This window comes from Rhinolophus hipposideros (genome assembly GCF_964194185.1).
Source record: "Rhinolophus hipposideros genome assembly, chromosome: 5".
Lineage (NCBI taxonomy): Eukaryota > Metazoa > Chordata > Mammalia > Chiroptera > Rhinolophidae > Rhinolophus > Rhinolophus hipposideros.
In genome coordinates, this window is record NC_138051.1 from 66,155,611 (window position 1) to 66,436,721 (window position 281,111).

Below are 281,111 nucleotides of genomic sequence, written 5' to 3' on the forward strand. Positions count from 1 at the left end.
ACAGTAAGCATCATAAATGTTAGCTATTGTTATTATTTTGTTTTATGCATATATAGAACCATCTGAGCTTCAGTTTTCTCCTCTGTAAATGGGCTCATACTCTCTACTTAATACTGTGACTGTGATGGTTAAGTGAGATAACATGAAAATATCTTACTAAGGCCTGGCACATAGTAGGTGCACAATAAATATCAATTTTCTTCTCCCAACTCCACCCTGTTCTGACAATTGTTTATTACTAAAGTTAATTCACACTTTACTAGGAATTCCTAAGAATTGTTGGAAATTTACATTACTAGGAATTTCTCTGTGGCAGTTGCTTTCACAAGTCTCCTTTAATCCTTTCAACCATGGCAATAATCACATGAAGCAGATCTTGGAATCACATTGGCAGACCAAAGGAACAGGCAGGCTGCTGAAAGGAAGTGCTTTACAGAAAGAGAAGCTGCTCAGGGTCAGCAGTTCTTCCTGTCCTTTGAGAAGATCTGAGGACACAGTATTGACTTCAAACTGAGAATGGGACAAAGGCTGGTGGTCTCCAGGTATGGGGGGGACTTGGGTCCTGGTTGATGACAGTGTCCCAGGGAAGTGGAGTGACCTCAGGGGGATCACAGTGGGGTGCCCTGAGGGAGTCTGGGCCAATAGTCCTGGCTTTCCAGCCTCGGCAGAGATTCTGTTGCCTCCACTGTCGAATACAGGCTTAACTAGTGGATGCCACAGCAGTGACCAGAGGACTGAAGACCAGAGTGATCTCTCCTCACAGCAAAACCATGCAGCAGGGGAGCCCCAATAATACTGAGACTGCATTTCCCACTATTCTTATGGGGAATGTGGACTCGGTAAGATTTACAGTAAATTGAAGTTAATGAAGATATTTGTAGCATTTCGAACAGCTGTGTTGGTAGTTATACATTCAAATCTTCTATGTGTTCACATGACAAGACTTTCTGTAATTTAAACATCTAAAATGCCATGCATGTCACAACCTCAAACCGACTGTATATTATTCATCCCACAAGACTTTCTGTGATATTACCTGTTAAAAATGCCAAACCTGCTGTGGTGGTCGTTGGTACTCTTTGCCAAATATTTGTTTCTCGCCCATTTTATGTACAGCACGGCATTGCACTTTCTGCCCCCTTGTGGTTGTGTGAGGGCTATTGACTGATTCTAGTTCTTAACAAAAGGGACAACGTATCCTGGCCAGAGCTAATCTAATATAAGCCACTTGGAATTTTCTTTTTTCCTCTGGCAAGATAACCATCAACATCCCAGATGACATTGACACATAAAAAGCGATGTTACTAAAAAATTAAAATCAAACGGAATTTGAATTTCTTCCATAAACACTACATTTAATTTTCAAATCTCATTCTGTTTATTTTTTGTTTTCCAAGGATGTACTATGCATGTTCAAGTATCAGCAGTTCCTGAAGCAATTTATCAATAAATGACACTGAAGACAGACTAAATTGCTGAAAAGAAACATCATGGGTGGTGTGGAAAATCAGAGAGAATAGAAAATTTAAAACTCATCAGTTAGACAGCCCAGAATATATGTCCAATACATTCACATCTTGAATAATTATTGCCAAAAGCAATCTCAAGAATGACTTTGCCTTTTAGCTTCAAGAACTACTAATTTGCAAGAAATATGTTCACAAGGTTTTTATTTCATTATGATTTTCAATGTCAGTGATACCCATTAATAAAACTCGCTCTTCAAATACCCCGAGATAATGCAGACCATCAGTATTGAAGTGGACATGTATCTTTTTTTCTTTCCTGGCTACCCAGCTGATTTAGAGGAGGCTCCTAACTTACCAGAAAGAGTACCTCTCTCAACAGTAAAGCTAAAAGGTTGTTTCAAATAACTTTTCTGTGCCCATTCACTTCCTCTAGCTTCACCTTGGCAGTGACCAACTCTGTGTGGGTTCCCACCGACTTCACACAGACACAGCCTGGCAGTGCCTCACCTCCTGCTAATGCCATGCACCTCCAGCCTGCTGCCACAAGGCCTCCCTGTTGCTGAGACATAAAAGTGCATCTGCTTGGATCAAGGACATGCAAGGTACAAGGTGCAAGGTACAGAGGTAATACGGGCAAATGTGCAATAATGGGAGAAGGGAGCTGGGATAGAAATTCTTCTTCATTCTATTCTGAATAAAGTAATCTGAGAAGCTGTCATTTATGCAGCCTCTCCTCCACAAGATAGAGCAATCAGTCAGCTCAGTCAGTCTTGATGCCAAAGGATGGTCAGCTCGGTAACATGCCTTTGTATTGCTGGGGAAAAGATGGTTAGGATACACAAAATTCAAAAAGTGATGTTGAGAGTAATAGGATTATTCCTAATCTTTCATTTTCCAAATTTCCTGAAATATGGTTTTACTAACTTTAAGATGAATGCCACACACACACACACACACACACACACACACACACACACAAACACACCCCAAACCCTAAAACCCATTCTATTTCATTATTCTCCAATGTGGCTGAGTTTTTATGTGCAATGTGCTGGAGAGTGTCGCCTGCCTGCACATTAATCTCTTCTGTAATTACAATTATCTCCTTTCCAGTGAATGTGATGAAGCCTGACTAAAGGTCTCTAATTCTTCTGGCTCTCCATGTTCTCATAAATAATAAAACAGGGCTCCATGACAACGAATACATAAAAAGTTTTGTAACATCTCAAGGTAGTGTTAAAATTTTCTGATTCTTAAGCTACTAAAATGCTCTAGGTACACAGTCATCTGGGTGTTAGTATCACTTGGTTCCTTGTAGTAGAACCATGCCTGGACTGTCACTACGGTGCTGTTGGAGGAGGTCATTAAGAGGATGTGACCGCGGGTTGACCTGAGAGCTGGATCTGGGCAATCAGAGGCTCCTCACCCCCTCCTCTGTCCGTGGAATGTACAGTCCGCCCACTGTTCCCATAGCTGCAGCCATTTTCCAGGTTTCTGCCTTGTGAGAGCAACGTGTTCTTGAGACCACCTGCATGTATAACTGAAACCAGTTAAGGCCTTTATACAAACTTTTAAGATCCTGGCAGGCAGGTGTGGAGATCTACTCGTCTTGTGGCCCCCCAAATGAAGTCTTGTAAAAAGTTCCCTTGCTTATTAAACCTGCCACCCACCAATCTGGAGTGGTCTGCCTCTTTCGTGGGTCTCTCCTTGCCCTCCATGTACAGGAGCCAATTTGCAAATCAACAAATTCTTCTTCATCTGGCTACTGCTGCTCATCCTTCAGTTATTTCTAAAGGGACTTTTCCTCTAGGAAGACTTTTCTGAGCACCCCTTCCTGGAGTGGCCAGGTATTTGTCCCATTAGAGTTCTTTCCATACAGTGTGGTCTTTTCCACACTGTATACTTAAGTGTCTCGGTGGCAGGGTCTGCATTTTGTTCACCACCATGTGACCAGTGCTTCTCAGAGTGTCTGGCACATACCAGACAATCAAACTATGTTAAGGGACACAAGAATCATTATAATAAACAAAACCTTTCACGAGGAGCCTAGGATCACTTTCTTGAAGAGGGGTGAGACATATAGGTTGACTTGTTTCAAGACCAGAAAGATATAGGTTGACTTGTTTCCCCATATAGGTTGACTTGTTTCAAGACCAGAAAGATAATAACTCGCCCAGTGCAAAGTTTATAAATGAGGAAATTGAGGCTAAAGAGCCTAAGTCAATGGTTCAAAGGTCCCTCAGTGAGTTGGTAGCAATCCTTCCCATTCTCAGTGCACCATCCTTTTCCTGAAACTGCACAGTCCCACCTTCTCCTGTATGGCTTTCTGACTGTTCCTTACTATAATCCGATCAAATCTATCTGCTGTCTCCCACCCTCCCTCCACCCTTCCCAATTAGACCAAGGCACGTTTCTTCTTCCTCTTCTTTTATTTTCTGGAAGTTATATGAATTATTTTTCTGTATAATTCTGGAACCTGGTCACTTATCTAATTTGATATCCAGTTGAGTTGAACCGTTACCCTTTGTCTTTTGGGTGGGGGTGGGAATAAATAAATAAATGGTGTATATTCTCTCTAGATATGAGTAAATGAATAGAATTATTTGTTTTCTCATTATAGGATTGATATTTTTAAAATTCACTGCCATAAATAACATGGGTTCATTTTGACAAATCTTTTGAGAATCATTAATTATTTAGGAGGTTTGAGTCTACTCCTTCATATGTAATCATCTACTATAATATTTAGGAGACTTGTTTATTTATTTCTTTATGATTCAGTTTTTAAAAATCATCATCTGGGTATAAAGAAGGTGGTGAGTGCATATTATTATTTTTCCTTTTTCTTTAACTCCCTTCCTTCCATCTACTACTCTGCTCTACTATCTAGCTTTCACTGCATACCAAGCAACCCAAAATCTTACTAGCTTAAAATAAAAACCATTTTCACTTTTCATGACCTATTGGTCAGTTGGATGGTTCTACTGATGTGTCCAGGGTTAGCTGATCTTGGCTGGGTTCACTTATGCATATGGGGTCAGCAGATGGATTAGCTGGGTACTGAATAGCTTAGGATGGTCTCTCTCATATGTTTAGTGGATGGGGAGACAAGGGACATATATTTCATCATTGCAGGTAATACAAGCTGGCCCAGGATTGTTTAAGACAGCAGTAAAGTCCCAAGAGTAAGAGTCAAGCTTGCAAGACCTCTCGAAGCCCAGACTCAGAACTGGTACTAATATTGTTTCCACTATATTTTCTTGGTAAAACAAATTACGAGGCTAGCCCAGTTTCAAGGGGTAGGAAAATAGATTCTGCCTCTTGATGGGATTGCTGCAAAAAAAACTGTGGCCATTTTTGGATTCTACCATGTCCACCATCAATGTAAATCAATGCCAGGGTTGCAAAACAGATTTATCAGAAACTAGATGTAAATGTCCTTCCTACAGAATGTATCCTTTGATAGAATTCCTTGACTCCAGTTAAGCAAAGCATTCTTCCAATTATAGGTTAACAGAGGCAATATGGAAGTACCTTCATTAAGCAAAATCTGGCATTAAAAGGTTACCCGCAGTGATGAGATTTTTGTCTGAATAGAAGCTGCAGCCTTTTGCACAACATATAATTCCAAACCTTCTGACTTCGAAATGGGGAGCAAGAAGTCAGACACCCACACAGGCTGGGTCTGTATGACATTGGTACAATCAGACACAGAATAAGGAAGTGCAGTGAGTTTAACTTGGCAGGGCTATTTTCACAGCCAGGACAAAAGGTGGGGACCTGGAAAGTTAAGGCATTCACTGTGCTTACCCACTGTGGAGGTACTTATCACACTGTATAACAAAGATACAATTGACTCCCCCCACCACTAGGTTTCTAGTTTCTTTGGGACATAAACAAATATTTAAATCCCTATTTCTAGTATATAACACACAGGCTGGCTGTTGAAGGAAATGCAAGGGGGAGTTATTTTTGTGACTCAGAAAAAGACTAACCTAATATAACCACGTTATATTTTTAAATGAATATTTGTAAATACTCTTCTTCCATATATGGGAAAAGATTCTTCCATATGAGAAATTACAGAAGTACTGGTGAAGATAAGTTACTTTTTACAAACACAGAAAACACTGCTATTCAGCTTAAATCAGGATTAAGGAGTTGGTGACGCTCAAGTTATAATCCAAAAGAAAGAGGACCAAGAAATGCGTGTTCTAACAGAAACCCTTAGATTTTTCAAAAACTTGAATCTAAATTTTAAATTCACAATTAAACATGTAAGAGTATATTTCCAATATTAACTTCCCCAACTGTTCTGGCACAAAGATCCAAAAATTTTTTTTCATATTATTGTAATTATTTATACTCAATCTCATTCTAAAAAGGAATTGACATGGTTTATAAAGATACCACGTTGCAGGGTTAAAATAATAATAATAACCCAGTAAAGAACTGGGAAGAAAGTAAATTAAAAATAGAAACCAGAAAAATGAAGCCAGAATAAGGACAATAGCTGCCACAAGCTAATACACTGTGTAGAGGCAGCCCTAATTTGACTTGGAGTTTCCCAGACCCCAACCTAAAAGGAACTTATGGTTGCCAACACTACTCATCCCAGGGCTCAAAACAAAGCTCAGAGAAGCACAAGTTATTTGGAGTGTGCCCCAAGAGTAAGTTTTTTCAGGATGTTCCTAAAGAGGAGCCCGTATCATGTTGTAAACAATGGCCTGAAGAACTTCCACGGGAAGATACAAAAACACATGGCCTGATTGCACAATGTTAAAGCACTTTTGAGTAGAATCACATTGATAATGCACAGCAAACATAGAACCCTCTTATAATGTTTAACTAATCCAAAACTTAAGTTTGGAGACTCATGGGGTATCTATCCTTCAGGGAAGTCTCTGTAAATAGTGATTCTGTCAAATGAGAAACTGGTAAATATCACCAAATCCTGTAGATAGTAGTTCCCAATTGGTCTTTTTCTCTCGATTTTTCAATGCCATTACCCAAGGTCAGGCAGCCCTCCTCTTAGCTTGAATTACCACACAGCCTTCTAACTGGTTGGTCCAACTCTAATCCATTCCTCAAACCACAGCCAGTCTGCTTTTTCTAAAACAAAGCTCTCTTAAAATGCCGGAATGGCTCCTCCACGGGGTTCTTAGCATGAATTCCTCACCCCTAACCACTGAATACAAACTTTGATCTCCATCTGTATCTCCAGCCTCAACCCTCTGATCCTTTCATTACACCTGTCTCAAATGAACTCCTCTGAGATTGCTGAAAAAGTCATGCTTTCTCTTACCTCCGGATCTTTAAATGTGCTTGCTGTTCCTTCTCTCTAGAACACTCTCTCTCAATCCTGTGCCCCCTGCCTTTGGAACTTTTTTTCATGTCTCCAGCTAGAAGCTGCTTCTTCAGAAAAGCCCTCTTTACTTGTCTATCTCCTTTACTTGACTGTAAATGCCACAAGGGCAGCTCCTGGCTCGGTTTTTCTCACCACTGTACTGCCAATGCCTAGTATAGTACCAGGCACTGAGTAGGTGTTTAATAAATATTTGCATAATGGATTGATTGATTGATTGATTAATACTGCTTATGACAAGTCCTTAGAGCCAAATATTCTGTTACTCTTTAAAGGAAGATCCATTTACCTATTTTAACAAGCAATAAATCTCAAGATATTTTTGACATTGTCTAATGAATATTCACAGCACACATGCCTACATTGAAGAACATACTATCTCTGCCATCTCTATCCAGGCAGGGTCAAAATTTTCGTCACCAAACAAGTCATAATCCTCTCTTAAACAAGGACATACAGCCAATTGAGGCCCCAACCTTTTATGGCCTTCAGGCATTATCAGAACCTTAGTGTGGAAAAACTTTAAAGTAGGTGCCAAATTTAAAGTTGCCAAATCATGTTTCAAAGAGTTTTGCAAGGTATTTGACATTGCACTTTTTGATGGAATATTAGTTTCAGAATCTTAGCTTGTCATTCAACAGTAGAAAGAGTCAGGAGACCTAGATTCTATCCTGACTTTCTAATTAACTGCATGTGTGGTCACACTTCAGTAGGCTGGTCACGCAAAAGTTATAGCACCAAACAAAAGCAATCTTAAAATACCGTTGTCATTTGTACCATTTAACCCCTACACACGAAGTACTATCATCATTTTAGGCTTTTAACCTCTGGAATTGAGAAGGACCTCCTAATTTATGTGAAGAAGAATGAATTGAAGTTTGAAAATGAAAAAGAGAAAAAAATAAACTGACTGATTCATGCAGAGAGAACAAACAACTACATAATTTAACAAGACAATAATTTTCATGTAATTTTTAATAGGCTCTCTCTCTGTTTTGATGGGATTCTCACCCCCAGAATTCTGATTTAATTGTCCAGGGTGAGGGTACATCACTGGTATTTTAAACTTTCTCTCTGGTGATTCCACTGTACAGAAGGGTTGAGATGGCAAAAATAAAGAGCAGGTTTGGATTAACGTGGCCATTTCCTTTCCTGAACCCCATTGAAGTGTTAATGTAGTTTCATTTCAACTAATTTCTTTTTAGTCTCTTTAGACTCCTCTGTTTTCTAAACCACTATTTCTTTCTAAATTTTTCAGAAGAATTGCATTTGGTTGTCTGCGTTATTTACATGCTCCAATTAATTTTGAACTTTAAACCCACAAATACAAGGAGAAAGGAAATGTTTCCCTCTGACAAGTCAGGTGACAGTGCTACTCGTAGTAGTGGATAAAAATAACTTCCAATTATAGTCCCAGGTTCTTTTACTATTAAGCTGCTTTTCTCAATGTTCTAAATTTAGTTACCACCACAGTCCTTCCGTGGCATTTTGATAATATTTGACGAACCTAAATCCTTTTATATCAAAGCACTGACAATAACTCTTCTAGGTGCTTCTTATTTGCAAGAATCCAATTAAATAAAAACCAAAGATAACCGGAGCGTCTGTTCTTCCTCAACAGATTTTGGCTTTAAATCATGTATGAAATCACCTTTAAGTGTAGCACTAAATCAAACCAGTAGAGTATATCTAGTGACTGGATAAAAAGTTTAAAAAATGCAGTGCCACTCCCTCTGGTGGGGTAATCTCCAAATATCCACTGGGTTCATCATTTGGTGAAAATGCTCGAAATGGATTGCATGCTTTATATAATGAGTCTCCTTTTCACCTAGGAGACACTGACACTAAACCATTCCTCCAAAGAGGATATTTTAGTGTTACAGAATTGCATAAAAATACAAAAGAAGGAGTCCTTCTTTACATCGATCCTAATGTCTTACGTACAGCACAGCAATGTACACAGAGAGATCTCCCTAAACCTGGCCTCCGCACCCATTGTTCACCCTGGCAAATCAGAAATGCAGTTCTTAAAGTTTGGAGATTTTATACTAAGATAGTTTTGTTGCTGTGACCAGTAGACAACAACAAATAATACTGTGCCCTACGCCATCGGCGGTCCAGGTTCATAGAAACAATTATTAAGTGATTAACCAAGTTACAGCGAAACACAGACGCTAGGAACTTCTATGTTAGAAAACTCTCCTTCTATGCTTTGGTAAGGATACCATACAGGAGGAATACCAAAGATTTTCCAAAGGATACAATCGTGCATAACAACATGTTTTCTTTAAAATGGCTCTTTAGAGATGCACACTGTTTTTACTTACTCTGCAGCATCTCTTTTCCATTCGAAGGTATTTCATTTCTGCAATATGTACAGACACAGTGACCTAACAGTGACCTAACTAGAGACCTTAAGAATCCCCTGCCCCAAACACACCTTCCAGTCCTTTTCTGTTTGTATGAAAGTCAATATTATGCAGTAGCTAAAGCACAGATTCTGAACCCAGCCTGCCCAGCTCAGCTAATCACCAGCTATGTCACCATGAGCAAGTTATTTGAACCACACTGTACTTTTGTAATGTGATGCATTACAGGTAACTCAAGTAATATAAGTTCTCACTTATGAGGTTGTTATGTGATATAAACACATTTGAAAGCTGCTTAGAACAGTGCCTGGCACAGGGTAAGTGCTGTACAGGTGTCTGCCAGCATTGTTATTGGCAGACTTTATTTCCAGAATTGGTTAGAGTGGGTAACATCCTAAATAAGGTTTACCTCTGCCCTAAACTTAAGTAGGAACTTTTAAAAGCTGACATCTTCATGTAACTTAGAGGTAGGAGACAAATTTTATTCCTGGGGCCTTCTTCTAAATAGAAGGAAGGGCATAGGAAGGAGAAATTAATATAGTTTTTCACCATTATTCTTCTCTTTACCAAAACAGATAAGGGAGTCCTCCCAAAGAATCTGACCCTTACCAAAATAAGGGGAAATACGCAATTTCAAAGTTCTTGCTAGTTCTTTGCGTAGCTGAAGGTAGAGGTCTGTGTGTTAGGCCTTGCCTTTCGCAAAGCTCCTTATTAAGCTTTTGACCACACAAAAGCAGGTCAGGAACTATTCTGGGGTGGCGAAGGGAAATGTGAAAGCTAAATTCCTAGGCATAATAAAGGCAGAATGAATTGGGTGTTGCAGGTTCATCTGGAAGCGAGGACAAGAAAAGAGAGAGGAACCCTATCAAGGTAAAAAAGCCAGAAAAAAATTCCATCATAAATGGTTGAGACACTTAAGAATAGCACTATTCTTATGTAGTTCCCTGCTTTTCCACTTTCGGTATTACCCTGTTGGTGCTATACTAGGAAACACAAAACCTCTGTTGCCCCAAAACACAGCAGCCTTCAGTTAGCCACTCTGCGGGTAATTTAGGGATAAAGCAGTAAAGGAAATTATAATTTCCCTGTGGGACCAGCACTGCAGAGCAGGTTTGCATGGAGGGAGGCCCCCAGGCCTGTTTTGAGCAGAGTAGCGCCGTATAAGGTAGTTAACGGCCAGGTAGAAAACCAGTGGAAATGACCACCCTTTTCATGAAGCACATTGGCAGAAGGTCACCCATGAAGGGCGGGAGGCAGACTCAGGCTATATTCAGCCTCTCTAGGCCCAGGATGCTTTCCCCACACTTTATATGGTAGACTCATGCCAGGTCAACTGTTCTACAGATCGTACACACTGTTCTCTGAAGCTATACTATTGAACCTGATAATGGGGTGCTATGACATCACCTTGGGAATTGTGCTACCTGTGAAGGCTGAAAATGGAAAGACAGAGCCCCTCATTGCCTTCTGAATGGGCCGCCTCTCTGAGACTGACGAATGTGGCTTTCACAGGTGTCACATTGAAGGACGAGCACCCATCAGCTCAGTGAGGAGTTTCAAGGTGATCAGGGAGCTCTAAGCTCGGGCCCCTTTTCCTCTCCTGCTGTCAAGGGAGCTACTACTCAGACAGCCCCAGCGATGGAATCCATCCAGGAAAGTGTCAGCTGCAAGGCAAGGATTAGCAGGGCCACTGTCAGCCTACACACGGCCTCTTCTGCACATTATTCTCAAGAGGGAACCTCCACACATCACCTTCCCCGGAGCCACACAAAGTCACAGCTAACTATGCAAAGTTTGTGCTTGCCTGCTTCTTGGGGTCAGCTGACGGGAACACACATACACATACGCACACATCTGCTCAAGATAATTTCCGTGCAGTAAACCATGGCAAGCACCTTCAACTGCCCCAGAAATGCCAAAGGTCCTGATTCCTTCACCCAATAGACTTAGTAGCCTCTCGCATGTCACTTAAACTCTCTAAAAATTCCTCCATGGAATTCTTAGCTGTAGAAGACCCGCTCTGCTTAATTAACCTCACTGTGGACGTTATTACCATCTCTTTTCATATTTACTTAAGACCAAGTCCGAGCCAAGGAGGATCTCAGAGGAAAGGAGATTTGCATTCTTTCTGGAGTTCAGGCCAAACTACTGAGAAATAGGTTAAAGGCCACGGATCTGAATTACTTTCCATCAAGACAGGAAAGCTAAGTTTTCAGAGGCGCTTCATAAAACCCGTGCCCCTCTTTCAGCTAGCACTTACAACTATCAACGACTTCAGCAGGGATGTGAAGAGGACTTCCACCTGCAGGCCCCTCCCGTGTTGGAAATACAGCAGTAAGAGACACAGACTCTGAAATCTGAAAGACTGGCTTCATCATTTTCTATCTGACAGAACCATGGGTTCCTTTGCAAAAAGGTAATAATAATATGCTCTATTGAATACATTCATTTTAGTAATTAAATGAAATAATGCAGGCAACACACTTAGACAGAGCTTGGTGCATAGTAAATGCTCAGTAAATACTAGGTGTCATTATTACATTGCTGTTGCCATCATTACTATCATCACGTTAGTGATATGGTCTCTCTGAAAAGAGACAAGGGGAGAACAGGGAATCATGACAGAGAAGTTAGACTATGTGTACTTTGTTCCAAATCGGAAAAGCAAGAATAAGAAAGTCATTTGATTCTTGTTTTTGAGATTATTTACCTTGTCAAATACTATGTAGTGCTTACTACGTGCCCGTTACTGCTCTCAACATAGAACTTAATAAATCAAAATTCATTCAATTTCAAGTATCACGAATTTGATAACAGTATACTGTATCATATTGAAATTTTTGTTATAATGCCAACTATAAATCATTTGGAGGATGCATGAGCTTTTGGTTTATACATTCTAAGAATACTAACAGAACACTCGTATACGCCATGAGCCCGCCCGGTGCTGGTCACTGGGATAATAATGTTGAATAAGATGGAAAAGTTGCCTGCTCCAAATTTGCATTCCGCTGAGATATTTGACATCACCAATCAACCTGCTTTGCTTTCTGAATAAAGTTTCAGTCTAGACCAAATTTAAGATAGTCAAACCATTTATTTAGCGGGCAGACTTGGGTGTGCCCTATGTTAAGTATTTGGCTTCCCAAGGCAGTTTGTCAGTGATTCCCAGGAAGTACACTCAGCCCGTATGACCAGGTGGGGTCGGTCACATTGCCAAGTGACAATGCAGCAGGAAGGGCTCAGCTTACAGTACCGGGTGTCAGTCAGGATCAACAAAGGCAGGGACATGGGAGCGAGAGACTTCCTGGCTGACTCGAACTGGAGCAGGCAGCAGAGATGCTTGGCGTACTCCCTGCAGCACCGCTTCAAGCCGTGTGACCCAGCTGAACAGGGCCACTGGAACAGGGGAAGGTGGCCTGCAGCGATCTCCGCCGGCTGATTCCTGTTCATCAAACACATTGGTCAGGCAAGGCCGTGCGAGCAGAGCAGCTCATCTGAAGCAGGCTGCCCTCCTGCCTCTCCAGTGTGGAGGGGCCTCCTGGCCGGAAGACTGCCTCTTACACTGTGCTGACGGTAGGACAAAAAACACAGGAATATATTTGTGTGCACATTACAGTGACCTTACAAATTGTGCCAGACATTTAAAAAGATGTTATTAAAATGCGTGCCTTTGTTATAAGGAGAATATCCTATGCTGCTGCCATTAATACTATTCTTTGTCTGCTATGGCCAGAATATATCATTGGCTTCCTCATTCATTCATTCATTCATTCATTCATTTGACAAATGTTCATTGAGCGACTTCCTGTGTAGGGCCCTGGGGATACAGTAGCGAGCAAAAGCGATCCAAGTCCTGTCTTTGTAAAGTCTACAGTTAAGTGAGCTGGGTGATCTGTTAGATTACTGTTCAGCAAATATTCACTCCCTTCCATCTCCTATTGTGGGTGCAGTATTCTTCTCTGCCCCCGTTGACACTGGACTTGGATGTGTAATTTGCTTCACCCGAAAGAACATTAGCAGATGACATGTGAACAAAAACCAACGTACTTGGCTCTTGCACTCCTGTCTTTTTTCCTAAGAACATGCTTTGCGTAGCCACCGGGCCAAGGAGGATGAAAGGACACATGGAGCAGATAGGAACCCACCCACCTTGGAGAGAAGCCTCAGTGACCAAGAGCCTAAAACCAAACTGCCCAGCCGATGCCAGCCTAGATCAGCTGAATCAATTGACTGTAGTAGTTGACCTACAGGCCCATGAGCATGAGAACAAATGCGTGGTTTTGTAAGCTTCTGAGTTTGGGGATGGTTTGTTATTCACATAATCATGGCAATAACTATTTTTATGGCAATAACACAGAGCCAAACAAAGCAAGAAAATGTTCAACGTTTTGAAAGTTTGATTATAAGGTGTGACTTATTTTCTATGAAAGAAAAATTATATCCCAGTAGAGACAGTTTGGAAAACATCCAGTTTCTTACCTTGTTTCTGTGGTTTGTAACCCCCACTCCCCACGTCAGATCTGCATAGGGGCTTCGTTTATCAATATCCCTTATCCTGGATATAAATCAGAGGGAGTCTAGGTCTCTCTGAAAAACCTGTGCACAAGCTGTTTTGCCCAACACACTCACCACTGTACGCCTAGTTTTATGGATTCATATTTTAAGCAAGCTGTGAACAAATTGGAGAAGATTTAGAAAAAGATGAGAGATGTTATCAAAGGTCTTGTAAATGAGGCATGAAACCATGGGAAAGCAGAGTGCTAGGCTTGTAATAGAGACTCTGTAAATATTGCTGAATGTTGTTAAAGGAGAAAACTTAAAGGAACAAGATAACAGTTTTCCCAAAAATATAAATGTAAAACATATTGGCAAACTCTTTTGTCTCCTACACTAAGGAGCAAACAAAAATAAGCAAACTATTTTTAGTAGGATCATTCTAGATTAGACACAGCAGAAAAGAATTTCAGTTGAAATACTTTTCTAGGGAAGGCTCAATATTGCGTCTGGTTAACTTGTTTAACATGAGGATAAGCAAGGGATGTTGGGGCCCGATCAGAGTCAAAGGAATGTATCAAATTACTGTTTCCCCAGTATTTCCAGATTGTGTATCTCTTTGATGCAGTGAAAAATCCCATAGACCACACCCTCTGTTCACTCATGTAAGCAGCAAAAAAGAATAAAAAAAAAACAACTCAGTGGATCTAATGGGAAAATTGAAGTTTCCTTTGAGGTGCCCTACTAAGATGGTATCTTTTATTTCAAAAATAGATATGCATTCATTTATTTAACAAAATTTCATTAAGCATTTACTATGTGTCTGGCACTGTTTTTATGCAGTTTAAATACTGCAGTAAACTATATCACCTACCCTCATGGGGTTTACATTCTATCACAAGTGTGGCTGAGAGTAGAAACAATAATACAAATACAGTATATTGAGCTGATCGCTTTAAGACCCTGGGTCTATAGTTCTTAAATTATTAGAGGTAAGGCCTGTGAATTTATGGTTTCTAAACATACAGAATATATGCATGGTTTCTAAACATACAAGAATATGACTATAAGAATCATTTTCCAAAAATCTATATTTTCATTTGTTATTCATGACATTCTAAAGTTTTAAGATAAAGTTAGTTTTGGAGGTGTTTCTCATGTTTTTGTCTAAGTGCATTTTCCTTCATCTTTTTACTTCTAATCAATAAGGAAAGATATCAGGAAAATGTTGTCTGAGTAGCCTGCGGCAACCCCACCATGCCATATTGTAGGGAGGATCTGGGAATAAGCATGTGCACTGGGCTCCCCAATTTGTGAAGACTGTGTCTAGAAACATTAGTCAGATGTCACTTTTGTTTTTTGAGTTTTTTTAAATAATTTTTTTATTAGTTTCAGGTGTACAAAACAACATAATGATTAGACATTTATTCCCCTCACAAAGTGATAACCCCCCAAGTCTACTACCCCTTCGATACTGTACACAGCTATTATAATACTATATATATATATATATATATATATATATATATATATATATATATATACGCACATATATATAAAACTATAACTGATATTCATTATTATTTTATATTAGTTTCAGGTGGTTAGACATTTATATAATCTATGAAATGATCCCCCTGGCAAGTCCAGTACCCATCTGACACCCTACAGTCTTTACTACATTATTAGTTATATTCCCCCTACTGTATTTCACATCCCCATGACTACTTTGTGACTACCAATTTGCACTTCCTTATCTCTTCACCTTCCCCCCCCTCCCCCAAGCCTCCTCCCATGTAGCAACCATCAGTTGTTTCTCTCTATCTATGAGTCTAGTTCTGGGGTTATTTTGCTTGTTTATTCTGTTCTTTAGATTCCACACATAAGTGAGATCATATGATATTTGTCTTTCTCAGTCAGATGTCACTTTTGGTCTCATTGGAAGAATAGCTTCTTGACATCCTTTCCCCACACTGTCTCCCAGAGGATTCCAGGAGTGGTAGTCTGGCTGCATAGCCATGGCCGGCATGCAGAGGGTATGGCTTCCTATTGACCAAGTCCATTAACACATTACAGGCAGCTAAAAGGTGTGCCAAAAATAATTCCATCTTCTATCCATGCTCCTGAACCATTTGGCAGGAGAGAAAACTTCCTGGCAGATGATACAGGAACAATTAATTTGAAGTTTCAACACTGATTATAGTTATCAATACCCAATAGTCTGCTTCTAGTGAAGAATTAAGCATGAACGACAATTTTTGTTTTGCATCTGACACACAAAATGACTTGGATTAGCACCTTGGTATTAAAAGCAGTACTCACGACTGGTGTTTTTTACAAAGTTATGGAACCAGTCATATGCTTCACACAATGTGCAGAACCGTCTTCTTTTTTCCTCAAAGAGCAGATTGTTCTCCCTATACACTCCTCTAGGTTTTAGCAGCCTGCAAACCTGTGGGGACAACATGCTTTTCTAAAATTTCACTTGTAAAAACCGAAAAAATCTGTAAGTAGTTTTTATTATAGGTTATAGTTAGTTTATATCACCCTTTTTCTATCTTAAAAGAACAAAAATAACACCCAAAGGATAGAATTGAAGACAGCAGATAAATAGTCATGGCTGTAAATGTCCTTTATCAGTTGGGAATCCCAGGTTCGATCTCTTCCACCTGTATATGGAAACTTTTTAGAAGCTCTTTGGAAGGATAGCAGGGGTGGAACCAAGGCTTGTTTCCTCTCCTGAAGTCACCTTTGCAAGATACAGAAGCAGCAAAGTCCCTTCTAGTGCCCCTTTTGGGGTAGCCCTCATGGTCTTCATGAAGTTATGGGTCTATACACTTATCCATGGAAAAATAGCAATATCCAACATATGCTGAGCACATGGTATGTGTCAGGCATTATATGCATTATCTCATTTTAACCTGACAATTATCTTTTGAGGTAGATTTGATTCCCATTTTTCAGATTGTGAAACAAAGGCTTAGAGAGGCTAAGAATCTTCTCCAAGGACACATAACTCGCAAGTGAAGCAAGCAGGATTCAAATCCAGGTCTATCTGTCTCCAAAGCCCATGCTCTGTATCATTACACCACGCTGCCTCCCAGAAAATCATTTATCTTGTTTCAGAAGCCTGACCCCCTCTGTAAAACTCGTTAAGATAGGTTGTGGACAACTCAATTCAAACCCTTTTTGTCCAAATGCCTGACTCATACTGCATGTCCATTTTCCATCATTTATTAGAGGCCTTAGCTCTTGGTAGCTTTTTCCCTCAAAAAGGATGAGGCTATGTTATTCTTAGCCAACATCTCCACACATGCTCTTCTCAGGACTGAAGGACACTAACAGCTATACCAGCAGGAGAGGGATGGTCAAGATTTAAGGTTTCGGTCCCAGCAAACTGGCTTTGTATGTGTCCTGCTAACTTGCTGCTCTTTAAGGAAATAAACGGGGTGGAACTACAAAATGGGTGAAGGGAATTGAAAGGTACAAATTTCCAGTTTTAAAATAAATAAGTCTTGGAGATGTAATGTACACCATGGTGACTATAGTTAATAATACTGTATTGCATATTTGAAAATTGCTAAGAAAGTAGATCTTAAAATTCTGAACAAAAGAAAAGAATTACACTATGTGTGGTGATGGATGTTAACTAAACTTATTGTGGTGATCATTTTGCAGTACATACATATATCAAATCACTATGCTGTACACCTGAAACTAAGGTTATATGTCAAGTATATCTCAGTCTTTTTAAATGGTAAAAAAAGAAAAGAGCTAAATGGGGCTTTCCAGTCTAATGGGACCCTCCTTCCCACATCAACCAAACCAACCAACCCCTCAAATTAGGTGGTGAGTGAATTTCAGTGTAACTACGTGCTGGTTCAAACCCCTTTCCAAAACAAAATAATCACTGGGATTCTTTTTATTTTTCATAAAAATTTAAAAGTATTTCCATTTAATTTTACAATCAGATAACTGAATACAGGCTATATCATACATCCACAACCTTAAATACAGTTAGAAGATGTCCTTGCATTAATTTGCCAAAGTTTTATTACCCAACTCATAGGAAGATAATGGATGGAAATGGACCATATCAAGTCCCTTACACAATTACACTCTTATGAAACAAGCAAAGAAAATAAATGTAAAATGACAAAACCCAATGTGTAGTACTAGTGTACACACACACACACACACACACACACACACACATATACACAAGGTGTAACAATTAAGTTTGCGAACTCCTCCTAGAAAAAGTGCTCATACCTCATTGCTGAATATCACTACGGTCACCTTCAAAGTACTCCCTTTGGGAAGCTATGCACCGATGCCAGCACCTAATCCACCCTTCAAAGCAATTTTGGAACTCTTTTTCTGGAATGGCCGTCAGAGCTGTCATAGTATTATTCTTGATGTCCTGAATGTCATCAAAATGTCTTCCTTTCAATACTTCCATTATGTTTGGGGAAAGAAAGGAGTCAGTGGGGGCCAGATCAGGGGAGTAGGGAGGGTGTTCCAGTACAGTTATTTGTTAACTGGCTAAAAACTCCGTCACAGACAGTGCCGTGTGAGCTGGTGCATTGTCGTGATGCAAGAGCCATGAATTTCTGGCGAAAAGTTCAGGCCGTCTGACATTTTTTCACACAGCCTTTTTAGCACTTCCAAATGGTAAACTTGGCTAATTGTTTGTCCAATTGGTACAAATTCATAATGAATAATCCCTCTGATATCAAAAAAGGCTAGCAACATCATTGCAACAAGTTCATGAACTTAATTGTCCAAACTCAATTGTAAGTATTATCCAAGGCACTATTCACTGACATTAGGGCAAGCAATCCGAAACTGAGCAAAAAAAGCCTTAAAACAGCTCATGCCTTTTGAACTGGTAATTTCATGTTCCAAGAAAACAGCTTAGAAGAAAGAAAGAAGTCAATTTTACAAGTAGTCCCTTTGCAGTACCATTTAAACACCAAAAGGATGAAATCTCAAGTTTCTAAAAGAGAAGAAATGTTCCACAAGCTGTTTTATATATATACGTATATATAATATACACACATATATATACGTATACATATACATAGTATATATATATGCATATATAATATATATGCATATATATATATGATAAGGATTTTTAAAAGAGATGTTTAGACTATATTAGTGCCCAGATGTATAAAATAACCTTAAGTGAAAAAAAAAGCAGAACAGAAATGACAACAAAAAGCTATGTAAAATATGTATAATTGCTCAACTTTACACTGGCATATTCTCCTTATGATGAGTAGTTGAGCTGCATATGATTTGTGTATTTTTCTGTAAATAATAAACCAACTTCTAACACCTATTGCTGAATTTTTACCAAATTCAGAGCAAAATTATTTACATTTGTGGAAATAAAAATAATAAATTTTCACTACCCCAAAATGAATGATAAATAAAACCAACCAATAATTTCAATTTTTTTATGTGGTTCCACTTAATAAATGTAATATAATCATGAAGTTGAGCCTCAGCTTCTTCACAGGACCTGGAAAAACACAAGGAACTATTTGAGAGTTTCAGGGATAGACAGACTTACTTGGCATCATCAACTAAAGAAAAATATGTTACTATATAAACAAGGAAATGACCATTTGTCTTCTCTTCAACACCTACTCTAAGTAAGCAGAATAGCCTTTTATTATACTTCACTGTCACATCAAACTGAAAATCATGTATTGAGTGACTAATTTGTGCTGTGTGCTGAATTGAACATTGTTGGGGGCTGCCGATGCCAGAAACGGAGGATTCCTGGTACCCAAACCATATCACCTGGCAGTACTGAATTTGTGGGGTCTGATTCTCAGCAGTTCAGAACAGAAACTCACTACTATCTATAAACACAGAATTACCCCGTTTCTCAAGCACAGGATTATACCAGCCAAGCACATGACATTGCAACAATACATTGAACTTCTTTCAAGCCCAATGAGTTGTTTTCACAATAATATTTTTGACTGACCTGCTTTGCCTTCCTGTTTAGGACCTGCTTCCAGATATCCGGTTATCTTGGAGGCCAATCAGTAATTAGAACGTTTTTCAGTGAGTCTGGACTCAAAGCCAAGGATGGGAATTTGAGAAGGGTTTCATCCTCTTTGTGACCCCCCGGTACCTGGTATTCTACCACTTTTGGCCAATCAATCAGGCTGAACGAAACGTATTAATTTATAAAACTGTCTTCCTATGAACTTCCTATGTATTCTTAAATAGCAGAAGCCACACCTTAGCTGTACAATAAATGTATATTGAATTGAAATTGTTGATTTGGACTCTCTTTACCCCAAAACACCCCCCTGATTGGTCAGAATACTAGCACTTGCCAGATTCAGTGTGTATGTATCCCTTAGAAAGTACAGAGTAAACCATCCTGGCTATGGAATGCAGAAAAGAATGGAAGGCAAGAGGCGATGCCAACAGACCAATTAAGGGGCTAATTGGTAATTTAAGCAAGAAACAATTACGGAGGGATAAGTAATTGTTGCACAGTCATATACTGGAAAACTACAGGATAGTGAAAAAGAACGAACTATTGATCTACGCAACAACATGAACGAATCTCATAGACATAATGTTACATGAAAGAAGCCAAGCCCTAGATATATACAGTATGATTCCATTTATGTAAAGTTCAAGAACAGAAAAAACTAGTTGATGATGATAGTGGTCAGAAAAATGGTTTCCTCTGGGAAGGTAATAACTAGGAGAGGGCAGGAGCGAGACCAGTAGAAATGTCCTCTATCTTGATCAGGAATGTATGTGTATGTGCACTTAAAATATGGGCTCCTTATGGTATTGTGATCTTTCCCACAAACTATTTTATGTAAAAAAAAGTGTTAAAATAATGTTAGTGGCCTGGCCTCATGTAGTAGCAGTAGGTACTTGCAGAAGTGAACAGATATTGGAGAGATAATTGAGAGGTAAAGACACTGAGAAGAAAAAAATGATCAAATGCCTGTCAAGGGTTTAGCATACAGCCTGGCACAGAGTAAAGCTCAGCAAATGTTTGTTATAATAAGAATTGTCCGAAAAGATCGGTGAGCAGATTAAATTAATTCATATATATATATATATATATATATATATATATATATATATATATATATATATAAAGAACTTAGATTCTTGGATATAGTAAATTCTCAACGCATAGCCACTTTTTTCTTTAATTTATTAGGCTGTAACCTCTTTCACATTCGTTCTTCCTTGCTAGACCCTGATCTTCTTCTATTATCTGAAAGATAACCTGTATCCTACTCCAGAAAAATCATTCCATCCCCTCTCACGAGTTTCAGTAACTTAACTAAATGCACCATCACAGCTGACTACAGATTGGCCCCCAAAGTACCCTAAGGAACCCTTCTTCAACAGCTTCACCAGAAGCATGGGAGATGAAACCATATGAAGTTGATGCATGTACGTTTTTACTCTGCTGGTTGCTGCTTTGTCATATCAGGATAGTTAGCATCATTTCTTGCCACATTATGTCAAGAGACTCTCTGATAGGGTTAAAGCTCCTTAGCATTGTGTGGAAAAGGACATCCCAGTACCATCTGCCAGGCCTGCAATTCTATTAAACTGTCAGCATGATAAATGACAAAGAGAAGGCATTAGAACAGGAGAAAATCTACAGTGAAGTACTGGGGTCATAAAACAAGAAGAACAAAAAACGATTTAGGGCAAGTACACAAACCATCATTTATAATAAAATTTTCACTTGCAAGGAGGGAACAAAGAGACTGAACTATAACTCCTGGGTCCAAGCAGAAGACAGTAAGACAATCAGTCATCCCTCAGCCCTGACTTGCAATCACAGAGCAGTGATGCACTCTCCAGCCGTTCTATCTTTGCTTCCAACCCGGTCTCCTGGAGAATCGCTGAAACACACCTTGTCCACTGTGTGCGAGGAGATGGTGTTTAGATAGCTGATTACTCTATGTAACCATCCCCTTTGCTTACAAAAATAAACAAACATCTCTGAAATAGAAAATAATTTGGTTACTTCTCTTCGATTACAAATTACCTCAAGAGAGCAGAGAGCAGTCACCCACTGCATCACTGCCCTGGTTCTAAATTTAGCACCCCACCCCTTCCCGCCAATGACATTTCCTGTCAAAGGACTATAGGCAATCCGTTTCTGAATATTTGGGTTTTGGAATGAGTTCCAATGAGTCTCATTTAGAGTCACAGGTAATAATGCCAATATTAAAAGTAATATTGACTCTATGGATGCTAAGAGATGACTGCTGAAGTGCTAAGAGATTAAAATAGCTTAGAATATACCTTCTCCAGGAGCAAAGGAACTAGTGGCAGCAAAATCATGAATAATCTCCATGTATATAATGCTTCCAGAAGCATCCCTGGAGGTGGATTTTCCTAAAGAGAAACTTTATAAACACTGAATAACAATTAACATTTATATCATCTTGGGTTTTTCTAACACTTTAACCAAAACTAGTGATTAGTTTTGGTTAAAGAAGATCAGCGATGGCAGAGTAAAAATGTAATTATATTAATAACATAAGTAGGCATACCAGATTCATCAAAATGTTGCTTCTGCATTTTCTGTGTACATTCTGTGTTACCACATCAAAATGCTTGAAAGCAGCAAGTTAAACACTATTCATTGCTTTAGATTTAGGACACACAGTGATTTTTCTTCTGGGCTTAAGACACATGGTCTTGGGTATTTTATTGTCTAGGAAATGGAAAGTTAATAACTAAGTTAACTAGTTGGGTACATGGGTGCTTCAATCAGATCATTAAACACAAACCTTAATGAGTTTCTTCGGCAAAACCAGAAGAAAACAGAGACACAGGAAACAGATCCCTGACAACATCTTCTGTCTCTTCTAATATATAGGCATATGATGCAATTATTCATCCATTTCAACTGAGGCAACAAGCATTTAAAATATCTGGCAGATGTTCCATTACTGAATTTACATGTCAACATTTGTGTTATGTTAAAGGAAAGAGAAATGAGGTCAGCAAATTCATTAAGAGCTCTCTTGCCTCTTGCCAACCTATTCAATATGGAAATAAATATCCAGTTATTTGATACATTTTCCCCATGTTGCCTTATTGATTTGGTTAATCTGCTATAAGTTTTCTATTATAGGTTTTCTAGGAAATATCTTTCAATATTTCTATAAATCAAAATTCATGGTTTAAAACCACTTTGGGAAAGAGTTGGAGGACTCCAGAAGAAGAACAGGCCCATGGCTCCTGGCTGAATTTTGGTCATATTTTGCTCCTATTAGCCATCAAAGCACTTCTCTACTACTCTGAAGCTCCCCTAAATCAAGCACTCATAAAAGTCCGCGGTGATTCATAGGTACACGGCCCAAGAGAGGACACAAGCGTGCTGTGACATACAAGAAAAAGTAGGCTATGGTCTGGTTGAGTCACAGCACTAATACTCACCAGCTCTAGGATTTTGCAGAAACTGTAATATGAGTTCCTCTTTTCTAGTTGACCACCTGCTATGGCCAGGTACTGCAATACGCACTTTGTACCTGCCATCTCATGAATCCAAAAAGTAGTGGCCAGCATTATTTCCTCCGTTTTTCAGAAAAGAAACCTGAAGTTCAGAGAAGGTGGTCACTTGTCCCAATCCCCACAGGAAGGAAGGAGCAGGTCTAAACCGGGCTCGTGACCACCACTCTCACTGCTCCAGGTATTTCACTTTAAAAATTGCATAATAGCACTTTTCATGATTCTATCACAAGGATGCTGGGAGAAACCAACGGCAAACATATAATATGTGAAACTCTCTGAGCAACAAAAAAACGCTACACAGATGTACAGGCTTTGTATAATTCTCAAATCTTTGGGCTTCAGATCACAGGACACCCACCTGCACCTGGATTAAGCAAAAAGAATATATTGGCTCGTGTAACTGGTAAGTCCAAGGCAAGCAGGTCTACACTGGGGGGGCTCAGACAATCCTGTCAGGGTTTTCTTTTCCTGTCTCTTGGCTCCCTGTTCCTTCTGCTTTGGGTGCATCACCAAGCAGGTTCTTCCTCTGTGGTGGCAAAATACTCAACCTATTCTAAGGGCAGGAGAAGCAGGACGTTCTCTTACATGCTGCAGCAAATATTCCAGGATTACTTCACATTGTGTCACATGTCCACCCCTCAACTGGGTCGGGGGGGGGGGGTAGTGATATACTGATTGGTTTAGGTCTGGATCACGTGCTCACCTCAAGAGCCTAGAGTCAATTCAACTTCCCACATCCCACATGGACAGAGGGTAGGGGTGGGGTAGGGGTGGGATGAGGGTGCCCCAAGGGAACTGAAGCTCTCTTACTAAAAAAGGAAGCCACACAGAAAAACATCCACTAAAATATTTTGGTAACAAACATTGTGCTTCATATCTATTTGTAAGATGATGACAGAGAATGCCTAGTAAATAATATTAGCTAACTAATATATGTAGAATGCTCCCGAGTTAGAAAGTTCTACCATATACACTATATTGTTCTAGTCGCATTATATTTTTGCCAAGTACAAATCACCATTTTGCAGATGAGCAAACTGAGTCTCAGCATAGTTAAGAGATTTACCCAAAGTCACCTACATGAGAGACAAAGGCAGAACTTAAAGTCCTTCTGATCCCAATTCAGAACTCTGAAAAGCTATAGGTTTAATACTGTGGATTTTGATTAAATGTGCCCTGGAAGCAATGCCTTAAAGAAAGTATTACTAAGCACAGAAATTCAAATAACATCTTTCTATCCTATACTTTGGGGAAATATTAAACTGCCCTTTGAGTGTGGACATTTGCAACAAAAACATGCCATTCTAATACTTATTTCTTTACTATATTGGACATTCCTAGCGACAATGTATGTTGTTGGTCCAGTCTTTTGGAAAAGCAATTTGGTAATAAAATATCAAGAGCTATAAAAATGCCCATATCCTTTGACTTAAAATTCTACTCCTCGGAGTTGATCCTATGAAAATGATTAAAATAAATGAAGAAAATTGTATGGGTATAAAAACATTCATAGCAACATTAATCACATTACCATTTTAGAATTCAAAGAGATAATATATGTAAAGTGCTTAGCAGGATGTCTCCTAATCAATTAATGTAGGCTGCAAGAATTCCCTACTTATTCAAGAAAGCAAATGGACCTCCACATTTGTGTTTCATCTGCATGGAAGGTTTCCCCACTCCACCCTCACCCCTTGATACCTTTGACTCACTCCTTCCTTTTCTTCAGTAATCTGCCCAAATGTGACCCCACAGAGAGGACTTTCCAAACCACCCTCTCTAAATATTAATAGCACATCCTCACTGCCAGTTTTCTATCTCTATACTGTGCTTTATTTTTTTAGCACTTATTTTTACCTCATACATTATATATTTATTTGGTTTTTGTTATCGTCTATCTCTTCCCCATGAGAAGATAAGCTCTATGAGGGCAGGAACTTTGGTCAGTTCACTGCAATGTGCCCAACATCTAGAAAGATATCTGGAACACTGTTGAATAAATTGGTTTTCTGTCTTTCTTCTTATTCTTCAACCACATTTCTTCAGTTATCAAAATTTTTTCTTTTGCCAATTTCTCTTTTGTCAGAAACAAGACTCTGGCAGAGGTAAGATGGATCGGTCTGGGGAAGGCTCTGACAAGCAGAACCAGAAGGTCTGCTGGTGGGTCAAAGGGCCAACATCTAAACCTATAAGCAGAGGCCAGAGCTCATATGCTTGGGAAGGACATATGAGAAGTAAGTTTTTTGGTGAGTCCAGACCTGGATACTCAGGTCACAAGAAAAGTATAGGGGAATCTAGGACCCAGGGTATCTAGCAGATCAGGTATCAGTGCCATCAGTGGAGATGGGCAGTCAGCCTCAGAGAGGCACAGCTGAGCATATTTTCAGAGATCTCATCGTAGGAAAAGTAAGTTCTGGAAAAAATGTTCAGCCACTGGATCACACGAGATGCCAGAGAAGAATTTTATTATTAAGAAACTTAGATCCCAAGCAGAGATCCCAGTTACTGGGGTACACTGAAGATGGATACACTGGTCAGTCAGAGGTCAAGGGCTGCTCTGTAGGGGAGAAAACTCCCCGACACTTCCAGAGAAATTAACTCCAATAACCCAAGCTCATCTCTCAAAAAGAAAGGCTGCAGGTGCTGGCTGATAGAGGCTAAAGCAATCTGAAACGAGGGAGAAAGGGTAGGTACAAAAACAAGTGGTACAAAAGATCCAGGGACATGGTAGCTTTGTAATATGGTGATTTGGCCAGATTGAGCTACATGTCTCAGAATTCCCATCTATTTAAGTTTCCAGTTCAGAAGGGCCAAAAAATATACTTCAGGTAAGATTTGGAGGGTGAAAGTGGAGCAGTGGCCATTTTTATTTTGTATGTTCAGAAGGTGGAGGCAGGCATTTCTGTAGCTCACACATGTTATTGCTTCTCTACTGGCTCACCTTGTTAATGTGAGGCAGTGACCAGGGCTATCATTACCCTTCCTCCAGGGTAACTCCAGGGTAACTCCACCTTGCCCTGGATCTGCCTGCATCTTCTCCCATTTCTGGCTCAGGTATGTGCTGAGCTTTTGAGAAAGGATACCTGCTTCTTCTGTAGGGCATCATGATGTCTAGGTGGGAAGCAGTGAGAACCGACATGGGTTCCAGCTCATGCTCATGGATTCCAGTTGGTCCTTGATCTCCCCACTTTCTATCCATCTTCCCTTCCCAACCGCCTGCCTGCAGACTTCAGGTCCACATCAGAAATGAGATGACAGCCTTACAGAGGTTGTTTAACGAGTTCCCACAACTGTATACAGTGAAATCCCCATTTTAAAAATCACATATCTCCAACCTTCTGGTTTTATCATTAAAAAAGACTAATAAAGTTTGACTATATAGATACATATATATATGAACTTTATTATATATATATATATCCAAGTGATTCTATTTCTCTAAATAAACTCTGATTGATACAAAGTAGATCTGTGTGGAGGACTGAGCTTGTCTGCCAAAGTCTACTGTTGGGTAAATTTTGTCTCAAAAAAACATTAAAAGCCTGCACATCATGAAAACCTAATGTAATTTAATTAATGTCCTGTTTAAGTATTAGTCTACTCCCATAAGCCAAGGTTTATAGACAAAACTCTAAAGTGTAATAACAGGAAATCCCTGACAAGAAAGATAATTATGTAAAAACTTCTCAAATTATTTGCTCTGAATAAAATTAATGCTTATTATTAATGCTGGAGATCTATCCTACTGGGTTATTTAAAACTAATTCTCATAGACCTTCTTTTGACCCAACAATATATTTTCCTGAGCATATCATCGATTTCATTAAGTCTTTTGATTCTGCCATTTGACATAAATTCACAAGTTCTTTTCTTAAACAACTTACTTAACCGGTTGGGAGATTGAAAAATATTCTTGCAAAGCAAAAAAAAAGTGCTGGGAAAGTGGAATCACTCAGTTTTGGAATCAAGAGTCACTATAAATATTTAGTAGTTTTATATTCTGGTGCAACTCTATATCAATCTATCACCCAGATAAATTCATTAAAAATTTAAGCCGGGAATTTGGGGTCTGAAAAAGCTCTGAATTATTCATTCTACCATAAATCTACTAGCATCTATGAAAGATGTATCTGTTGGTGGTAAAGTTCCACTAGTGTGCATTTGTAGTAATAGGAGAAACAACAACATGTCTCTCAAGTTCTGAATCAGAGAAAATGTTAAGTCTACTGAAAAAGAGCTCATCTTCATAATTAAAATCTGAACAGTGTTGTTGTATCCATAAAGGAAGGCAGACACTGTTGTCAGATTTCTCTTGATTTAATGTTCTGTTGAAAGCAATCTCCTGGATTCCAGTCTTCTGTTCTATGCTTAGAATATTTTCACTCACACAAAAGCAAGACAGTAAATGAACAATGAATTTAATAGTAAAGCGAAGTTGAACTAAATTCAAATTGTTTTTAACTTCATGTACATCAGGCCAGAAAAGAGTTAATGGGAGAAACATTGAGGGGGTTTTCTGCCTTTGTTGTTGGATCTCTTTGCCTTTTTTTAAGATGATGTTTATTAAACATTTCTCTGTATTAGGATCTGGGATTTTTAAAAAACATATATCACCTTTAATCCTCAGCTCTGCTGGGTGGATACCATCATCCTCCCCCATTTAAAAAATGAAGAAACTGAGGATCAGAGAAGTTAAACAACTTATTCCCAGGTAACAACGATAGGAAGTGATGGTGCTGGGATTTGAACTCCGTCTTTCAACAAAGCTTAAGCTCTTCGTTACTTCTTGCTACAACCTTAACATTACAAAAAGTCAACATAGAAAGCCATAGAGTGAAAGGTGATTTTGTGCCTATGAGACATGGTTCTTGTATTAGTAATCTAATGCTATGGAACAAGTCACCCCCCAAATTAGTGGTTGATAACAATAAGAATCATTCATAATCTCATAACTCCATAGATGAGGTTCAAGAGTTTGGCAGTGGCTTGGCTAAGTGGTTCTAGTTTGAGACCCTCATGGGGTTAGCCGTCCACAGGGACATCAGTCATCTGAATCCTTAACTGGAGTTGGACGGTCTATTTCCAAGATGTCTCACCCAGATAGCTTCCAAGCTGGTGCTGGCTGTTAGCAGGAGGCCGCAGTTTCTCTACATGTGGGTCTCTCCACAGTTCTGCTTCAGTGTCTTCACAGCTTGGTGGCTGGCTTACCCCAGAGCTAGCAATCCATGAAATCAAGAGAGAAGCTGCAATATCTTTTACAATCTAGCCTCAGAAGTCATCCCCTGTGACTTCCATAGTATTCTGTTGGTCCCACAGGTCAACTGTGATTTACTGTAGGAGGGGAGTACACAAAGGTGTGAATATCAGGAGGTAAGGGTCCCTGGGGGCTCTCTTGGAGGTTCATCACCTTCCTGAACCCATGCAAAGATGGCACTCTAGGTGCAATCACCTCCCCCAGGGACTTCACCGCAAATCACCTCCCAGATGCCTTCAAGGCTTAACAGAAATGAAAAGCAGCTCTGCCTCACTAAGATCTGAGGACCAGTAAATAGGTTAAAATTTCATTTAGGCCAATCTTCAGGATAATTGGAATGCTTTCCACAATACTATTTTCCTGTCACAAATACTTTCTGTACTGCTGTCTTACCCATTTCTCTCTATCTGGTCATAACTTTTGTTAATTGAATTCCAGGTAGGCATTTTAGCACCTATTCAATATTCATTTGTCTCCCTCTTAAGGATACTACCACTACATCTTTCCCTCTCCTCAAACTCAGCCCACTAGCACCCAGGCTGAAAACCATGGTCTCCACTTCTCTAGCTTAAATGGTGAGAGTACTGGGCTCTCTGCAGCCAGCTCTGGGACATGGGCTTAGCTGGCCAAGGTGCTCAGGGGCAGATCCACTAAGATTCTTGTAGAGTGATTCACACTATCCCAGCCCAATATGCAAAACCAATACACTTAGTTACAATCTTAAGTAACTATCCACTTCAGTTACAGGGGAGAGTGGGGGTGGGGAGAAATCCTCTTTCTAGCAAATACTGACTGGAAAAGACCCAGCAAAAAAGCATTATTTCTTGAGCAGTGAAATCAAAGAACATAGGTTGGGTGGTTCCCTCACATTGGGAGGTCCCATCTTATGTTAACACTAATGGGTTCTACTCTCCTTATTTGGGGGTCATGGTTTAGTTGGTGTATAAAATGTTTAGGACCCTCATGTGCGGCTTCCCTTGGACATTGTTAACTGTCATTGTTTGCTTGTCTATTCATTCAACACACGTTTATGAGAACTTGTACGAGCTAGGCCCCTGTGTTGGGGCTACTGTGGGAAGAGTCCTAGGCGCCAAAAGAGAAACAGGCATGACCAGGACATGGTCTTTTAAAAATGTATTGATTTTAGCAAAGCCAGAAGGGTAAGAAATAAGCATATCCCTTTCCAAACTTGTAACTTGAGTAAAGTTACAAATAGGAAAGGGCTGGTAGAGCTGCTGGCAGTAGATCAGGACCCTGACCCACAACTTGCTGCTGACCCTTCTAAACAGCCCATGCCACGCTTCGCCAAAACTTCCAAAGGCTTGGCTTAGGTCTTACAGTGGAAATTCAATAGAACTGGGGGCCAGGCCAACTCAAGGGCAGCTTTAGAAATGCCGCTTTCTGGGCTGGAGAGAGATAAAGTGGGGATAAGTATGTTAACACCATGGTTCTCACCCACATTAAGATAGTGTGGTACAATGGAGACAGCTAGGTGCCCCCCACCCTAAATTTATGCTCCCTCTTCTGTGGTATAACTTTGTTGCTGGGAGGTGACTGTCCAACCATAGATTTATTTCTCAGTGCATCTTACCTCTGGATGTGAGCAAATGACTAGTTCTCACCAATGAAATGTGAGTGGAAATATTAATATGTGCCATTTTCGGAATTTTTCATTAACTGAAAACAGAAGACAGAGGATCCACAAGATGGAAGGAAACTGGGTGCCTGAATTACCATAGGTAAGAAAGCTCCATGCTGAGCAGGATTATATACATCAGACTGTTACATGATGGAGAAATCAACTTTTCTTGTGTTAAGCCATTAAAAAGTTTGAGGTTTATTTATTATAGCAGCTAGTTTCACCCTAATAGAGAGAACTAAACTTATGGAATAAGGGGCAAGAGTCTATTCCCTATGCTCTGCCTATAAGGAAAAAAGCATTTGGAAGTTTCTGACTTACAACACTAAGAAAGACAAAGCAGTTGAGGAAAGGGTTTTAACATGTAGTTAACACATGTCAGAGTGCGCATAAACAAGTACAGTGTCTCGGAGTAAATGGTCTGCTCTCTGTTTCCCTGGTTTCCCATTGAGTTCTGCAGGCAGGGAGTGGTCAGGGATAAGGGAAGAGAAAGCTGGATCCTTCTGCAGACTAATGTGGGGAACAGGCTTTAGATTTCCCAGGTGGGCCAGTAACTAAGGCCACCCAATCAAGCAGCGTTCAATTGTAACGTCTGGGAGTGAGGAAGGGTGGCCAGAGAGCATTCGCTATATCCTACACCAGGCAGAGTGAGGTGACAGCCTAGATGTCCCAAGAGGGCCAGTGAGTACCCCTGGGGGAAGATGTCATAGCCCCACCCTTTGGAGGGCACTGAAGGCTGAGGAGAGGAACACTCTGGAGAGTGATTCTGGGTACAGAGCATGACTTGGACAACGGCTTTCATGTAGGAAAAGGCCCAGTGAGAAAATAGTGATTCTTCTGCAAATGATCATTCTTTCCCTCTATAAACCACCCCACCAACTTTCAGCGTGCTTTCACAAGCCTTACCTTTTTTGGTGTTTGCTCACACCCTGGGAAGTGGGCCTCCCTGTTCAGTTTGCCGTGCCAAATCTGTGATATAAGCATAACGCTTGTACATGATTTCCTTATCTTTCGATTGAAAGCTCACATTCCTTATTCTATAAAATGTACGTCTTCAAAAAGCCAATTACATTTATGTAACCATGTAAGCTTAATTGAGTTACTACCAATGAGCTTACATTACATTTGCCTTTGGCTATAAATTCTTCTGACTATATTTTCTTAATCAGATATAAAAGACAATTGACCCTGTATAAAAATCAGACCAATTGCTTCAAATGGGATTGGAAACCTTTGGAAGTCTCTGTCCAATTAATCTAGTCACCATTTCCTTCCCCAAGGAGCAGCCTTGGCTCTCAGGTCATGTACTAACAACTGTAAAATTCATGGATCGATAAAAATGAATAGAACAATGTATTATAATCAGGGCTCTATCCCTTACAGGACAACTTCTAGTCCCGTGGGCTTGACGGACCCATCAGCATCAAGAAGCTTGAGGGAAGAAAAGTAGCTGAGGCCGCTGGAAATATTTTGTTACAACAAATGTACAGATTATAAAGCTCTCTTTTTATAGCACTATAACTAATGCTATTGCAGATATAAACCTCCCTTCCCGCTGAAAGGGGAAAAAAAATAGAGGTGATTTAATTTTCACATGTTCTCCTAATATTTTAGGCATGGACCATCTTCAGAGCATGCTTTGTACTTGTTTTCATATCTTTAGTTACTATAATGCTTATTTCAGATTATTCATCTCATTGAACCAGGAATTCATGCTACTACTGTTCCCTTCCACATCTAAGGCTGATATCATTAACCAATCATAGAACTCTGTCTTGATGAAGTTGGAAATGGTCACAGAATTCTTCTCAACACAGCTCCCCAGGCAACTGCGACTAACCGGTGGTGAGGTGCAATCAGTCTTCCATGCCCGCCTGAAACGTAGAGCAGCTCTGAGTCTTCTGGGGTGAAGGAGCCACACAGTCTATACAAGAGGCTTTTTCATTTCACAGTATATACAAATATCATAACATTATTTTGTACACCTGAAACTAATGTCATATGTCAATTATATCACAGTTTTTTAAAAAGAGCCTGAAGAAAAGCTGACCTTTGGGGATATTCTGGCTTCACTTTAGCTGGGGGAAGAAGAGGAGAATTGAGCTCATAATTGGAGGAGAGTCTTGGAGAGCTGGAAGGAGGTGGCTTGTCTGAATATTTCCATGGTAATCCTTTCTGCCCTATAACACAGATCTCAGGTGGGTTTGTTGTTTGTGCTTCCCATACATTCTCCTGAGCCTATGCGAAGTAACAACAGAGTGAAGAGTTTCCTTGGATAATAACTTACTGTCAGTGTATTGTAGTACTTATTTTCTGCATTGTGGAGGGCTGGCTAACTTCAAAGACAAAGACTGGGCAAGAACAGATTCTTCTGGGAAACGGGAAGGAAGAAAGAAGACAGGTAGGAGTGACCTGGAATAAATAGAACAGAGGAACACTCTCGTAAGCGGAAAGTTCTGAGCCAAATTCGAAGGAATTTTTCTTCTTTTTAAAATAAAAATGGTAGGATAGCATTTATTCATGTTTTGTCAACAAGATAATTCGTGTCACTTTACAAAGTGCGCAGATGTGCTTGAGTTGGCTTACTGCTAGAGCTCTCACATCCAATTAAGCCAATATGGAAAATACCCTCTAGCTGAGATGTTAAACAGAGTCCACAATTCATATTCATCAAGTGCTCATGCTTGGCACAGCCATCTCTCCCTCTACAGGTAGCTCGCAGCCCCTATCATCTGCTACTTCCTGGGCGTTTAGTTAGCACCTGCTCATTCACTGATGTTTTTTCTCTTTTCTGTTTAGAGTATGGCATATGCAAATCTGGTTTGTACCTGAACACTGCCATTTTCTAATTCACCAAGCAAGGGCAATTCTTTCGTCTCTTTCAGTGTCAGTTCCCATGTCTGTGAGGCCGCCATGGTTCTCACTACCATGCAGAATGCCTGAGAGCATCTAGTAACACCCTGTCTGTCACACAGCAGATACTCCCCACCCCACCCTTTTTTTTTCTTTCCATTTTTACTAACAAACCCTAAGTCCCAGTGCATGGCCTGGGTCACAAACTGTTTTCTACCCTTAGCACTTCTAGTGTTTAGCCCATGACCTATACTGCAATGCTTGCTGCTGCAATGCTGCGGCTGCCTACTCTTAGTGTATTTCCATTGTTTCTTTAGAATGGAATTCTGATGCTTACTTACAAGCAGATACTACGTGCAATTTTTTTTTCTGCCCATCCCTTGCACAATCACAAAATCACACTCACAGCCTTTCCCACTTCCATCCACGGCTAGTGAGACTTAATGCACATTGAATAAGGTAGAACTTAATAATATTTAATAAGGCGATTCCACAGCTTTACAAAGATTAAGGCAGTGACAATAAGGCATCTTGATGCTAGAAAGCAAGTTAGGAAGAGAATCCACAGGGGGAAATACCTACACTGATGTGGGGCAGCCACTGTTGTGTGCTGGCGTCGCAAACCAAAAGTAAGGGATGGGGAAATTCCTGATAAACTGAATGACTGATAGGATTTCCTTCTGTTGGGAAGATATCCTTAACCATTTCTTTAAAAAAAGAAAAGGCGTATAGTAATGGAGTGGGTGGAGGGATGGATATATGTAGTAAAAGGTGCCTGGGAGAAGGGACAAGAAAGGGAGTGAGCCTGATGTGAAATCACCAATGTTTCCAAAAAATGCATTCGATCTGCATCCTCCCCTCACCTCCAGCAGAGACTGTTTAAGTCCTGCTGAGATCCCACAGCTGCCCTCTGGCCTCTCTTCTGTCCTGCGGAATGCAGGAGAAGCAAAGCTGAAATTTGCCACAAACAGAGAATACAAATCACGGCCACGTGACCAGACTTGAGAATGAAGGCAGCAGCCCCAAAGCCATCAGCTTTGACCTTCTTTAAAGGTTCCACGAGTATAACCTGCCCCAGATGTGACCCCTCCACATGGCACCCCACCAGCATTACATTTAAAGGTCTAGCTAAGTGAGCCCTTTCTGTGGATTGGGGCTTTCCCATTCTGCAAGCTGTCCTGTTCCTGTTGGAATGCACAAACCCCCTGGAAGAGTGGTAGCTATTAACACTTGGCTATAATAACACCTGCCTTGGATGTAAACCTACAGTTTTAAAAAGACTCATGTGCATAATTCCTTACTTCTCAAAGGAGCTGGTCCATAACCAGAGGCTCCTCCTCCTGGTGGTTCAGAAGGACCATGGTGGGGAACCACAGGATCTCCAGTCTCCCTCCAGAATTTCTGACTGATTACCTTTGTCTGGGAAATACTTGCGGCCTTTTGTCTGAGTTATTAGGTGTTTTTTTTTCTTTTTTAAATAAAAGTTTTAATTTTAAAACAATTGTAGATTCACATGCAATTGTAAGGAATAAAACCTAAAGAGGCCTTGTATCCTTTACCCAGTCTCCCCCCAGGGTAACATTTAGCAAAACTGTAGTACAATAGCACACCCAGGATGCTGACATTGATAGTCAAGAAACAAAACAATTCTATCACTGCAAGGATCTCTCATTGTTGTTCTTTTCTAACCTCAGCACTTACTTCCTGCCTCCATGCCCTCCTTAACCCTTGACAACCACTAATCTGCTCTTCATCTCTATAATTCTGTCATTTCAAGAATGCTGTACACCAGAGGCTGGACATTAATGAATGCCGACTATAATTTTATGTGTATAATGTGATGGCTCGGTGTGAGGTCGGGGTGGTGGTGGATGGGGGGAGGGGGGTTCACGGTGTGAGGGATGTAAAAATAAAATAAAATAAAATAAAACTAAAAAAAAAAGAATGCTGTACAGATGGAATCATGCTATATGTACACTTTTGCAATTCGCTCTCTTCACTAAGCATAATTCTCCGGAGAATTTTCCAGGTTGTTGTATATATATCCATTGTTCGTTTCTTTTCTTTTTCTTCTTCTTCCTATTTTCTTTCTTTTCTTTTTTTCTTTTTTCTTTCTTTTTTTGACTAAGCTGTATTCTATGGCACAGCTATACCAGTTTGTTTAAACATTCACCCACTGAAGGACTGATTGTTTCCAGGTTTTGGCAATTTTAAATAAAGCTGCTATAAACATTTGTATACAGGTGTTTATGCGAGGATAACTCTTCAGTTGTCTGGGATAAGTGCCTAGCAGTACAATTCAATAGCTGGGTTGTATGTGGTGTTCCACGTTTAGTTTTTCTAAGAAACTGCCAGACTGTTTTCCAGAGTAGCTGTACCATTTTACATTCCTACCAATGAGTGATTCAGTTTCTCCACAGCTTTGCCAGCATTTGGTGTTGTTGGTAGTTTTTATTTTAGCAATTCTTGTAAGTAAGCAGTGATATCTCATTGAGGTTATAATTTCATTTCCTTAATGACTGATTATGTTCAATATCTTTTCATGTGTTTATCTGCCATCTGTATATCCTCTTTGGTAGAAATGTCATTTCGAGTGTATTGCTCATTTTTAAATTGAATTGTTTGGGGTTATTTACTGTTGAACTTTGAGTGTTTTGTTGTTGTTGTTGTTTTATTTTTTAAAAGGACTGCCACATGTAGCGCCTCATTTGGATGTGTCTAGAGTCTTGGAAGCTTGACTACCCTACCCTCCTACAAATGGGCCTTATGAACTTGTTTGGAGGTTCTAGCAGGGGAGCGCAGCTACTCGCATACCCTTGATGAAAGAGTGGTCCTCTCCTCTATCGGGGAAGGTCGTCCTCTTCGACCCAGCGTGCAGCTTCAGGAGGAACACACATGAAACCGTGAGGGAGGAAGGGGACAGCCGCCTAGCCAGCCAGATCAATCCTGGCGATCGATCAATGGGGGGAGAGATGTTGCAGCCAGATCACCCTCACATCTGAGAGGTTTTAAAAATGTATGTGGGGCAGCCGGGTGGCTCAGTTGGTGAGAGCTCGAGTTTTGAACAATAGGGTTGCTGGCTTGATTCCCACATGGGCCAGTGAGCTGCGCCCTCCACAACTCGATTGAAGACAACGACCAGGGGCTGATGGGCCCTGGAGCAACACACTGTTCCCCGATAAAAATTTTAAAAAAAAAATGTAATTTAGATACTGTTCCCTTGGTGAATATGTGGTTTGCAAATACTTATTCCCAGTCTATAGCTTGTCTTTTATTCTCTTAACAGAATCACAGAACAAAAGTTTTATTAATTTGATGAAGTCCAATGTATCAAATTTTCTTATGGATCATGCTTTTGATGTCAAGTCTAAGAACTTTTTCTCTATTCCTAAGGGCCCAATATGTTCTCCTAGATTTTTTTCTAGAAGCTTTCTAAATTTTTAGGCTTTACATTTAAATTCATGATCCAAGACAGAAAAGTTTTGGACAATAACTGGTTGACTCCGTCATAACACCACGGAAAAACTGTGGACTCACAGTCACCTGTCCCAGCAAAAGCTAAGTGGGGAGCTTCGTACATAAGGTGAAAGAATGAATGAAAAGAGAGTAAACAAAGCAAAACAGTGTTTTCGTCTTTAACATGGCATCTGAGTTTGGTGGGATCAAGTTCACCAAAAGAAGGAAAACAATCATTGGCATTCAGGAGATAACTCTAAAATCTGTAACTGTTAAGAAGTGTTCTTCACGTTTACATCCAACCTTTTCAAAATCCTCTCACAGCTCCCACTTCTATAGGAAACACAGAGATTTGGTGTGTACCACTTTCACCAAACTTCCTTAAGCACTCCCTCACTATCATATCCAGAGTCGCTTGTAAGGTTAAAAAACATGAATTATTAAAGCAAGAAAAGACACTGTACAATCGACTTTCCCAGGAGAAAACCACATTATAAAATGTCAGAACAGCATGAAACAAAAACATACATCACATACATGACGACACCCCCCAACACCAACCCCCACCATAGCATAGCGCTGAAGAAGTGAATTTTCCAGCACGCACCTCCAACCCTGCACTCTCATGGAAGCTTAACGGTGACCGTTCATAACACTGACAGAGATACTCAGTGGGTTTTTCTCCTCCCTTAACAGAAATTTTTCTCTCTTAACAGTTTATTTTAGAAAGAAACTGCAGCAACCTACCATTCTTAGATTCTTAAGAGAGCGTGCTTTATAAAGGAATGAGGGAAGATTTACTGTATTCTTCACCTCTAAAAAAACTTCCTCTCCCAAAATCATGGTGTTAGCAAAACTCTCTGTAAAGAACATTTTCTTCTCAACTCTAATTATAGATCTGAAATTCAGGGAAAATGAAAACAAAGAGATTCTGGAGGAGCCAGGAGAAAGGGTAGAGAGTCACAAGTGAACACAGTCTGATTCCCTTCCCTGCCTTCTCGCTCTCAAGTGCTCATTGAGCAAGGAGGAATGGCACAAGTTTCACAGGCTAACATGACAGACCCAGGCTAAGGGAAATTGTGAGGCAAACTTGTTCTGGAGGGCTCTTGGGGTCCACTGACTTCCTTCTTCGCTGCTGCCAACCGCTCTCCTCCTCTCCCCACTCCCAGCTCCTCATTGTCTCTCACTGACTCCGACCAGGTAGCAACACCTGGCATTGTCCTGATTTTTGAGGTATCACTCACTCCTCTGCCCTATAAAAAAAATTCCCACTCTCTCTCTTTGCCTCCAAGGTGTTGTGGTCAGTTAGCAGCACATTGGGAAAACCCAGATAAATGCATTCTAATTAAGCTGAAACAAGCTTAATATCTTGCCTCTCCCAGGGCACATGTATATATATTGAGTGCAGGTGCCTTATCTGCAGAAAGCAAACTCCTGAGGATGGCATTTCAGAGGCAGGCCAATGTGTGAACTATTTGGATGTGGCCCTCAACTGACTTTAAAAGGCAGTCTCTTATTCTGGTCATTCCTCAAGTCCAACGTTGTTTGTCAAGACCATGAAGAAAGAAAGAGTAATGGACTCAAAATGGTGCCTCCTTCAGGAAAATTCTGAAGTGGTCATTAAAGGGGAAAAAAATTGAATGTGAAGAATTTTTGTGATTCTTTTTCACTTTGTAAGAAAATAAAGCGTCAAAAACATAGAGAATCTTATACCTGAAGGGAACCCTAGAAATCAAGTGTTGCCACATGTCTCATTTCACAGAGGATGAAACTGAAGCCCAGAGCCTTGCTCCGGACTACACAGTGAGTGGGTGTCAGAACCAGAAGCAGAACTTCATTCTACTTGACCCCAGTCCAAGGCACCTTCTAGTACACCTCACCAGTGGTGTCCAATTTCATGGACAGTCACTTGACACCTGTATCTGGTTAGATACCTAGTGATGAGAAAAATAACTTTCCTGTGCTTTTGTCCATACTTCTTACATCATCATACTCAAATTTTGAATTTGTTATATTTCAATTCATCCCTGCTATTGACAGAGTTAAAGGAGGGTCTCTAATAGATGACAAAATTTCTGTCTGCCAAAGGTCACACTGAAAAGAAGGACAGAGGAATAGGTAGATTCTATAAAAGGGCTGTGCAGATGTGACAGCCAGCTGGCTTGATGATGTGAATTTGGAAAATATCCCATCAGAAATGAGAAACCATGAGTGCAAGTCACATAAAAATGAAATTAGTCCTTTTCACACAGCCAGGGGGAAAAAACAATCTGCTGCATCCAACAGAGATTGGCGACACCCCATCCTCCTCTTTGGACATTATATCATGTTGTCCTGCCTGTGAAAGCTCCAATTGCTAGAGATCTGCGGCTCCTCTGACCTCTGGTTACCAATTATCTCACAGCTGCTTCGCTGTCAAAGAAAACACCCCAAACCCCATTCTGTCTTTACATTAAATGAAGCATAAAGCACAACTCAGTAGAGGATCGAAAAGGCCCTACGGAAATTGTTCAAGCTTGAGATACCACCACCAGTATTAAACTTCCTAGTCCCTACCCCCAAGCCCCGTAGTGTGTGCAAAACTCTTATGTGAGGTATGAGAAGTACACTATCATCTGCAGGGTAGACATAAAGTTACATGGGAATAGGGTCAGCCAAAGCCCCAAATCCACTCATTTACTCTGGTCAGTCCCCCGTGTCCTTGAAGGAGATCTCATTCATTCTCTGGTCCATCTCACTGCCTTACTGACATTGTTGAAACCGTCATATCTATTGTGGGGAATGTGTCCTGCTTATAACATCTTCCCCTAATTTCCCATTCATTAACTCAAATGGCAAAAATTGTAATGTCAACTTGCTAGAGTTTGGCAGTGTTAGTTGTTTAGCCAAAGCTGTCCACAGTTTACATGATGAGAATGTCTCTAGTTCTTGCTCTTTGATGGATCCCTCCAGCTCTTTATCCTGTCCAAAACATTGCAATTTCCAGAGAAACTAACAAAGATTGGCTTCAAACCATGAGCGGTCCTATGACCAAATATTCTAATTTGCCCAGAACACTTCTAGTTCATACCTGTTGTCCCACTTAATTAGTGATAGCACCCCTTGTCACTCAACAAGTGTCTTTGTTGGATAAAGTATATAGTCATCCTACCTGTATATTTGTATACATTGATATGGAAAGATGTCAAAACTATGACTGTGAAAAAAATCAAGTCACTTAATAGTATGTAAAGTACAATCCCACTTGTATAAAAAAATCAAATATGTGTGCTTGAAAATACAGATGTGGAAAATTTCCAAAAGAGACTTTGCAATGATTACTTTAAGGAAATGAGAATCGGAGGATGGTGAGGAGGCCTTTTATTTTTTTCACTTTATGTCTATTTGATACTTTTACTATTAGCATAAATTTATTTTTTAATAATTAAAGAATGATCTATAGGACTGAAGGTTTAGAATTCCTGTGATGCAAAAGTGCTGCTAAGGTTTTATTATCACAGTCATTATTTATCAATGTATTTACCTGCTTTAAAAACGGTGACAACCAAAAAGTATGTAGCAGCAGTCAGTACCATGAAATGTATGATTCAGAACTATCTCTCCCCACTGAACCCCCCTCTTCTGTCCTCATGCTCTCCTCGTACATGAGTAAGAGAGTAAAAGTAAGGTAGGTAAAAGGATAAAGTTCACTGGCAAACCCAGAGAATGTTGACATGGGTGGGCTTGTACCAGGCTCCTGGGTGGCAAACATCTTTTGGTTTCTGGGGTGGCTCCTCTGTCAGGTAGCCCCACTTCTCCCCTTCTCCCTCAAGACATACAGGCAGATTGGTTTTTTCCTGGCTACAATTGTGGATGGCATACAATCAAATGTGTAGAACACAAAACTGAACAGAAAACCATGGATGTAGATTAAAAGACAAGCTCTGCACCTCGGAAGCAATAAATATTTCATCCTCTCTGCCGTGGGAAAATGACCTTCCCCTATTTTCCTGCTGATATGAGTCTCAGAAGATCAATGAAGCAAAGTTCTCTCCTACTTACTTTACCTACTTTAGGGGTTTAGTATAGTAAGTTTGGTATTTCACCAAAGACCCCACAAATTGTTGGGTAGCACATTACTTACAACACACCGGCTCTAAGCTCTGGGGTGACTAAAGCAAATGACTTGGTCTCCTTGTTTAATCAGTGGGCCCCTTTCCCTCTTGCATGCTACCGCTTCTCTTATTGAAAATAAGAACAATGCTGATGCGAGTCGTTGAGTGCCTAAGTCAGCCAAGCAGAGTTTGGCAGAAGAGACCTTTTTGCTCTGGCACATCATCATTTATTTGTGAAGGGCGCTGGACCACCTCATTAAAATCAATGCAGATTGCTTACCACAAATATTGACAAAATGAAATAGAACCAAATGGGGAAAAAAGTAAGGGATTTTAAGCCTGGATAATCGATACTCTGTTAAAATCTTCCTTTTAAAACTGCATTAAGTATAAAGCATAACATGAATCAGGAAGAAATTATACCAACTATCGCTCATTGAGTACATCTGGAGCAAGAAATAAAATCCTCATGTGAAAACATAATTAAAACACCTTAACAATTTGAGTAGAACAGCTTTGTTTAAAGAATATGATTATTTGTGGTATTTGTACAAGGGGTTTTTCCTCCGTCTCCATCTCTACCATTTTTTATTTGGATGAATTTAAATCCCATTGCATGAATAATGAAAAGTCGCTGATTCATTCTGACAAAGAATCAGCAAAGAAGATGAGTTTAATGGGTCGGGTCTTCGTGGCGAAGTTCATAGCCAAGTGAGCTGCGGCTTTGGGACGCGTCTATTAACCAGTTCCCAGTGAGCTGCAAGCAAAAAGAGTCTCCTTCCTTCCGACCTTTCATTTAGGAAAGCATTTTCTCTTCCCCAGTCAAGACACACAGCACAGCTGTCTGGATCCCAGCTTTAGGGGTCACTCCATCCGCCCAGTAAGGTGTCCCTAACAGGGGCGTCTGACTCTCATCTGCTTTCTTTCACTGCCCTGGCCAGCGTCACAGTCCTATACTTTATGAAGTATTGGGTCGGTGCAAAAGTCATTGCGGTTTTTGTGATTATTTTTAACCATTTAAACCGCAATGACTTTTGCACCAACCTCATATCTTGGCATACAATTATCCTTCAAATGAGAGGATTCCCAAGACATGGAAATTATTATTACATCAATCTCTTACCAGGCACTGCAATGAGGCCTTTCTTTGGCTAAAGCACCAAGAGTGCATAGAAACTGAGCCAAACTCTCCCAGGATCTCCACTGCCCTCGAATTGTTCGATATGTTAGGTTGGTGCAAAACTAATTGAGGTTTTTGCAATTATTTTTAACCTTTCCAACCGCAATTACTTTTGCACCAACCTAATAATTGGCCATTGCAAGTGACTCTTATGCAACAAAAATGCTGTCCAAGCACTGCCGCAGAAAAACACAGGCTGGCCTCCGTTTTCTTTAGGGTCAACAACCTTTCAGACAGACATTTCCCATGTTTAGGCCTCTCTCCATAGAGAGTGGGGGGGTGGGGGGGGAAGAAAGGCTACTGAACTTCCCCTAACTCCTGCCTCTGCCAAGTGGAGATGAGAAAGATTGGATCAACCGCAGACCAGCCGCCAGTGCCCACGGCAAGCGGGTGCAGTGCTTCTCTCCCCAGTCTCTCCCGTAGTCACTCTGACGTGGTACTGGGCTCCTTTCTCTTCCCAAAGCTCATTCCCACCCGATGGACCCTTGGAATGCTCTGCCCCCAGGTCTTCTCATGCCTGGCTTCTTCTGGTCACGTGGGCCTCTGCTCAAATGGCATCTCCTCGCGGAGGCCTTTCCTGCTCACCAATCTAAGAGAGCAAGCGCCACGTCTTGGGTGAAGTTTCCCAGAAGTGAACGCTGAGACGAGGGTTCATGTGCAGATGATTTATTGAGGACACAGTGCCTGGGGAAACCAGTAAGGGAGTGAGGGATAGAGGCGGAGACCTGAGAGGAAGCGACATTTCAAGGGTGAAACTGAGGCAGAATCCAGCTGCAACCTGATCCCACGGGAGTTCTGGTGTTAATTAAGCCTGAAAGTTTGTCTGGAATCATTGCGGGGAAGCTGGGCTTTCACATTCCTGCACCAGTCAGTCATCGTGTAAGGCCGGCTGGAGGAAGCTAATGTGGACAGAAAATGCAGCTCTTGCACCTGCCTGGGGAGCGGATCCAGCCACCCAAAGGCAGACCTTTGAAGAGAATCACAGGCTGAGCATTCCTTGGAGAATATTTGATATGGAATTTTAGTAAAAAAGCAAAATGAGAAGGTTTAAATTGAGGTCTACATTTAGCATGTATGTTATTCAGAGATCCAGTCAAGAACAAACTGAAATTTAATATATAGATCTTTGCAGAGATGTTTTCATAGTTCCCAACATTTATTCCATGTACACACACTGCCGATTTAACCCAAACCTATTTCTAAATCTATTTTTTATGTGAAGAATTGACTTTGATACCATTACTTTCTCCGCCATTTGCACAGAGACCCATGTGACCAGAAGAAGCCAGGCATGAGAAGATCTGGGGGCAGAGCATTCCAAGGGTCCATCGGGTGGGAATGAGCTTTGGGTAGGGAAAGGAGCCCAGTACAACTTCAGAGTGACTAAGGGAGAGACTGGGGGGTTGGTAGGTCCCCACAAGAGCTGAGATTCTGACGTGGAAGCTATTCACAGAGGATCTCCATGGCAGTGGTGAAGGACCCCAAAGCAGACCTCCTGAATTGGGGCCACGTGGGGGTCATAGATCTCAAAGGAGTCCCACCCTCAGCTATAGTGGAGCGGGGGCTAGGTCGGCCAGGGGGCAGGACTACAGCCTGCTCAGGGCAAGAGAGAACAGCTGCCAACTTTAGCCATCTCTGTCAGCAGAGCAAGCAGCACTCAGATGGACAAGGGACATTGGCCTGGAGACCAGGAGAGACAAGGACCTTACCCCTTCAGGAGCCTGGTTCTGCCGTGTTGCCCTAGGGTTATGGAAAGTAGTCCCCTCCCTGCATATCCCAAAACAACACTTTAGAAAAGAAGCAACAGAGTGAGAAAGGGAGGCTCTCTGAGAAGCTGAGCATTTTTATCCAACAGAGATTCTATGCTACTACTGTTAGGTGGAAGTTAGAAAACATAGGGGAAGGAAGAGGGGTGGGAGGAGGTCCATAGTGCCTACAGAAAAAGCTCATAAGTAACTTTGATTAACTGCCTCCAGCCACATATCTGTTTTTACAATGGATGACAAGAGGTGGTCTGGAGCAAGATAAGGATCTGAGTTAGCAGACTTCCACCCATCTTAGGAGGTTACTCCATTCGGTGGAAGAGCATGTGCCACCTTTTCCTGCTAAATCAATAAGTAACTCCCTTACCCCACCCAGCAAACTATATAAGTCCTCAGGACAAGAGGACTGGGGGCCTATACCTTTCTCACCCACCTCCGCAAGGCCCGTTCTCTTCCCTGAGAACATATCACCGATAAACTCAGCTTGCATACTAATCAGCTTACTGATTTTTGATTCTTCACCATTGGTAAGAAGAACCAAGACTCCTACAACACTACCTAAGGGAGCTGTTTAACGTATGGGATTGGACTATGTTCGAAATTGGATGGACAGTTAAATAATTTTCTCCGGTGGGAAGGGGTGTGAGAAAGGCCAAACTTCTTGGAGACAAAACAAAGATATACATTTTCCTCTAAACATCCAAGTTATACAGCAAGTTAAACAGGCAACCATACTACAGCAAGTTAAACAGGCAACCATACATAAACATACAAATACATGAAGTGCATAGCAACAAGCCTGCTGTATAGAAAGTGATCGATAAATGGTAACTAGGTTAAATAGGTTAAGTAAGGGCCAAGAAAAGTCCACTAGATTCAGCAGTTAAGAAGGAGATACTCCCTTTTGGGAGAGCAGTTTCAGCAAATGAAGGGATGGAAACTAGCCACCTAGGACATTCAACCTAATTGTGGTAGACCAACATTCTATAATACGCAGTACAGCTCTCATTTTCTGTAGAGGCAAAAAGGGGTGTGAATAGAGTACAGATGAAGTCTGACTCTCTCAGGTCAAGGCTCAGTATTATCATCCACCGAATGGAAATACCCTTCGGGGAGTTTAAATCCTAGTTCTGGAAATTGGCTCCAAAGCAATGCTCTTGATGAGAATTGGGTTGTTGCTAAGTGTGAAATGATAGGTAAACATGAAAAAACATATGTTCCAAAGCTATAGCCAAGCGTTCTTCATTTAAGAACAACCCTTTAAAAAACTTAGTTCATCCTATAGACCCCCAAATGGTGGTTTTCAAGATGAGGCTTGCACCACCTCAGAGTCTGGAGAGGACTCTCCACGTTCTTAAAGCACTGTCACCTCTCTTGTCTCAGATAAAGGCTGCTATGGCTTGTGCTTCCAGGCAGAGAGGTTCCCTAATGCCCAGTGCATAGTTCTGCTTCTTCTCCCTGAGAAGTAGATCATTTATCCATCAGTGGAGTAGTGGCTCTTAGAGAAATGGTGAAATAGGGATGCTGGTCTTGATCACCCACACTTTTCTCTCCAGGATCCCATGAGCTAATTTTGCTATCCTTCCAACCTCTTCAAAATACAAAGCCCTCAGTCCACTCCCTGGCTGCCTGGCTGTCTCCTCTCCCAAATGTTCTTACATAACTGTTCCTCTTCTCCAAACTCAAGCAGTGCCCCAGGCCTGCCCTCCCCTCCCTCCTCCTCCTCCCCCTCTCCTCCAATCAAAATTTGCTACTTTTCTGTTCCATGATCTCAGGCCCCACTCCCTCCCAGAGGTAAAGATGATCATGTCTTTCAGATGACCTGGCATCATTACTCATAGTAATCTTGGTTACCTTGTAAAAATACGTAATGTCACATGAAAAGATGCTGAACATCATTAGCCAGCGGGGAAACGCAAATCAAAACCACAGTGAGAAACTATCTCACAGGTACTCAGATGACTATAATCAAAAATGTGGAAAATAACAACAAGAGCTGGTGATGATGTGAAGAAATTGGAACCCTTGTACATTACTGCTGGGAATGTCAAATAGTGCAACAGTTTATCCACATTATCGACCACAACGTGGATAAACCTTGGAAACATTATGCTAAGTGAAAGAAGCCAGACACAAAAGTCACATATTTTATGATTCCACTTATATGAAGTATTCATAATAGGTAAATACATAGAGAAAGCAGATTAGAGTTTGCCTAGAGCTTGGGGGGAGGAGGAGTTGAATATGAGGTTTTATTTTGGAATGATACAAATGTTTTGGAACTTGACAGAGTTAGTTGCTACACATTATTGTGTATATGCTAAATGCCACTGAATTATTCACTTTAACATGGTTAATGAATTCCACCTCAATATTTTTAAAAATGTTTATGTCTGCTTAAGACCATTAAAAAGTAACCCGGAGCGAGAATACATGGCCTATAAACATCTTGAAAGCAGAGGTTATATCTCGTAAAAATTTATGTCCCTTATAGAGGCTAGCAAAGTGTCTGGTATATAGATATGTCATAAATATCTGTAGAATGAATAAGTGAATGGGTGAATGCATTTCCAGGGCTGGGTATTTTGTGGCAGGCAGCTCCCAGCCCAGACCCTACCCCTAAGGACAGCTGCCAGTTTCTGCATCTCACCCAGCGGGTAGGTGATGATTCCATCTCGGAGTTGCGAAGTATCTGTAAGCTTTCCTATGTTCCAATACTTTGAAACTTAGTAAGAAATCTGTGCCTTTCTTTCTTCTCAATTTAAAATTGTACGTTTTGCTATCCTGCTTACAGAGATGCCACTGACTGAAATATCTCGCCTCCAGAGTAGATGATGTCAGCATCTCATTATCCCAATGTTCCTCCCCAAAGCTCTCATGTTCTTGCAGAGAACGCTCCAATTTAGTGTTAAGCCCCTTAAAATGCAGGGTTGTAACTAATCACAAGGGAGAAATAACTCTGTTGCAGTACGAGATGCTTAACCCATTCAAACTATGAAACAGTTGAATTTCCTGAAGTAAATTGAATCTTATTCCGGCCCTGTTTCAGGACAGAATTTATTTTGTAACTCATTCAGTATCTCAAACCCTAAAGTCTCTTTCATAACCCTGTTGCTTTCTTTATTACCCAACCTGACCATAGGTGAGATAACTTAAAAAATACTTTTTGAATTTTATATATTTTATAATAATTACAAGCATCTTCCCCAAGCCAAATGTGGAGTGAAGACAGTCCCCAATGAGTTTTTGTCTTTTGTTTCAATGATGTGGCATTTCCAGATTTTCAGTACAAGTTTATCAGCCAACTAATACCACTTGGTGTCCCAAGCCAGATATGCTATGGGAAGAATTTTAATGACAAATATAATCAAGGACTGTCACTGTGCTCTGGGAAGCCACTGCTTATACTTGTCCTTGATAATATGGCATCCAGGTCAACCATGGTTTTTGTTCTTATAATAAAAATGCAGATAGGATTTTTTTCAAGCAATTTCATATGCCTTGCCTAATTTGATATTTCCAACTACCAATGAGATGCATAGGATAGTTGTGTATTGTTATCTCTATTTTAAAAATTCAGAAACTGAGATTTAAGAATTTAAAACAAAATGTCTCAAGGTCACATGCTTCGTAAAAGCACAGATCAGGCTTGACTCCAGTTCATTAAAAGGCAGAACTCCAGTCTCTCGCTTCTACAGCAATGCTTCTAATCCCTCTCTCCCACTGAGCACAAGTAAACCACGAAAATAAGTCAGAGTTTTATTGAAGCAATCTGGCTTATATTGTTTCTTTTTGTCTTGCAGAAAGAGTTACTCTGCCCTCAGTTTCTGGCTATAGTTCTCAACAGTATTTGCATGGAATTGGTACCATTAAAGACACCAAGAGTCAGAACTAAGATCTTTTTTCAAGTTATCCATCTGGCATCTGTTCACTGAAGGTTCTGACAAAATCAGTGGGATCCTTACTCTATTCCTGATGTGATTTGTAATTTCCTGCTATTCCCCAATCTCTTTTCATTAATTACATTAATCCCCTGCACTTTTGTACAGTTTCCAAAACTAGAGGCTTGATATGATTTGCTGTGATAGCTGTGCTTTTTTTTTAGCTCCTAGATTCCCTTTCTTTCTGTTCTGTAGTTAATAGTTACCCTACGTGGTGCTTCCTCCTGGCAAAATGCAGTGTGTATTCCAGCAAAGTTCAGTCTGTTCACCCTGCCCTGGGTTACTGCACATTCCCATGATGTCACGGGACTCTCCCCCAACCTGATACTTCCCCTGCTCCCCATCCTTCTCCACTGCCTCTGCAAATCCCAGAGGTGGAAGTCCCCAACCCTGAGTTCTGTATGGATCACCCAGCTGAACTTCTTCCCTAACACTCTTCGATCCAGTTAACTGCCAATGTTGGGAAAGTACAATTGCTGAAGGATATCAGGGGATATATGGTGAACATCCAGAGAGGTTAGTCCTTTCATGGAATCACTTGGTATCAACTTGCTTTTTTCCCTCAGGCTTTCCTTCCTTGCTGGGAGAGTATTGACAGGACAGGACAGCGAACAGGCTCATAAACACTGATTTATTTCTACTCTTGGGGACCATGCTAATGGGAGAGACGACAGGCAGCCACCATGCCCACGAAGGCTCTAGCAGAGCCTCAGCACATTTTCCTTCAACAACAATGAACCCCGTCCCCCAAAGGACTCAGATATTGTCCCTGCACAAACTCCCTCCAAGCTCTATTCCAGTTCCTGTCTCCCTCTTGTGGTTGCAGAAAACTCAACGCTGTTCTTGTTATTCCGGAGTCATCCTTGCATGGCCAAGTACCAGGCTGACCAAAACAAGTTCTATTTCTACTGATGCAATTCATTCTATTTCTACCAAGAAAACATAAACACAAATTTTCCCAGATATCCATAACCACAAATAAAACCTCTCGTAAGTGACCTTTCACATACAATTGAGTTAACCCAATCATTTCTCCCACATTGAAAATGTAACTTTTTCTCCCCAACTGTCCCACCAAGCTCTCCCTGAGATAAATGAGCTTTTGCATATTCCCGATTCCTAATTAAGTGTGCCCATCCTTTTCCTCACCCTCCACTGCTTTCATTCCCCTTATCCTTCACTTGATCAGGGCTGCCCACCTTCTCACCTATATTTAATATTAACTCTTCAAAGTTGTGCTTTGGGAGGCCTCTATGACATACCACTAGCTAAGGTGGCCATTTGCTGAAAGCTGTGCTTTGCAAATAGGCCATGAGCCCATGAATTATCAGAGACACCAGAGACTTACAGCTACTATTTCTGCCTTGAGCTAAGCAAAATAAAGAAGCTGCTGTCCAAGTGGAAATGAATTCCCACTGTGATACAAAACAGTGATTAAAGGGCAGCTGCTGTCATCACTGCCCTTTACTGAATGAGAAAACTGGGGTTCAGATAAGTGAAGTCATTGCCCAGATGTTCACAGATGATAAATGGCAGGGCTGGGCCTCAAATCCCAGGTTGCGAGCATAATCATTGCACTAACCTGCCACTGCAGCCAGCCAAGCTGTTCTGCCCCAATTGCAGGCTCACCTACAAGCCTTTTGCTAGTAATTTGGTTTCCTCTGTGGCTTTTCTCAAAGTTTAGAATTTGCTGACCAGCCAAAAAAGAATATTTGGCTACATCTGACCACTACATTTATCCCTATACACTGACAAATGGGCATCTTCTGAATTAAAAGGGGGCAAAAGTTGATTCACCCTAATCTTTAAAATTTTTCCAAAGTATTTCTGAGCCATGACATCGAAGACAAATGAGTTTCACTTCAATATTTCAATATTTCCTTTTCCATCGTGAAAGAGAACCTCAGGGACGCCTGCTGGGAGCAGTTGGGAAAAGGAGGAGCGGACTGGGTGGACTTCAGGCACTACCCAGAGGCAGGGGGAACGTGGCCAAGGCTCTGGAGCCTCTGCCTCGGACAAGGTTTTAACTTCTCTGTGCCTCAGTTCCCTCATCTATGAAATGGGAATGATAACAATGGTGACCTCATACGATTACATATATTAACTGTAAGTTAATATACAGCACATGGTAAGGGTTATATAAGGTTAGCTGTTTTCACTGGATCTTCTTTTCTCTCTAAGGAAGCTGACAGTTGTGGCCGTGGTGTCTGCTCAGAAGACCCTGGCTCTAGACTAGACCTCAGTGCTTGAAGACCCCCATTGTGGGCATAGCTGACCCTGGTCAGACATAAGCACACTGGCCCAAGAAGGACTAGCAGCCTTGGGGCTCACTCAGAGGCCACATGACAAAGGACTCTGCATCCGGCCGTCATGGCCAGTGGGACATTTCTGATGTCTCTATGGATCCCTCCCCTTTTCAGGAGATCCACTTTTCTAAAAAATATTTGACCCCAAACATTTCTTAAGAGAGAGCCTCTCCCTCAGGCCCCTCTCCTCTCCTCTCCTCTCCTCTCCTCTCCTCTCCTCTCCTCTCCTCTCCTCTCCTCTCCTCTCCTCTCCTCTCCTCTCCTCTCCTCTCTCTTGTTGTGTCTTATGATTCTGCTGATCTCTATCCAGGGACACTTAAGAATGCTCAGTTATAAGGAGCAGTGAACACAAACAGAATCAATAGATCTTGGGCAGTCCTGCCAGCAACCCTCAAGAGGAAGTAAGAAAAGGATCAAAGACACTGGCAGGGGATGTAACTTCCTTTAGGGTGGCCTTGATTTCTAGAGTGAACTAGGAGATTATTCTAAATTTCATGAGCGGTTCTCCTAGTTGGTAAGCAGAGAATAAGAAATCAAGAAATCATTGGGGTGGGAACAGAGGGTAGTGGGAGGAATTGGGTTGATCACCAAGCAGGTGGTCTAGGGGCCCCCACTGCCCCTGATGTGAGCTCAATGTTTCCTCTGCACACCCAATCCCCCACCTTTAAACGTGTAAATGAACTCGGGCCTGGGGAGGATGGGAGGGAACAATGCGGGAATTAATGCCTGAGCAACCCCAGGCAAGTGTGAATCCTGGGGTTTCCTGGACAGCTATCAGTGGGTTGGGGTGGGGGCGTGGTGCTTGCAGTTGGCCCCCAAAGTAGGCTCTGGCCCATGATGATGCATTGGGCAGGCGAGTCAGCTGCCTCTGCCTCCCATTCAGACGCAGAAAAAAACATGATTTTTAGGCTGCTATCACTTGGGCTGGGCCCTGGGACACACAGTGAGCTGTGGGCACCAGTCTGGCTTCTTTATATCCCACAAAAATAGGCATGAAGACCAAATACCATCTCTTGGAAAACAAACTATTTTTAATAATTCATTGGCTTACTTGTGGGGCCGAAGAGTCCCAGTAGAACACCGAGGACATCCAGAGGAGAGAGAATAAAACTCCTGGCAGGCTGCATTGCAGAGAACAGAGCAGAGCCCCACAGCAAACAGGTCTGGAAAAGAGAGAAGTGAGTTCTGAAATTAACTGGTTGTTCCATGAAAATGCAGGGCAATTAATAATCCTTGAGTTTTTTCCTCTCTCCCTCAATATTTATCCCTACTCTATTCTGACTTCCTCACGTCAACCAGAGCCATGGCTTTAAACCATTAAAACTAGATTTGATCGTGTCCCTTATCTGATTAAAACTTTTCCGTGCTCTTGGGTTAGAGTGCAAGATTCTCACCATGTCTATTAATCCACCTCCCATCCTCACCTCCTGACAGCTCCTGCTGCCCATTACTTCACGTCCAACCACACTGGCCTCTCACATAATGCCCAGCTCCAGGATCTTTGCTCGTGCTGCTCTCTCAGCCGGAATGCTTCCTCATATTTGCCAGGTTAATTCCTTTTCATTTTTCAAATCTCAGCCCTCCTTGCCTCACCAGACTAGTTCAGATATTCTTGTTGTATCCTCATCCCTCCCCATAGGTTTCCTTTATGACACTTGTCAGCATTGTACTTAATTATCAGTGTGGGTATCTGGTTAACAACTACCTTCTTCCAGAGACTTGTAAGCTCTGTGAGAGCAGAGACGTAAACAACCTGATGCCTAGCACAGGGCAGATACTCCACAAATACTTTTAAGGAAATAACTAAATGAAGGAGTGAAAGGACCGATCCATCCATAAAAAGAGATTGGAGGACTGCTTAAGGTTGTACAGCTAAAATCCAAACTCAAACCTGTTTAACCCAAAGCTAATGCTCTAAATACCTATACTTGTAATTCATTAGCAGAGCTAGTAGACCAAAAGTGTCTTTCATAACTTAACAAATTAACATAAACTGTTTAAACATTGTAAATGAGATAGTGTTGATTTATACAGATTGATTCTGGCTGAGAATAAATGCAGTACAAAAGGGAAATAAGATTATGTCACTTCTGCCAAACTACTAATAAATTATTGAAAACAATTTTAAAGGGGAAAAAAGGCAGAAGTCTGAGAATAAATTTAAGATCAGATTGACATTTTCCATTAGCAATTAAAATAAATAATTGTTAAAATAATAAATTTTAACAAGTCGGAATTATTACCCAGAATAAAGCGGAACAAAATTATTTCATTAAGGTAAGAAAACTTTTTAAGTAACAATCCTTTACTTCTTTTTTACTTTTGACTTCAAAATGTTATTTTTGTAATCCTTAATCAATCCATTAGATGACTTTCTCTGAAGAAAGGCAAATAAGTTGCCCTAGTAATTTTTAATTACATAAGTATTGTTAAATAAATGCATCACATAAAAATAAAAATACATCACCCGTAAAGCTAAAGTCCCCTCTGACCATGTCCCCATAATCCAGTCCCTTCCTCCTCACTCCAGAGGTAAGCACTGATCCTGGTTTGCAAAATACTCTTCCAGATCTTGCTCTTTGTGTTTACATGCAGATACATGTACCCATGTGTAATGCAGGGTCTCTGGTCCCGCTCCCCGCATCAGAACGCAGGCCAAAAAGGAACACCAACACAGCCACAGATAGCGCGTTCGTACCAGTATATTCTCGCTGGCGGCTGGGTTGTAGACACAGGAAGCAGGAGCCACAAAATCCGCAATCCTCAGTCTGCTTCTCTGCCTGCCTGCCTGCCTGCCTGCCTGCCTGCCTGCCTGCCTGCCAGCCAACCAACCAACCAACCAACCAACCAACCAACCAACCAACCAACCCCCTAGCGTAGCCACGGCAGTTATATTAGTGACTAATGGCTAACTGATTATAGCTGACTGCCACCCAGCCACAGCGGATGGTCATCTGATTACAGCTGATGGCCATTTAATAACTGAGCCAGCACCTTTCCACCTGAGGCCGAGAGCTTGGAAACTGTTCTCTGGGACTCTGTCCCCATACCATGAAAAGCATTCAGAATTGTTTTGAGTAGTTTTTACATAGTGCATACTGTACACATACTTCTACAACTTGAGTTTTTTCACCCACTATGCCTTAGAGAGCTCTTCCTATGTTTAATAGTAGCAGCTGTGAGTCAAATATTGTTCAAAATACTGACTGACACATATTATCTAATTTAATCCTTACAGTAACCCTTTAAAGTGGGTACTATTATCATTTCCACAAATAGAGAAACTGAAGCAGAGAGAAGTAAAGAAAAGTCTTCCACAGTCACACAGCTGGTAGTTGCTGTAGAGTTAAAAATATAGCCTCTAATATTTTAAACTATGCTTGACCAAAATTAAGTTGAGACATGAAGTCATCCACTTCAATAGCAGGCGTCTTCAGATGAAAGTCCTTTTCAAATGTAATGCAATGAATTAATAATTAGCCTTTGTTTTGATAGGTAAGAGGGAAGGTTAGTAAATATTTAAATTCCAGCTATCATAAAGTTCAAATAAATCTGTAATAATTTTGCATCTTGATGGCATGCATTTTAAATTTTCAGTCTGTTTGTTATGAAAGGTAAAGAGCTTTAACAAAGCCAAGGATTTTGACTTATAATCTGAGCTCATGAATTCTTGTTAAAAATATAACCACATTTATACTTGTCTCATTAGGGAGACCACCTCAGGGATGATGTAGATGCCTGATCACTGCATTGTTCACCTGAAGCTGAAGCTGAACAATAATGAATGTCAACTACAAGTTTGTATGTATATGTATGTATGTATGTATGTGTGTGTGTATATATATATATATATATATATATACATATAGTTACAAGAAGTGGAGTACAGCATTAGGAATAGAGACAGTGGAAATGTAATTGCTGTGTGCGATGTCAGGCAGGTAGTAGATGGGGGGAGGGGGTTGTCACTGTGTGAGGGATATAAATGATACATGTCTAACTATTACATTGTTTTGTGCACCTGAAACTAATAAAAAATGAAAATATTTATATATATATACATATATATATATATATATATATATATATATATATATATATATACACATTTGTCAGAATATTTATTGTAGAAATTTTCACCCTCATGATGATTAGCCCACCGCCTCTGACTTCACTGCTCTGGTTCTAATTAACTCAACAAGTGCAGATCCACTTTAAGTTAGGGGCATAGCTAAAGGCATTCCTCCATTTAAAAAGTTATTTTACAAGTAAAATAAATGATTCTGACATATTAAATTAAAATCAGAATGTAGATTCTCCACTTTCTTCAAAGTTGAGTGGCGGTTTTCAAACACAGTCAATCTGATTCCAGAACTAACACTCTGAACTACTACACAATGGAACAATTATATATACATCACTCTTCTTACCTGCTGTGTAACATTCCATAGGATGACTATTACCAGTTTATGTGGCCATTCACCTACTGATAGCCATTGAAATGGTTTCTAATACTTTGTAGTTCCTAACAGTGTAGCAAGTACAGCATGCCCATTCTTCTACACAAGTATTTATCCAGAGCAGTGGTGCTCAAGTTGTGGTCCCAAGATCAGTGGAATTGCCATCAGCCGGAACTCATTAGAAATGCAAAATCTCAGGTCTGACCCCGGAATTTCTGAATCAGAAACTCTGGGGCTGGGCCCTGGTAATCTGTGTTCCCATAAGCCCTTCAGGGAATTTTGATATACTCTTAAAACCGAAAAACATCTCACTGGTGATACAGAATGGTGCAAGTGCTGGAACACAGGGCACCTCTTTTTTGAATGCCAAAAATCAAGCCTCCCCGAAGTATCACGTGTAAAGATGAAATGTCAGAAATGTTCGGATGTTAATCTTACTTTTAAGAAAAAATTTTCCAGAGTTAGGACTCCATTAACTTTTCTAGAAAAATGAAGACTTGTTTCAGAACTCAAATATATTATTTGACAAATGGGGAAAAGTAAATTTGAGCTTAAAGTTTATATTCAAAGATTTATATAATGTTAAAGAGATCTTGAAAGGTCAGTCTGAAAAGATCACCAAGGAACATGAAGGAACCAAGCCCACAGAAGGTAAACATATTCTCCAAGCTCACTGGGCTAGTTGGTGGCAGAGTGATGAAAACCTTGGACCCTGGTCCTAGACCAGTACACAAGACATTATATCACTCAGTGTGAGGGATGTAAAAATAAAATAAAATAAAATAAAACTATAAAAAAAAAGATCCCTTAAGAAAGATGTTCCACAGCATTAGAAAATCTTAATTACATAGATTATCTTGATAATAATTTTGAAAGGCAAAAGAACTGGATGTTTATTCTAAAAGAATGTTGCCAAAATCAAATGATCCCAATATAAGAAAAATATTACCCCAAAAGTGTCCAAATAAAGTCAATCACGAACCTTCTCAATGACATACTCCCTTCTTATAATTTTATTTGGCAGTTTTTATTGTAAAGCAAAAATATTTACTGGTGCATAATATTATGATATGAAAGGAGAATTCCAAAATATACCTACATCCCAAATATACTTGTATTTACATTTCTGAGCAATCGGCCTATTTCTTATACATATACACTTATTTTCACCCAGTTGTGATATAGGGCACACAAGTGTTCTGCTTTGTTTTATCTTAAGATATTTGATAAGTATTCTTCCATATTTTCATGCTGCTACATAATATTCAGTCAATTTACAGCTGTTAAACAGCCTATAAAATATGCCATAATTTACTTGGCCATGTTTTTGTACTTGTAAATGTCTCAGATTTGTTTTATACTAGTATTATAAACAATGCTACAGTGAAGTTTTTAGATATATATTTTCCTTCCTCTCTTGATTTATTTCTTCTGGTTAAATTCAAATGAGCAGATTATTAAGTCACTGAGCATGGATCTGTTTATGGTTCTTAGTCTGAACTACCAAACCCACTTCTCAACCTGCCAGCAAAATTTTCACTTCAACCCCAACAAATGTCTCACACCAAGTACTCATTCCAGGGAGGGAAATAACAAGGCCAAAATTAAATCAAGTCTAAAAGAAACCAGCCTTCAAATAAGGAAAATTATTAATATTAGTCCATTTAAACTAGAACCAAAATACTAACCTGGATTCACACTGTCAATTATTTACATTTAACTGGAGCTCAATACCAAGAATCCTTCTCAGTAAGTTAAAAAACAAACAAACAAAAACAAACAAACAAACAAACAAAAACACATAAAATGGATATAGAAGCCCTGACTTCAAGAGCTTATAAACTAGCGGGGAGATCCAAAATGGTGGAGTAAACATTGCCTGCATCCTTCCGTGAACACATAAAAATTACAAGTAAATTATAGAGCAATCAACCTGGAGAACCAAGGTTCACTTTCTGAAGTCTAGCTGAAAGAAAGTCCTATGACTAAAAATATAAGAAAGAAGCCACATCAAGACTGGTAGGAGGGCAGAAATGCAGTACAAGCCCCAAACCTCCCTGTGGTGATTGAAAATCAGGAGGCATATCTCAGCCATGGAGGTTTCCCCCAGAGGAGAGAGGGACTCCAGCCCCCCACACAAGGCTCCCCAGTCTGCAATACTGGTGCTGGGAAGAGGAGCGCCACAACATCTGGCTGTAAAAACTGTGGGCATCCCCCCATCCAGGTGGGACAGAAGGCTGCAGAAAATCCAGACATCCTCTTAAATAGTCCAATGCAGACTCACTCACAGGCATTCACCTTAGGCTCCAGTGGAGGGATGGTGACTCAGGAGTCATTGGTGGAGACATACCGGGGTGGGGGGAGAACAGACTGAGGTGTGTGGCTTCAGTGGGAGGACTGGAGGATGGTCAGCATTTTCCCTCTGATGCAGCTAGCAGGCAGGCACCATCTTTCTTATGTTGAGCCCGCCCCCACCCAACCAAATCTGAGTATGATTGGCATGGTGAGCTACACTGTTCCACCCTGCTGACTCACTCGGACCCCACCCCACCCAACTTCCCCAATGCTGTAGGCAATTTCTCCTCCAGCAGCCAGCCCCACCCGCATTACAGTCTTTCTTGGAAAACTATCGGAGTTTGGAAGGCCCCTCTGCAGAAGGTGACTGGCATTGGTGTGCTCTGAGATTTTTGCTGAGTCACCCCAGGTGCAGCACTGGCACCAAACCAGAATTTACATTAACCTGGTAATCACAACTCTTCCCACTCTACTGACTCCCTGAGATCCTACCTACCCAACTGAGGCTCTATCAGTGAACTTTAGGGGAGTTGGCAAGTGGCAGCCGACCTTGAGGTGCCCTGGTTTCTTGCAGAGCTACCCCAGGCCTGGTACTGGTGGCATACATCCTCAGTTCAGAGTGTGGCCTCTCCTATGTGCCTCTAGGTTTAGCACAGGAAGCAAAAAACTGGGAATTGCTTTGTAGCTTCTACCAGGTAGTCCCTGAACAGTCACGGGCAGTAGATGACCTGGCCTGCATTGGAGCCCGTCCCAAGGGGCCCCCGAACCAACATACTTGGAAGCTGGCTTCAGACCACAGCAGAACACTGCCCGATTAGCCCCACAAGTGGCACACACAAAGGTCAGCATTAATGGGCACCAGAGCGCACTGTGGTGAATCCCACTCAGTGTGGTAAGCCCCCCACACAGTAGCCCATAAGCTGTGGATGTGACCAAACCCCACAGCCAATCAGCCTGAGGGTCAATCCCACCCACTGACATGTCAGTAGCAACCAAGGCGCAACTATAACAGGAGGCACACACAACCCACACAAAGGACACTCCTGGAGCACCCGGAGCAGGTGACCAGGGAGACTGTACCACTGGGCCTCACAGGACACCTACTATATAAGGCCACCCGGCCAAGACTGGAAGACATAGCAGGTCTACCTAATGCACAGAAACAAACACAGAGAGGCAGACAAAAGGAGGAAACAAAGAAATACATCCCAAATGAAAAAACAGGAGAAATAATCCAGAAAAAAAACTAAACAAAATGTAGGCAAGCAACCTATCAGATACAAAGTTCAAAACAATGGTTATAAGGAGGCTCAAGGAACTTAGTGAGAACTTCAAGAAAGAGATAGCAAGCATAAAAAAGGACATAGAAACCATAAAAATGAACCAGTCAGAAGTGAAGAATACAATAACTTAAATGAAGAATGTACTAGAAGGAATCACCAGCAGACTAGATGAAGCAGATGATCAAATTAGTGATTTGGAAGCGAAGGTAGCAGAGAATACCCAATTGGAACAGCAAAAAGAAAAAAGGATCCAGAAAAGTGAGGACAGTTTAAGAGACCTCTGGGACAGCATCAAGCATAACAACATTCACATCATAGGGGTACCAGAAGGAGAAGAGAGAAAGCAAAGGGATTGAGAACCTATTTGAAGAAATAATGACTGAAAACTTCCCTAACCTGGAAAGGAAATAGACATACAAGTCCAGGAAGTGTAGAGAGTCCCAAACAAGATGAACCCAAACAAGCCCACACCAAGACATATTATAATTAGAATGGCAAAGGTTAAAGACAAAGAGAGAATCCTAAAAGCAGCAAGAGAAAGGCAACTAGTAACTTATAAAGGATCTCTGATAAGACTGTAAGCTGATTTCTCAACAGGAACTTTGCAAGTCAGAAGGGATTAGCTCAAACTATTCAATGTGATGAAAAGCAAGGACCTACAACCAAGATGACTCTACCAAGCCAAGCTATCATTTAGAATCGAAGGACCAATAAAGAGTTTTTCAGCAAGAAAAAGTTAAAGGAATTTATTACCACCAAACCAGTATTACAAGGAATGTTGGAGGAACTTCTCTAAGATAGGAAAAATAAATAAATAAAAGTTATGAATAATAAAAAGGCAATAACTACATATCTATCAACAATTACTTCCAATGTAAATGGATTCAATGCTCACTCAAAAGACATAGGAGGGTCTGAACGGATAAGAAAACAAAACCCTTACATATGTTGCCTCCAAGAGACTCACTTCAGATTGAAAGCCACACACAGACAGAAAGTAAAGGGATGGAAAAACATATTTTACGAAAATAGAAATGAAAAAAAAAAAAAAGCTGGAGTAGTAATACTTAAATCAGGCAAAATAGACTTTAAAACAAAGTCTATAAGAAACTAATGTAAAATAATATTGAATATCAATTATAATTAAATATATATTTATATAGTCACGGGATGTAAAGTACAGCATGGGGAGTACAGTCTATAGCATTGTAATAACTATGTACAATGTCAGAGAGGTAGTAGGACTTCGGAGGGGTTATCACTTTGTGAGGGATATGCATGTCTAATCATTATGTTGTTTTGTACATCTGAAACTGATAAAAAAAGAAAAAGTTACCAGCATAAAGAGAAAGAGAGAGATGCGAAAACATAATGTGGGCCAAAAAATACATATTGACATTTTAATACAGGTATTATTAATTATTCATCATACTATACTGGGAAGATGTGAAAATTGGGTAAATTGAATAAATAAATAATTACTTATCTTAAAAAAAAAAAGGCTATAAGAAGAGACAATGAAGGACCCAGTAGTCCCAGGATGTTTATCTGAAGAAACCCAAAACGCTACTTCAAGGGGACACATACATCCACACGTTCATTGCAGCATTGTTTACAATGGCCAAGATGTGGAGGCAGCCTGGGTGTCCGCTGATGGAAGAATGGATCAAGAGGAGGTGGTACCTATATACAATGGAATATTGCTCAGCCATGAAAGGGAATGGGTCCTTGCCATCTGTGGTAGCATGGCTGGACCTGGAGGGTATTGTGCTAAATGGAGTGTCAGACAGAGAAAGACGGATGCAATGTGATTTTGCTTATATATGGAACGTAAAGACCAAAATTAACAAACAAAACAGAAACAAACTCATAGATACAGAAAACATTTTGATGGTTGCCGGATGGGCTGGGAACCACTAACCACTATGCTGTACACCTAAAATGAATATAAAATAATATTGAATTTAAAAAAGTAAAAAATATATATATTTGCTTATCTTGGAGAAGGAATGTAAACAAAACTTAGATGAGGTTAGTGAGTAAATATTCTTACTTTGTTAAAATGCAGCTTGATCGCTTTTAAGAAGTGCAAGTATGGGGCGCACGGTTAGCTCAGTTGGTTAGAGCCAGGTCAGAGAGCTCTTAACAACAAGGTTGCTGGTTCGATCCCCACATGGGTCACTGTGAGCTGCGCCCTCCACAAATAGACTGAAACAACTACTTGCCTTGGAGCTGATGGGTCCTGGAAAAACACACTTCAAAAAAAAAAAAGTGCAAGTCTAACAGGAGGCCATGGAATCATGGTCCATGACAAGATGGTGGTCATGTCCCAGGGTCCTACCCTCTGCCTTGTCAGTCTTGAAAGTCCATGTGACAGTCATCAACTAGAGCTCAAGGGGCCTTGGGATGATGAGTGACCCCAACGAAGAGGTATAAATTAAAATGTATTCACAATGTAAAATAGTTTATAAGCCAATTATTTACAACAAGAAATGTACTGACTAAATACTGGAGCGATCTGACCAGTACTCCTCAAAGAAACCCAAATTATAATTAGGAAGAAGGCTGCTTGGTGAGCATGGACTCAGACATTGGGAGTTGGCTCTATGACTCAGATGTCGGATAGCTTCAACTATCCATCTGCTGCATCCATCTTTACCAAGACAGAACAGGCTGTGTCCTTGGGCCAGGGCAACCTCTAGATGGACTTGAATAACACCATTCTTTTCCCCATGGTCCTTTGAGAATTTTTCTTTCCTTGCTCCCATGGCCAACCATCCCTTCTGAAGGACAGCTTTCCCTTCAGATATGTTAATAGCTTGAGTCAATTTCCAGTCAGGTTTTGTTGATCTGGGAACCATTCCATCCTGTTAGAGATGACTTTGCCTGCCTCGGCTCTTATCCCTTATGTGTTAATTGATGCTCAGGGTTACAATTATAAAAATACAAAAATTAACCGCTGACAAAGTGCTGTCAAGCCAGACCTTGCCAGACTAGGGACTTCTGGAATTAAGAGAGCATTTGAAATGAGCCCAGTCATTATTAGAATGTACATAGATTTTTCAAACAATACCAAAATCGTTTCCTCTCTTCAATAAGATAACCTGTACTCCTGCAATCTTGTTTAAACTATAAATTTACTTGAAAAACATTTTCTTCTAAGTTTCTAAGTAATTTTTAGCTCAACTCAATCCTGTTAAGTTATAAAAGATCCTGAATTAAGTGGACTCAAACTGATGCACTTTTAGTACACTACTTCAGGAACTGAAAAAAAAAAAAAAAAGAAGAATTATAATGTACAAGGTGGGTTCTTCCTCTCTGCCATAAACACACCACTCTACTGTAACTCTATTATGAAGTGCTTGGCAATTACATTCTCAGCCTTTTATTTTAACTTTCAGCACTTGCTAGTAACCTTATTTCTCTATCCAAAATGTTGCAATACACAAAAACTTTACCCAAAGCTGACTTCAGCTATTTATCAGCTGTTTTTCATTCAAAATTATAGATATAAAATTAATCTTGGCATTTCATAGAGACAGAAGTAGATTACTGCTGACAGTGTCTGGGGAAGGAGAGAGTGAAGAGTGGGTGTGACTTTTCTTTCTGGGGTTAGTAAAAATGTTCTGGAATTAGATAGTGGTGACGGTTGCACAACCTGATGAATATAGAGTAAAGACCAGTGAATTGTGGTTAAAATTCACTTTAAAGGGGCACATTTTTGGTGTATGAATTATATCTCAATTTTAAATATTCAGTGTAACTTGGGTCTTCTCAGAAACCGTATTTAGACAATATTCATTGCCCCTGGGCAAAAATTACAAGAGGCATAAAGAAAGGGAATCATTGAAACAATCTTGATTTGAAAGACATTTTGGGCATTAAATAAACTAGAAACCTTATCCATAGGGAGAGGTTGAAACCCTAGTCATCTCTGTGGAAGAGCTGGTGAGTGACAGCAGTTGGGCTCCCTGAGCCCTTGGAAAATCATGAGAAAACAGCATTATCTGTTCTCCAAGTGGTAGGTTAGCAACATTTTATGTATTATCTTCTCTCAGGACAAGAACTCAGGGTGGTCATCAGATTGATCCCACCCCAATAACCATGGATGGATGCCCATCCTTCTAGAGAGAGACCATTTCAGTACATAAAATATGGCACAGATGTAGATAAGTAGATATTAGATTTCTGAAAATGTGGTCTGTGAACTGAATTTATGTAAAGTGAATCATTCCTCTACCCATTAACGTAAAGATCTCAGACATGTGTTGGGAAGGTGGTGACAATCAAACAATCTAAGACTTGCAGTTAAAATAGCCTAAGTTTCTGATAGGCCGTTACAAGTATGTAAGGTTTCTAGACATTCAGGAGGAAAAGCCAAATGAATGCAAGTGAAACAGGGGTAAGAGTGTCTTCTTCCTTCCCCGATGTCATACAAGGATAGTGAACCACACAGACAACTCGGAACAAAAACGTGTGCACGCCACAGAGTAATTGGGCAAAGATGGGGGTGAGGAACCTCTCAGGGCCATTTTATTGAGATCAGAATATGCCCCCTCCCCAGTGTCTGGCCTGAATATCCTTAAAAGCCTGTCAGCACAGGTAGGGTTTCCATGGTTCTAGGGATGAAGAATGTGGCAGCAGAAATAGAAATACGTTTTGGAGACAAACTACAAGGACACGCTGTAATTAAATAGCAAGTAGCTTTAAACACGGAGAGAAGAAAGAAGAACCATTTGAAAGCATTGTGCTGAAGTAGAAAGGAGTCTTAACATCGTCTCATTTTATAAATAAGGAACAGAGAGGCCCAAGAGGAGGAGTGATGGTTCCAAACTACTAGGCTGATTCATAGCAGAGCCAGAACCCAAGCCCAGGGTCCTAGCCCTCAGCCTAGTGGTCTCCTTTTCCTCCCTTTCCCCAGCACAGCCAAACCACACTCATGACCCCAAGCAGGTGACACAGAGCAAGGTGTTTGCAGAATGCCACAATGACAGCATTTAGCATCCCCTCCATCCGCATACCTATGGATGCTCTGGTCATGCGGACTAATCGTTCCCTGGCCACCACTGCAGACAAAATCACATCACTCAGCATTTGACATGGACCGGGACTATAATGATGACTAACGTTAGTTCCTTTACTAGGTGTCAGACACTGATCTTAATGCTTTGCACTCACTAAGTCATCTAGTCCTCACAACCATCCTATGAGACGGGTACTATAATCACTCTTATTCTACGGATCAGGAAAATGAAGCACAAAGAAGTTAAGTGAGTGGTTCCCTAAGCCCCACGCAGGCTGCCTTCTTTCAGACTGTCCAGTTCCCACGTTCAGCTCTGAGCTGGAGAGAGTTCGGGTGCCTTGCTGCTCCCACAGTATCTGTTCTGCTCTTCTCATATTACCCGTTGCGTGGTGGTGATGTTTTCTTTGGGTGGGGAAGTTTTCTGTGGGTGATTATATGGAAATAACTAGACTTTATGCAAGCACTGCCTTGCAGGATGTGAAAGACATAACTTTCAGGCAGCCACAGAACCCAAGAGGTAGGTGCTTGTAATCACTGGGCTTCATTGTCTCCTTGGTAATTATGGATTTCAACCACTAATCACCACTTCAACTGGGTCTATACACCTTGACTTCTTTCCCAAATTATAATAGTGATTTTCTAGGGAAAGATTAAGGATGAAGGGGCAGACATCCCGTGGTTCATTTTCCCTGCTGGAGATTTCCATCGGGAGCAGAAAGCAGATGTTCTTTCCTGGTGCTTCAATGTCATGGTCTAATCACAGCCCTCTGAGTCATAGGACATGTGGGCTGAGACGGAACTGACAGAGACTTCATTCAGGCTCTTTCGGTTGCATAAACAGAATCCCACTTCGAAACACCTAAAGCAGAGAAGGGGGTTGGGGTATTTCATGGCCCCAAGGAAGGAAGTTTAAACAAGCTTGGAACTGAAAGGTATCAGCATGCTCTCCTCTGATTTGCCAGAAGCTCAGTGGTGAACAGAGTTGCAAAGGTAACAGCAAATTTCTAACATATGTGTGTACATGCTTCCCAAAACCCACATTGCCTCACCGCACCCTCTCCTCTCACCATCCCCTTCGATCACCACTGTCACTCTGCAAAATTGGAGAGTGCTTTGATTGTCTAATGCTGTATAACAACTACCTTAAACATTAGTGGTTTAAAACATCAACCATTTTATTAAATTCAAAGATTTTTGTGGGTCAAGAATTCAGATAACGTTCAGTGGATGACTCCTCCCTTCCATGTGGTTTCATTGGATGTTACTTGGTGGTAGCCAGCTAGTGGGTGAGCTCATAAAGGGGCCCAAGACAACTTCACTCACAGGTCTGGTGCCTTGGTGGGTTTGGCTGGAAGGCTGGGCTCAGCTGGGACTGCCTCTCCAGCATCGCGGCCTTGGGAGTCAAATTTCTTCCATGGCAGCTCAGGGCTCTCCAGAAACCCAGGTGAAAGCTGCAAGTCTTCTTTTGATATAGCCTCAGAAGTCTCAAAATAACACTTCTACCACACTGTCTAGTGAAACAAGTCACTGAAGCCAGTCAGATTTAGGGGAGGTGAATTAGACTCTACCTGTCAATAAGTGGAATATTAATTAACGAGGCCCTCTTTCCTCTCCCATAGACTGGTTGCTAGACAAGGGTCTACACTATTTAAATATTTCCTGCTTGCTTAGATCCAAGGGACAGATAAATGAAAAATGGAAACAAATATCTGATCAAATGATTTAGTGGACTTAGAGGAATGGCTTCAGGAGGGGCTATGAGGGTGGCTCTCCAGGTGGCTCATGTGGGAGACCTACCCCATCAATCCTGCTCATTTCACTGATGGGTGACAGTTTCAAGAAGTCATGAAAAAATGGTTATTTGTAAAGAGAGGATAAGAATATTGTGCCCATGTCACAGGGTTGTGAGGACTGAACAGATTCTATGTGAAGCACTTAGAACATGCCTGGCACAGAGTAAGTGCCCTGTTAGAATTCACAATTATCATCATCATCATTATGCTTAATGGACCACAGAAAAACACTTTCTAAACTTAGCTAGGCATCAAAATATAACTCCTCAGAGGCTGATTTTTTTCAGGACTATATTGGAAAACATAGGAAGAAAGAACTCCACTTACATGCAAATTACCAACAATAACTCATTCAGGATTCTCAAAGTAATTACGTTTAATTTCAATGTGTTATCTAATAAAAAACAATAATGTTGTTTTAAAGCTCTCAGGTGCCTATCGCTACATGAACCATGGGAATGATTACATTACATAAAGAACTGGCGGTATTGGTGGTGGAGGTGACCATTTTGGGACACTAACCACTTTTCTTGCAATTCCCAGAGTCCCAGGGAGTCTCGCGACAAGCCAGTGTAGCAGGAACAAAATGGCTTTGCCTCCACAGCCATCAATTGCTTGATCTAGCCTGATGTAAACCTTATCTCCTTCAGCAAGCTGGAGGAAGATTCTGCTTATTAGAAAGTGAAATTTTGGGGCTCCATTATTAGGTTTTTCAAGGTCCCACAAACTCCCAGGTGCCTTGGCATCACGTTTCATTTCTATGAAGAAAGACCACTAGTGTGAAAAGCTCATACAACATTTTTATGTAACTCAGGGTACACAGATCTGGCAGGATACCTGAAGCTAGTTCTAACACACTACTGGGATGGTTCCTTAAAGCTTGGATAAAATAATGACCTCTGGTAAATGAGGCAGAGATACTGGAACTGCCTTGGAAGAGTGTTGATAGGATCAAAAGGCTCAGGAATTTTGGGATGGTAGAAAGGATATATTTTGTGAGAACTAAACTGACTATAACCTAAGAGGGCCTACAAACACTCCCTTCAGTAAGACAATAAAGACTGTATTGCTGAGAGGGACTCAAATATTTGAAAAGCTTGGGTTAGCTGTCCTCTGAAAGTCAGTATTAGAAATGGGAGAATCTGCCATTGAGGTGGACTCCCACAAAATAAGTATAACTAAGAGGATTCTGGAATGGCAAATGGCAGTGCTTAACTGTCAGAGGCAAGGTGGGAATAGTTATCTACTACTCAGCAAGACTTGGAATGGCAATCTCGATGCTGTGAATACCAGTGTCTGTAGCAACCATAGTGTTGCAAGGAGAGACAATAGATGGAGAGCAGAGCAGGTAATTTTTGAAACCAATAAAATGAAAGACCTGAAGATTAGAAACTTTCATAAGCTGCAATAATGGAAAACCATGGTCCCTCACTTTGTTTCCACATCTAAGTCAGTATAGAAACCCAGAACCCATTGATTTAAGGGGAGGCTAGGTTCTGCTGGAGGAGGGAATCCACAACAACACTGTAAGTATAGTAAATATTTCTTCCCCTAAAGTATATACGAAGGTAACTATATACTGGGGAGATAGGAATGTGTAGGTCTGTGCACCTGAAATGCAATCATATTCGTATAGATAGAGTTGGGGGAGGGGGAAGGTATGCCAGATGGTAAATCGAATTGTTTGTAATGTATCATTGGGAATAGACATTCTTAATAGCCGGCAGAACCTTCACATTGATTCCCTGACCATGGAGTAAGAGCCAGAACATGATAACAGGAGGTGTTATATGAATGCCCTTGCAACTGTTCCTCACTTAGGCACGATAATAAAGCAGCAGCAATGTCACATCCCAGATGGAACTGCAGAACTTAGAACCACCGTCAAAGACTTAAATCATGTATGAGTGGCAATTCCCATCGAGTCACCTGACTGTCCCCAGCAAAAACAAGATGGATCATGAAAGAGGACAGTGAACTGCCATGAACTTAATAAAGTGATGACTCAAATTTCAGCAGCTATGTCTGGTACAGTATCTTCACTAGAACAAATCAACAGAGCCTCTGGCACTTGGTATACGGCCATTAATAAGGCCATTGATCTGGCACTTGGGTAGATGGCCCTTCTGCCCAACGTTTATCAGTAAGGAGGATCAAAAGAGGTTCACTGTTTTTCATGGAAAGGAGAACACTATACATTCACTGTTCCTTGTCTAAAAGCTCTCCTTTGCAGCAGTCTGCAGAGATTTAGATTGTCTTGATACTCTACACACATCACATTTGCCCACCATATTGATTATATCAATGCCAATTATACCTATGGAGTAAGAAATAAACTACTTTTGATGCTCTCGTAAGAAACATATGTGCCAGGAGGTAAGAGGAAAAACTCCACAAAGATTAAGGAGCCTGCCACATGGATGAACTCTTTAGAGGTGCAATGATCTGGGATATGCTGTCAAATCCTCCCTTACATGAAGGATAAATTGCAGAGTCTCATAATCTCTATCACTAAGCAAAAGATATAGTGCTTAGTGGACTTCTTTGGGTTTTAGGGGCAACAAATATGGCTCTTGGAAACAGTGCTCCAACTCATATATCAAGTGATTTAAAAACTGCCAGTTTTGAGTGGTACCCAGAGAAAAAGAAGACTCCGCAGAAAATCAAGAGTGTGGTGTGTGTAACCTGCCCTGCCCCTTGGGCCATGTGACCCAATAGGCAAGATGGACTAGAAATATCTGTAGAAGATAAGGATGGTGTCTGGAGTCTGACAAGACTGGATAGGAGAATCTAGGGTTCTGGATCAATGCCATGCCTTCTGTGAGAGAGATACATTTGCCTTTTGAGAAACAACAAGTCCTAGAGAGCTACTGGGCACTGGCAGAAACTGAATGAGTATGTGACTACAGTTGCCCATCAGGAACTGAGTATAATTTGATCCATCAAAACATAGTCAGCAGTGCAGCACTAATCCATTGTTGTAGAAACTGTACAATCAGGATCAGGCTCAAGTAGGTTCCAAAGAAAGATATAAATGATAATATGAACAGTTCATGCATGGCACTTTTAACCTTTGTTTTTCTAATACCTCTCTTTTAACTCACACCAGTGGAAGAGGAAGATTCTCAAGTCCCCTTCACAGATGAGTCTGCTCGGTATATGGTTGTTGGCTGTAAATGGGATACTTCTGCCCTAAACTCCCACTCAGGAGTGGCCCTGAAAGGTAGTGTACAAGGAAATTCTCTCGACTGGCAAAATGGGAATATAACTCTTGGTGGTTCACTGTGTATGGAGGCAGCAGTTGTCTGAGGTATGAATGTGCTTGACATACTTGTACTTTTGGCCAGTAGTAAATGGCTTGGCTGGCTTTTCAGAGACTAGGGAGGAGCCAGAATGAAAGACAAGAGACAAGAAAGTCCAGGAGAAAGACATGCAGATACATCTATGAAAGTATACAGATCTTTGTATCCCACATTAACGCCCATCAGAGAACACCGTTACTGAGGAGACATGCTCCATGCTGACAGGGATAGAGTTCTGTGTGGACCCAACAAGACAGCTTCCCTCACCAAAGCTGGTCTGCTATTTCACTATTAAAAGCCAACCTGCCGGCAAAAGGGCCTGAGAGAGCCCTCTACAGAGCGCCCTCCATTTAGGAGCCACTTGTTGGCATGGGACCACTTCCCCCCTGAAGTGACTGTGACTTTCCCATAGTAGAATTAATACATACTCTGGATATGAGTTTGCCTTCCTACCTGCAGTGCCTCCGCCAGCCCCGCCATCCGAATGCTCGCAGGATGTTTGATCTATCTGCGTGGTGTCCTGCACAAGGGACCCCATTTATGGTAAGGAAGTTAGGCTAATGTATGCGTGACCATGATGTGCCATGACCACCACCTAATAGAATAGAATAATGGCTTACTAAAGGCTCGCCTAAGCCACCAGCTCCAGGATGCTATCCTGTGAGAATGAAGCACTGCCCTCCAAAACGCTGTTTATGTGCCAAACCAATGGTTGACAGAATAGCTAGAATACATAGATAAAGAAATTAAGAAGTAAAAAGAGTTTGGGCCTCTTTTATCATATTCATAATGACCCATTTATAGAATATGTGTTTCCTCATGCTGTAAATCTAGGCTCTTCCAAAATGTACATCTTGATTCCCTGGATTGGAAATCAGGGGCCACAGTAAAGTTTCCACTGAATTTGAAGCTGAGATTATGTCTTTGTCATCTCAGGCTCCTCCTCCCTGTACACCAGCCGGTAAAGAAAGGACACACTGAACTGTTGGAGACAATTAACCCTGGTTACCATAAAGAGCAAAGGTTACTACTATCCAATGAGAGCATGGAGCAATATATCTGGAACCCAGGGATTCACTGATTCACCGGGGTATCTCTTGTTGCTTTTATTAATTGTGATATTGTGAATGGACCATTGCAACAATCATAGCTGGACAAGGGTAAGATAAGGGCTCAATTCCCCAGGAAGGGACATCTATCTTAGTTATCCTACCAGGTAAACAACCTACATCAACTGAAGGCTAGCTGATAGTGAGGGAAATCTAGAATGGGTGATAGCAGAGGGAAGTAATGGATATCAAATATGACCTCTGAAACAGTGCAGCAGCACAGACCATAGCTTGTTCTACTAATCCCTTGAATTTGTCTTTGCAGATATTGTCACTGACAGGCACTTTGAAGGGTACTTCCTAATAGAATGATTTTAATGTGGGAGGGGAGGAGAAGAAGCCAATATGGGTAATGTAAGAGATAGACTGTTTTGAACACTTTATTTCCTCCCAGTCCCAAATCTTACTCCAGCTGCTGTCACAGTGATTAATCCCACGTAGGATTCAACAAACCTCATGTAGAAACAAACAGGTAGTGCCTTGTTTTGGGCCACAGAACTCTTACCTCTCATTTCCTGCTTCAGGGCTTCTCTGAGCTCCTGGAACATGCAAAGAAATCTACTCCACATTCATGCAAGAAATCCCGAAGTGCAAGGAACTTAAGGCCCATATGGCTGTCTTTGACAATTGTGGGAAGGAATCTGATAGATAAGTGCTTTCTCCTTCTGTTCTAAGAAGCCAGTTCTAAGATGCATTTTCCAACACTCTTCAGGAGTGTCTTCAAGATTGAGCAGCAGTCACCAATAGCAGTGGCCAGCTCTTTAACACATCTTTCCCTCAGACCAGAGACAATTCATACTGACTCATGAGCTGGTTGTGCCCGTCTCTTCCCAACTCCACATTCAGTGATTTCACATTGAAACTGGCCATGGGAAAATGGCAAAATCACAAATCAAGGTTATTGATTTATTCCAGAGAGCTGGTTGATAAACATTGATCAACACACTACTGCTCTTTCCTTCCTTCTTCACTACCACTGTTCCTTACACCTGCTTCTTCCAATTCCATTACTAAATAAACTATCTGCTCATAAGCCTTTGTATCTGATTCTGCTTTCCCAAGAGTCCTGGTTAAGACACATATTACTTCATAGTGTTGCCACGAGGTTTACATGGGATCATATGGTAATACTATGGCTATGGTCAACACTGAACCTAGAAAAATGTACCCGTCTTAAAGGGGTTTATTTTATTTATTGTTTATTAAGGACCATGAGACCATAGTACTTGGAAATTCAACTGCTAGGCAGCCTAAGTCAGGAAACAAGTGGTATGGGGTCAAGAGGGGCTTTCTCTAGTCCTGTGTCAGGACGAGGTGACTTGGAGAGGTTGAGAGACAAATGTTCTGGAGGTTTCCTACTGAGGCAGGCTGGGCTTGCAGTACCTCTGGGCTGTCAGACTGCTCTGTCCTCCTTGCTCCTCTGTCAGATATTGTGAAGCCTAAGCTCCAGCCCCAGAAAGAATGAGCACAAAGAGCTGATTCTTTGGTCTTGACAGAGGGCTAATTTCAAGGATAGCACTTGACTGACTGAAATCCCTTCTGATCTTTCCATTTGGTATTTGGGCATATGCCTGAGGAAAATGGCTGGCTGTGTGTGTGTGTGTGTGTGTGTGTGTGTGTGTGTGTGTGTGTGTGTGTGTGCATTTAGGTTGAGAAAGCTGTATCCTTAAAGCTGTAATGTTCAAAATGGTAGCCACTGGCCACATGTGACCTCTTAAATTTAAATTAATTAAAATGAAATATTCAATTCAGTTCCATAGTCAACTAGCCACATTTCATTTGCTCAACAGGAAGTAATCACAGGAGTGACATTATCAAAATGATGAAACAGGAGTGATGTGAGGTGATAGAAATGTTAACCTTATTGTATCAAGCATTCTGTAATATATATGTGTATGAAATCATCAGATTGTACACATTGTTTATGCCAATTATATCTCAATAAAGCTGGGGAAAAGAGAAGTAATCAAATGTTCAATAACCACATGTGGCTGATTGCTACCATATTGAACCACATAGATAGAAAATACTTCCATGATCACAGAAAGTTCTTTTGGACGTTGCTATGAAAGAGCTGCAGCATTTGGAAGCCAGGTCTAGAACGTCGTGGAACAGCCATAGCTGAACGTGTCAATGGAAAAGAAGGGCTCTCCTCTATTCCCAACACCTGAAATATTAACGGAACTTCTGAGCTCCCTTCTACCCCTGAAGCCAGGGAGAACTGCACTAAACCTTGGGGCTGCCAGCAACACCTGGTGGCAGCAAAAGCAACAACAGTTAAAATATCCCTCCTTCAAGACCGGAACTGAGTTTTTGGTTTTCTGTCCTCTGAGCACGTACTTGTAACCAGAACTGGCCTATTGTGCTAAAGAGAGATGGTAGCATTTATTACCATTTCTTATCCTGTAGTGACTGTACTAAGTTTTTCATATGTATCTAATCAGAACAATAACTTTAAGAAGTGGATGCTATTGGTATTATCCCCACTTCAGAGATGAGGTAACTGAGGCTCAGGGAGACTGAACAACTAGTCTGAGATCATTAGTGGCCAGGCTGAGAAGAAAGCTGTTCTTGTGCTGGTAGATCAGGTTTCACTGTCATGTCATACTAAATATGACCTCATTCTTACCCCAAAATGGCGCTGCCAGGGCTGGCCCTGTGGCTCAGGCGGTTAGAGCTCCATGCTCCTAACTCCGAAGGCCGCCGGTTCAATTCCCACATGGGCCAGTGGGCTCTCAACCACAAGGTTGCCAGTTCGATTCCTCAAGTCCCGCAAGGGATGATGGGCAGCGCCTCCTGCAACTAAGAGTGAACACGGCACCTTGAGCTGAGCTGCCGCTGAGCTCCCAGATGGCTCAATTGGTTGGAGCGCATCCTCTCAACCACAAGGTTGCCGGTTCGACTCCCACAAGGATGGTGGGCTGTGCTCCCTGCAACTAACGATGGCAACTGGACCTGGAGCTGAGCTGCGCCCTCCACATCTAAGACTGAAAGAAAGGACAACAACTTGACTTGGAAAGTCCTGGAAGTACCCACTGTTCCCCAATAAAGTCCTGTTCCCCTTCCCCAATAAAATCTTAAAAAATAAAAAATGGCGCTGCTGGATATAGCATATATGAACACAGAGTGCAGGAGGAATGTTGCATGTGTTAATTTTTCTTTCTCCATCCCTTCATGGTTTTTTTTTGGTGGGGGGATTGCCTTCACATTGAACTTTTATTACCCTCTGCAGTAAATCAGACATTCCTGTTCATAGATTCCTAACCCCAAATGAATACATTCCAAAATGGTACTTCAACAAGACTGCACAGTGTAGAAAATAAATTCCATTAAACTTTAAATAATAAACTTGCTACCCAGTTATATTACACCCCACATAAGAGAGTCAAAGCATGTGAATGTTGGGTTAATTTGGCAGCCATTTTAGTGTCTTTTATAAATGAATATACCTAAGGAACAAAATTATAGTATTACCTGCAAAGGCTTTTCAAGGTCTCCAGTTGCCAATTTTTTTTTTATTTTTTTATTTTTTTGCAACTCAGACATTGACTTCTGTGGCATGTCAAATGCACTTTCGTGAGCTTCCATCACATGTCAGTCATTCTGAGTCCTTAATTAGGGCTCTTCCAAGGAGACTCTGACATGGCAGAGAGTGAGGCTTCCACGTAGCTCCTCTCCCTCTTTCCCAAATTAAAAAACATGTCAGCAGACGTGGTCAAAAAAGTCATTTGCTACTTCTTGGGAAGATATTTTTAAAGTGAGGGTTGGGGAGATGGAGTGTGCTTTGGGAATGCTGAGTTGTTGGAAGCAGGGCAGCAGAAACTTGCTGTGCCTGACAAAATGGCGTCAGAACCCCACTCCAGCCAATAACAGCTAAACGTTGTGCTGGTGATTTTGTGTGGCTAAAAAGATACAGTTGTTGCCTCCTGAAAAGTATCCACTCAGCAGAAACAGAGCTGGACACTGATGAAAGGGCTTCCAGGCACCAGCTGTGTCTACAGCTGCTCAGCTTCCTAGCTTCCCTGATGAACCAGCATTCTTGTTTTGGGCAAGGATTGTTCCACATGGCCTCTGATTCAGAAAAGCCAATGAAAGCCAAGGGGAGGGATATGAACAGAAGCAGAGGGCAGGTGGGGTTGGCGAGATCATGAGAGATGACAGTGTATAGTGGGAAGAACATGGTACTGGGACTCAGAAGATGTAGCCTGCTTTCCTATCGGAATGATACCCTTGTTTCTGGAGGACACACTGGCTATTGAAAGAGCCAAAGCATTGGGTACCATCCCAGATGTGTATCATCAAGACTTTTTGGAACCCTCACACAAGCAGGCCCTTCTCTCTCCATTTATGGGAATTAGGTGGATATCAACCCTCATCCCTGCTGCTGCTAGTCCTGTTCACCAACTCTGTTTCCTGCATTGCCCCCCAGACACCAGATACTGCTGCTGCTCAGGCCCCTCCTCACCCAGCGACAGTAGGGGAGGAACACCAGTCTCCCCATCTTGGTACCACCACGGCTACCACCTCTTTGCCTCTGAACTTCAGGCTCACTGATATGTCTACCCCAAACAGATTTTTTTCCACCAAATGAAGACAATTCTCTCAGTCAATCTTAGATGTCCTAGAATCATACTGGGGATTCTCAAAAATTAGGGTGAACATTGTTATTTACACTGTATCATTTGTGCTTGTGAGAGTGAGGGAGCAGGGTTACTTAGTATGCCAGGACAATAGATATAACCTGGGACTGTCTCAGGCACACCGGGCACACATTCATTCTCTCAAAACACAGCCACTGTGAGCTTTGAAGTTTATAACCCCCTCTGTGGGGGAGCAAGCTTCTCATGGAATAGCAGGAGAAATTCAGGGGGTACCACCTTGGGGTATACACTCTGTCCACTTAGTTGAGTTTCATTCTGAGTCCAGAAACTTTGTATGGCTCAGCCAGACGGCAGGGTGGGTTCCCTACCCTCCTGGAACTCTCCCCGTGTTCTCCAAGGCAATGTGAGCCTTCACCTCCCTGCCTTTGTTCAAGAGTCTACCTCTGTCCTTTTTAGAAAAATGTCTCCTCAAGTCCTCTGCCCATTTTTTAATAGGCAAGCAGACATATGAAGAAATGCTCAACCTCACTAACCATCAGAGAAATGCAAATAAAAACCACAATGAGATACCACCTCACCCCAGTCAAAATGGCCATCATCAATAAATCAACAAACAACAAGTGCTGGCGCGGATGTGGAGAAAAGGGAACGCTTGTGCACTGTTGGTGGGATTGCAGATTGGTGCAGCCACTATGGAAAAGAGTATGGAGGTATCTCAGGAATCTGAAAATGGAACTACCGTATGATCCAGTAATTCCATTCCTAGGTATCTATCCGGAGAAATCCAAAACTCCAATTCAAAAATCTGTATGCACTCCTATGTTTATTGCAGCACTTTACACAATAGCCAAGACATGGAAACAACAGAAATGCCCATCGGTAGATGACTGGATTAAGAAACTGTGGTACATTTATACAATGGAGTATTACACAGCCATAAAGAAGAAAGAAATCTTACCATTTGCAACAACATGGATGGATCTAGAGATCATTATATTAGGTGAAATAAGTCAGAAAGAGAAAGACAAGTACCATGTGATCTCACTTATATGCGGAATCTAAAGAAAAGAATAAGTGAATGAACTAATCAGAAACAGTTTTGGGGACAAAGAGGAAAAACTGAGAGTTGTTAGATGGGCGGGGTGGTGGGGACAAGGGGGAAGGTGAGGGGATTAGAAAACAGTTGGTAACCACAAGATGGCCTCAGGGTTTTTGAAAATTAATTTGGGGAATGTAGTCAATAATGTTGTAAAGATTTTGTTGGGTATCCGATGGACATGCGTCCTATTTGGGAGACCACCTCAGGGATACTGTGGATGCCTGATCATGGCTCTGTACACCAGAAGCTAAACATTAATGAATGCCAACTATAATTTTATATATATAATGTGATGGCTCGGTGCGAGGTCGGAGGGATAGTGGATGGGGGAGGGCAGGGCCCACAGTGTAAGGGATATAAATGATGAACGTCTAAGTATTACCTTGTCTTGTACACCTGAAACTAATAAATAAATTTTTTAAAAAAAGAGTCTACCTCTGTCTGGGGGCCTGTCACCCTAGGGTTCCCTCTCCTTTCTCTGGATGCCCAACATCCCCCAGGCGTGACAGTGGGCACCATTGCTACTGTTAAGAGCCACTGGCCCTGCGGCAGGGTGGCCCTCATTTCCACATTCAACATAAGTCTGTCTACAAGACGTGTCTCTACTCAGTGGGAAAGGTAAGCTAGCATATACTGTGGAAATATGCATTTCCGGCAGAGTTTGATGCTCTACACAAACAGGATCTAATATTTAGTTCAGAGGCTTCTTGATGGCAATTTCTGGGAGAGGCAAACAGCAAGAAGACTGAGAAGAGAGTAAAATCAAGCTCTTTATACATGAAACAAAATAGCAATTTCTAAAAACGATGGAAATGCCAATCAGTGAAGCACCTGCCCCTAAAACTATACAGGTTTCTTTTTAAATTTTCTCACAATCGAGATAAGTGAGTGTGGTGGTGGGGTCTAGTCGTGAACTATACATTTTTCTTAACATGGAGAATAAAAAGCCTTCAAAGCTTGATGAAATAAAAATTCAAAATGGAATTTCTGCGATGGTTTCAGCTATACAAAAACCAGGTAGTCATATGACTGAAGACCAGAAGGGAACAAGAAAAAATGAAATACTCCGATCACAGGAGTGGTGGAGTGGTGAAGATGCCTTTCTCTATTTCCTCGTGTCCTGTTATGGCAGTCCTGTTATGGCATGCTGTAACGTTAATAATCATTCCACTGAATGAAGCACTCTTTAACACTGGGCACTTCGAAAAGAATTTCGTTTATGCAGCAGGGATAGGCCGTACAGCAGATGCTGTGGCTCCTCCTGGGAGCCTCTAGCCCACCCAAGTGAGAGCCAGAGGGTAGGGCTGAGTCTGTGTACAGAGGCATCCTGACAGTGTGACAGTAACACAACCAGAGCTTCCCCAGTACATGGCCAGACGCACACCCACCCCTTCCTGCCCACCAGAGCCAAACCGGCTTCTCCCTGTCTACCTCAAGGCCATCACACCACAAGGGAAGGATTAAATTCTCCTTGATCGATTTGCTTCTGGGACTCAGGCAGAGCCATCACTTTGTCTTCCATTGAGAGACACGTCTAATCAGGCAAAACCTTCTCGAGCTGAATCCTACTGATCTTGACAAGTGTATTTCTTTTTTTATATATAGTTTTATTTTATTTTATTTTATTTTTACATCCCTCACACCGTGAACCCCCCTCTCCCATCCACCACCACCCCGACCTCACACCGAGCCATCACATTATACACATAAAATTATAGTTGGCATTCATTAATGTCCAGTCTCTGGTGTACAATGCCATGACCAGGCATCCACAGCATCCCTGAGGTGGTCTCCCAAACAGGGACAAGTGTATTTCTTGATTCATGCTACATCTTGAGTGGCCTTGACTCTATTTTGGGGGTAAAGATGAGCTGCTGAAACCTCTGTGATTCATGCTACATCTTGAGTGGCCTTGACTCTATTTTGGGGGTGAAGATGAGCTGCTGAAACCTCTGTGACCTTTTCCATTCAAACCCACACAGAACTTTGTGGGCTGGGAAAGGCTTTGTGTGCTTCCATAGATGCCCATGTATTTTAGGTCCTTTAAACATAGAGATAATAAATAATAGACACAATTTTTAAGTGCTTACTATGTACAGGGACTGCGCTAAGCAATTCCTCACGTGATCTTCCTCACTCTGTCGTTAGGAAGCCATGGCCTCCCCGCTCCCTTACTCCAACTCTTACCTTACTAGCAGTTGCTGAGCTCTGGGGGCAAAGGTAAAATAATTATTCCCACTTTGCAGATGAGGAAAAAGGAGCTTAGACCAAGTAACTTGCCCAAGAACACATTAAGCAACAAACCAGGATTGGAAACCAGAACTTTGGACTCCAGAACCTGCACTCTTAACCAATACGCTTACATCACCTCTAGTGAAATAAAAGACCTGCTGTTGATCATTGGGGTGTTTAAATACCCTATGCAAGTGTTGATCATTGGGGGTTTCTTTTTCAGTTTTTTTTTGTTTTAACTTCTAGAAACTCTAGATCTGAAATGGACCAAGAGATTATTTTTGCACATCTCCTTTCTTTAAAGATAAAGCTGTCATTTCTGGGTCCCTGGATTAATTCAGGTCCAAGAAAATAAGGCATTGTGATGGGCCAGGCCAGGTCTGGGCCCTACCTGGAGACCATGGGGATGGCTGAGGTTCTGTTAACACAAAGGGAATGTGAGAAAAACTGTACTGGGCAGCTCAAAACCACAGCTGCCTGAATCTGTGGGTTTGGTCGGTCCCAGACTCTCCATGAACACATCAATTTGTCATTCTTCCAGGAAGGGAAGAGATTATCTATGCCCACCTCTGGGACTGCTCACCCCAGAGAATTTGAGTCTATAAATAAAGCTGGTCACCTCCATCAGACAATCTAAGCCTTCATCTAACTTGACATACTGAATAGCTACAAGGCTAAAAAAAGGAATGAGAAAGAAGAGAGAGCTGCTGCCACTCCCTGACTCAGCGTATTACTCACCAGCAATGACTGGGCATCTATGTGTGCCACCAGACACAAGCCTACCTGGGTTATTCTGCAACAAGGAGCCTTCTTGACTTAGAAGGTGGAGCCCCCTGGTGTCAGGGTTACAGTCCACAAAAGAAGTGTCCCTTCCTGCAGCCCAGTGATTACCTTTAACGTGGTAATAAGAGCTAAGAACAACGGAGCATGTCCACAGTGCTCCAAGCTATACACACACCATCTCATTTAATATTTACAATGACTTTATGAGGCAAGTGACACTATAATTAGCATCCCCGTTTTACAGATGAGAACACTACGGCTCATTGAGGTGGGGCTGGTAATACTGAGTTTGACTCTCCATATCTGTTATCCTCCCTTCTCTGTATTGCTTTGTGTCCCTGGGAGACTAACATCTGTGACTACATCAACAGGGCCTTTTTGCCCTGTAGTTTCAGTTTATTTGGGCCAATGGAAGGAACTGGCTTGAGATGGGAAGCCAGGAGAAGGCAGGTATGGGTATTTTTCCCCCACTTCCTTCTTCCTGCTGGGTCAGATTTGGCATTGGCTGCTTTCATCTTCTAGGACCACAGCTCTGGTCAGTGGGCCCCACTCACACTACAGCCCTCCTTGAATTCACATAACCATTCCTTCCTCTTGTCTCTTCAGGCAGAAGATGGCAGTGGCTTTCCCTGTTATTAGTTCCTGGGGGCTTCACCATCCTTCACTGGTTAGCCTCCCTACACCTCTAAAAATAATCCCTTTGTTAAACTCTTTTCAGTTAAATTATTTGTATGTTCCATCTTCTTCTTGCCAGGATACAGACTGAGGCAAAAACTGAATTTCTTGGTCAAGTTAGCACTGCTAAGTAAGGCAAAGCTGGGATTGGGAATCTTGGCAGTCTGATTCTAGAACCCATATTTTAAATCACTATCTATATTGGGTAAAGCACCCAATAAGGCCACCAATGACAGGGGAAAGAGATGCCAATAGAACCAAGGACCTTTCAGTTCTACAATTGCTATATCCTCTAGTTACAGAGTTTCTAACAAGGAAGTATGGGCCTAAATGTGTCATTAGAGATATCATAGTACTAAACGGAGCTCTGATGTCCTGAAATACTCCTGCAGTTTAATATCAGATCACAAAGCAAGGTTTCTTCCCTTGCTTTGTGCCCCCAACTTGTCTTCTCTTTCTCTCTCTCTCTCTCTCTCTCTTTCTCTCTCTCTCTCTCTCTCTCTCTCTCTCTCTCTCTCTCTCTCTCTCTCTCTCTCTCTCTCTCTCTCTCTCTGCCTTGTTCTGAGTTCTCCCCAAAACAAAACCTGAGACAAAGGCTTACATGCAACAGTTTGCTTGAAAATGTGACCTCAGGGAACAGGATGGAGGAGTGAAGAGGGAAGAAGAGAAAGAATGATCAAGGATGCATTATCAAGTCGGCCACTGTTACAGGTAACTAGCTACCATTCCCACCAGATTTCTGAGGAGTCATAAATTGCAACTCAAAACTGTCTGCCTGAGAGCACAACAAAGAAAGTATTTATCCATCAATCTTCATCCCACTGGTCCAGGGTGGCCCCACAGATGTCAATTCCTTCATACTTGTGAGTTTTGCGTGCCTGAGCACGGATCTGGTTCCCATGGTGTGGTGTCAGGACACTCCAGCCTCAGATATGAGAGGGCCACCTCACAAGGCTCATCTTTGTCAGGGAACCTGTGCAAAGCTGATTGAAGCCTGCATAGCCCTGGTGACCACAGAAATGGCGAGAGCAAGAGGGTTTGGAATGTTGCACCAGAGGTGACTGACACAAACCATTTCTTGCACCTGTTTGGGCCGCTCTTTAAATTTAGTCCCTCATAGTCTCCTTCAAGATGGCAGCCAGCCATAAACTGTATAAAAACAGTGCTGCCATTGCAGCTGATCCTGAGACCAACGTGATATTCCTCATGTCCTTCCTCCATCATCCATTTAGACTTCACTCACCCTTCACCAGCATCTTGGCTGGTTTAGGTTGCTTGCTTGGAGGGTGACCTTGAGTATCAAAATTCTGCAGATGAGAATCTCCTGAAACACCATGATAGAGGTGTCTCTGGCTTTCACAACATTCCTTGTGCTGATAATTGACTAACCTGAGACTGTCGTTTTCTTTGTTTCCTTTTCCAAAGCTTCCAAAGCAGTCTAAAAACACCAGCCAACTCAATTCTTAAAACTACCACAGCTCCCATACTGTTTAAGGACCAGAGCTACCATACAACCCAGTACTTTGACTTCTGCCTGCATCTCATCCCAATGCACCACAAATAAGAGTAATGGCAACACTGCTGGCCAGGCATCACCACTCCACTTAGCACCAACAATAGGGTCCTTATTCCCTCTGACCAGTGATCCCGCTCCAAAATTCTAGTGCCAACGACTGCAGCCTGGGCAGTCTCCCTGAAAGCAGAGCCTCAACCAAAGGCCTGCATGCAGGTGGGCATGAAGCAGGGAAGGAAGAAAGCCAAGACAAGGTTGAGTTTTCAAGGTGCACTGCAATGGACAAACAATGCTCCATGCTAAGCCCCATTCTGGGGAGCCTCATGGAAGGAACCAGAGAACTGACCACGTTGGCTCATTTATCCATCAGCTTCCATCCCCATTGGTTAAAGCCCACTGGGTTAGCCGCCCTGCATTTCCAGGTGGTACAGGTGTGAGTGCCCAGCAAGGCCCTGTGGCAACCCACACTGAGACATCAGGGCAAATCGGGGCAGAAGGTACAGGTAGGTGGTGTGTGCCAGAAATGAGGTGCTGTCAGGTGGTACCTGCACAGACTGGTGAAAGCCTGTGCAGGACTGATTGCTGCTGCAATAGTTAAAATAAAAGATAGGATTTATTTTCTTTTATTCCAACATTATTCCAATAAAACATTATTTAGTGAGACAAATCCTGTTGCATCAGCTCTACCCACTTTCATTTGCAGACCCTTCAGAGATAAAAGGGATGTAGGGAGTTTGGATGAAGAGGTTCCAGTGGAGAAGACATGAAGGGGGAGGGGTGTACAAAGCTGTCATTCGTCTCTAACAATGACAGAGAGAAGAAAACAGTGGACATAACAGGGAACATTGGCTGGAAAATATGTGTGTGCTGTCATAATAAATGACACAAAAATACTAATTAGACTCAAAAGAATCGATCTGAACAAGCCTTTCATTAATTTCGATCACTGCCATAAATGTATTTTTTCCCAATGTTTCTCACAATACTGTATATTATCTACACTCATGGTTATTTAGTCTCACTGTCTCATTACAAAAGCTTGCAATCCTTGCGTTGGTGGCAAAAGCAAAGAGAAGAAAGCATATTCTCCAATCCCTGAGAGCACAGGAGGATGACGTTTGCCCACGGGTGTTGTGTTTATGGAGATTTTTCTCCTTTCAACTATGTTTTCACTGATATCATCTGGAAGTGTTTTCAGGTCACTGGGCAGTCATAGACAATCAAATATCAAATAATTCTTAATGAGAATAAAGCAGTTTGTTCATTTTAATACAACTTCAGGATTTTCACAAGCTCTTTTTCTTCTCTTTATCCCTTTTAAAACAACCATGAGAAATTGTAGCCAGAGGGAGGTGACAAGATGGCATGAAAATTATGATCCCGATTTTGTGTAAAAATAAAAGTATGTCTATATAATGTAGCATAAATATGCAGGAAAAACGATTAGAAAAATATAGACCAAAATGTTAACAATGGTTATCTCCGGGGGTGGGACTGACGTGATAATTATTTTCTTCTTATGTTTTTCTGCATCTCCTTAATCCTACACATTGTTGCCCTGGACCCTCCAGAATCTGGCCTTGTGTTGATATGGCAACCGTGGAAAACTTGCTTTATATTTCATATGCTAAGGAAGATAAACTGCTTGATGATCACCCAGGACAACTGTCAAACGGCCACAGAAACCAATTAGCACTGGGACATGGGCCTGCACTGCTCGCGAGAGTCTCCAGGCGGCACATCTAAATCCCGAAATCAGCCTCATACGGACCAGCCTCCAAACATCTTTGGATTTGTTTCTGAGAAAAACAAGATACTAGAGGGAGAGGGATGGGGCACTGGATTAAAGTGGTTAAAAGACACAAACGTCCAGTTGTAAGATAAATAAGTACTGGGGACGTAATATATAACATGAGGACTATGTTAACTAATGGTATGTTTGGTGTATATGAAATTTGCTAAGACAGATCCTAAAGATTCTCATCACAAGAGAAAACAATTTTGTAACTACATATATGAGGAGATGGGTGTTAGTATACCAGGGCTGCCCCCCAAATGTATACACCTGGCTTGTATTCACCTTTTGTTATTGGTAGATATTGAGTATTACAATGTTAATAGTTTTTTCCTTTCTTCAAATGTGGACCCATTTTTTGGCACCCACGGTATGTGTGTCAAGGCATTAGGCTTACACCTTCTACAGAGCTGGATGGCAATTATAGCTCAATAAAACAGAAAGAAAGGATTGGGAAGCAGTTCCATCAGTATCAAATGTAGAAAATTGGTTCTTAGGAATAATAAACGACCTCATTTAAAAGGAAAACAAGATCGTAAGCTTTGGTTCTCATGTCAAAGAATGAGAAACTCTCATATCAGTCTTTATAAATCAAGAGACAATCAGATCCTGGATAGTAACTCACACCTAGGGCTCAACCAAAGCAACATAATCACCTGAAGGTATGTGAAGGCTTTTCCCAGATATCTAACATAAGTTTTATTACATTTGAAGTTATTTCTTTGGAACCTGCTGTTAAAAGTTACAGAGAATGACCACATAATTACACTTTGTAGAAAGTTACAGTTACTTACACATTTTTGTCAGACGTGTAGATTATTTTTCTCAGGCTGGATATGCTGATAACACAGGGTCAGTCCCTCTGGAAGACGGGACATTGGCTTCCATGGTACCTGGAGGGAATCCGAAGTGCCATGACCCTGGTCAGCTTTAACCACTGACTTTTCCCTCATCTCCATATCTAACCACCTCTCAAGTCCTAAGGCTCCCCTGCCCTGAAAGCCTCTGGAACCCATCCTCCCCATCCACACTCACTTCTGCAGCCTTGGTCCAGGCCATGGTCATCTCTCATCTGCATTGCTCTACTGGCCCTGGACTGGTATCGCTGACCCTACTGTAACTGTGCTATCCAGTCTTCTCATGAACTCAGCCCTGATTGTATCACTTCTCAGTATGATACCCTTCCATGACTTCTAATTGCCCTTCAAAATAAAGTCCTAATTCCTTGGCATGACTTAGAAGACCCTTTAGAGTCAGCCTCATGTTTCACACTGCATAATTTCATTCAATCCCGACCCCAACATTCAAACCCCTAGTGTACCCAGGACTCCCATACTACTGCTGAATTTTCCATGATCTCTCACTGCTGGCTTTTGCACGTGGTTCCCCGACTCGACCGCTTACCCCGCTCTCCCCTTTACCTGACTAACCCCTACTCATGTTTCTGTCCTCAGGTTTGACGTTACTGGCTCTGGAGAAACATCCCCAGTCTTGGTAAGGTTAGATGCTCCTTTTCTGGATCCCATTGCACTCCTGTGATGAAATGGTCCATTTACTCCCTCTCCCACTAGTTTTATAGCTCTTTCTGGTCATGGACTATGTCTTGCTCTCATTGTTCCCCCAGCTCTTAACACACTGCCAGACACTTGAAAGGAATTCAATCAATGCTGATTCAATAGGAGAGATAACATTATAGTGCTCTGTTTTACCAAAGATAGAATCTCTAGCCTTGACCTTTGGGATTTGATAGGTTCAGTTACAGAACCATTTCAGATTTCTTCTCCTTTCCTTTATCTCTTACACAAGCGATGAAATAAAGGAAACTGGTCATTGGACGTTTTGTGTTAAAATCCCCTTTTGGAAGAGAAAGGCCTTGAATCATCTGGTATCCACACATCTTTCTGTGTTTTGGAAACTCTACTTATACTTTCAGGGGTGTATTTCTTCGTCTGTCTGGTCATGAAAAAGTCTGAAACTAAACAAACTCCATGGCTGTGCTGCATGGTATAAAAGTTTCAAACGCCATTTCCTTCCTTTATTTTACTGTGAATTAGGAAGAAAATGTTGAGAGGCACAGAACACTGGTTAACAAAAGCCCCAGTTTCCTCGCCTGATACCAGGTTCAGTCTTTTTTGTTGTTGTTTTTGTTTTTAATTGCCAATTGAGCAGTCAGCTGCCTGTGCAGGGGTAACTGAAGGAGCCAACTATGGGACCCTAAAAGTCTAAGAATCTCTTCCAAGGCCTACCAGGTGCCATTTTTTAAAAAAAAATCCTACTTCTTAGAGATAATCAATTGAAAGTATTGTATAATTTTTCAAACTTTTCACATATACATTCCTTTTGGAACTTTTTTCCATAAAAATTAAATTACATTTTTATCTTGCTTTTTTTCAATTTTTAAACAACATTTTTAATGGGTCAAAAGATTAATTTCAGTATATGTGGAAACATTTTTCCTTTTCACCTATATCCCTATGCCCCTCCCCCTTGGCAACCATCTATGGTTTGTTCCCTGTATCTATGGGTCTGTTTCTGTTTTATTTGTTCATTTGTTTTTTTAGGTTCCACATATAAGTGGAATATGTCATTTGTCTTTGACTTATTGGACTCAGCATTTCCCCCTGCAGTTGATTCTTCTGTTTCTACTCCTCCTCAGTTCTTCCATCCTCATCCTACAAAGAGTTACACGTCTCAGCAAAATCAGTATTGAACTTCAAATCTGAAGATTGAAGTCTTAGGGAGAGAATTTATATACTATATTACAAAATATTAACAGTTATCATTTGTGTTACTACTCCTGTTCCCTTTTAAGGAGGGACAGTAAGGATCTTTGCTTTACTAAGCAGAAGACTTAAGAGTGTTTTTTTTAACACAATATTATTTTGTATTTTTAAGACAATTAGAAAAGGGGAGCATATAATGTTTTTTATACTTTTACTGCTCTTTCCTAAGGGAAATTTCTTCCTTCCTTCCTTCCTTTTTCCTTCCTTCCTTCCTGTCTTTTATCCTACATTCAGTTAATAGAAACATGTGCTAATGAATAGGGAGTTGGACATATCTGTTGCAAATCACAATGCAATTTTAGCTAACAGTGGTTTACAAAATAAGTGCTGATTATTTTTTCTGCATATAGAACTTATGCTACAGAATTGTGCTCCCAGCTATGTTGACAGCCAAAGTTGATAATTATCAAAGCAAATGATTAGCGGTCTCTCCTCAGTCCACCCCCACCTTATCAGTCCAGTAACTTCCTCCCAGAAAGGAAGTGTGAGGCTTATGGGAATGCTAATGTACAAATAAGGGCTTTAAGTCAACCTATTATTTTGTTGTCAAATTATTTCTTGTTCCTAGAAATTTATATTGTCCTTTGAACTCTTCATAATTTAAAAAGATATTTAACTTATCTTAAGCTCATTTAAAGTAACCAGGCTCCTTTTATATTATCATTTTTGGACTTCAATTCTTTCCCAGCCATGTTCATTCTGCCTAGTATAAGGTAATTTTCTTTGATAAAGAGGATGGTGGCAAATAGACTTGTATAGCTTTATGGTCCTCCCTGCTAATGGTCTACCTCATTTGCATTCTTCTCCTTGCTTACTTTATCATTTTTTCAAGCATCAGTCCATCCAGAATTTTGGCCTCTTCTGCACATTCTAATGTTTTGTGCCATCTTTACATTTGCCTTGTATTATGAATTTTCTTCCACCTACTACTCATATTTCTTCCCTTGTAACCATACCTTCACATATCCTAAAAAGTAGAAATTTCTTTCCTTAGTTATAATCCTGACTCTTTCAGATTTTCCTCTAATCATAACAAAGCCTATCGGCCAAAAGGCCACATAATTAAACCTTGTGCCAAGTAATATATCTTGTTTCCAAAAGCTGCTCTTTTGGCAGCTGGTAGGAACATTGATTATTCATATCCACAGAAATCACGATTTTGTGAATGACTTGACATTTCCCCCCCAAGTTGTGGATATGATTCCAAATAAGGGGTTTCATTTGTACTTCCACATCAAGAAGAAATCTGGAGGCACATGGAGAGAAGCACTAGGGAGTAAGAATGCTTTATGTTGGGGGAGGATCTAAGATAGCAGACTAGGTAAGTGCTGTGCTTTCCTCTTTCCATGAGCACATTAAAATTATAGCTAAATTATACAACAATCAACCTGGAGAACCTTCTGAAGTCTGGCTGAACAGAAGCTTTAGAACTAGGGATATAAAGAAGCAGCCACGTCGAGATTGGTAGGAGGGGCAGAGACGCAAAATGAGTTGACCCCAAACCTCCGTGTGGTGGATGAAAATTGGGAGGGAGATCTTGGCCACAGAGATTCTCCCCCCAGAGAGTGAGGGACCCCATCCCCACACCAGATTTCCTAGCCTGAGTACTGGTGCTGGGAAGATGAGCCCCACAACATCTGGCTGTGAAAAACAATGGGGATTCTGACAATCTGAGTGGGACGAAAGGCTGCGGGAAACCCAGGCATCCTCTTAAAGGACTCTCACAGACTCGCTCGCAGGCACTCACCCTGGACTCTGGCAGAAGGACACTGATTCGGGAGGCATTGGAGACATATGGGGGGCAGACTGAGGTGTGTGGCTGCAGGCAAGGGTTGGAAGATAGTCGCCATTTTCCCTGTGTGAGGTCATTCTCCCATGCAGCCAGAGACAGCCGCCATCTTTCCTGTGTTGAGCCCTCCCCCTATGCTTACGGCCAAATCTGAATCTGATTGGTCTGGTGAGCTCTGCTTGCTCCACCCTGACTCACTGAGACCCTGCCATACCCAACTTTGTACTACAGGAGGCTTTATCAGAAGCTGAACCTTCAGGGAGCCGGCAGATGGCAGCAGGCCTCTGTGTCCTGGCTTTTTGCAGAGCTATCCCAGACCCCGTACAGGTGGAAGCCATTCTCAGTTTAGAGTGTGGCCTCCAGGTTTAGCACAGGCAGTGACCAACTGTGGATCATTTTGTAGCCTCTACCAGCTAGTCCCCAGCCAATCACAGGCACTGACTGACCTGGGCTCGGACCACAGCCCCTCCCAAGAGGCATCAGAACCTACATCCTTGGAGGTTGGCTTCAGTCTACAGCAGAATATCACTCAATTAGCACCACAAGTGGCACACCCAAGGGTGGTCTCAAAAGGCACCAGAGCCCTTTGGGGCAAATTCCACTCAGTAAGGTAACTCCCCTGCACAGCTGCCCTTAACCTGCGGATATGGCCAAACCCCACAGCCAGTCAGCCTGAGAGTCAATCCCAACCACTGATGTGCCAATAGCAACCAAGGCTCAACTGTAACAGGAGGGCACACACAAGACACACAAGTGATACCCCTGAAGCACCCAGTTCAGGTGACCAGGGAGACTGTGCCACTGGGCCCATAGGACCCCTGCTACAAAAGACTGCCCAGCCAAGACTGGAAGACATAGCAGGTCTACCTAATACATGGGAAAAAACACAGAGAGGCAGCCAAAATGAGGAAACAAAGAAATATATCCCAAATGAAAGAACAGAAAAAAACTCCAGAAGAACTAAATGAAATGGAGGCAAACAATCTACCAGAGTCAGAGTTCAAAACAATGGTTATAAGGAGGCTCAAGGAACTTGGTGAGAACTTCAACAAAGAGATAGCAAGCATAAAAAGACATAGAAACCATAAAGAAGAACCAGTCAGAAGTGAAGAATACAAAAACTGAAATGAAGAATGCACTAGAAGGAATCACCAGCAGACTAGATGAAGCAAAGGATCAACAATTTGGAAGAGAAGGCAGCAGAAAACACCCAATCAGAAAAACAAAAAGAAAAAAGAATTTCAAAAAATGAGGATACATTAAGAGACCTCTGGAACAACATTAATGTGAATAATAAAATGGCAATAACTGCATACCTATCAACAATTACTTTTAATGTGAATGGATTAAATGCTCCTATCAAAAGATAGGCTGGCTGAATGGATAAGAAAACAAAACCCTTACATATGCTGCCAACGAGAGACTCACTTCAGATTGAAAGACACACATGGACTGAAAGTAAAGGAATGGAAAAAGTTATTTCATGAAAATGGAAATGGGGGAGGGGGAACTGGGGTAGTAATACTTTTACCAGACAAAATAGACTTTAAAACAAAGGCTATAAAAAGAGGCAAAAAAGGACCCAGTAATCCCGCTTCTGGGTAATTTTTTGAAGAAACGCTACTTCGAGAGGACCTGTGTATCCATATGTTCATTGCAGCATTGTTTACAATGGCCAAGATGTGGAGGCAGCCTGGGTGTCCGCTGATAGAGGAATGGATAAAGAGGAAGTGGTACATGTATACAATGGAATATTGCTTGGCCATGGAAGGGAATGGGTCCTTGCCATCTGCTGCGGCAGGATGGACATAGCACGTGTTGTGCTGAGTAGAGTATATCAGACAGAAAAAGACAGATGCAGTGTGATTTCATTTATATGTGGAATCCAAAGAACAAAATAAACAAACAAATCAGAAACACACTCATAGATACAAAGAACATTTTGATGGCTGCCAGATGGGAGGGGTCTGGAGGGGGTGGTGAAAAATGGGAAGGAATTAAGAAGTATAAATAGGTTGTTACAAAGTAGTCATGGGGATGTAGAGTAAGGCACAAGGAATATAGTCAATATTGTAATTACTATGAATGGTGTCAGATGGGTACTAGATTTATCGGAGTAATAGATGGGAAGGGGTTGGAGGACAGGGTGAAAAAGGAGAAGGGATTAAGAAGTACAAATTGGTAGTTACAAAATAGTCATGGGGATGTAAAGTAAAGCATAGGGAATATAGTCAATAATGTGGTAATAACTATGTATAATGCCAGGTGGGTACTGGACTAGTCTGAAGGATCACTTCTTAAATTATACAAATGTCTAACCCTAAGCTGTACACCTGAGATTAATACAAAAGAATACTGAATGTTAACTATAATTGAAAATCTTTAAAAGGAGGGAAAAGGTGAACGGGAATGAGGTTCAAATTTCCAGATATAAAACAAATAAGTCATGGGGAATATAGTCAATAATATTGTGATTAGCATAGTATGGTGTCAGATGGTTGCTGGACTTATCATGGCGATCACTTCTTTAGGTATGTAAATGTTGAACAACTATGGCATACACCTGAAACTGATACAATGTTGTATGCTATATTTTTAATTTAAAAAAACTTTAAAAAAAGAATGCTTTATATTGCTCTATACTATTTTCTGATATCTCTGTAATATTTTGACTCAAGTCATAGCTTTTTAAAATAGTTTTTCTTTTTTCTTTTGCAATTATAGTTGACATTCAACATTATTTTATATCAGTTTCAGGCATACAGCATAATGGTTATACATTTACAAAGTGATGCCCCCTCGTAATTCCAGTAACCACCCAGCACCATACATAATTATTAAAATATTATTGACCATATTTCCTATGCTGTACTTTACATCTCCATAACTATTTTGTAACTACTAAATTGTACTTCTTAATCCTTTAACTTTTTTCACGCAGCCCTCGAACACCCCTCCCATCTGGCACCCATTAGTTTGTTCTCTGCATCTATGAGTGTTTTGTTTGTTCATTTTTTTGTTCTTTAGATTCCACATAAAAGTAAGATCACATGGTATTTGTCTTTCTCTGTCTTTTTATTTCACTTAGCCTAATACCTCCTAAATCCGTCCATGTTGTCACAAATGGTAAGATTTCACTCTTTTTTGTGGCCAAGTAATATTCCACTGTTTATACGTACCACGTATTCTTTATCCATTTGTCTATTGATGAACACTTGTGTTGCTTACATAACACTGCAATGAACACAGGGGTGCATGTGCATATATCTTTTGGAATTAGTGTTTTGAATTTCTTCAGATAAATACCCAAAAGTGGAATTGCTGGGTTATAAGGTAGTTCTTTTTTAAGTTTTTTGAGGAACCTCCATACTGTTTTCCATAGAGGCTGCTCCAGATTGCAACCCCACCAACAGCACACGAGGGTTCCCTTTTTCTCTCCACATCCTCACCAAGACTTGTTGTTTGTTGATCTATTGATGATGGCCATTCTGACAGGTGTGAGATAGTATCTCATCGTGGTTTTTATTTGCATTTCCCTGATGATTAGTGATGTTGAGCATCTTTTCATATGGCTGGTGGCCATCTGTATGTCCTCTTTGAAGACATGTCTATTCAGGTGCTATGCCAAATTTTTAATTGGATTGTTTAGTTTTCTTGGTGGTAAGTTGTATGAGTTCTTTATACATTTTGGATATTAACCGCTTATTGGATGAATCATTGGTGAACATCTTCTCCCATTCAGTAGGGTGTCTTTTCGTTTTGTTGATGGTTTCTTTTGCTCTGCAAAAAGTTCTTAGTTTGATGTAGTTCCATTTCTTTATTTTTTTCTTCTTTCCCTTGCCCAAGGAGATATATCACACAAAAAATGTTACTAAGAGAGTCAGAGAGTTTACAGCCTACATTTTCTTCTACGAGTTTTATGGTTTCTGGTTAAGACATTTAAAAAGAAATAATTAAACCAAGAATCAGCTTTGAGTGACCACTCTAAAGCTACTTTAAATATGTCTTAGAACTATGCTTTAAAAATTTCCCCACAACATTTCTGCCTATATGAGAGACACAGGTACTTTAAGAAAATGTTTCTGGAAGACTGACTCTGAAGCAGTGTATGAGCTGAAGCCAAGGCTAAGGCAATGCTAAGGAACTCTGTTTCCCTGGGATACTAATTATCTCCAAATATTGCATATAAATTGAGCCAGCAGCTATTGAAAGAAGCAGCTTATGGGAGAGGAAAAACTAAAGAGGTTTAAAAGAAAAGTACTATCTTCTAATTAAAGACACCAGAGGCATAGGAGGAATCTTTTTCTCTCTGTCCCAGCATTCTAGTCTTTTTCTAGAAGCTTCCACCCTTTTTCCTTTTGTTTTCTTTTCTCCACTATGGCAGGTGTGATTTCTTGGATAGCTGACTAGAGAAGGGTTTCTTCCCCCAGGAGCCTGCTCTCTCTTGTCTCCTGAATAAGGAAGCTGGTCTCCAGATAGATGCTTTCCTAGCTGTGTGCTCAAATCTGTGGCATGAGCATCCCCAGCTTCTCCCCTGGATTCAATGGGTCTAGGGCAAGGCCTCAGAATCTGTATGCTTCATAAGTATCCCAGGTGATTCTTAGGAGTTGGGGAAACACTGCGTCTCCCTCAGAATGACACATTTCCTAGTGCCCACAGTGGGACACCTGTAGTCCTGACAGAGGGAATTCAGTTCAGAGGGGAAAGTGTCAGCAACTGAAGCTGCAGCTATCACCCCCCTTTCCAGACAGCTCTATTTGGTTCACTGTTAAATATTTTAAGCTTAGTTGTTAGAATACAGAGCTGACTCTCTATTTTTAATGGGTGAATATAAACGTATGAATCACTTAGTTGAGGTAAACCCATCAGTGCCTGATTTACTACCTTTAATCTGGACTACACTGTCTAGTACTTCCTCTCATGGCAGCACTCGAAGCCCAGGTTTTGTTCAGAACATGAGAACCGTTTGTGATCCTCATAAAGAATCTAAACCAACCAATGAAAGTCATTATTCTACAGCCACTGGCAGCAAAAAAAAAAAAAAAAAAAAACGGCCAAAATAAACAAACCAGTTGAACCATCCACAGAACCTTCCATTCATCCCAGATATTCAAATGGTTTGTATAGAAATCTGTAATTTAAAGAAAGTCTTTTTTCTTTAAACAGTCACCTATCCCAAAAAGGACTGCAGAGACATTTCTGCTTAGGCCTAAATGTATATACACGTCATCCCTATAACCCTCTGGAAAAATAAAACTATGTTATTTGTGACATTATTATGCTATGGTGTGAGGTTCAACCTATTAGCAAAGGTCTAGTTAAGACTATAGATTAAGAGTAGCCTGAGGCATTAGTATGTTGCTGAATGAAGTGGTTTATTGCGTGTCCTTATAAACAGCCTGTCAAGAATTAAAAGACAGTAATGCCACATCATGCTCACCTCCTCCTAAATTTAGGAATACTTATAGCAAATGGGCTGCTCTTACAAAAGGAAAACATACCTTATGCAGTATCAGGAGGTCTCTATTCCTGAAATCACAAATTACTGATGAGTGTCATGGTTCTGAATTCAGTTTTCAAAACCTGACTTTGAACTTGTTTGTCAGCTGCTAACTTGTACCTGACTGTAAGAGCTTTTCATTTCCCTTGATCAACCTCACTCATCTGCTTACATCTGTTAGCAAAAAGAATTTAAATTATTTGATGAAAGCATACTTATAAGCCAGCTAGAATGCAGGATTCTAGAAAGGTTTTTTTATTAATTCCCTGGAGGTGATACTTAAATTGTGTGATTTTCAAAGGAAGTAGCCGAGGTGGGAGAGGAAAGAATTTGTGTAAATAATAGGGAAATTAGTAAAGCGTCATTCATTTTAACAAAGATAGAAACTCGAATGAAGTGCAAGCAGTGATTGCCTTCGAACCTCGGTTTTAAAGGACTGAAATGTCACTGCTTCCTGCCAAGTATGTGAAAAAGCACTGAACTGAAGGTAGGGGTGTGTGGTTTTGAGTCCAGGAGGGTTCTAGGCCTGATTCTTCCTGGGTATTATTTCGGATAATCATTTTATTTCTCTGCTTCAGTTCCGTCTTCAGTTGAACAGGAGAATAAAAATATACATCCCATCTCACACAGTAGCTAGGAGGAATAACTGTACAACTTGCCTTAAATATAGTAGAACAGGCTCTGATAAATACGAACACGCTCTCCACAGTGTAAAACACCACGAACTGTATTATTAGTAACATTTATTCCTCCATGGAAACGAGCCAAGTCTTTACCCAAAAACTCTACTTAATGAAAGTCCCAAATACCCAGATTCAAAAGATAAGGCAAGGAATTGCATTCTAAAGGGAATAAGAAATGAACCCCAACACTCCTGAAGTGGGGTGCCCGGAGAGAGGCTGGTTTTTCATAAGCTCCATTGTGTACCAGCTTTTTCATAAGCTGCCACTGAGTCTGCACCTACCAGAGCATGTCTGTTTTTCTAATGAGCCAAGTAAGGACCAATGGTGGCCCAATCATTCCATGGCCAAGACCACAAGTGTAGAAAAGCACTCTGAATAACTCCAAACAGTGGACATGCAAGCACAAAGCCACACGGTAGAGATAGATGCTCTGGGAGCTTACTTACCTTCATCTTCTTCTTGATTTCTCCCTCGTTTCTTCTCAATGAAGTCAGTGGTACACAAAAAGAACTTCTCTTAATGATACACACATAAGAATCTACTGATAGGTCTGTTGGACTCAATTACACTACTTAAGAAAGGAAACATGTATCAAGACTGAGTCAATTTAATGTATTATTTCTGGTGCATTTTTTTTTCCTTGCCAAGAATGAGAATAAAACAGAAAGATAACAAAACTGGAAGACTGAAACACATAACACAAGATACATACAAATCTATATATATTCCTAATGTGCTGAAAGATTTTCTTGATGAAAAAGATTTCATTTCGAGTTGCTGCTAGTTTTGATGCAAATGCAATATTTACGTACCATGGCCCACAAGCCTATGGTTTCATGTAGGTAGAGTGCAGTCATCACGAGTGAGTCTTTGTTAAGATTTCTATTTCAGGTAAGCATGCCTTGGTAGCAATAATTGTTATGCTTAGTGCAGGTAGTCCAAACCAAGGAAAAGACACTGGAAAAATACAAAACATTTACTCTACCTAACCTAGCAACTCCTACTGAACAATACGTATGCTGCATTTTTATGAGTTGTAGGCCACGGTTGTAGAAAATTCACTACAGAATAAAAACGAACACTGCATGTTACATTTAGTTTACAGCATGCCTCTTCTGCTCAGTGCAAGAAAAATCTACTATCCAGCAGATAATGAGACTGACGGTCTGACCGCAGCGATGGGGCAGGCAGTTGTCCTTTTCTTTTGCCCCCAAATAAAAAATAAAATAATAACATCGTTGATTGTCCCAATTAAATTCCAGTCCAATTCAAAACTCATCTTCAGAGCTGTCAGCTAAGAGCATTACTCGATCTTGCATGCTGTTGAATTCTCTCTGCTGGAGAAAGAAAACACAGAGGCATTAAACTCCTTCTGGGGCAGGGCCAAGCTGAGAAACCAGCCCCCTTTGAAACACAAACCAAAGAAGGAAGGCAAGGCAGCAGCCAGAGCGACGAATCCAAACCACTGGGTACCTCCAGATACTTCATGCATCATTAAGCCCAGTGTACTTTGTTAAGCAAATTAGAAAAGCAAAGAATGTTCCCAAAGTGATTGGGTTTTGCTGTTGTTGGTTCCATACCTTTCTTTTGTGCCTTTTGAAGCCATTTCTCCTTCGCCGGTTCATCACCTTAATGCTGTAGAGTGCTCCCAAGATGAACAAAGCTCCAGCTATCCCCACCCCCACAGGCACCAGCATCCCAGACATGTAGCCAGCCTGCAGAGAGAAGGAGACCCGCATTAGGATGCCGAGCAGGCCGCTACCCCAGGTTCCTCCTTTCTGCTGGACGGCAGCAGGTTTTCAGACACTGTGAATTCTCCCACCTGCTTTCTTATAAAATAAAATAGCATCTGGAGTAAAGTTACTTTTTCTGGGAGAAGGCGACAGAGAGAGAGGTATGAGTATTTAGGGATCTTTCCAATACTTAGAAGTATTCAAATAAATCAACCAGATCTAGTGGTACCTCCAGCTACTTGCTTATGTACATTTGTCAACATCAGGTTTGGGAGACAGAAATATAATTTGTATTAAAGATGGATGCAGTACGCTTTGGAGAATGCCAGGACTATTACAGTGCCACAAATTGGAAATGTCAGCATGAGTTGAGCTGGTGGGAGGGCCGGGGGAGGGGAGAGAAGTGCTCCCTGGAATACTGTGTTTCTTGCATGGCAACAGGAGAACCTTGACATTGGTGATCCACTCTCTCACAATCTTAGCTGCACTGCAGTAAGAAAGGAAAGAGCAATGTGCTTGTAAGTGAGTAAAAGATGAGGGCTTCTGGAAGCAACAGAGAAGAAAAGGACCTGCAAAGGAAAGAGGAAGGATGTTAGATGTTGGAATACAGGCAGAAAAGACAAGGACGAGGAAAAAGTGTGCACACAGAGTGGATGGGTTAACTTATATGAGACGAATCATCTGCCCAGTGGACGAGACCAAAGTTGGGGGTTGGGAGGGAAACTGAGTGTCCCCAACCCCAAAGAAAGGAAATGGCAGAGAAAGGCATAAAGATCACTGCTAATAACACTGGTACCTCTAAAAAAGCCTGGAGGTATCAAACCCATGGGTGTCTCCAACATCCCTACAGTGTCACTATGGATACCTTGGTTCTCAGACAGCAGCGTGATCTCCACACATCCCTGGGCCTGGGTAAGCAGCTCAGGACCTACCCAAGTTTGGGGTAAGGCCATCAACTAAAGGTGCTATCTGCATCTTGGCCAATAAGACACCCAAGGGCTAGAGGAGAATGTACTAACTAAAGCCCTTTCATGGGGAAACACGACACTGGTTTGCCTTCCGAGAAAGCTCCTTCTAGAAGTCAACCCAGACTAAATTCATTAACAATTATAAATTTTAAAAGAAGATTTTTAGAGAGGCAAGAGGAAGAAGAGTCTAGAAGAAGAGTCTAAAGTATTAAGTACTTTAGATAGGCACTATTTTAGGGGGGAGGGGAAAAGCATGAGTCTTTTTATTTATTTGACTATTTCGAAAATCTCCAACATAGCACAAACTATTTCTAGTATCTTTCAGAATGAGCCAAAAACAGAGAGGGACAGAGAATAAAAGTTTTCTAAAAAGCGCTGAAATATGCAGTCTGTGTCACAGAAGGAACTGAAGGACGAGATAAGACCTTATGGAAGTGTACCCTTTTCTTGCACACAGGAAGCCAGCTTGCCAATTCTGCTTCCCAGACTTTAGTCAGGGCAAAATATGGAAAACTTTTCCATGAATTTGAGAACGATAGCTTTGTTCATTAGCATACTAAGTATTTTTTCCTAGAGAAACAAAGCCCAGCCTTTTTTTTTTTTTCAACAAATTACTATGCTTTGCAGAAACCCAAACTTTTTCTAAAGTTCTTCCAGATCTCTTTAGGCTTATAAAACTCGGTAAATTTCCCATGTGGGGAAATATCAGACAATAGCAAAGTTTTGGTACTCTCACTAGAACTATGAATATTTTTTTTAAAAAATCACCATTCCCAGTGCATGGAAACATACGTACATGTTGAAATATGACCAACTTTAAGCTCAGTAGACTGGACTTTACTGAGCCATACATTCAAAGGATGATTTTGAGCCTTTGGGAGCTCAGTTTAATCAGCTTCTGTGAGGGTCTCCTCAGGCGGTGTAACTTAACCCCACGTCAATAACATTAATATTACAAAATGCGTTACTCTTGCCATATTTCTTATTTACACATTTAGACTTCTTGTTTCTAGCTTTAAATCATGTAGACTTCAAAAAACTTCAGTTAATCTCTCTCTCTCTTCTCTCTTCTTTGTCTCTTCTTGCATCATCTGCCTGTGCTTTGAAATTACAAGTACATTACAAGATGGGAACAAAACAACCTATCCTCTTCCAATACAATTTAGCCATTCCTCTTTTAAAACTGACGAATTGAAAATAAGCACTTTTAGAATTGTCCATGACTCCTTTCCTGCAGAAATGAAGATAGATAAGATGAATGTGCATAGTTTATAAGTTATAAATTCCATCCAGTACCTTTTCTTTGTTCAAAATTATAGGATGTATATGTGCCATCACAAGTAACACCCTGAGAAAGACACAGCTGTCTTTCTTTTGGCACAGGTGCCAAAAAAGTGTATACACATTTTAGGAGAGGAAAAAATTATATTAAAACTAGGCTGATGGTGACCATTTCGACCACCTCTTGTAATTGCAGAAGTCAAACATGACTTGTATTCATTGTTTGTTATTGGTATATATTGAGAATTATAATTCTAATACAGTTTTTTTCCTTTCTTAAAATGTGTATGCATTTTTTTGGTATCCTCTGTATATTTCAGCTGAAAATGCATAACTTGAATCTAATCATGAGGAACTATCCAATAAACCTAAAATGAAGGATATTCTATTTTTTAAAAAAGGACTACATTTTTTTTAAATGTCAGTGTCATGAAAAGAAAAAGGATGATTATAAAACTGCTTCAGAATAAAGGCAACTAAAGAATCATGACAACTAAATGTGTTACTTGACCCTAGATTAGATTTGGTACTAGAGGATATTTTGGGTCTGCTGAAAAAAACTGAAATATGGATGCCAGCTTAAATAAAAGTACTGTATTGATGTTAAATGTACTCAAGTTGATAACTGTATTAAGTTTGCTAACAGAATATTCCTATTCATAGAAAATACATACTGAAGTATTTTGGATAAAAGCACCATGATGTATGAACATTTCTTTACATGGTTCAGAAAAAAAAGACAATACCACAAAATTATAAAGCAAATGGGGTAAAATGTTAAAAACAAGCACCTCTGGGTAAAAAGTCTAAGGGTATTCTGTGTAGTATTCTTATTCTTGTGTCTTTTCTGTAAATTTGAAATTATTTTCAAATAAACAGTTTAAAATTTTTAAAATAAATTGTAAGCCATAATAGTTGATATAGTTGGTTTTTGTCTTTTGTTTGTTTTGTTTTACATTTATGAAAAAGGCATCCTTCCTTCTTAGAATAATGTATTTGAAACCTCTGTTTTCAAGAAAACTATAAGAAAACCAAATGATACACTGTACAGCCTAATGTCTACTGAATGTAGACAATGCTCTTATGATTTCTCTGCAGCAGTGGCTCTCAAACTTGAACATACACCTTCAAGACTTATCAAGACCTTGAATCACCTTCAAGGCTTATTAAAATACTGAGTGTCTGACTTGGCAGGTCTAGGGTGGGGCCCAAGGATTTGCATCTCTAACAAACTCCCAGGTGGTGCTGATGGTGCAGATCCAGACCACACAGGAGAATCACTGTTATGAAGTGTAGTCTGGGTCATCCATTTTATGCACGATTTCGTAAAGCTAGAAAAAAATAGAACGATCTTGATGTCATAACAACAGGGCTGGCCTTTATCACACAACTAATATTGTTATACAGCTTCAGTTTTGAGACGTAATTTAGATGTTGAAAAATATATCAATAGGTAGCCAAGTTAAATAGATTTGCCTAAAAAGCATCACTCCCTCGGATATTTAACCAGGAAGAAAGTTAATGATGGAATGAGGACAGGGACAGTCCCTCAATATACATTTGCCCCTTCTTCTAGAGCAATAGAACTTCTCATTTGGGCTGGGTACAGAAGAACAATTACTTCTTCCTGCCTTCTGTGAAACTGGATGTGACCATGTGATAAATCTCACTAAGAAGATGATACGTTGGTGACACGTGCAACTTACAGGACATGCTCTTTAAGAGGGGAGCCGAAACTTTCCACATTTCCCCCCCTTTCAGAATGACAGAACATCTTTATCTTACCTTTTAAGAGGGGAAGGATGTCTTAGCCCCCCTTTTCCTCCTTCCTTCTGGCTATATGGACCTAGCTAAGTTGGAACTGCCATCCAGGACCATGAGGTGATCTTGGGAAAGATCACAAATGGTGGAGCATCAAATAGAAGGAGCCTGAGCCTACAGTGTTGCTCCCCATTAACCCTTGACTGCTACTACCAGACTCATAAATGAGAGACAAACAAATTTCTGTCTTGGTTAAGCCATTACCATAGGAGTTGTCTGTCACTCATAGCTGGTCTTAATCCTAACTAATATAGAAAACTGAACATAACAACAAAAGAAATATTTCAGGACTTTTAGAACATCTCGTTGTAGAGCCTAACTAACAAGGAAACCAATATTGGGAACAATTAAATGATGCCAAACTAAGAAGTTTACTCCTGGGTTGGTTGAAGAGTCAGTTAAATATGTAGTTTAGTTTTCAGTTCTAAGGAATTTGTGACTTTCATCAAAACGGCAATAGTTTTGTTCTCAAATCGTTTCTGAAGATAATGACTAACAAGAGTTTTATAGATGATAGCTAGCTATAGATAAAGAGAGAAAGGGAGGTAGGGAAGGAGGGAGGAGGAAGGCAGATATACATCTATACATCTATACATACATGTGTAAACACATATGAATGTACATATTGAGTTAGCATATAATATTTCACCCACAGGAGAGGGGTGATATGAGAAAGATTAGAGTGAGTACCTCCAAAAAGAGTCAAAATTTGAAGACATAAGGCATTAAATAAGTCAGTGGGAATCTCAACTATTTTTCTTCCAATTTTTAAAAAGCTAAGACATAGTTAAAAACAAAAAAATACTGCAGAAGAAAATGAAGAGAGGGCTGAAAAAAACTTCAAAATAATCCAGAAAACTAAAGGCCACACATAAAATTATTTCTCTTGGTGAAAAGTAGCAGGGGAAGGTGGCAGGCCTTTGAGACATGATAAGAAGGAAGTGTCCACAGGAATAGAAATAGAATAATAGTCTTTCTCTAAAGCTTCACAGATGTTTAAATGGAGTGGCAAAGCTATATATATACACAGGTAAGAAATTTTGCAATATCCAACTTCAAAACTGACTACCTGCCAAAATTCTTTTCTTAAGTCTATTTTTTGTCAATTTTTATAACTCAGAAGATTATTTTTTATAGAAACAATGACATATGGATTCTTAAATTAAACTACCAAAGCCTGTTTACTTTTCATTGCATCATATTCTCCCCTGGAAAATAACAAGAAGGACTGCCAATGTAAATATATCCAGTTCTAAACTTTTAAGCTTTTCTTCCCCCAAATCTTGTTCAGTCCATCTGATCAGACCTCCCTTACAAAACTGGACCTTGTATTACAGATACCAAAATGGCCTCCACTAACCTCAAGAGATTTAAAAATTTTCAACATTCTTCTAATACGTATGAACACAAAAAGGCTCACTCTCAAAAACTATATTTGCTAAATACAGTTACTGAGAAGCAGAAAAATTACAGTAGTGAGGAGAATTAATATAATTCTATAATTTTAATTACAATTACCATATTTTGCCGTGTATAATGCGCACCCATGTGTAATGCTCACCCATGTTTTTTTCCCAAATATTCCAGGAAAAGAAATCCTTTGTTTTAATTTTTTAATTCAAATTTTTATTTGTTTACCTTTAGGCACTTGTTTTTTGTATTATAAAGTAATTTTAGCACCTATTTTTTAACATATTATGGTACAAGAAATTTTATGTAACAAATAATTACAAAATACAAGAACAGATACAGGGTACAAGAAATTTTATGTACTGGTAACAAATTTAAGGTCTTTACACATCATAGAAGGCCAAGAATTCTTCGTCTTGCAAGTTCATAGTAAGCTCAACAAAACCAATTATAGTATTCCAGGGTATTATTTTGTATATGGATATCGTTAATTATTTCCAGTTACACTTTTAACTTATAAGCATAAAGAAAAGAATTTAAAACATTTATGTAGATACGGAATTAGTACTACCCATGTATAATGCACATCCCTATTTTTCCCTCACAAATTTGGGCAAAAAGGTACACATCATATATGGCAAAATACAGTAGATCTTTTATTCTTTAATATTGAGTTGTAGCAAAATAAATATGAATCATTCAAATATGGAGAAAATTGACCCCAAATAATAAAAAAATATACAGAACACCATCAACAGAAGTATATTCTGAGACAGATGAATTAGATGTTACTCAATATCTGGCAGTTGAAAAGATTTTCATTTAACTAAATCCCCAGTTAAATCTGAGCTGGGTTATAGTAATGGGATCTGACACAGGCTATAGCAATAAATTCAGGACTCTGTCAATATTTTTATGAGTAATTCCAATTTAAAATTACAAAGTAATCAAAAATTAAAACTTGGAGAGTATTGAAAATCAAAAGAAAATGAAAACTATAAACCTGGAAGGAACTTAACATTGTCAATCACTAAGTGGATGGTGAAATTAATGCAAGAGAGGAAAATAATTTTCTATAGTTGGTCATTCCAGGCAAATCACCTCATTATCACTTGGTAAGTAGTGGCCCTGTGATAGACTACATAAAAGTGGGACTAAGGAGAATGCTCAGGTCTTCAGGTGTTTTTATCCCACACCCCTGATTTGCCCCGCCCCACTATGGTTCAAGGATGCTTGTTCCTTCCTAAACTTTTATTCTTCAATCAAGTCCACCCTTGGGTCAGAAGAATCAATGCCTTCCAAAATCCAAGGTATTTCTTCTTCATACAGGAAGATCAAGCTTAAAAGAGCCTTGCATTGGGACAAGAAATGCCCAAAAGAATGGGACTGCACTTCTGAAATTCCCTAGAAGGAACTCCATTTTGATAATATGAAGATATTATTCAATTGAACATTCCAGATGTTGCCTTCAGAATGGATGGTGCTCCTAAGAATAAGTGTTATACGAGAAGGAACCTAAAGGGAAGACTTTTGTTTCTTGGTGGGCCTTGAATCTTTACATAGATTACCAGAATCAGAATAATGAATTAAATCTCCATTACCCTGAGAAACTTTTATTTGCCAAAACCATGCCCTCTAAAGTAAATCTGAAGAAAGAAAATACTTCTCTTACCTTGTCTTTTAGTTTTTCCATCCAGCTTCTCACTAGGGAAAATAAGAGAATAAAATGTTAACAGCCATCTTTTTACTTATATTTTATAGCGTTAATTCAATAACTTGCTCATATTTCACAGCATTAAGTTAATTTGATATAATGAAGTTTTTATTGTATGAAACATAGTAAAAGGGTCAAAAGTATTGACATGAGAGTAATAGTCTTGTTTTTAATTCTCATTTATTCTTATATATTCCCATTTAATTCTCATATATTCTTATTTGAAAAAAATGCAACAGAGAACACAAACATATTCCTCATATCATCAGTAGATGAACAGAGAATATTTTAGTTTGCTAAATGTATTTTTTATTATTATTGAATGCTTTCGGGGAAGGTCTGAAGAAGGAGAGAAGAAATCACCTTTAAAATATCAAGTTCATTTCTTATCTCACATTTTCTCTTGAGCTGTATTCCTCATTGTCTTCAGTCAACGGAGTGTCAAAATAAATTTTACACAATGATCATTTTTAAATTTAAGGAATAGAAATTGATAAGAGAATGCAAGAGAAAGAAGAGAGAAAATTGGAAAGATTTTTAATAAAAATAAAGGTGATTCTTTATGAAGAGGAGAACTAACAACAATTTTTTTTTTCAAATGGAGAAACAGTAAAGTGGATTAGAGACATCTTTAATGAAAATTTTTGGCAGGGGCGGGGGACATTATTCTGCCTGTCTCACGAGGTAAATTCCCCAATTTTCCCCACCCCTGGGTTTGTGTTCCACATGACATCTCAGACAATCTCAAGCAGCAAGGAGCCCCTGCAATAATCCATTCATGAACACCCCCTTCAGGGGCTCTCCACCCATCCCTGTCTCACTTCCTCATTCCCTTGCCATGCTTCCTGGGATCAATTCCCCAAAAAACTCCTTGCACCCCAATCCAGATTCAGGGTCTGCTTTTAGGAAAAACTCAAACTAAGACACTAGTCTAATTCTTCCACCACATAGGCAGACCTGCCCTTTGCGATACCAATTTTATTTATTTTGTACATTCAAACAAATTCTTAGAATGAGAAGTAAGGAAGACAGACAAGCTGGCCAAATGTAAGGCAGATGCTATCTGCATTTATCTAAGTTAATTCTAATTGAAAGACTTCAGGCTACCTGAGTTTATAAAACATACCCTTTCTATATAGTATGGTGTAAAATGTACTTCATACCTAGTTCCACTTAGCTCACATTCAATTTTGAAAAAGTTATACATACAGTCTCAAATTGTCACCATCATTTATATCTTTTAAAATAATATGGGACACTTGATTTTTATCTTAATAAAAAGAGAAATGTATGTTCCTCTTAAATAAAAAGCAAGTCAGAACACAGCCCATAGTTCAAAGCATAAGTAACTAAATATCAATTATAGTATTTATATATAGAATATATCAATTCTACAGTGTCAAGAAATAAATGGAGATCAGCTCTTATTTTTCCTTTTCAGTTAACCATTGATGCCTCTTCTAGCCCAAGAAACAAAGCTTTTTTCCAACTTACAGAACACATATAAGAAAAATATATTGTTCTTATTTTAATTATTCTTTAATAAAAAGAATATATTGTTCTTATTTATATTGTTCTAAATTTACCTGCTTTAAAATCACACTGAAACCCTATCTATAATCATTTGCTCTTCACATAATTACAGAACAGCAAGATTCCAATGAATAGAATGGCCTACTTCTTTGCATAGGGCTAAGTGAGCAGTAATTGTGCATCTAAGAAGCAATTAATTTTGAAGGCTCTGCACTGATACTTACAGAGAAGGGTACAAAAAGCCCAGATACTCTAATCTCTACTTTCAAGTAATATTAAGAATGTCTTTAGTTAACTGCAAACTTAGGAATGATACTAGATACCTACTGGGTAGATGCAAAGAGAATGTCTTGTAATCTACGGCACATCTTGCCGGGGTCACTTATTATTGCTAACCATGCTGATAAACGATATAGAAACTGTATGGTTACCAACAACAGCAATGAGAAGCCATTTAAGAACTTCAACCATATGGAAATACAGGGTGCATAAATGAAGAAGGGTGTGTTTCTTTCTCGTCCCAAAAAGGGAACCATGATACACAACATTGCTTACCAGGGGAGAAAACCACTTGTCTATGCTCCTTACCTACACCTGACGGCATGAAAAAACAACAAAAAGTCCCTTCACTCTGCCTAAAACACCTTTGAATGTTCCGCTGAGCACTGTGGTTTCTGGACTATGGTTTTACTCAGGAGCATCAAGTCCACGCTCAGGGACCTGAAATTCTTCCCAACTCACTCTTCCAGGTCTCTCTTCACATTTGCACAATCCGATCTTTAATCCATTGGGGAAAAAAGAAAAGAGTTTGGTCTTCATACTTGATTTTTAATAAAACGTTGACTGCCTCCTGAGGTGCAATATCATCAGGCTTCCAGTGCAAAGACAAGTTTGCTGGCCAGGTCCACTGAATCTAAATTTTGCCATCTCCAGATATATGGGAGGTTTTCGCCACTGTGAAGTCCATCAGCCCTACCTGCAGTATGCACGTGATCAGTTTTATGTAAAGTTAGAGGACAGGTCAGCTTCAAGACAAGGTCCTCATGCACTCTTCTTTATATGAATTTCGGGGCTTCCGCTGATGAAAGCTATGGCTTGATCATAGGGTGAGGCAAAGAGAAGACTGGCTGCTGAGCAGTTAATTCTGAAGTCTCGTGTTGGCTGATGACCCTTATCTAAACATTCTAACATGATTCTACTGAATCAACAGGAAGCTGCTCTCTCCCCAGTGCCATGGCTCAGCCAATAGATGAGATCAGTCAGAAGTGAAGAACTGAGTGAGTCCTACAGTGGTTTCCAAGGCAGCTTAAGGGTTTGCTTCCAAAAGTTCCATGTGTCAGTTCATAATGTGTCACTCCTCATAATAAGGGGCAAATAGCAAGCTGCACTCTTCAGAGAAATTCAGGCACAGCTTTGGTTAGGAGCACATGAACACCGCAGTAAACACCCAAAGCCAGAGCTTTTCTGCCATCTAAATGGATTACAAGAAAAGACCATTTCCATGCACTATCAAAATGGCGGCATGAGGTGAGCCTCTGTAAAGCTCCCCTGGAATTTACAACTAATCGGACAACAATAACTCCACAAAGGACTCCCTGCAGAGCAGACAGGCAAGACGAAGAGGCCCACTACTGAATTCACCTAAAGGTGGCAGAATCGCGTGAGCAGGGGCGGAGGGAAAGGAGAAGTGCAGAGACAGAGCCAAGCGGGCGCAGGATGCAGACCTAGCTCAGTGCTCCAAGCTTGCTGCATCCCGGAACTACCGCAGCTGCAGGAGAGGGAAGAACTCGGACTGCTAGGGCTCCGCTTATGGCCCACAGGGCTGAGGGAGCAGCATATAACACGGCTGAACCCAACGCCCATGGCAGAGACCTCGGAGAAAAGACTGAGGGAAGAAGGCTGAAAATGGTGGTTTAAGCTCTCACTGCGGAGCCGAGAACGGAAGCCTTAGGCACGGAGACTAGCCGCCCCCTCCCAACCCTCCCAGAGCTCGCCCCACCCCCACCTGCCCAGTGCTAGAAGCGGAACAGTAGCAGTGTCAGGTCAAAAGAACAGAACATTTGCTGTTCTGAGAACTGTGGACCGCAGACACAGATTCACAACCCAACTAGTTCCGGCAAAGGGGAGGGAGCTGTGGAAGCAGGACCAGCTGTGGTGGTGGTCACTGCCATTGCTCTGGGCCACATCTCACAACTCACTCCGCCCCTGGCCCCACCTATCTGGGTGGATCCCTGCAGGAGTAAACAGAACTGCTGAAACATACGGGCTCTGAATCTGGTGCAGAAAGAGCTTTGGAACTCCAAAAGCTCTTCGCATACCTATCAACCTGTTGCAGAAGACACTCCTGTAGATGTCTAGGAAGAGAAATAATAACTCAGTAATTGCCATTAATAACCAAGGCAACAAGACAGCTCAGAAAAAAAGTGAAAAGTGTCCAGAAAAGGAACTTAAAGATATGGAAATATGTGACTTAAATGACAGAGAATTCAAGATTGCAGTTCTGAAAAACCTCAAAGAGATGCAAGAAAACACAGAAAGGCAATTTAATGAACTCAGAAATGCAATCAAAGAACAACATGAGCATTTTACAAAAGAGATTGAACTTTTTAAAAAGAACCAAATGGAATTTCTGGAGATTAAGAACTCAATAGAAGAAATTAAGAATGAAATAACCAGCTTAGGTAGTAGAGTTGACCAGATGGAGGAAAGAATCAGTGACATCGAAGATAGAAACCTGGAAATTACACAGATGGAAGAAGAAAGAGACTTGAGACTTAAAAGAAATGAAAGAACTCTACAAGAAATTTCTGACTCTATCAGAAAGAGCAATATAAGAATAATGGGCATACCAGAAGGAGAAGAAAGAGAGAAGGGAACAGAGAATATATTCAAACAAATTGTTGATGAGTACTTCCCAAACTTGTGGACAGAACTGGATCCTCGAATCCAAGAAGCAAATAGAACACCTAATTACCTCAATCCCAACAGGCCTTCTCCAAGGCACATTGTATTGAAGCTGTCTAAAATCAACGCCAAAGAAAGAATCCTCAAGGCAGCCAGGGAAAAGAAGACGGTAACAAAGCCCATTAGATTATCGTCAGATTTTTTCAGCAGAAACTCTACAAACCAGGAGAGAGTGGAACCAAATATTCAAACTATTGAAAGAGAGAAATTATGAGCCAAGAATAATATATCCAGCAAAGATATCCTTTAGATATGAAGGAGGAATAAAGACCTTTCCAGACATACAGAAGCTGAGGGAATTTTCTAATACACGACCTGCACTACAAGAAATACTAAAGAAGGCTATTTGACCACCATCAACAGGGACAATTTGTGGCAACATAAAAAAGGGGAGAGTAAAGGCCTGAATCAGAATATGAGAATGGAGAAAGTAAGCATGCTGAAGAAAATGAAATACTCTAAATATCAAACTTTCTTTTACATAAACTTAAGGGTAACCACTCATAAAAAGTCCAGAACTGAAATATATACTGTAATAAAAGAAGAAACAGAGGGAAACATCGTAGAATACCACCACACAGAAATAATAGACAACAACAAAAAGGCAAAGAAACAATGGAGATACAGCCTTACCAAAAAACTAAAGATAGAATGACAGGAAATCCTCAAGTATCAATAATCACCCTAAGTGTAAATGGACTGAACTCACCAATAAAAAGGCACAGAGTAGCAGATTGGATCAAAAAACAAAACCCAACCATATGCTGTCTCCAAGAGACACATCTCAGCCACAAGGATAAGCATAGACTCAAAGTGAAAGGGTGGAAATTGACACTCCAAGCAAACGGTACCCAGAGAAAATCAGGTGTAGCCATAATGATATCAAATGAAACAGACTTCAGGCTGAAAAAGATAACAAGAGACAAAGATGGACATTTCATCATGGTAAAGGGGACTATACAACAAGAAGACATAACAGTCATCAATATTTATGCCCCCAATCAGGGAGCACCAAAATATACCAAGCAACTACTAACAGAACTAAAGGGAGAAATTGACTAAAACACAATTATACTAGGGGACTTAAATACATCATTGACAGCTATGGATAGATCATCCAAACAGAAGATAAATAACGAAATCGCAGCCCTAAATGACACATTAGATGAATTGGACATAATTGACATATATAGAGCACTTCATCCTAAAACATCAGACTATACATTCTTTTCTAGTGTACATGGAACATTCTCAAGGATAGACCATATATTGGGACACAAAATCAGCCTCAGCAAATTTAAGAAGATTGAAATCATACCAAGCATATTCTCTGATCACAAAGCTTTGAAATTGGATATCAACTGCAAAAAGAAAGCAGGAAAAAACACAAATACATGGAGATTAAACAACATACTTTTAAAGAACGACTGGGTCAAAAAAGAAATTAGAGGAGAGCTCAAAAGATACATAGAAACAAATGACAATGAAAATACATCCTACCAAAATTTTTGGGATGCAGCGAAAGCAGTTTTAAGAGGGAAATTTATATCATCACAGGCCTATCTCAAGAAACAAGAAAAATCCCAAATAAATAACCTCATGTTACACCTTAAAGAACTAGAAAAAGAAGAACAAGTGAAACCCAAGGGCAACAGAAGAAAGGAAATAACAAAAATCCGAGCAGAACTAAATGAAATAGAGAACAAAAAGACAATAGAAAAAATTAATGTGACAAAGAGCTGGTTCTTTGAAAAGATTAACAAAATCGACAAACCCTTGGTTAGACTGACTAAGATAAAAAGAGAGAAGACACTAATTAACAAAATCAGAAATTAAAAAGGGGAAGTTATCACGGACACCACAGAAATACAAAGGATCATGCAAGAATACTATGAAGGACTATATGCCACCAAATTGAATAACTTAGAAGAAATGGCCAAGTTCTTAGAAACATATAGCCTTCCAAGGCTGAACCATGAAGAACTAGAAAATCTAAACAGAACGATCACCAGTAACGAAATTGAATCAGTCATCCAAAACCTTCCCACAGGCAAAAGTCCAGGACCAGACAGCTTCACTAGTGAATTCTACCAAACCTTCAAACAGGATCTAATACCAATCCTTCTCAAACTCTTCCAAAAAATTGAAGAGACAGTACTCCCTAACTCATTTTATGAGGCCAACATTACCCTGATACCAAAACCTGGTAAGGACAACACAAAAAAAGAAAACTACAGACCAATATCTCTGATGAATACTGATGCAAAAATACTAAACGAAAATTCTAGCAAATCAAATACAATGCATTAAAAATATTATTCATCATGACCAAGTGGGGTTCATACCTGAAGCACAAGAATGGTTCAACATCCGCAAATCCATCAATGTGATACATCACATAAACAAAATAAAGGACAAAAATCATGATTATATCAATTGATGCAGAAAAAGCATTTGACAAGATACAACATCCATTTATGATTAAAACACTTAATAAAATAGGTATAAAAGGAAAATACCTTAATATAACAAAGGCCATCTATGACAAGCCCTCAGCTAATCTCGTAATTAATGGTGAAAAACTGAAGCCCTTTACTCTACATTCAGGAACACGACAGGGCTGTCCCCTATCACCTCTGTTTTTCAACATAGTGTTGGAAGTCCCTGCCAGAGCCATCAGGCAAGAGAAAGAAATAAAAGGCATCCAAATTGGGAATGAAGAAGTTAAATTATCACTTGATGCTATATATAGAAAACCCTAAAGACGCCACCAAAAAGCTATTAGAAACAATCAACGAATACAGTAAAGTTGCTGGCTACAAAATCAACGTACAAAAGTCCATTACATTCCTATATACTAACAATGAAATCTCAGAAAAAGAAATTAAAAAAAAATTCCTTTTGCAATTGCAACAAAAATAGTAAAATACCTAGGAATAAACTTAACCAAGGATGTGAAGGATTTATATGCTGAAAATTATAAGACATTTATGAGAGAAATTGAAGAAGACACAAAGAAATGGAAAGACATTACGTGCTCATGGATTGGAAGAATCAACATAGTTAAAATGGCCATATTACCCAAAGCCATATACAGATTTAATGCAATCCCCATCAAAATCCCAACGGCATTTTTTAAAGAAATAGAACAAAAAATCATCAGATTTGTTTGGAACCACTAAAGACCCCGAATAGCCAAAGCAATCTTAAGAAAAAAGAACAATACTGGAGGTATCACACTCCCTGACTTTTACTTGTACTACAGGGCTACAATAATCAAAACAACGTGGTATTGGCAGAAAAACACATAGACCAATGGAATAGAATTGAGAACCCTGAAATAAAACCACATAAATACGGACAGATAATTTTTGACAAAGAAGCTAAAAACATACAATGGAGGAAAGACAGCCTCTTCAATAAATGGTGCTGGGAGAATTGGATAGCCACGTACAAAAGAATGAAACTGGACAGCTGTCTGTCACCATGTACAAAAATTAATTCAAAATGGATCAAAGACTTAAGCATAAGACCTGAAACAATTAACTGCATAGAAGAAAACATAGGTACTAAACTTATGGACCTTGGGTTCAAAGAACATTTTATGAATTTGACTCCAAAGGCAATGGAAGTAAAAGCTAAAATAAACAAATGGGACTATATGAAACTTAAGGCTTCTGCACAGCAAAAGAAACCATCGACAAAATAAAGAGTCAACCAACTGAATGGGAGAAGATTTTTGTAAACGGTGCCTCCCATAAAGGGCTAATATCCAAAATATACAAAGAACTCATGAAGCTCAACAACAAAAAATCAAACAACCCAATTGAAAAATGGACAGAGGACCTAAAGAGACATTTCTCCAAAGAGGACATAGAAATGGCAAATAGGCATATAAAAAAATGCTCAACATCACTAATTATCAGAGAAATGCAAATAAAAACCACAATGAGATATCACCTCACCCCAGTCAGAACGGCTATCATCAACAAGACAAATAGCAACAAGTGTTGGAGAGGCTGTGGAGAAAAAGGAACCCTCATACACTGTTGGTGGGAATGCAGACGGGTGCAGCCATTATGGAAGGCAGTATGGAGGTTCCTCAGAAAATTACGAATAGAATCACCATATGACCCAGCAATCCCTCTCCTGGGTATCTACCCAAAAAATTTGAAAACATTTATACATAAAGACACGTGTGCTCCAATGTTCATTGCAGCTTTGTTTACGGTGGCCAAGACATGGAAACAACCAAAATGTCCTTCGATAGATGAATGGATAAAGAAGTTGTGGTATATATACACAATGGAATACTATTCAGTGGTAAGAAAAGATGATATAGGAACATTTTTGACAACATGGATGGATCTTGAGAGTATAATGCTAAGCGAAATAAGTCAGACAGAAAAAGCAGAGAACCATGATTTCACTGATATGTGGTATATAAACCAAAAACAACAAAAGAACAAGACAAACAAATGAGAATCAAGAACTCATAGACACAGACAACAGTTTAGTGGTTACCAGAGGGTAAGGGGTGTGGGGGTGTGAGATGAGAGTAAGGGGGATCAAATATATGGTAATGGAAGGAGAACTGACTCTGGGTGGTGAACACACAATGGGATTTATAGATGATGTAATACAGAATTGTACACCTGAAATCTATGTAATTTCACTAAGAATTGTCACCCCAATAAATTAAAAAAAAAAAAAGACCATTTCCCTGAGCTCTTGATCCTGTACAGGAAAAAAAACCTAAAGAGCTCCCCAGATCACTAAAGGACAGCAGGGGAACAACCTCACTCGCCACCTTCTCCCCTTTTAAGTCCCTGAAGCAACTTTGATGATACAAGAAACTTTTTATTGAGGTTGCAGAGCCAATCTCAATGTCCTTATTCTTTAATCTTTCAAACCTACTTCTATTTTGCCAGGTTCGTGACATGCTAACCCTCCTGTGTGTTATGTTTCCTTACTTCCCTTCGGGCTGGAATATTTCCATGTGTGATCTGTCATTTTTCACGTCCACTGAGTTTTCAGTGGAGGTGATTCTTCCCTAGGAATCCTGTACACCGTGCATTGCAGAAGTATCATGGCAGATGAGCAGGGTCTCGTTTGCTTGTGCTGAGAACACCAGGGGTTGCACCACCCGGAACAGGGCTGTACGTTAATTTCTGAGTTGTGGGCTCTTTTTAATGAAGGCAGGCCTGGGGCTTCAGCGTCTTTTTTTTCTCTCCCACTTAGAGCCCCAGGAAGAGAGACATTCCCTGGCTGTTTCCGTGGCCTGTGTGTGTGTGTGTGTGTGTGTGTGTGTGTGTGTGTGTGTGTGTATGGGGGAGGGTATACCTTAGACCCCCTTTCACAAAGGAGGCAACTTTTCCAGGATGCCTTCTGCAGGGGTTTTAGTTCCTCCTTCCTGCCCTACACCAGCCCAAGGCCATGTCTCTTGGCCCCACGTTGGTGTTAAACTCCGCCCCACACCCCAGCATCTACATGTGGTCTAGGTTCCCCTGGGAGGCTGCTGCTTAGGCCTCAAGTTGCTGCCTCTGGAAACAATGGCTTTCCTTTCAAGCTCAGTTGAATATTTTAAAATTTTGTTTAAATTTATGCAGAATTTCTCTGTTTGTCATAGGAGGGGGAAATCCATACTCAGTCCACCATGCCGTTGGAACTGCACGTGCAGTTCCAACTAGGTGTTTTGTTTTTTATTGAAGTAAAATTCACATGACCTAAAATGGACCGTTTTAAAGGGTACAGGTCAGTGACATTTAGCACATTCACCATGTTTTAGAACCACCACCTCTATCTCATTCAAAAATGTTCTTGATCACCCCAAAAGGAAACTACATGCAGACCCATGAAGCAGTCACTCTCCACTGTTCCCTCCCCCAGCCCTTGGCAACCACTACTCTGCTTTCTGTGTCTATAGACTTACCTGTTCTGGATATTTCATATAAATAGAAGCATACAGTATGTGACCTTTTGTGTCTGGCTTCTTTCACTGAACACAATGTTTCAGAGGTCCATCCATGTTATAGTATGTATACAAACGGCCAACAAGCATATGAAAAGATGCTGAAACATCACTAGTCAATTGGAAAATGTAAATCAAAACCACAGTGAGACACCATTTTACACCTACTAGGAAGGCCATCATGAAAAAACAAAACAAAACAAAAAACAGAATAACAATTTCTGGCAAGGATGTGGAGAAATTGGAACCCTCATACATTGCTGATAGAAATGTAAAATGTGTAGCCACCGTGTAAAACAATTTGGCAATTCCTCAAAATAATTAAACATATAATTACCATTTGACCCCACAATTCTTCTCTTAGGTATATATACAAAAGAATTGAAAACAGGTCCTCAAACAAATATTTGTCCACTAATGTTCATAACAGCACTATTCACAACATCCCAAAGATGGAAACAATCCAAATGCCCATCAACTGATGAATGGATAAACAAAATGTGGTAATACATGCAATGGAATATTACTCAGCCATAAAAAGGAACAAAGTACTGGTACTTGCTACAACATAGATGAACCTTGAAAACATTATGCTAAGTGAAAGAAGATGGACACGCTAAGTGATAGAAGATGGGGTATTATTATGTGAGCCCTTCTGGAAGCTGAGTGGGTACCACAGAGAAGGAAAAGAGTTGAATTCATATTCCACCCATACATACTCAACTCATTGTGCCTCAGAATCCACGTAATACCTGTTGCACTCCCTACAGGGCAAACACCCAAGTCCACCTGCCTAGGTGACTAAGAAAACAGAAGTCTCCTCATATTAAAACATACTAAATATAACATTTTGCACTTAGATTATTTCTCTGGAGTAATAAAATTTATAAAGTCTACGCTAGGCAAGAAACAGAGGACCCAGAAGCAAAGTCTTACTTAGGTTTCGTAGTTGATGTATTTTCATTCAAGTAGAATAATCCAACATTTTTTGAATATCTTATAAGTACCAAGTACTGTGTCAGAAAATATCTATAATGCCTTGTATATTTATGGATTAAAATGAAGACTGCAGTTATGCTTAAAAGAGAGGAAGAGAAATTAAATTGTATTTTTCCAGCGAACATAATTAAACCCCAAAGCTCTGAGCATCGATTAGACACTAGAAATAAAATCTGATTATCTCAGACTCATTTCCATGCACTTTTATGAGCTGCCTAACTGTGCATGGCCCTGAATTAGCCATCAGCCAAAATGGATTTGCTTTTACCTAGTAACAAACAAACCTTGAAAACCCATTTATGAGTTACTTATGAAGAAGCAGGCAGAAAGCTTTCATTTAATTGCAATATATCCATCTATGTTTTTAATGATAAGTTTATTTTCTTCTTAATGTAGACATCTAAAGGCCATCATCGCTAAGTAACAAATGTACACTAAGAAAACCTAACCAAACAGCATCCACTTTCTCCATGGTCCAACATTACAGAGAAACACTGTTCCAAGATTTATGTGAGGTTTTATGTTCACACAGAGGCATCTGCAAATAGACTTCAGAGAGAACTATAACTACTGTCAATATCTTAACTCTAAGAAATATGCTTCCAAAATTTTAATGCAGTTGACGATAGACAAATTGAAAGTCAAAATGCAGTCATTCACACAGAGCCAACAAGAAGTCAAACAAGAGGGGCAGCCAGTTAGCTCAGTTGGCTAGAGCGTGGTGCTCTTGGCAACAGGTTGCCGGTTCGATCCCCACATGGGCCACTGTGAGCTGCGCCCTCTACAACTAGATTGAAACAACTGCTTGACTTGGAGCTGATGGGTCCTGGAAAAACACACTTAGAATAAATAAAAGTTTAAAAAAGAAAAAAAAGAAAAGAAGTCAAACAAGAATAACTTGAATAGTCTTCCTTAATACTGTCTTCTCCTACCATATACTTCAGAGGAGGCTGCCATCATTTTTCATGTTAGTACCACAAGAGCCTCCCTTGTTTCTTTACAAGCTGCATATTTGAAAGGCAATCTAGTCACATCTCTCCCTGCTGAAAACCCCTTAAAGCTTTCTGTTGCCTTGGGGGAAAAGTCTGAACTTCTTCACGTGGCTTATAAGATCTGCATGATTTCAGTTTGTACAGCAAGCTAAGTGTGCCTCGCCTCCAAATCTTCGCACTTATTCTAACCTCTGTCTTCCACCTCCTCTTCTCCCAACTCACTCCTAGTCACAGTCTAGGGTACTTCTCAGGGAGGTCTGTTCTGGGCCCTACACTAACTAGCTCCCTCTCCTGGGGCACCCAGAGCATCTTGTTGTTCTCATATTGTTAACATGACATGTCACATAGTAACATAATCATAATTGTTCTTGTTTCATGATGGCCTTTCCTGTGAGCCAATTAAACTCTTGGAGGTAGAAACCGTGTCTTTCTTGCTCATTGCTGCAGCTCCGGCAACACACAGAGCCTGGCACATGCGGGACACCCTCTGTTGCATTAATGAGTCATCTTCCATGATAATAGAGTCTTGTGCAGACTGGGGTTTTTGTTCTTATGCATTTGGACCCAGGTAAAAGATAACCAAGTTACTATATTTAATATAGTCCTAACAAATACTATCTATAGGAGAGGTCCTTAGCTTCTTTGTGCAATGACCTCTCTAATGAAAACTATGGACCCCTTCTTGGAATAATGTTTACAAAAATGCGTAAAATAAAAGATATACGACTCTAAAGAAACAATTATTTTTAAATGCCATTATCAAGTTATTTTTTAAACTTGTGATATGACAGTAAATAAGCCTTTTCACTCTCTCATTAAATAAGAAGATCTAGTGGTAGTTCTAATAATTACCATAATTTCAAAGTACCGATGAGCTTAAGTGACATACTGAGATATCTGTGACAACTATGATGTGATATAAAACTACGCGTATATTTTTATTGGTGAGAAAGACACACTTACTGCTCTTACTGCTATGGGTATTGGCTACACACATAATTAGATAAAACACTAAAAGTCATTTGGAAGTTAGTGAAAATAAGGAAAATATTACAAATAGGATGTTTGCAGATATAAGTTAAATTAAAAGGAGGTCACACTGGAGTAAGATGGGCCTTTGATCCAGTATGACTGGTGTCCTTATAAGAAGAGGAGAGAAGCAGAGAGAGAGAAGAATGCCATGTGAAAACACAGACACATGTGATGATGGCGACAGAGACTGAAATAATTCAAATACAAGTCAAGGATTCACCATAATGCCAGATGCTAGGAAAGAAGCATCAGACTCTCCCTGAGAGCCTCAAGAAGGAAGCAACCCTGCCGACACCTGGATTTTGACTTCTGGCCCCCAGAACTGTGAGGGTACAAATTTCTCTTGTTTCAAGACCCAGTTTATGGTACTTTATTATGGCTGCTCAAGGAAACTGATACAATAAGCATAGGGCTCCCTACAGCAGACCTCCCTGTCCAGACTTCCTGCCTTTGTTACCATAAAGTTACTGATATGTGAATCTGACAGTAATGTACTGGGTTTTGCGGGGCTTGATTGCATGCCAGAGATGGACCGAAGCTTTTGGAAACTGGATCCCTGTGAGCAAAAATCAGCCTGCTGCTGCTTCCTAAGGACCTGACCCACCTATGTGATCCTTGGGAACAATTTGCATACTGAGATGATCTAGTTCAATTCTGGCCTCAGTATATTACACTTAAATTGTACTTTTATTCCAAGAACACTTAATGAAAATTGCCTCATTAATTCTCATGACTCCCTTGTGCAGTAAAAAAGGGACAAGTACCACTGTCTCCATATTGAAGATAAAGACACTGAATTGTAAGATCCCAAGACTCTGAAGAACACTGAATGGTCATCAGCTCCAAAGAAGCCCAAACCTGTTGCTTAGAAGAATCACTTAAGCAACTCAGAAAAAATACGGATTCACAGGCTCAGCTCAGCAGCTCCAGAACACAGCCCAGGGGTATGTATTTCTAACAAGGAACTTGTTTCTTATAACCTGACTAGCACAATCTGTGAACTGGCATTTCAGAACCACAGAGTGGTCTAGTCGTTCTCAAGTTTGAGAAGAATTTTGACATTTTGGTCAATAACAGACACATATATGACAACGGTCCCTTAAGATTATAATGGAGCTGAAAAATTCCTATTGCCTAAGGACATCATAGCCGTCACTAATAGAGAGGAATGTTCATGATGCATTATCTGCTTACAAGAAAAATCTATGGCAAAACAAGAGAAAGAAACCATCATGGACATAATTCTGAAAAGAGCGACATCTCCTCAAGAAGAGCCTCAGGCAGGTCCTTCAGGAGGAATTCCAGAAGAAAGCATTGTTATCATAGGAGGTGACAGCTCCATGTGTGTCACTGTCCCTTGAAGACTGTCCAGTGGGACAAGACGTGGAGGAGGAAAGCAGTAATATTGATGACCCTGACTGTGTAGGCCAAGGCTAATGTGTGTGTTTGTGTCTTCACTTCTAGCAAAAAGTTTAAAAAGTGAAAAAAAAAAAGTTTTTAAAATAGAAAAAAGGCTTATAGAAGAAGGGTATAAAGAAAGAAAATATTTTTGTACAGCTGTACAATGTGTTTTTGTTTTAAGCTGTGTTATTATAAAAGAGTTGAAATGCTAAAACAATTTAAAAGTTTATAAACAGGAAACAGAAAGCAAAGGTTGATTTATTATTGAAGAAAAATTTGTATAACTTCAGTGTACAGTGCTTATACAGTCTACATTAGTGGACAGTATGTCCCAGGCCTTCACACTCGCTCACCACTCACCACTCACTGACTCACCCTGAGCAACTTCCAGTCCTGCAAGCTCCAGTCATGGTAAGCACCCAATACAAGAGTACCATTTTTTATCTTCTATACCGTATTTTTACTGTACCTTTTCTATATCTAAATGTGTTGACATACACAAATACTTTCCACTGTGTTATTATTTCCTACAGTACTTAGTCCAGTCACATGCTGTACAGGCTTGTAGCCTAGGAGTGATGACTACACCACACAGCCTAGTGTGTAGTAGGCTGGACCAGCCAGGTTTGTGTAAGTGCACTCTGTGCTGTTCGCAAAACGATGCAATCACTTAATGATGCATTCCTCAGAACGTATCCCCGTCATTAAGTGACACATGACTGTATATGAACAGACTTCTTTTACAAGATAAAAAATTCTCATGATTCTCTAGTGCTAGTAAATTATTTTTTGTTCTGTTACTTAACAAACACAACCCTAAACCTAGATAAAAACCCCTAATTCTGATAGCTCTTTTATATGACAATAAAACCAAAGCTAATTGAAATAGTAAATCGAATCTCAATGAAATCCAAATTGACACAACCACTCGCTGTATGGCTACTGTGCTGACTGCTACAGAGCTGGTCCCTGACCGCGTGGCAGGCTCAGTCTGCAAGGGCTACCGGAAACACCATTCTCACCGCTCTTCTCTCCAAGAACCACAGCCAAGCCTGCCTTCCTGCAGCCTGTTTCAATGTTATGGCCTTTACTGCTTGAGAACGTGATTGTCGACATAATGCAAACGCAGGCTTTCCAGTCACGTGGCATGCTCTGCTCTAAGCTGGCATCCAAATAACCTAAAATGCACTTCTCCTGCCCTTAAAAGTTCTCACAGTAAACTTGTGGACCTTCCTTGGTAGACGGTGATCTAATCCATCTGCTTCGTTTTTACAGAGTCATAATTCAGTGAATGTGGGTTTCAATTTCTTAATAAGAGTTAACATTATACTATACTTACTATATAGCAAACACACTGTTCTCAGCCCATTACATGGACTAACTTGGTTAGTCCTCATGTAAGATAGGTACAACCATTAGCTCCCTTGTGCAGATGAGAGAACTGAGCAAGAGTAATTGCCCAGGGTCACACAACTCCTAAGTGGCAGACCTGGGATTTGAACTCAGGGAGTCTGGCTCCAGACATTGTGCTCTTCACCACTAACTCCAAATACTTTTCGAGTGAGGTATTCACATTCCAAGATTCATGGTAGAGTCTGACTTCTCTCTGCTCCCAGCAAGGAGGACTCTGAGGCGATGGGTCCAGGCTGGCATGAGTTATAGTAATTAGGAGCTTGGATGAGGGGTGAGAGGTTGCACTGCACAGAGATAGGAAAAAAAGGGCCTTAGGAACTCACCAGTCAAAAAGTCAGGCAAAACACCCAAATCAGCATCCATCCAGAAAAGCTACGTAAAGTGGAAAAATCTGGGTAGATATCAATAGGACAGAAACCAAGGAAACCAGATGAGCGAGCAGGTCTGAAGCAGAGTGAGGCAGAGCTCAGAAATATTCTCTCAGCAGAAAAAGAAAATGTCTGCAGCTTCAGGTGACGGGGGAAGCTGTTAAAGTTGCCAATTTAGCTCCAGTAGAATCCTGCAAAAAGGAACTCCAGTCAGCTGAGTATGAACCTACACATGTTACCTCACAAGAGAGGTAAAGGTGACACCAGCATCCCTGGAGAGTTGAAATCACAAAAACTCACAACAGGAAAAACCCAAAGCTCCATCCTCAGAGACAATTACATCTTTCGTCTTGTCATCTGAACTTTGCTCAGTAATACTTACTTCTCACATTCTAAAAATATAAAGACAGCAAGCTATGAGGTCGGACAATTGTTTGCGAACTCATCCTAGAAAAAGTGCTATGTACCTCATCGCTGAATATCACTACGGTCACCTTCGAAGTACTCCCCTTGGGAAGCTATGCACCGATGCCAACGCCTAGTCCACCCTTCAAAACAATTTTAGAACTCCTTTTTCTGGAATAACCATCAGAGCTGTCACCATGTTACACTTGATGTCCTGAATGTCATCAACATGTCTTCCTTTCAATATTTCCTTTATCTTCAGGTAAAGAAAGAAGTCATTGGGGGCCAGATCAGGTGAGTAGGGAGGGTGTTCCAATACAGTTATTTGTTTACTGGCTAAAAACTCCTTCACAGACAATACTGTGTGAGCTGGTGCATTGTCGTGATGCAAGAGCCATGAATTGTTGGTGAAAAGTTCAGGTCATCTCACTTGTTCAGTGCAGCCTTTTCAGCACTTCCAAATAGTAAACTTGGCTAACTATTTGTCCAGTTGGTACAAATTCGTAATGAATAATCCCTCTGATATCAAAAAAAGGTTAGCAACATCGTTGCAACAAGTTCGCAAACTTAATTGTCTGACCTCGTAGAGCAAGTTGTTATGGACCCAATCACAGATAGAGCAAGAAGATTAAGTGGTTGTGCTTCTTCAATAATGACATGCTTTTCCAAAAGCTTCTCTGGACATAATTCATAGGAGGCTATTGAAAAGGAAAACTGGGTTTGTGCAATGATGATAAAAGATAGCCTTGTCATACTGACCAACGTGGCTTTCTCCTGCCCTTCAAATTAGCCAAACATTCACCTTGGCCGTCAGCACTTTATGCCTCTCTGCTTCTGGAGAGATCTTGGCACTTTTTCTAATAGAAGGGCAATTTTTGAAGGGAAGAACAACAACAAAATCACAAGGAAAATATTGTAAATGAGAAGAATGGGGAGGGGAGTGAGAGCACAAGAGAAGAAACATGAGACTTGTGATGTATGAAAGCTAGAGCAGGGGGAGCAGAGGAAAAGAATCTTTTTAAGTGACTGACATTGTGTAAGAAGAGAGAAAGTAATTGGGCTTCGTGCCCGTAATTCAATGTTTGCAAATGCTTTGTGCCCATAATGAAAACTTTCATTTCAGAAATAAGAAAATCAACGCACTGAACTTTTGATCAAAATAGCACTAAGCCCCACTGATGGGAGAGAAAAAAACTTCAGCAAAATCAAAGAAACATTGTGCCATGGAGGACAGATGACCTTCCACTGTGCCATGGAGGACAGATGACCTGACGCAAGATATATTTGTTTCTGAACTATAAAAAATTGTCATCATCATAGATATGCACATTTTTTTCTAAGAGCCTCTCTCCCCATCTCTGTCAGCACTAAATTTTATATATGATGGTTTTGGCACCAAAGATAGCATCAATTTTAGATTACTAAGTAGAAGCAAAGATGTAGATGCAGAAGAACTGAATGTTTTGAACCTGATAAGCCTACATAGATTCTCTGTGCTGACTCACCTGAACAATTTATAAAGCTTCTTGACATGTCGCTTGCTGGAATTTAAATACAGACCCAGGAACTTTCTAGGAGCTTATATCTCACAGGGAAGACTTCATGAGAATTAATATAAGACAAGTAATTAAGTCCCCATGATGGGGAAGATGGCTGTCACAAATAATGAATAAAGGCATTAATTAAAGAGCATTTTTACTACTACGAAAATTCCGGGAGAAACTCGCTTCCCTCTGAGGATTTTCAAAGTTAATGATAGTGACATGAGGGTGCCACATCGTAAGCTCACCCTTCTAAGAGCCCAGGCACGTCCACTATGACTCAAGGAAAGAGCAACACTTATTTTGTTAAGTCTCAGCTATTAAGTCCTGATCCTGAATCCTAGTTGGTTCCCTGATGACGCAATGTTCCTGTGGCTTAGAGAGTGAATGATTCTACCCAGAATCATCTTTGGTAAAGGCATTTGTGTCCATCGAGGTTCTCACGTAGAGAATCAAAACAACTGACTCACACCTGGTTTCTGCAGTGTCTGTCAACAGTGTACATCTCAGGTTCAACAGCTTGACCTTCACCTTTTAACTGCTGGCTCCCAGTGGAACATTTTCCCAGCTGGCTTTCACCTCTGTGCTTTGATTTTCCAACCAGCAAGGCAAATTCCTTGAGTACAACACTGTCTAACCCTGCAGATGCAATAATGTGGAAGGGAAGAAGACAAACAGACCCTTCTCCAAGGTCTGCAGAGTCTGGACTAGAGCTCTTGGCAGCTTTACTCACATCCAGTTCAGAGCAAGCAAGTCCAAGAGGGACCACATTCCTTTGCTCATTATTATATTGGCTAACATTTACTGGACCCTTACTGGACACCAGCTCTGTGCTAAGAGATATTTTGCAAACATCTCATTCAGTTCTCAAAACAACTCTACTGCTATCCTATTTTACAAATGAGGAAGCTGGAGAGTGCAAGGTTCACCTTTGAATTGATAAAGTTTCCCAGGGTCCTTTTCCAGGCCATCATCCTTTTCCCTCTAAACTTGCTCCCTAGGCATTGTCATCTACTCCCATGGCATCAGTTACCATCCAATGCTGATGACAGCAAAATTATTAGCTCCAATTCTGCATCTTCTCTAAGCTTTAGACATAGTTCTCCTTCAAGTGTCTCTCATGTACCCCAAACTTAACTCATGGTCTCTCTTCCTCCTCTCCCCCACATTACCCCTAACTCAGGTCTTACTCTGGTCTTCCCCATCTTAGTAATGACACCACTACCCACTCAAATGCATCAGCCAGAAACCTATGAGTCACCTTTAACACTTCCCATCCCTCCCTCCCAAGATCCAATCACAACCAAGACCTTTTGATTCTACCTCTTAAATTTCTCTTGAATCTATGCACTTTTCTCTACATTCCAGTAAAGGTCACCTGTCCTCTTACCCAGTCTATTGTGACAAGCCCCTCACTGGCTTCCGTGCATCTCCATTCCTACTCTTTAGACAGCATTCCTTATAAGACATCTAGCAGCCAAAGAGATGCCTTTAAAATTCAAATAGCACAGTAAAACCCTTCTAAGACATCCCACTGCTCACAGCATAAAATCCTAAATGCTTAACCTGGTCATCGAGGTCTTTCAAGGTTTGGTCTCTGTCCGGTTTACTAGCCTCGATGTGTTCCCTCTTCACTCCAAGCACGCTGGCGTTCCTGAGAGTCCTTCAAAACTTCACCAGCCTTCACAAAGCTATTCTCTTTGCCTGAAATGCTCCGTTCTCAGCCCCCACTCTCCTTTGCCTACATACTTGCGTCCACCAACACATTCCCTAGGGTAGCCTTCTCTGACCCCTCTCAGCTCAGCACTGCTGCCATAAGATCTCTGGCCACGTATTCTTCCACTTTATGGAACTAATCATACTTATAATTCAAAGACTGGTGATTGCTTGATTAATGTCTGTCCCCTTCCCACAGTAAAATGTAGGTGTCGTGAGAGCAGTCACTGTGTGTGGGAACATGCTGTATTGTTTCTAGCACTGCAAGATGCTCAACCAAGTTTTCATACGTTTGGCTAATAAAGAATGTTTACATGCACGACTTGTCACACAAGTCACATCACCTTCCTGTTATGACAGTCATGCATGTGTCTTTATGCAATGTGTTTCACTTTTCTACACCGCACGGTATTTATAAATAGGTGATCTTTTGTTAGATCGTAAGCTCTAGAGAGCCAGAAAGATTGAGCTTCTTGGAGTCGTGACGTAGAGAAACTAATATTGAGACTTCATGCCCTTATTACCTCCCAAAGAGTGGTTTTTCTACTGTCCCCATTTTGCAGGAAAGGAAACTCAGACACAAAACAGCCAAAATACCTCGTACGAGGTCTCTCAGGAAGTGGTGGAATCAGTGATCAAACCCTGATCTGTCAACCCAGGGCTCACGGTCTGGTCCAGAACAAAGTAATGACAAAGCCAAGCTGTGACTCCACCTGCAAAGTGGAGGATGGAGCTAAGCAAGCTGGGTGTGAATGATCGCATAAACCATTTCACTCCTCATCGAGAGACTGGTGGCACGTAGATCGTAACTTACAGCATCATCACGGCCACTTCCTACTTCCCTCAGTTTCTACGTTGGCCAATCGAGTGATGAGAAAGCCTGTGAAACCATATTGAAATATGCAGTAAAGAGTTAGCTACCTACCCAGTTAAACCTGTATGGCTTCCTGACCACGTAACATCCAAAGATATTTTTCTTTTTCCTAAACCAATTATGTGGGAATGTCCCTTGTTAGTAAAATGACCAAGACCTGCAGTATTACATAGAATTTGTATGTGAAGTTTTGAGCTCAAAATACTACTTTGAAAATTTAGATGAAAATCTAATTTTTCATGTGTCACCATGTAAGTCTTTTGATGTCATTTGGGTTTGGCCCACGGCAAACAAACACACCCATGATTTCCCACCTGTCCTGAGTGGGACCATGGAGGCACCTTCTCCCTTGGACCTGGATTTTCAAGAAAAGCACAGACTATGCTGCCACCGCTCAATGGAAAAAGCAATGCAATCCTGTATGACATCAATCTAAACAGCTGCTGGGGCTTCCTGGAGACCTGAGGACAGCTCAAGCCAGGTGCTAAGACATACATCAACAATTTTCACTGTAGAGAAAAATATAACACTGAGAAAAAATCTCTCCAGTTTGATCCTCCATAGGGCTACACTCCCTCTCGTATATTAATTCTGATAGAGAAAGCAACAAAATATGTCCCAGGTTAAACACACACACACACACACACACACACACACACACACACACACATTTTACATATTAGTTGAAACAAAACAAGCATTCAGTGAAATTTTTCAATTAGTGATTTACCAAATAATTTTAAAGGCTTATGAAGTACATGAAAATGTGCTAAATTCACAGGAGAACGAGAGGAGAAACAAATGGGGCTCTTTCCTGGATTTCAGGATCTTTGAGTGTTAAAGGGATCACACAGGTAAATAACTTTAATACGAGGCAATATAATTACCTCCTATTTAATTAACAAGTAGCAGAGCATCTTTCAAGTGCCATGTTAATAGGGAGTCTTCCTGGCATCCTGGCTCAAAGCTTGGTCTCCAAACCAGCAGCATCAGGACATCACCTGGGAATTTGCTAGAAATGCACGGTCTTAGGCATCACCGGACACTTACCGAATCAGAATCTGCATTTTAATAATAAGCAACCCAGATGACTGAAATGCTCGGGAAAGTTTGGAGAAGCACTGCTTTACAGTTTTGGCACTCAGTCACTGCCCACCAGGGACTCAGATATTTATAGAATAAACGCTTGGTTTTTAATACACTGTTTTTAAAGTGAATCTCTGAGGGATGTGTTTTAAAAATTAAATGTACAAAACGTGATTCAAAAGCTCAGGAAAGTACAGGCCCTGAATTTTAATATCCTGTGATACACAGACCCTTTGCTGAAATGCTAAAGCGTTTAAAAAGACAGCTCTATTCATAGAAGTGGGAATACTTTCTTGTAAAGCTCAATGTGTATTAAGTTGACCTTGCTGAAGCCACTTGAGGAGATAAAAATTTCTATCCCGAAGTTCAACTTGATGATATAAAAACTTTTAGAGGGAATGTCACTAACGGGAACTCAAATGGGATTCCTCCCAACTCAAGAGCTGCTGAGTCACAGAATCATCAAATGTGGCCATAGACGAGACTTAGAGGTTACGTTCAGCTCTGCTTCACTCCCAGAGAAAATCCTTCTGCAATACTTCGTATCTATAGTCTCTTTTCCCAGTGAGCTCCAAACGATTCACATTTATCAATCATCCAATCAGCCACTCATAAATATTTGCTGGTCTCTACAAAGTGCTGTGAGGAGCAAAAAGATATACTTGTTTCTTTACAAAGCTCATAGTTTTGTGAAATGGAATAAAAGCTCCTAACAAATAAAGTCATAGGTGTTGTGTGCCATGAGATACACAATGAGGAGATTCTTTAGGAGAAGAAAGAGATTTTGAAATAAGGTGGTCAAGGGGAGCTTCATGTCACTAGACGGAATCTTGGAGTTCATGACTCCTGGGTGTTCCTTTATACTAAGGACACTGAGGGGCAAGGGGTGCTTTGGCCAAGGGCATACTGGAAGTCTATTGATGAACTAGAATGAGAAACCCAAGTTCCGGACTAACTCCTTCTGCCAGGCCCCACAGCACCTCATCAGTGTTGGCTGTGTAGAGTTGGGCTCTAAGGCAAAGAGCCCAACTCTTTTAGTTGTCCACCAAAATCCATTCTCCCCTTCTTCTATGGCAGCAGAACCATATCTGGGCACAGGCTGCCCAGCTATCCTAGTTTTCCATTATTTTGCTATTAGAGGTGGCCCTGTGACTAAGTTGTTGTCAATGAAATATCAGTGGAAGTGACCTATGTGACTTTAGGGCCCAGATGTGCCTCCTTCACACTTTCTTTCCCCTTCCCACCACCTGCAATCCCAACATCAACAACACCTAGTGGATGTCAGAGCAGCAACTTAAGAAGGAGCCTGCATCCGTGAATCAGCCATGCGGCAGAGCCACCTGCTAACCTGGAACGCTTACCTCGACTCTTATGTGAGAAAGAAAGAAATTTCTCTCTTCTTTAAGCCACTGGATTTATTTTGGGATCCTTTTGTTCTAACAGCCCAGACTTAACCTGACCATATAGCATATGACCAACACAATATAACCAAAGTGAGCTTAAATTAAATTGTGTAAGAGCTGTAGTAAGAAGTCTGATGCTCTCCTGCTTTAATAAGAAGTAGTACCTTGCACCATCTCCTTGACCTCGCTCAGTGCCTGATATACATGGATGGAAATATAGGTGGACATTTTATTGGGTAAACAGACCGACATGTTATTGGGCACTGATCAGGTGCCAGATGATTTGTTAAAGAGCTTAGATACACGTTAGGTTAATTAATCTTCACAACAGCCCTATGAGCTTGATACTTTTATTACCTTCGATTTACACATGACAAAAAAAATGAGGCTTAGAAGCATGAATTAATTAAGTCTATAACTAGCTAACGGTGAGTAGAATTCACACCTAAGTATGACTGACTTTAAATCTAGTGAGCTTTTCTAAAATGCTATATTCCGTGTGTGTGTGTGTGTGTGTGTGTGTGTGTGTGTGTGTGTTTTGATGGAGAGGGATCGGGTGAATGAAATCAGTGTGGCAGCTAGATGTGGTGACTGGAAACATTGGACTGAGACCCAACAGACCTGGAGTTTTCACATGTTACAACTCTGTCCAAGCTATTTAGCTTCTCAGGGCCTAAGTGTCCTCTAGGGTAAAATGTGTTACCTAAACCAGGTGACCTTTAAAGACACAGCTCTAACAGTCTGCAGCAAACATACAAGACCCAGCTGTCACTCACTCACTACCATCTACACAACAACTCTTTTACTCTCAAATCTGAACCAAAGACCTTGCTAGAGAAATGAGGGTTGTATTGCTCTGAAGGAACAGCAGAGTATGAAAGTTTAAACAAGCCATATAAAATAACCCCACAATACACCCACAAACTCAAACGCATGGAGTTTCAGAGTGTCTAGATTATTATCCTTTTCTTTATTTAAATCTTGTTCTTTCTTTATCTTCATCAAAGGAAGACAATACTGAAAACTAACCCAGAATGAAAAGGTAGGGAAGTTAGTTCTTTCCCATCATTGTTTCATTGCAGCCTTGTTTATAGAGCAGTAAAAATTAAAGATGTAAGCACAGGAATACTATATCATAGGCCATAGCATGGAAAGAGAAGAATTGAGAAGAGTCTTAGGGATAAGCTCCAAGGACTCATGAAAGAGGTGACCGAGTCCAATAGCAGGAATCTTCAAATGTTGTGTAATGTGGAAAGAGGTAGAAAGAGCAGACAGTTTAAAGTGGGGCACATAACCCATCCTGGAAATACAAAGAGAAGGAAGGGCCTGTAGCGCATAAATGAGCATCAGAAGAGAACTGCATTAGCACAGGTTAAGGCTGAGAGTCTTCAGGCACAGGAGAAGGAGGTATAAAATATTCAAATGGCCTTTCTGGTGTGTTTCCACATATAAACCTAGGCGGTTACACTCTTGATGGACCTGCTGAATGCCAGACAATAGGCCACTTTGCCAAATGCTTTGTCCAAAGTGGACGGCGAAACCTCTGTAGGAAGGGGGGAAATATGTCAGAAGAGCCCTGGCAAGGATGCCAAGTCTCATCCCAGAGTGAGCTCTAATTTTAAAGTCAACACTTTGGCCAGACTTTTCCATTAAGTATGCATACCCAAGATCAAGGGAATGTAGATTCAAAATGTCTCTAGCTGCTGCTGATGGATCAGGTTCCAAATGGACTATTGGAAATGACTCAAGTGATGTTTAGAACACTAATCATCGCAAACATATCCTGTAAACACCAACTCACACCACATCACTCACCAAAAATGTGCCACCGAAAAACCTCTGAAGCAGTAACTCTCTCTGTGTATGGTGTTCATGGGGAATTACTGGCCAGCTGGAGTCTATGGACTTTGACTAGAGCCAGCAGTTATTAATGCATAGAGAAATTTTTGTATTCTGGCTCATTTTTCCAAAGGTAGCATCCTTCCACATGTACAGAATATAAAACCTTGGACACTGCATTATATATGAGGTCCCTGGTATTTTTGAACAGACTGGTGGACTCCCTTGTGACAGCAGCTCCAAATTTCAAGCAGTTGAAAAGGTAAGTTAAAAGATCTGTCAGGAGGATGTTTACAGTTTTAAGCCATGTTGTCAACACACAGAAAACAGTGATCAAGACATGGAAAAAACCAAAGTGTCCTTCAACAGATGAATGGATAAAGAAGATGTGGTATATGTACACAATGGAATACTACTCTGCCATAAGAAAATATGAAATACTGCCATTTGCGACAACTTGGATGGATCTTGAGATCATTATGCTAAGTGAAATAAGTCAGACAAAAAAAGTCGACAACCACATGACTTCACTCATACGTGGTATGTAAAATTGAAGGCAACAAAGGAACAAGACAAGCAGATAAAGAAACAAGAACTCATAGACACAGACAATAGTTTAGTGGTTACCAGAGGCTAAGGGGGAAGGGGAGTGGTAGATGAGGGTAAAGGGGGTCAAATATGTGGTGATAGAAGGAGAACTGACTCTGGGTGGTGAACATACAATGTGATATATAGATGATGTATTGTAGAATTGTACATTTGAAACCTATGTAGTTTTGTTGATCATTGTCACCCCAATAAATTTTAATTTAAAATAAAACAAAGTGAGATTCAGACAAACTAAAACACAAAGCTGTCCTAGAATCTGCAAAAAGTAAAAGTGCTTTCAATGTCTTCATATTAAGTCCATTGGATTATAGTCCATTTTAGTCAATATTGGATTAGTTTTTTAATCTTATTTAATAGATCACAATTGCTTCTTTACTTCAACTTTTTCTGAGCAATATTTTATTCACTCTCTCATTTGTCTGCCTGCACTGAAGAGACAGAGTAATTCATCTCCAGGGTCTCCTAAATGGAGTAGTAAAAGCAGCGTTAACGAGTCAGCTTTGCTGTTGGTGCCTCATAACTCTTTGTCACTAATAGGGAATAGCTTGTTATTGGTTTTGTACCCCCACTGAACTCTTTTGCCTCTTTATTCTGACTCCATGAGCCTGCAAAACGCAATTTGGTCCTAATTCTAACAGATAAACTGACTACCATCAGCGGAGACTGGTGAAAGTCTGGTAAGGATACAAAGATTTTGAAACTATCTTTATCCCTTAATGATTGATGGTCCTCCAAAATTATGGTTTGATCACTAGACACTGGAGCACTTGGGAGCCTTAGATCCAGATATTGCAAACAAGGAATAACTGGACAACTATGACATTGATTTTGTAGAGTACCCCAATAGAATTGTGCCCCATGAGTCTGTATTAAGAGATGTAAAAATAAAGCAACCCCAAGGGGCATTTGTAAGCCAGAATATCACTTATAAAGTACTTCTTTGGCTGCAAAAGGCAACTGTTCTTCAGAGCAATGAAGACTGGGGGAAAGGCTATTTCCAGGGTGTTTGGGCTGGCACTGGGCTTCTCACAGAGTATGTGCAGCAAATACATGACGGGAAAATATTTTCAGAGTTCCTAGATCTCCAAACTTCCTCTGTGTGTTTTCCTAATGACCACAAGCAATAATGACCTATGTATCTGTTAGCTTTATTTCCCTTGTTTCTCCCTCTTTAGGTCTTCCTAGTTGGGACCACTGAAGCAGCGTTGGCCTGCCTCCATTCCCAAGGTGATGGTGACAGAAGTAGCCTGCACCGACAACCCCTGCTTTGCCCCTTGGACCCATTTGGTGAGGCTCAGAATTGAGTCACATTCCAGACTCCATGTTGTGCTCCAATCCTGTGACATTCCTCCATGACTAGCCTGGCCCATGGCAGGCTTAGAGGAGAGTTTAGCCATCCCTCCCAGCCCTTACTCCCTTACTGTGCTCGCTCAGTCCAAAGGATCCAGATTCTCAATTCTGATCAATTGCCCTGTCTAGAACCAGAGACCTTTCCTGAGCCCCAGCTCACTGGCCAGACCCTGAAATCCTTCCTGGTTTATGCCAGTCCCTCCTCCAAGGCACTCCACCCAGGAAGAATCCACTTCTCACACCTTTAGCCCACCTCCTACTGGTGACAACCATTCCTGTGTAACACTACACATGAACCACTCCTGCATTTCCCACTGCCTTGCTCAGACCCCCTCACTGGCTGCCTTAGAATCAATCATTGCTGAAGTCAGATTAAAACGTGATTTCCATAGGACATCATGCCTGGTTCCTCTGCTATCCACTTCAAAGCTAGAGTCTGGTTATTTCTAAGACAGGATATTTCTAGAAAGTACAGAAGAAATTAAAGCCATGAGACGTGGTAGAAGCTAGTGAGATTAAAACATCAAATATGACAGAAGTTTCCATCTGGCAGGACTTTTCCCAGCTCCTTAAGCATATTCCACAGATCTGCCTCTGCACCAAAAGTTGGAGGGGGTGGGGGCAGGGTTGCTGGATCACATTTGACTTCAAGTACATGACTCCTCTTAGAACTGTGGAAGACATCAACACAGAGCCTTATGTGACAGTTTCCAACTAAGGGGTCAGAGGATGGGCCAGAGGTGGAGGTGAAAGTCAGAGTCAAGCTTACACTGGGCCCTCTGCTCATAATATCTCATTTACTCCTTACACTAGCCCAGTAAGGTCAAATTAGCCCCTGTTTTATCCAAAAACACTGGGGCTCAGAAGGTTCACTTGTCCAAAGTCACTCACTTAATAAGTATAAACTCAGAACTGAGCCCAGGTCTGTTAGATTCCAACACACGGGCTCTATCCACCAGCTACAATGCCTTCCAAGGAGAGGCTTAATAAAAGGAGCAGCCAGAAGCAGAAAGGACAACCAGAAGGCAATGGAACCCAGGAGTCATAGAGAAGAAGGTGGTTAATAGAGTCCAATGCTGCAGAAAGGCAAAGTAAGAACTGAAAAGGGATGACATATGTGGCAAATGATATTAATGGAAGTAAATCTACCGTAAGTATTAGCTATATGCCAGGAATCGTGTTAAGTGATTTCGCTGTATTAACTCTTTTACCCCTTATAACAGCCTCCAAGGATATGCTCTTTTTATTGATACACACAAACAAAGACACAGAACAGTTCAATAATTTGCTTAAGACCACAGCAAGAGAAGTTTCAGTGGGGTGGTACAAGCTAGCCAACTTGCAGCATGTCTGGGAAGGGAAGCAGAGAAGGAAAGCGGGAACTGCAAGTGGGATGTGTTGGTTTCCTAGAACTGGCATAACGAAGCACCACAAACTAGTGGCGTAAAACGACAGAAATTTATTCTCTCAATTCTGGAGGCCACAAGACCAAAATCTAGGTGTTGACAGGGCCATGTTCCCTCCAGAGACTCTAAGGGAAGGTTTTTCCTTGCTTCTTCCAGTTTCTGGTAACTGGAAGATGTTCCTTGGCTTGTGGCAGCATCACTCCAACCTCTACCACAGTCTTCCCATGGCTCCTTCTTTCTGTGTCTGTGTGTTTCTGTGTCTTCTAGGGCATTCTCCTCTTGTGTCTGTGCCTATGTCCATATTTCCCTCTTATAGGGATACCAGTCACATTGGATTAAGGCCCATCTTAATGATCTCATCTTAATTTGATTAAATCTGCAAAGACCTTATTTCCCAAAACATCACATTCACAGGTCCTGGGCGTTAGGACTTTAACCTATTTGGGGGGTAGGGGTGGGGTATATAATTCAACATATAACAGGAGCCCTGGGTTCAGAGGGAGAGTTTTTAAAGATAAAGATGAGAAAGTTGATGTCCGTGCTCCTTTAAAACAACATTTTATTAAAGATAGTAGGCAGGTCACGGTTCTTTACAAATGAGCAAAAAATCTGATTATCTGCATCCCAAGAAAGACTTGATATGCCTGGCATATCATTTTTAGTATTCTGCTTTGATTTAATGAGTTGGAGAAAGACACAGTCTCACAGTGTTTGCCAAGAACATTCTGGTACTTCCCATCTATCACAATCTCCCCAGCTCCCATCTCCCCTGATCAATAGGAAAGCAGAATCGATGCCCGTGTCAGACTGCACAGTTAACTGTCAATCACACAGACTGACAAAGGCAAGCAGTTGTGTAAACACTAAAACTAACAGACAGAAACTTGCTACCCTGCTGGAATTTGGTGGGTTTTTTTAAAAATTGATCTTTTTCTTAGTCAATTTTAAAACATAGTTTGTAATCTCTCAGTTTGTGTTAAATGCAAGTAGTAGTCCAAGAAGTGGCCTGGAAATAGCTAGATTAGCAAAAGGAGACTTTTACCTGAGAAGAGATAGTGCAGAAAATCCACACACTTTAAACCAAGAATTAGCTATACTTACAATATCAGTAACACTCAAAATACTGGTATTAACATTTTGCCCTAAATAATTCCAGCACAGAATTATCACATATTGTCACTCCTAACATTTATGCATTCATTAACTTTTCTCAAAATGTTTAATTATTACCCTCTCCTTCCTGACTAGTATAGCATAGTATCCCAAGCATGCAAATTTATCAAAACTCTAATTAAAACACCTATAAAGAATGAGCAGTGGTAGCTGTCAAAGACACCTCTGATTCTCACTATCTTTGCTTTCTAAATCTGCTACCACTGTATTCACTACAGTATCGGAAGCAAAGAATGACAACTCCCCACCGAGGCAGAAAACGGCAATGTTATCAAGGAACAAAACTGCTCTTAAAACAAACACACAACTATTTTTATACATGGGTATTATTCTATTCAAATAAGCAACCCTAATGCTATCACTTATTCTAATAATATCGATGATTACTCAAAACTTTTGAAAGATTCCTTTCTTATGATTATCACCAGAGTGTATAAAATATTCTTTTGTTGTCATTCATTCATCTACCAAATTCTTAACTTAGTGCCTGCCATGTATGTGATCTTGTGCTGGGTGTCATTGAGTTTTTGAAAGATGAGAGGGTGATTCAGAGAGAAATCAGACAAATGATATTGTGTGTGTGATTGAGTACAGTAATGCCATTAGAGATCAAAAAATGTTTCTTAAAAAAATATGTTGTCAGTCATAGTTACTTTTTATGCATCAAAAACCGCCCTTCAATAGTTTCAGAATTCCTTCAGAATAAGTCTGGCAGACACAGGATCTTGGAGGATGAATTCTTAGCAAACAACACCATTGATTTAAGAGACTCTATCTGCATTTCTTTATTGTGTGACTGCAGCCACTCTGTTCCTTCAAGTCTCAAGGCTCCAGAAGATGCCTCATATCAGACACTTAGGCTAAACCTACTAACCATCATCACTATTTATTACTTCCTCAGAGACTGTCAAACTTTTTCCAGTTTCCCTTGACAGATCAAAACCAGTGGTGAGTCATGGTTTCTATGCATCACAGCAAGTATCCAGCATGCTCTCCTGGATACAGAACCTCTCCTTATGCCCACGTTGCCTTGAGAATGAGCCTGTTCCCTTACCTAATGTACTCTTCAGTGGAGGATGGAAACAAGCCATCTCTGCAGACAGATGTGAGTGATTAGATGACCCACTCATACCCCCACCTCCTACTACTCACGCCCTTGAGTGTCTTGATACCTCTCTTGGGCAGAACCTGTGATTTGCTTCTAACCAACAGAATATGGTGAAGGTGATGAAATGTCACTTCCATGACCATGTTCCCGAAGACTGGAATGCCTTTCTTGCCCACAGACTTCCCCTCTTTTTGGCTTCGATGTTGTGAGCTGACATCAATGTGGTGAGGTCCATGTGGCAAGGAAGCGAGGGCAACCTTAGGCCAACAGCCAACAAGTCCTACCACCCGCAAGAAATGGAATTCTGCCAACAACCACATGAGTTTGATGGCAGATGCATCTCCAGTCAAGCCCTGAGATGAGGCCACAGCCTCAGCCGATACCTTAAAGCTGAGATGCTGAAGCAGAGGGACCAGCTAAGCAGTGCCTGGCTCTTAACATTAATTCATCTCCATAAGCCCTTCTCACCATGTTGGTAGTCTTGCTGGTTTATTTATGTCACATAAAATGACTACTAATTTTTAGAAACTCCTAGGACAGTTCTATAATGGCCAAAGGTAATATGTTTAGTGGTCAACTTGATATTAGTATCTCAGCATGTATAAACATGTTGTAACATGTCACATATACCCTTCTCTGCCTCCATGTTCCAGGTGGTTCATAGTTACCATCAGGTGTAAACAGGGAACCCAAAATAGGTAAATCCACAAAGAAAAAAGGAATCTAGTGGTTGCCAGGAGCAAGAAGAGAGGAATGAGGAGTGACTGCTTAATGGGTACAGGGTTTCCTTTTGGGGTGATGAAAATGTCTTAGAATTAAATGTCTTAGAACTAAATAGAGGTGATGCTGGTACAATAGTGTGAATTATTAAATTCCACTGAATTGTATACTTTAAAATGGTTAATGGTTATTTTACGTTATGTGAATTTTACCACAATAAAACAAATTCTTGGGGGGAAAAAATTTTTTTGAATGTAAAGAAAGAAAGGGTAAACAAGAAGCAGGGACCCACTTCAGTTGTTGAAGGAGAAGCCTTCAACAACAACAGAAGACTTTGAAGTGTTCAGAGAAATATTTTTTGAACCATAAAGGAATGTTAGTCTGGTCACTTTCCTATGAGAAAATATCAAAAGTAACAACATTCTATTCCAGATACTATATTCAAGACCCAAAGAGGTCATTGATTATAAGATTTACCATTGACATTAAAAATACACATTGATTGCAATAGTTCAGCATGATTTTAGAAGCATTAAAATGTAAAAATCTTTGGTATTAGAAGCAAAGAAAATACTATCACAAATAAACATGGTTACTACTAATTTAAGCACATACATTTTACTTGGCTAATCTACAATGTGACTTAGAATGCACTGATATGAAATGGAAGAAACCATGATGTCAACTATGGGGGAAAAATGCATAGAAGAAAGGCTGGGAGATAACAGGTCGTTTGTTTCCTCTGAGTAGAAGGATTGTGGGTGAGTTTTCCTATCTCCTTCAAACATTTTTGAAATGTGGCAGGATGGGGTTTCCTTGCCTTTCACCTCCTTTGTGCCTTCCCATCTTCTCCTGGAAGGAAGAGGGCCTTCTGGCCTCAGGCACCCACATCATGTAATAAGAAAGGAACGCAATGACAATAGAGAGGTTTGTATGTCTAAGTCGATACTTCCCTCTGAAAACTAATTTTATTCGATAAAAACTTATTGAGGGTGTATTTCATTGTGAGCATTGTTCTAGACTCCAGGGAAAGCCGTGAATGCAGAACGTCTCTGATTGTGAAGCTTCCAATCAAGACCATAAAGTGAAACTGGAGCCCCAGCGGGAGAATGATAAAGAGAAAAGGTGGAGGAGACAAAGAAAGAGGGCCTTCTGACCCCTCAAGTAAGGAGGATCGGCACAGCCAGGAAGGCAACCCAGGGGAAATGGTAGCACGACGTTTGCACCATTCTCTGGCCTCGAGTGATTTTGTGGTCTGCTCTAACTAAAGGTTCTTTGTGGTGGCGGACAGAGCTAGAAGCCTACCCAGCTGTTTCTGGGCATAATGCCAGGCTTATATATTTTATCCAAAATTTTTGCTTTGAGCACATACTGCTTCATAGTCATGATCAAAAACAAACAAAAATGGAGGAAATGAATTAATGTTAACCCTTGCCTTACTCCTTTTAGCCAATGAAGCAGGTGGTTTTAGGAGTTGAGAGGTCATTATCTGCAAAAATAATGACCTTACGAAAATATATGAAACAAGAAATTCCAAGAGAAACGGAAATTTCACTTCAAGTAAAGAAAAAAGAGAGAAAGAGTAAGTGAAAGAGTGTCACATTTCTCTTTGGAAAGTGCTGGCTTTTTTGAATTCTAATGGATTATATGTCATTGAAACATCATTTAAGTGGCCTGAATGATGTTTCTTTTCAGGAAAGTAATGGATGTGACAGAGTGCTGGAGGACTAAAAGGAAGCAAAAATATGAGGCAAGCAGGCTAAAAACAGATCTTGTAAAAGCTTTTAGTTATTTTGATTATTCACATCCCTGTAAATGTTTTACATCTTCAAATTGATTATAAAAGTTAACTTTGGAAATGAAGGGTTATTCCTTCCCCACCCCACACACACACAAAAAAAACACAAGAAAAAAAAAATAACAAGAAAAAACAACAACAACAAAACCCTTTAGTTGCTAATGTTTTTGCATTAAAGGAAGCATTAATGTTCCTGCCTTAAGCTTTACTTGTTGATTACTACTCACTGACTAGAGTAATTGCCTACATTTGATGTATGAGGTTGTCTTGGATCACCACAACACCATGTCTGTGATGATCACATAGCATCATATTCTCCCTGCTCAGCTGAAACTGAGACATTTCACTAGCCTTAATGATGCTTACCTGACAACCAATGCATCTGGGAATGAGCTTAATGATTTGTCATTGAGGACACAAAAGTAGATCTCAGAGAACTACGAGACAGAGACAAGTTGAACAAAACTGTCCTTGTTTCTCAGCCAGCAGGCAAAAGTGGTACAAGGAAAGTGTTCCAACTCTCGGGTTTGTTATGACATAGCCAAATAAAGTTATCAAGTCTTACAGCTTAAAGAGGACTCTAAAGAGCTAGTCCAAAAATTCCCTGGCCATCAGCTCAGAGAAATAAGAGACAGAGACAAGTTAAGCTGAATAAAACTGCCCTTGATTCTCAGCCAGCAGACAAAAGTGGTACAAGGAAAATGTTCCAACTCTTGGGCTTGCAGTGACATAGCCAAATAAAGTTATCAAGTCTTACAGCTGAAAGAGGACTCTAAGACCTAGTCCCCCAAAATTCCCTGGCCATCAGCTCAGGATGTACCCGCAGATATGAGAGCCTTACCAGGAAGTTCAATAGCCAGTTGTAACTTCCAAGTTTCTTCTGTCCACAGTCACTGACATATCCACTGAGATGAGAAATACTTACAGTAACTACTTCCATCCACGCATCCGTGCACATACATTCACTCATTTATTTTGGTCGATCAACAACCACTTATTGAGTCACTAAAATGTGGTATAACTGTGTTAGGTCATTGGGAATACAAAGATTAATAAGGTGTGATTCCCTGCCTTCAAGTAGCGCCTATAAGGAAGACAGATATTAACTACAATATAACACCATGAGCAAAAGTCTGTAGAAGCATAAACAAGGAGGTAATCAACTCATGAGAATTCTCCCAAGTAAGATGACATTTGCATCAGGTATTACAGAATTGGGTAGGCATTCTACAGACAGATGGGAGAAGTGGGAAAGAGAATTCCAGATAGAGACCTGAATATGCAAAATCTTAGAAAAATGAAAAAACATTGCATGCTCCGTTTAAGAAGAGTTCAGTGTGGCAGGGGTGGGAAGTACCCACAAGGCAAGAGGAGAGGTAATGGAAAGTAAGGTTATAGGAAGGCAGATTTGAGGCCGAAATGTGCATAGTCTCAAAGGCCATGAGAAGAAACGCATCTTATCCCATAAGTAAAGGAGGTCACCAATACAAGCTTTTAATTTGAATGGGACAGTGCTGTCTCATTTAAACTGATTGATTTTCAGAACCTGGCACACCACTCTCTCACAATATAAATATCTATTCGGTGGGGTTGCTGCCGCTCAACAGACATTGTCTGATTTGCATTTTAGAAAGGTATCACTGAAAACAGTGTAGAGAATGGACTGGAAGAGGAAGATACTGCAAGAAGGGGCATCAGTAAAGAGTCTCCTGCAATAGTCTGGGCAAGAGATGGTGGTGGCAAAGGAAGGCAGGATGACAAGGAAAGGTGAGTCACTTAAGAGGGAGAATTAATGGGACTTTGCCCCCAGCTGCATGTGGGAACTGAGTGAAACAGAGAGGAAGTAGAGATGGCAGCCACGTTTCTAACTTAGACAATGAGTATTCCCAAATGGTTTGGTACCCCTATCCAAAGAAGAAGAAGACCAAAGAAGAGGAAGAAGTTGACGGGATCCAGATCACTGACGGACGGGCTAGACTTGGACAGGGCTCTGGGTCACCTCTTCTCTGAGTCAAAAAAAAAAAAAAAAAAGGCAGCCCCAGATACGAGTATGTTGGAAATTAGCACAGAGGAAAATCAAAGGGGCTTCTCCATAGTGACCTCAGCTCCATCTAAGGCCCCTTTATAATGAAAAACCTAAGGCCCAGAGTAATTAAGAGAGTTACCCAAGGCCACACCATACCTTAGAAGCAACACCAGAGAAATGTCTAAGTTTCCTCAGGGCTCCTCCCAGGAAATTAATGTTTCCTTTTACAAATTAAGGCAGTACCAAATACTTTAACTTTCTGAGCATGAAATGGAAGAGAGGACATGTATGTAAATTAAGAGAAATTGTGTACAACTATACTTTTCACTATTCTGAATGTCCAGCTCTTAGCAATTTATTTCGTAACCTGGTACATGGGAACATTTGTTTTCTTTATTCTAAGGAAAATAGTTGGACAGGTCCATACATAGTCATACTAGCCATGGGTCCATGATTTTTATATGACAAATAAATGTTTTTGAATGAATTAAATACAGATGAGTGCAGACCCCAGAGTTGGGTTTTTTTAAACAACTTTTTTAAAAAACAAACTTAGTTTTTTTAATTTCTTAACTGAGAGAGAGCCAAAAAAGTTGTTACTGTTTCATCAGAACACATTTCTGCTGTCTTTGCAAAACAAATTTTTGAGTCTCCTAAAAAAAGAGGCATTCAGATTTACTCACTTGTTTTTACTCATCCAAACATCATTATTTAGGACTCTTAATAAATTGAATTTAGGGTTTCAAAATGTAATTCGAGTCACGGAAGATTGAGCAAATATGGAACAGAATAGCTTCATGTTCCTTATCAATATTTCATTCTGCATTCTCTGCTTACAATGTCTGAGACCTACTGCATGGACAGTCCTTCCCTGCAGCCAGGTCACGTCACTGTCGCCAAAGTGGCTCCTAGTTGTGTTTTCATAGGCTGACTTCAGCATCCTGAGGGAATCTGAAGCTTTTTCTTGAGTCCAAAACCCCAGGGAGGAGTGAAACAAGGGAAAGACACACTGCTTCACCATTCGACTTTATCTTCCATATATCACACACTAATAAAATATTCAAGAGCATTTGTCAAAGTACCTGACACATGAAAGACACTAAGCCGTTTTCAATATCTCAAGTGAAAAGTAACGACAGTGATATAAATCATGGTTAAAATTTTAGATCTTTCGAATTAGTAAAATCAGGAAGGAAGATATTCGTTATACATTCGAAATGATGTCATCAAACGATGACAAAGGAGGTAAATTGAGCTACGACCAGAACCCGTGAGAATCTTACACAGAGTAAAGGAAACTAGAGTCTCACTTTCTAATTGTGCCTTTGACGCACGACACAGGTACCTTCTGAAACACCATTTTATCCCAGAGACCATCCCTGACCCCTCAACTCAGCCAGGTCTCCTTGTCATCTGCTTCTCTTTCGTCTAGCACATGCCCTGTGATTACACTAATCTCTCTGTAATGTAATTACTTTTGTGTGTGTGTGTGTGGTCTTACCTCTTTAATGGCCTGTTTTTCTCACCAGACAGGAAGTTCCAGAAAGCTGGACTATCTGTACTGTTCATCATTGCAAACCCAGAACCTGGCAGGTGCCTAGTAAGTATTTCTTGAATGAACAAATTGGTAAATGAATGGAAAATGGAATGGAATGGTTTGTTGAATGAACTTTTTTTTTCTGAAGAGACTTGTCCATTCAATAACATATGTTATTGAAAATAGTAAACAGTAGTATAATCTGAAGGATTTGAGTTTGGGTGGGGAAGAGAGCTAGATACTCAGTTAAGTTTAATAGCTAGTATGTTCCTTTCCTTTTTCCTCTAGTAATAGAATCCTTTCGGCCAGAGAGTTCCTGGGGTTTTAGTTGACTGCAGCGACACCTACTGCTCAGTTGGAGGAAGCTCCATTTTTTTCACATAACTGATTGCAGGTGGTGCCTGAGATTAGACCCCAGGGCACTCAGGGGTCACCCTATCATCCTGCATAATAATTATTACAGACCATTAACTCTATTTCACAGGTAGAAAATTTGAGTGTATCCTTCATTAATATCTCCCACAGCAAATTACGGACATAGTCCTCAATGGCAACTCCTGGCTACCATGTCCCTCACTGGAGCCTTGCAAAATGAGGAGAAGGACTAATGACAGCATAGTAAATGCCTCGCTAGAGGAAATACATCACTAGAATGGCTCCTCTTTATCTGAATATCAGTTCTATGTCTATATTGGACTTCGAGAAATTCCCACCTCTTTGGGAATTTGCCCCATAAAAATGTTACGACTCCAATATTAGATGGATGGTGAGGAAAAAAAAAAAATCAGGAAATTTAGACTAGTATAAGGAAGTATCCTTACGCCATCTTGTAAAAATAATACACTCCTGTTATTTTCCTAGTGATCCTTGTTCACGTAAGAAGTCCCTCTGTTAGCCTAATTACTACAGCCAATCTGCTGGCTAGGCTGCAAAAAGTGTAAAAAGTACCAGAGGTAGCACTGCTACCTCTTGTGATTACAGATGGATGTATCCCAACTGTACACTCAACTGCTTACAAAATTCTACATTTTACTCGACTATGTTTATTGCCTGAAATAAAGTAAAATGTCAAACCCCGTCCCCCGGAGCTGCTGTCCCCTCATTGGGTCATTCTGTCGGCTGAAGCCCACTCTGGGGTCTGTACATTCATGCTCAATGCTTGGAGTTCTAAAGCAATGATTAGCCTCGCAAGCAATCCACTATCACTTCTCTTCACCTCCTTGTTTGATCTCACAAAGGATGGATTTATTAACTTCATCAGAAAAAAAAATCATCTTTCTAAAGCAGCAATTTACCTTTTAGACAGACTTCTTTTTTGACTTGGGCTTAGAAGACACATGATGACGTGACGACTAGTAGCTTAATGGGATTTTCTGTTTAAGCGATCGAAGGGAAAGGACATTGGAGGTGGAGAAAATGACCCAGAAGCTCCAGGCCTAGCTTCTCTGCCAACCAGCTATGCACCTGGAACACGTTATGAACTACCCGGAGCCTCAGCAATATTGGGGATACTAGTAACTCCCTGTTTATTTTGCTGTTGGGACAAACCAGCTAATATGTGTTAAAATGTTTAGTAAACTATAAGAGGGTCATATAAATTTAAGAAAGCATTATTTCTTAAATCTCCTTATTGAATTATTGAGGAGGTGCTCTTATATTTGCATGTATCTTGATAAATCAAGAAACACAATACTTAATAGCACAAATTCAAGAAGCAGCTATAGAAATGCAGAATTTAAGATCACAGAGATCTCTCAAATTCACCTTAATTAAAACTTTTGCTTAAGATGAGGTAACTGAGGGGATAACTCATGAGGACTGTTGACTGCCAGGTCACGCTCATTTCAGGCACCATCCTGGGTCCCCAGGGAGGCAGGTCTCCCACCGTGCCCAGCAGAGATTATCTCCTTTCTGGAACACTGTCATGTGCCCAGTTCTGCACACCTGAGGTAAAGAAAGTTTCCTGCCCAGTTCTAGACTGCTCAAGGAAACCTGAAAATAAAACCTCTACAGAAAGATAATGAATCACAGGTTACAGACAATGCTGTGGAAAAGCACCATAGCAGCTGGTTGCAAATGCTCTTCAATTCTACTGAGGACCCAACAAGTAGGGATGACAGTGATATACTGATAAGTGCTGAACAACCAACTCTCCTGAAAAATTAAAGTTGTGTGTGCATTTATTGTAAATTCTACTGATATAAAGGATGTGTAGCACACAATGTACTAATAACAGTAACAGACAATATTTTGTTGTTGTAACTCCTGTACAGCCAACTGATTCTCACAGAATGCTTTCATTGGTTTTTGCCACTTTTCTATCTGTAACGAAGCCTTGGTTGCAATCCATCTATGATTTGACAAGTGAACTTGTATCCCATTCCACTAACTCTTCTCTCAATAAATTTATTGTCATTAACTCTGACATGTGCTCTACTGTTCAATTGTTCCTCCTCCCAATACAAATTATATTAATTAAACTGAAGCCACTCTCAGCTTTGGTAATAGACACCACACACTTTTAAAAAGTTTGATCTACATTGTTAACATTTTCCCCATCACTTTAAGTCTAGCCAACAAAACAGTAAACCAAGCCCTGATTTGTAGTATGTATCGACCTCTATGGTATAAATATTTCTACCATAGGCAATTTCAAGCTACCAATATGACGTGACTGAATGCAGAGGTGGGAAAAGATGCGTAGTAGCACACCATTTTAGGGTATTATTTCCACCATACAGATACAATAGAGGTAAATGGACTGAAGAGCACAGATAGAAGTAAAATAATTAAGAGGTGAAGAGTTTTCTGTATGTTTACCTGTATTTTTAAATGATTCATTTAATTTTAAATCTATATAATTTGATTTTTTGTTAATGCCTGTGTTTAACAATAGGCTTGCTAAAACTTGAACAATTGGCTCTCCTGCAATTCAGTATGAGCTGGCTCCAGCATGGTACTGGAAAAGGTTCACGAAGCTGTGAGAGGGACTTGGGTTCACGTATTAAGAGCGGCATCTTCACAACCAAATAGACGTAGGTTTGATTCTTGGCTCTGCCACTTACTGGATATATGATCTTGATCTTCAACTCATTCTTATAAGCAAACAGAAGAATGGAAATGATTTGAGTGGCTGGGTTCATGGTAAGAAAATGTGTAAGAGGAGACATACTAGACCAGAGTGGCACACTTTGTCCTCATTGCCCCTCCGCAGGAGGTCACAGCCAGGTGGTTTTATTTTTGAAGACATGAAGGCAGAGAGAGATGAAATGCCCTTATCACTATAATTAAGAGTGAAAAAAAATAAAATAACATAAATAAAAAAAATTAAACAATGCCAAAACTATTAATCGTTAGTCTAAAAGTCTAAAAAATTCTGTCTTTAATAGAGGCTGGGGAGAACCAATCAATTTCATTTTAATAAAAGCAAATACTATCAAATCCTGACTTCTTTTTAAAAACGACCTGCAGGACCCCTTTAATCTCCCAAGTGAGGCTTCCTCAATTTCCCAGGTCAAGAGTATGTCCACGCCCCCACCCCTCACCATTTGGTCCACAGACCAGCAGCTGACATCTCCTGAGAGCTTTGTATTACACAACGGCAGCGTCTTGGGCCCCACCGCAGACCTCCTGAATCACAGCCCACATTTCATCAGAATTTCCAGGTGATTTGTAAGCACATTAATGTTCAAGAAACACCACACTTGCTTCCTCCTAAGGATTATGCTCATCCATATAAAATTATTAAGACACTCATGGTGCAGAAAAGCTGGATATAATCTTGCACGAGGCAACCAAGTAGAACAAAACACTCAATTTTCAAGTACATATTAAGGTTACTGCCCTGGTGCTACATGTCCTGAAGGGAGCCATGTTGTGATTTTTTCTTTTCTTAACAGCATTTTGTAATTATTCTACATATCCCGAAAATTAAAATATATAATTAATCTGGGGGGAAAAAACCAATAGAGGCAAAAATATAGAAAAGACACAGAAACCTCATCTATAGCTTGAAGACGTGATATCTGAAAAGTAAAAAACTAATCAATTATTCATGTTGTCTCTAAGGCAATCACTTTAAATCTCCTCAGACTGCACTCGTTAAACCTAACAGCTAATTGTGTATTAATGCGGACAAACACTGGGTCATGTTGGAGAGAAGGAATCAGGAAAGGCAACTAGAAATCCTTGTCAGATTTTGAAATAGTTCAACTATTATACAGTCAAGAACATACAGATTTTCAAATTTATTTTTGGTGGTGGATTCCTTTTTCTCAAAACAGTCTTATTGGGAACTCCCAATGTATAAAAAAGCTCCTTGAGGAAATAAGGAGGAAAGGAACAGAACCCAGGGGCCTTTCTTATCAGGTCCCTTGCCTTTCTCAGCTTGGTGAAATTGGCCTAACCTTTAAGGTCTCATATAAATGAGCTTCAGCTTCACTTTCCACATGTATATCTACTTATATAATGTTACAACAACCCTATGAGCTAAGAGTTATTAGCCCTTTTTGGAGTTAGGAAAACCGAGGCTCAGAGAGGTTAAAACTAGTCCAGAGTCAATGGTAGTAAAACAAAGGCATGAATTCAGGATTTCCTGACTCCAAATTCTAGGTTCTTAACTGCCATCCTGCATATTGTCTCTAATGCTTTCCATGGTTCCCCTTGGTTGAAATTACTATTTCACCCTTTGGTACTTTCAGAGCACTTTTTTTTTTTCGCAGCATAGGTCATATCCTGCCTCACATTACAGATTTTTCTTCTTATGACTCATCTACTCATGCAGAGTGGACATTATGTTCTGCTCATCACCAGTGATCTAGCAATAATTTATAAATAGCAAACAGTTTTCTGGGGTTTGCTTTCCTAAGGTGAGTGCATCTGAAAGCAGATCTCTGAAAATGCAAAGTGCTCACCGTGCTGGTTTTGCTTCAGGTGGGGTGATGTGACTAGTTCTCACCAGCAGAATCTGAGGGGAAGGAAAATGAGTCCATTCCAAGCTGTGAGCTCTGAGCAGGCTTCTCCTAAATTCTCTCTTTTTCCTGCCATCTGGCTGGATGCAGAGGGTCCAGGGAGACTGCTTAGGCCCACAAAGATGGTGGAGACACTTGGTGGAAGTGTAACTGAGTGACAGTGGAACAATGAAGAGGGCAAGTATAATTCTACTGTGTTACGCCGCTGACACTGGAGCTATTTGTTACAGTAACTGACCTTCCTTGACAGATACATTCCCACTTATCCAAAAGTCCACCACTCAATTCTTTCAGTTATTGTTTTACACTATAAGTGCTTCCAAACTTAGGGTTACAAGGTATTCTTGCTTTAATATGTAAGAAAAAAATTTAAACTTTGTAATAAGGAAGAGATTATTGAATATCTTTTTAATGGAATGCTGGAGTTCTGGAGAATTTTCTGATTCCATTAGGGCTCTGCACAACCTTTAGACTATTTTACAACTTTTCAATTGTAAATAACTAATAGCAATACAAATAATTCTTCTCTAGGCAAGAAAATTAACTGTCTAATGGAGGGGCAGCCCTCACCCCTTGGAAAAAGTCAGTCCTGCATCCATTTGTAAATTCATTTTAACAGTCCTTGACTCAATGTAAATTTGTGATTCTTTGATCTCTCCTTGGAACCAGTTGTGGCATCTGTGTGGTTCCTTTATTAAGGAGTTTTTAAAAATCTTTAAGCCACATTCCTGAATGAGAATCATGATTCTATCTTTTTTGAAAATTATCTTTTTAACAACTATGAATTATGTATGGTCCACCAAAGTCTTTAAACCAGGTCTTAAAAAAAGAGTGCATTGATACAGTGAAAGGGTTTAAGAGAAGACTAAAGCCTCTTTGGATCCAAGGGCAGGCCAGGGTGGGTGCCACCAGTGAGCAAAGGAAGAGTGAAAAGGGAGGATGATGAGGCTGATGATCAGGGAGAAGGAGGAAGAAAAGGTGCAGGACTCCACTGAAAACGAACTTCCCCACATCATGATTTTCCCATGGTTGCCCCCCACCTCCTTTTTATTAGTGGATTAAGTACATGAGTTGTCTTTGTATCTTTTAGTGGTTCCTGTGGCTCAGCCCTAAACAGCAAGGCCTACCTGGCAACAATTCTTCACTCAGGGTGCATGGCCTCCATTACCCGTCTGCTTCCCACATGGCAGGGCTCGGAAGCCCAGGGCCCTGGTCCTGCAGGCTGTTCAATACGTTGTCAGGCTTGTGGTAAACAAACCCAGGTGGTACTTCACCCGTTGCCTATGGCTGATTTCACATCAAACTTTATGCAGTTGGAAGTCGCCAACCTCACTTTAGGCATTTATCCCCCAGGAGTCATCAAATCCATCCTGTTCCAAACAGTTACTGTCCTCTTTCAAGAGGAGCAGCTTGAAATTCAAATCCCATTATTTCAGAAAGATTTCAGCCCTGCAGGGAAACTTAGAGATGGAAGGTGTAAATCAAAATTCCCCTAGCTGTGAGCACTCCTATTTTAAATTCCTTCCCTGGGTCTTGATAATGTGTATGTTTATTTTGAAGATTCTTCACATGAATTGAAACTGGAATCCCTTGTTGACTATATATTTGACTATATATTGTGTGCCAGGTTCTGTGAAACAAGTTTTCTGCCCAACAGAAAAGCAGAAAGTTCTGAGTTGGACAAGCAGACCCCTGTGGTTATTAATTCTCAAGTGTTGAAATGAAATGAACAAGTTCACCGGCTGACTTCAAACTCACCTGATCACTAAGCTTAGCTCTGAGGCTTCCTTTATGGTTTCAATTGGAGACAGGGAAAAATCACTTAATTGCTCTAGTTTCTGAAATGCAAAAGTTAAGTGCATTCTTTCTGTGATCCAGATTAAGACAAATAAAACTTGAAAGACTCCAAATATTCCAGATACTTAATACAGTGAACCAATAACAATCTATTAAGTAATTCACCTTAACTTAGCATCATGTAACTTCAAATCAAGAGATAAGGACACTGTTTTCACCACTTTTTCAATTTTGTTTTAACATAATTAAAAGATTTTCAACATCATCTTTGCTAACTTTCCGCTGTATTTTTCAAAGAGGATCATTTATACTTAATTTCTTCCTTTCTAAAAATTTTCCCAGTTCTCTCAGTATTTCTTCTTGTTTAATTCTCATCTAGCCTACTAGATGTTTACATTACTAATTCCCCAACTGAGCCTACAAGTGCATTCTGATTACAAAGAAATTAGTTCACAGCATTCTCTGCAGACATAATGTGCCTTATTAATGTTATTAACTGTAGCTGATGAAGAGATTATTTTCTGGCTTAGTTCCAATACTCCTTTTCTAGCTCTCCAAAGGAAAAGTGACTGCTGAATTTTCCCATAAGAAATTCATTCCTAGTGAAAGAAATGTGATTTTTTTTTCCCCAATTCTCTAATTCAACATAATTTAATTATGAAAATACAGATAAGGGCTTCAGCTTCTGGAAAGCTTTAAGTCTATTATCTCATACAGATCATTAAAAAATAATACTTTGGAGCTGAGAAATTTGGGTTTAGGTTTCTAGAAGAATATTCTTAATCAACAAGTTCAAATTTATTTTTAGTGAACCTCTGATACAAGAATCCAATATCTGGGTCCTCCTACAGAGCCTTAAAGACATGAGAACATTTTTTTCAAACCGGGACCCTAAAGTATTTAAAATATTATATTATACAGTGGTACCTCGGTTTTTGAACATAATCTACGAGTTCTGAAATATTCGAAAGCAGCCGAGAGCTACGCCTCAGGATCTTGCACTTAGCGGAAGCCATGTGATATGTTCAACTTCTGAGTCGTGTTCAAAAACCAAAGCATTTATTTCCAGGTTTAGGGCGTTCATAAACCAAAATGTTCATCAACAGAGACATTTGAAAACCGAGGTACTACTATAATTATAATTTTGCTGCAGCCAGAAGTGAGATACAAACAGATACCTCAGTTCTCTGACTGAGGAAAGCAGTGAACCAGCGGCAGAGAGAATCAGGATTCATAAACTTCTCACTTGCATAGGTGATGTCATGGCTGTTTTATTCTTTAACAGAAGCTATCAAAGGCCTTGTCTCCAGTAAGCCACCTAATTAACTATTTGGAAGATTTTCAAGTGATTGATCACTGTGAGAATGCAATCATTCTGATTTTCATCTGATTCAGATGCTAAGGATTACGAAGGTAGCTGGCCCAACATTTCCAAGGTTTGGTCATTCATTTCTATAGTGTAGAATCACTCAAAGTTCATTCTTTAAAACTATTCTAAAATGTTAGATTCCTCACCACAAAAAGAAAAGAAAAGAAATGGCAATTACACAACACGATGCAGGTGGTAGCTAATACTATGGGGTAATCATTTTGCGCTACATAAGTGTGTCAAATCAACATGTTGTACACCTTAAACTTACTCAATGTGATATGTCAAATACATCTCAATAACTCTGGCAAATAAAATAAAATGTTAGATTATGTTCCAGGAAACCTAGCCTCAAAATGCCATCTAGGGTTTATGACCTGAAGTCATGCTATAATTAGTTCATTACTAAAGAATTTGTAGCTATACCAACTACTTTGGGGTAAGTAGAGAGAACCAGAGAACATTAAGATCAGATGAAGTTCTACTTGGCATGTGACCTACAAGCTTACCGCCAGTTATAAGTATTATCGAAAGCCCTCAGTATCTGATCAGTTCCCATTTCTCCCATGGACTATAGAAACCCCTACTCTATCCCCATGTTGCTACCCAGGTTAGTTACATAAGAGACTACTGTTTTTTTTTGTGTTTTTTTTTAATTTATTTATTTATTTTTTTTTTCTAATTTTTTTATTTATTTATTAGTTTCAGGTGTACAAGACAAGGTAATACTTAGACGTTCATCATTTATATCCCTCACACTGTGAACCCCCCTCCCCCCATCCACTATCCCTCCGACCTCACACTGAACCATCACATTATATATATGAAATTATAGTTGGCATTCATTAATGTTTAGCTTCTGGTGTACAATGCCATGATCAGGTATCCACAGTATCCCTGAGGTGGTCTCCCAAATAGAACGCATGTCCATCAGATACCCAACAAAATCTTTACAACATTATTGAATACCTTCCCCAAATTAATTTTCAAAAAAACCCTGAGGCCATCTTGTGGTTACCAGCTGCTTCCAAATCCCTTCACCTTTCCCCTTATCCCCAACCCCCCCCCCCACACCCATCTAACAACTCTCGGTTTTTCCTTTGTGTCCCCAAAACTGTTTCTGATTAGTTTATTCACATAGTCTTTTCTTTAGATTCCATATATAAGTGAGATCATATGGTACTTGTCTTTCTCTTTCTGACTTATTTCACTTAACATAATGTTCTCTAGATCCATCCATGTTGCTGCAAATGATAAGATTTCTTTCTTCTTTATGGCTGCGTAATACTCCATTGTATAAATGTACCACAGCTTCTTAATCCAGTCATCTACCGATGGGCATTTCGGTTGTTTCCATATCTTGGCTATTGTGTAAAGTGCTGCAATAAACATAGGAGTGCATACTGATTTTTGAATTGGAGTTTTGGATTTCTCCGGGTAGATGCCTAGGAGTGGAATTACTGGATCATAGGGTAGTTCCATTTTCAGATTCCTGAGATACCTCCATACTGTTTTCCATAGTGGCTGCACTAATCTGCAATCCCACCAACAGTGCACTAGCGTTCCCTTTTCTCCACATCCACGCCAGCATTTGTTGTTTGTTGATTTATTGATGATAGCCATTTTGACTGGAGTGAGGTGGTATCTCATTGTGGTTTTTATTTGCATTTCTCTGATGGTTAGTGAGGTTGAGCATTTCTTCATATGTCTTCTTGCCTTCTGTATGTCCTTTTTAGAAAAATGTCTCCTCAAGTCCTCTGCCCATTTTTTAATTGGGTTGTTTGTTTTTTTGGAGTTGAGTTGAGTAAGTTTTTTATAGATTTGTGATATTAATCCCTTATCAGATATATCATTGGCAAATATCTTTTCCCATACAGTAGGATCCCTTTTTGTTTTATTGATGGTTTCCTTTGCTGTGAAAAAACTTTTTAGTTTGATGTAATCCCACATGTTTATTTTTTCTCTTACTTCCCTCGCGCGAGGGGATATGTCAGTGAAAATCTTACTCCGGGTAATGTCCATGAAGTTTCTTCCTATATTTTCTTCTAGATATTTTATGGTTTCAGATCTTACATTTAAGTCTTTAAGCCATTTTGAATTTGTTTTTGTATATGGTGTAAGGAGGTGGTCCAGCTTCATTTTCTTGCATGTGTCTGTCCAGGTTTCCCAACACCACTTATTGAACAGACTGTCTTTACCCCATCGTACATTCTTGCTTCCATTGTCATAGATTAGATGGGCATATAGGCATGGATTTACGTCTGGACTCTCTATTCTGTTCCATTGATCTATGTGTCTATTTTTATGCCAGTACCATGCTGTTTTGATTACTGTAGCCTTGTAGTATAATTTGAAATCAGGTATCGTTATACCTCCCACTTTGTTCTTATTTTTCAAGATTGCTGAGGCTATCCGGGGTCTTTTATGGTCCCATATAAATTTTAGGATTATATGTTCTATTTCTGTGAAAAACGTCGTTGGTAGTTTGATAGGAATTGCGTTGAATATGTATATTGCCTTAGGCAGTATGGACATTTTAACTATATTAATTCTTCCTATCCATGAACATGGAATGTGTTTCCATCTATTTATGTCTTCTTTCATTTCTTTCTTCAGTGTTGTATAATTTTCTGAGTACAGATCTTTTACATCTTTGGTTAGATTTATTCCCAGATATTTTATAGTCTTTGGAGCAATTGTAAATGGAATTGTTTTTTTAATTTCTCCTTCTGCTATTTTATCATTGGTATATACAAATGCAACTGATTTCCGAATATTAATTTTATATCCTGCTACTTTACTGAATTCATCTATCAGTTCTAATAGTTTCTTGGTGGAAGAGACTACTATTTAATTGGCAGAGTGCAATAAAGCACCTGCCTCCCTCCTCCCAACTGCGTTGGACAGTTTCTGGCCCAGAATGTCTACCAGCTGGAAGAGAACCCCCTTTTAAGCAATCAACAGTACTCAATGCTGAGTGCTAGATGTTGTGAGGCTCCCCAAAAAATAATAAGCAAAATGAGATAGTGCTGCAAATGGAGACTGAGTAATACTGACACCAACTGCTGGAGGGGCTTTACAAGGGAGGACCCGGTGTGAGTTCGGGTTGCCAGGAAAAGCTTCAGCAAGAGCTGGGTATGGACTGGTGCATGTCTGCAGAAATGCATGTTCTGGTGAAGGGACTATAGCCCAGTGAAGGCACAGGTCTCAGACAGAGGACCTGGGAAAAACAAAGCAGGCACATAGACCCCGACAGACCACGGAGGTCCTGGAATATAACAGGGGTGTATAAAGAGAAAAACAGATTTTAAGAAATGCTTTCTGTCTGTCAACTATTGAATCCCCATGTTACCTGATCTAAATCTCTGATTCCTTGTTTAATATTTAATCCCTCCTTCACTTTGGCTGCAATGTATTTTTACTTTTTGCCACCAATCCTTTGAATTTCAAAAATAGCTTTGGCTTCCTGAGGCCAGCTTGAGAGTTTGGCAGTTCTTTTCAATCACACAAAACCCACTACAACAGTACTTCAGCTGGTACAAAGTGATTTATTTTTAACACCTGAGACTGATTTCCCTCCCTCAACACAGGAACATCCCCAGAGAGGTTTTCTGCCTGAGGGGGTTGGCTGCATGCACTGGACATACAGAATCATACACCTAGGTACTTGTGGCTGCCACTGTACTGCAGGGACACTCTCTATAAATTCTATTTTATGAGTTTCCCTCATTAGCGTTTGGGACTTAGAGTTGAATTCTCACTCATTTTTTCAAAAGAAACCTTAGAAGAAGGGAATTTGCAGTGTTCCGCAGCTGGCTTGAGTAAAAGTGAATGTGTGTGTGTGTGTGTGTGTGTGTGTGTGTGTGTGTGTGTGTGTGTGTGAATGATCTAGATTCTGCCTATGACTCTTGGAATTAATGAATTCCTGAAGCCTCAGTTCTGTCTGCCTGAGATTCTGGGTAGAGAAGTCCTACAAATAGCTATGAGAAATCAGTAAGTGTCAGTTTTTAAAAAAATTTAACACAACCCACAAAATTATCCACGCCATGCCATCAATCCTTTCCTCTTTACAAACAGCTTAACATTTCCTACGTTAAAGGAACGCCAAAGTTTGACTGTAGCCAGCATACAGAATTACTCATCAGAAGTGTCATGAACATCGAAATGAAAGAAAAAAACAAAGTACATTAAAGTGTTTTTAGGCCAGTACCTGATTTTCTTTACGTATGGCCAGCTGTCTTTTTGACTTTTGGTTCATATAAATTTCTGTATTTGTGGTTCTCAGTACACACCTGCAAGCACAGTTGGAAATGGCAACAGGAAGGAAGTCGATTCATTTTTATGTATTTAACCTATTTATAACCCACCTCATGCTAAAAAGAGGATTTAAGTCTTCTGACAAAAATACAGTAGGATAAAAAGAAATGGAAAACTCAGGAATTAAGTGCATTTAAAACCTACTAAAATCCTGAGTTTATTCAAATCTTTCGCCACAGGCATATGGACAGATTTTTTTCCCCCTAAAAATCCCCAATTACTACTAATCTTCAAGCAAGCAACAGCTCAAGGGGAAAGATCTGCGAAGAAATAATGTCTTGGTCTTGGAAGGTGTCCTCCTCTGCAGACCTCATTTCCCTTATGCACTTATCCTCGTGAGGCAGGAGAGGCAGGGATCACAACCTCTAATTTAAAATCTGGCCACCAGGACATCTTGTCTAATGAGAAAAGGGTCTGCACCCAAGTCTTCTGCTACTCCTGTCTAGGAAAAATAATTCTGTTCTTTCCAAAGAAAGAGTGAATGGCAGTGCTCTCAAATCCAGAAATCTTGGGTAACAGCTCAGGACAGAAAGGAATCCCAGGTAATTGGCAGAAGCACACCCACAGAAACTCATACCAGGAGATACTCAATCATTCCATATGCAGGAGGCTGGTTACAAACCTCCATAGTCCCGATTTAGGAGTCTGTAATGTAACCGTGGGCTTTCTGGGACAATTAAAGCACAGATATTAACTTGAAATTTGATCTCTATGTGACTGTAAAAAGCCAATTTTTTTTTAAGGCACACTAATCCAATACACAAATTATCATAAAAAGCAATGTAAATCTTTACTAATGGGGATTCCATTCATAGAAGATAAAAACACTTCTGTTTTTATTAACTGAAGACCATTTATTCATATTTCCTTAGTTTTTACCTAATGTCCTTTTTCTGTTACAGGGTCTCATCCAGGATACCATATTACACTTAGTTGTCATTAGAAACACTTCTTAAAATCCTCTTTCTCCATCCCCCTACATAAACGAAAGCTGCCTAATTCCAAGGAAACAACCAATGGATTCAGTCTAGGACAGTTGTCCTTTAGGGTAGCACCCAGACATCAGTATTTTTTATAGCTCTCTAGATGATTCCAATGTGCCATCAAGATTGAGAAACACTGGTCTGGGAACTTTGGCCAATCTACCACTCTGTGCTGGTTACAGTGGATGAAGGTTTCGTTCCTCCCTCTCTTTCTATACACAGAATTACGTTAGCCCAACAGCTTCCTGAGAAATCTTTCAATCCATAGCTTAACATGTTTCACATCAAAATAAACTGACATTTATTGCAATAAAGAGTTCTTTGAAATCTCACACATCCCACTATCTTTTGAGGAGCATCTTTTCTTTGCTGCCACAGCCCATGTCGCACTATATTTACATGTTCCGTCTTAGCTCCATGTTAGGTGTTTCAAGAGAATAAAAAGAAAGAGGACAAGAAGAAAAAAGAAATGAGCTGACACATTTTAGGGCTAAGGGTCTGACTTTCTCACAGTCAAGGCCTCAGTTTCTAAACTGTCCAAACACCACACCCTTTGCCTACAGTTCATCCTACCTTCCTACCAATCCAAAACACATTGTCTTGTGTTCCTCTCTCTTTCATCTTAAAATCATGCTAATGAATCTGATAAATTAATAACAATAAATAAATGATACTATCTTACTGGATTATCTACCCAGATAGCAGATCTGCTTTTTTCTAAGGCCTTCTCGAGGTACATCATCTCAATCCAAAGGAAGGCTCTAATATGCATAGTGTAAAGTAGACACCATGTTAAGGCAGGAAGGGTGGTATAAATTAGGGGATTGGGTAAAGTACCCCAGAAGTCACACCTCACAGATGGCTGTCACCCAAAGCAATCCCTGGTTGTAAGGGGTGACTCAGTCCCCCACTGTGGAAGTGCTCAGCCACTGACCTCACATCTATGGAACCATTCTCTGACTCACGGCAATTTAACTCTTTATAAGTCAGCCTCTCAGTAGTTCCACAACATACAGCACACACTTAGTAGGTCCTCAAAGAATAGATGATGAAAAATAGATACATGACTGCTCTTCATTCTTCTGCTTTCCACAAACATCCCGAGACTGTTAATCGAATGTTTATCAGGTTTTTGAAAGACCTCCAGAGAAAAATATTCCACTTCCTAAATCAGGAGCCCATTCTGTTAGATGCAGGCTTTTGAAAAAAAAATGAAGAAAGCTATAATAACTCTGCACTTAACTAACTGATGAGTTTTGGAAGACTTATCCATCCAGAATATCAACCAAACTGCAAAGTGTCCAAAAGTGGCCTACTTCTTTAGAAGAAAAAAAAAAAAAGGAAGAATGCTACCCTCAGGTCCTCATTCAGAACTCACCAACTCAAAACATATTTAAGATAAACATACTAATTTAACAAGATTGCTCATAGGATTCCTAGCAAATAGAAGAGACATGGACAAGTATAAGCTACAAGAAAAGAAAACAGGAAAACAGAAATCATGGGGGATAGTGTGGTGATTGACACCCACCCCCATCCATCCCACCAGTCATCTGATCAAATTCCCCTTGCCAATGATTGCTAGAAATGGGCCTGTGACCTAAGCCTGGCTAATTAGAAGCAAGAATTCTACTGGGGGATTCTTGGAAAGGCTTCCTCACTTTTATGAAAGAAACATGGTAAAAAGTCTGGCGATAGAGCTCTTGGGTCAATTGACTCAGCAAGTCTTCTTTCCCTGGATCATGTCTTGTCTGGGCGTGATACCTGAAACTGCTGCAGCCCTTGCAACTATAAGGAAGTCAGCCTGGGGGCCAAGTACACAGTGCAGCAAGATGGAAAAAACTGATGACAGTTGAGCTGCTGAGTCAACTGACCCAAGAGCTCTATCACTAGACTTCTTGTGAGATAAAATGTATTTATTTACTCTTTGAACCAATTTAAGGTTTCTGCTACCTGTAGCTGAAAGCATCCTAACAGATATAGAACGCAAAAAGGAAAGAATCTCCAGGGACTAATTACATTGGAAATGTTTAAACATTAAAATGGATATGTTGACTCAATTTTGGTCATGTCAATTTTATACTGCAAAAAAGATAATTGTGTGATTTATCATAGCAAGAGGATGAGAAGCAATGCAGACCAATCATCTGCTCTCTGTACAGTTTCTTGCCAATACATTTGAAAAGGAACTTATTAGAGATCAGAAAAGAAATTGATTCTGTACACATGAATAAAGAGCCTCTCGCGTGCTACTAGCATTTTACCAATAAATCAATCCACCCAAGGACTTCACTCCGGCTTCTCTCTATCCCGGCAACACACATTTCATTCCACAGTCACACTTCCTGACAGCAAGATCAAGAGGTTGAGCTCTCTCTTTTCAAAGCTTTAAAGACAATGAGTATGTGATGATGAGGAACACAGAAGTGCAGAGAATTTGAGGCCATGAATCTACAACTTTGCCTTAAAACATCATCTAAGTGTTCTGCTCTTCACAGGAAACAAAACTATAATCTATTCAAAGAGTTTGCATCATTTTTAGCCAATCCCAACTACCCACTTCTTCAATCTGTTCATGTTTCAAAGTTTAGCTGGGTTTTTCCCCCAAAGTATTTGCTTTGGAATACCATTCATATTGAAAATAGGATGTGATAATCTGTAACAAATTAAAAGAAAAGAAAAGCACTTCAAAATAGGAGTGAAGAAGATGGCTAATTAAAGTGTTATTATACTAAATAGGTTTACTATTCAAAGGGTTTCCATGTTTCCATTCTTAATGATTCATTAAGGAAAAACAACTTAATTTTATAATGTTCACACTCTGAGTACAGCTGCCATGCAACTCTACTTTCTAAAATGATGCTGCTCATGAGACACTTACTGACATCTGTATTAGTTTTTTACTTCTGCTGTAACAAATTACCACAAACTTAGTGGCTCAAAACAACACAAATTCATTATCTCAGAGTTCTGCAGGTCAAAAGTCTGAAATAGGTATTGGGCTAAAATCCAGGTGTCAGCAGGGTTGTGTTCCTTCCAGAGGCTCAAGGGGAGAATCCGTCTCCTTCCCTTTGCCAGCTTCTGGAGGCTGCCAGCACACCTTGGCTCCTGGCCACATCACTCTGTCCTCTCCCTCCATCATCACCTCTCCTTCTCTCACTCTGACCCTCCTGCCTCCTCCTTCTAAGGACACTTGTGATTACAGTGGGCCCACCCAGATAATCTAGAAAATCCTGCCCATTTCAAGATCCTTCATCACATCAGCAACGTCCTTTTTACTACATAAGGTAACATATGCACAGGTTCCAAAGTCTAGGACATAGATATCTTTGGGGAGTCGTTACTCTATCTACAAGATTCCGCACAAATAGGGGAGGTTTTCCTTTATTTTATCTCATCTGAGAGCATTTAGGAAACTGTATCAATTAATATTGATCCAGAAGTTGTTACTGGTTTTGAATATGAGGAGATATTCCTGTCACTCCAAGAAAGAGTTGATGAGCTAATAACATTCTAGACCCAGACACTCCTCAAACACAGTCTTCCCACAGTGGAAAAAAGGATAGCCTAACAGACTTGTCCCTTGTTTTGGTTCCCAGAAAACCCACAAGGCTAAAAACATGCGGACAAACGAATTTATCAGGAAAAGAAGTGACAGTAAGAGACATTTAGGGAAATGGTAAATTACCATAATAAGAAAAAAATCTGATGTAAAACAATGTCCTTGCCAACCCGCATGTACATGCCATGCCCTTTCAGCCCTCCAACGCCTGGTGCATATTCTTTCTTTGGCCTCCTTCCCATGCATGCTACCTCCTGCCTATTTGTCCTACAAGGGATGGCCCTGCACACTCCAACCTAATATAAACGGTCCCTTTCTACATTTCTGTTCTGCCCTCTTATAACCTACTTTTGTTATAGAACTCACTCTCCCTGTACTGAAACCTTTATGAAAAGGGCTCTGCCCTAATCAAGAAAAGGTACTGCCTTATTTTTTGCTATGTTCCCAATGCCATGCAAAGTGCCAGGAACAAAGAAGGTGCTTAGTTAGGTTAGTTGGATAAATTAATTAACCAAATTTAAAGGACAGTTTATCAAAGACCTCCATCAAGGAAAACAGATGGCATTACACATCCTCATGTATATTTCTTTAGCTCTAGAGATTATGAAAAGGATTCCTCTTTTGATCACAAACCTTCAAATGTTTTACCAATTCCAGTTTGAGCTTCAAAATTAAAAAAAGAAAAAGAGCTTGTTTTAAACTACCCAGTCATGTGATAAAGAGATGCTTCCATTTCCCCATTCCATACTTGTTTTAACACACTCATCCTTGCTCACCACTGATCTAAGAGTTTCCATGGGAGGAGAAGAAAACAATTTCTAAGAGATCATATTCAATAGGATTCTACATGTTTTAATTTTTATTAAATTTATTGGGGTGACATGGGTTAGTAAAATTACATAGGTTTCACGTGTACGTCATCTATATGCTGCATTGTGTGTTCATCACCCAGAGTCAGTTCTCTTTCCATCACCGTATATTTCACTCCCTTTACCCTCGTGTACCACTCCCTGCCCCCCTTACCCTCTGGGAACCACTAAACTGTTGTCTGTGTCTATGAGTTTTTGTTTCTTTGTTTGTTCGTCTGGTTCATTTGTTGCTTTCAGTTTTCTAAATTGGCAGTTTCTACCAGCCTCCAAGACACACTAGCATGATATTCCAGTGCAAAGTCCCAAACCGACATCCAAATTTTCAATGAATCCCCCCAAACTACTTATAGGACTCTTAAACCTAACTTCTATTGTACTGAAGATTATAAAGGGACCTAGCTGTTAAAGACTAAGAGAACTTTAGGGGGCAGGGGTTCTTTGGAGAAGATGTCACTTCACCTCAGCTCAAGAGACTGAGGCCTCAAGGAATCACCCAGAGCTTAACAGTATCTCTTCTGAAAAAGCCAAGAGGAGACAGACAAAGGAGCATCCCTGCTGATGGGGAAGAACGTGCCACGCTGGGGTCAGCATGCATCCACAGCGTCTCTCACAGAAAACGTCGGCCATGCACAAGACAGAGGGAGCAGGGGGGTATCTGGATACTGGCTGCTAAAACAAGACTGTGTTTGACAATGGAATGCAACCATAAGAACAAACACAAAACTCAGAGGACTAACTGCCAAGAGCTCACCCAGAAGCGGGGAAAAAATTTCCCCTCGCGAGTAAATTCTATCAGGACAGAGGGTGACAAAATACATTTGTCTTCTGACTCCAGACCATTCACGCTGCCTGTTCAGCATATTGGTTACACACATTTCCTCCCCATTTGGAAGTCCTCCCAAAGCCTACATCTGTCTTCTAGCTGAGAATGAAAGATGGAACTCCTTCCAAAAATTAGGTAACCATGCTCTTGGTGGGCGGTTGGAGACTGCTTAGAATCTGGCTATTTAAGAACATCAAATATAAACATACTAAAGAAAAAAAACCTGGTAACGTTTTCCTAAATGAACCATCCATCAACAGAAACAGAAATTCTATTTTGCTCCATAATCAATGCCAATAAAAGAAAGCTGTCACCTTAGAGAAGTAACACGAGGGGAGGCAGGAGGGAAGGGAAACACTCCTGAGTCTTACCCAGGCCCTGATTCTGCTGCTCCCACTCGATGGCATCTGGCACCTGGTACGTGGCTCCCTCCAGAAGGTGCATGTCTTCCGGCTCCAGGCCAGGTTCCGGGGATGTGACGCCAGGGAGCGTAAACCCACGTCGCTCAGTGTCCCCATCCAAGCTTTCATCCAGGGAGTCTGCATCTTTATCTTCTTCGTCTTCCTCCTCATCTTCCTCTTCCTCATCTTCTTCTTCCTCATCCTCTTCGTCCTCATCTTCTTCCCCCTCTGCGGAAAAAAAGTCAATGAGAAATGAAGTAACACAGTGAGTGCTTACAAACGAATCTTTTGAAATGATCCAAACACTCCAGAATAATTACGCTTGGCCTTTTAAAACAAATTTTACAGCCAAATTTGGGTACCGTGAGCTTTGCAGGATTTTGTGCCCCGCATTTACCTACATTTTAAATTTTCAAAATCAGTTATTGCAGATCGTTGTGATGCATCATGTTTAGTTGGAGTCAAAGGTCAGGTGACATGACTTTTTATTGGTCGTATTTATATTTACAGGGGGAGGAAACATCCCCTTCCTGTTTTCTGGAGGTCATCAAAGATTTATCCACTGGAAAGCACACGGAAATGCTAACAGAATTTAAAGGGAGTGTCCCAATCTCTTTGCAGCTTATAATACTAAACAAGAGAATGTATTATTTTGGCACAATTTTCTTTCCATTCTTGTTCTACATCAGTGAGTAGGACTGACAACAATGTTAAGTGAAAGGTACATAAATCCACTCCTGGAACTGTTCTCTTTACAGAGGAGTGACCCAAGAGACGGTAAACAATTACATCAATGTTCTCAGTCCAAGTGTAGGGGGAACTGGGAAAGGGGATATTGGTTAAGGACACGCAGAAAAGAAACACGTGAAAAAACCATTACCGTTACTGTCATCATAAAAGTCAAATTTACAATTTGTCATTTTCAGTGCTTCACATGGAGGAGGTTTAGGGAACATAAGATCCCCAGTTTCATTGTTTCACCAACTGTAAATCTCTAGGAATAGCACTTCAAATCCCCACCCTCCGCATGGATGTGCTCATGAAGCCACCAGGAATCTGAGACTCTCCCTTTGTGCTTCTAGACCATTTCCTCCACACAAACCCTTTTCCATCCATCATCTACAGGGTTTCGCTTTGTTTTGTTTTACTTTTTTTTTTTAAAGTATCACATCTAATCTTTTTCATTCCTGTCCTTTAACTTTGTAGGACTTAATACCTGTCACTATTCCAAAAATTCAACAAATATTTATCAACCACCTAGCTCCAGGCACCGGGAATCGAGCAATAAGGTCTCTGCCTTGAAGAAGCTGACACACACGCTCAAGGAGAAACACACCAAACAGACGTATGATACAACATTACACTCTGATTAAAACTGGCAAGAAGACAGAAAATGCCAGGCACTGCTATTTAGATGGGGAGATCAAGGAAAGCTTTTCTAATAAGGGAAAGTTTGAACAGAAATCATATCAAAATAATGAATTACCTTGTTTAATTTAGGTTAATTTAGGAAGAGCATTGCCAGCAGAGGGGAAAAGAGGGAATAGCAGGGACAAAAGCCTTGAGGTGGATGTGGGTTTACTGTAATCAAAGGATGCAAAGACTGGGCTGGGGGACAGGGAGGGACAGAGAGAAGCTAGGAAATAAGAATGAGGGGTAGGAGGGGCCAGATCTGATATATTTATGATGAATGTCTCTGACTGCAGAGTGGAGGAGAGGCTATATCAGAACAAGAGACAAAGCAGGGAGACTCATCAGGAGTCAATTTCCAAGCCCAGAGAGTAGATAAGGTGAGGGGAGCTCTGGGTGAGGCTGTAGTCCTGGATACGGGGCGAAGTGGTCAGATCTGAGATGTCATGTGAAGATAGAGCCCCGCTGATAACTACAATGTGGGGTGTGGGAGGAAGAGCCCACTTTGCTAAAAATGGGGACTAAAGGATAAGGAGCAAAATCAAGAATTTTATTTGAGACATATTAATTGTGTGATGGCTATGATTATGCCATCCAAATGAAGCGTTGGAAGCTTAGGGACGGTCAAAGCTAGAGATAAAAAAAATCTAGGAGTCATCCATTTATAAATAATATGTAAGGCCTTAAGACTGGCTGAGATCACCAAGAGAATGAGTGTGGACAGAAAGGGAAGTTGTCCACAGCATGCCTCGGGCACTGGAACGTTTAGAGGTTGGCCAGTAGGGGGAGATCCAGCAAAGGAGACAGAAGTGACCACTAAGGTGGAAGAAAAACCAAGACGAGTGTCGTGTCAAGGAAACCAAATGAATAAAACATTTCTGAAGGGCTAAGAACACATAATGTCCCTCTGGCTATGACATTACCTCTGCCTTTGACATCTTGGAGGTCACTAGTGACCTTGACAAAAGTTGTTTCCTCGGAATGGTAGGGGCAAAAGCTAGACCGGAGTGGTTGAAAAGATAGTTAGTAGATACAGCAAATATAGAAAACTCTTACAAGAAGTTTGAAAAAGAACAGGGACATTAAGGGGTAGCTGGAGGGAGATATGAGGTCAAGGGCAGGTTCTTAAAATAGGAAATATTAGGATTTGCTTATAAGTTGATGGGGTAAGATCTCATAGAGAGGGGGAAAGTGATGATGTAGGATTGAGAAGACAGCTGCTGGAGGAATATCCTGGGGGATGAGGTCTCATAGAGTGGTTACACATGAGGCCCCTGGAGCCACACAAACGTATTGTGGCTGTGTGATTTGGGACAAACTACTGAATGTGGGTGTTCTTTGGCTGCCTCATCTGTAAAACTGGTTTGATTCCTACCTCACACTAGTTAATGTAGAAGGTATTTACAACTGAGCCAGCACACAGTGGCCACTATGTAAGGTTGGTTTCTTTGCTGTCACTGCAAGAAGGGAGCCAGGGCCTGAGCAGACTCAGTGCATCGTCCGGGGCAGTGGAGACAGGTGCGGGCAGGTGGGAAGATTTGGTGATGGGCGTATATGAACATTATCTTCATATTTCTTTTATTTTCTCAGTCAAATAAAAAAAAAACTGGAAAAGAGAAATGGTGGTGATTTGAGGGGAGAGGAGAAAGTGTGAAATAGTCATCTTGAAAAATGGGCAAGTGAATTCTCTGGGAATATGTGGTAAAACTGCCAGGCAGCCCTATGGGCCCACTTAAGATGTGGCATCATAAATTTAAGGTGAGAATTGTTAAGACAGTTGTGTGTTTTTCTATGTTAAGATGGCTATGTGTTTTTCTCCAGCCACATTCAGCTGCTTGGGTGCAGGCATGGGTGGAGGAGTGGAGGAGGCAGAGAGATTTAACCAGTGGCAAATTTTGCTAGGAGAGGTCAGCCGGGGAGGGGTAGGGGAGGGAGGTAGTTGATCGTGTGTGAAGGAAGTGATTATATAGATGGACTAGGCAAAGGGTACAAACTCCCAATAATAAGATGAATAAGTTCTGGAATCTAATGTACGGCATGGTGACTCTAGTTAACAATATTGTATTATATATTTGAAAGTTATTAAGAGTAGATCTTAAATGTTACCACCACAAAAAAAGGTAATCATGTGAGGGGATGGAATTTAACTAATCTTACTATGGTAATCATTTTGAAATATATACATGTATCAAATCATCACATTGTACCCCTTAAACTTACATGTGTTACATGTAAATAATATTTCAATAGAGCTGGAGGGGGGGAAATGATGGACCGGGTCTCTTATTAAAGAAAAGTTGGGAAGGAAGTTGGATAGAGAAAAAGTAATGGAGTCACTGGATTATGGAGAAAATTATCAGGGATCTTCAAGACAATTTGACAGCTTTGCTGACCTTCCTTCTATAGACAGAAACTGGTCATAGGCTAAAAAATAAAAGTCTTTATTTTTAAAGCACTCTCATTTTTAGTTACCTTTCCTGTCCACAAATCTAAGAGGGTTGTACTTGATGGAACAATTGTGACAATATAATACTTATCCCAGGGAATGCAAAGGCAGAGGCAGAGCTTTGAGCCCTGAGTTTTCAGCTGTCATCACTGAACCATTTTTGTCCACTACTTGGTGGGTACCAAGAAGAATTTCTACTTAGTCCTCGACTCATTCAGTTAATTCCTCCTCTTTAAAGTACAGAGTATATGATCCAGCAATCCCACTCTGGGTATATGTCCAAAGGAAACAAAATCATTACCCCTAGGAGATATCTGCATTCCCATGTTCATAGCAGCATTATTCACAATAGTCAAGGTACGGAACAACCTAAATGCCCATCAATGGATGAAGAGATAAAGATGGGGTATGCACATACACACGAATGTTATTCAGCCTTTAAAAAGTTGGAAATCTTGTTCTTTGCAACATGGATGAAGCTGAAGGGCATTATGCTAAGTGAAATAAGACAGAGAAAGGAAAATATTGCATGGTATCATTTATATATGTGGAATCAAAACAAAAAAAGTCCAACTCATAGAAACAAGGAGTAGAAAAAAGATTGCCAGGGATGGGGGTTGGGCGGGGGGGGGGGGTGGTAGAGGAAATAGAGAGAGGTTGGTAAAAGGATACAAACTTTCAGCTATAAGATGAATGAGGTCTGAAGATCTAAAGTAAAACATGGTGCCTACAGTCCACAACACTGCCTTGTACAACTGAAATGTGCTAAGAGAGTAGGGCTTAAGTGTTCTCACACATACACACAAAAGCAAATACGTGAGATGATGAATGTGTTCATTAATCCAAAGGTGAGAATCCTTTCACAATGTATGCGCATATCAAATCACCACAGTGTGCACTTTAAATATCTTATAATTTTGTCAACTATACCTCAATAAAGCTGGAGGGGAAATAAAGTACAGAGCTATAAAAATAATGCAGGGGACCTCAAAAGTCATCTTACTCCATCCTTCTGCATCCTGAAGAGAAGGCTGCATCTCAGCAAGTGTAGGCCAAAAACGTTGCTACCTTCATGCTGTGATTGGGAGGACTTGCTTTAGTCAGCATGTCTCCTGTGTCATAATCTCTGCCACACTCACCCACCATGGTGGAGCCTTCTTTCTCCTCCTCTCTGTCCTGAAATGCCCGACATGAAATGTCTATCTCCAAGTCAGACAATAAAACTGGGAGTACTCTCTCCAGAAACACACTGTCAGAAGGACCTTGACTGACCGCTGTTCCATAACACATAACAATTCTTTGTACTTTCATGGGGCTCTTCTTCTAAAAAGCTCAAAATGCTTTGTAGGCATTATCAGCCAAACTTACATTGTTGGCTAAAGAGATAGAAAGTTTTATGAACTCTGTTTTACTTATAGCTACTGAGCTGGTGATATAATTGCCTTGGGTGCTCAGGTATCACAGCAGAGCCTCAAATGGGTTTGTTCAACCATGAATTTTTGAGTCTCTAGGTCAGGCCTGTTTGCTTTAGACATCGTAAACATTTCTGCCTAAGGTTACCAAAACCAGGAGTTTTAAATGTGTTCAGGTCCAGAGCCATGGGTTAACTCCCAACGATATCAATAGATGATAAGGGAGAAAATTTGCCCTATGATCCCAGCCTGAGTAATCTGACTCTGCTTCAAAGTCCAGTTGCCATTTAATAGGCAGTTCCCATCAAAGACGCTTGGTTTGTCTCATTCCGTTTTTGTCACAGTTTAGACATTTGTAGATTTCCAGAAGATAGAGATGCAGCTAGCATTCCCAGAGTATTACTAATGAGTCAAAGAGGAACCCTTGTTTGAGACCCTGTCACCTCAACAATGGGAGTCAGAAGAATCCCAGCAGTAATACTTGTTTCCCAACATAAACTGTCTGTCCTTGATTGGCAGAAAGAGCAGGGCCTCACCTATACTTTCTGGCTCTTTGGAATAGCAATGATTAATTTGGACCCTTGTCTTGTGCCTATTCATTCTTTAGTTTCGAGTGTCAAAACTGTCTTGTGAGTAGCCCTTTTCTTTCCTTCACAAAGTTTAAAATTAAACCCAACGTAAATAAATGACAGCACATGAAGAAGAAAAAGGATGGCATGAAAAGAGACAGCGTGGCCTTGCTGGGGAGAGGCTGTACTAGTTTCTCCCACTTCCTCTCTGAAGGGAATGGCTCTGAAGAATCCCAGTGGCCTATTTCTAAAAGAAGAAACACTTACTGGAATGTGTTTTCCTAGGAACTTCTGTACCAATGTAATCAAAAAACACTATAGCAAAATGGTTTCCACAGATGAAGAGTGACTGAAGCACTTGGGATAGCACAGCTTTTATTCTCTAGACTTTTTAACTTGGGCATCAAATTGGGCACAAAACTTAAAAGCCAGAAAAGGAAACAATACATGTGTTTTGAGGACATGAAGCGATTCTCCAGCAGATGGCTCTCTTGGATGAGGAGGGGTTGAGGAACCCCAGAAAGCTTCTGAAATAAGGACTGCAAAATTCAGCATCCCACAATGTGAAGCTGACTGAGAATTTATAGAATTTCATTACATTTCTAAAATCTTAAACAGTCCTGCCAGCTAAGTGCTTTTACATTTTTATCATATAGAGATGATATCATAATATTAGATATATACAAAAGAAAATATACATAATATTTCTGTTATTGAGCTTAATATTGGAATGGACTCCAGAGAAATGAACTCATCATTCAACTTAAGAACTGGGATATTACTAATATTGTTGTATCTATTTGCATATTGTTCTATCATCTTAACCACCTTCTTCCCCTTAATGCCACAAAAAAGTACGGAATGTTATTTTCTGGGACTTTTTTCACTCAAAATTATGGTTTTAAGTTTCACATACCTTATACAAAATACTAGTTTAATTGCAGTGTTTTATGGTATTCCGTTATGTAACTATGTCACTATTTTTTTAATCCTCACATCAATAAACATTTGGGTTATTTAGTTGTTGCCAATCTTTTTGCTGTTATGCATAGTGCTGCTATGAACACTTATATATGATCTCTAGTGTATCTATTCGAGTGTTTCTATTCAAGTGTTTCTCTAGGGTGTATTCCTAAAAGTGTAACTGCTAGGTCAAAAGGAATAGAAGTATTCAATGCTCTAAATAATGTCTAGATAAACTTCCTAGCTCCACATCCTTACCAACTTTTGGTGTTGTCAAATGTTAATTTTTTTTTCTTACTCCAGTGTCTGTAAAATGTCACTGTCAATGTAATTTGCATTTCCCTAACTATGAGATTGTGTATGTTATTATATGTTTCTGTATCTCTGTAAAATGCCTATCCATATGTTTGATCCTTTTTCTTTCGGATTGCCTGTCTTTTGCTATTGACTTTTTGGAGTTCTTTCTATTCTGGACAACTATCCTTTATCAATTATATGTATTATAAGTATCTTCTCTAGTTTTAGGAATTGTTCTTTCACTACCTTTCTAGTATCTTTTTATAAAAGTATTTAGTTTTATCAATATTGAATTTATCAATATTTTATTTTATGGTTAGCAATTTTTGTGTCAGAACTGAAAAAAAATCTTTCTGCATCATTAGTTCTATAATTTTTCTCCAACTTTTAAGTTTTGCCTTTCACATGTTTTTCAGCCATATGTAATTGATTTTTGTGTATCATGTTACATTTAATCTGATTTAATTGTTTTCCATATGGACAACCAATTATCTCAAAACTATTATGGAAAAAAAAGATGCTTTCCCTTCTGCTCTAAAGGACCACCTCTATCATATATCAAGGACCCCTGCAGGAATGTGTCTGTTTCAATGCTCTCTAATCTGTTCCACTAATTATTTTAATTATCCTTGTGCATGACCACATTGAATACATACAGAAATAGTGAGAGCTTCATAAGTCTTAACATCAGGTAGGGCACGCTCCAGTTTACTCTTCCTCTTTAGCAGTACATGGCTACTTCTTGGGTTTTTGCTCTTCCACACAAATTTCACAAAAAGTTAGTCAAGTTGTTATGAATTTATGAAACAGCAAAATAAAATAATAAAATCTTATTTTTATTACTTCACTCCTTCCATTTTCCTTGGAGTTCTTTTGTTTTTTTTACAGCTTAAGGTGGAGGCTGCTGAGCTCATGAATTTTCAGGCTTTATGGAAGCTTTGAAGGCTAAATGTCTCCCCTTTAGTGTCATCTTACAAGTTCTGATATAACATTTCACTATGATTCCATTCTAATTATTTTTATTATCTATTATGATTTCTTCTTTGATCCATAAGTTATTTAGAAGTGTAATTTTTTTTTAATTTGTAAAGGTATGGAACAATTTACCTTTTTAATTTTTAATTTCTAACTGAATTGAACAGCCATTAAGGCCTGCATGGTATCAGTTGTCTCAGATTCATCAAGATTGCTTTGTGGACTAGTATAAAGTCATTTTTGTAAAATAGCTCATGTGTGCTTGAAGATAATGTGTATTCTCTCATAGTTGGGTACAGTGCTTTATATATGTCCATTAATGCATTTTGTCTTAAATTTTCTTTTGTTTGAAACTTTTAGAAAATCAAATCCAATATATAAAAAGGATTATACATCATGACCAGTTGGGCTTGTATCCCAGAAATACAAAGTTGTTTTAGTATTTGAAAATCAAGCAGTGTAATTTACCATATTAACAGAAAAACCACATAATCATCTCAATGAGGTGCAGAAAAATAGGTTCAATAAAAGCATTTGAAAAAATCCAGTATCAACAAAAGCATTTGAAAGAATCCAGTAGTTATTCGTGACACACACACACACACACACACACACACACACACACACACACACACACAAATGTTTTAGCAAACCAGGAAAAGAGAAAACTTCCTCAAGTGAATAAAGGACATCTACAAGAAACCCAAAACTAACATCATATTTGGTCCCCCTGTATTTATTGTCATTATTGATATGTTTGAATTTGTTCCTCTACTTGTCCCAGTTTTCCTGTACTTTTCTTTCATGCTCTTTCACTCACCTCTTTGTGCTACATGCTCTACAATGTCTTCAATTGATCTTCCAGGTCACTAACTCCCTCTTATTGCAATGTAACCATTTAATTATTCAGAGTTTTTTCCCAACATTTCATTTTTATTAGCTTCTTATTACTTGTTCATTTCAGGGATTTCATCTTTTCTTTCTTTAAACCTTTTACAATGATGATTTTATATTCTATTCTGCTAGTTTTAGCATCTAAGATGCTGAGCAGGGAATAAGCCAATTAGTTATTTGCCATTGCTGCTGACTCTCAGTCATGGCTGTTTGTTTCCTTGTTAGTCTGTTGATTTTTTTATTACAAGTTCATGTTTGTTTGGTTATAATGTGTGGGAAACCTATGGACCTCATGGACATGCTTTTTTCCAAAGAGGAGTAACATTTGCTTCTGTAGAGAGTCACGTTGCACTACAAACCTGAACGGGGAACAACTTTATTCCCCTTTTAAAAACACAGGCTTAATGTGGAAATTTCAATCCAGATCACTCTTCTTGCTACTCAGCCAAGCATAGACTCCTGATGTTACTATTTTCCCTAGAGTACCTTTACCTTTACCAGTTTGCTTACTCCTTACAGTTCACTCCTTGGGCTCACATTTGGGATGAGTCAAGCTTAAAAAGCACAATCCTTGGAGATTTTTCTGACTACTTGAAATCTCATTCATGCATTAAAGCACAGGTTTTGCCCAAGATCTAGTCATTTTGCTGTGGTACAATCCATGAGAGTCTTCATCAAAAGCTGAAATCCAAATAATGTGCTTTGCAAAAGCATCCGTACCATCTATATTTGAAGTGGGGCCAACAAGCTGATAAGAAGACCTCTTATTGGCTTTTCAAACTCCCCTTTAAAATTCAAACACTCATAAGAACATCTGTAACCTGCGGTGCATTTTTAAACTAGATAAAATAACAAATGTGATTGTTTATTAAATATTCTGCTTTGAACATTTGTTAATTTATTCAGTTCTCTCTTTTTTAGAATGCTTCCTCACAGTGATTTTTTTTAAACATCCTATATTAATCCATAAAAATTTCTTGAAAACTTTTTACTGAAGTTCAAACTTCCCATAACTCTATAATAGTACATATAATAATTAGAAACTTCCTCCATTCTAACCTTGACAATATTTATTAGGTCAGTGCAAAAGTAATTTCGGCTTAAAACATTAAAATGCAAAAACCGCAGTTACTTTTACACCAACCTAATAAAAGGTATATACATGAGAAAATAAAAAAACTTGAGACAAGATAATCTGTCCACTTCAAAGACCAGTTGCAAAATGTTTTGGATTCAACCCACATTTCAGATCGATATTTAAGTATTTTTTTATTTTGTTTAATATTATTGTCTTTAAATGAGAGGATTCTGCTCCTAACATCATCTCCTATGTATGGTTAGCAAGTGAAAAACATCAGTCAACATAATTACCCTTACGTTTACTGGTCATGACATAATATCGTCTCAGCTTTGATTCCTTATAATTGGTGTTCTCCAATATCTCCTATAAATCCAGCCCCAAATTAAGTTGAGTTATCTGAATAGATTCAGCCCTAGAACAAAAATTATAAGTTCTAGAGTCTAACTCTTGTTCATTGAACAACTCACCTTGGATTCAGATGACCCCATTTTATGTATTTCCCTCTGGAAAGTAAGACTACAACAATAATATTCTATTTCTCAAGGGTACTATAAAGAGAAACATAAAAGCTATATTAATATTGTATCTATAAATTCTGAAACATCTGGAATAAAACCTTTCTCTTCAATAATTTAGTAGTCTTAAAGGAATATCTGCTTTAAGCAAACTTACGCAAAACTTATATATAAAATTTGCCATATACTCAAAAGATTAATTACAGGTTGGTTAGGTTGATTATCGAGCTTTCAAAAATACATACAAAAGTAGATTTCCCCTTCAAATTTTAAAACATGACTCAACTAATCCAAAATGAGGTTTACATATTAATTTGTGGAAACATGTTGGTTTATCAGATCTGGATGCATTTAGCTCCTTGAAACCAGAGATCCTGTCTTATTCTTCTCTGTGCCCTACCCCCACCCCCACCGAGCATCAGGCACTGTGCCTTGCACAAAATAAGTCCAAGAAGGATCTTCTTCCTCCCACCTTTCCTTTCTTTTTCTCCCTCCTGTTATGGCTTCCCAAAGTGGGTTTAAAGAATCACTTAAGTTTATCGACTTCTCTTTCCCTTACTGAGTGCAGGTGTTGGTATGGATTCCAGCAAGAAAAAATGAAATAACGTTCAACCCCATAATGGGACGCAAGAAATCTAATCAAATTCCCACTGAATTTCTAGCAGAATGTGACTGGGAACCCCTGGTTCATGCACATAAAATATGCTCAACTTCGGGCCCATAATAGGCAGTAGATTAAAAACAATAGCAACAGCGAGCAGGTCAAGTCAAGTAGAAAGCACATCAGTTACACAGGTAATGGTCCCAAAATCATGCACTCCATTGCTGGTCGTCATTTACCCAATGCCCAGTACCTACATGCCACTGTGGACACAACAAGACCGAAAGATCTGACCCTGCCCTTAAGGAGGTCTTGGGGAATTTAATTGAGAGCACAAACTGACGGTCAGTGGCAGGGAAGACAGATCCATTTGGGGTGTGCATATTCATAAAAATCAAATAGGACAGGCAAACACTTGAACTGATCCCCAACACACATAGAAAAAAATCAGAATATTTCACATAAAATCAGAATTTTCAGCTTATTTTGGAAAAATTCTGAGCTCTGGAATCACTGAGCTCACACTTTTCTGGCAGCAATAGCACCAGCAGCTGTCAGGATCAGAAGGAGTGTGTGTTGTCTATTGTATCACGTTCACCACTTCCTACTATCTTGGGCACCTCCCTCTTTGCTTATTTACATTATCTACCTGGTCCCTAACCTATGATCGCATGGAGAGGATATGAATATTTCATTATAATAATTAATAAATAGTACATAAGTGATATATAATTTTAATTGGTAAATGATGTAAAATATTCACATTTATTATGCATTGACCCCATGACATGCATGTATCTACTACATGGAAGATCTCATCTTATTCTCACAGTAAGAGATGAGAACACCAATATCCCTGCTTTACACAGATGAAATAACTGAAGTCTAAAGAAACTACATAATTCGATCAAAATCACAATGCTCATTCCTGATGGAGCTAATACTTAAACTCAGGTGTGTCCACTAGAGACCAGAACTAGAGCTATTTTTCCACTAACCTATACTGCCCATCAATGTGGGCTGGGTGGCCTGAGAGGCTTCATAAAGGAGGATGAGTTTGAGCTGAAATGTTTCTGTTTCTCCTTCGCACCTCTTTTAACTTTAACTTCATAGCCCTCTGTTCATGGAGTAGCATAGCTCTGAGTGTTATTTGCTATAGAATGTGACAGAATGATCCTATTATAATATAGGTATATTTCTTATATGGTGAGAACAGTATCATACTACCTAGACATGAATCATGCCACACTTGTAACAGAGATGGGATTTACTATGAAAGGTGGAATGAACATGGTGCCAAGCATGACAGTCATCTGGCTGTCAATTGCCTAGAGATTGAAGGTATGTCCTTTAACTGGGAATTCAGGATGGAAATTATGTTTGTGGGGTTGGGTGTTCCCTACTCAGTGGGGGACCCTGGAGGAAATTTACATCTTGATCTTAGCTCTTCTATGTGGGAGCAGGAATAGGGAGGAGAAAATAAGTTACCCTCTGTACTGGAAACAAGCCAAGAGTTGAGAAGCCAGAAAGCCTGGCAAGGTGCCTGAAAAAACTGTTCCAGTGCTTTGGGTCTAGAATATAAGCAACCATCTGTCACGCAGGGGACCCTGCTCGCTGCGCCATTTGTCGTGCAGGGTCTCAGCTCCCTCTCCCCGCCCAAGAACGCAGGACACGGTAAGGCCAAAAAGGAACACCCATGGAGCCATAAGTAGGGGAGTCAAACCAATATATTCTCGCTGGCGGCTGGGCTGGAGACACAGGAAGCAGGATCTACATAATCTGCCTAACAGCAGTCCGTGCTTGCCAGCCACCATCCTCTTGCTAGCCCCCATTCCTTTTTGCTAGCATAGCCACAGCCGTTATATTAGTGGCCAATGGCCTACGGGTTACAGCTGACGGCCAACTAGCCACAGCTGCTGGCATCTGATCACAGTTGATGGCCATTTACTACCCGAGCCAGCACCTTTCTATGTGAGGCCGAGAGCCTGGAAACTGTTTTTTGGGGTTTTGTCCCCACACCATCTCAGAGCATGGAATGGTCAGGGCATGGGAGCCCTGGGAGCTTGTTAGCTAAGGTAAGATCAGAGAGGGATTTTTACCTTGTGAGCTTAATTCATTTCATGTTTCTTCTATTTTCTTGATGTTATTGGTTTGTGTTCCCTTAAGTTTGAGCCAAGTATTTTTAAATTTTCTACTAATATCAGCTGAAACAAGTTCTTGAGCTAGCGTTTTAATAGGAAATGGGACTCAGAGAGCATGCAAAGCAGATACCTTGAGAAAATCCAGAGGGAGCAGAGTCAGGCCCCCTGCCTACCTGGAGAATCTCTTTCTCATAATAAAACCTTGGAAGTTCTTTATACTGTTTGTATAAAAGAAATCTCCATAGAATATTTTGTCTGGAGGTATCGAACAATGTGGAAGGAAATAGAATGTTTGAAGAAGAAAAGGCATTGGTAAATGCAGGCAGAATCAATGTAAATCTTTCAGGACAAACTTAATGTTTCCCAGTGTGAACGTTTACAAAATCTTATAAGGCAATTCAAATTGATGCATTCAGTTTTTCTTCTAGTCTTTTCCTTTGGGGATATGTAGGCACTTACATGTAAAGATGTAGCCTGATGCCAAAACAACTTCATGGTCATGATCAGCCTGATAGTGCAATTGATAATATCCTGAAATTATTTCATACATTGTTAAGGTTTGTAATTGTTTATACGCCAATGCAATAAAATTCTCATGTTCGCAGCAGTAAAAGGAGAGTTGTGTCCATCCTCATATTGAACAACCATGTCTTAGAAAAAGCCTTAATTTTCTGCAAACATCTAAATCTCCACAGCCCATGATGTAGTAGTAATTTCAAGCTATGTGTTTGTGTCACGCGGGGAACCCTGCTCGCTGCGCCATTTGTCGTGCAGGGTCTCAGCTCCCACTCCCCGCCCAAGAACGCAGGACACGGTAAGGCCAAACAGGAACACCCACGGAGCCATAGATAGGGGAGTCAAACCAATATATTCTCGCTGGAGGCTTGGCTGGAGACACAGGAAGCAGGATCTACATAATCTGCCTAACAGCAGTCCGCGCTTGCCAGCCACCATCTTCTTGCTAGCCCCCATTCCCATTCCTGCTAGCGTAGCCACAGCCGTTATATTAGTGGCCAATGGCCTACGGGTTACAGCTGACGGCCAACTAGCCACAGCTGCTGGCATCTGATCACAGTTGATGGCCATTTACTACCCGAGCCAGCACCTTTCTATGTGAGGCCGAGAGCCTGGAAACTGTTTTTTGGGGTTTTGTCCCCACACTCCACCCCTACAGGGTCTCGCCTCACAATCTACACGACAAGCGTCTTCTGCGAGGGGCCCTGTGCAAGGAGCCTGGAGGTGAATGCACTATCCTGAACACAGCCAGGCTCTCTGGGCACAGCCAGGGTTTCTCAGGGCACCACCAGTACTTCTGGGCACAGCCAGACTTCCTGGGCTTCTTAGGGTACCACCAGTCTCCCCGGGCACAGCCAGGTTTTCTCAGGGGACCACCACAGTACTTCTGGTCACAGCCAGACTTCCTGGGCTTCTTAGGGTACCACCAGTCTCCCCGGGCACAGCCAGGTTTTCTCAGGGCACTGCCACTCTCTCTGGACACAGCCAGACTTCCTGGACTCAACCAGGGCCTCAGGGCACTGCCACTCTCTCTGGACACAGCCAGACTTCCTGGACACAGCCAGGGCCTCAGGGCACTGCCACTCTCTCTGGACACAGCCAGACTTCCTGGACACAGCCAGGGCCTCTCTGGGCACTGCCACTCTCTCTCTGGGCCTCTCGGGGTACTGTGCTGTAACAACAGCGGCTCACATCAAGGTGCTTACATATTATCAATGGCGGCCAGTCAAGACACAAAAGCAAACATTCTCGCCAGTCCCACTACATGGTGGTATGTTCCCAAACAGTCAAACGTCCAATAAATTAGGGATGGAAGGCAATTTCCCATAGTCCATAGTCATTCGCCAGGGCTGTCCTGGGGGTGAGGGATGACCTTGACCTCACCCTCATCTCCCACGGAGGACTCAGCAAGCCTTTCCTCCTGGGACTAAAAGTCCTGCATCCGGGCTGCCTCAGCAAGCAGTTCCCAGCCCACAGGGCGGCAACAACCTTCGCTTTCTCCGCTTTCTCCGGCCTCTGCTGGTTGGGGAACCATCCACATCTTTCCACCCCTCCACGGGGATCGAGCTCTCTGGCAGCTGCTCCTCCTGGTCTTCCTCAGACTGAGCTTTCACACGCACAAACTGCTCCACTGCCCTTCGGAAAGCTTTGGCCAGCATCGTATCCTGCCGACTACGCCATGTGTCGTGTGGGGAACCCTGCTCGCTGCGCCATTTGTCGTGCAGGGTCTCAGCTCCCACTCCCCGCCCAAGAACGCAGGACACGGTAAGGCTAAACAGGAACACCCACGGAGCCATAGATAGGGGAGTCAAACCAATATATTCTCGCTGGAGGCTTGGCTGGAGACACAGGAAGCAGGATCTACATAATCTGCCTAACAGCAGTCCGCGCTTGCCAGCCACCATCTTCTTGCTAGCCCCCATTCCCATTCCTGCTAGCGTAGCCACAGCCGTTATATTAGTGGCCAATGGCCTACGGGTTACAGCTGACGGCCAACTAGCCACAGCTGCTGGCATCTGATCACAGTTGATGGCCATTTACTACCCGAGCCAGCACCTTTCTATGTGAGGCCGAGAGCCTGGAAACTGTTTTTTGGGGTTTTGTCCCCACAGTTTGCTTCACCATCTGCATTAAAAACTATCACACATGAAAACCCCTCTTTGGATCAATTCTCACAGGGGTTCTCAACCCTGGAGTATGAGCCCAGATGAATCACTCAGAACAAATCTTTTTGCCTGGGATTCTGAACATTCCACAAGAGAAATGGTGCAGTTTCCTATAAAGGAAGTATTTGTTAGCCCAACGCGGGGCACCTGGTTGCCTCTTCTACATTGAAAAACAGTCATTTCTGTTATTTAAAACTATCCTTAAGAAATAATTCACCTAAACAATAAGCTAAATTAGAAAAACATGTCTATAAAATAACTGAGTAATAGTGTGGTGTGTGTGGTTTCTATTCACCAACCTTTAGAAGGCTTCCAATATTTTTGGATTTGTCACCAGTTATCTCTTTATGAGTATCAATAGAACAATGAATATACAAATCTATATACATAAACACCCCCCAATACACACACACACACCCACACACAGGAGACTCATAAGTATGAATATCAATTGCTTGTTTCTCCAAGCTGGGGCTAAGCTATCTCTTCTAAATCTCAAAGTCTTTTTTCTGTAATTTTTTTTGTGATAGTTTCCCACCTTCGACCTTGCATTTTTGTTATTAATGTATCTGTCTTAACTCTTCTACTAAAATTTATGCACCTTAAAGAGCAAGATCTACTCCCATTTCTTCTTTGCATTATCTGAATCACCAAATATTTATTAAATGCACACATAAATGAATGAATAAATAAAACCTCTTAAGTATACGCAAAGCTAAGTCCTTTTGTCACCATGAGCATTATGTCAACTTTCATGAGTGTCCAAGGCCAAACTTAGTAAGCAGTGCTAACTTTCTGGTGCTGGGCAAGAAAGTTGGGGGGGGGGGAAAAAAGGATGGGAAGAATCAATTCTAGAACAATGTTTACTTTGGTGATTATACCAATAAATTCATTCCTTATGGTAAGAAAGCATACCGGGAAACTTAGAGTGATTTCAGTTATCTTTCTTCAACAGCAGAATTTATCAGCAGAGCTTTATGGTAATACACACAATATTGATTTAAAATTTTTTTAAAATACCACGGGTAGGTGAGCATTAGTAGCAAACATGTGGTGACCACTCTAAGTGCTAAGCCATTTACTGTACATTACTACAGAGCATACGGGTACTTAAGAACAGAGATCTATCATAAATGCCAGAGATTTGATCAACCGACTTTGTTAAAAGTCCAGTTGAAAGCATTTAAAATGGCTCCCTCCATTTAAAAAAGCTAAACAAATAAATGAATAAATAAATAAAACGCCAGAGAAAGTATGACGATTTCAGGGCAAGACAATAAGTGTCTCACCATAAAAGGGAATCACCAGCAATTCTGTTTCATACTTGAAAATGATACAATGATGAAAACTAACACATTTGGTAAGACTATTAGATGTTTCATGTGTTAATGTTAAAAGAATTATAAAGGTACAAGTATTCTTTTTATTAAATTCTCATTGTTTTTGCCAGAATGGGGTGAGGGATGGATCCAGTACTGAATCACTAAAATTAAACAATGGGCATATCCCATTGAATACTCTTTCCCGCATCTCCCCACTTTGCATATCATTTTGGTAGCTCTGCTATTGAGACAAAATTAAATCCAAAGTATTTCCAAGACCAAAGGCCAAAATTTGTGCCCATTCTTAACAAAATTAGAGTAAACATCCTTAAGCTCATACTACAGCGTCACAAGTCACAGCGATAAGTTTACCACACTCTGCTTGATCTTTAATATTATATTCTACATAGATAGCAGCATCCAGAGGTAAATCACACAAACTTGGTTTCATAAATAGGGGCTCGACATGAGATTTTTGAATGTTCCTTTTCATTCATCCTTTCTAGGTGCCTTCTGAATTGAAAAGTTACATGAGAATTGAGAAAATAATGTTTTAAAATACTCTCTGAAAATGAGTACGTACTGGGAAGATCAAACAAAATTGATTTTGTGAATTAAAGTGCAGGTGAAGAGCAAACATTTCTCTTATAAAAATTACATGAGCTCTTAAGTATCCTCAGAGGAGCTATTAAAGAAAAACACTTCTCCATGATGCCATTTAAAGAATGCATTTTCCAATTCATTTCTAATTGACCAATAAAACAAACAGACAAAGCATCTTGACTTCAGTACCAACTATGAGGCCACCGCACTGCCAAAAATATCATTCAGTCATCTGAATGAAGGCATACTTTACAAATAAGAATTTCTCCTGAAATCCCTATGTTATCAGTAGAGAGAATCTCTAGGACAGAGACAGAATTGAGAATTCCAGATAAGATAGGAAAGCTAATACTACTATTAGGTTGGTGCAAAAGTAATTGCAGTTTTTGCAATTATTAATGTTTTTAACCTTTTAAACTGCAATTAATTTTGCACCAACTTAATATCTCTTCAGCAAAGGAAATTAAGAGGAGTTGCATATATGTATTGGAAATGCTCTTGGAGGACTGTAGAAAACATCCATGAAATTAAATATACACATGCATGCATGCATGCATGCATACACACACACATGCACACACACAAAAGCAAAAAAAAACGGATGTCACAAAAGAGTTGAAAAAACAAATGACAGAATAATGACAGCTTTCTGCCCTATGTGTGCTGCCTGGCTGGGGTGTCAAAAATGCAATTATTAAAGACTTAAATACAAGGATAGCCAAAATGGTCTTGGAAAAACACTGTCAGAAAAGAAAAAAAAATAAAATTAAAGGTAAATGATATATTTGGTCTTGTATTTTTAAAAACCAAAATATTAAAAAAGTTAAACATGACTTTTCTGTTGGCTAAGAATTTAAAATACCTTTCTATATTAAAACCTTTATATGTTCTATGTTTACATATAACATACATTATATGTTTTTAAAAGGTCCAGCAAGTCAACTACTGAGCTTGTTCCATAAAGCCTGTAATAAATGGGCCTTTTGAAACAGATGAGGAAATAGGAATTGTACCAGCACCAGGACTCAGGAAGATATTAAATAGGACCAGTCAGATCAAGAATTCACCTTCTTTAAACTAGGGACACTGGTATTTCTTCTATTACAGAAGAGCTACAAGCTGACCCAGTCATCTTGGGAGAGTCCAAGCAAACTCAGAGTGTTCCCAAGTCTGTTGGTGACCACCAAGTGCTTTCCCATGTCCCACTAGCTGGAAGGCCCAGATACTGACTTCCAAACATTAAGGGAGGAAGTGCTGGGGGTGTAAGGAAGCATTACGAAAACCTTAATCACAAAATCTGAGAAATCTCTGCTTTTGTACTCTTGTCTCACACATGTTCGTAGAAACCTGGTACAAAAAGACCCACAAAAAATTTTCCCCTGAATATTGTATTGTCAAAGTAATAACCTTCTACCCTACAGAATTACTGTTAACAATGTTACAGCACAGATGAATTTCCATCTTCTGTGGGAATACAGGAAAGGCTCAAATAAGTTTGATTTATTTAGAGTAAATATCCTCAGTTGGATTTCTAACACGCAGAAAGCAGAACTTCTTTAAGTAAGAAATATTGAAAGTCCTAGTCCAGTTGATATAAGTACTAAAATATTTTTATACTTATATCAATTAACCCTAATGAAAAAAATTCCAAGTAAGTTTTCATTAAGTAATCAGAAATTCTATGTTATCATTTTGGAGCAGAGAAAGACATTAATATTCAGCAAAAAAAGGATATCAACCTCTACAGAGAGCATGTCCAAAAATTAGTTTATGTAGTTATATATTTGTAATTTGCCATTATTCTATTTTTAATAAAAAATTAGGACACTTTTGTCATGTTTATATTTCAAAGATGCTGAATACAGCCCTAGTAGGGGCCACTATGCACTTATAGAAGCAGGCTTTCTTCAGTGACTAAGTGTAGAACACACCCAAATCTCTCCCCATCTAGCAATGCACATCTCTCAAGTGGGTGTTTCATAGACAGAGCACATCTGCCTTCAGAGCCAGCTGGAAAACTCCTCAGAAGCAGACCTCTGTTATGTGTTGAATTGTGTCCCCCTCGCCCCCAAAAATAATATGTCCAAACCCCAACCCACGGTACTTGTGAATGTAACCTTATTTAGAAATAGAGTATTGGCAGATGTAAAAAGGTTAACATAAAGTTATGGGGGTGAATATTATCCCAAAGGCTGGTGTCATAAAACAAGGGAAATTTGGGCACAGAGACAGAGAGGGAAGATGGCCGTGTGAAGACGGAGGCAGAGACTAGTGATGCTGCCACAAGCCAAGGAATGCCTGAGGCCACGAGAAGCTGGAAGAAGCAAGGGACATTACTCCCCTGGAGGTTTTGGAGGGAGCATGGGCTTGCCTACCCCTTGATTTCAGAGTCATAAGCTCCAAAACTGCAAGAAAATAAACATCTGTTGTTTTAAGCTATCCAGTTTGTGGTATGGCAGCCTTAGGAAACTGATAGACTCCTTTAGTCATTATGTTGTAGGATGTAAAGGAGGAGACAAGCCAGGGTGCCAAGCAGATACAATTTTTAGGCTCATTTGGGTCGTTAATTATCTCTTAAAAGATAACATTCAGAAATTTCCATAATGGCGTCTGGTGTCTCATAAGGGCAGATCTGTTGCCTATTTCCTATTGAGAAAAATACCCCACTCACTGGAGATGTGAGAAGCAAGATATGGAAATAACATATGAAGAGTTTAACAATGTGAAATTATTGATATATACTAATTAAACATAAACTGTACTCCCTGCTACTTAGGAGAAAAGGTGTGCTCCTTCAAAATCTTGTCTTAAGCCCCAAAACGTAGCCAAAAGAATATTATCAAACCAAAACATGCCTTTCCTAAACCTTGACAAGGATCATAATTTAGATAAAAAAAAAACTGACAAAATACATTCTCAAAAAGCAGCTAAAATTGAACTGTGTAGAAAAAACTAAAACTCCAGAACACGTTAGGCAAGTTAAGAAAATTCTGACATATTTCAATATGAAATGCCATCATCTACCAAATTTAGAATATTAGTGTAGTGTCACAAGTATGGATTATTCACAAGTATAATTTTTTTCTCTGATTTAATTGAGCCCTACTTGGTAAAGCTGTCATCTCTAATTCAGATTAATTTGGGGGAAACCAGCTTTTTCCAGATGGCATCAAGAAGAGCAGACAGCTAATGAGACTAAACTCAAAGTCATATGATTTTTATCTTCACATGGAATACGAGAGTTGTTAGCCTCTGACTTCACTTTGAGCCCTTCCTTAAACCTGCATTCTATTATGGAATTCTCCACACTACTCTTAAATGTCATGCTTCTCTATCAGACAACTAGCGTTACCCTGCAAGCCTGCACTAGAGTCTGCTGCAAACCTGGCTGCACACTCCCTACTGTAGACAAAATATAAAATAACATCACATTCTATGTCTTTACTGTATCAAACCAATGGCTCATTTAGTGCTCACGAGCTTACATGTTTTCCAGATTAGTTTAAGAAACTCAGCACTACACATCTCTGGACATGTTGCACCTCTAGTAAGGAGCTGTTCACCTGCCAAAATGCTGATTAATTAAATGACCTTTCATCATATTTCCAGTCTTCCTGTTTGGGCAGTTGTGCTCCAAACATTCTTTTCGTGTTCAAAGCCAATGTCTTGGAAAGTATAATTTGGCATGAATTTCTGTCTTAACAGGTAAGGAAACCTATCTCCCAATAGTGAAACATTCTAACCCAGCGATGGTAATAAGGGAGAATAATCCAACTTGAACAACCAGAGCAGTATAATGAAAATATAATCCACATTAAAACTTTCATCCAAGAAAATCTGGTGAGGAAACTCAAGTTGTCCATTTAAACCAGTATTCTCAACCCAGTCTGCATTTTGAACTCTTTTAAGAAAAGGTTGATGCCAGATCCCATCCCAGGCCAATTGTATTGGAATTGCTAGGAGAAGGATTCAAGCATTAGGGTTTCGTAAAATCTTCCCGAGATGATTCTAATGTTCAAGTGTAGTTGAGAACAACTGATCTAGACCGGGGGTCAGCAAGCTTTCTCAGCAAAAGGCCATATTGTACATATTTTAGGCTTTGAGCATTTAGTGTCTGTCACAACGACTGAACTCTGTTGCTCTGGCATGAACGTAGCCACAGACACTACATAAATGAAAAAGTGTGGCTGTGTTCCAATACAACTTTATTTAGGAACACTGAAAGTTGAATTTCATATAACTTTTCCATGACACAAAATATTATTATTCTTTTGGGGTTTTTTTCCAATCATTTAAAAATGCAAAGACCATTCTTAGCTTATAGGCCATACAGAAACAGATGGCAGGCCATATCTGGCAGGGCTGCAGTTCACTGACTCTTGATTTACACTGCAGATTGTATCCACTCCTCCTTAACCTTTTATTAAAAACAACATTTATGCTCAGTGACTCACTCAATCAGTCCTAGGAAAGATTCCCTTCAAAGCATGGGTACCTTCAGATTCAAGTTGGTCCAGGCCATATGAGGCAGCTGTATTCACACGGCTAATGGACGGAACAACAGTTCTTCTCTCCGAGGATGCCTCAGAATCAGGAAGTGCTGGGGAAATGCTGGAGACCTCTTCCATTATTCCAGGGGGTGTCACAGGAGAGCCCAAAACTGGTGTGAACAACGCCTCACTTGTCCCTGTGACTGCGTCCATTGGGTCTGCCAAACACAAGAGACAGGACTTGACCCAAAGACGACCATTATGGGAAATGTACACGTGCTTTTACTTCTTAAGCAAGAAATGATACTGAAACCAATGTGTTATATACAGTAAGTTTGGCACTTATATGGCATCAGTCCGGGACTAGCTACCCAAGGTAAGCACTTTATCTTTCAGGAAAATATATTGTCTTAAATCAGCACTGTGTTTTTAAATTTTAATCTCCCATTTATTCTATTGATGATATTTTGGATTTTTCAGGATTTTATATCATTTATTACCAAAGAGAGAAAATTTAACAAAAATATACTAAACTGCATGCCAAAGACTATTTTTAAAAATCAAGTCAAAGAGTAAGAGTGCAGATGTGTGTCTGGAATATGCTCACTTGAAAGCAGCCAAATTAAGCCCCAGGTATTCCCAAATCTAAAAATTCTAGAACAGTAGTATTTTCCAAGCCTGATCAATCATCAGAATCTCTTGCAGTAATTTTTTTTAAATCACAACATTGTTTATTATGTGAATTTTTTACAATACAAACAAAAAAGTATAGAAATGCCGTATATCAATACAGCTAAAAGCAGAATGCTGATTTTTTTTTCTTTTCAAGAGCCCATGGTTCCCATTTCTAGTAAAATAAAGAGACTGCACATAGGTAGAAATAGGTTGGTCATTAGCTTCAGAATTTTTCCTAAAAAAGATCTATAAATGCATTTCCCCCCTGCTACTTACCATAAAGTGTAAAAAGGGAATTAAAGGAAAGTTTCCTTGTTGGTTCCTACCATATGAAAGATGCTGTGTTCTATTTTAGTAGGGCCAATACATGGAAAATACCTGAATTTAATGTTATTACAAAAATGAAGCAGTAATGAGATTCTGGCTAAAGAGGGCACTAAATAAGAATAACAAAGAATCCCAAACAAACAAACCAGAAAAAGGCTGTTACAAAAAAGCTGTAGGTGCATTATAAGCATGTAGGGTTTTTTTTCCATGCATATTTTTAAACAATGGAAGTGTCAAAAAATTTGGTCAACCATGTGAGACTAAATGACATTATTGGATAAGCTGCATTGAATGGAACCTTTGTATTATAATTATCATAAAGAAGCATAGTTTGCATCACATTATGGCAATTAGTCGTCAATAAAAACCTTTCTGAGTCCTTTTTTTGGAACATCCTGTAAACAATCAAACCACCAGAACATGATTGTATAACAGTAAAATGTTTTCTTGCATTAAACCAGTCATCTGTTTTTTTTAATTTTTTTAAAAAAGTAGGAAAGGTACTTAGTGCTGTTAGTTTTTAAGTACACAACAGCCTAGACAATTCAAGGCATCTTAATTTCCACCAAGAACAAAATAATAACAATAATTTTTGTCATGCTGTTAAATCCATCATTAAGAATAAAACTGGTGCAAATTGGTCAAACAGATCCAACATAGATGTCCAAGCTGGTATATTGGCAACTAACATGTAAATAGCGATCAACAGAGGGTTTAAAAGATCTTCCCTTTCTTCTTGTTCTTTTCCAAGGTTCCTGAAGAGTTCTGTTCTAAAATATGTCTTTGGGCTTCCCAGTTTACTATCTCATCTTCAAACTGACGACGTTTTCCCTCTCTTTGTGCTGCACTTCCAAATTCTTTTTCATTTGCTCCTGGCGCTGTTGGAACTCAGCTTCAGAGTCCTTTAGTTTTTTTACTTTTTCTTTGCCCTTCCTTGCAGATATCTGCTCCATTTCCATCTCCATCTTCTTCATCTTAGCTACATGTTCCCTTCTTTCTTCTTCCATTTGTGCCAGAGGGCTCTTAATAAGCTGCCCTTTGTTCTTGTGATTATCAACTCCATCATAAGTCACAGCAGCCAGTTTTCTGCTCCAATAGTTCCCACTGTGGACATTATTAGTGACGTCTTTCAAGTTCTGCGTGTGTCTTCTCATCAACGTGTTTGTTAGAATTGTGAAATCACAATGTTCAGCATTTTCAACCTCAGCAACACCCCAAGGATACTGCCTTCCTCTGACCCTTTTGCCATGAACTTCAATGACAGTCTGACAACCTACCACAGCAAGAAGTAAACGATTCTTTATCTTTCTAACAAGCTTATTTTCTTCCTCTTCATCTGTCTCTAGAAATTCATATATTTTATGTGCTTGGATTTCTTTCGTTATCTGTTTTTTAAACTGTTGGCACTCCTCTGGTGCGAGTGTGTCTGTTTTGGCAATAAGTGGGATGATGTTCACTTTTTCATGCAAACACTTCATTAACTCAATATCCAGTGGTTTCAGTCCATGCTCTGAAGGAGCAATGAAGTGTAAACAACACTGCACCCTGTTATCAGGCAAGTGGCATCTCTTCACTCGAGATTCTGCATTTAGGTAGTCCTCACATTTACTATCAATGTAGTCAACAACAAGCTGCCAGCAATTATTATTATTCACTGCGTCTCCAAATCCTGGGGTATCAACTACAGTGAGCAGCAACCGAACACCACCTTCTCTGATTAACTCTTTGGATTGCACGACCTGGACAGTCTTTTTTATTCTATGAAAAGGACATGGATTCTCTGGAAAATACAAATCTGTGAGGAATAATGAGTTGATTAACGTTGACTTTCCAAGCCCAGATTCACCCACAACCAAAGTATGAATATAAACCCTCTCTTCACTGATTTTCTATACACTTGATTTGGGAGATTTGCAAATCCCACATAGCCTTCAAAGTTCTCCTGTTGAGCCATGGTGCTGCTATTGATGCAACTCTCCTCAGCAGCACTGATCTTGCACGGACCGACATCCCCTCCTTCTCCATGATCCCTGTGGTAATTTTTTTTTTAATGTCAGTATCATGTTTTCCACATATCCAAATTTAGTAAATCAGAACCTCCTTGGTGGTGAAGCCTGGGAAAATATTTTTAAGGGTTCCCAGAATATGGATCCACAGAGTCTCATATACATTATTGTCAGGAGTATAAATTGGTGCACCCACTTTGGAAAATGGTTGGGCAATGCTCCTGAAGTTGAACATTCATACACAGTATGGCCCAGCAATTCAGTTCCTAGGTATATACCCAAGAGAAACTCCTCTACATGCACGTACAGTGGAGAATATGAAAAAGAATACTCATGGCAGCAATGTTCACAGTAGCCAAACCTGGAAATGACCCAAATGCAAATCGCTAGGAGAGACAGGATGAACACTGGATGAATAAACCATGATAGAGTTTCATAATGGAATATTGTAAGCAGTCAAAACAAAAGAGCTACAGTAAGTAAATTGTAGCCATAGAATATTAAGTTTAAAAAGTTAGTCCCAAAAAGGCTCTCTACAGGACAATACTGTTTTTATAAAATTGAAAACAACCAAAAATTTTAAATGTATAATTTTAAGAGTAAATATAGATTCAATAAAACTAAAAGAAAGAAAGAAAAAACTGAAAGAAAAGGAAGTCGAGGAAATGATGCACGGCCTGACGGGGTTGAGATGGGAAGGGTCATGGGTTACACACAGGTATTGACAAGGCCTAGGTTTTCGGATGGGGGGCCGGATTAGAAGGTACTTATTACATTGTTCAAAATAACTCAAGTAATAAATAACACTGTGCTTTACTTAGACCAATGATGAGGTAGACACATGAGGTCCAAAATAATAAATAATAATAACGCTTTTAATTCCCAGGTGATTCTGATGATCATTCAGATTTGAAAACTTCACTGTCCTTAAGATATCAGAGCATTTGAGGGCCTCCCATGTAGAAAGCGCTTTGGATATGTTACTTCAAAGCATTAAATTAAACTATATATGATAGGTAGGCATTATTCAGAGATAAACGAACTAAGGGTGGGAGACATTAAGAAACTTGCTTGAGGCCACGACACTCGTGAAGGCCAAAGCAGGGATTCAAGCCCAGGTCCTTGGTGTTCTCACCTCACCCCCTGAACTCCCAGCAGCCAGAGCTGTTGGACTACGGGAGAGTTCTGAGGAGGTGAGATATGAGCCACCTGGAGATTTTTCTTTGGAACAAACCCCTCGTTCTTTTAGATGGCATCTGTCCAAACAAGAGTTCACCTACCTTTCCTGTTTACTCTCCGGCTGAGTTGTGTTGTACCCTGGTGACAGGGCCATCTGCCTCACTCATTCTATTGCTTATCAACTCCCAGAAAAAATGCACCCCCAGAACACTGAGTCCAATTCACTCACTTACAGACCTTCCATTGTGGGAGTAACGTCGAAAGACAGAGGCACAGCTGTCGTTGAAACTGTCGTGGCCAGAGGCTCCCATCTTCTCAACAGCTGAGTAACCCCGGGACCAACAGATGTGGCAGAGGGGGGCTCTTCTCCTTCCTCAGTCTCACCATTTTCTCTGGTAACTTCGAGGGTAGAAACCGGCTGCTCTTGTGTCACCAATGACAAAGTGGCTTCTGCTTCCTGAACGGCTGTTGTCATCTCTTGAGTGATGATGTCTTAAAAGAGGGGAAAACAACATTTTAAAATAGTTCAAATCTCTAAACCTAAAAAAGTCACTATGTAATTAATAAATGGAAAAGAAAACTCAGATAGCTATTTCAGAGAATGGGAAGGCAAAGGGATCGCTCAGAAACAAAACACCAGTAAATAAATGTTCTCCATGTTTCTGCTCTCAGGAGTAGTGAATCAATCCAAGACAGAGATAAAGAAGTTAATGTAGAAAACATAAAACAAAATCTTAAACAAAATAAGAAAACCAGCAGCTGAGCTCCCTTTTATGAATATCAACATAAGCAGTTGGTTGAGAAATAAATTATACAGAACTAAGTTTACACTGTAAAATTCTCAGAAGCATCCATGTATATTAATTTCCACATTTACATTTTTGAAAGGGAAAGGAAAGTCAGCATTTTGAACAAAAGGAATAATTCCAATAACTAATGTTTACTGAGTTTCTATTATATGACAAACACACAAACTGTTAAATGCTGTTAAACTGTTAAATGGTGGGCATTATCTTATCCTCCCACATATACTAAGGGAAGGTAGGTACTAATATCGTTCCATGGAAGACATATATCATAGTGGTTAAGAACGCAGGCTCTAAAGTCAATTTACCTGGGTCTGAATTCTGACTCAGCCACCTAGTACTAGCTGTGTGACCTTGAACAAATTATTTAACATCTCTGGGCCTTTAATTTCCTCAGCTAGAAAATGGAAATAACAGATCTATCTCACAGAGTTGTTACAAAGATTAAATTAAATAACACATGTGAAACACTTGGTACCTGCCTAGTACTTGGTAAGTAGCTAATAATACCAGCTATTATTATTCGTTTTACAAACAACTTAGGTTTAGAGAAGCTAAGGAACCTTCCTCAGGTTATATAATTAGTGCTCTTAACCACTGTGCTAACTATGCCTGTCAACGCATGAATGGATAAAGAAGTTTTGAGATATTGATGACGTATTTATCATAGGTCCGCTTTCTTTACATTATAATCCACTCAAATAAATTATTAAAGACTATTTATAAAGGTCAATATTTGCCCCATTCTTAGGGAGAAACTATGCTGGAAATTTCAAATCCTGAGCCACTATTAAAACTTAATTTGTAGGAGACTCTATTATCTCTCTCTTTTTTAAATACAAATTCCAGCCCAGATACATAGCATACTATTAGCAAGTCAGTAAGTTATACAATGAAAAAATACAATTCTAGGGGCAACTGAAAAGATTTTCTCAAAGTTGTTATTAATGACATCCTGATACTTCCTATTACTTAAAAATATTTTTCCTTGGAAATGATTTATTTGCTTTAAAATAGTGTTTGTACATTTTTCAATATAAGCAGTTCCTTTTTTTTTTTTGGTCCCCATTCAGTTTGGACTATTTTTTCTTTTAAATTGAAGAGATTTTTACATTTGCTAGATTGAGATACCTGGTTATAGCACAATGTGAGTTAGAGTAAGGTTTTTACATAGCCTTCATATGTGCTCTTTGTACATAATAATTGTTTAAGTTTTTCTTTCTCCAACAAGATTGTAAATCCCCTGAGAGCCATGATTCATTGCCCTTTTGTATCTCCAGCACTTAGGACAATGATGTTTGCCATAAAAAGATGACAATGTATAGTTTTATCATTTTAAGCAGTATACATTCTCCATGTTGCCCTCATTTTTGAAAGCATGAACACTTTTGAGAACAAATACGTAAAAATAAACATGCAGTCTATGGTCATAGCTTCATAAACTAGCAAGAAATATCAAAATGGCATAGTACTTTGAATGTACTGTTACAGAAAGAAGAGTAAGAATAGAAATATTAATGAGAATATTTAAAATAACTTTCAAAATTTCTCCACATCTCTCAGTCTTTCTGCTTCCTGTAGAGAAAAAAATAATGCAACAATTATTATAGATTACTTTTAAAACCTGATCTTCAACTGAACCAGCTAAGTAATAAACTAAATCAGAGGACTGACTATAATCTCAGGATACTCATCTGTTCATAATACCCCAAAACACCAAGAAATCATCACATATCCCAAAGAAGATAATGTCCTAAGTAGTCTCTGGGCCCTAAAATGATTACCATTTGAGTTGTTTATTTCTGAAAAATATGTATAACCACCAGAAAATGGATAGGAAAGCTTTTTGGCTATTCTAAAATAGCCAACTCTAAATACTGCTGTCAATAATCTCAATTTTTCACATTATTTTTAACTCTACGGGACAATAAAAAAAAAAATTAACGTGCAAGGGATTGATTGTTCCTCTCTCTATGAAGAACATTGAGAAGTTGTTTGATTAATTTGGAAAATGCAGATAAATTGGATAATTGCAGTCTGAATAATTCTCCATCTGCATTTACTCATCCATGAATCGGTATTTATTGAGCACCTACTATTTGCCAGATATTGTGCTATGTTCTGGAAATAAAAAGAAGTTGCCTTTCTAAAGACTGTACTTAAGTGAGGCAATTTTGACTAAGTAAGGTGCATATTCAATAATCAAAATAACAATCAGACAATTACCAAATTCATTTTACTTTTTAGGCAGTATTAATAGAAGCTAATGCAAGTCTAGTACATAAAAATCATGGACTCTATTGTGCAATGAATAATCTAGAACTACCTGACTTAATGCTCTAGGAATATCTTAAAGTGCTATGGAAAATTAAAGTTATTTTTTATCCGTCATATCTAATACCTTCATGGTCCTGTGAACCCCATTCTCTTAATGGAATTTCAAAACCAACTTACAAAACATTTTCTGGAAGCTTCTATGAAAACTTACATTACTAGGTCTTCCAGTCTCTAAAAAATGAATTGGACATGTAAAATTCAATCTTCTATCGTGTTAATTCAATCTTGATAACACTTTATAAAAGATATTCTTAATTTGATATTTTCCATTAATTAGTCTATTTGGCTGAAGTAAGAAGCTGTACATATTCCAAAACAATTTGGAATGAGCATATGCATGTTACACTAAGTCTTTCCTTCCCCGTGCTGTTATCTGACCAACTGCACATAATTAAAGAAAAACATTATCCATCAGCAACAAATGTAAGTCTTGTCAGCTCATAACATTTACAGAGGTAAAGGCCAAGAGGAAGTAGAAAGTGCAGAATCAAGCTAGCAGAAGAGATTTCTCTGTGTTGGTTCCCCGCCCCCCATTTCTAGGTAAATTTCTTTTTGGGGAAACAAAGTCAAAGAACTCGCGTGGTTCATACTATCAGATAAATATTTACCTAAAGCTTTTTAGTAAGAAAATCAGAGGTGTGAGTATTTTTTTACAATAATGTGTAAATAAGTATCTAATATTATTTATTATACCACTTAAAGCTACAGTAATAGCTAATTCTTTCACATTTTCCTATATATTTATACATTTTCATAATGAAATATTTGAAAAGTATTAGTCTATATAGAGTTTCTCAGCACTATTGACATTTTGGCTCAGGTAAAGCTTCGTTGTTGGGGGGCTGTCCTGTGCATTGTAGGGTGTTTCACAGCATCCTTGGCCTCTGCCCGCGGGATGCCAGTAGCCAGTAGCACCCCTCTGCCATGACAACCGAAAATGTCTCCAAAAATTGCCAAATGGTGGCGGTGGGGACAAATTGCTTCCAGTTGCATACCACTGGTCTATATGCAGCAGTTATATTTGGATGTAATTTTTATATAAAATATGTTTTTATTTGTTTACTTTTGCTTTTCATTAAAACTTAGATAATTTATTTTTAAATTGTCACTTTTAAAAGATAAAACAAGACCTAAAACTGATACAATGTTATGCATCAATTATATCTCAATTAAAAAAACACACACAGTATAACCAAGTTAAAACATTCCAAATTAAACACATCTTGTTTTTCTTTCTTGCTTTTACCTTTAAATGTATTTCCCAGGAGTTGATCAGCCTCAGACTCATCTTGTGAGATGGAAATAGTGGGCTTTAAGAAAAACATGGCATTGTTTTCCTTGGTGGATTCTATGAAGTCTGCCGTATTTTGGAACAGGTTTACAACAGAGACTTTCATATCTTCTATCAGACTTGTGGGAGAAAAGGAACTTTGCTCAGTGATGGCTGATGATCTCTCATCCCCACGTGCTATTGGCAGGGCTGTCCCCGTGCGTGTTTGCCCTTCATTCAGCTCCAGAGCCATATGTGCGGCCTCTGTCAAAGGTTCGCCCCCTTCCATACCTTCCATACCATTATCTGTCACTTGGGCTGTCTGAGACGTCTCCATTCCAGTCTCTGCATTGTTTCCAAGCTTTAGGGTCTTTATCTGGCTTACACGCTCTAATTTGGTGTCATCCCACTCATCACTTACAAGAGCAGCAGCTGGGACAGCTGTGCCGACGACACTCACTGCGACTTCTGGGGCTCTCAGCAGGCTATCAGTTTCTGGCTCAACACTCAGGGCATACTCGGAAGTTGCAAGCATGTTCTTGGTGGCAGTAACCTGGGTATCATCAGCTGTCATCTGCGAATGTTTCTTCATCTCAGGCATGAGGCTTCCAGGGGCAGTGCCTGCTGTAGGCTCAGCAGCAGAAGAAATTGTCCTGTGTTCTATGTCTGCTTCAAATTTCTCAGTCCTTGGATTGGTGGTTAGTATTTTTTTAGTATTCACGTAGAATGAAGGTGAATGTCCCAGACTAACTCCTTCCTGACTTTCGGTTATAAGCAACTGACTATCTACATAATTCAGAAAACCTTGTGTTGCTTCTGTGGTCCTTTCTACAATGGTATGAATTTTGGCACTACTGATGGGTTCCCTCTTCTCATCAATATTCAGAGCCGTTGCAGTGATAGGGTGGGTTACCATGGCCTTGGAAAGCTGGCTTTCAGGAGACATTCTCTCTGGCTGCCTGGAACCAAACACTTCTTTCCCGTCTGGGACCACTGGTACAGTAGCAGTGTCAATGCCAGGGCTATGAGATTCCACGAGCCCAGCTCCTATCGAATGGGTTTCTTTGTTAAAAGGGAATACTTTATTTAATGACGTTGCTGATGGTGCCACTAACACTCTCACGGGATCTTCAGAGACCACTGGCTGAGGAGTGCACTTTGAAGTAACGGAGTTATTCTCTAGGTCATCTGTATCCATCCTCTCAGACTGCTCTCTTTTTTCATGAACAAGTGCTATCTCCCTTCTTTCCATTTTGGGGAAAGCCGGACATTGTGTGGCAAAGTTGAGAAGTAGAAGGCAATAGAAAGCCAGACAAATGTGCGATACAATTTGTCTTCTCATAGTGGAAGAGAAATGTGTACATAGAATGGTAGCGTTGACAATTCCAGTAAGTGAGTCCTACAGAAAAATAAAGCATCAAAGTATCATATAAATATATTTTGGAAATAAGCTCATTTAAATTAAACCATAAGTAAAATAATCTCCTTTACTTCATGCTCAAAGATAGTACATAAGAACTGTTCTATTTCTTTGTACCTTTGAGACATGGATAACCCAGTTCATTTTTCCCTGCTGAATTCTGCAGCGGATTTAACTTGACGCTCTCTAGAGTAAAGGTACACATAGTTCAAGTGCTAAGTTCATTGTTTCTTTCTTTTTTTTACCTATTTTTTAAATACCTACTTGATATAAATTACCCTTGAAATCACCTTTGCAATATTCTCCCCAAATTCCTCTATTAATCATGTTAGTCAAATGACTGCAGAAATGGTAACATGTCAGGGATACAGAAGGCAAATCTTACATTTACTTACATACAAAGAACCTGTTAAGAGTGTTTTAACACTTATTAAATGTCATCATAAAGTACTGAATGCCAGCTACGTTCAAGAGTTTTTAAAATATATAAATGATTTCAATTAAATTTTGTCTTTAAAATACTTAAATTAATTTCTTTCTCTGCAACAACTGTAGCAATTGTAGGCAAAACCTTCATGTTCAAAATTTAAGAATCAGAAAAGGTAAAAGTTAATGTAATAAGCATATTTATTAAAAGAAAAAACTTTTTAAGAGAACACAAACACATTTTAAATTAGCAATCATTGAGGCATACACATTATTGTAAGATTAAGATTCGTTGTATTTTTTTAATAAACTACTCACACTCTCATTATAACTAAAACTATATCTAAACGGCTAAATTTCACCCCAGACTTACAGGTTTTAGTTTTTATTTATTTTGCTGAGTAGGGCCCTTTCTGTTCCCATCCTCAGAAATTTCTCAGATGCTACATGCTGCAGGTTTTCTAGAAAATTAAACCTAAGAATGAAAATTCGAAAATAAAAAAACTTTTCTTTATATAAGTTATACTTTTTCTTTCTTTCATGTCTAATCATTAAACTATCTGGTTTAAACATGTGATGTGCACATTTAAAATATAAAAATTTACATTTTCATAAGGCCTTCTCCCCTTAAGGCATGCAAAGCTTTCACATGTTATCCCAGTTAGTCTTACAGATCCTTTTGAGTCAAGTCCTTAGTCTTAGATGGCTAAAGAGAAAAAGAAGGCTGGATTTTTCTACACAAGGAAAAAGAAATCCATGGATTCGGAGCTGCAACATCTTGCCAAAACAGCAGCACCACATGAATGAATCACCTTGGAAGCAGATCCTCCAGCCCCAGTCAAGCCTTCAGATGACTACAGCCCTGGCTGACCTCTTGACCACAGCTTCTTGAGAGAACTTGAGCCAGCACCACCCAGCTAACCTTCTTCCAAATTCCTAATGCACAGAAATGGAATGAAATAATGAACATTTATGGCCACCAAGTTTCAAGGAAATTTGTTACACAGAAATCTTCAATCCCAGCACTTTGGGAAAATACAGGAATGGGCTGATGTCATGAGGTGCCATGGTGCCATGTGCAAAAAAGGAACAGCATATCAAAGATCATAGATTGAGCAGCAGAAGAAAATCGAAGCCAGAGGTGACTAGGAGAAATATAAGTCACTGCCTCCCACTCCAAGAATCCTCAGAGATAGTGAGAGGGATACTAAATTTCCCCATATGTAGGATAAGGGTTTGAACCAACTTTATTTAAATAGTAAATTGCATACAGGTAGCTAGCATTGTTTAAAAGGGGAGCATATGGGAAAGATATTTGACAAAGCGGGGACGGCATGTGTAGAGGCATGTCAACATTCTGGACTTTAGTTATCACTATACTCTAGATGAGCCATAAAGCATCCCAGCTCATAGCCAGGTAACAGACCTGGTAACAGTATTTGGCCTGCCACCTCTATTTTCCTTCCTTAAAACAATAATATATAAGAACTATAAAGCAAGAGTGCTCACAGTTGACAACTGTACACCTTTGGATTCCTGTGTAGACAAGTTGAACTACGAAACTCTAGGTAGTTGAAGATACGTAAAAGCTATAGAGCTCTGGTTCACTTCTGATTTGTTCAGAGAGCTGCCCTTTCCTGAACAAATATTTTTCCCATTCAGTGAAATCTTACTAAACATCCCAGATGATGGAGGGTGTGGCTTAACAGCTTAGTCTACATGATCCCACATTTCTGGATAAAATCGTGGGGGGAAAAAAAAACAGCCATCATAAGTGGCAGGAAAGTTTAGAAGGACATGCATGGACTGGCATTCAGAAAAATGATTCCTGAATCCTAGCTTTACTGCTGTTAAAACTTGCTATGAGGTACTGGGCAAATGGGTTGCTCAGCTTCTCCTATGACAAAATGAAGAGCTAAAATAATCTTTGAAATACCTTCCACCTCCATGATTCCATTTTTATATTTTATCTCCAGGACATAAAATAAAAATACAAATATTTTCATATTGCCATAATTTTGCCATCAAGCAGGCAAGGCACCCAAACGACTGAACAAATGCTTCACATTTTTTATATATTCTGAAGTCATGTGGATCGAGAAGAGAATTTTATAATCAACTCAGATTTGGGAAAGAGGGCAAATGATAGATTCAATATAACCCCAATTGCCTTTCCAAAACAGAACTTTCCTTCAAGGTTTTATTTTCATTTAGATCTTGAGTTTTAGAATTTTTATGTGAAGGGAATTCTGCCACAGCTCTAAAAGACTTTCTTTCTGTAATTAAGTGTTGGCCACCTGCTTTCTAAATCTAATTATGACAGAAAAAGTGGGGAGGAACTGCTAGGATGAACTGCTAGCCTATTCTATGTCTGCGTATTGCAACCATATGCTCCATTTCTCCACTATTCAAAACGACATCTGAACTTTAAAGAAACAGAAAAGACAGCGTGTAGAAATGGGCAGCAGGGAACGCATCTGAAACTCAGATAAATTGTTAGATGACCTTCAAGTTCCATGTCTTTCTTCATCTTTCAAAGCACAGCACAGGTTCACAGAGCCGTTTCTATGAGCTTGGTGTCCCCCACTGGGAATTGTGACATTAGAGAATATATCAGAAAAGACTGACCATTGTCAATTCAATGACAATATTTCTAAACCTAAATAACCATCTGCAATCATATTTTGAAGGCCATTTCTTTTTTCCTCGACTTTGTATCCCCTCCCTGGCAAGTGCCTGGCACAGAAGAAATGCTTAGTCAATATTGGCTGAACAAACATGGATGTCCATAGCCCCCTTTACCAGGGGAGGGAGAGAGCGAGGAGATTTCATTGCTTATTACAATTCTCTATCTCAATTATCTTAAATTAATTCAATCATAAGACTATTTAACAAACAAACAAAAGAACATTTTTCTCTAACTTTTCCTTCACACTGTGAGTTTGGAGGCTGTTTTCCCTTCACTATGTCCATCAGGGCAAATTAATTTAGATAAATAAATTCTAACCAAATTACTAACTAACAGTGGATATCAGCTTCAAATAGCTTAAAAAGCATCCCTTTCAGAGCAAGTCAGTAGCACTTTATCTATCATTCACTATCAAGGTATCCTCATGACTCAGCAGTCCTCGGAACAATTTTCTGCATTTCTGCCACCAGTGGGCAGATAAGCTGTTCTGTCAAGCATTATCTTTGACAATCTTAAACAGATACAGTCCAGAATCTCTTTCTTTGTCAAGTCTAGGCATATTTGGCCAGTTTCAAAGACAAATGAAAGACAACATAAAAACATACAGCCTTCGTTATCTTGCTAGACTTAATCATCAGTGTTTTGTTTTTTTTAAACACTTGGTCACTATTTTTCCAATTGAAGTGTATACTGCTATTGTTCGGTGTGTTACCCAAATGGAGACACAGAAGGGAACCAGCATGTTAAAACATTCTCAGCAGTAACAAAGCTACTTTTTTCAAAGTAAATTGAGTTCCAGGTACAACATATAAGGGATGTGAGCATTGCCCTACGAGCACTTAAGACACAGCAGGGCTGGAGAGTATGCCAAAAAACACTGATGACCATCTACCTGATCATCAGTTTCTCAGTAGAAACACAAATACCATAAATTGCTGGTGTGGGCTTTCAGGAAGAAAGCTGCCTAACAGATTTTCATTGTCTACAGGAAGTTACTTGGATGCTACCTGAAACACATCACTTTCTTTATCTACACTTTGGTGTCATCTTGAACTCTTCTCTCTTTCACATTCTAGATTCACAACTTCTATGGATCCTTTCCTCATAACATCACTTAGAATTGTCTCTTCTTGTCACCTCATTGGATTGTTATGATTTTAATTGCCTCTTAATTGATGATTCTTTTCAGACTCTCTCCTCTCCAATCCATTTTACACAATCCGGATGGTTTATGTTTAAGAATAAAAAATGACAATACTCAATAAAAAAATGGCTACCATTTGGGGATACTATGCGCCAAGTGTTATAAGTGCCTGATGTAAATTATCGTATTTAATCCTAACAACAGCCTAATGAGATAGGTTTTAAAACTGCTGCCTTATAGAGGATAATTAACTGGCCTATGTGATCCCATCTGTTTTCGAACTCATGAATTCTGTCAGACTTCAAGTTCCCTTCCTTTGTCAGTACAGCTCTCTGCCTTCCCAAAACATAACTTAATGTCCACAAACATACAATTGCCAAGCTCCATATCTGTAATGTAACCCCACAGTGCTAGTGCCCAGAACAGACACCATCTCCAGGGGGTATATTGCCCTATTCTGTGCCATACTCATTTCAGGTTCCTAAGTTTTGCTCATGACACTGCACTAGTCAGGGCTCCCTCCTTCTTCCCTACTCCAGGTATCCAAATCCTGGCCCCCAGATCACATCCTGAATATTAACTTCTATCACAAAAATGCCTAGCCCATTCTCTTCCCACGGTTCTTCCCATTTCTCCCGCACAAATCATCATGTCTGTAAGTCTGGTCACCTCAAATAATATTATGTTCTTTGCACACAAACACTGATCTTTTATTTCCTTTGTTTGCCATATCATTGCTAATAATGGGAGGCACACAGAGGAGGTGTTCAATAAATATTTGCTGGCATGAAGAGAATATAAATAACCACCTAACAATGTGAAAAAGAATATGCAAAGACTCCTTTTTTTATAAGGTAAGATTTTCAGTGGCATTTCATGTTCTATCCACGTCTCAATGTATGTTTTGTTCATCACCTAGCCAATTTTGGCTACTTACTCAATGTGCCATTTTAATAATAGTAAAAAATTCTGTATTGTCATTTCTGCTATATATTAAGTTTTTGGTGTTTATTTCTCTCTCTTTTTTTAAGTAGATCAACAGTAACAAATGACAAATTTCAGAGCTTCAGGTCGACCTGCTTCCCAATTACCATCTCACTTTTTAAAATCCAATCAGTGATTATGTGATTGATGAAGGGAAAAGGAAACTCTTTCCCTGGTTTGTTTGTCTTTGTAATCTTTCCTTTTTGCGTTTTTCCTGATCCTCAGTAATTTGTCTTATCTTTTCTTGTTTTAATCCTGAAGGCCCTCATTGCCAATACTATTTCATTTGTCTGAAGCTGAGTTTATCAAAACTCTGACCATATTAACCCAACTGTGGCACACAGCATTTCTGATTCACATTTCTGATAACTGACACTGGCCTGATATACTAGATTTAAGATCATCTGGCCCCAGTCATCCTTCACTATAAATGAAGTAGCTGGAATGACAGATGAGCTTTTCAGCAGCATGTTCAACCACAAGAAAGGTGGGAGAATAACCACAAAGATAAGCATGGTCCCCCAGGAGGAAAACGGCATCAGTCCTGATAGGGAAGAGGGTAAGTAGGCTGGGTCAAGGTGGTTACTCTGGCAATTGCCAGCATAGTGCTTTACCATTCCTGCAGACCACAACCAAGTTCTGCATCTTGGGACCACAAGCTTTCTTCTCTACAATTTAGCAATGTAAACAAAAGATGATGTCTCTGCTTATCACCCCTAGCACATCATCCTATCCCTGGCAAAAGAAGCTAGACTTGAAGATTTAAAAACTGGCTTCAAGTTCCAGCTCTACTTTGTGCAAAATCACCAAAATTCAGTTTCCTTATTGCAAAATGGAGATAATAATGTTCATTCTGTTTTCTTCAAAGGGTAGAAGGGAGACCCCAAAAAAATGCTAACAGACATGAAAATGGTTTGAAGGAAAAGTTTTAAGTATCATGCAATTTAAGACCTATTAGTGTGGTGTTGACATGCATTCCCCTCAAACTACAGAAATGTGAGCAATTTGAAACATCTGTAACAGCCTTTTATCCCCCTAGCTCTTTCCATAGAGCTTCCCCTCTTTCAGTTTCTCATGTAGACAAAGTGGCCTGAGAATCATCTGGTGTTTGCAGAATCCTCTCCTAATCAATCTTGATCACCAAACTCTTGTCCATCCATCATACAGTTCTTTTCAATGACCTAATTTGACACTTCATTTCTGTTCTTTGTGGTTCACAAACCTCATTTGCTTGACAAGATCTCTAAGTACTAGCTGACATTTAAGGAGAAGGTAATCCCCAGGTAGACATTTCAAGGAATAAACAATATCTACATTTCAAGCTGAAACTTGATTCAGACACTTTTCTTATAATCACCAAGTAAACACAATATGGAAAAACAGGATTGACCACCCATCTTAATTAAGGAATGAGTTTTCATTTTACAGAGATTAAACCCAGGTTCCCTTGGAACAGCCAGCTTCCCTATTGTAAGAATAAACAAAATTCAATGAACAAAAATACAGTTCCATACACAACTTTTCAGACAAACATCTGCTGAATAAAGAGTGAAGTACACCTTTAGTTGAAGAGTGGAAATTTTCCATACCAGGTAAGCCCATCTTCCTCCTTTTGATGCTACGCTTATATTTAGCATCAAACCATTTCTGTAATACCAAATTAGGATGTTGAAAAGTCTATCAGGAAACGCCAGAATATTATGGTCAGCAGCTGCCCATGAAAACAAAGGCAAATCCCCGTCTCCCTAATTAGCTCAGTTGCTGTAGCTACATTAGACTCCGTGAGTCTTGGGAGTTTTGTGAATAAAGACAGTCGATATCAAGTCTGCTGCGTAGGTGCTTGGCTCATTATTATGACAACTGTAACAACTCCACCTTATTCATAATAGTAAAGCAAGCTATTCTTAAATCTCTACTGTGTGTAAAAGTAAATAGCAATATTCTGATCCCGTGAAACCTCACCCCGGATTTGAGTTTCAGTAAATGCTACGGTGGGGTTGTGCAGGCAAGTGAACAGTCGGTCTGTGGCTCTGCAGGCGCTTGGCTTAAACAAGACTCCCTGGAGCCCCACAGCATCACTGGTGATGAGGGAAACACACAAAGAGGAGGGGGAGGCACGCAAATCGGGGCCACACATACTGCTCCCCACCCCACAGATGAAATCCTTCAGAGCTCTCTGGATGGTTCTATGAACCACTCCCCCTTCCCCTTAAGTTTCAAACTAAAACGTCCCAAGAAAGAGGCAGACACTTTAAAGCAGTGCTTCTCTCCTCTCCACATCAGCTCTGCCCTGGAATGAGGTGCCAAGATCCTCGCGAGTCCGTGGGATCCGCTTGGGAAGACAGATTTCTCATCTTTGAGAACTCCAAACTCTTAAGAGACCTTCGCTGCTTCCTCGCTAGCCAGAGCTCTACATGTTCAGAATCTACACAGGTTAAGGTCTGTCAGTGACCAGGACGCACATGCGACATCTGGGCACCTCCAGCAGCAGCTCCCAACAACACTGGAGTCTCAGGCAGAGCCTGACTTCGTCCGCATCTAACTCGCAGGCCCTCTTTCCAAAGAGCATTCTCCGGCGGTGTCTCGGGGGACCGGCTAGGGTCTGAGTGGGAGTTTTAGTGACATCTCTGCACTCAAGACTCAACTGTTTGTTTTCTACAAAGTAGCAAAACACGTTTCGGTGATCACCGCAGCACCCAGTTGCTCCTTGGCTGCTGGGCACTGATGGCATCGGGGACACTGTGATCGATGCTTTTGGAAAGAGCAAATCGCAGTCTTCGGAAACTTCTCTATCCCCGCTGTGAGACTGAGAGGGAAGAGAGGGAAGAAAGAAAAGCCCACACAAAAGCAGCCAGCCCTGCGAGCTCCGCCAGCACAAAGGCCCGGTCTCTGTGCGGAGCGGGGAGGCTGGGCTGGAGCGCGGAGTGCGGCGAGCCCTCGCAGGCCTGCGCACCGCGCCCAGCGCTCCAGGAGATGCCCCTGCTCACCCGCACCCGGCACCGCGTTCCAGCCGGGACGCAGGGCGCAAGCCTGGCGCGCCCCGGTCTGCAGCGCTCCCTGGATGGTGCCGCTCCCGGGGCGACCCCGCGCCGCCCGGGGCTCCGGCTCCATTTCTGCCCCAGCGCCGGGTCTGCAGCCGCGGCCGCCGGAGTGGCAAGAGCCGGGCCCGTCCTCACCTGTGCGCCTTCAGCCGAGCAGCGCGCAGAGAGCGGCGGCGCCCGCGCTCGGCATCCCCGCGGCGGCCCCTGCAGCGGTGGCGGCCGGCTCCACAGTCTGGGATGCTAGGGGGAGGGCGCTTCGCTTTGTTGCTTGTTCATAAGGCCGCGGCTACGGCTGGGGATTGGGCGGCGGGAAGATGTGCCCGCCCCGACTCCGCTGGCACTGACACCCGATGCAGTCCCCACCCCACGCCCCTCGGCGCCCACTTCCCCGCCTCAGCTCCTGCGCTGGGGACGGAACAGCGAGGGCGGGTCCTGCTCGGCCCCGAGCCTGAGACTCTTCCCAGGACCCCCTGCCCTGATGCCCTTTCTACGTAACCTGGTCTTCTGCAACGGCTCTTCCTCGGTGCGTACGGAGAAGAGACCAGGCAGCGTTTTAGCTAAGAGAGCCTGCATTTCTTTGGTCCTTGGTTAGGGCAAGGGGCGCAAGTCGGGGACTACAGGATGTTCCTTGTGGAAACTGTATAGTTTAGCCGGGCCCCTAAGTAGGACCCTATGAAGTAGTCCTACACAAAGTGTTCCCTTCTCAATCACTCTCAATCACACACAAGGAAGTTGAACATAAGTGCTGATAAGTACGGTTTATTGAGCCCTTACTCCTGCCAGCCACAATGCTAGGTGCTTCACTCGTTACTTGCTTAATCTACCAGATAACTCCAAAGGTAGATTTTGGTAATCCCCATTTATTAGGGGACAGAGTTGAAACTGAAGGCTATGTAACTTGCCGAAGGTCTTACCGCTAATGTGGCCACTGGAATTCATGACCTCCATTCGTGAGTGTCTCAGAACTGTTTTGTTTTCCTATTATTTCTCTAATTGTAGATAAAAAGAGGTGTCAGGAATATAAAGGCCCAGTTTAGAACAACTCCCACAGCAAAGCACTTTCCATATACAATATCTCTTGTACTTAGTAATTCCCTTCTTTATAATGGCTGTCTTAGTTCCATTTTATAATTATTTGTAAAAACCTTGAAGTCAGAGTAAGGTCTTTACCTTCGAACCCCTAACACAATGCACATACCTAACACAATGCACAGTTATGCACTGTTATCTTACCTATTACACTCCTCTTCAAAAGACATTATCATTGTATTTCCAGAAAGGTAGTCAACAAACAGTTGTTGAATAGAATGTTATTGAACTGAATTGACTCTATAAGATCTGTTTCTGATGTGTATTCATTGTATTACATTGAATACAATGACAAGGCCTTCTACCTGGATCCAATACACAACAGGTGGATAAGCCACACCCAACCTGACCAAATTGTGTTTCAACATTTTATTTGTAAGTCAGTTGTTTGAAACTAAGACCTTACCTCATAAAAACAATGTTATGTAGTTTGGTAAGATTCCCAGCTAGATCACAAAATTGGATCTACTTGACCTAAATGCAGGCTAATAATAGTACTAATAAGTAAACAACCTGATTAATGAGGTTGGACCAGAGGACGAAACAGAACAGAAGACAGCAGGAGGAGAGGATTCTCCAGCTCCAGGTACATCTAGGACCAGCCCTACACACTAATGAAATATTCAAAGTTGCTTTGACACCTTCATTCCTCCCTCCTGTTCTTAATCCCAGTGTTCTCCTCCCTGGAGACCCAGGATACGCTCAAGTCTCCACTAGAGATCTCTACTCCTCACACTTGCGTGACACTCAAGTGTTTTTGTTTTCCCAAATTCCCCTTCTCCCATTATAAAATTCCTACTTTTCCTTTTCCTCAGTACAAATTATTATAACTATGCAGTAAATGTAAAGTGATCTTATTGGAATTCATTTATACTAGTCCTTTATCCTTCTTCAAATGGTTTGTATTGCTTTAAATAACTCTGATTAGCGTAATTTATCTCAACAGCTGCTGCTAGTACATGGCATTGATAATAAGATCCACTCTTCCACCCAGCACACACACAAATTATAAATCAGGGAAAGTTGTACAATAAAAGTCAAGTCAGTAAATCTACACCTAATGCATGTTATTACCCTTTTATGGATAAAGCAAGAAACTGTACGTATGCATTAAAAGAGTCTGGGAGTACCTCACTCTTTGGTGCATACGTACTTTAAGGAAGTTTCTTACTTTAAGGAAGGCAGTTTGGGGTTTGCCAGATTTAGTTAATAAAAATAGAGAATCTCCATTCAATATTTGAGACATACTTATGCTAAAAATTATTTTTTGTTTATTTGAAATTAAACTTTTACTGGGCATCCCATATTTTATACTTTTGCAGTATTGGGTCATTACTTGGTTCTGGTTGGTAAAAACCTTTGTGTCAGAAAGGCACTGGTCACATACAGCAGAGAACAGGATAACCAGTCCCCAGAGCTTGGAGTGGACAATGTCCATTCAAATACCACACAGAGGGGAGCATCTTGGCAATGCTGAGTTGAGCATCATGGTATCCTGGGTAAGGCTATCAGTAAGTTGGGTAGAAATGCTTCACAGTATATCAACTAATTCTCTTTATTCTGATCGCCAGGTACCAAGTAGCTATCTGACACCTTGATTTCCCATGTATATTGCCCAGAAGGCACTGCCGAAATAAGTGAGGTAGGTTGCATGTGTCTATTTGTAACAGCTCTACTTCCGAAGCCTAGAAAGACCAGCTTTCTGGTCTTGCAAAAGGAGAACAAGACCTTGAGTGGGGCAGATGTCACCAAGGTAAGTGCCACTTATGGATTCACAACAGGGCTCCTGAACACCAGCTGGCAGGACTTTCCCCAGACTCTGCACCACTGTTTCCTGGGATGTATTTTGTTTTAGTTTGTTTTGTTTTGTCTTCGTTTGAAATTATGAGGTTGAGGGGAACATAATTGCGGTTTAAAAGATTAAAAATAATTGCAAAAAAAGCAATAACTTTTGCACCAACCTAATACGCCAGTGACAAGCACATGAGGCAATACAACAAAATGAAATGAAAGAGGCACATGAGGAAAAATCTTGTAAGGCTGTTTTACTTGGGATGTCCTCAAAGCCATTCCTGTCTTTCAGTGATTTTTCCCCTCCCTTTATTTTGGAAGCCTCTAAAACTTCTTCCTTGGATTGTGTTGTTCTTATCGGCTCCCAAGGCACCCAACAAAGATGTCTAGCCATGGAAGGAGAAGGACAGGAGCTGCGATGTAGAATAGAGGTCATTTGCAAATTGGATAGTCTTCTCTACAAAAGACTGTCCTTTCCGGCCTTCCTAAAACTTCATGAACAGTGCTCGCTTCGGCAGCACATATACTAAAACTTCATGAACATAAGTTGTTCAGCATCTCCCAATGTTCTCTGCCCAACTGCTCCCTGACTCTCATTCTGTTGTTTTCAATTTTTTAATTTGAAATTCCCAGGAGTCGACTTTAGTGTAAAATAATATTGCTAAGTATAGTCTACTCATTCTGGGTATTCAATAAATATTTGATAGTTATGGTGATGATATAAATAATGGTAATGATGTTAGAATTAGTTTTATTAATTCTGATAGGTGTTTCCATTGCATCCAAAACACTCAGAACACTTGACATGACCTACTTCAGTGCTAATGAGCTTATTAGATTTTTACCTCATACTAAATAGTTTTTAGTATGTCATATATTGGAAAGATAAGCAGGTAGGATGAACCCAATAACAAAATGGTTTTCTTTAAAGAAAGCTTTGGAATATTTCATTTTTATGCACTGTAGTTGTTTTTAATTGTTAACACATTAGTCCATTATATTTATCTGTCTTTATTATTTAACCCTTATTGTGCAAACACTCAGAAGAATCCTCATTGCTTCTTTGCTCTCCCCTAAGAAATCTATTGTTATTATAGAAACAGAATAGTGTATGCTTTACATTCCCTTCTTTTTAAAATCTGTTCTTTTCTATATTTCTTTAGTAAGTGTTAGATCTCTTTAGGCCCTGAACTTTCTGATTCAGTTCTAACAAATGGAATTGTGTCTGTTGCCTTGAAAAAGCAAGATAAAAGAAGAAAGGGCTACTAATGCAGGTACAAGAAACAAAATTTCTAAACAGTACAGTCATTTAAAAAGAAACTTTTTTGATAAAGGCAAGGGTGAAAACATTTACAAGAAAGAAATCTTATCTTTTTCTTTTGTTTTTTTTTCTCAGCCATGAATAATGTCCTTGTGAAACTGTCTGTAAAAATTCTTTTTCAGAGATTTGAACATCAAAGGTCTGATGTCTCCTGTGGAATATACCCTTTAATCCTAAATGAACTGGTCAGCATGAATAACTGTATTTAAAATGGCAACTATAACTCTAGAAAAGATATGAATTGCTTTTACTATGTCAGACAAAAGAGTCTTATCTCCATCCTGGTCTCCTATTTTATATGCCTCGCAGGAAATAAATTGATGGCTTTAATAGATCCTTTACCTTAAACAATAGGCATGAAATATTCATTATTAACATAATGGTATGCATATTTATTGCCTACGTTGCAAAGAAAAATAGCTTATTCTTCTCCACCTCTACCAAGGATGGATTTAAAGAAAATGCTTTTACCAATGAGCGGCAGAGCTCAGGCTCTTAGAGGTTCTTAGTACCTCTAAGAACTTTTGTCAGAGAAAGTTCTTAGAGACTGGAATAGATTAGTAAAAGAGGTAATATAGTCTCTTTTGTTTTAGGTTTCTAAGAAAGGAGGAACTTCATTCTGGCTCGGTTGGGGTTTCTGAAACACCATTCGCTCACTCAACATGGAAATTATGTGGACAGTTGTAAATGTAGGAAAACTACCCAATATATTTACTGTGGCTGACTGCATTATTTTTTATTATATGCCTTTTAACAAATTTTGCTTATTTTACTTTTTAAAAATATGATTCAGGTTTAAAATCAGATTCAGGAAACACAAGTGTATAGTCAATCTGCAGCACATTGATAGGATATCATTAATGGAGTATCAATAGCATCACAATGAAGATGTACTTGGGGGTCATAACCAGAATAAGACCAACAATTTGAACATAGGTTTACCAAGGTTTAAATATGGCATGAACATCAGTGCAAAAAATAAAAAAACAAAACGAAACTTTCCCTCACTGTAACACTCAACCTCCTGCTGAATTCCCTGTTCCTATATATTTCGCCTAAGTCTTCTGGCTAAACTGTCTTAAATGATAGCAGAATTGAGTTTGTGTTTCAGAGTAATTAGGCCACAAGCAGTATATCATTTAATGTGGGCTATGCATTATTTTGGCATTGAGTTTAGCTCCATGGTTAATCAATCAACAAATGTTTTTGTTTTGTGGAAAGTATGCAGTATATGTATGTGTATTTGTTTTGTGGAAAGTATGCAGAAAATATACAACCAGATTCAACTTTTCTCACAGATCTTAAATGTAGTGGAGAGGAAAAGGTGATATACACATAAACATTTCCAATAATATGTAATATAAAATTTCCTCACATGCTTCTGAAACAGTCTAAAAGTGGTACTGATTTTCATCACCTTTTCCCATGATACTACTACAGAAAGGGTCTATCTATCTAATAAAGCCTATGTGGAAAGTCCTTGTGTAGTCAGTATGTGTGTTATGTAACCACCTTCCCCTCAAAAATTGTAATTTCTCTGAATTAAGACTTTTTTTTATAGTCTCACATCTACCATAATGGCAGTGCCTTAAAATAGCAGCTGTTCAAAAAAGTATTTGTTGAATATTTAATTATGGCCATAAGCTTATCACCAAAATAAACATAGTAATACTCGCCATTTTACAACTATGAAGCACAAACTGAACACTACCAACATACAAAGGAGGTTTGACCAGCTATAGAATGAAATATATTAATCTCATAAAAATTGAGAAAAGATATTCCAACATAAGTTGCTCTGAAATCCAGGATTTATTTTTTACATCTTGAGAGAAAGGATTAATCCATTCATCTATCTGTCCTGTCTTTTAGATTGTTTCAGTCCTGAAACCACAGGACTGGGCCAATTGATATCTCAAGTCCCCTTCTAACCATAAGGCAATATTTTTAATTGGTAAAGTTCACATTCATTTAAAGAGCAGTTGCACGTAAAAAAAGAAATATCCTTAGTGTAAGATAAAAAAAAAAAAACTGCTTCAAGTTGAATCTAGAACTCTATATTCCATCCAGGCTCAAATCTTTTCAAATAGCCACGGTAATATGCTATGTTTTATTTATTTTTGTCAAGACTTACAATATAAAGTAGACATAAAAGATGCATTTTGCAGAATCAGTTCAAAGCGATTCCTCTATAACTTGTTTACAAAATATCCAAAGGGAAAAAAGTTTCCTTCAGAATCAGAATGATTGAAAATATGTCTCATACAGAGAAAATTATTTACTTTTAGATTGGTCTGAAGTGTGAGGCATCATCACAAAAGAAGAAATAAATTTGTCTCCAAAAGATCCCCAGTAAAGATAAATGGGATAGTCACATGGTATTCTTTCTTTTCTCTTTGCTTTTAGAAGCTTTCTATAAGTGGATTTTGGGCATAGTGACATGTTTTGATTTCCTTCCATTTCTTTCTTTGTAGAAGGCATTTTAAGGCATTTACCATTGCCTGCTATTGTTCTCAGCAGTCATCTTACATGGATGAGCACTTTTCACTCAGATCATATTCTGCTTGGTTCATCAAAAACTCAAAACTTGGAGACGTCAGAAACATAGCGGTGTGAGGGGTACTCCTTGAAATCTCCCCTGGAAGTTACAACAAATTGAACAGCTATTAACTCAACAAAGAATTCCCTATGCAACACACAAACACGTCTGAGAGTTCTGTGCATCAAAACATCTAAAAGAGGAATGTCTAAGAGTGCACAACACACCTAACAGATGTATAATAAATGATTATTTAAATAAAAAAAATCAAAACTTTTTTTCCCCTGTTAAACTCCATTTTTTTCCTGTAAATTCTGTTTCTCTGGTTTCCTTTTCTCACTCTTCTACTTACTTCCTAGCTTCTCTAGCACTGCTTTTGAAACTTAATGTCTTCTCCAGTGTGTACACTGCTCCTTATTTTAAAGATGCAAGCCTCAGCATCTTCCTTTCTGATTTTAGTGTCTTGAATTCCAGGATGCTGCTGCGTTTGAGACAACCTTGAGTACTATAACCAAATCCCAGTGCAGTGCATTATTCATTCATGAACAGATTTACAGGCCCATTTTTTTGCCCAAGGCACAAGTATAAGCAACTGGCAATGTTGTAGACATGAAGGGCATCTTAAGCAGATGATAATGATATGGAAGAAATAAAAATATTGAAGATATAAACATTTTCCCATCACAGAGAAAAAAAAATGAAGGCAAAGATGGTTACCACCATCCTCTTTCTCCATCTTCATTTCTGCCTCCAGTCCCAGGAGGTGGACTTCTGATTAAGAAAATAAGAGACAGGCACTAGAGTTAAGAGGTAGAGAGGAGACTCTGAGATTCCTTCTTTCCCTCTTCTAGTCTTCTTTAGGAATAGCCATAAGGGTAGAAACTTTGAGGAGGTGCAGTTTGGGACTGAGGGTGATATGCCTGAGAGGTGCCCTTCCTTCTAGAAAGCTCAGTGGAGTTGGCGGCATAGAGTTTTACTTTATACACCCTGGTTCACTCACACTGCTTGTTAAAATAATGAAGCGCTTCCATATTAGTTGATGAAGAGCCATTCTCCCAAGCTGTTACTCGAAGCCCTCGCAAAGCCCTCCCCTTCCCAGACTAACTCTTCCACCACCTCCCCATCATCCCCAAGTAAAGGGAAGGTGGGTAACACCTGGTGCAGACAGGGGTCTCTTCTGATTGGTTAGAGTTCATGGCATCCAAGTATTTTTAATAACCTTCCTGGTAGAAGCAGACGGTGACATATTTAGAGTGAGTGTGAGAAAGACCTTCTCCCCCAAAAAGCCGATTGTCAGACCTGAGTTCACAGGTGGCACTTATTTTACAAAGTGGCTCCCCTAATGGTAGATTCTGGCCATGCCTCTGAGCCTGTGCCTTAGAGAAGGAAACAGAATTTGTTGCACAAATTGCCTGGAAGGCAATCCATATGCCTACCCATACGTTGGCCTTCTAAGATAAGAGAGCAAACAAGTATTCTAGAATTTAAGTAGAAGTATTGCTTAGGAAGCAGGAGTGTGCATTTGGCTTCAGAATAAGATAACCCAGGATTGTTGGAAGGATTAAATGAGGTAATGATGAAAGAACTCAGCACAGTGTCCTTAACACTCATCACAAGTCCCATCAAAACTAGTATTGAAAGAGACTGCAGACCCAGGTGATGAGGTATTTATTTTCAGGTATAAAAGCAGGTATTTCCTGAATTGACAGCTAATGGATTTTTCCCCCTTGAGGAACACCTGAGAGCAGAACTGAACCTATTACTATGCCCCTATTTAAATTTCAAGTTATAATGGAAAGAATAATCTAGGGATAGATTTTTAAGAGTGGTAGTTTTGGCATAATTCTGAAATTCTTGTAATTTCACCAAACATCTTTAATCAACAAGGCTCTTGAATTTAAGTAATTTGGACTATGTTCACCGGGGACTTCCCATTAACACTACATTTTTCCCCAAACAGAAATATCCTTAAATGGGCAGAAAACATTTTTAAATTTGCTGAGAGTATGCTATTATTTAAATGATTTAGCATTTTATGAAAATTCACTTAACGAACCAATTACGTCACTCACATAGCAGAAAATAGGTTGTAAGTGTAATAGTGTCTGGCCTGTTGCAGACATTCAGTACAGTTATCTTATTTAAGGATCTCAAAACACTTTATAGTTATGGAAGTGCATTTCTGCTCCAATTTCCTTCCTTATCAAATGAGACACTGGAACTGCAAGAGATTGCTCAATGCCAGGGCAAGGCCCATGCAGGGACACACACCTCTGGATTGGTAGTCCGGCACTTCCTCTCCTACGCTGTCTTCAGTGGCATTATCCTGTCTCAGAGGCTTGAAGCATATTTAATGGCTTGGCCAAAGATTTAGCTTTACAGCTAAGCTACCTCTGTGCCTGGGCTCCTGTTCTTTCATCTGACTTGAACATTAGTCTCGCCTTTCTTCCTCGGCTGGCTAAGGATGCTTACTCATCTTCAGAACTCAGCTTAAACATCACCTCCAGGATACTGTCCCTGATTACCTAGGCTGGGCTGAGTGCTCTTCTTCAGGCCTCCATCACACCTGGCACACCTGTCATAGCACTTAGGTTCAGAATAGCTATGTCTCAGGCACCCAATCTCTACACTGAACTGTGCTCAGTCTGCCTCGTGCGCCCCATTCCAGCCTCTATCACTTTCTGGCTTGCATCTTCCCCTTAGCCTATATTCCCTCCTCAGTTTGTACCACTCCCCAACCTGTATCCCCCTCAGCTTTTATTGTCCCACCTAAATCCTCCCCAAGCTACATACTCTCAGCATATTCCCCCACCAACCCATATCACTGCCCAACCACTGGTCCCCCCAGCCGATATCCCTCCCAGTTTGTACCCCACATGCCTGGATGCATTCTCACTTGCATGCCTCCCCCACCAGACTATATCTTCCAGCCTAGATCCGTCCAGCCCATATCCCCCTGTGAAAGGAAGAATTCTAAGACAGCCCCAAAGATTCCTGGTCCCTGATACGTACACATCATCTCCCAGTCACTCAGTCAAACTCTAATATAGGTGCTGTTGTGAAAGGATTTTGTAGATGAATTATAATTAAGGTCCCAAATCAACTGACTTGAAAAATAGAGATTATCTGGGCAGGCGTGATCTAATCACATGAGCCTTTTAAATCGGGTCTAGATGGTAGAGACACAGAAGTCAGAGAGATGTGAAACCTGAGAAGGTATATGGAAGGGGGTACATGGCAGGAAACTATGAGTGACCTCTAGTTGTTGAGGGGGGCCTCTGCCAAAAGCCAGCAAGAAAATGGGACCTCAGTTCTATAACCACAAAGAACTGTGCTCTTCCAACAACCCAAAGAGGACCTTGAGTTCCATAAAGGAACATAGCCCAGCTGACACCTTGATTTTAGCCTTGTGATACTGAGTGGAAAACTCAGTCGCACCATGCCTGCTGGGCTTCTGACCCACAGAACTGTGAACTCATCAATGGGTATTGTTTTCAGCCACTAAATTTGTGATAATTTGTTACACAGCAATAGAAAACTAACAACCCCACTTGGCCTGCATCTCCCCGGTTTGTATCCCCTTAGTCTATATCTCCCACCTTGAATCTCCCCAGGATGTATCCCCCCAGCTTGAAACATTCCACAGCCTGTCTCACCCCGGGCCCCAGAAGAGATATCCCTAGCCTGGTTATTCCCAGCTTGGATCATTCCCCAGCCTGAATGCCTCTCACATACACAGTTGGTCATATACGACCCCTCTTCCATCAATCCAGTCACACACACACACACACACACACACACACACACACACACCACGAGTGTCAGTAACACCATCACTTGTTCCCTCGCATGGCACAGCATCCTAAGTGATTTGGTCCAAGAAACACACCAGTCAAATTCATAGTCTGCATTACCAGATGGAAATTTTGTCTCCTTTCCAAGACCAGTGAGCAGGCTGGGCATCCCAAAACGAAAACTATAGTCTTCTTCTTTGCTCCCTTGAGGCTCAAGCCAATCATGAGCAGCCAGCCGGTCCCACTTCTTAGGCCCTGAGGGCTGCACTAGTTTCTCTAGCACTCTAGAATCAGAGGGCCCCTCCAGGTGGCTGAAGCCACTCCCTTTCCAAAGGAAATGAACTGGGCCTCAGATCCACTGGACAAAATCCTTTCATTTCTTTTCCTTACGGATCTGAAAATCCCTTTCCTCCTGGAGTATTACTGACACGCCCTCGCCCCTCCCCATTTCCCACCTCTATTCCAGGGCCACGCTCTGTTTCTTCTCCTTCTGGACTTTTTTCCACCTGTGCTGTCCCACCACTTACATTTGTTTTTTTCTCAGTCATGTATTCTTCCATAATATATCCTTGTAGCAGAACCAGAACTCTCTCAGCTCAGGTTTTGGTGCTTGGGATTGGGTGGCAAAAGCAGCCAATACCTTTCTTCAAAAAGCAAATATTTAGGTAAAGAAGATGGAATATCTGCATAAAAGGGTAAATAACTGTATATAAAAACGCTATGAGGTACAGTTATTACCCTTATTACAGATGAGGGAACTGAAGCTCAGAGAGGTTAAGTAAGTTGTCAAAGTGCTGCAGAGCTTGGATACCAACTCAGGCAGTCTGGCTCCAGAGCCCATCTTCTTATACACTCACTGAATACTTACTAGGTGTCAGGATCACTGTGCTAAGTAGAGTAAGTGCATGATTTATGTGACAAAGAAGAAAGAGAGGAAGCATAGAGAAAGCACTGTGTGCTAAACTAATTGAGAAATTGTCCACAGAGAAAGTGGGTCTTGAGCTAGCACGACGGGAAAATTAGGACTCAGCGTTACCAGGATGGAGCGTTCAGGTTGGGGGGAAGGAATGAATGAGGCACAGGGGTAGGAACATGCATGCTCTGGCACCATAATTTGTATAGGGGAGACATGGAACATAAGGCTGATGAGATAATCAGAGACCAGATTATGGCTACGTTGAGTGCCGAGCCAAAGAGTTTGGCCTTAATTACAAAGCAAGAGTAAAGGTTTTTGAGCAAGTGGTTAGGAGGGGAGGGACAGCTGAATATGGTGACTGACTGGACTTGGGAGATAAAAAGAAGAATTCAAAAATCATTCTAAGGCTTAGTGCTTAGGTGTCTAGAATAATTTTAGTTTTCATACACAAAATTGATTAAATTCAGTTTGGAACTGAAATTTGCCTCCTTGAAATAGTTACACATGTGATTGTTCTTTAAATTCTGTTGGGATGGAAACTGCATTCGCTCTCTCCATAAAGCAACCCAGGAAAAAATTTGTAAAGGGCCAGACAAGTGGGAGGAGTGAACAGAATCATCAGAGTTCTACAGAGGCTCCTTTCTCTAGAGGCAAATTCAAACAGTTCAGCTATGCTGTGGGCCTGCTGGCAATGAGGCCCTTGCCTTCTGGGGTAGTACTCCCTAAAGAAACAGGACAAGTGAGGAACTCAACTCTAAGGGTTCCTTTCTTGCTCTGTATGTGCACTGAGCAGGTGAGAAGTGGGTTTCTATTGACGACGAGATCAAAGCAGGTCTAATTTGCTGAAGGTATAGAAAATATTGCTGGTCAATATTTTGGGTTACAGGTTATCACTGTACACTCTCCAGCTTTTTAAAAAACACTTTAGAGGTTTTCGGAGCTTAGTTGCTGTGAATATGTAACCTAAAAGACACACTTTAACTTTTTCATCCAGAGTAAATTAGCAATGAACAAGAATGTAAAGAGTATGCCAGCCCTGGAACACATTATGCATACTCACCAAATCAGGAGAGGCACCTGGGTCCTCTTGGGTCCTGTGCTTGGCACAGGAGAGTGAACTGAGAGACATGGGAGCAGTGAAGATGTGAGGCCTGCATTGCCACTCCCATCTGCACCCCCGCAGGATACCCAGACCTGCATGATAAAGCTGAAGAGGAGAAACTTTAGAGCCAATTCAGTTCACATCGTAGTCTTGCCATACACCAACAGCATTTAGGCAAGTTGCCTTACTTCTCTGTGTCATGTGCTTATCCAAAGAAAACAAAAAACAAAACAAAAAAAACCCTTAAAATAATCTATTACATTAAACTCCATCTGCAAAGTACCTGGCACAGCACCCAAAACATTGAAGAGACCCATAACTGTTAGTTCTTTTCCCTTCCCTGCAGTGGGCAGCAGGAAGCAGTGCAGGTAATGGGGTATTCCAAAAGGCATCTGGGCAGGGCCCAGGACCAGGGAATCCAAGAGAAGGCAAGTCCTGGAGAAGAAGGCTGGGGCTGGGTGCCCCTGTGTTTGGGACATGTGTCCATAGCTGGCCTGCAGCTGGCTGGGATAGACCCACAGGATGGAATGTTCATGGAAAGGTAAATGAAATCGGAAGTGTGGACCTCTGGAAGGCACCAAACACCTGCACATCAAGTGGAAAAGAAAGAGGATTTAAACAGGAAGTATGTGTATTGGAGGAGGGATTGGGGAATACAGTAGGGTTTACAAAGTGCTGAAGGTGAGTGCTTTCAATAAAAACAAACAAAAACAAGACAGAAAAACCTTTGTCCTGAGGCCAAGATTCAGGGAGAGTCTCCCCTGAGAAAACTGGTGAGAAAAAGATAGGTGTTTAGTAACAAAACAAAGACCCAATTATCAAAACTGGGATAGAAAATGGGAGCAAGGTTGGAGCGGGGAGACAAGTTCAGATCAGGAGGACAGCTGCACCCTGGTGCTGAGTCACGGTGACCTGGTACTGAGTCAGCAGAAGACTGACCCTCTGATTGGTCCACAGGCTTGGGGGTGCAGATGGAAGCCCAGCACCCTCGCTGTGAGCCAGAGAGACAGAAAGCAGGAACCAAACCTTGGCATTAAAAGGGCAAAGATTCAAGGGAATCTTCCAGTCAGGGACTCTCCAGGCGACAGCAGGAGCTTAATTCTCTTCACTGTTTTTGCCTCACACTCTCTTGGGAGGAGTGGGGGGAGCTGTTAAAAATATAAGTGTTCCAGCCCACCCAAGACTTAATGAATTAGAATCTTTATGGGTGGGGACAAATCATGTAGATCCAGTGAATCTGATGCAAACCAAAGTTGGAAATCCAGAGGTTTAGACTCTAAACTTTAGAAGAACATTCTTCCTCACCTTGATTCTGAATTTATGTATTTATGTCTCTCCTCTCACTCTCTCTAGAAAATAATCAGTCTCTAATAAACATATGAGGGTCAGATTCTGAGGTAGGTTCAGATAGGTTAGTTTTTGCTGTGGTAAAATACAGATAACATAAAACATGCCACTTTAACTATTTTTAAGTATAAAAACCAACAGCATTAATTATGTTGTGCAACTATCACCACTACGTTCTTTGTTTTTCATCACTCCTAATAAAAACTCTGTAACCATTAAGCAATAACTCCCCATTCTCCCCTACTCCCAGCCCCTGATAACCTCTAAAGTACTCTCTGTCTCTATGAATTTGTCAATTCTATTAATAGATATTTCATATAAGTGGAATCATGCAGTCTTCGTTCTTTTGTGTTTGGCTTATTACAGTTAGCATTATGTTTTCAAGGTTCATCCATGTTGTAGCATGTATCAGAACTTCATTCCTTTTTATGGCTGAATAATATTCCACTGTATGTATATATATCACAGTTCGTTTATCTATTCATCTGTTGATAGACACTTGGGTAGTTTCCATCCCTTGGCTATAACGAATAATGCTGCAATGAACATTGGCATATAAGTATCTGTTTGAGTTACTCTTTTTAATTCTTTTGAGGATATACCCAGGAGTGGAATTGCTGGGTCATATTATAATTCTGTGTTTAACTTTTTGAGGAACCACCAAATTGTTTTCTACAGGGGAGGCCAGATGGCTTAGTTGATTAGAGCGCAAGCTCTCAGCAACGAGGTTGCCAGTTCAATTCCTGCATGGGATGGTGGGCTGCGCCCCCTGCAACTAAAGATTGAAAGCGTTGACTGGACTTGGAGCTGAGCTGCGCCCTCCACAAGTAGATTGAAGGACAACTCCCTGGAGAAACACTGTCTCCCAATATAACCCAATAAAATCTGTAAAAAAAAAAATTGTTTTCTACAGAGGCTGCTCCATTTTACATTCCCACCAGCAAGGTGTGATGGTTCCAGTTTTTCCACATCCTCAAAAACACTTGTTACTTTGTATTTAATTTTCGCCATCATAATAGAGGTGAAGTGGTATCTCATTGTAATTTTGATTTTGATTTTTCTAGTGACTAATGCTGTTTACATCTTTCATGTGTTTACTGGCCATTTGTATACCTTTTTTGGAGAAATGTCTATTCAAGACTTTGCCCAATTTTAAAATGGGTTTTTGTTATTTCGTTGTTCAGTTCCAGTTCTGTATATATTCTGCATGTTAAACTCTATCAGAGATATGATTTGCAAATATTTTCTCATATTCTGTAAGTTGTCTTTTCATTTTCTTGATAATGTTTTTTGATGCACAAAAGTTTTCAATTTTGATTAAGTCCAATTTACCTAATTTTTCGTTGTTGCTTGTGCTTTTGGTGCCATACTAAGAATTCATTGCCAAATCCAAGGTCATGAAGATTTACCTCTATGTTTTCTTCTAAGTTTTATGAGTTTTGCTCTTGTATTTAGGTTGTTGATCCATGTTAAGTTAACTTTTGTAAATGGTGTGAGGTAGGGTGGTCCAACTTAATTCTTTCCTATGTAGAAATCCAATTGTCCCAGAACCAATTTTTGAAGAGACTATTCTTCCCCTATTAACAGACGGCACCTTTGTCAAAAATCAATTGCATATTACTGTTTAATGGGTATAGTTTCACATTTGCAAGATGAAGAGTGTTCTGAAGATGAATGGTGGTGATGGTTGCACAATGTGAATGTACTTAATGTCACTGAAATGTACATTTTAAAATGGTTAAGATGGCATTTTATGTGATATGTATTTTACTACAATTTTAAAAAATCAATTGGCCATATAAGTATGGGTTTATTTCTGAAATCTCAATTCTATCCCACAGGTCTATATGTCTATCCTATGCCAATACCACACTGTTTTGATCACTGTAGATTTGCACTAAATTTTGAAATCAGGAAGTATGAATAACTCCAATTCTGTTCTTTTCTAGAATTGTTTTGGCTATTCAGGTCCCCTTGGAATTCCATATGAATTTGAGACCATCTTTTCTATTTCTTCAAAAAACACTGTCGGAGTTTTCGTAGGGATTGTGTAAAACCTGTAGATAGCTTTGGGTAGTATTGCCATCTTAACAATGTTAAGTCTTCCATTCGATGACTATGAAATGACTTTCCATTTATTTGGGTCTTCTTTCTTTCAGCAATGTTTTGTAGTTTTCAGCTCAGGTAGGTTCTCAGGACATAACATTTTTCTTCCTTGGCTTCAATATGACACACTTTAGATCCAATAAGAAAGGAATGCAACTCATAAGAAGGCATCAGTATTTCATTCATTTTGTTCGCACCCACCCTTGAGAAGAAAAGACTTATAGATCACTCAGTATTAAATCAGCATTTACTGACCATGCTTTCTGTTCTGAGTTCTAGACTAGATGCTGGGGGGTACCTGATTTCTGTAAGCTTAAAATTGTGTAACTATCAGATAGAAATCAAAACAGTGATGGTATAATGGGAAATGTTATAAAACAACCTTGCACAGAAAGCTGAGGGCACACAAACAAAGCAAAACTAAGAGCCCTGAGGGGGTTGGATTGAGAAAGATGTCAGATAGGAAGCTTTGAAGGGAGAGTGGGATTTTGCCAGTAAGAAAAAGGGGAGAAGAAGGTGGCCATTTTGGGAAGAGAATGTAAACAAAAACATAAGGCGAGGCATGTACCGGAAATGCTCAGGCGGACCACTGAGTGGTGTGTGTTCGTGGCAGGAGGGCAGAGTAAGAAAAACATGGCGATAAGTTAGAAGTGCCTCAGTAATCTCTGGTTAGTCAACCAGCTTGTTCATTTGTAAAAAAATTTAAGGCACATATCTGTCATACATTCCTTTGGAAAAAAAGATGATGCATTTAAAAAGTAATGGTGGTGGGACAATGGGAGAAATAAAATAAAGGCTGTAGAGTTGACGATAGTATTTTATCAATGTTAATTTCCTGATTTTGATACTTATACTATGGTTATGAGGAAGAATGTCCCTAGGAAATATTCACTGAAGTATTTAGGGGAAAGGGAACATCATGAGTACAACTGGTTCAGAAAAAATAATATGGTTCAGAAAAAATAATATGTATACAGATAGAGAATCATAAAATGAAAGTGGTAAAATGCTAATAATTAAAGAATCTGAGTTAAGGACATAGAAAAGTTTTTGTACGGATTGTAGCTTACTTACAAGTCTAGAATTAATTCAAAATAAAAATTATCCCCCCAAAAAGTAATGCTGTCTGTTCTCTACAATACAAACTGGTTTCTGAAAAAAAATAATTTTGGTTTAAGGTGTTTTACACACATAGAAAAGTGTTTGAAAGGACACCCCACCACTTATCAGTGACTACTTCTAAGGAGTAGAACTGGGTGGAGCAAAAAAGGATTTAAAATTTTACTTCATACTTTTCTGCATTGTTTGAAATATTTTATAGAGAGCATGAACTAATTTTGCAATTAACAATAAAACCACAAAAGACATTAAAAAGAAAACACCTGGGGGTGATAATTAACAACAGAGGAACACTTATCTATTATATGATAATGTAGAGGTTGTGATAAGGAAAGATACTTTTAAATAAAGAAAAATACAAATTTTACATAAATATATAAAGATCAACAAATATAAAGGTCAATACATAAGCTATTGTTGGTACTTAGTGGGAATTATTTTTTTTATGTCACTGAGAAGCTTTATGTCAGAAACTGAGAGCTGAAAAATCTTACCACATAGTTCTCCCAGCCTGGTCCTATATTAGTAAGGGAAATCAGAGAACTCTCTTAATAATTTAAGCAAAAAGCCCACATCTTCACTTTAATTACTGCCTACATTTTGCCGAAGCTAAGGTTGTTTTTTGTTCAGAATGACTTCTGTAGGCTGACATAAAAAAAAAAAAAATTATATCCTGTTGTAGTTTCCAGAGCCCAGCACACGATTTAACTGAATTAAGCATTCATTAAAATCATGCATTTAAAAAGAGAGATTCAGAAGTTCCATTTATCGTATGTGTGGATGAAAGGGGAAATATAAAAATGACACCAAGCAACCAGTACTCAATTTCCTGCCTCTGGCCCCAGAACAAAAGATCACCAAGTCATGCTTTCCCCAGGGTCAGATGTGGCTTAAAACAGAAGTGATGTTGAAGCATCATAAAACAAGGCGTGCATGTGCCATCTTTCCGGTTCAGGAAAGGGCCAGAGGAGTCGGGTCAAGTCTTAGAGCATCATTCTCTGGGGAATATCAATGCCAAGCTCAGAAGCTTCACGTGATCAGGGCTCGGACCTTATATACTATTTTATACTGTTGTCTTCCAACTCATTCCTCCCACTTCTGTATCTCACCGTCATAGTCCCCCTCCCCGCCCCCCCCTGCCCCCCCCCTCAAGGACATAGATACAGAAGCAGAGCCTTATCTGTTAACATCCTGGGTTGTTAACTTCCAAGACCTAGCAGAGGAGAGGAGGAGAGGGCTGGCTTGACTAATCTGTCTTACTTGTGATACTTTAAATGAAAACATTCTTCTGGATGGGTTCTTTTGTATTCAAGTATTATACTATCATTTGAGTCGATATATTTTGAACTAAAATATGCTCAGTATATAAACCCTAGGCATATAACCTAGGTTTCGTCTTCTTTAACAAAAGAAAAAAAAAGAACTATAAAATAAAATCCCCAATCACAGGTTGAAATTTACTTCACGTTTTTGAAATCCCACATTTCAATGATCACCAATATGCCTTTTAAAATGTATATTCTATAGCTTGACATGCATGTATCTATTCAAAAATTATTTTTTAGTGTCACTATAATGTTGAAAAAAAGGTATTCCCTGCCTTTAAGAACCATATACTCTAATACTTTTTTTTTAATTTTTAAAAAGAGGAAAATAAGAAATCACCTAAATAAATCATATTATTCTACCAAGTAGATGATAGATTCTTTGGGGCAAGTTTGCTGAGTGACACACAAAAAATAAAAGAAACTTGCTCTCAAAGAATTGTCTTGTGTTGGGGACAATAAAGTCGGCTTCAGGTTGAACTATACTCTATGGATTTCTCTAGCCGTTTTGTATTTTGTTCTCCCCTAATATCACTTCATTTTAACAGCATTTTCTTTGTGTTAAGGTATATTCTGAACCAGAATAAATATTGGGAAAAGAGTGTCTTCACTGTAAAACAACAGAAATAAGTTTTGAGTAATTACAACAAAAGGAAGCTCATGTGTTCATTTTCCTTTAGTTAGATCTTGTTAGAATTTCGGAAGTAACATTTTTAAAAATAGTAATTATATGAGACAATGAGCTATTTTTTTAGAAGCTGGATCAAAACAAACAAACAAACAAACAAACAAACAGCTGTATCTCTGTCCGTATTGCCAAAAATATATTCCAGGTGGATCAGAAATTTAAAAATAAATATATGACACCATAAATGTATCAGGAAAAAAAAAGGGTAACATTTTTTACAGTTTTTCATTATGGAAGTATTTATAAATATAACATTTATTCCAGAAGCCATAAAAAATGATAAAATAGTTCATATAAAAAACAAAAATTCAAAAAATAAAATTCTAAAGGGTAAAAATTACTTTAAATAGAGTTGAAAAAAACAGAAAATATATTTGCAACAAACATTACATACAAAGGAATGATTTATTTAATAAACAAAGAACTCTTATAAAAATAAAAGCTGGGGTAAAATCAATGAGGGACTGGTAATGGAGAGGCTATTTCCATCACCTGTCCTCCATTCTCTTTGATGAAGACAATTGACTTTTTCTCAGTCTTATGGAAAGCCAGTGCAACCACAATTTCAAGGCAAGGTCTTTAACCTTCCCAGCAAGGTTACTTAGTATCTTTAACTTTTAACCTTTCTAACTAGGTTGCTTATCTTAACTTTTCCAGCAAGGTTTAGCTTTTGACCTGTCCAACATGGTTGCTTATCTTAAATTCTTTCTATATAGAAATTCTGGTGTTGCCACTAACAAGAAGACATCAACTCAATGGAATTCAGAGGGGCTTAGACCACTCCCATTCGCCTCCCGCCTCACCCAGCATCTTGCTGACTCCGCGTGGGATTTTGGCTCACAGGCCTCCACCCTACGGTCTGCATTCCTCACTAGACTGAGAGTTCCTTACCAGCTTACCTTTCCCCATCTGTAAAAACAGGAATCAGCATGCTCACCCTCAGAGGTCTCATGAGGATTAAGTGAGGCTAACTCCCTCCATGCTTAGCACCACGGGCCATCACTCCTATTGTGAGCCCTGCATGACTGCCGAAGGGAGAGAAGGAGCTGAGGGTAGAACATGATGGGCAAAAAACAGAGAGAGGCAATATAAAAGAACTACATGAAAATGTATTCAACCCATTGTAGTTATAGAAAGCTACATTAAAATAATAATGCGATACTCTTTTCCATGTAGCAAATGAGCAAAAAATAAAAAAAGAGTGATAACACCTTGTGCTGGAGAAGGTGAAGAAATGGGCACTCTTATTATTGGTGGGAGTATATAAATCGGTATAAATTTGGGGGCTGCATTATAGATATATGTCGTGCGGGGGACTCTGCTCGCTGAGCCATTTGTCGTGCAGGGTATCAGGCAGGGTCTCAGCTCCCGCTCCCCACATAAGAACGCAGGACACGGTGAGGCCAAAAAGGAACACCCACGGAGCCATAGATAGGGGAATCAAACCAATATATTCTCGCTGGCGGCTGGGCTGGAGACACAGGAAGCAGGATCTACATAATCTGCCTAACAGCAGTCCACGCTTGCCAGCCACCATCTTCTTGCTAGCCCCCATTCCATTCCTGCTAGCGTAGCCACAGCCGTTATATTAGTGGCCAATGGCTTACGGGTTACAGCTGACAGCCAACTAGCCACAGCTGCTGGCCATCTGATCACAGTTGATGGCCATTTACTACCCAAGCCAGCACCTTTCTATTGTGAGGCCGAGAGCCTGGAAACTGTTTTTTGGGGCTTTGTCCCCACAATATATAAAGGAGGCATACATATATTTATATCCTTTGAGCTATACATTTCACTTCTAAGAATTTAGAAGCACGCAAAGATTATGCATATTTTCTCACAGAATGTTCACTGTGGCTTTGGATAATAGTGTGGAAAACTAAAAATAACAAAAAAGTCACCAAAAAGGTTGTGCCAAAAAAACAAAATTGATACCTCTATGGAAAATTATTAAAATTATAGCCATTAAAAAGTGAAAGGTGAGGGTAAGGTATTTTAAGTGAGAAAATAAGTTTTAGAATATTTCCGTCACCCCAATAAAATCCCTAATGCTCATTTATAGTTAATTCCTGTTGCCATCCCAGGCCCCAGACAACTACTAATCTGTATTTTTAATCTCTATAGATTTGCCTTTTCTGGATATTTTATATAAAATAAATCATATACTATGTGGTCTTTTGGCTGGCTTCTTCCACTCAGCATAATGATTTTTACGTCCATCCATGATGTAGCACGTATGGGTGGTTCATTCCTTTTTATTACTGAGTAGTGTTCCACTGTGTGGCTGTACCACATTTGATGTATGTAGTCACCAGCTGATGGACATCTGCTGCATTGCTGTGCTTCCGCTTTTGCCCCTGAATGACAGAGCGTAGACTATTCTCTCTGCATTCTTTCAATATGCAAGTGACAAGTTTAGAGAGTGTGGCATGTCATTTTCCCTACGGGCATGAAGCTAGGCTTTGCCAATTTTTACAGACTGATGAGGATGCTGACATGACGATTAAACCCAGCCGTTAGACCAGTGCCTCTCAAATATTTCCAAACCACAACATTGACAGGACGTGTACTTCACATACTCCCAAACTGTGCCATTACAAAACGACAGTACCACAAAACAAAAACAATGATGATGATGACCACCACAAAAACCTCCCAGGAAATAATGGAAGAATGATGCTATTTTGGGGGACCTCAATGACAAAAATTACATTAAAATGTCTTATACCAAAAGACGAATAAAAATCTTGCCCAGAAATAAAAACTGTCCTACCGTGTTTCCCTGCAAATAAGACCTAGCTGGACAATCAACTATAATGCATCTTTTGGAGAAAAATTAATATAAGACCCGATTATATTATATTATATTATATTATATTATATTATATTATATCATATTACATTATTATTATACCAGGTCTTATATAAGAGCTGGTATTATATTATATTATATTATGTTATATTATATTACATAAGATCCGGACTTATATTATAGTAAAATAAGACCGGTCTTATACTAATTTTTGCTCCAAAAGACACATTAGAGCTGACTGTCCGGCTAAGTCTTATTTTCAGGGAAACACGGTATATGCACTAATGCCCATGGACAAGAAGCAACCCTCTCAGAACATACTTTGAAAACTGTATGTACAGTCTAAATCGTGTACTTGAAGGTAAGAATTATCATAAAATGAATATATATCCCAAAGAGGGATTCAACCTTATTGTATTTTTTAGGGTTGGTTTTTTTCTACTTTTACTTTTTAATACACAAAACTATACAAATCAGTGTAACCTCCGCCCCACTTCCCCCAGGTGGATATCACCCAGGCCCAACAACCATCAATGCATGGTCAATCTGCCCCACCCACAAATTAAATATGCTCCCCCCAGATTATTTTGAAACCAATCTCAGACATTATATAATTTTATCTACAAATATTTTACAGTACAACTCTATAAGATAATTCTTTTGTAATAATACAACCACAATCACATCTAAAATATTTTAACAATAATTGCTGAATAAAAAATTTCTAGTCACTGTGTTTATTATTTGAATTTACATTTTAAAGCAACAAGCCCAGATGGCAAAACCACCTCTGTCGGATAGGACTTGGAGAAAGGGGCTCCATGTCATCCTGACAGAATACCCATGGTAACATTTCTTCATGTTGCCGAGTGATCTTGTCAGGCTGGGACTGACAGGAATGCAAAAATAAGCTTGGAAAACATATGCCATATGGACATTGAAGGATTACTCTCCCCTTTTGGTTATGAAATGACTAATTAACTATTTGATGCTAAAATATGTGGGATCTTTTTCAGAAAATGGAGTATCTTTCCCTTACTGAACACATTGATTAGAGACATAATCGAGACTGGAAATAGTTTCTCTGTAGCTGAACACATCACACCCTTCAATGCACTGTTTAATTTTAGATGTATCTTGTCACATTTATTTAAAAGCTTTGGCTCTGGATTTTTTCTTTTTTTCACTTTAGGCGTGCCTGATGTCCACATTTATAACCTAGCTGTCATTTTTCTCAAAAGGCAGTGTGGGGCCACACCAAAAGCAACTCCAGGTTTTGTCACATACAAACAGTGTGACCTTGTACAAGTTACTTAACCTCTCTGAACAAGATTTATTTCATTTGTTGACTAATGAGAATTTGTGAGGATTATATGAGATAATGGATCTAGTACTGCGCCTGCGTGTACTAGATAATCAAGAAATCATAGCGATTGTTAATAAAAGAATTTCTATATTGCAGTCTGTTGAAAAGCTTAGAATGGCTAAAATGACCAAGAAACAACCACAGCCTAAGAGAGACATGGAACAATCAACCTCAAGTACCAAAAGAAAGAACATGAAGGCTCCCAATCCAGCCAGGACCAGAAGTGGTCGCAAGGTACAGATGACAACTCCAAACGTAAAAGGATCCCTTCAAATGAGTTCTACTAAAAAAGGCTCCAAAAAAACTACCAAACCTATAAGAAAGCCTAAGAAATCTAGAGGAACAACACTCTTCAGTCAGTATCACAGGCTGAACGAGACCCTGAATCGAAACAAGCCAGTGCAGAACAAAAAGAAGATGAAGAAGTCCGTGACTTCAAGGAACCTCCAGGGCATTCAGTAACTTCAGAGCAAGAACACAGACCTCAGAACTCTCTGCAGTCCCCAAGGTTTGGTGGCTGAGAAATGGTCAACTGTGTAAACATTGAATTTTCGAACAGTGTACCCTGATGGTAATTAAAATCAAGCTGTTACGAAAAAAAAAAAAAAGAATTTCTATAATAAAAAATGTGTAATTTATCAAAACTTCCCCAAGAATGACTTTTTCTTTACAATTATTATTTCTTACTGATGCCTGAACAAAACGATAATGTTACTACACATGGATCGTATATCTAAGGAGTAATGTTCCTTCCATCATTGCCTTGGATGTAAACAGAAACTTACAGTGTAACTGAAAGACCCTCTTAAATCATTTTATTTTGAATTTATTTTTTTAAAAACAGGCAAATCCAACCATTTTTAAATCAATTCTATCCTCTCCGAATGTCAAACTATTCTGTTTAAAACTAACAGAAGAAAATAACAGGGAAAAGACCAAAAAAGCCTCATATTCTCATCTTAGTCATAATACAAAGTTCTATTCCAAACCTGACCTTGGTCTGAGGAAACCAGAAAATTTACACTTTCATCCAGCCATTTTCAGGCACAGCATGTAAATCATTTATAGTAGAATATTATACAGTAGAAATAGGATGCTAGTTCAGCAAACAAATACTTTCATGTTCAATGTATGGTTCATTAAAATCTTTGTTAAATATTTTAGTCAATTTTCTCTGTCTTTACAAGCTGAAATATGGTGGGTAACCGATTCTGTGATTGACGGTTTAGGATCTTACCATACCTCATAGTTAGCAAAAATTGTCATTATGGAGTTCTCCAGAGATGAAAAGTGTGATAAATCAGCCCAAATGTGTCCTGACCTTAATACAGTTCCTGGCACTATTCGCTAGTGAATTACTTCCCTTTCCCCAAAGAGGACACACCTCATAATTTCAGTTCATTGTGAGCTCTGGTTCATTATTTTTAGTTTTATTACAATGTGACATGAGCATTCATGAAATGTGGCATGAAATATCCTTTGAGAGGTCAGCTTCAAAAGCACTATTGTGGTTTTGTCACACAGATGGATAGCTACATACTGAGTCTAAAGCAGTTTCCTATTGTCCCTTGCCAACTGGCTACAAGGTGAGCTGGGAGCAGTTCAGCGGCCACCTTTTCATGCCACTGTCATCCATTCAAAAAACTACTGAGTGCCTGCTCCATACTCAGTCCTATACCAGGTGCTGGTCTACAAAGGCCCTGCTCTCAGGGTGGAAGCACAGTAAATAAGAGATTACTTTATAGTAATAAGTGTTAGTCACTTATCAAATACTTATCCAGAACCGACTATATGCCAGGTGCTCTGTTAGGCACTAGAGATACAACAGCCAACAAAACAGACAAAAATATTTTGAAATGCTGCAATATGCACAGGATGCCATGGAGGCCCAGATAAAGAAGATTTAAACAGACTAATAAAACCAGTGGTCAGAGGAGGTGATAGTTCAGCAGAGGTTGGAAAGACAAAGGAAAAAGATACTAAAGAAGGTACGCTAGACACAATGATGGGAGGTGTGGAGCAACAGGATACATTTGGCAAACTACCGGCAGGCTGATATAGCTTGTCACTTTATCAGAAAACTGCAGAATGTCATTGAAAGACATTAAGCAGAGTGTCATGATTGTATTTGCATTTTAGAGTGTTCACGCTGCATGCAATACAGATAATAATGGACTGTGGAGAGGACAGAAAGACCAATTAGGCAGCTGGTAGCATAATCCTGAGTGCAGAATAGGAATAGATAAGGTTCATACCAAACATACTACAGGACTTTGCAACTGATTAGGACAGGAAAAGATTGAATGAGAGGGGCCTAGGAGACTTTCAGGTTTCTGGCTATAAATGCAACTACTTGAGACATTGGTGCTAATGAGAACTCTTCATCAACCAGACACTGGAGAGCTTTTATAGTACATTCAAGAGCCTAAGATTAGGTTACTTTCCCAGCCACTTGGACCCAACATTGGCCTCCATGTTAAAGAAGGCGAGTTATTCCTGGGGGCACTAAGTGATCATTAGCTTTGAAGAGGGTTTTGATGACCAAGAATGAACAGTTTATCAACATGGGGTCAAGGGCTAATTATTATCTTCATTTTGGCAACATAACCTGCAGAAGTGGTTGAAAAATAAAACCACATTATGAAAGCTGCAATTCTGATTAAATCTTGTACTTTAGAAAGGATTAATTAGGAAGCACGAATATAACAGGAATTAGAAAGCCCCTCTGACCATGTAACTATAGTTGATTGAATCAGAATATTAAATATTTTTCTGACACAGTGCTTGAGAAAAGAGCTCTAAATTGTGATCAATGCCTTATCATGATTTTATTGTTATGAAATATAAAATTGTCTTCTCCTATATAGATAACATGTTAAAGATAATTTGTCACATATACATCATTATTCTCTTATTAACGAATACCACTTCTCTCATGGACCCTTGGAATACCTTGCAAATTGGTTTCTCACTACCTGTCTCAGTCCCCTCCATCTCACCCTTGTTTATCCCACTTCAAAAGCAGTGAACACTTACTGATCAAACTGAACACAAACATGACACGGTCTTTCCCTTACTTAACGTACTTTGGATGGCGACTAATAACTGTAGGCTAAAGTCCAAACTCCCCAGGATACCAGTAAGGGGCTTAATGATTTGAACCCATCACTTCTTGCCAAATGACAGCATATCTCCACCCCTCTAGTCTAATCATGTTTCTTATAAACTCTTAGCACACACAGCCTGGAATGCCCTCCCTGTAGCTCTAGATTGGAAAACGGCCACTAAGGTTCTAGACAGAGTTCATGTATTGCCTCCTCTGTGACACATTCCCGTTCCCTCCTCCCCTAGAAAAATTTCACATTGCTCCCTGGTCTCTGCCTCTAGAGCACCACATTCATCCAAGCATTGGCTTTTATCAACAGTTTTTAAAGTTTGTTTTCTTGTGTATAAACAGGACTGGAAGCTCCTGAGGCGTGTAATTTTGTTTTGTATTTGCACCTCCAGTGCTTAACAGAGCATCTCCTTGAATTCAAGAATGGATGAATGAGCACCTCCTTCATGGAGGTCCTCTGACCATTCCCTAGGCAGTTCATTGGTCCCTACCTCTGTTCTCCTTTAATACTTTCCACATATTTCCAGTATGGTACTTACTACTTTGTTATGTCTGTCTCCCCAATATAGTCTGTGAGCAGAGACCATTCTTTCCTATTTTTGTAGTTTCTGGACCTAGCATGTAATGGGCCCTCCAGAAGCATTTATTAAAAGAATGAAAACCTTGAAAGCATGCCTCTCGAACTTGTAGGTGGCACTATATATATTTAATATGTTTAGTGGTAGACTCTTGATTCAAAATGACCTGGATTTTTTTTTTAATGATGTAGAAAGGCTGAAAAGATGGACCAAAACTAGCTAAATTAAATTTAACAAAAAGAGGTACAGAGCTCCATATTAGGTACACACTAGGTTTTTATTTGCTAGATGACAGAGAACTAAATTAATAGTATGATATGACAAAGTAAAATGAAATCCGCTGCTAAATATTAATAAAGCATAGCAGCTGAAGCAGGAGAGTTGAGCCCTGTCATAATATAAGCTCTTCAGTCGTATCTTGGCTATTGTGTAAGTTATGGGGAACATTAACACAACAGAGAAATTCTAGAAGTCGGTAAATGGGTTCATATGAGGCCTGAAAACTATGAAAATGAGGAACAGTTAGAAGAATAAGAATGCCTAGCTTAGAAAAAAATATAGGGAGAGTGAAGGAGACTAAGAGATGTTAGCTAAAGGAATGCAAATTCCAGTTCAACCTAATTTAGGTTATTAGTGCACGTACGTCTTCCTCAATTTTACAAATGAGCAGAGTCCCAGAGTTTAATGGAGTTGCCGGAGGTCAGTCAGCTAACAGAGATAGGACTTAAACTCAGGTCCATTTTACCAAGCTGCTAAAAGACTGAGTTTCTTTAAAATGATTCTTATCCTCGTAGCACTTTCTTTTTCTTAAAAACAAAAACAAAAACCCCAGTTGTATTAGCAAACACATTTTTAGTCTCTTGTCGATTCCAACTAGTTATGAGCCTTGTATTCACTAGAAATATTTGGGGAAACAACTGCCATCAGTGATGGACAGAAAAGTCTTGTATTACGTACAGTTTAGATTTGAAAACCTCTTAGGTCATTTAATATACTAAGATTGTAAAATTCTATGATAAAATACAATTATTTGGATTAATGTATAACTAGTTTATAATCATGCAGTGTAGTTTTGGCTCTGGAGTCAGACTGTCTGGGTTCGAATTTCTGCTCTGCCAGCTGTGAGGCCTTGTGCACATTATTTAACCTCTAATGGCCTCAGTATCCTTATTTGTAAAATGAAGATAATAATACTTAACTCATAGGGTTATGGTGAGGAATCAAAAAACTATTAGAAACAAGAAACAAATAAAGTTGCAGGATACAAAATCAATGTACAAAAATCCATTGCATTCCTATATACTAACAATAAAATTTCAGAAAAAGAAATGAAAAAACAATTCCTTTTGCAATTGTAACAAAAAGAATAAAATACCCAGGATTAATCTTAACAAAGGATGTGAAGGACCTATACACTGAAAACTACAAGACATTATTCAAAGAAATTTAAGAAGACGCAAAGAAATGGAAAGATATTTCATGTTCATGGATTGGGAAGAACCAACACAGTTAAAATGGCCATATTACCCACAGCAATATACAGATTTAATGAAATCCCCATCAAAATCCCAATGGCATTTTTTAAAGAAATAGAACAAAAAAATATCAAATTTTTATGTAACCACAAAACACCTTGAGGGCCGGCCTGGTGGCTCAGGCGGTTAGAGCTCCATGCTCCTAACTCCGAAGGCTGCCGGTTCGATTCCCACAAGGGCAGTGGGCTCTCAACCACAAGGTTGCCGGTTCAACTCCTCGAGTCCCACAAGGGATGGTGGGCTCCGCCCCCTGCAACTAAGATTGAACAAAGCACCTTGAGCTGAGCTGCCGCTGAGCTCCCAGATGGCTCAGTTGGTTGGAGCACGTCCTCTCAACCACACGGTTGCCAGTTCGACTCCTGCAAGGGATGGTGGACTCTGCCCCTTGCAACTAGAAAATGGCAACTGGACCTGGAGCTGAGCTGTGCCCTCTACAACTAAGACTGAAAGGACAACAACTTGAAGCTGAACTGCACCCTCCACAACTAAGATTGAAAAGACAACTTGACTTGGAAAAAAGGCCTGGAAGTGCACATTGTTCCCCAATAAAGTCCTGTTCCCTTTCCCCAACAAAATCTTTAGAAAAAAAGAAAAAGTGCATACATTAAAAAAAAACAAAAACAAAAAAACCTTGAATAGCCTAAGCAATTCTAAGAGAAAAGAACAAGGGCAGAGATATCACACTGACTTCAAATTATACTACAAAGTGACAATAATCAAAACAGCACGTTATTGGCAAAAAAATAAACACACACAGACCAATGGAACAGAATTGGGATCCCAGAAATAAACCCACATATATATGGGCAAATAATTTTCGACAAAGAAGCCAAAAACATACAATGGAGAAAAGAAAGTTCACTAAATGGTGGTGGGAAAACTGGAAGCCATATGCAAAAGAATGAAACTAGACTGCAATTTGCCACCATACACAAAAATTAATTCAAAATGGATCAAAGACCTAAATATAAGACCTGAAACAATAAAATGCATAGAAGAGAACATAGGAACTAAACTTAAGAATCTTATCCTTGGAGAGGATTTTATAAATTTGTCCTCAAAGGCAAGGGAAGTAAAAGCAAAAATAAATGAATGGGACTATATCCAACTAAAAAGCTTCTATGCAGCAAAAGAAACCATCAACAAAAAGAAGAGGCAACCAACCGAATTGGAGAAGATATTTGCAAACTACACCTCTGATAAGGGGCTAATATCCAAAATACATAAATAACTTATACAACTCAACAACAACAAAAAAATCAATCCAATAAAAATGTATAGAGGACCTGAAAAGATACTTCTCCCTAGAAAACATACAAACAGCCAACAATATATGCAAAGATATTCAACTTCACTAGATATTAGAGAAATGCAAATCAAAACAACAATGAGATACCACCTCACACCTGTTAGAATGGCTATTAACAACAAGACAAGTAATAACAAGTATTGGAGAGGTTGTGGGGGGAAAGGAACCCTCATATACTGCTGGTAGGAATCTAAATTGGTACAGCCACTGTGGAAAACAGTATGGAGGTTCCTCAAAAAATTACGAATAAAATTACCATATGACCCAGCAATCCCTCTCCTGGGTATCTACCCAAAAAATTTGAAAACATTTATCCATAAAGATACATGTACCCCTGTTTTCATTGGAGCATTATTCACCGTGGCCAAGACATGGAAACAACAGAAGTGTCCTTTGATAGATGATTGGATAAAGAAGATGTGGTACATATATACAATGGAATATTACTTGGCCATAAGTAAAGATGAAATACTGGCATTTGTGACAACATAGATCTTGAGAATATCATGCTAAGCAAAATCAGTCAGATGAAAAAAGTCGAGAATCATATGACTTCATTCATATATGGGATACAAAACTGAAAGAAAGAAACAAACAAAAACTCATAGACACAGACAACAGTTTAGTGGTTACCAGAAGGAAAGAGCGGGGAGGTAAAAAAGAGTAAAGGGGGTCAAATATATGGTGATGAAAGGAGATTTGACTTTGGGTGGTAAACACACAATGCAACATACAGATGAGGTCTTATAGAATTGGACAAGCAAGTAGGACTCAAATATTAGCTTTAGCTGTATGTATGGGAGTGGAAGAAGGATTGTCAAAGGAGAGGGTATACAGTAAAAAGAGAAGAGATCTAAGGATAGAACATTGGAGAACACCAACATATAGCTTGGGTGCTGGGTTAAATAGTATTCCCCCAAAATTATTGTCTACTGGGAAACTTAAAATGAGACCTTGTTTGTAATTAGTCTTCACAGATAGTTAAAATGAGATCATACTGGATCAGAATTAGGGCCCCAATCCAACGACTGGTATTCTTATCAGAGAAATTTGGAAACAGAGAGACGCACAGAAGGAAAATAATGTGAAAACATGGGGAAGAGGACATCATATGAAGACACAGAGAAGAAGGCCAGGTGATAAAGCCACAGACTGGAGTGATTTATCTGCAAGCCAAGGAACAGCAAGGATTGCTGTCAACCACCAGAGGCTAGAAAGAGGCAAGGAAGGATCCTCACCTGGAACCGTCGGAGAGCATGACCTTGCCTGCCAACACCTTAATCTAGGACTTCTAGCCTCCAGAACTGCACCGGTAAGAGAGCAAATTTGTTGTCAGCCACCCAGTTTGTGGTGCTTTGTTATGGCCTCCCTAGAAAACGAATACAGTCATGGAAAACACAGGATGGGCAATCATAACACTTGGTAATTTCAAAATTGGTTCACAACTATAATCTCCATTGATCCTCACAAATGCCTTGTGCCGTAGCAGGACAGCTGACAGATAAGAAAATGGGTGACTGGAAGTATTAGAGACTCGCCAGGTGGCAGAAACTGAATTTGAACCCTATCGAAGGGTCGTGTTCAAACCTTCTGACTCTATTAAGCAAAATGCTGCATCCTTTCCCACGCTACCTGACGTTTCCTTCCCTATCACAACTCCAACTCCGTCCTCTTCGCTCTGGCAACTTGCTTTCAGGAAGATCATGGGTCAGTGAATTGTAACGTTACATTGTCCAAATTATGCACTGTACAACTTCAACTCTTATTGTGTTCAAGCTTTACCTTCATAGGGAGGTTCAGGCAACTACAACAGGTAAGAAACATAGTGTGTGTGTGTGTGGGGGGGGAACAGGCCATTCTTCTTATAGTCTTATCGCCAAGGTGGCGACCTATCCCAATAATTCGTTGCCATGGCAATTTCGGCACGCAAACAAAGAGCTGTGAAATGATACAGTTGAAACAATCTGTATAATGGAATTCCTATTGTGTGCGCATACTGTCGCAGAAAGAGTTTCTGACGTTTCCGGTGTTACACAGCTCCTCAGATTTACAGGGAACCCTCGGTTCAACGCTCCATTCAACCCCCGAGGTTCCACGTGCCTCCGTACAGATTCGTAGACGCTGTTTTAACTGCTTGCTTTTGGATTAAAATGAAAACTTTCAGCGGAATGACTACCGAATAAAAGTTGTGTGGACGTATCGTTCTCGAAAGCATCAGTAGTACAGGCTTTGAAATCAAAGTCTTGGAGTCCACTCCTGGCTTCGCCGTTGGGGCACTGGCAACGTTCATTTCTCTTGAGCTTGGGTTCACACAGGTCAGAAGCTAACACCTGTTCTCTGTATGTCTTGTGAAGCATAAGTGATAGGCAAAACACCTGACACAACAAATTTTGCCCCAGGACTGTAACGAATTAAAGTTTTGGGGCTTGGCTTCTCCCAGGGCCCTCCGCCTGGATATAAGACAGGTTTCCACACACGCGCGTAGGAAACCTCCAACCCAGGCGCCACTTGAGGGCGTGTCCGGCGTGAAGGACCCGGGTGTCGGCTCCACCCCACTCGGGGTGGCCAATGCGCCTGAGCGCCTCGGCGCACCTCGTACCCCGCGCTGCCCGCACCCCAATCAGCGGCAGCCTGTGCATCTCTTCCTCCCTAGCGCTGAAGACGCGGGCGCCTGTGAGGATGTGGGCCGACGCGGAATGAGGCACAGCCTGGGACAGCCCGGGGCCGGCGCGCCGCAAGCAAGAGAGGCCCCCGCCGTCGCCACTGACGCCTCACCGTCGCTCCGGCCCTCGGCCCCGCCCCCTGAGAGCCGAGGCTTCTTGGACCGGTGTCGGCGGTGCCCTTCCACTTACCGTCTTCTTCAGTACGATGCCGCTGTACGAAGGCCTGGGGAGCGGCGGGGAGAAAACGGCCGTGGTCATAGACCTAGGAGAAGCCTTTACCAAGTGAGTAGCCATGGCACGGGCTGCGGTCGTCCCGAGTGCAGGGCGGGTGGCCAAAACCCAGGTCCGGCCCGGGTTGTTACCTGAGGCTCGCAGGGCGAGGTGCGACGCTTCACTTTTCCCCCCAGCACCTCCGCAAATGATCGCCTTTATTGCACCGGCGCTGCGAATCCCGAGGATCCGGTGGGGCGGGGCGGTCAGGTTCTGCCTCCTAGGAAGGCCCAGGAGGCTTCGGGAGAACTGCCTTCGCCGCCGCGCCGGGTGTTACCCCAAACCGAACAGACCTTTCGGGGGTCGCCCGTGCAGAGGATGCGGGCGATGACCTAGATCCCGCTCCCTCTAGGTTTGTCTGCCTAGGAAGCTAGCAACTGAATCGTAACGCTTGATGACGATCTCCCTCATTAAACACTTACTGAACCGAACTTCTGTTGGTGCCGGAAATCTAAATATATTTAAGACGGTGCCACTGCTCTCCAAGAGCAGGAAGTCAAATTAGGGACACTGAACACATGCAGAGGTGAAACCCGAAGCGAGACTCTCGAGATAGCGCCTCACAACTCTTAGATTAGGAAATTTAATGTGTTTCAAAAGGCGGTAGACACTAGAGTAATGATTTACAACCTTTTGGATGGCATAGATCCTTTGACGACCGAATGAAAGCCACATACACAAACCTTACTATGTTTGCACAGCTTCAGGGGTTGGTGGAGCATCACCGTGGTCCTTGGGCTCCAGGTTGAGAGCCCTCATATTGGGGCTCAAAAGAGAGGAAAGTGACAGCTAAAATTGCAAATGCAGTTCTTTCTCTCTATATATATACATATATGTATGCGTATATGTATATATGTTTATGTATAAAATCTAAATAATGCCTAACGTTCACTAATTATTTAATAACTGTTGAATAAGTGGTCAAAAGAGCCTATTTAAGAATTGGAACGTAGGTGCACAGGAATCGGGTTAAACATAGTTCTTGGTTCACGACATTCTCTTAATGTTCTATGCAAGATCGCTTATTTTGAAAGGTTTGTTTCAATAGCCTAATAAATACCTTTAGGCTGACACCCAAAGATAATTACATTGGCTATATGTTGAGAAAATGAGAAGAAGAAAGCTACTGTACAGGAAGATGATTGTTGACAAAGACAACACAAGGGTGATGAGTTTGTGAAGTAAAGGAAGGGAATTAAAGCCAACCAGTGAGTTGCATTGTAGGAAATTTGAGGCACACTGGTGCAAGTGAACATGGAGGTGTGACTAGTAGAAGATGGAGAGAGCTATTTGGGAATAGGAAGAGAGCAGTACTGAAAACTAGACAAGACAAGAAGAGATAATATTAAGACTAAACCTAAATGGTGATCACTTTTTTGCAACATTTTTAGCAAAGTTTTGTTTTACTTATGTAAAACAGAAATGGGAATACATAAATACTCAAGAAAGGAAAAGAGTTTTTTAAAAGAGTGAAATACGCAGGTTTTAAAATGATAGCAATGAAGAGAAATATGGATAGAAGCTTATTTATTGTAAGTTCATGATGTAGGAAAAGGATGATTATAACTATGTCAAATATGCATAGTTTTAAAAATAGACCAAAAGGAAACATGTCAGTATAAAAGCTAGAAATATTAGGATGATGGACTTATGAGTAACTCATATGAATTAAATGAGTGAAGTCACATAACACACAGATTCAGGATTGTAGAAGTATGTTGCCAAAAATTCAGGTAAAATAAAAACTGGAAAAAAAAAATGCTGTTCCAAGACAACATACTGGTTTATGTCAGTATCACTAATTTGAACCAGTGTTTTTGTTTTGTTTTGTTTTACCTTTAATACACATTTATGAGTAGATGGTATTAACTTTTCCTTAGGGTTTTTTTTTTTTTGTCTCTGAAAGCATCAGAGAGTTTCTAGATGTTTTTGTGACTCCATTTTTAAACAAATACAGAAAAACTTGTTTGTGTGACAAATATATAGAAAGAATATTATAATAAGTTGAGTGTTTCAATTTTCTATTTATTTGCAGATGTGGATTTGCTGGAGAAACTAGTCCAAGATGCATAATTCCTAGTGTGATAAAAAAAGCTGGCTTGCCTAAGGTATTTTTTTTTAATAAATTAGCAAAATAAATACTGTACTGTAAAATATTTTAAAATGTGACTTCAAATAAGCTTGATTAGAACTGTTCTAAATATATAACTTATTAATGTATTTCAAGAAAAATTTTTAAAATCTACATTTAGTTTAATTTGCATACCATAAAATTCATCTGTTTAAAGTATACAATTTAATGATTTTTAGTAAATATATTACGTTTTGTAACCATTGCCACAATCCAGTTTTAGAACATTTTTGTCATTCCAATAAGATTTCTAGTGCCCATTTACAGTTAATCCCCAATCCTACTGCCCGCTCACCAGTTATATTTTTCCTGTCTCTAAAGATTTACCTTTTCTGTACATTTTGTATACATGGAATTATATAATGTCAAGAGAAAGTTTTTAACCTTAGTAAACAATTTTCTGAACTTTATGACATAATTATAGAATAACTCTATTTTTATCCTGTTCAAAATATAAGCGAGGTCAGTCTTTTATCTGTAATTCCGAAATCCAAAGAACTGTGAAAAACATTTTTTAAAAGACAGTCTCTTGTCCAATCTAATTTGGCAGATTAGGAATTGTAGAACAATAGAATAATTTTGTATGCCATAACATTAACTTGTTAAAACCAATTGGTTCTGCTGTAACTTAATATTTGTGTTTCTGAAAAACTTCGCTTTGATCACAAACAAAAACAAACTTATGGAAAAAATGGGGTTGGGGCAGACCATGTAAAACCCATATAAAATGTTGTAATCAGAGCACTAGCAAAAACAATAATTGATGAGACAACATGGATGGACCTAGAGGGTATTATATAATACTAAGTGAAATTAGTTAGACTGAAAAAGACAAATGCCATACGATCTCACTTATGTGTAGAATCTAAAGAACAAAATAAATGAACAAACAAAGCAGAAACAGACCCATAGACACAGAGAACAAACTGATGGTTACTAGATGGAGGGTTTGTGGGGTTGGGGGAAAAAGGTGAAGAGATTTAAGAAGTACAAATTAGTAGTTATAAAAGAATCACAGGTATGTAAAGTAAAATATGGGAATATAGTCAATAATATTGTAAAAACTGTATAATGTCAGATGGATCGGGGGAACCACCTCAAAAAACAAGAAAACAAGAAAAGAAAAAACAACTGATTACTCTGGAAAAAATTGGAATAGTTTTGATTTGCCAACTGAATGTGGCTGGAGGCTCTCTTGAGGATATTTTAAAATAAAATGAAATAGTAGATTGAAAGTGTTGGTTTTGGGTGCTGAGACACTGTTAATGGAAGTGAGCTCTGAGCCAGCCAGTGGGGCCGTTGTTAAGGTTGGACCAAGAGTGAATGCAGCCCAATAAAGAGTGGTGAAAGGGTCCGATCTGGGAAGGGAGCCCGTGGTACATAGGATCATATAAATTTTTATTAATAAAAATAGATCTGAAAGGATGCCTACCTGTGCAGCCACTGGGTCGATGACTTTCTTTTTCTTGGGGAAGGTAATAACTTAGAATTTCAGCTCCTCTTCCCTAATATTAACTAATACAAATTTCACATCAATGCAGACAGTATTTCCTTATTTAACAATCAAATATGAACATGTTTGGTTTTATAAAAGCACAAGAGACTAGCAGAAAGACTAGTATATCAGTTTGGTATTGGGATGTAATTTGGTATTGGGATGCATCATTAAGATCAACATATGAAATATATTGATTCAGAAAGCTTTTTAATTATGCTCTATTAGGAAATCACTTTACTGATTTCGGAATTTTCTGCAAATCCTTAAACCAGAAGCATAGGAGATATTTTGTGGTATTGTATTCAAAACTGATGGAAGTTCCCATCTATTCATTTTTCATGTTTTGCTTTATAATAATTGGTGTTATTTGTTACTCGATAGATTCCTGACTGGTCTTAGAACTTTTACATTATAGTTGGCACTTTTCTTAGTGCTTTAAGCTCTTATCTTCGTCTTAATAAATGTATGTAAAGATTAATCTATATTCAGCTATAAATGGTTTAGAACCGTCTTTAAACTATATGATATCAGGAAATTAGCTGAGCAGATGGTCGTTCCTGTAAGAGTAAACGAAGTACTCTGACGATGCATCAGTACCTAGAGCTTCCTGAGGATCTTAAATGAAGCCCTTGACTTAGCACTGATGGTTTAGTAATATTTGCATATACTTCTTTAATGTGTGTATGGTGTATATTTTCATTTTTACCACATGTATTTATGAACTATATGCTTTGTGCTTGGCACTGTATCAGTTGAAGGAGTATATATCTTAAGCAAGTGAGACACAGTTCTAGCCCCCTGGTGCCTGCAGTCTTAACAGGAAGGCGGAAATTTTACAAGTAATTAAGTCGGGTGATGCTGCAAAAGCGAAGTGTCAGTGCTTTGGGAGTGACTAAAAGCCTTCAATGCTTTTTAATCGATGTTGATTTTTATCAGTTCTGCCAAAATGGTAAGTCTGATGGAGGAAAAATGCAATGGAGGAAAATGCAAATGAGCATAGCTCTTTACTTACTTAGGGACACACACTTTTATCCCCACAAATAAAAAAACTCCATCATCTTGGACATGCTAGTTCTTAAGGATTTCTAATGTAAGTGATTAATCTACATTGAATGTTTGCATTTATTCTCAATACAAATTGTTTTTGATTTATTACCAGAAAATACATTAGTAAAAAATAAGCATGTTTTAACTTAAGATTATTTTATTATTATAAATTAATAACTTGTTTTAATTTTTTACAGCCTGTTAAAGTTGTTCAATATAATATCAATACAGAAGAATTATATTCCTACCTGAAGGAATTCATCCACATACTGTATTTCAGGTAGAATGCAATTGTTTCTATATCCCTTCTTCCTCCCCTCCCCCCCAGATTTAGTGATTAGATTTCCCTAATGCCAGTCATAGTACTATTTGGTTGTATTACATCTGATGGGAAAAAAGTTGACTTCCATTGCCATTTTTAATTGCTTATTTTCAGCCTATTCCAAATATATTTAAAGACTAGTAAACTGGCGAGAATAAGGAGATATTGAAAACAATCCAATGTCCATTAATAAAGGGGATTGGATAATTAAATTATTGTACATCCATATAATAAAACAGCCACTTAATAAAAGTTCTGTATCTGTATGTATTGATACAAAAAGGTGTCTTAAATGTATTAATAATTAAAAACAAGTTGCAGAACAACATGCGTGGAATGAATATTTCTGTTAAAATATATTCATACACATATACAATAATGAAAATATACAAAATGCTCTAAGTGGTAGTTTCTGGGTAATAGAAGTGTAAGGTATTACTTTCCAAGTTATACACTTCTGTAATTGGAATTTTGTGAGCATATATTACTTTTGTAACCTAAAAAAAGAAAATGTCCTTTTAATGGCTCAAGTTATTCACAGTAGGCTGTAGTTTTTGTTTTTTGACATAAATGAATTAATAGATGTGAAGTTCCTGACACAGTGCATGGAATGTAGTAAGAGGTCAGGAATGTTGTTTTTTTCCTGGGTAATAAAATGAAGGTGTCTTTTGTCATAAAGCATCTTAAGCTAATATAGTATATAGTTTCTCTATTCTTAACAAATTGCATTATGTCCCAAAATAAATACAAACTTTTATTTACTTTTAAAAATAAAACTATCACTTTTCAGGCATCTGTTGGTGAATCCCAGAGACCGTCGAGTTGTGGTTATTGAATCAGTACTTTGTCCTTCCCACTTCAGAGAGACACTCACTCGTGTTCTTTTCAAGTATTTTGAGGTACCTGTGTTTTACGTTGTTGTTTTTGTTGTTGTTTTTGGTAGGTACTGAAAGCTTCAACTAAAGGTCCCCATTTTAGTTCTTTCATTGTATATACAGTACATTTGAGAAACCAAATAACAGTAAACTGAAGCCTCTTCACATTGACCATTTATTTTCTTTTTTTTAAAATGTCATTCTCTGAAATGTTTATTATGAAATATGTGAAATACAAAAAGGCATAGAGAATGTTACAATGAACATCCATACACCCATTGCCCAACTTAAGAAATATTTTCTTTCTTTGGTTATTTCATGTGTAATGAGCATTTCATCTGCTACTTAGATTATTGAAGATTTCTTATCGATATTATTTATTTTAATACAGGTTTTTCTGTTTGGGAACTTTTTATTTTCAGATTTAAAAGGGTATATTATGTGCTGTGGAGTTTATGATGTGTTTCTTACAGATCTTTGTAGTTTCTATTGTTTAGTTATGCTGACAGTTCTAAATTCTTCCAATTCTTTCACTTTAAACTTTAAATTCCTATTAAATGAAATATTCAAATAATGTTTCCCTTACATTAAGTAGGCAGTGTCAGGAATGACTCTTACGTCCTGATATTAGTAATAGTTCTTGTAATTTTCATAGGAGTCAAGATTATTATAAGACCAAACTTCAGATTTTACATTTCATATTCTAAGTAAAGATCATATGGAAAATCTTTATTATTTAAATTTTTTAAAAAATCTCTGCCTTAGGAATTTAGTGTTTTTCAGCAAAGAGAAACTAGAAGATTGTATAAAATATGTACAGTATATAAGAAATTAAGCATATACAAATTTATTTTTCATACTTTCTACTGAATTCAACATATTTCAAAAATCACAATGTCTTTATGACATAAGCACAGTTAATATTTCTAATTTATAGTTTAGTAAGACAGACACAGAGAAACAGGTTCCATACCTCCTATACTTACTGATGTCATGTACGTAGTTTTAGGAATTTGATTTGCAGTAGAAAGACACAAACCAAAGCAAGGACTCACACTCACTTCAGCTCTTATTTGAATAAAACAGGTGGTTCTTTGTATTTATACTTAGAGTTTTAGTTGTGTTTGTATATCCTTGTCTCGTATGTGACTAGAATAACCTGCTATATCTACTTAGGGGGAAAATAGCCATTATTTTGTTTGCCATTTAGTTATGATAGCATATTTTGATTGAATATTTATCTGATATTTGGAGAGATCTTGCAAATTCTCACTGAAAAATGTCACATGCAACTAGGGAAAATTGAATTGAATTTTGATTGCAAAATTCAATTGAACTTTGACTGCTATATTACAATGTTTTAAAAACATCGTTCATATTACAAATGTTGTGAATAAAGACAATCAACAATTCTTTTTCCATGTTTTCATTTTGATGGTAAAGGTATCTCTTTATTTTTTTAATGTAGCATTTTCTTCCAAATTTATGTTTCTGGGCCTTTTCTTTTATCCATCCCTTTCAGTTTTCCCTCCAAAAGAGAGAAAATAAGAATAAAAATGCTTCCTAATTGTCATTTTGGAATGAAACAATTTAGAGAATTGAAAGTGTTTTTATTTATTACAGTATATTTCGATTATGTGTAAACTCAAATCAACAAACTAGTTCTTAATTTAGTGCCATAAAATGGTTGACTATGTATCATAATATAAATAAATAATAACTTTCCTGTGATTTTTTTAAAATGTATTTGAAATGTAAGGGAAATACCTTCAACTACCTGACACTCATTCCTATTTTGTTGTTTTCTAGGTTCCATCTGTCTTGCTTGCTCCAAGTCATCTAATGGCTCTTCTGACACTTGGCATAAACTCCGCCATGGTCCTGGATTGTGGATATAGGGAAAGCCTGGTGTTACCTGTATCTTTTTTGAGAACCAGCTAATTTTGCAGTTCTTACTCTATTTTAAAATAATTAAGTTTTTTACAAATGGTTTTTATTGCATCAGACTAGTTTGAATTACCATGTACAAATATGAAATACCATGTGGAAAAATTTCACAGAACTGTGAGAGTTAAATTTACTTTTTGTAAAAATTATTGTTATGACTTAGTCCCAGTATGTACTGCAGGGATCAGACCTCATGAATATTATGTTCATATTCAGTTTTTAAGAGGAACATCGGCCTATTAGGACATGTCGAAGAAGTTGACTAGGATAGTCAAGTTCTAAGAAAAGATACAGAGAGTAATTGGAGAAATGGAAATGAGAAAGTTAGATCACGAAAAATTAAAACTTACTAGTGACATGAAAACTGCCTTCAAATAGCTGAAGGGCTGGCTGTGGAATATTGAATACATTTTTTTTCTGTCTCCACAGATTATTGTAGCATAAAGTTTAGGAGTTTGAATTTTGGAATCAAATACACACATTAGTGTAAATCTCAGCTATGCTTCTTACCAGTTGTATTATACTACTCAAGTAGCTTAATTTCTTTAGGTCTCAGTTTCCTCATCTATAAAATGGGGATTTTAGTAATTCCATCTCATAGGGGTATTGTGTGACTTAGTGAGGTAAAGTGTTTAGCAAAGGATCTGGCATAGTACCTTGCTCATTAATTGCTAGAATTTTTATATCATTCACAACATCAGGAAAAACACTCTAGTAATTCAAGCTGTCCCAAAATGGAATTACTGACTGTAAACTGGTACATTCCTTGTCATTAGAAGCATTTAAGCAGAGGATAGGTAACTGTATCTCAGAAATAGTACAGTGGGCATTGCTATATTGAAAAGGAGTTTGAAATACATAAATACTCTTGGAATTTTGATACCTTCATGTATATTAGAAGAAATACTCAAGGGAAAGAAATCAAGAATCATTAGCTTCTAGGGAACTAAATTAGGCAATAGCTTTTAAATATAAAGTATTTTGTGTGTAACTCTTATAACAGTCTTGCAACGTAAATATTATTTTCATTATAGAAATGAGAATGACAGTTTGGATACCAAGGTCACATAAACATATAGCCAAGATATATACCCATGTTTGTCTCCATAGTCAATGCTCTTACCAAAAACTATTTCCCTTTTCATAAATATTGTACTTATAGAACATCAGCAAAAACAATATATAAAATAAGATAGCAAACCCCTAGTATAATATTGTGCACTACCCTGTCAGCTCTGTCTAGTAGAAATACAATGTGAGACATATATACTGAGGGTGCCAAAAAAATGTATACAAGCGGACACTTTTGTCAGCGTTGCTCAAGCAGTAGTTCACTGTAATCAGAAGTGTCTGGATGCTGATGGGAACCACTTTGAGCACCTCTTGTAATTGCAGAAGTCAAACGTGACTTGTATTCATCTTTTGTTCTTGGTATATATCGAGTATTACAATTTTAATAGTTTTTTCCTTTCTTAAAATGTGTATACATTTTTTTGGCACCCTATGTATAATTAAAAATTTTTCGAAGTTAGATTTTTAAAACTACAAATGAAAGAGATGAAATTAGTAGTATATTTAATCAAATATATTAAAAGTATTTCAATACACAATATGAAAATTAGAATGAAATATTTTACAGGATTTTTTTTTTATTACGTCTTTTAAATTTGGTGTGAAGTTTATTGTTACAGCACATCTAAATTCAGATTAGCCACATTTCAAGAGCTCAACAGACACATGTGGCCAGTGGCTACTTTTTTGGACACCCCAGCACTAACTAATGAATTCTGTGTGTGTGTGTGTGCGTTGGTGTGTAACCTTTTTCCTTGGAAAAGAATATGAAAAAAAGACTGATTTTTCTGTAACTTTTATTAATAAGAAATAAGAATTTACTGATATAGAACAATATTGCAGAAAATAAGGAAAATACCAAGAAAACCACCTTTTATCTTCTAAAATAGTAATATCCTTGACTACACTATAGATATATGAAGGAATCCCAGTACTAAATTGTTGGGGAGCACTCCCCCTAGGAGGAAAAGCTCTTCACAGGTAAGTTTCTCAGAATTTAGCACATTTGCTTTACCTGTGTCACAAAAACGTGCAATTTTTTGGCAGTGATCGATAGAGAACTTGTAATATGGACATTTAATGTTAATCGTTCCATTCTCTGTCAGCCTTTAGTGTATTCATCTTTTAAGGATAAAACCACTTTTTCTTTTTAATTAAATTTATTGGGGTGACATTTGTTAGTACATTTACATAGATTTCAGGTGTACAATTCTGTATTACATCATCTATAAATCCCATTGTGTGTTCACCACCCAGAGTCAGTTCTCCTTCCATCACCATATATTTGATCCCCCTTACCCTCCTCTCCCACCCGCCAACCCCCTTACCCTCTGGTAACCACTAAACTATTGTCTGTGTCTATGAGTTTTTCTTTCTCATTTGTTTGTCTTGTTCTTTTGTTGTTTTTGGTTTATATACCACATATCAGTTAAAGCATCATGATACATTGTGTAGTAAAAGTATTAAATAAGAAAAGGCTACCAGTTGCAATGTTTTAATTCCAGTAACTTTTTTTTTTACTTTCAGGGAGTTGGAAACTCAATTATTGGAACAATGCACTGTTGATACAGGCGCTGCTAAAGAACAGAGCCTTCCTTCTGTGATGGGTAAAATCATTTAAAACTATTTAAGAGTGGTTTACAGTCTCTTTTCATTCTTCAACTCAAATATATTTTTAACTCTGTTGCATAGTTACACTTTTCCCCCAAATCGCTCTAACTATAAGTTATTGTTGAACTCTTAATCACCAAATCCAGTTATTTTAGTCATCTTTTCTAGAATTTTTGACATTGTGGATTATCATGTACTCTTTTTTTTTTTTAGATGAAAGCGTTATTTTAATTTTATTGGGGAATATTGGGGAACAGTGTGTTTCTTCAGGGCCCATCAGCTTCAAGTCGTCTTTCAATCTAGTTGTGGAGGGCACAGCTCAGCTCCAACTCCAGTTGCTGTTTTCAATCTTTAGCTGCAGGGGGCAGCCATCATCTCATGCGGGAATTGAACTGGCAACCTTGTTGTTGAGAGCTTGTGCTCTAACCTACTAAGCCATCCGGCCGCCCCTCTGGAAGCTCAGTAGTACCTCATCGTCTTCAATCTAGTTGTGGAGGGCACAGCTCACTGGCCTATATAGGAGTTGAACCTATATAGCTCATAGCTCGTGCTCTAACCAACTGAGCCATCTGGCCGCCCCTTTTATCATGTACCCTTGATATTATCCTTGGCTTTCAGAGATGCTGTTGATTCTCAAATGTATCACTGGGCCTGACCCTTCTTCTAAACATGATATTCTATTTCCAACTGATTATTAGCTATAAATTAGCCATGTCTCTAGGCACCTTGAACTTAAGACTTCCAAAGGTGAACATATTATCTCTTCCTCCAAATTCATTTCAGCAATTCAATCTTAAGTTTCTATCTTCCTTGATGTAAGTAATTTTTTCTTATAAATCAATCAGAATATTTTTATGTGTTTAACAGTGGGTTAAAAATTCTGAGTTTAGAAGATTTTATATTTAGGTTTGAAAATTTTGTTTCTGACTCTGATTCAGATAACAAGGTTTTTGGCAACAAAATCACATATCCAAACATCCATCTTCCAAAGACTCCCTGTATTGTGCAGATTTCTTTGAATAGGTACTCTCTCACTCATTTTTTAAAATGTCACCTTTGCCTTTAAAGAAAAAAATTAAAAGTCTGCATATGATCCTTTGTAAAAGTATGTATTAGGTTACCATATTATTGACAGTCATTTATCATCACAGGAAAGATAAGCAAACTTGAAATTTCACTTTTATAAAAGAAAAATAACTTTTGTTTAAGTCCTACATTTCTTCTAAGTATACCACAAGATGACCAACAATTTCTTTTAATTGTAGAAAAGGGTAATTTCTACCTAATGTCAGTTATTCTACTGTATTTTTAAGGTCTCTTCCTTTTATCAAATTTGTTAGTATGTGACATCCTGTAGCACTTTGCTCACATCTGGCTTCAACTTCTGTGATTTGGTTGGCTTTGAATGATGAAGTTTCTTCCCTAAAAGCAAATTTAATTTTTCTGTTTTGTTTTTTTTTAAAATTATAATACTTATATTTTTAAAAATTTTGCTGAAATGTAAATGTAAATATGAATGCAATTTAAGAGACTGTTTTTGCTGTTAAAGTTCTATAGTTCTAAATAAAATTTCTGTTTTAGGTTCAATTCCAGAAGGAATCTTAGAGGATATTAAAGGTAAACTAAGTTCCCATTTTGTTCCTTTCATCCTTGGTTTGGGGGGCATGTTTTTTAAAAATTTCACACAGATATAAAATAAACTAATAATGTAACATCCTAAAATATTTAATATATAGGCTATGGAACAACAAATAAAATTTTGATTTTTCTTCAAATTTATGTGAGGTTTACTAGAAATTAGTAGTTTACACATCATGAAATAACAGTTAAATTGCTTGAGAAAGCCACTTATTTTATGTTGTGTAGTTTTTTTACTCTAGTTTTTTAAATACATTTTTATAAGGTCCGTCATTTTACTGACTTCAGAAATTCTACAGTTGGAGCCAAAGTATATTGGATTTGTTTTAATAAGATATATTACTTCTCCTTTGCTAGAGTGCATTTTTATGATAATGTTTACATTGAGTTTTCTGGTATTTTGATTCACTAAAAGAAAAGCATTTAAAATATAACTCAATGTTCTTCAGTACTCAGAGTGTCATGTAAAATTAATATTCTAGAATATTTAATAGAGAATTAGACAATAATGGGTTTTAGAGTTAAATGGAATCTGGAGATAATCTGGTACAATTAGGGCCCCAAAATATTAAATGATTTGTTCAGTATCTCACAAGAGGTAAAGTTAGAGCTGGGGCTGCAAAGTGGATCTTGTTTATTGTGCTGCTCACTTGTGTGGCGTAATTACCTAAAATTTCTTCTATTATTATAAAATTTCAGTCATTTGTACATGCTTATTGCAGTATCTCAAGTAATACAGAAATAACCCATGTCAAATTAATAATTTCCCTTTCCTTTTTCCAGTCCTATCCCCCATGATATAACAGTTGCTAACTATTTGGAGTGTTTCTTTCCATAAAACCTCCAACTTATGAAAAGAAGTTTAACTTTCCCATTTGTCAGGGAAAGGTATTGGCAAAAATTTGTAAGGTAGACACCCAGAATTTGTGAGATTGTGGGAAAACTATGTATTACTATTAATAAGGACTGAAGACTAATGTTGGAAAGCAATCTGGCATGTTTATTAAAATTGAAAGTGTGCATCCCATATAAGGGGATGTTGAATGAAGTTGGTAACTTCTTAATAAGAAGCGCTATACAGCTGTGAAAAAGGTGGTGCATGTAGCGATCTGGAAGGTTGCCCAGAATACTAAGGGGAAAACATGTTGCTGCACAATATGTGCAGTAGGAACCCATTTCCATTAAAACAAGTATGCAACACACACATTCTCTGTCTCACACTCATTATATTAGTTAATTACGTGCTTTAATAACCTAAATATTTAAAAATTATTTTAAAATTCTTAAGTGTAATTTATCTCTTCTTGGATTTTTAATTCAGTGAATTTGGTTTTTTTAAAGAAAGGCACCTTCCTCTGCCAAATATATAAAATCTTGTAGGCTAGGCATTTACCGTGTTTAGGTAGTTCTGAATAAAACTTGAATAAAATACAATATATATAAGTAACTTGAGCATCTAGCTTGCTATCTAGCCTATTAGCATTGTAGATTCTTAACAAATACATTTTGAATTAGTGAACAAATTAACTTTATATGATATGTAAATATATATTTAACATGCTTTGTAAGTAATTAACCAAGTCATTAGATTTCTTATACTCAGCATCAATTTTGTCTCTATTTAAAAAACGTTTTATTCCTTACCTATTTCTGAAAATAATTGCAAACAGCTTATTATAAAAGGTACTTTGCAATTGCAATAATCTTTTAAAGAATAAATGTTCAAAGTGTAAAAACAATAAAAAGGTGATATAGTAGAAAGAAAGTGATAGTCTCAGGATGTGCCAAGAGGGAGAAAATCATCATGCCAAAAATCCTGAAACTAAATTTGGCTTTTGTTCTGACCAACCAAGGTTTAAAAAAAAAGAATAATAGATACATAAGATTAGATATAGAAATATAAATCGATCTTATTCACCAAACATTCTGTTCAGTTAGAATAGCTACACTTTCATGATGCTAAACTTAATTTTTATTCTACTTTTTATACAGAAAGTATCATAATACAGTAATTTCCTTAAAGGTGCTTTTTTTGTGTGTGGTTTTATGGAAGATGAACACTTAACATGTCTTATGACTCCTTGTAAATAAATTGTCATAAGCTAACTAAAGACAGGGATGGTGTGTGAAATTCAAAGGAATGGGTGATTATTAGCATGTCCTTGAATAAGATTGTTTTAACAGGAATATAGATTGGATCAATCACAAATCGTAACGAAGTCTCCTTTTTGTTTTCCTTTAAGTGCGCGCTTGCTTTGTAAGTGATCTGAAGCGTGGTCTGAAAATCCAAGCAGCAAAATTTAATATTGATGGAAATACTGAAGTAAGTAAAAATAAATGTACATTCTTTTTTCAGAGGTTATAACTCATATATTTATGCTTTTGATATTTATATTTCAGCGTCCCTCACCACCCCCAAATGTTGACTACCCATTGGATGGAGAGAAGATTTTACATGTCCTTGGATCAATCAGGTTAGACCTAATTTTTATGAGGAAAATAATGAACTGAAATGAATTTTTGGCTTTTAAAAGTATTTGTATAAACCGTTAGTATTGTTATTATTAACAATTATGTGTTTTTCATTGGGTCTCATCACTCATGATTAATTTCATTATTCAACTTTTTAATTTTGGAAAACTAAAAAATTATCTTTCTTATTCATCGAAGTAATTCAGAATTACTTTAATTAATGAAACTTACCATTCTTTGAAATGGAGAATAAAGTGTGATCCTTTAAAACAGGGTTCAGCAAACTTTTTCTATAAAGGGACAAATGGTAAATAATAGCTTAGGCTTCGTGGGCCATCTGGGCTCTGTTGCATCTACTCAGCTCTGTAGTTGGAGTGCAAAATCAGCCATAGACAATATGTAAATAAATCAGCACGGCTGTGTCCAATAAGACTTTATTTGCGAAAATAGACTGGGCTGGATTTGGCATGAAGGCTATGCGTTGTCTTGTTAGAAAGAATGCATTCGTCCAAAAATACTGAATCTTTAGGACCAGTTAGTAATTCACCTTTTTATTCATTGAATTATTCTTTGATGATGCAATATAAGTTGTTAAGGACTTACATAATTATATTGGCAACAATATAATTTTTATTTATACTCATACTTTATAAAATTTGTGTTATAAAAGTTTCATCTGTAAAATATTAGATCAGAAGATGCACAGAAAAGAATTATGTAAATATTGAAGAGCCTGTTAAATTTTGAGATAATATAGAGGTTGAGATGTTAAAATGATGTAAAAGGATGAACATAAATATACAGATAAAGATGTGTGGGGAAATAAAAAAGTGAGAATGTTAACACCTTAATAGTAACTTTTTATCATTTTTACCAGTTGTATAAGTTATATTCATTAAAGTAATATTTAACATGTTTCCTGATTGTTTAGTAGAGCCCAGAATAAAAGAAGAAATTAGTGTTTAAGGAGGTTCAACTAATATGGAGCTTTGTGGGTACATAATAGTAGGAAAGTACATTGGGATTTAAAAAGCCACTCTCTCTCTTTCCAAACCCAATTAATTTACAATTTTTTGCTAATATGTTTTTCCTGTTAAAAAAAATCTAGTTCTGTTGAAACCTTCTAATTAGATGCAATCCAGACCAGTAGTTTATTGGTAAATCAGAAGGGTTATTTAAAAGAAAGGACAATTTTTTAAAATCATATACTAAACATTTTATTTTAACTTAAAATGTATAAATAAGTATTTATTTGTCAGACTTTTTTTCCAAGATCTTTTCTTTGAGAATAAGTCTGCTTCTAGAGTTCTGAGTTAAATTTATATAAACCAGTAATTCATGGTTTATGATTTCCAGGGTTTTTTTTTTTAAAGTACAAGGAAAGCTTAAAGTTATTTGTGAATCAGTCTTGGTACAGAATCCTTCTAGATAGTGTCTCATAGACTTTTACAGTTGTATTTCGTATATTAAAAAGATCTTTAAAATTAGTTTGTCTTTGCAAAGCATTCAACATAGTTCACATAGAAAAAACTTATTTTCCACCCTACTATTTCATTGGTTAAGTAATAATTGTTAAATTATATAATTTCAATATCAAATCAACTGACAGTTAAAGATTTGGAAAAAGAAAACTGATGCTGTTACCTACCATTCAACTCACCTGGTAGAAGCAGAAGTAAGCAAGCATAGCAGCAAGTGGCTGACTAGCCGTGAGTGTTCAGAATACTGCAGGCCTCAGTATACTTTCCTGGTGAAATGGAGAGAGTTAGCAAGTAGGTTGAGTCTCATAAAGAGAATTTTATATTTTGAAAAAGATTTAAAAAGAATTCCAATTTTATTTTTTTAAATATAGTGTTTATATATGCATATATATAGTTAGTTTTATATTGCATTGGTTACGATTTGGTTTGGTCATTTGTTATACAAATGTGAAAATAGTATCTTCAACAAGATAGAAGTTTGTCTCTCATTTAGAAGAAGTTCAGAGTAAGATAGTCTGGGGGTGGTATGACAACTCCCATCCGGGACCCAAATACCTTTCTGTCATCTTTGGGGTGTAGCCCTTTTCCTTGTGACCTAGCTTGGTTGCTGGAGTTATAGCTACTACATCTGTGTTTCAAGCAAGCAGTCCTAGGAAGGGAAAGAAAAAGGTACTTCCTCTTCCTTTTAAGGAGACTTTCTAGAAGTTCCACATACCACTTCTGCCTCCACCTTATTGTCTGGTACTTAGGTACATCTAGCTACGAGGGAGACTGATAAATAGGGTTTCGTCAAGGGTGGGGCATTGTATCCACCTTAAAAATGGAGTTCTTTTTTTATTTTCAAATAATTACAGATTCACAGGAAATTGTAAAGATAACATACAGCAGTCCCATGTATTATTCTTCAACCACTTTCTCTCAATTGTTACATCTTATATAACTATAATACAGTATCAAAACCAGTAATTTGGCATTGGTGTAATGTATAGAGTACGTAGTTCTGTGTAATTTTATCACAGGTAGATTTCTGTGATCACCACCACCACAGTCAAGATGTAGAACTGTCCGATTGCCACAAAGAAACAGGGTTTATTTTTTTAATTTGAGAACAAAAAATGAAAAATGGATATTTTATTAGCAACAAGCAATGTTAGCCATCTTTTATTTGTAAAACAAAGGGAGGGGGATGTTTGTTTTTAAATCTCTTATATCACTCCTGACCTGCTTGTTGAATCTTACTTTTACAGAATTCTGCTCCTTTTCTATTATTAGGTTTAAGGAGGTATAACTGTACAAAATATATGTAAATCTATACATAATGATAATTGTAGCTAATACCTAGTGAGTACCTCCTATGTGCCAGGCACTGTTCTATTAACTCATTGAATCTTCACCTCAACACCTGTGACACAGATACTATTTATTATTCTCCACACTTACAAATGTGAACACACTGTGTTTTAATAATTATTGCACATTAGCATATTGCTGGTACTTAAAAATATGTCCATAGAACTAATGGTATATTCTGTATCAGATTATGTGATGCCAACAAAGCACTCTCTTTTTAATCTCATCAGAGATTCAGTTGTGGAAATTCTTTTTGAACAAGATAACGAAGAGAAATCAGTGGCAACTTTAATACTGGATTCCCTTATACAGGTATTGTTATTGTAAAATGTCTAAATTTATGACTACAGCCCTTTAGAGAAAAATTTTAAGTGTTATTTTCTGCATTTTTATTTTAGCATTTTATTTTTCAGCTTTTATGTTAAATTTTATAGTTATTCAGTTTTACTTTGGCACTAAAGATATGGTACCTACAACGTTTCAAACCAGGCATACTACATTTTATGAATATATCATGCATTTTTTTCTACAGCAACAATACCAAATTTTTATTTTGTATTTAGAGTGGGTTGTCATTTTTTTCAAATACAGGTTTGTGTAGTATAAATTTTAAATTCCACTAGGTATATGATAATCTGTCTTTTTTGTTCAATGATTGTGGAATCACAGAACTAACTCCATGTGAAATACCATCACTTTGGAAGATAGGGCTCCATTCAGGTACTTTTATGAAAAACATAACATCAGTGAAGGACGTTACGTTTCTAATTGTTAGAGAGAACTGATGTGGAAACATAATTTTTCTAAGAATGTTATCTTCCCACTTGGTAACTGCTCTGAATGTAATACTGTGAAGATAGCACATTAGAAAAATTAAGTTTCCACACTTTCTTTACTGAAAAAAGAAATGAAAAGTTATTTCTTCTTGTGCTCTTTGCTCAACTCAGTCATTCTATCCTGAAAATGCGGATACTCATATATTACTACCATATGCTCTGTGGAATTTAAAATTCTGTGCTATTAGATTTTAAAATCTTTAAAGTTCTCTATGAGTATATGGCAGTGCTCCCGTGGTGTTTATATGTGCTACATGAAAAGCCCCCTTGTCAAAGGAATCTTGCTGTGGTCCTTTTGGTAATACATACGCATGATCACTTATTTAATTTGTAATATTTAAGTTGTATATTTTCTTAAATCTAGTCAATTTGTATATAGTTAAGGATAAAGCCTTTTCTTTCTTTCTCTTTAATAACAGTGCCCAATAGATACCAGGAAGCAACTGGCAGAGAACGTGGTAGTCATAGGTGGCACATCTATGTTGCCAGGATTTCTCCACAGGTTGCTTGCAGAAATAAGGTATTTGGTAGAAAAACCAAAATATAGAAAAGCACTTGGCACCAAGACATTCCGGATTCATACTCCACCTGCAAAGGCTAATTGTGTGGCCTGGTTGGGAGGTAAGAATTTAGTTTTTAAAAGATAATGATTATGTAGTAATTGGTTTTTGGATGGTGTAACTAATGGATATATTAGAATAGATGGTGGATCCAGTGTTTAGAATTACCCACTTAATAAACTAAGAGAATTATTAAAGAATTTTCTTTGAACATTGACTTTTCCTTAAATTGTTAATTTTCAGAATTATATACCTATTTGTCTTGGCATTTGCACTTTGCTGTTTTAAAATAAACTTCTAGGGATTAGGAAGCAGCTGGTAACCACAAGATGGCCTCAGGGTTTTCTGAAAATTAATTTGGGGAACTTATTCAATAATGTCGTAAAGATTTTGTTGGGTATCCGATGGACATGCGTCCTATTTGGGAGACCACCTCAGGGATACTGTGGATACCTGATCATGGCATTGTACACCAGAAGCTAAACATTAATGAATGCCAACTATAATTTTATATATATAATGTGATGGTTCAGTGTGAGGTCGGAGGGATAGTGGATGGGGGGAGGGGGGTTCACAGTATGAGGGATATAAACGATGAACGTCTAAGTATTACCTTGTCTTGTACACCTGAAACTAATAAAAAATAAATAAATAAATAAACTTCTTTGTCCCAAGTAAAGTCATCCCTCTTAATAAGAGATAGGTGTACATTTATTTCAGTGATGCTACCATGCCTTAAAATATTTATTTTAATTCCTTTATTTTGTGACTGAGTTCACTGAATGTTTTCGAAAATGATAGGTTCATTGAAATAAGGAAATAGCCTAATAAAGAGATTACTTTAAAGAGAAAAACAATTAGACGCGTGTTTGTATACGTTTGATACGTGTTTAATTATGCAGTTAACAGCTAATGGGTATGAGGATCATTCAGAGAGAAAGACAAAGTACTGAGATTTTAAATGGATGTTGTATTTTCTAGTAAAGTGGAATTTTGCAAAATGTAATTTTGATCTAGGACAAATATTGTTAGTTACTAAATTATTTTTAAAGACTACTTTGTGGGTCTTTACAAGGTCTTCAGCGTTTTGCAGTGCCATTTTACGTATTGAGATATCATCTCAGAGTTGTGGCAAAGAAAACTAAGGATATTATTTATTGTGTTTACACAAAGTTGAAAATGCTTTCCACCCCACTCTACCTCACCTGCTCTTATAGATAGTAATACTTGTTATCATTTTCACTATAATCTGCCATAGACCATTAACTCTGTAGACCATAACACAGGAGTTATGGCTTACTCTAGTATTTAAACTAAAGGATACAGAACAATTTACTTGGAATTAATTTGAAGAGTGTGAATATACATTGCTGAATTTTACCTGTTCTCTCTTGTCTTATAATGAAGTGGATGTATGTGCACATAAAATTTTCTGATAAAAGTTTTCCTCTTAGCTGTAAACATATTTTTACCACACAGGCGCTATTTTTGGAGCACTACAAGACATACTTGGGAGCCGTTCAGTCTCAAAGGAATATTATAATCAGACAGGCCGTATTCCTGATTGGTGTTCTCTTAATAATCCACCTTTGGAAATGATGTTTGATGTCGGGAAAGCGCAACCACCTCTGATGAAGAGAGCATTTTCCACTGAGAAATAAAAGTTTGAGTAAATTCAACTTTGCTTCATTTCAAATATCAGACAATTACAAGCAAACTGTACAAAGTATGTAAGATGCTGTTAGAGATGACTTTTGTGGAAGTAAAAACATTTCCATAGTTACCCTTTGCATTGATATTTAATTCATTTGACTTTTTTTTCTTGTGTAGTGGTAAAATGTTAGCTGATGCTTATGAAATTTGTTGTATTTATGTCAATAAAATATAGTAAAGCAGTTTACTTTTGGAAGTTTGTTACATAGCTCATTTTTCAAAAAGAATAATAGCATATCCCCTCCACAATTCACATAATCTGTCCTGGGCTTTGGAGACTCCATTAATTTCATTATTTTCAGCAATTATTTCATTTAAAGAATAACTAATATTACCATTACGAGGTATTTCAATTATTAACATAGGTCTGTTTCTTAAAATCCTTTTTTTTTGGTATTTATGTATCCATGTTACAATAATGTGCTTTTCCAGAAATATATTTGTCTCTGGACTGAGAATGTTTGGTAGCATAGTTAAGCATTTGTTCAACTGTGGAAGTGTTCACTTTCTAACATTACAGTTTCTTTTATGAACAGTTCTACGTTTCTTAGAAAAAAGATATTTCATTTTTATGCAAAGTATTTCATTTTATGTATTTTTATACAACTGCTTTATAAACGTGTCATAACGTCTTTAATCTTTTGTGCTCTTTACCTTCGCAGGACAGAGGTTTTTTGAAATATGTGATCAGTCATTTAATTTTTATTTTTGTTTTTAATGAACTACCTCTTACTGAAATTTTGCTGGTTTCATTCTTTCTAGGAATCTTTGAAGATGGGAAAAAATATATATATGTATGTTCATTCCTGAAGACAGTGTAGAAATTGATAAATTTTCTGGACTGTAGATCCGAAGTCCATTCTTTCTTATAGTTTAATCATTTTGATGTCCTTTTCTGGATCCTTCCTAGTTTTGCCATATACTTTATGTATGAAGATACCAACACCAACTAACACTTGAAAGAGCCGGTTCATGGCATTAATAGGAAAGGATTCATTTTTTTTATCTTTGTATGTGCATGTTTTTAAAATACTTCTAGCTCTATTTTGTCACCATGTACTACTATAGTAGCCTAAGACTAAGATTTATTCAGTCATTATTGCTGTCTGCTGTGTATGTAGTATAGTTTTAGGTACTATAAATGGTACAATGGTAAGACGTGGACCTTCACCTTACGGGAGGTTTACAGGTTAGAAGTAGATGTGTACACAACTGATGATACAAAACAGAATGTGGTAGGTGCCACAGAGGGTATCGGCTGCTTGTCACGGGTGTAATTCTGACCAAGGAAACAAGGAAAACTTCATAGAGGACGTTTTTGACCTTGTTCCTTCCTGAAGGATGAGTTTAATAGAATTTAATAATTGGAAGTTATTCTGGGCTATGTGAGCTAATTCTCTGCACAAAATCTTAAAGCATTTTCTCTGCACAAAATCTTAAAGCATTTGGCATTGATATTAGGCATTGCTAATTATAATTTAGGATTGAATCATGAAGAACTTGAAAACAAGCCAGTGAATAAAACTATGAAAGTTCAATTTTGCCTTCATTTTGCTAATATATCCATTCCTAAAAGAGATTCCTCTGTCTTGTGTGCCTACCCCTCTTCCCCAGTCTCCTTTTCCCCAAAGTAGTGATCTTTCCTATAACCACATTATTTATAACAGGCACTTACAGTTTTTACCTTGTGATTGTAAAAGGCTTTGTCTTCCTTTTTGGAATGTAAACTCCATAAGAACAAAGCCCCTTTATTTCTTAACTTTAAAACCTCCCAGTGGGATTGCCAGGAATAGTTGTACAATTGTCAATTGTGTGGATTTACTATTAACATCGTCTTTTTTTATAGTAAACAATTTCTAAAATTCTCTCTTGTTGAATTTGGATTATGAGAAGCTTTTCATCATTGAATAATATAAAGAATAAGATCTCTGACTGAACTAGAGCTTTATCGCTAGTTATAAAGCGGCAGACACCTAGTGTATCTGAGGTTAACAAATGGAGCCCACTGTTAAGAGTTGAATTGTGTACTAGAGAAAGATGTTGAAGTCCTAACCCCCAGGAATGTGATTGTGACTTCATTTGGAAACAGTTTTTGCAGATGTAATCGAATTAAGATGAGGTCATTGGGGTGGTCCCTAATCCAATATGACTGATATCTTTATAAGAGGAAAATGCCATGTGTAACAGACATAGAGCAAGAAAGCATATAACAACTGAGGGAGAGATTGGAGTTATGGAGTTGCAAGCCAAGAAACACTAAGGATTGCTGGTGACACCAAAAATCTAAGAGAACTGTAGAACAGCTTCAAGAGAGCCTTTGATCACATGACTCTGCCTACACCTTGCTTTCAAGATTCTAGCATCCAGAACTGAGACAAATTACAGTTTTAAGCCACCCAGTTTGTGGTGCTTTGTTATGGCAGCCCTAGGAAACTAACAAACCCCCTCCTTTAGTCTGCTCTCCCTATAGATTATAGAATTGCCCTGTCTTTCTAAGCACACCCAATCCAGAAGGAATCCGCACTTCCATAGACCCTCAAAATTACCCAATTAAAGCCCGAATCCTATAATAGGTTCTTTCTAATACCCTTTTACTGAAACACCCCAAGTTCTCCCTCACTGCAATGAGTAATACATCAAACTCGTTCAACTACAGGTGATTTTTTGGTCTGGGCATTGTCGGGGTTAAGAAATGAGAAGAGAAGAATGGTGAAGGTAGATGACTGGGAAGGGGTGACTTGCTCCAAAGGGGAAGAGAAATATAATGGTAGCCTGCAGGAAAATGAGGTCAAAGTTTTTGTTTAAAGATAGAGAGATAACGGCATGTTTGTATGTTGAAGGAAACAAGAAAGACAAATTGGTGGTTTAATAGGAGGAAAGCTTGTGGATAACACACAGACGTGTACCTAAATGCCCATCCGAATTTTCACATCCGAGTTCTTTTGTACTTCTGTTTCAAAGAGCCTCACCCTTACCAGAATATTAACGTCTTAATCACCATTCGATTGGGTAGATCCCAAATATAGTCCCAAGAATAATGGAAGAAAAGTTGATGTATGAACTGGTTGTACAGATCTGACAACAGAAAGAAACATTTTTCACAGGTGTGTTCTCCAGGAGCTATTCCCGTACCTTCCCTCTACTCCCGGACAGGCCCTAAAAGTAAGAAAAAGTAAAAGAAAGGAAGACGTTTTCTTCCAAGTCCTTCAGCTTCCCTAGCTGCTTTTTACATAGGATCTCTTTAAGTCTTGGGAAAGCTGCCAAAATCGGGGTTCATATATTTTTTTCCGATAAAAGCAAAAATTGCCTTCTACTAGCAACTATGTAAGTATGCAGAGTAACAGAAAACAAGTCTCAACTAAATAGTGGCCTTTCAGTTTCCTCCGTGCTTTACACAGGAGGTCAGGGAGGGATCGCAGAAAGGGAGAGGAACGTGTGCTTCCTAGTGCGCAAGCGCAGTTCGAGACTTGTTTCGTTTGCAAAATGAAGTCTTTTTCCCAGAGTTCTGGTTCATGTTCAAATTAATTCGATTTAAAAATCCCTCCTCAGTGATGATGCTTGGGGAAAACCTTAAGATACAGCTCCGTAGGAGAAAAAGTTACTTGCGCCCAACGTGGGGCTCGAACCCACGACCCTGGGATTAAGAGTCCCATGCTCTACCGACTGAGCTAGCCGGGCGCTCGCAAACCGGCTGGATTTTTTTATGTCTTGATAATTGTTCAGCTACATTAGGTTTTTGTTCTTTTATATTCTCTCTTCTTTGTAAATTGTGTACTATTAAATATGCACTTCCGAATTATTTTCTAGAATTCTTTAAAACATTTCTTTAATTATACTTAAGTTTAATAATTTTTATTGCATGTGTATCCCAAGATCATTGAAAATTTATGCAAATCTTTATCATTACAGTCATTGAATTTTTTCTCGGAAGTATTTTAAAATTCTCACTGCCCAAAATGTTATTTAAAAAAACACGTATGAAGGCCATCCACCTTCTGCCAAATGGCATACTGGATTCCTACAATTTGTGCGGGAGCATTAAAAAACAAATTTCCACATCTAAGACGTTAGTGTTGCACTGAAGAACAGCGGAAGTTAGATATTTTTGTTTAATATGATCCAGTGAAGCAAAGTTAAACTGAGGAAGGGGATTCTAGTTCAATTAAAATAAGACTGCTTTCCAGCAACTGCTTGACATTTGCGAAATTGTTATTACTATCCAGCTCAAATGACAGAAGCTGGGAGGTAAGGATTATAGTCATTCAATCTTACGGTAAAGAATGTTAATTCTAAGAGGAAAGGATAAAAACTGATTCTGATCAAATTATGACAAGCAGAGACAATGGAATAATCTGTAGAAATATTAAGCAACTATTTATGTTAAGCAACTATTTCCCAGATTAAAGGAGCCTACGTTAAAGGATGGCTGAATGGAATATGGACAGGTTAAAGGACAACTGAATGCAATATGTGATCTTGGATTTTCTTTTCCAGTTAAGGGTATTGTTGAGATAATTGCCAAAATCTAAAAGTCTGTATATAGAAAATAGTATTGTTAATTTTCTGATTTTCATAATTTTACTGTGACTATGTAAAATAATGTCCTTTGGGGGGAAATACACACTTAAGTATTTAGTAGTTAAAAATGATGCTAATGGCCTTCCATTTTTTATCAGATTAAAATCCCAGCTACTACTAGATCTGGTCCCATATTCACCTCTCTGATTTCACCTGTCACTCTTCCACACTCAATCACTATGATGGGCCACACTGACCCGACAGTTCCTATAACATGCCAAGTTCATATTCCTATAATAATAATAATCCTAAATTTCAGTTTAAATATCACCCATTCAGAAATTCATTCCCTAAGTACCAGGCCTAAAGTTCAAATCTCTCGTCTCTTTTATCTTCTTATCACAAGGTCCAAGTATTTTGCCTATTCACTCTCTGTTGCCTGTTTCCTCCCATTGAATGTAAACTCCATGAGGGATGTAGTTATATGTCTACGTCATCGTTTTATCACCAGTGTTTTGCAGAGTACTTGGGACGTATTAGAGCTCAATAAACATATTTAATCAGCCTTATCCTTAATTCTACTAGTTATACTCACAAAAAGGGTACTAATGCTTTTGTAAAATTTCTGAGCTCAAAGGTGATGCCCTTAGAATGCAAGTTCCTTCCTTGTGAGGCTAGGTGGGTGAAGGGGATGCCCTCAAAATACTGGGTCAGAACCAGAATGCCCTACTGCTTTTTCTAGTCTTGGTAAGAACATCTCTCCGCTTTGCTGTAAGAAAGTATAAGGTAGCAAAACAGAGTAATAATATGAATGATAAATAATTCCTAGAAAATGGAATGGAGGAGCTTCTCCAACAACGTGAAGACTTACAACGGCTCAACAGCACTCGAAAGAACTGCAGAGGAAGAACACTGTATACTTCCCTAACCCCACCTCAATTGAATCTGCATATGCGCGTCGCCCGCCGCGTTCGTCCCCTCCTTTTCCCACAATCCTCTGTGTCCCGGGCTAAAGACCGAGGAATGAGCCAAAGAGAAGACTATTGGTCGGAAGAGCAGCCAATTGGAGGGCCTGTTACTCGTCTGCGTGCTGCAGGCTAGAAGGGGCGCATTAGGCCTGGAAACCTTACGCGTTCCGCTGGTTTTGGCAGGATGAGTTCAATCGGCACCGGGGTGAGTTGGTTGTCTCTGGATGTGATAGACTAATCTAAGGATTAGCGTTGAAGGGAACTCGGACAGACCACTTGGGGTGCGCTGGGACTGCCATCGGCCAGGTGGGCCGCTTCCAGTCGTCTGGTGAACTGCTTGCTGTCTTTCCTGCGCTAATTTCTAGGCCTGAGCCTGCGGTGACGGTGTCCTGAAGCTTTTCAGCGCAGGTGTAACGGGCTTGGCGGCGCAGCAATAAGATCTGGAGCCACTTTTGAGTTGCTGAGTCACTTTCTTTAGCCTCTTAGGGAAACCGAAAGTGGAATCTCGTGGGGCCTGAAATAGTGTGGGAGGGAAGGGTTTGTACGACAGTGAGCCCTTTGGAGAACCACTGAGGCCGGGCGGCTTGAGATTCCAACTTCGGAGACGCAGCTTTCCGTGGGCCTGTGCAGTTCCTAGGGGGCTGCTGACTCACGAGACCTTCTCCATCTTCCCGTCGAGTGTAGTGATTGCTCAGTACGACTCCCTATCGGGAAACCTGTCGGGACAGAACTCAAAAGAAAAACGGTCTGAAAAGCGAAATCTCCAGAATCCTTTACGTTTTTCCTTTGTCTCAGCTTTTCCTGTACAAATTAACAGCACAGTACCATAAACATTGAAATGATTAGCTAGGGACCTAACCGCTTCTGACTTTTAATAGACAAGACTTAAGGATTTTGAAGTTGGACTTGTTAACTTGTTCGGCTTACTACTTTTATTTTGTTAAACGTAGTGCATGTATACAATCTTGTTTACTCCTTTTATGTATTTCTCCATATAGAAAACACAGTTTAGAAATATTGGTTGTTTGCACTAGAGGCATCGAGTAATGGGTTTCTTAGTTCATCTTTTATCTACACTTCCCAAGATTTTGATCCTCAGCATTAAGCCCATATATTGGTTTTCCGAGTTTGATAATGAGTATGATATCTTAAGTTTGGAATGGTTTACCCCATTCGGTTATGAGATGCTAAGGTTATGTTACACTTTTTTAGGAGTAGTTGCTCAATAATGCATGCTGTAAATTGACTTTGCAACTTCATTAATATTTCGATTGACAGTGTTTCCTTCGACAAACCCTTTAAAAATACTTGATGATACGACCATGTGAGATATTTTGGTATAACAATGGTAGAATTAAAGATCACTGTTTAGCAGATCAGGAAACAGACTCAGCAGGAAGCACGACTGTTGAAGGCTTATCCTGTCTTCACTTCTTCCAAGAACTTCAGATATGAAGATCTGTCTACTTGACATTTCTCTCTACTGGTTGTTTAATAGGCATTTCAAACTACATGTCCTACGTAGAGCTCTGGGTTTTCTCCTCCCGTTGTCATTTTGTGTCTCCTACAATCTTCAATGGTTCAGCTCTAGTTACTCAAGTGGGAAAAAAAAATCTATGATTTCACCTTAATTTCTTTTTTACTTTGCTCCTTGTATCTCTTAACAATCCTCAGCTCAGTGAATGGTCCAGTTCTAGTTGCTTAAATGAAAAAAAAAATCTATGATTCACCTTTAATTTCTTTGTCACTTTACTCTTAGAGCAAATTCATTAGCAGTATTTTTCCCCCTCTATCCTCAAAAGTTATTGCCTTCAGTCTCTTTTTCTCTAAGCCACCACTTTTGGAATACCCGATTTCTGCTTCCATTCTTGTTCCTTCTGCAGTTCATTTCCCAGAGGAATGATGTTTTTAAAAAATAGATCATATCACCCCGGTTTAAATTTCAGTAACTTCCTATTGCATTTAGAATACATTATAAACTTCCTACTCCAGCCTAGAAGACTCACATACTTTGGCCCTTACATTGTCTCTGATACAGTTTTCTCTCTACCACCTACAGTGCTCAAGACACAGTGACCTTATTTCTTTTCCTTGATTGTGCTAGGCTTATTTCTACCTTAAAGTCTTTATGCCAAATATGGAGGATGGCTCCTTCATATCCTAAATGGCTAGTTACTCCCTATTTAGATCTGACTCAATCTAAACAACTAAATATAATTGCCCCAGCAAGGCCTTTCCTGACCAGGTAGTCTGTAGTAGTCCCTCAGATTATCACTTCAACCTGTTTTATTTTCTTGATAGTCCATATTCTGGTTTATTGCTATTATCTCCAGCACCTAGATTTGTGCCTGGTCTGATTTGAAAATGGAGGACTTCAAAAATGAGTGTTCTTTGTATTCCCTAATAGTGACTAACATATGCTTATTACATGTTTGAATGCTAACTGATTTGTCTAACTAAGGCCCTTCAGTTTGTTAGTGCCACAGTTTGTTTCCCCAAAAATAAGACCTAGCAGCACAATCAGCTCTAATGTGTCTTTTGGAGCAAAAATTAATAAAAGACCCAGTATTATGTTATACTGTACTGGATTGTATTTTATGTTATACCCAGTCTTTTATAAGACCTGGTCTTATAGGAAAATAAGACCGGGTCGTATATTAATTTTTGCTCCAAAAGACACATTAGAGCTGATTGTTCGGCTAAGTCTTATTTTCGGAGAAGCACGGGAATTAAAATGTTCTGACTCCAGTGCTATTTCTGCTATCCCACAGTAATTTTTTTCAAAACTGAGCTTTGTGTTTTGTGTGAAAAAATTCTGATTTTATCTAGGACATGTGTCTATTGCTTTTCAGTAGCAGAAATCTAAAATGTCTAACTTTTCCCTTGGCTGATGTTGCTGCTCTGACATGGTAAAGCAAAATCTTTGTTGAGATTTAACACAAATTTCTGATGTGTAAGCCATTTGGAAAAAAATATATAAGGTTACTACTGCCAAAGATACATCATTATAGACTTACTATTGCTTTTTTCCTCTTAGTATGACCTGTCAGCCTCTACATTCTCTCCTGATGGAAGAGTTTTTCAAGTTGAATATGCTATGAAGGCTGTGGAAAATAGTAGGTAAGAAACATTATTTTACTTAAAATTAGCCTGTTTTAACCTGTTATTAAATAGCTCCTTTTCTGTATTTTTGGTAATTAGCCTCTGTTATGTCACTTTGGTACAAAATAATATGTGCCCTAAAATAATCTTAATTTATTAGTCATTTCCAGATCTCTTTTTGGCCAGATCTTTTCATGAGCCTCAGTCCAATTCCAGGATTATTCACTTGGATATTTTACCATGTCTCAAATGTAATGTATAAAACCAAATTCGTTATCATCTTTGCTAGCATATTTCCCTTTTTTAAATTCTTGTTTTATGAGATTGTTTTCCTTGGCCATTAGCTTTGTGACTTGTATTTCTTTGTGTTTTAAATGTCCTGTGCAGTTATGGTAGTCGCATGTTCCTCTCTGCAGGGATTTTGTAGCATTGTGAATTAATCATTTGGAGACTATTCACTGAGTTACAACAGATCTGCCAAATTTTACATACGTAATTATTAAACTATCAAGATTCACACCTGTTAATATCACCATCACTCTGATCACAAAAGTTTGTGAGTATGGGAAACACACAGTCTCAAAGTGGGGAATACGTTTTCTGAAATTCCAATTTATGCTTGCAAACTTGACTTTTATCACTGGCAACAACATACTGTGAGTTATTTCCCTTGAAGTGACAGTCTCACTTGTTCATTTTAGACAAAAAGAAAAAGTTTGCCATATACCTAAGTGTGAATAACTGTAGTTTGTCTGACATTCTTTGAAGGTAAAAACATGTTCCATGAGAAAATTCACAACTCAAAACAGTTTTACCAGCGCTTGTTCCTTTAGGCAATGATCATATTTTGATTTATAGCAGAAGTTCATTGAGTGCCTTCCATTTCAGTATAAATGACAGATACTTATGGGTTGTCATCTAATAAAATTAATTACTGCTTTATCAAGGACATTCCTTAAACTAAAAGTGGCTTTTTTAAAACAGCATAGTGAAGAATACAGTTAGTAGCTTACTGCTATCGTTTGTGGTTACTGCCTTGATTTGTGTCAGTGCCAGCAGTTTTACCCATCAACGCTCTGTAGTGTACCATCAGTGCAAACATCCACACGGAAATGGCAGGTGATGTCTTTGTATTTTTTATGGAAATAATTTTGGCCTACAGATCCCTGAAAGGGTCTCAGGGATTCCCAGGGAGTTCACAGACCACACTTTGAAACCTTTAGTTTAGAATAAAGAACGTTGTGAACAGTGAGGAAGATGATGACTTGGAGTGAGTAGGAAAGGCTACCTGAGGCTATAGAGTTTAAGTTCAAGTGAATTGGCTAACATTTGTAGAATTTATTTAAATATGCAGTAGGGAGGAGGAAGTATATTCTGGCACCCAAGATAACCTCAATAAAGACATAAAAGCAAAAGTGAACATAAGTGTTTGATGGGTGTCAGTGAGGTTGAATTCAGTAGAGCACAGGATTTATAACAGGAAATTGAATAAGCTAATTGGGCTTTGTAGATTCTTAGTATTTCTGAAAGGTGGGCTAAGGAGTTTAAACTTAAAAGGGGAGCCCAGTTGAAGATACCCGAAGTGTGGGAGAAAGAGTGTCTGAAATTCTTTGCAAAATGTATGTGCTTCTCTGTTCATTCTACTGGTTATTTCTGATCAGAATTCCCTTTATTAAAAAGATTAGAAAAATAGGGGTGGCTGGTTAGCTCAGATGGTTAGAGTGCTGTGCTCTTAACAACAAGGTTGCCGGTTCTATCCCCACATGCGCCACTGAGCAGCACCCTACACAACTAGATTGAAACAACTACTTGGAGCCTAGAAAAACACACTTAAAATAAATTTAAAAGTTTAAAAAAGGATTAGAAAAATAGTTAATATATTTTAATCTTGAAATGGCAACATAAAATTTCTCTACATTTTACTTAAGAGATTAAAGATCTATTTTGTTTTTAAAAGTTGTATAAAACATATCTTATTCTTTTATATACTTCTTATTATAAGCAGTATATTTATACTGCAAAAAAAGCAAATAAGCAAAGAAGGAAAAAGAATTACAATCTCTCCATTTGCTCACTGTTAACTTTTTAGTTTGTGTATAACCTGTCTTTTCTATGCATATTAGGTACCATTTTTTTAAATTAGTTTCACGTGTACAAAACAATGTGATGGTTAGACATGTATACCCCTCACAAAGTGATAACCCCCCGCCCCAAACTACTACCCCTCTGACATCATGTATAGCTGTTACAGTTCCACTGACACTATTCCTTATGCTGTACTCCACATCCTGTGACTATATTATGTATTAAATTATAGTTGACATTCATTATTATTCAGCTTCAGGTGTACACTGCAGTGGTCAGTTACCTACACTATCCATGGTGGTCTCCCTAATAACACAGGTGTCCATTGGATATCCTATAAAATCTTTACAACATTATTGATTATATACCCCAAACTGTCTTTCGTATCCCCGTGGCAATTTTGTGTTTATCAATTGTGCTTTCTAATCCCCTCACCTTTTCCCTCATCCCCACCCCCATCCTATCTAGCAACCCTCAGTTTTTCCTCCATATCTCTGAGATTGTTTCTGATTGGTTTGTTCATTTATTCTATTCTTTAGATTCCACGTATAAGTGAGATCATATGGTATTTGTCTTTCTCCATCTAATTTATTTCACGTAGCATAATGTTCTCTAGGTCCATCCATATGGTTGCAAATGGTAAGATTTCATTCTTCTTTATGGCCGAGGAATACTCCATAGTATAAATGTATGACAGTTTCTTAATCCAGTCTTGTACCAGTGGGCATTTCGGTTGTTTCCATATTCTAGTTATTGTGAATAATGCTGCAATAAACATACGGGTGCATAAATTTTCGAATCAGTGTTTTGGATTCCTCTGGATAGATACCTAGGAGTGGTATTGCTGGGTCGTAAGGTAGTTCCATTTCCAGTTTTTTGAGATACCTCCATACTGATTTCTATAGTGGCTTCATATTAGGTACCATTTTTAATGGACATGAATTTTAGTCACCATTTGTTATAATATGGCTGTCATGTCAGACACTGCCATTTTGTACGTATTTTGTTGGTCTTTTTTCACTTATGTATTAAAATCTTGTTTGTCATAATATAATGGGTTTTTTTTTGTTTCTGGTCACATGATACTCATTTACATGAATCTAATTTACCATACTTTACGTTGTTTCCCCTTACTGGTTTTCAAATGTATTTATTTTAAAGTACTTGACATGCTTTAAAAACCTAAGTGCTGCCCTATTTTTGAGTATTTTTTTAAACTTAAGTTTATGAAGTATATTTTCATAAAAAAATTAATTTTCTTCTACTTGTTTCAGTACAGCTATTGGAATCAGATGTAAAGATGGCGTTGTCTTTGGGGTAGAAAAATTAGTCCTTTCTAAACTTTATGAAGAAGGTTCCAACAAACGACTTTTTAATGTTGATCGACATGTTGGAATGGTAAGGTCACATTTAAAACTGTTATTTTTTGCCTTGTCCAGTTTCTTGTGAAGTAACTGATTGGAATATGGTAAAATGGGATTATAAGAACCCATTTATTACTTTAGCATTGAGGCAGAAACAGATTAGAGAACAGCCACAGAAGTAATGACAGTTAGTTGCTAGTTTGTGAATAGTTTACTATCTAAAAGAAAGGTAGCATTCTCATAACCTGCTTGGAGATACGAAAAACTGAGTTGCCTTACGAACAGGAGGAGGGTAGAGGGGCGAGAAGTATGTGTAGGAAAGAGATCTTGGCAGCACAGATCACCAATGAGGGTCTATGCTTGAAGGCAAAGAATCTTAAGCTTCTTGTATCCCTGTGGGGACTGCTGTCATACTGAAGATATAGTCAGATAGAGAACACCTTTGTAGTAAGGTGGAGCACCAGCAAGGATGTTTAATGAAAGGAAAAGTAAACACATCTATTTTAATATCTTCATAGGCATCACTGTGTTTCTTTTCATGCAGCTGGTATCTTGAATGATTGTTTTGCACAATTGTAAGCCAAGCCATAAATACATTACTGGTATATAGTGAAGTTGTCCTATATGAATGTCAGACTCTCTTCAGTAAGAACAATAACCTAAAGAAGAAAAGAAGTGATTCTAACCCTGCTTACTGAAAAGGCTAGGAAGAAGAGAAAACCTGTGTGCTGGGTACTACTACTATGTTTGAGGCTCTTTACATAAATTATCTGGTTTAATCCTGACGACTGAGTGGAAATAACATTAATCCCATTTTTACATATGAGAAAACAGACTCACAGCTGGCAAAGATATAAGCTGGGATTCAAACTTGGGTTTTCATAGCCTACATGTTACTCCAGAATCCATTCTGCCGGGTGAGATCGTATAGGACCCACTCATTCTTCTGTTAGCTTTGGTATTTCTAAATGAGATGTGTTACATTCAAACACAAATAAGACTGATAAACTATAACCAGTAAACTGTAAAGCTGTAGATAAAATTTTCCTTTTGCTTCTCAATGATAATTTTTTCTGAACATATTTTCACTCCTCAACAAATTTATTATCGCCACTGAAACTGATATGTTTTGTTGAAACTTGCCAGATTGTAACCTAGCTGATAGAAGGGCAACTAGTGAATTATGCATTCTTTCACTTAGTTAAACACACATATACACACACACTTTAGGTATGTATATTTTGAAAATTATATATATATGTGTGTGTATATATATAACAATATATATACACACACCCACATTTGTCCCATTTGTTACTTAAAGCCAGGAAACTGATGGTATTCCTTATAGCTGGAAGTTGTCAAAACATTAGACATAGAAGAGGGTTGAAAACAATGAAGGATTAATGTTGTGTTTCTACAATTGTCATCTTCAAGTGATTTGAGAATTATTGGACTTCACAGTAAGGTTTCTCCAAAGCAGTAGAAGATTTAAATGATGGCATTTACTAGCTGGGTAATCTTGGGGAAATTTTTCTAAACATGTTTCCTCACCTGCAAAACTAGAGTGGTCATAGTATCTGATTCATACAGTTGTTACAAGGTTAAAAATAATTATGTAAAATGCTTAGCATGTAATGAGTACTCAAGATGTGGTAGGAATTTTCATCGTTACTATTAGTAGGTCGCAGTAGGAAAAAAGGCTATTAAAAATTCTGATACAACTATTAAATTTTGCAAATCTCCTAAGCAAGCAGTTCTCAGACTCTCTGGGTTCCCAGTACCTGTGTTTCAGTAGTTTTTTTTCTTTTCTGTTTTTTTCAAATGAGTTGGTTTAATTCCAGGCAGTACAGAATTTGGGATAGAACAAAGACTGAAGAACAAACTTATAATACTGGGTTGGGTTTCCTCTGACCTCACACGTAAGGTTGAAATGGCTGAGTGAGAACTAAACAGATGAGCCACTGCATGATTATTATTATTTTTTACAAAAGTTTATTCTTAAATGTACAATAGACTCCAAGATAACACTTCATTCTAGCTATAGGTGGCAACAGGTCTGATGGCAGGGAATCCAGGCACAAGGAACAGCTCACTCTTTGCCAGATTTCTTAATTCCACCTGTGGCCAGGGGGCCTTTTCCCGCGGCCTTCGCTTTTAACTCCTTGAGTTTCTTCTGCTCCTCTTTTTGCTTCTGCTTGCATGCCTTATCATCCTCGTCCATGTCCTTGGCCTGCTTCTTGGGCTGCGTCAGGGGCTCCTTCTTGCCACCTTTGCGGCTGGGCATGGCACCTCAGTAATTTTTCTTTTTTATGGCATCCCTGGGCCAAAAGAAATACCCAGTGGTTCTACTTATTAAGTATTTAGGTCCAAACAACTTAGTGTTTATGCCCTAAAAACTTAGCTGTAAGAAAAAAGAATACATATTGTGAAAGAAATACATAATTATTTTTTTAAACAACCACAGTTAATTTGCACTGCTCAACTTCTTAAACTTCATTACGTGCTGCCTCCCTCTTTTTCTGCTCTACATTGATTTTTGCTCAGTACTTAGAGCCGCAGCCCAGCTTCTCAGTGATCTGATGGTATTGAAGGGACAGTAGAATGATCTAATATTGAAACTGAACGACGTTGACAGATGTTTCCCCCGAACTTAATGTCCCACAACTCTGAGTTCTCCACAGTGCCCCCAGTACATGGTTTGGTAACTGCAGTTCTAAGTCACCAATCTTGGAATATACATGTGGTTTGTCACATTTTGCTTTCGCATTGCCATTTGTTAGTAGGCTGAAAAAGGAGATTTGAGGTTGTGCCATTTAGACCAAAACTTTTCATAACTTTTCGAATGTAGAACTCCTTTAAATGAAGATCAATCCTTACCAAGACCAATGATTCTATTCTTTACAATGAAGTGGTAAATGGAGATGTGGAGGATTTATTATAGAAATATTCCTCTGAGTGTGATCATGGGGCAAAGCAATGGAGTCACCCTTGGTGAATCTCCAAAGTGTAATCCCATCGCTAAGCATCTAAATGCCAGGATGCCTCAAGAGACCTTTCAGCCAAAAAAACCTGACTTCTAATGGTGACGCTCGTTAAAAATATTAAATAAGCCTATAATGACATACTTTCCTTGACTTATGATAGGTGTATCTATTAAATTGGTACTTCTTTTCTTTCAGGCGGTAGCAGGTTTGTTGGCAGATGCTCGTTCTTTAGCAGACATTGCAAGAGAAGAAGCTTCCAACTTTAGATCTAACTTTGGCTATAACATTCCACTAAAAGTAAGTTGATAACATGTTGAGGAGCCTTTTGAACAGTAATAGAAGTTTATTAATAAACTCTTCTGTTTTCCTTCTCCTCTCCCCATAGCATCTGGCAGACAGAGTGGCCATGTATGTACATGCATATACACTCTACAGTGCTGTTAGACCTTTTGGCTGCAGGTAGGAAATTTTGTGAGATACTCAGTCAGATCTGTACTATAGGTATGTTTCCTCCAGCATCTTGGCCTTTTACCCCTTAAAAATATGAACTATTACCAAGAAGTATTAGGGTAGTGACTAAATACAACTGTACAAAAAAATAAAAACTTTGAATAGTGAAAATATACAGATTTGAACTGATGATGAAACAGAATTCAATAGTACCTAATCTGATTATAATAAATTCTTGGGAGGAAGGTGGTCTGATCTAAAGATACAATGTTCCAGTTATAAGATAAATAAGTACTTGGATGTAATGTACAACATCATGACTATAGGTAACAGTACTGTATGGTACACAGGAGAGTTAAGAGAGTAGATCCTGTGAGTTCTCATCACAAGGAGAAAATTTTTTTTCTTTTTATTGTATTTATATGAGATCATGGGTGTTAACTAAAACTGTTGTAATCATTCAGAATATATGTAAGTCAAATTATCATGCTGTACTTGTAAAACTTATGCAGTGATATATGTTATTTTTCAAACTGGGGAAGAAAATTCTCTGACGTTATACCTTGACAATCACAGGAAACTACAAACTGACATTCCATGTTGTCATTATTAGATAGCCAACTCTACTGACAGCTGTTTTCTCATTAATTTCCATCTGTATACTTCAAGCAGTTAAGTAAAATGCTCCTATTTTTTTTCAAATTTTTATTGGGGAATATTGGGGAACAGTGTGTTTCTCCAGGGCCCATCAGCTCCAAGTCGTTGTCTTTCAATCTAGTGGAGGATGCAGCTCAGCTCCAAGTCTAGTCATGGTTTTCAGTCTTAGTAGCGGGGCGGAGCCCACCATCCCATGCAGGTATTGAGCCGGCAACCTTATCGTTAAGAACTGGCGCTCTAACCAACTGAGCCATCCAACCATCCCACCGGCATCTCAGTGGCAGCTCGTTGTCTTCAGTCTAGTTGTGGAGGGCGCAGCTCACTGGCCCATGTGGGAATCGAACCGGTTACCCTGTTGTTCAGAGCTCGCTCTCTAACCAACTGAGCCATCTGGCCACCCCTAAAATCCTCTTAAATGGGAGTTTTTTAGCAGTCAGTAAATGAATCCATAGAAAACTACATTTCAAGTTTTGGTTAGTTTATTATTATGGTTAAGGTAAAATACTGGTATTTTTATTTTAGGGGAAAGCTGGGATTCAGCTGATTGCGTCAAGACCTGGAATGCATGTAAATATTCAAATATGACTTCTCAGAGGAGATCTGTCATGACTCTAGATTTTCCTAAAAAAGACATGTTTAGTTTAACTTTTAAAAAATAAACAAGTCGATCATATTTGATCAAAATAAAACATGTACTAACATCTAAGTGCATGCTACTATTAAAGGTTGTAGAAAGTTTATTAGCTGTAGTCTTACCTTTGAGTTGTTTATAACATTACTAAGGAGGACATATTAGAGGAAACCTGAGTTTTATTCCACTGGTAATAGGTTAAACATGTAGATAGTGTTTATATTAGTAGTTGTTCATAAAGTTCTCACTTAAATTACATTGTGAAACACTTTGCTTTCAGACTTCATAGAATACCTTCCATTTTTAACCTTTCAACTGAGTTCTCAATTTTTAAAGGAGAATAGTGGAGGGGCGGCAGATGGCTCAGTTGGTTAGAGCACGAGCTCTCAACAACAAGGTCACCGGTTCAATTCCCACATGAGATGGTGGGCTGTGCCCCCTGCAACTAAGATTGAAAATGGTGACGGGGCTTGGAGCTGAGCTGCGCCCTCCACAACTAGATTGAAGGACAACGACTTGGGCCCTGGAGAAACATACTATTCCCCAATATCCCCCCCGCCAAAAAAAGGCAGAATAGTGAAGAGGAGAAAACTCTTTCAGTAAACATTTATTGAGCACATACTATGAGTCAGTCATAGAGGGGAGGGCACAAGGATGAGTAGTCACTATAGAATATATCATTTTAGAGGTGATATGATAAAGACATGTATAGTGGGACACCACTTAGGAAATGGCCTCGTTTTTGAAGAGTTGGCAGTGAAAAGTTGTGAGATGTAGGGGAATGAAAAGTGTATTTCAAGCAAAGGGATGTGTATAAATCTACATGGGCGGGCATTTCAGGTAATACCTAAGTAGTCAAGTATACTTAGTGTATAGACTGTAAGGTTTATATGATACTGAAGATTTAGGAGGAGTCAGATCATACAAAAGTCTGCTCCATATTATGGAAACATTGAAGGGTTTTAAACTAATGATAATCAGTTATGTATTCTAAAAGATAAGTCTCATAGCCATATGGAAGATGGAAAAGAATGAATTTGTTGAGCATATAAAAAATGTATTGAACCAATTTGGATTATTGTAGAAAAATAACTGGAAGAATATGGGGGAGTAATCAAAAAAGAATGAAGGGTGGAGCAAGAGTTTGAGGTAGGTTCAGTGTACTCACGTCAGGAATTTTGCCATCTTGGCTTTTTCATGTTTATGCCTTTACCTATTGGGCCCTCTCATTAGTTTTCCGTCTGTCATTACTCCTTTGTCTATACTGCTATCCTCCCAGAAAAGTTTCACCAGAAAGTTTAATACTAAACAAAGCTACATGAATTTTGAACAATTTCAGGGATGTACTAGTTTTTTAATAAAACTTGTTAAAGTGCTGAATTAGTTATATGTACATTAGTTTATCTTAGAAAGTACAATTGTATTTTCATCTTTCAAAAACATCTTTATGGTTAAGAACTATGGTTTAAACTATTAATTTACTTTTTTATGCAGTTTCATGTTAGGGTCTTACAGTGTGAATGACGGTGCACAACTCTACATGATTGACCCATCAGGTGTTTCATATGTGAGTAATTTCGAATCATGGGAAATTCTATTGCTAGATTAATGATAAATTTTTAGCATATAAATCATATATTTGGATTATATGAAGTTTCTTTAAAATTTGTTCAAGGAAGGTAACGTTTTCTTATTATTAATAACAATAACCTATGGATATGAGGCAGAGAAAAGATTTGTGGCTTTCAGTATGCTGTTTATAGAAACTGCATAGTGAACATAAAATTTTGAATATGTGATAGTCCCTCTATTACTATAAACATTAGCAATGTCTTAAAACTGAATATCTTCCCTTTTTAAAAGGATTTAAAATGGTATTTCTTAGACCTTCTCTAATTACCTTTTAACTGTCTTCTGAGATTTTTATGGTTTTTACTAATTTAAAAAAATGAGGACTTTATATTTTGTCATTATGCACAAGTATAAATGGGTATCCTTATCTTTAAAAGGTAACCTTTTTGATATAAATAATAAAGAATGATGGTTTAGAGGATAGAACTCATAGGAATGACTTTGTCTCAGAAATAACTTCATTTTCAGTTATAATGCTAAACAAAATTTTTCATTCCTACCCTCAAAAATGTCTGTAGTACATGAGGTATATATAATAATGTTTTTCTTTGGATATACCTCTATTAAAAAGAATACAGATTATTCTAGAATAAAGTTTGGCATTTTTATTTTTTTGAGCCCCTTGGTGTTCATTACTAGATATTTGGATTTCTCCATTCTTGCTTTTGAAAGACAGACATTTAACATCCTTTCATTATTAACTTTGAAGTAGAACATCATTAATGATTTATGATAGTGTGTATATTAATATATGTTATTTCTTGGTATGTGTTCTTTTTAAATAGGGTTATTGGGGCTGTGCTATTGGCAAAGCCAAGCAAGCTGCAAAAACAGAAATAGAAAAACTTCAGGTAATACATACTTAATGCTTGATTTTTGCTATAATGTTATCGTCACGTAGTGAACTTTTTATCACCACAAACTAAACCTTTTCATCCAAGGATGTAGTGTGGTTTGTTGTTTTTAGCAGTTTGTTGTATTATAGCTGCCAAGTGGCTGTAGAGCTAAGTAGGTAACATTACTTACAGAGTTGTGTCATGGATCCCTTTATGATTTTGATGGCTGCCTATTATAAACCCTTAATCCAGAAAAGTACAAATTATATAACTTCACGAAATCCTTGAAGCCCATTCATAGAGGCTTGTGACCTCTGGTTGAGGACTTTGGTGTTTCATTATATAATTTCTTTCCTCTCTGGAGCACAGCTTTTGTCTTTGGAAGTCTTACAGTAGGAATCGGACTGTTCCAGTGCTTCTCTTTCCTTTGTTCCTACCTACATAAGGAATGAAAGAAAACCTGTTCTGTTCCAATTATCTACTTTTTATTGCCCCAGGAGCTAGAAATTTATGTTAGTGTAAAAAAGTTTTCTTAAAAGATTGCTGGTTTTCCTTTTAGCCAAATTGATCAACTTAATATTGAAACAGTACTTACCAACTCTTTATTATTTACCAGAAACTTCCCTAAAAGGCAGGCATATGATTTATCAGTATTTTGGTAAATTACATGAAAAAATTGCACATTTAATATTGATGCTGTACTGGAACTTTGCAACTGCTCATTCAGCTATTTAAGTCCAGGTGCTATAAAAACATCTCTTTAGTGCTTGGAATTTAATGCCAAGTTCTAGACCTATAAATCCTAATTCATGTTTGGTGTTTTAATAAAATTGACTAACGGACCCTTAGACATGACTTATCCCAAGCACAAACCTGGGTTAAAGACACTGGCTAGAATCATAGAATTACGTTGGTTATGAACAGTTCCCAGAGCTCATGACTTTTAAATCAGTGTTCTTTTCCATCACACACTTCCAGGTGTGGCGCTAAGTTTGTATCTTTTTTCCCTTTTGCTTTCATCTTTCCTTAGTATTACGTAGAAATTTGAAAAGAGTATTTAGAGCAGTCGGGTGGCGTTTTGTCTCTCTGAGGTTAAATCCTAGTGAGGAATGGCAATACCAACAAATCCTAGATGAGAATTGAGCAAGATCACTTCAGGTGAGGAACGTGCATACTTAAATGACAAAAACATGCCCTAATCAGGTCAACAAACTATGACACACTGCTACTTAAGTTTTATGGGAACACAGCCACGTTCAGTCTGTGGCTGCTTTTGTGCTTCAACAATAGAGTTGTAACAGAGACCAATAGTTGGAACACAGACCAAAGACTATATGGACCACAAAGTCTAAAATAAATACTTTTTGGCCCTTTACAGGAAGAGTTTGCCAACCACTGCTCTACATCATTGCTCTGGGCTATCTTTTTCCTGATGTTCTGTTTACCAAAAATAATATTTTATGAAATAAAAACTTCACGAACATATGTAAGAATATATTTACCATTGAAAATGTGCCTTTTCACATTTGCTTAAGTTTGCCTTTGTAGGACTTAACCTAAAATGGCAAAAGTGTGAAGATTGGTATTCCTTTCCTTCACTTCACCCCCAATTGAACATGTAAAAATTTAAACACCAGAAAAGATTCGAATAGTACAAATATTCGTATCTATGTTGAAATTAGTATTTCCCAGTATTTTATGCTTTTTTCAGAAGTGTTTGAAATGCAGGTTGCCGACATCATGACAGTGCATCCCTACGTGCTTCAGCATTCATCTCCTTAGAATCCCATTATCACACCAAAACACCATCTAATATCCAGTCCATAAGCAAGTTGCCTCAGTAATCTCACCAATGTCATTTGTAACTGTTTTCAAACCATGATATAAGTAAGGTTCACATACTGAATTTGTTTCTTATATGTCCTCTAACTTGAGTATTCACCTTCTCCCAGTATTAATTTTTTGAAGAGCCTGTGCCAATTGCTTTTGTAGTAGGTCCCACGTACTAGATTTCTCTATTTCCTAACAAGACTGGTATTAAATTTAAATTCAGTCTTATAAATTTCTTTTGTTCCTGCTTCCTCATGTGATTGTGCATCAGGATTTTTCAATCTAAAAAAATACCAAAAATAAAATACTGACAAACCTAGAGATAAAGTAATTGAATCACTTCAAGTCTGGCCCATTTTATGAATGAATACCCTTTTTCTTTCACCATTTTCCATCTTCCCCAACAACATATCCAGAATATGAATTCCAGTTCAAACATACTGCTCAAACATATTTTTGATCTTACCATGTATGTTCAGAAACCCATATACTTAATAAAATCCTGCATTGGTTATTTCCAGTACTTACCATATACAAACTCTTCTGTGGAGCAACTGAGGGCTATTTTTTTACCCTGATTTCCAAATGTTCACTGTAAGAATGCTAGTTACTTCTAATATGAACACGATTTTGGCTTCCCACTTTTGTGTTGTGTGTTCACTTATCTTCCTCAAAATCAAACCAAATCCAACTGTGTTCTAAGAACCCACTCAAATCTTGGTTCTTCAGAGCTTTCCCTAACATTTTGCATTATGTTTTAAACATCAGGGTGTGCCTGATGTTTAAACAGACTCAGGGGTCTGGATTTTTATAAATTTTATAATACTACAACATTAGTGGTACCCAGGTGTTTCTAGAATATGTATTTTGGCATGATAATTTAAAAACAAAGTGTGAATCAAGAAACTTAGCTTCTGGTTCTTAGGGATTTTAGGTTCTTTTCCTTGGTTTTATATCTGAGAATCTATCTCAAGAGCATTGGTTATTGATCTAGGTTGTGAAAAGAATCTGAAAATAGGTATACAAATGGAAAGTGTTGGTCTTTTGGTTCCTAACTTAATGAATATATATTTTATTTTTGGTAGATGAAAGAAATGACCTGTCGTGATGTTGTTAAAGAAGTTGCAAAAATGTAAGCTGATTATTTTCCTTACCATTGACAAAAATATTTCACTTTACCTTACCGTATATTAATCCTAAGAAGCTGTTTTATTTGAAGATAATGCATAATTTTTAGAAGGTGAACTTAATATTCTGAGAATTAAGGAAGAGAATATTCGTATTTCAAGTGACAATGGGATGGGAAAAAATAGCTTTGACAAAATAAACTGTTTAGATGACAGAATTCAACGGTAGAAGGATATAGTGGACCTCTAAAAGCTTCATTTCATAGTTCCCAACTTCTCAAATCTGAGAAGTCCCAATAATTTTACCTTACAAACTGTATTTTCAGTTTACAGCTAATTATTTCTATACATGATCCATGAACCTGGCTCATTTCCATAATCCGTATCTTTGAGCAAGATACGTTAGTCATAAAAGTTCTTACAACAAGATGGGGAAGAGCAGTATTTCAAAATGTTTAAACAGTATAAGAAAGCCTGAAGTGGTTGACGTTAGAGGTACATAGAGTGGAATGCTATGTAATAAATAGTTAACAGTGAACAACAGCAAAGCCAGTAAACCTAAGTGGCAGTGCTTCACATGAATGATTCTTCTAGATGATGGAATGCAAGCTATTAGGATTTCAAAAAACCCAGTAAAGTGCTCGTTTTGCAGTTAGCTTTTCAGATTTGAAAGTAATAGACGTAATATTCCAGAGAATTCACAGCACCTCTATTCCACATTAGAACTATATGAACACAGTCTAGTCAATTCTTTCAGCAAGTATCTCAGGTTTTGCATCTAGTAATACATGCAAGGAAAATACGTCGTAGAGGCTCTGTTACATAACAAGTATACTATATGGTACCCTTAACGTCTTTTAAACTGACAGGTTTTACAACTGAAATATTAAAATCTCAAAGTGTTTAAATCTTAATTGTCTACCACTCTTGCTACTGCCACTCGCCCTCTCCTCTGGTTTTCCCACAAGACCCTTCCCCTTTCCAGTTACAAAGCAGGACCCATTTTATAATTGTCAGTTAATAACTTAAGGAACATTGGAACTAGTAACATACAGTAGAACTACTTAAACACAAAGTAAGTAATCCACACCTAACTGACAACATTTTGACATGATAAACTCAATTTCCTTCACTGAGATGTGCTTCTGGAAATCAGCCCTTACCATACCTTTTATGTGTAGGTATAATAGTAGACACTTAATTAGTTCCATGTAGGAAAGCCATCCCTTCATCATTTAATAGAGCACTATGTGTCTTTTACTTAGTTCCAAAATTAAGATCATTTCTCATATTATAGCAAGGTTATGGAATACTCCTCAAAAGATGTGTAAGATGGTGTGGAAAGTATAAAATAGGAAAGCTTTGCTCTGATACTTAGTTTTTGGTACTTTCTTAATACGTTGCGTTATAGTACCTCCTTGTTTGCTGTAATTTGGCACGTGTGGTAGTTTGAAGGCCAGGTGAAGGGTCATACAGTTCTTATAAAATGGACAAAAGTTTAAAAAGATTCCTGCCACGAAGAGACCATCAATAATTGCAAACTGAAAAATTAGTTTGTTTTAAAAATAGTCAATGAGTGGAGAAAACACATATCTTGTAAAGCTACAGGTAATGATGGACTTTTCCCATTTAAAATCTGTGTTCCTTGTGAGGTATTTTTTTTAGTTACATCTCTAAAACAATGCATCAAAATAAACAACATGTTGTAAAGGTATATTGAATCAGTGAGTGTTTGAATTGTATAATTTGTTTTTTCTAGTGTTCAGAAATATAAACTATAATGTGTATATGTTTAATTTTACACTAGAGAGGGGTGTTCTTATTAGTGTTGACTGGGTGCATAAACTAAAATGTTTGTAGATGACCAAATGGTTGTTACAATTTTCTCTTTCCTGTTCTAGAATTTACATAGTACACGATGAAGTTAAGGATAAAGCTTTTGAACTAGAGCTCAGCTGGGTTGGTGAAAGTAAGTCACTTCTGTGTATTTATTTGCTCTGGGAGTCATTTGTACCAAATCTAAGTTACTACTTGGTGCCTTTTTAATTTTTAAAATAATTTGTTAATGACCTATACATACAGAAAAGTACACAAATAACAAATGAATTGATGAAGGATCCTATGAGTACACTCATGTAACCACTGCTCTCATTAACAAATAGACCAGCCCCCACATCACCTCTTAAGTCCTAGAAAGCAGTCCCTACCTTCTCCCTCAAAGTAACCACTATCCTGAATTCTGCCACCATAGTTTTGCATGTTGAAGTTTAAACAAATGGAATTATACAATATGTATTTTTTTGTCCGATTTCTTCAACATGTTTGTGTAAATCATGTGTCGCTTTGTGTTTTAAGTAGTACTTATTATTTGCCTTGCTGTATAGTGTTGTCTAAATATACCACAGTATTCATCTGTTGCTGGACAGTTAGGCTCGTTCCAATTTTGTGGTTGTTGCTGTTACTATAGTGAATAATGCAGTTGTGGACATCATGTACAGTTATTTTGGTACACCTATGTAGCATTTCTTGTTTGAAATATACATAAAAGTGGAATTGCTGAAATATACATATGAAATACACATATGTTCAAAACATGCATATGCAGTAGGAATTGCCAAAATGCATCTGACCATGAAACAAAGCAAGCAGAACAAAATTACCAGGCAGTCTTTTCGAACGGAAAGTCCTGCTTAATAATTGACAGAAATTATGAATAGTTTATTTACTTTTTTGAAATATTGTTTCATATTTTTAGAAAGATATTACTGAGAAATCACCAATTTTTTCTTTCTAGCATGAGAGAGCTTCAAGGCCATTTAAAACAACTTTTAAATCATGCTATACATTAATGAATACTCAGGATTTATCACAGCATCGGGGAAAATCAGCATAATTTATTTTCTGTTTCCATTAAGAACTAAATTTGGGCAGATTTAATCTCTTATGTGGAGAAAACACAAAAATGAATTAAAAGCATCTTGTATTACTGAAAGTATAACTTTATAACATTAACATTAGATGGATTGTACCTCTGGATTTGGTAGATTGCATGGTATTGTAAATTACAATACAGACCTCGTGTTTAATCATTTAAATATATGGCTTAATTTCTAGTAACTAAAGGAAGACATGAAATTGTTCCCAAAGATATAAGGGAAGAAGCAGAGAAATATGCTAAGGTAAGCCAACCACATGAAAACTCCATGGAAACAAGTGTTGAATAATAAAAGGAACTTGGTTGATTTCTATTAAATAAAAAGTTTAGCTGAACTAAGGATAGAAATTTTCTGGGTTATCCTTAGTGGGAATGAAGGTACCCTCGTTCCAAAAATGTGTGTGTGGAAATGGAAAGGATTTTTTGGGACATTTAATGCTTTCACATATTGTGTGTATTCTATCAAGAATATAGTCAATTGATTATTATAGTAAGGTATATTTAATTATCCTTTTCTTTACTTGGGTGTCTTATTCTAAACCAGTGGTCACTTTTCAGTTATAAAGAATTTTTATAAGTGGTTAGATTCAGGTTGTTGTAAAAATTGATTTTAAACAAGATTTTTCTCTTAACAGGAATCTTTGAAGGAAGAAGACGAATCAGATGATGAAAATATGTAACACTTAATTCAGTAGCTATTTTAAATTTCTAATACAATCCCCATGTAACTATTTAGTCCTGTGGATTATTATATACCCACTGACCAGTTTTCATTAAATTTTTGTCTTGTAATGATTGAAATTTGGTTAATACCTGTTCGACAAAAATGTGTGTGTGGGGGGGTGGGTAACTGAGCACATATTTACTCAGCATTAAAATGTTGATGCCCATTTAAAAAGTCATTCATGCCTATTTAAAAATTCATTAGTTAAAACATTGCAGAGGTTTTGGAATCAAATTAAGTCAAAGCTCCATTCCATTACTCAGAATCTAAAGGTTATATCCTGCTATATAACCTGTTGTGTAAGATGTACCTACCAACTTAAGCAATTAATTGATGCCATTGCCCAGTTTTGTATTTGATAAATGATTTTGGTCATCAGCCACTGCTAACCTTTAGGTGTAACACACAAGAAAGATGTTTCAGGTTGGAGAGTCAAGAATGTATTTTTTTTCTTTTACTGTGATAAGAAGTGGATTTAAGCATCCACAAAGTTGCTGTTGTCACTTAAAACATTTCTTGATCTGTAAATTTCCAATAAAAACACCCATATTTTATGCTAAAAAATAAATAATAGATGAGTGTTCTGTAAACGGAATTATTACTGAGGATAATCAGTATCATGGCCTGCAAGAATAACTGTCATACCCAGAACAGTAGCACTCACAACAGGAAGAAACAATTTGAACTCATGCCAAGTATACCAGGTATGAACACCCTTTATTGGGCTCATGCCAGTATCACTCCATTTAACTATCATGTTTTCCTAGGAAGGTAATGTAGTCACTGAATATAGCAGCAGGGTATTGCTGGACTTTGAGCATCTGTGTAGTTCAAATAGCAAATCATTATACGTGAATAGCTAACTACTATACAAACAACCCCAATCTAATACTTCATCATCATGGCTTCTTTTATGTAGAATTACAACTCATACATTTAACTCAGAATGAAACCAGTGTTGGTCTTGTTCAAACAGCTAAACTGTACTAAATTGGATCAATGGATAGACAGACAATTAAAAGGCTGATTATCCCCGAGCCAATATGGCCATTTTATACTTTTCCAAATTTCTCAAGTATGAATGGTACACGAACCTATTATTGTGCTGTGAGCACATGTTGTTAAATTCACATCAGTGTAGCTAATAACCACTTTTAAAAGAAAAAACACTGGTTCTAAAGAAACCTAAATTTTAACAGCTTTACCACCTGAAAACTAGTATCGATGCCATATCATCAGGTAAATCTAAAACGAAGCAGATACACCCAATTCTTCAGCTATTATGAAAGAGAAGCAATTGATTTTCATATAATACACAATAATGATAATCTAGGATCAATTGTAGGGGCGCTGTGTAACCACACTGCTGAGATATGATTAGCCTCTGAGGTGAGGAAAAAGCTGGTACATTTTACTTTGGATAAGACTACAAATTTATTACCAGAAGAGATCTGAGTACCTTAATTACTGTAAACCTTGATACTGGTACCTAAGAAAGAAAAAAAATGTTTTAAAGTTTTGGTTTAGAGATGACAAATATATATTTAGACTATAAAAGCACTTATAAGATTATCCATTTGCTTTTATTTTTATCATTCATAAAGAGAAAAATAAATGAGAAAAATCAAGTTGTAGGTCATCAATATGCTTAACTGATTGAAATAAAATAATCTTCAAATTAAGATTAGAAGACCAAGTTAAGTACAAATATTTCCTTTCTAATTTTGTAAAAATAACCACTTTATCAAAATGTTATTAAGAAACAAATTCCCAAATGAAAATGATGTCTTAATGTAGAACACTCTACGAGTATTCTAATATTGTTTCTCTAACTTGAATTCCTCAACTTTGGAAATGGAACCTAGACTTGACCTCTATCTTACTTTCCTGCACTCTACCATATCCATATTGAATTCGCCATAGTGAGGCAATTTTAACTGATCTTTCCTAAGGACTATGACTACCTGCCAAAGAAAGCCTTCTAAAATGAAGGTTTGATTTCTCCCCCTCAAAGCTCTCTACGTGTTTCCCACTAAATAGTTCTCAGACTATTAAAAAGAAAAGGCACTGTAAAACATGAAATAAATAAAAGTACTCTTAACTCCAAGTAAAAAAGCTTTTGTTCTACCACTGACCATATTTATGAATCTGTTATGGTCTTTAATAAATGTATTCTTCTCCCCCAGATGGGAGTTGTTCAAGAAAAATGCTTTTTATCGTCACTGGTGAGCACACAGGCATTCAAATGCTAAAGGTACACATTTTTTTAAATTTTGAAATAATTCGTATTAGTGAACTGCAACATAAAGGTATACTATTTAAAAACACTGGTTTTACAACTGTATTGATCAAAGGCTTGTAAATTAAGATGAGCATGGTTTAGGATTTGAACAGATTTGGAAAACCCAAGCTCAGAAAATATATAAACTTTGGGGGATCAATTCTTTTATAGAAGCACAGTAATGGGATTTTTCTTGTCAAACAAAGTTAGTGCTTCCTTTCCGCCATCATTGTAACCACAATTTCATAATAAAACTAGCATCGTAATTAAAACCAGGATAGTGGTTTATAAGCTCATGTAGGTTTCAAACTGGCTTTGTCACTTAATAATTGTGTTACTTTGGGCAAATTTATTTCCTCATCTGTAAAATGAGGATTATATACCATTGAATGTAGCATCAAAACCAGGAATATTTAAATTTGTGTGATTTTATGTTGAAAGTTATAAAATGATGAGAGAAAATGATCAGAAGACTCAAGAATTGTCAAGTCTCCATAAACTGATTTAGATTCATTGTAAACCAATCAAATTCACCAAGAGGCTCTTTTTTGGGGGTTGGGGAGGTGGTAAGAAATCAACAAGGTGTTTCTAAAATTTTTATGGGAAAAGGAATTAGGACAGCCAAAAAACTTTAAAAATAAAAAGACTCATGCCACCTGATTTCAAGACTATAAAGGCTAATATAGTAATAAGACATACATGTTTTTTAATTTCGGAACTGTTTTGTTTTTAAACTTATTAATGGGATAGAATGAAGTCCAAAAATAGACTCACAGATAGGTCAATTGATTGACAAACGTAAAAAGACAAATCAATGGAGGATAGTGCTTTTTCACACATGGTGCTATAACTGGACATCATAGGCAAAACAAACCAACACCAAAAACCAAACCATACCTTGGTACAATATACAGAAATTAAGTCAATCATAAGCCAAAATGTACCCCAAACTCTAAAACTTCTAGAAGAAAACAAAATGTACCTTTATAGTAGATGGTTTCAGATATCTTAAAATTCAGCATCAGTTCTCTGAAAATTTCCAAAATGCCAGGGAGGTGATAAGGAAGAGAAATTGCATAAGCGTTCAGGGATTAACAAGCACCTTTCATATTTTACTGACAGGTCAAAAAAAAAGAAGAGCTCTGACTTAAGTTAGGCCAGGTCAGTTTGAAGAAAATTTTACATAAGCACTTGGTTCTATCATTGCAAAAGAA

The 281,111-nt window shown here is 39.0% G+C and overlaps 4 protein-coding genes across 9 annotated transcripts; 1 reads left to right on the forward strand and 3 right to left on the reverse strand.

The window, feature by feature from the left end:
* Nucleotides 1-93,038: 93,038 nt before the first annotated feature.
* Nucleotides 93,039-231,395, reverse strand: ARMH4 (armadillo like helical domain containing 4). 3 transcript variants are annotated; one of them, XM_081047409.1, is made up of 9 exons: nt 231,138-231,395; nt 210,944-211,090; nt 188,706-190,128; nt 184,554-184,808; nt 180,135-180,347; nt 157,700-157,957; nt 101,333-101,364; nt 94,028-94,162; nt 93,039-93,784 (listed from the first exon to the last, which is right to left on the reverse strand). In XM_081047409.1, the coding sequence occupies exons 1-9, from the start codon at nt 231,240-231,242 to the stop codon at nt 93,716-93,718; spliced, it is 2,637 nt and encodes an 878-aa protein (XP_080903535.1). In that variant the 5' UTR covers nt 231,243-231,395; the 3' UTR covers nt 93,039-93,715. The 3 variants fall into 3 exon arrangements, with proteins under 3 accessions (XP_080903535.1, XP_080903536.1, XP_080903537.1); XM_081047410.1 differs by lacking the exons at nt 210,944-211,090; nt 231,138-231,395 and adding exons at nt 191,388-191,511; nt 198,569-198,674; XM_081047411.1 differs by lacking the exons at nt 210,944-211,090; nt 231,138-231,395 and adding an exon at nt 198,569-198,883.
* Nucleotides 181,846-183,141, reverse strand: LOC308497137 (septin-7-like; the record flags this gene model as incomplete). The annotated part of the gene is given in 4 exon segments (XM_081047412.1): nt 181,846-181,961; nt 181,964-182,986; nt 182,989-183,120; nt 183,123-183,141. Coding segments are annotated over 4 exon segments (1,290 nt in total).
* A 25,918-nt stretch (nt 231,396-257,313) lies between the features above and the next one.
* Nucleotides 257,314-280,165, forward strand: PSMA3 (proteasome 20S subunit alpha 3). Of its 4 annotated transcripts, none has more exons than XM_081048761.1 (11): nt 257,314-257,461; nt 260,294-260,376; nt 263,718-263,841; nt 266,990-267,091; nt 267,180-267,253; nt 270,027-270,099; nt 270,950-271,015; nt 273,916-273,962; nt 275,859-275,926; nt 277,072-277,136; nt 277,528-280,165. In XM_081048761.1, exons 1-11 carry the CDS (start codon nt 257,441-257,443, stop codon nt 277,570-277,572), a joined length of 768 nt encoding a protein of 255 aa, XP_080904887.1. In that variant the 5' UTR covers nt 257,314-257,440; the 3' UTR covers nt 277,573-280,165. The 4 variants fall into 4 exon arrangements, with proteins under 4 accessions (XP_080904887.1, XP_080904889.1, XP_080904890.1 ...); XM_081048763.1 differs by having other exon boundaries at nt 257,327-257,461; nt 263,723-263,841; XM_081048764.1 differs by lacking the exon at nt 257,314-257,461 and adding an exon at nt 257,719-258,001 and having other exon boundaries at nt 263,723-263,841.
* LOC308497488 (translation machinery-associated protein 7-like) lies at nt 265,900-266,207 on the reverse strand (the record flags this gene model as incomplete). Its single annotated transcript, XM_081048273.1, has 1 exon — nt 265,900-266,207. The coding sequence occupies exon 1, from the start codon at nt 266,092-266,094 to the stop codon at nt 265,900-265,902; it is 195 nt and encodes a 64-aa protein (XP_080904399.1). The 5' UTR covers nt 266,095-266,207.
* Nucleotides 280,166-281,111: the final 946 nt, after the last annotated feature.

Bases quoted from the DNA above. Each gene is read 5' to 3' on its own strand.
- ARMH4 (XM_081047409.1), bottom strand. From the start codon at position 231,242: ATGGCTACTCACTTGGTAAAGGCTTCTCCTAGGTCTATGACCACGGCC. The intron at 190,129-210,943 runs GTGAGTATGCAT...ATTTTTCTGTAG, and splicing joins CAGGTGCCTCTCCTGATTTG to GACTCACTTACTGGAATTGT. The intron at 94,163-101,332 runs GTAAGAGAAGTA...TTCTCTCTGCAG, and splicing joins TGGAAAAACTAAAAGACAAG to GCTGGCTACATGTCTGGGAT.
- PSMA3 (XM_081048761.1), top strand. From the start codon at position 257,441: ATGAGTTCAATCGGCACCGGG. The intron at 267,092-267,179 runs GTAAGTTGATAA...CTCTCCCCATAG, and splicing joins GCTATAACATTCCACTAAAA to CATCTGGCAGACAGAGTGGC. The intron at 271,016-273,915 runs GTAATACATACT...TATTTTTGGTAG, and splicing joins CAGAAATAGAAAAACTTCAG to ATGAAAGAAATGACCTGTCG.